The 276582-nt window shown below is 48.3% G+C and overlaps 4 protein-coding genes and 1 long non-coding RNA gene across 6 annotated transcripts; 1 reads left to right on the top strand and 4 right to left on the bottom strand.

Moving 5' to 3' along the window:
* Positions 1-21302: 21302 nt before the first annotated feature.
* On the bottom strand, positions 21303-45250 carry LOC122368826. Its single transcript, XR_006254308.1, has 3 exons — positions 45088-45250; positions 44427-44617; positions 21303-21424 (listed from the first exon to the last, which is right to left on the bottom strand). It is a non-coding gene; the product is annotated as an uncharacterized LOC122368826 (long non-coding RNA).
* Positions 45251-96816: 51566 nt separating this feature from the next.
* Positions 96817-262056, bottom strand: LOC122368827 (serine/threonine-protein kinase/endoribonuclease IRE1-like). The gene is made up of 9 exons (XM_043343088.1): positions 261963-262056; positions 250149-250217; positions 249855-249946; positions 243213-243341; positions 227188-227357; positions 167777-167958; positions 163878-163999; positions 118162-118303; positions 96817-96882 (listed from the first exon to the last, which is right to left on the bottom strand). The coding sequence occupies exons 2-9, from the start codon at positions 250188-250190 to the stop codon at positions 96817-96819; spliced, it is 945 nt and encodes a 314-aa protein (XP_043199023.1). The 5' UTR covers positions 250191-250217; positions 261963-262056.
* Positions 148110-151046, top strand: LOC122368824 (uncharacterized protein K02A2.6-like). 2 transcript variants are annotated; one of them, XM_043343086.1, is made up of 3 exons: positions 148110-148696; positions 149288-149575; positions 150339-151046. In XM_043343086.1, the coding sequence occupies exons 1-3, from the start codon at positions 148388-148390 to the stop codon at positions 150810-150812; spliced, it is 1071 nt and encodes a 356-aa protein (XP_043199021.1). In that variant the 5' UTR covers positions 148110-148387; the 3' UTR covers positions 150813-151046. The 2 variants fall into 2 exon arrangements, with proteins under 2 accessions (XP_043199021.1, XP_043199020.1); XM_043343085.1 differs by having other exon boundaries at positions 149288-151046.
* On the bottom strand, positions 155868-158882 carry LOC122368825 (E3 SUMO-protein ligase ZBED1-like). Its single transcript, XM_043343087.1, has 3 exons — positions 158179-158882; positions 157712-157900; positions 155868-156185 (listed from the first exon to the last, which is right to left on the bottom strand). The coding sequence occupies exons 1-2, from the start codon at positions 158689-158691 to the stop codon at positions 157730-157732; spliced, it is 684 nt and encodes a 227-aa protein (XP_043199022.1). The 5' UTR covers positions 158692-158882; the 3' UTR covers positions 155868-156185; positions 157712-157729.
* A 10520-nt stretch (positions 262057-272576) lies between the features above and the next one.
* On the bottom strand, positions 272577-276203 carry LOC122368823 (the record flags this gene model as incomplete). Its single annotated transcript, XM_043343084.1, has 2 exons — positions 272577-273318; positions 273625-276203. Coding segments are annotated over 2 exons (3321 nt in total), but the record flags the coding sequence as incomplete, so codon positions are not given.
* Positions 276204-276582: the final 379 nt, after the last annotated feature.

The following is a 276582-nucleotide window of genomic DNA, read 5'->3' as shown; positions in this document are numbered from 1 at the left end:
CCATAGTGATGGAGGAAGGAAGTGATTGTCCACGCCATATTATCTCGCAAGGGAAGAAAGGTAGAAGAGAAGCGGAAAAGGCAGTAGGTAGCTCGCTATAAGAACTTTGAGAATCATCTAGACAATTTTTCGATCAGGTCATCGCTAAAGGTCACTGGTGTCTGGTGATCACCAAAAGTTCACGAATTCTGGTTTTCAATTTTAACAACGTTCCACAAATCAGCGCACACACAAGTAGGTAAATGAGGGGCCTTCTGCTCTTGAGCACTTATGTTGAGCCACGCAAGAAATAACTAAGCCAGTCATTAGCAGGTCACACTTGGTAGGCATTTCGACTGTTGCAGTCTTGCTGAGCTTCCATTCAGATTTCTTGACGGCTCCAGTCTCCATCGTGTTTAATTGCAGTAGCAACTTACAACTGAAGTTCGTCAATCTTTTTTACTTTATATCTTGGCCATAAGTCGGGCTATGTCTAGTTCAGTTGGCAGATGAATTTCAGCACACTCCAGAAGCCATCCAGCAACAGGAACATAGGCCTGTGCCTTCTTAGTTAGACCTTGGGTAGACCATAAAGCCTTAGGTAGACCTCTTCCAAGCCGTTTCTTATAATATTTGCGAATATTGCAAGTGTCTCTCAGTTTTTTTCTTCTCTTGACTCTAGCCATTATGATAAAATTATCAGTGTCTGACTGCTCTAGCAGATAAACAGGATAAATTTAAAGAAAATGAAATAAAATGCTTTAATTACATAAATACCAAATATCTCAGATCACACCGCTTGAAATGCTCGACTGTAATAACGTAAGTCAATTTTATCGCCTTGAAATGATTCACCTATCACGTGCAATATGTGCTTGATATTTGTTTGTGCTCTTTATTGGTGACAAACTATCTTTTCTTGTTTAATATGCACAAAACTGTCAACACACCTTACGCAATTTGCAATGCGGCAACAATTTGATGATGCCGAGGACTTTGTTTATTTTGTTACCATGGAGACGATTTCGTGAGGCTTGACTTCAAACCGTAAACGTTTAAATAAATGTTTTGTAGCAAATGTTAGCGTTCTTTTACACATTTTAAAATAAATTAACGTTAAATATTTAATAAACTTCTATTCCTACGTCCGTGCTTAAGGGTTAGGATTGGAATGCCCTTATCCTGCGCTGTAATTTCAGAAAACAATTTCCTTCTTTGGTCGACGAGGAACGCCGCAAAAACGCGAGTAGTTCGTCTATACTTATTATAGGTCAATGGTTCAAACACCCCCCCACACCAGGTCATGGAAAATCCAGACTGACACTGGGGCGCAGGTTAAGGTCCTAGGTCAACCGGTGACCTCTGAGGTCAGGTCAAGTGCCCCAAGGTACGGTTCAGTTTTTGGTGAATAACTTCGCAAAAAACGGCCGCAGAGCCGCGATTTTAGCAGCATCGTGTTCGCCTTGCTCAGGCGCGTCGAATGATATACTTTTTGTTCGGGTCAGGTCAACTTAGGGTGTTGACCTCGGGTCAAGGTCAGGTCAGCACCCCCAGGTCACGAAGTTGGTCAAAAGAGGTCATGTCGCATATCATTCGATTCGGCAGGTCTTCCTGAGTACATTGGTGGCTTTCCCGACTCGCTAGCACAATTTGATCAGGAGTTATTGACGAAAAAACGAATCTGACCTTGATGACGTCATAAATGACGTCACGCAAGGTCAACATTGCAAAAGTGACGCATCTAACCTTGCAAGGAGTTCATCAAATCACGATTCTGTGTGCTTGAGATAGTTGGAGATTGTTTCCGGCGCCAGAATAGCAGTTTTCATTTTTCCCCATTGACTTATCCCTCGCATGTGTGCGGGGTTTGCCAGCTTCTAATGTGTAGGGGGGGGGGGGTCGTTTGGACCCCCCTGCCGTTTGGCCCCTGATCGAGCTAGGGCTTCGCGGAAAAAAACGAGCGTGTTGCCCGTGACGAGAGAAAGCCGATGATACCCAATTTTAAGGTCCTAGGTCATTGGTTGACCTTCCGGGTCAGGTCAATGACCCAAAGTCGGGAAAATCGGGACCTGTTAGAAAGTCGTAAAGTGTGGCTGCTAAGGGGTTTTTTCGGGACGCTGATCACGAATATCGTGTTAATTTTGATCACAGATGATGTCTTTAAGCATTTAAACCAGGTCGGGTCAGGTCAGCTCAGGTCAACCAGTAGGGGTCGTGACGAGTATTCGTAGTACGTGTCAACCGACTTTGACAGCTTCATAACATGTTACGAAGTCACCAAAACTACTTCGTAAATGTTCAAATGGTTGCTAAATTCGAAATCAGCTCCAATAACTAGCCTAGAAACATGTAAAACTCGAAAAAGTGAACCGAGGTCACCAAACGTCAATGACCTGACCTGACCTTCAGGTGACCTTGACACCCACCCTAATGCATGGGAGCAACATCAAATCACATGTTTGAACGTTTGAAACCACGAAAAACTTGCAAACGCGCGGCTAGTGCGAGCCGACATACGCTGAATCGCGATTCCGGCCAAACATGGTCTCGGAAAAGAGGTCACAGGTCAAAGGTCATTTGGGTCAGGGTCATGAAATTTTAAGAGTAAGTGTAAATTTGATCAATGCGAGCGTACTGAAATTTTTCTCGCGATCGGCCGCTTTTTACGCGAGTTATTCGCGAAAAACCATGGGGTCCATCCGACCCCCCCCCCCTACACATGCGAGGGTTATAACCCGCGCACCGACGGGGGTCTGCGCCAACTTCGCACCGACGGGGGGGCGGATGACCGCCCCCCTGAGACCTCGAGAACGAAGCAAGATAGCGACAAGCGGTAAACGGCATCGGATACGCACGGACAAAGTCTACAATTTTTACAAAGGTCATTTTCAGCTCAGGTCAAAGATGACGTCACAGGGGTCAAAAAAGTCAAAATGGCGGCGCTAGGTATGGAGAGAGTTTTTCTCGAATAACTCTCGAATTAGTCAAGATAGGAACAAACTAAGGGCATCATCGTGATCCTCTCGTCAATCCGCATCGAATGATATATATATGTTGACCTCGAAAGGTCAAGGTCAAAAGTTGACCTCAGGTCACGTGACCTCGAGGTCATCATGCATATCATTCGATGCGTCTTGACGAGCTGAACACAATGAGACCATCCGCGCGGCTGTATCTTGTTCCTGTACGGAGTTATTGGCAAACAACCTTTCGTGACCTTTGATGACGTCACATGACCTTACAGCTGCCCAACAGCAAAACAGACCTCAAGGTAGTGAAGGTGGATCGTATATAAAGTCATGTATGGTATATGGGGCCATTCCGACCCGTTTTAGTGGTAAAAACAGGGAGTTGATTTTCCGCCTTTGACTTATAATGGGGAGGTCACGAAATTGACCTGACCTTAGGTCACCGACATCAAAATTCCGAGATATACAAATTGTAGCTACTAATGACCTAATAACATCCTGCGACTTTCAAAGGCCTCCGACATCTACTGTAGCTCTGGCACGGTGACAAATTTGCAAAAAAGTGACTTGAGGTTGGGTCATTCAAAGTGACCTGGTGACCTGACCTTAAAAGTTAGGAGGTTCAATCTTGCACATTATGTGTAAAATTGATGAGAGAATAGTCGTACTAAATTTCGCGGCGCTACGCGCCGCGGTTTTCCCACTATCCGCGAAAAACCTCAGGGGGGCGGATATCCGCCCCCCCGTCGGTGCGCGGGATAATGGTGAGGTCACGAAAATGACCTGACCTTTTATGACATTTAGAAAAAAATCCGAGATATACAAGTTGTGAGGCTCATAATGGATACTGGATCCTGCAAGTTTCATTTCCCTGTGACATCTCTTCTGGCAGTGAGGGCGTTGCGAAGTTGCGACATCTGAAGACCGTGCACAGGTTCACTTATGACGTCATAGGTCAGTGACCTGACCTGACCCAAAAATGCGGTTGGTGTCAAAAGATCCGGCTTGAATCAAAGGTCAGTTATGCCAAGTTTCAGCGCTCTATCGCCGGCGTGTTCGGAGCTATCGCGAAAAAAAAACCTATTTGGGGCGGCATCCACAACCCCCCCCCCCCCCTCGGCCGGCGAGGGTTAAATTCAAATATAAAGCGGACTGTATGTGAAACAAATTATAGCAAAACCATCTAACCGGACATCAATCCGAATCCGATCAAGCGGAACAAACCTCAATTTCGCAAGAGGAGAATTACAGCAAAGTAGGAATAGAAAGTCGGTCCAATCGCCAGGACGGTAGTCGGCAAGGAAAGCCAGCCCAATCGCCAGGACAGAAGTCCCAACGAAAGCCAGTCCAATCGCAAAGACGGAAGTCCCAATGAAAGAAAAGACAATCCGGCCCGGAGGACTTATGTCAGGAACTCAGCCCGACTGTTCAGATTCCCCTCGGCGCCGGATCGTTTCTCGTAAAAACGGCTATTTTTGGAGTTTTTGCCCTCTGGAGGCTAAACCGTTGACCTGAGGTCAAATCTGAGAACATTACTCAGAAAGGGTGGGACTAAATGCTTACTTCGAAATCTAAGCTGCGTTGCGGCATTGGCGGTTATGTGCGGCGTGTATGCCGCATGATTAGTAAGCGGCGACCACTAAATTAAAGACTCAAACGCTCCGACCGGTTCTCAATGAATAACACTGCATACCAAAAATGCCAAACGCTCTCGTCATAAGATATTTAGCTTTAAATAACTAGGTTATCTACATCATCATTTTGAACCAAATTAATACTTTCAACTTAACTCACTCATTCCTTCCTTTGTTGGCTCCAAACAGTCTTTCGATTGTCTGGAAATCGTATGCTAAATCCCGTACCTGTATGCGACTGTTGCATATAAAGGCCGATAAAAGAATTTGAATAGGCTCTGGCATGCGATTTCCTGGCTACCCAAAAAAGTCTGTTTCAGTCTTGCTATCAAAACATGACCTCGCCCGCACAGGGGGGGGGGGGGTTGATGCAAACCCCCTAAGGTTTTTCCCGAATAACTCGCTTAAAAAGCGGCTGATCGCGACGAAACTTTCGATCAATTTAACACCCACCCTGAAAATTTCATGACCCTGACCCAAATGACCTTTGACCTGTGACATACTTTCCGAGACCATGTTTGGCCGGAATCGCGATTCGGCGTATGTCGGCTCGCATTAGCCGCGCGTTTGCAAGCTTTTCGTGGTTTCAAACGTTCAAACATGTGATTTGATGTTGCTCCCATGCATAAGGGTGGATGTCAAGGTCACCTGAAGGTCAGGTCAGGTCATTGACCTTTGGTGACCTCGGTTCACTTTTTCGAGTTTTACATGTTTTTAGGCTAGTTTTTAGAGCTGATTTCGAATTTAGCAACCATTTGAACATTTACGAAGTAGTGTTGTTGCATTCGTAACATGTTACGAAGCTGCAGAAGCGGTTGACACGTATTACGAATACCCATCACGACCCCTACCGGTTGACCTGACCTGACCTGACCCGATGCTGGTCTAAATGCTTAAAGACATCATCTCCGATCAAAACTAACACGATATTCGTGATCAGCACCCCGGAAAACCCCATGGCAGCCACACTACGACGTTCTAACAGGTCCCAATTTCCCCGCCTTTTGGGTCATTGACCTGACCTGGAAGGTCAACCGATGACCTAGGACCTTAAAATTGGGTATCATCGGCTTCCTCTCGTCACGGGCAACACGCTGTTTTTTTCCGAGAAGCTCTAGCTTGATCAGGAGCGAAACGGCAAGGGGTTATACCCCGCGCACCGACGGGGGTCTGCGCCAACTTAGTACCGACGGGGGGGGCGGATGACCGCCCCCCCCCCTGAGATCTCGAGAACGAAGCAAGATAGCGACAAGCGGTAAACGGCATCGGATACGCACGGTCAAGATCTACAATTTTTACTTAGGTCATTTTCAGGTCAGGTCAAAGATGACGTCACAGCGGTCGAAAAAGTCAAAATGGCGGCGCTAAATATGGAGAGTTTTTCTCGAATAACTTTCGAATTAGTCAAGATAGAAACAAACTAAGGGCATCATCGTGATCCTCTCGTCAATCCGCATCGAATGATAAATATGTTGACCTCGAAAGGTCAAGGTCAAAGGTTGACCTCAGGTCACGTGACCTCGAGGTCATCATGTATATCATTCGATGCGTCTTGACGAGCTGAACACAATGAGACCATCCACGCGTCTGTATCTTGTTCCTGTACGGAGTTATTGGCCAAAAACCTTTGGTGACCTTTGATGACGTCACATGACCTCACAGCTGCCCAACAGCAAAACAGACCTCAAGGTAGTGAAGGTTGATCGTATATGAAGTCATGGATGGTATATGGGGCCATTCCGACCCGTTTTAGTGGTAAAAACAGGGAGTTGATTTTTCCCCCCTTGACTTACAATGGGGAGGTCGCGAAATTGACCTGACCTTAGGTCACCGATATCAAAATTCCGAGATATACAAATTGTAGTTACTAATGACCTAATAACATCCTGCGACTTTCAAAGGCCTCCGACATCTACTGTAGCTCTGGCACGGTGACAAAGTTGCAAAAAAGTGACTTGAGGTTGGGTCATTCAAAGTGACCTGGTGACCTGACCTTGAAAGGTAGGAGGTTCAAACTTGCACACCATGTGTAAAATTGATGAGGGAATAGTCATACGAAATTTCGCGGCGCTACGCGCCGCGGTTTTCCCGCTATTCGCGAAAAACCTCAGGGGGGGCGGATATCCGCCCCCCCCGTCGGTGCGCGGGATACCTTATACGTTCGCGGCTGGAAAAACACCAATACGGGCGAGGGTCAAGTTGAAAGTATTAATTTGGTTCAAAACAATGATGTAGATAAGTTAGTTATTTAAATCTAAATATCCTATGACGAGAGCGATGGACATTTTTGGTATGCAGTGTTATCCATTGAAAACAGGTCCAAGCTATTGAGTTTTTAATTAAGTGGTCGCCGCTTACTAATCATGCGGCATACACGCCGCACATAACCGCCAATGCCGCAACGCAGCTTATATTTCGAAGTAAGCATTTAGTCTCACCCCTCAGAAAGGTCTGTAAAAGGGCTATCGAATGCGCTTTTTTGCAGCGCTGTAGCTCTTTCGGTTCCCGAGATAGCCGTTGGCAGTTTCCAAAATGTTGAAATAGTCAACATTTTACCTTTGGTGACCTCTGGTGACCTGACCTTTGACCTGACCCAAAAAATGACCGAAGTGTTTTCGTCCTTATTTTGGACGTTCTTTCGATTGCCGCTTACCGCGTGTCGCTACGTGGCCCAGGAGCCGAGTTAGAAGGGGGGGGGTGTTCAGACACCCCCGGCCGGATGCTACCTTTGGACAAAAGCGAGCGAAAAAGATCGACGATGACCAGTAGCGAACTCCCCGCCTCCGGATTTCCAGCCGGACACCCAATCCACTCGGCCACGCGGCCAGTGGACGAGCGGCGAGTATTACGCGTATTCAAAGCACACGGTGGTATTTTCGTCATCCGGCCGCCGCGTTCAATGCCCGCCGCCGCTACGACGGAAAACATGCGTCAAAAACGGTTAAATCATCGCGCTGTTTCTTAGAGCCCTTGTTGAGTTTTTGAAAATATTTTGGGTGTGTAGTGATCAGAAAAGAATGCTCTTTCAATCAATGGTAGAGTTATAGCCATAGGTCTATGTTATCAGTACATTATGACGGTGTAAAGATGATCATATCGCATAAACGTAACACTTGCAAATTGTAAGCGCTTAATTATAAAGAAAACGCGAGTGAATGGCCGAAAATCTATGATTTCTGAAAAGGTCCGATCCTATTGTAGTCCGTGAACTGCATCCCGTGTCGATCAAATGCCCCGTTTTCAAATGCCAATGCATTTCCTGAAAAGTATAAAAAACGGCCCATTTTTCAAGTTTATAGGCCATTTCTTTGCGTGTGGTGAGTGTTTTACAAAACTATGTATTGCATACGCTAGGTCTGTTTCCGCTCTGTCGATCGGTGGTAACCCCGTGTCGCTGTGACCCTCCGTTGCCGAGATATACGCAAAAGAGTCGAACCATTTTTTCGGCGGTGGCCGTTTTCCGCGCGTAATGTTAAACCAATGGCGATCGTACCTCTTTTTTAAGACGCTGCCGACGACGTCCCCGTCGGCGGATGGCAACCAAATTTTGATACGATGGTTCGATTCACCTAAAAAATACGCCCTCAAAATTTCATGCCGCTGCGCTGCACCGTTCCGGCGCTAGACACGCAAATAGCGATGACAGGTTTCGGCTGTGACCGACAACTTCTCTTTTATAATATAGGGGGATAGGGGGATAGGGGGATAGGGGGATAGGGGGACTAGACGGCATGTTTTGTGCTATAACTGTACGTTTTGATTAAATTGGTTTAACGGATGCATTATGCTGGGTTAAAAACCGTTTATTTGTATTATTTGGGTCCCTACCCATACCCTACCCTGCCCATATCCCACCCTCCCCATACCCTACTCTGCCCATACACTGCTCATACCCTCCACATACTCTATTCTACCCTACTCATACCCTACTCATACTCGATTGAAGCTGTGTACCAAATTTGAGCGCAATAGGCCCAGCCGTTCCTTAGATATAGGACCGACCCCTCACGTGCGCACGTTCAGTCGGTCCACCGCACCTGTATCACATGACCATGCATCGCCTGGTGAGTGCCCTGCCCACCAACAGTTCAACTTTCAGCACAATCGGCCCAGTAGTGGCTGAGTTGTTGCAAGAATAAATTTACTTTATTTACTGGCGAATCCCCTTGGCGAGCGGTGCCCTGCGCCGGTGTTCGTTGTCAAAGTTCAATGACCTGCCGGCTCTGCTGCTTTTCGTTCAGTTTTGGCAGCGAAGAAAATGAGCCAAGAGCACGTGCTCTCCGCTCGGCGCCAGCCGCGGCCCGTCATGCCGGAGATATTCACACGCTGACGGCGCACCCCTGGCACGATCACCCCCAAATTTTAATACAAAGGTCGCATAAACCCACCGATTCGGCATGCCAAATTTCACGTCGCTACGCGGTACCGTTCCGGCGCAATAAGACACATAAGACATGACACACGGATGGATGGATGGAGATCGTACAGACATCTTATAAATCATAATATAGACTTATAAAGCATAATATAGATTTGGTACCTAGCTTATGTCGTCCACTATTTCCGCGTGAATCCCAAAAAGCAATGTGTTCACACGTGGGAGAACCGCGTACCCTTTGCCTCTCACTAGATCCCCAGAGATTGACCGGCTTCTTCACTTCGGGGCCCACTGCCGCAGCCTCCGCTCCCGGGTGCGCCCCCGGACCCAGCAGCTCCGCAAGCTGACGGGGCGAAGCTGGGGACTGGAGGAGCGGCAGCTCCGCGCGGTGGCGTCGGGCTACGTAAGAGGAGCACTGGAGCACGCGGCCGCCGCCTGGCTCCCGGCGACACCACAGTCCCATGTGGAGCTCCTCGAGAGGGAGATGCGGGCGGCGGCCCGCACCATCACCGGCTGCCCGATGTCCACCCCGGCCCACGCTGTGATGGCGGAGGCTGGGCTGATGCCGGTGGCTGCTCGCCGAGACGTCCTGGCGGCGAAGCTACTCGCCAAGGCGCACGCGCTCCCCGAGGGCGACCCCCTCAGGGCTGTCGCGGAGGACGGGCCGCCCAGCCGGCTGAAGACTGTGACGGGCTGGCGCGGGGTGAGACGACACCTGGCGGGCTGCTGGGATCGTGCTGCCGATCGAGCCCCTGCTGCCCGCCTGCGCGCCGCCGTGGGAGGTGGCCGCCTGCCCACACGTCACATTCTCCCTGGACATCGGAGCGCTGCGGCGTGACGCCCCAGCTGACGAACTGCACCAGGCGGCGCAGAGACACCTAGCGTCCCTCCCCCAGCAAGCCATCTGAGTTTGGACGGACGGGTCGGCGGACGCGGGAGTCCGCAGCGGAGGAGCCGGAGCCTTTGTGGAGTGGCCGGACGGTGAGACCGACGAGCTACGCGTCCCGGCCGGCCAGCTCTGCTCGAGCTTCAGGGCGGAGATGGTCGCACTCGGCGCGGCCCTGAATCACCTGCGCGACAACCCCCACCACTCGAGCGCGCCGATTACCATCTGCTCGGATTCGCAGTCGGCCCTCGCGACGCTGAGAGAGGGCCCGGCGTCTCAGAAGACCCTGCTAGGAGCTGCCATCTGGACCGAGCTGGCGGCCCTGGCCGGTCCGTCCCGCCGGATCCACCTGCAGTGGGTGCCGTCCCACTGAGGCGTCGACGGGAACGAACGCGCTGAAGCCATTCTTATAAAGAAAAAGGACGGAGGGACGGAAGGAAAAAAGAACTCAATGAATTAAACGATTCCGTCCTTTTTGGTTATCATAAAGGTTCCGTCCCTCTACCCCTCCCCCTACGTTGTTTTGCTAGGATGCGTTTTTCGTCTAAATGATCAAGAGCTTTAGTAAATGAAACAGGAATTATTTCCTGCAATATTTTTTTATAAATTTCGTCACAATGAATGCAATAAGACTAAGAAAATACTGTGTGATCGCTATATGGGTATAATAAAATGAGAACCTGCAATTATTTGGAATCATATTTGAATTTTTATGGGACCGGGGACTGTTGTCTGCTACGATACATAGCCTTGGCCAGAGGCCTTGGCTACGATCAAGGATAATATAGATAGGCGAAGTATGTAATATGTTGTAGTCCTTCCTGCTAGGCTGAAACCCACCAAAGATTGTTTTTGCGTATAAATGTGGTAATGCCTATGTCTTACTCAGTGATAGGATGTCTAATAAGCGGTAAGGGAACAACGCAGACACCCTGAGTTAGCGTGGCGGCTCGGGACAAGCGGTAGAAATAAAAGAGGAGGGGATACTGATAAGGCATCTTATCGCTCTAGGGGACGACGCGGCGCGCGGCGAACGCGCGCGGCGGCTCGGGATGAAAGGGAGGGAGAGAGTAAAGGAATAGGTAGAGAGAGAGAGAGAGAGAGAGAGAGAGAGAGAGAGAGAGAGAGAGAGAGAGAGAGAGAGAGAGAGAGAGAGAGAGAGATAGAGATAGAGATAGAGAGAGAGAGAGAGAGAGAGAGAGAGAGAGAGAGAGAGAGAGAGAGAGAGAGAGAGAGAGAGAGAGAGAGAGACGGGGGGCGCAGGTGTTGTTTTGACGAACTGACGCTAAAGAGGGGGAGGGGGAGCGGGGGAAGAAATGGCCTGTGGATCTTCTCTGTGTGGGGACAGCGAGGACAGTCCAGCGAGAGCGATTGAGCGTGGCGGAGTGTATACGAATTTCTCTGCGTGCAAACAAGAACTTTAAGTGCTAACGAGAAGTTGTAGTGCCACGTGACTCAGACCTCCAACCATGATACCAGTCGAGGCGCCAGATGACACAGGACACAGGCCAGGTGAGGGTGGAGCTACTGGGAGGCAGTTGCAAACAGTAAACACCTACCACTTACTGGATATTGCATCTCAAGTTGTCCAATCCTGCCTGTTAATGTGTATGCCCGATAAACAACGATAGCTGCAGAACGATAAGGTGGCGGTCTATAGGTACTTGGTCTGCATGTCAAATTGACTAATTTTCGTGTGAAATAACTCCCGACCAATGTCATACAGTTCACATATCGATTAGCATGCAGCCTGAAACACATTTCGCACAAGTTGCTCTCGCAACCAGCTAAATATCGTATCAATGCCGTAAAAAAGCGCTGCTGAAGAGCAGCGCTATTTCTGATGCGTTATTTTTCACGAACAACGCAAAGTCTTACGTCACCAGAGGCGTCTTTGTCTCTTTATGATACGGAAACGCGTCCTTTTGGGTGGGGTAACGTCAATCTGGCTTCGTTCTTTTAACGGGTTCCGTCTTTCGTCTTCGTCCTTTTATGATAACCAAATTCCGTCTAATCTCAGAAATGACGGAGCGTCCCTCCGTTCTTTTCTGTATAAGAATGGCCACAAATCGCCAAGGAGGCGGCCGCGCTCCCCCAGGCGGCGGTCCCGGTGGACGTCGCTACCGCCCACCGTGTGGCCGTCAGACTGGCCCGCGACCGCACCATCGCCGCCTGGCCGGAGGGCTGGTACCGGACCCTGATGGGGAACCGGCTGCCGCCACCGGTCGCGGCGGGGGACAGATCGTCAGCCGTCGACGTCCACCAACTCCGCGCGGGCCACTGGTCGGGCTCCCGCCAATACCTTCACCGGATTGGACGGAACTCTTCCGAAGATTGCCGCCAGTGCCCTGACACCGACTGTGCGGCGGGCCGGTGCACCGTGTGCCGGGAGGAGGCCGACACGCCCCGGCACCTCTTCTTCCGGTGCCCGGCCGCGAGTTACTTTAGTGTGGAACTACCCAGCGCCGAGCCGGCCGGATGACGTCACACCACGGCCAGTGCCGGCGCAGCGGCAGACTGGCCGAGATTGGCATGGTCTTAACTTGGCGAAGAGGCATCGGACGCCAAACTTCTGCTGCAGCTATAAATCACATTTCATGTGTTTCTTCCATGTGTATGAGCTATTAAGTCCTTCGAATACCTAATGTGTAGGTGAGCGTACCTGCATTTAGCAGTGTGTACTATGCTATGTGGATTGAAAACTGGGGGCACATCCGACACACTGCGCAATGGATTCCGATATTGCTTGGCTGATTCTGGCTTTGTGTCTTCGCACGAACCATTGAAAGGGAGGACGTCATTTTTAAAGGTTGTCAGGTGCACTCAAACGTTTTAATAAGCAACTGCTGATTGAATTTCTGGCGAGGGGTGGTGGAACGTTCTGTTCACAAATGAGTATCTACCTACCTAGCGCCTACCTGCATTGGCAAATAACTTGGCCGCGGTCAATTAGGCATGATTCACGAAGTCCCTTATCTTTTATTAGACTTATTAAGCCCAATGTGCAACATTTGCGTCTTTTCGCGTTGCATTGGGTAGCAAATGAGAAAATCTGCCTCTTCTCCACAGCCCTCAATTCAAGAAACCGTCCTTTTCCTTATCACACCATTCCATAACATAATTTTCAAACATGGGTATCCTCCCCACAAAAAAACTGAATCAGTTTCCTTCGGCTCCAATGCGCCGCTCGCCCAGGGAGACGGAAGTGTTATATTCTCGGCGGTCCAGTCTGCATTCTGCAGCACAATTAAATTTGGCGGACCCCCAGCGCACGACTGAACGATTCGTATTGTTGTGAGTGACTGTGACGACAGCAAATGAATTCACTGGTGGTTTCGGAATAATTAACAGGCGGCGCAGCCCAGTGCCTCTTACAATGAATTACAGTGGCGAATGCACTATTGCAGAGAAGAAATGGATTGAGCAGATGCCCAACCTCGCTGTATTATCAACTAAACATTAGATACGCTTTACATTTTAATCAGGCAATCATGGAAACAAACGACTTGCGAGTTGCGACCCTTCCGCCTTACATAACTCGGCAGAATGTCCCTGAGTCGGCTAATCTACACTGCATCTCTTCAAACCCTAAGTATTTTACAATTTACCACTCAGCTATGCAACAGGCTTATAATTCACTGCTAAAGTCTCAACTCCTTTTCCCCTATCATCTTTTTGGCACCGTCAATCGCCATCTGCGCTGCCCACTGTCCAGCAAATAATCCGGCCGTCTCCAGTCCTCTGGCAGGGGCTTCCAAACTCAAGCGAACTCGCCGAAGTTTCGCCATTCAATGCGCAGGATCTGTACAATTGAGTTTGAGAGCCTCTGGGTTGGCTCGGCGCGCCTGCGCTGCGCCGTTGGTCCGGCCAAGTACGCGAGTGACGTCATGCTATAAGCGTCATCCCCCGACCAAAGTCACCAATCAGAGCCCTAGAATCGACTTGTAGTTCCACACTTAGGTAACTCGCTGCCCGGCCCTCATGGGCCGGCGTCTCCGAAGGTACGGGACGATTTTCCCGAGCCCGGAAGACGTCCGCGACGACGGAGAGGTGGCGGCCTTGGCGGCCGCCGTGAGGGACCTCCAGAGCCGCACGGCTACACCGCGGTAACGCGGCTGGAGGGTACCAACAACAACAACAACAACCTCGCAGGGACGCGGGCAGGGGTGTGCCCAGGCGGCTGTCAGATCAGGAGTCTGGCAGGGTAGCGGCACAGATCAGGCAGGGTAGCGGCACAGTGGAGGCACTGGCCAAGTCCAGCACGTAAAGTTAGCACATCTAGCCCATCTGGGACCCAGTTGGACGCCCATGACATACCCAGATGTAGCCCAGCCCACATTCGCCCACATGCCCCACTTCCAGCCCATGTGGGCCCCATTTGGGATGGCTGGCTGGGATAAGTCAATGGGAAAAACGAAAATGCCTCTAGATCCGTGTGTACGCATAGAAACAGTCCAAATATTTCAGAATCACAATGACTTGGACCACCCGTGACAACCAAGGTGTCTTTTTGCTGATAGCCTTTAGAGAGGTCATCCGAGGTCATTTGAGGCTATAAACAGCTTTTTGCCAATAACTCTCGATTGGAAAGAGATAGAACGCTGGGGATGGCCTCATTGTGTTTGTCTTGCCGAGACGCATCGACTGATATGCAATGTTATGCCCTGATACAGTGTTATGTCAGACTGCGAGGTCACTGACTTCACTGGAGGTACCTGTGTATTTACCCGACGTTCTGAGAACGAGATAAATTATTTACGTGATATGTTCGGACAACACGGGGTGCGGTGTGTGCTAAAAATGTGAAGCCATTGAATACAGTTTACCTTTTCATAGATATATAAACGAACTCTTAAGTTATAACATAATGGCGACGAGGATGATTGCAAATAAAGTAACGTAAGATGCAATGTTATGTAAACCGCAGCGGCAGAAAAGTGAAGTAACGTAGTTCACTCATATTTTATGGAGCTGTGGACCCGGAACAGGCCACAGTTATCTGCTAGTTTTGTCGTTGGAATCGCGATATTGCGTACTTATTGCACTTTGCATGACTGTGGACCCGGAACAGGCCACGGTTATTTGACTTGATATAAAGGTAACGTAATCGCATCTCTTAGTTGTGGACCCGGTGAAGGCCACATCATGGCGTTGAGTTTGAGCACACCGGAGAAATTCGTAGAAGGTGAGGACTTCGACATATGGCTGGATGGATTCGAAGTCTATCTATGTGCCTTGGGCATTGAGGAAGTGAATCGCAAACGAGCGCTTCTGCTTCACCTTCTCGGGACAGATATACAACAGAAACTGAAGGACGCAACGGAGACTGAAGCTAATCCAACTCAGTCGGACGTGTACGAGCACACCAAGATGAGACTGCGTCACATTCTCAAGCCTCAAGTTCGTACGTTGTATGAAAGAAACATTTTTCACAACATGACAATGACGGACAAAGAAGAAGGCATTCGAGACTTTGTCGGACGTCTGAAAAGACAAGCAGAAAAATGCGACTTCTCCCGTGAACAGAAAAATGAGCTTATTCGGGATATGCTCATCTCAAGATGCCCACACCCACCGCTGCAAGTCAGAATGTTAGAGGCACAACATTTGACGGCAGATGAGGCGATAAAGATGTGGGAGTCGTTCATTCAAGTCAGAGCTCAGGCCAGGAAACTGCAAGAAATGACCTTAACAAAAGAGAGCGAGCCAAACCCAGAACAGGAGCCACAGAAGGAAACTGGATTCGCAAACAGAGTTCACGAAAAGAAGAAGGCGCCGCCCGGCCTCGGTGGAGACAGAAGCAGACAAAGCCATGGCCCCTGCTACAGATGCGGTAGAAGATCACACAAAGCAAACGAGTGCTGGGCGACTAAGGGTAAAACCTGTAACAAATGTGGCGGCAAAAACCACTTTGCAAAAATGTGCAAAAGTCGTCAAATGGACGAACCAAGCCTCACCAAAAGAGTCCATGCAACCAGTGAAGACGTGCCTGGTGACTTCGCGTTTACGTCCAATGAAGACAGAAAGAAGAGCCAACTGACGGACGTGCAGTTGAACGGCCAGACTGTGAAAGTATTGATCGACACTGGAGCATCGGCGGACATCATAGCCAGGAAGGATTTCCAAAATCTGGTTGGTATCCATCCTACGAAGACAAGCCGGAGACTTCTGCCATATGGATCGAAAATTCCACTGAAACTGAACGGCGAATTCCTAGCAACCACCACAGCAAACGGCCGGGAGGTGCAGAGTTGTTGGCTGATAGCAGCTCACGGCCAGGTCTCGCTTCTCAGTGGAATCACGGCAGAACTTCTGGGACTGATCAGCACGGAAAAGAGAGTCAATCAAGTGTCTGAGAAGGGGCCTGCCAAGCGGTCGCTGGAACAAATTCTAGCCGATCACAAAGAAATGTTCGAGGAAAGGCTGGGACAGTTAGCTGAAATCAAAGCTCATTTGAAGCTGAAAGAAATGGCTGAGCCTGTTTTCAAGTGAGGCCGGTGCCATACGCTTTACAGGAGGAGGTTGACAGGGAGCTCAAGAAGTGGGAAGACTCTGGAATCGCCGAAAGGATCGAGTACTCCGACTGGGGAACGCCTCTAGTGGTGGTGCCGAAGACTGGGGGCGGGGTGAGACTGTGCGGGGATTATAAGTTCACAGTAAACCCGCAGCTGGACGTGCCAAAAACGCCCATGCTGCCCACTTTCTATGCCCGATTTGTGGCTGACATGTCCAAGGTGGCCGCCCCGCTACACCAGTTGCTGCAAAAGGGACATAAGTGGCGATGGACTGAAGCTGAGGAATACAGCTTTAACGAGCTAAAGCAGAGACTCGCCCAGGCTCCCGTTTTGGCGCATTATGACGGAAGTATTGTATTGTATTGTATTGTATTCACTCAGCAGCACATTCCAATGTAAGCATGCACATCTGATGGGATGACACACAATTGGCTATTACTGTGCTTTGTCGAACAGTGTATAAACAAATAGGGACCAATATATTTACTGTAACAAACACATCACTCTCGCACGTATATCTACAGTTTAACACCGACAAGGCATCCAGCGTTCACGTACTCACGACAGAGAGACAGTTTCTCTTCACTGCGGCTGCAAAACGTGTTCTGTTCCGCGCTCTAACTTGGGGGGGCAGGGCGTTATAGTCGGCTACCGCACGGTACAAGAACTGTCGTTTGCCGCTGTTGTGCTGTACGGGTGGTAAGCGGATGTCACCCTAGTGACGCGTGTTTCTGCCGGTGATTTCGATGTTCTGACTAAGACTATTCGCAAGGCAGACAGGCTGTCCTGTTGTAATGATACTGTGTAGTGTGGTCACGTTGTGATAATAGGCTAGACGGTTTGCGTTCAGTACAGGGCTTTGTTGTATCACGTCAGATATATGGTCGAACTTACGACGGTTTGTCATGACTCTGGCGCAGAAATTAAGGATTGCTTGGACCTGCTTCATGTTTGTCTGGTTTGCGCTACCGTACACAGAAAGGCAATAACGTACAATCGAAGTCACCAGACTCTCCACCACAGTGCTGACGAGCTCACCAGGAAGACTGTGCCTGACGTGTGACAGGGCTACAAGCAGTCCCGTACAGCGTGTTTTAATGTCAGCGATGTGAGCAGAGAATGTCAGAGACCGATCAAATGTCACTCCAAGATTGCGAACAGTGTCACTCTCCTCTATGCGAGTGGTCCCAACAGTGATGGAGACGGGTGGCAGGCGTTTCAACATCTGTTGCGTTCCGACCACGATCAGTTTAGTTTTGCCGGCATTCAGTTTCATGGCATGCTGTCCAAACCATTGGTACATTGTGGAGACCGCACGCTCCAGCCTATCCGAAACCTCAGCCAGGTCTGCCCGCCTACCGGATACGATGATCTGTGTATCGTCCGCATACTGTGTGATATGCACATCCCTCTCAACATGGAGGCTGACATCATTAGAGAAGATCGTGTACAGCAATGGCCCGAGGGCACTCCCTTGATACACGCCGATGGGATTTTCACGAGGCTGTGACGTCAGATGACCACGATGTCTACAGGTAAATGACACCTTTTGACGATGGTTGCGCAGGTAGTTTTCGAACCAGTGAGTGTCTACACCGTGAAGGTGAAGCTTCTCGAGGAGCTTTCCGTGGTCAACCACATCAAAACATTTGGATAGATCCAACAGCACCACCATTGCAATTTCACCACTGAAAAATAGTAGGCCGGTGAGATTGATCACAGATGCCAGTCCTCATGGATTAGGGGCTGTTCTCATGCAAGTGGACCACCATGGGAACGAGTGACCGGTGAGGTTCGCCTCAAGAAGCTTGACAAAAGCGGAGAAGAACTACGCCCAAATTGAACGGGAGGGACTGGCTGTCATATTTGGTGTCACCCGATTCAAACAGTACCTCTGGGGTAGAAAATTCACACTGGTAACGGATAACAAGCCCCTCACATCTCTGCTGGGACCGAGGACACAGTCTCCCGCACTAGCAGCAGCTCGAATGCAGAGATGGGCGCTGACTCTGGCAGCTTACACGTATGATGTAGAGTATAGAAAGGCGGATGAGATTCCGATGGCAGACTTCCTATCACGCCTTCCCGTTCAGGGGGAGCCAGAGGAGCTGACTAACGTGCAAGATGACGCTTCCGTGTGCTTCCTGGAACAGTTGGACAGGATGGAGCCGCTGACCTGTGAGGACATCAGGCGAGCGACACGCCGGGATAAGCTGCTTTCAAGGGTCGCCCAGTATATCCACAGCGGCTGGTCGGAACGAGGACCAGCGGAGCTACAACCGTTTGAATCCAAGAAGAACGAGTTGTCTCTCAGCTACGGCTGCGTGCTCTGGGGAAACCGGGTAGTCATCCCCGAACGCCTCCGGCGAGAAGTGCTGAAAGAACTTCATGACAGCCACCCAGGGGTCAGTAAGATGAAGATGTTGGCCCGGAGCTACGTATGGTGGCCGGGGATCGACGATGACATAAAAAAATCTAGTGAGCGGCTGCCCAGGATGTCAAGCAGGACAGAACGAGAGACCGGCGGTATTTCTACATCCCTGGGAGCGCACTAAGAACCCATGGGAGCGTCTACATTTGGATTTTGCCGGACCTTTCAGAGGATATTACTACCTGGTAGTGGTCGATAGCCATTCCAAGTGGCCGGAAATCGTCACCATGAGAAGCATTACAGCTGAAGCAACCATATGCGAACTGTCAAAAATATTCGCAAGATGGGGAATACCATTACAGGTTGTTACTGACAACGGAGCTCAGTTGACCTCAAAAGAATTCGAAGAATTCATGATGAAGCTCGGAATCAAGCACATACGAGTCGCACCATACCGACCTCAGTCCAACGGGCTAGCCGAGAGGATGGTGCAGACTGTCAAGAAAAATCTGAAGGCATGTCTCATGAGCGGAGATGGCCGTCCGCTTGAGCTACAGCTGTCATCATTCCTGATGGGATATCGGAACACACCTCACAGTATGACAGGTGTGGCACCCGCCGAATCCATGATGGGAAGAGTCATGAGAACCCGACTGGACCTGCTCAAACCGAGACCAGCTGAAAAGGTCATGAATTATCAAGCAAAGCAGATGGAGAACGCCAGCAAGCGGTTTCCGGAATACACGGCTGGAGAACCGGTGCTGGTGCGTAACTACGCTGGTGGATGTAAATGGAAGAAAGGTCATGTCACCGGCCGAACGGGACCTCTTTCCTACCAAGTGACGGTAGAGGGCGTGACATGGTCGCGTCACGCAGGACAGCTGCTTCCGCTGAGCCGCTCAAGTCCATCTGCAAGAGCAGAAAACGTCGGGTCAAGGACGGAGTCCGGGGAGCGACCTAAGGACCTGGGTGAGAAGAAAAGCAGAGGGGCTGATCAGCACCCACCGTGCAGTAGCACATATGCAGACGAACCAGGATGGCGAGGTTCCGATAGGCAAAACGTTCCGTCAGCTGCCGGGTCCAGGAGAGGATCAGTGGAAGGTCGCCAGCCAACAACTCAAGACATCGATCTGGAAAACTTAGATCACCCTCCAAAGGCACCGGAATGCAGCTACAAGAGTGGCGATGAATCGGCAGGGAATGAGTCGTCTGATAACAAGGAAGATTCTACACCTGAACTTCAGTCGTCACCTGGAGAAGATCGAATAGTCACTAGGAGTGGCCGGGAAGTGCGGAAACCGATACGCTTCCAGGCGGGCTCTGCTGACCTTGGGCTGGGGTCATTTCATTCTTAGGGGGCGTGAATTGTTATGCCCTGATACAGTGTTATGTCAGACTGCGAGGTCACTGACCTCACTGGAGGTACCTGTGTATTTACCCGACGTTCTGAGAACGAGATAAATTATTTACGTGATATGTTCGGACAACACGGGGTGCGGTGTGTGCTAAAAATGTGAAGCCATTGAATACAGTTTACCTTTTCATAGATATATAAACGAACTCTTAAGTTATAACATGCAACATAACCTTTTCTGGTCAGGTCATGACCTTGACCTGAGGTCAAATTTTCAAGTTGACCTTTCAAAGTTAAATTATAGTTCATTCGACCCGTCTCAGCGAGAGGAACACGATTGTGACAATATAAATGTCGTAGCGTTTTGAAGTCAAAAGTTATTGTCGAAAAACACTTTGTGTAAAAACAGCTATTTTTATAGTTTTTGCCCTCTGGGGGCTAAACCACTGACCTGAGGTCATTTTTGATAATAACTTTATCAAAAGAAGAGTTCAAAAGCTATCGATTGCTTTTCCAAGCGTTTTTTCTAGCTATCATAGTTCCTGAGATAATGGCATGTTTTCTGAAAAATATAATGACAACTCGCAAATTTTGACCTTTGATGACCTCTGGTGACCCCAATATTGCTCTAAGATGAAAAATGACTGAAATACTTTCAAACGTACGCATCGAGAGCTATCGCCTGCTTTTTACTGCGTCTTTCTAGCCATCTCAGTTTTTGAGTTAGAGGTGGGTGGTAACATATGCCCCCCCCCCCCACTAGGGCGAAGTTGGCTGAGACCGCCTCTGGGGCGCGGGTAAAGGTCACGTCAAGTGACTTAAGGTCACAAGGTCACAAGGTCAAAAAGGAAGATTTTCTAAAACCAACGGTGTTGAATTACTGCTATATTCGCTATAAACTTATTCATATCTTAACATTTTGCATTTTAAATATATTTATCTTAGATATAAGCCATCAAATATCGTCATGTTTCGTGACCTCAGAAAATGTCGGAGGCTTGCTTGCTCCCATTGAGCTGAAACTTGCAAAGCGCATCAGATAACCCTATGGACGTATTTTGAACAGCATGTGAGATGTACCGTGTTAATTTTCACTTTTGGTGGTCGATCTATCATGGAATGGCCCAACGGTGGAAAGGGGCCAGCGGAAACGAGCTGAACGATGCTAAGTGGTAATAGCATACCAAAATAGTAAACGGTATCGTGCTTCACATACCATGCGTCGTTTTCGATTTCCAAGTCCGTCCCATTCGCTGCAATCTTGAAAGACGGATGACCTCCCTTGGATAGAACGTAGCAGAAGACCAAGCCGAGGGAACACACATCCGCTGCTCCAGCCTGAAAAAAGTATTCTCTCAATAGTAACATTGATGTAGCTAATATGTAAAAATGTCAGTTTATTCCACATACTGTGATATTGCCCAAGAGTGATACCATGCATCGGCTAAAAGAAGGTGCATCCCCCCTGTTTAACCCTCGCCCTGGCATGGCATTTTTCATAACGCGGCCTGGCAGGGGGTTGGAGGGTCGATGCGACCCCCCCCCCAGGCGATTGACTCCTATGGCACTTAGAAACACCAAATTTGGTGGGTAAGTGGCCCCCCGGAGGCCACTTAAGGCCCTGTGCAAATTTGGCTGCTCTAGGTCAATATTTAAGTTTTTTTGGGGTATAAATGTAAAAAGTCCGCTAAAACAGGTAAAAAGTTGTTCGCCTTTAAATTTTGATCTAATTAAGATAGGGCAAAAACAAAAGCACAAGTAAACTCAGCACGTCAAGTCGCGTTGAATGATGTACTTTTTTGCTTGCTTAACACGCGCCGGGCCGGGGGGGGGGTGTGTTTGAACACCCCCCATGCGGTTTTTGGCACACCTGTTTGTGCATCTTTTCCGCACATGTTGTGAAAATTTCAGACCTAGGTCCCCTTAGGTCAGGTTACCAGGTCACGCCAAGTGACCTCACCTCAGAAAAAAATAAGAATGCTCGTCATAGCTACACCTACTGAACGATTGCCTTGAAACTTTCAGCGATTGATTAGAGCAACACTATCTATCAAATGTATCTCTCGGAATTTTGATATCGGTGACCTAAGTTCAGGTCAATTTTGCGGCCTCTCCATTTTAACCCGCGCCCCAGTGTCAGTCTGGATTTTCCACGACCTGGTGTGGTAAGGTGTTTGAACACCCCCTTCTAACTCGGCTCCTGGGCCACGTAGCGACACGCGGTAAGCGGCAATGGAAAGAACGTCAAAAATAAGGACGAAAACACTTGGTCATTTTTTGGGTCAGGTCAAAGGTCAGGTCACCAGAGGTCACCAAAGGTAAAATGTTGACTATTTCAACATTTTGGAAACTGCCGACGACTATCTCGGGAACTGATAGAGCTACAGCGCCGCGGAAAATAGCATTCGATAGCCCTTTTACAGACCTTTCTGAGTAATGCTCTCAGATTTGACTTCAGGTCAACGGTTTGGCCTCCAGAGGGCAAAAACTAAAAAAATAGCCGTTTTTACGAAAATCGGTTTTTCGGCGTTAACTTTTGACTCAAAAGAGCCATGACATTACTTTTGCAAGCATCGTGTTCCTCTTGTCGAGACGCGTCGAATGAACTATAAGTTGACCTTGAAAGGTCAACTTGAAAATTTGACCTCAGGTCAAGGTCATGACCTGACCGGAAAGGTCATGTTGCATATCAGTCGATCCGCAACGTCGAGCCGAACACATCTAAGGCGTTTTCAGCGCTCTAGCACGCCTCTATCAAAAGTTATTAGCGAAAAACTGTTAGATTCTGTTCGTGAGCTGAGATGACCTCGGGGACATAACGAGGGGTCACAGTTGCCATTTTCCGGTTCAGTGTGTCCATTTTACCTACATCTCGATGTTTGAGAGTGTCTAGAATAGAGTTCGTGCAAAACAGACGCTTTTCAATTTTATCCCATTGACTTATAATGGAGAGGCCGCAAAATTGACCTGACCTTAGGTCACGAAAGTCGAAATTCCGAGATATACATTTTATAGATACTGTTACCCTCATCAATCGCTGAAAGTTTCAAAGTGATCGGTCACTCGGTGTAGCTATGGCAGACATTGAAACTTTTTATGAGGTGAGGTCACTTCAACTGACCTGGTGACCTGACCTTGAATGACCTTGGTCTGAAATTTTCACAACACGTGTAGAATTGATGTATGATAATGTATACCAAAAACGGCGCGCTCCGCGCCGCCGTTTTTGAGATATCTGCAAAAACCGCAGGGGGGGGGGTGTTCAAACACCAAAACACACTTGGGCGCGGGTTAAGTCAACGGGAGAAAATTGAAAAGCGACAGCGTCTGTTTTGCATGAACGCTATTCTAGACACCCTCAAACATCGAGATGTAGGTAAAATTGACACACTGAACCAGAAAATGGCAACTGTGACCCCTCTATGTCTCAGAGGTCATCTCAGGTCACGAACAGAATCTAACAGTTTTTCGCTAATAACTTCTGATAGAGACGTGCTAGAGCGCTGAAAACGCTTGAGATGTGTTCGGCTCGACGTTGCAGATCGACTGATATGCAGCATGACCTTTTCCGTTCAGGTCATGACCTTGACCTGGGGTCAAATTTTCAAGTTGACCTTTCAAGGTCAAATTATAGTTAATTCAACGCGTCTCGACGAGAGGAACACGATGCTGGCAAAAGTAATGTCATGGCTTGTTTGAGTCAAAAGTTATTGTCGAAAAAAACGTTTTTCGTAAAAACAGCTATTTTTGGAGTTTTTGCCCTCTGGAGGCTAAACCGTTGACCTGAGGTCAAATCTGACAGCATTATCCAGAAAGTTCTGTAAAAGGGCTATCGAATGCGCTTTTCCGCGGCGCTGTAGCTCTATCGGTTCCCGAGATGGCCGTTGGCAGTTTCCAAAATGTTGAAATAGTCATTATTTTACCTTTGGTAACCTCTGGTGACCTGACCTTTGACCTGACCCAAAAAATGACCGAAGTGTTTTCGTCCTTATTTTGGAAGCTCTTTCGATTGCCGCTTACCGCGTGTCGCTACGTGGCCCAGGAGCCGAGTTAGAAGGGCGGGGTGTTCAGACACCCCCCCCCCCGGCCCGGCACGGAATCTCAAGAGCACCGGCCCGGCGCGGGGCCCTCACTGCCAGAAGAGATGTCACAGGGAAATGAAACTAGCAGGATCTAGTATCCATTATGAGTCTCACAACTTGTATATCTCGGATTTTTCCTAAAGGTCATATGAGGTCAGGTCATTTCCGTCACCTCACAATTATAAGTCAATGGGGAAAAATGAAAACTGCTATTCTGGCACCGGGAACGATCTCCAACTATCTCAAGCACACAGAATCGTGATTTGGTGCACTCCTTGCAAGGTTAGATGCGTCACTTTTGCAATGTTGACCCTAAATGACGTCATTTATGACGTCATCAAACTCATATTAGTTTTTTTGTCAATAACTCTTGATCAGACTGCGATAGCGAGTCGGGAAAGCCACCACTGGACTCATGAAGACCTGACAAATCGAATGCAATGCGACATGACCTCTTTCGACCAACTTCGTGACCTGGGGATGCTGACCTGACCTTGAACTGAGGTCAACACCCAAAGTTGACCTGACCCGAACAAAAAGTAAATCATTCGACGCGCCTGAGCGAAGCGAACACGATGCTGCCAAAATCGCGGCTCTGCGGCCGTTTTTTTCCGAAGTCATTCACCAAAAACTGTACCGTACCTTGGGGCACTTGACCTGACCTCAGAGGTCACCGGTTGACCTAAGACCTTAAAATCAGGTACCAATCTCTGCGTCTCGTAACGGCGCACACGCTCGTTTTTTCCGCGACGCGCTAGCTCCACCAGGGGCGAAACGGCGAGGGGGGGTGGGTCGTACCCGCCCCCCCCCCCTCGGCCGGCGCGTATGTAGAAAACCAATAGGTCCGGCGAGGGTTAACCCTCGCCCGCACATGCCATTTTCCCATCCTAGAACGCACATGGCGGGGGGGGGGGGTGGTTGCCACCCCCCCCGCGCCATTTCGTTCCTGTTGGAGATAGAGCTTAGCGGTAAAGACCAAAAAGATTCTTTGGGAAGAGACGAATCCAATGATACCCAGTTTTACCTTCTCAGGTCAGTCATTAACCTTCCAGGTCAGGTCAAACTAAAAAATGTTGCTGTTTTGGGTCACCGTTTGATATCAAGTGCGCTGCTTATCATATACCGATGACGATGCCGTTTTCTGGTGCCAAGCCAGCTAGAACCTCTTTCTCACACTACCCGACCAGGTTTTTGCTGCTGAGGTCATTTCAGGTCAAGTTAGGTCAAGGTCAATTATATGTGTTTATATGTCTGTGTGTGTCTGTGTGTATACTGATGTGTGCACCGATTGTTTATATGTCCATATTACATGAAATCATGATCTGAGAAGCTTTTACCGAAAATGCAGTCAAAAAACTTCACAAAAAGTAAATTTCGCTTGCCTAAAACGTAATTATCTTAGATGACCTAGGTTGACCTTGACCTTGACCTTGACATCTGTACATCGTCGAACAACATATTCCATGATAGGTGGGAGGTAAGACTGGTAAAAAAGGCCGAAATCAAGGTGTCAAAAGCTCACAAGGCCCATAGCCAACGCAAGATGTCGAGAATTGGCTATTTGGGTCATGACATGACCTAAAAACAAGGTCGTATCTCCGAAACCAAAAGTCACAGAAACCTGAAATATTCAGTGGACATCAAGAAAGGATAGAGGAGCAGCTATACGAAAAATCAGCCTTCTACCTCTAAAAACGTTGAGTGCAGAGCAGAAAGACTACCTGGGGGGGTGGCAACCCCCCCATGTGCGGGCGAGGGTTAAGTGTACCTAAAAAGTTAAGCATTTCTTAACCTTCCGCCCCACTGGAGGAGCTATTCATAGCCCCCCTTCTAGTTTTTCTGCAATAACTTCCAAACCGCTTGACGTATCGACGCCGAACTTTCAGTAACTTTGGCTGCATCAATTTGACACATTGTGTAAAAATATGAACTTCGTAGCTACCAAAGGTCGGCCGGAAATGACGTCAGAATGACTTAATGTTCGGCTGATTTCGACGCAAAACATTGAAGCACGGCAATCGCTCCCAAGAGCTCAGTTTTTTAAGCTAGATCCAATTTGCATGAGAGCACTCAAAACAGACTGCGCTATCAAACTGCTATCTCGGATTTTCAAACGTAATAAAATTTAGAATTCATATTTTTTCAAAAAGTTTTTGACTTTTCGAAAAAAGGCATATTTGTGATAAAACGCATGATTATGACTTAGTCTAGCATGTTTTGGCTAAACATCTTTAGAAATGGCCAAGTTATACGCATGATTGCAAAAAATTCACAATTATTAATTTTTCAAATCATTTTTTTCAGTACGTATTTAACATCGTTCACCAATATAAATAGCACCATCGTGTTCCTGAGCTCAAATTGCATCCAACAGACACCTTTTTTGTTGAAAAATTGTAACTATAAAATTTGACCATTTTTGACCTGAAAGTGACCTGACCTAAGCTACATTCGACTCAAAATAACCTCGAATGACACAAACGACATCAAATTCGAAATCTATGGCCTAAATGGACCATAAAACATGTGTCACGTGACCGACACATGATATAATATTTCCGTGACCTGTGATGACCTGACCGGCCTGACCTGAAAATCAAAGTAAAAGATCGGTACCCTTAGGGTACCTAAAGCATCTGTGCACGATAGTGAAAACCAAAAATGAGCCTGATCTGAGTTGTAAGACGGCGGCCAGAGCCCAAAATGTGAACAAGCCAAAATGCTAATAATTTTTACTTTGACCTGACCTGTGACGTCATCGGTGACCTCGAAGTCAATTAAATTAGGTTTCGTTCGACAGTTGTTCCGGGGCTATCAGACGCCGTTTGAATTTTGACGATCGGCCTAGTAGTTTCGGAGTTAGGAGGGGGGCTATGAAGAGCCCCCCCTAGAGTAGGGCGCGTTATACGCAGACCCCAGTGGGGCGCGGGTTAAGTAGAACGTAAGTCTTAACCCGCGCACCGACGGGGGTCTGCGCCAACTGAAAGTTTGAAGAAAATCAGTCCAAAACTGTGAGTTGGACAGGTGCATGAAGAAAATTGAAACTTGACCATGAATTTGTACCGTTTTTTCTGACCTGGTGATCTTACCCAAGGTCACTTGGGCCTGAAATTTTCAGTTCATTGTAAGAAAGCTGCCCCATAGGCTGTGCGCAATTTGGCGGTGCTGCGTGCCGCTGTTTTTACGCTTTCCTTGAAAAGCCTTAGGAGAGGGGTCGCATCGACCTCCCACCCCCTGCCAGGGCGATGGTTAACCCGGCAGGCGGTGGGCCTCCCAGCCACCTTCCGCGCGGTGTGGGGGAAATGTGTTTGCCCCCCTCGTATCTCCGAAACTACTGGGCAGATCCGTTCAGTTCAAACAGCGTTCGATAGCCCTGATAAATTTCACAGGGAAACTCTAATTTCATTGACCTCGGGGTCACCGATGACGTCACAGGTCAGGTCAAAGATAAAATGTTTCGCAGTTCACGGGTCTTCTAGCCCGCGCCCCAGTGGCGGTCTCAGCCAACTTCGCCCTAGAGGGGAAGGGGGGGGGGGGCATATGTTACCACCCACCTCTAACTCAAAAACTAAGAGGGCTACAAAGACGCGGTAAAAAGCAGTCGATAGCTCTCAATGCGTACGTTTGAAAGTATTTCGGTTATTTTTCACCTTAGAGCAATATTGGGGTCACCAGAGGTCATCAAAGGTCAAAATTTGCCAATTGTCATTATATTTTTTTCAGAAAACATGCCGCTATCTCAGGGACTATGGTAGCTAGAAAAACGCATGGAACAGCAATCGATAGCTTTTTTTGAACTCTTCTTTTGATAAGGCCATTATCAAAATTGACCTCAGGTCAACGGTTTAGCCTTCAGAGGGCAAAAACTCTAAAAATAGCTGTTTTTACGAAAAGTGTTTTTCGACAATAACTTTCGACTCCAAAAACCCACGACGTCTCTATTGCCAGAATCAAGTTCCCCTTGCCGAGAATGAACTATAACTTGACCTTGAAAGGTCAACTTGAAAATTTGACCTCAGGTCAAGGTCATGACCTGACCGGAAAAGGTCATGTTGCATATCAGTCGATGCGTCTCAACAAGACAAACACAATGAGACCATTCCCAGCGTTCTATCTCTTTCCAATCGCGAGTTATTGGCAAAAAACTGTTTGTAGCCTCAAATGACCTCGGATGACCTTTCTAGAGGCTATCAGCAAAAATGACACCTTGGTCATCACGAGTGGTCTAAATCATTGTGATTCTGAAATATTTGGACTGTTCCTATGCGTACACACGGATCTAGAGGCATTTTCATTTTTTCCATTGACTTGTAATGGAAAGGTCACGCCACTGACCTGACCTTAGGTCACGGATATAAAAAATCCGAGATATACAAATTTTAGGCGCCCATAACAGCATGCAATCCATTAAGTTCAAAACCTTTCTGACAAACACTGCAGGCTGGACAGGATTGCAAACTTTTTTAGGCTTGGTCAGTTAACCCTATTAGTGGCAGGGGGTTGTTTTTATCCACCCCTCAGGTTTTTCGGGAATATCTCCGAAACCGCTGAGGCTACGATGCTGAAATTTTCTGACTTTTCCTAAAACTAAATTGGGCACATTCCCTGAAAATTTCAAGTTCATAACTTTACCAGGGGCGGCTCCAGAGCACTGGGAATTGGGGGGTCCTATTCGTGAACGAGTCATTTGGGCGAAGATCACGATGCTGCACCAGTTTTACGAACAGTGAATGAAAGGTATCATGTGATAACATATACAGTTATTGTGCATCCTCTTTTGACACGTTTTTGCTATAATAGGCGGATCCAGGCGTCCAAAAAGGGGGGTTATGTTTTACCTCCCAATATAGGTGCCCTGACACCGCCTATGCATGACCAATACAATTGTAGTCGTTCTCTCATAAGAAAATTGTAACATAACAAGACCATTACCACCCTTTTTAGAAACAATACCAACAAAAACCTTATTTACTATACTTTTTGTGTACCCCCAATCTCAATGATCTGTATCCGCCTATGATTTTTGAAAATGCATATTTTTAGGATCCATGTGAATTCCTGGTTCATTCTCTATCGATCGGCAAAAGTTGCGTTAAGATTGGTTCAGAAACCTGGCCGTGATAAACAGTCTAAAATGTATCTGCAATTTGCCCGTTTTTACCCCCCTCTACCCCCCCCCCCCCCCTATTGACATTTTTTAATTTTTTTTTAGAAATGTAGATCACGTTGAGCGAAATCGAATGCCGTTTGAATTTTGAAAATCGGCCCATTAAATCTCGAGATATCAAGGGGGGGTCGTAAACAGCCCCCCCCCCCTGCCACTAATAGGGGTAGCCAGGAGCCTGCCACTAATAGGGTTAACTTGACCTGGTGACCTGACCTGACATGACCTGGGGTCAAAAAGCTCACACCTTGTCCAAAATTGATGTACCAAAAGCTACCCCAAGCGGCGCGGCGCTACGCGCCGCGGTTTTTTATTCACACGCAAAAAACGCGACAGGGTGGTAACATATGCCCCCCCCCCCCACTGCACTGGGGCGAAGGCTAGGGAATGCGCTGTAACATGGAGTAAAACACATTTTGTCGAAAATCGGCGATAGGGCGTCAGTTGTCTAGTACATATGTTGCTATTAGAGGTCACTGATAGTACCAGGTCAGGTCACAGGTCAGGTCACCAAGGGTCAGCAGTCATGAACCCAACTTTACTAGGGTTGTGCGATGCATGATTTATGGCCAACTTTACATTTCCAGCTCAATGGTGCTGGTTATTCGCCTCGTGACACCTCGCTAGGTGGCAGCACCGTAGAACCGTATAGATAGGATAGCGAATGTGGCGCACGAGTTACGAATACCGGTAAACGTGTATTTCTGTATCAGCTTCAGTGGAAGTTGGGGTTGGGGGAAGCTGATTATTATCGATTTTGATCCCTTTTATGCAACGTTTTGGGTTTTTGACCTTTGGAGTAAATTACCCTGCTATCGCTAGTGAATATCATACAGCATTTGGCTGCAGAAATCGCTATGACCTTTGACTTTTAATCTCAGTCTGAAGCAGCTTACAAAGACGCATGGCAATTCGTTAAATGATCTTGTTCCATTATTAGAATGGATATATTTCAGGCAATAAGGTGCATATGCAATCTTTCATGTTGTAGCAATAGCATGGTATGACAATGACATGACCACACATGTACAAAAGACAGGACTCAGACTACAACTACTAGTGGCATTTGACCGAAATCAGAAGTCAGAAGTGATGGCTGCCAACCCGATTCCACTGCTAACAGCAGCTGTTCCACTATGCTAAGGTTTCTGAGGCAGCTTCCAGCAGCAGGCTGCAGCCCTGGAAGGAAGGAACTGAGGAGTCTTGCTGCCAACCCTCAAAACCCACTTGCTGCTGAGATGGCTGTTTGTTTCAAGGAGGTAGCTGAAGAGATTAGACCTACAATTAACCCGCGAGTTGCTGGGGGGGGGGCGTTAAACGCCCCCACTTTTTTCGCCGGGCCATAGCATAAAAACGGCGCGCCGCAGGCGCGCCAAATTTTGGGTACCTGTAGGGAATTGATTGAAGTGTATTGTGACAAAGTTTAAAAAAAAAAAATCGGTCGGAAATTTTTTAGATATCGAGGTTTTAGTGACGTCATGATTTCTGAGTTTTCGACCAAAAACGGCATATGTTAAAAAAATCATATAAAATCACAGAATAGACATACAGACATGCCGTAAACGCCATTAGACTGCCAATACCATGAACAATCAAATGGCTATCTTCGATTGTTGATTATCGTTCCGCATTTTCCAAAATCTTGAACTGAATCTTGGCAATTTCTCGTGACTACTTCACGACCATGATACATGCATTTCTTAACCCGCGCGGGGCTGGGGGGGTAAATTTTACCCCCCCTCGCGAATTTTTGCGATATCTCAAAAACGGCGGCGCGCAGCACCGCCAAACTTTCAGTACCTTTTCTTACATCAATTTGACACCTTCCCTAAAAATTTGAGCGAAATCCGTCGGAAAATTTTTGAGAAATTGACGTTTTAGTGACGTCATGTTCGCCATTTTCGCCTCAAAAACGGCAAAAGTTCAAACGCCGCTAACATCTTCATTTTTAAAGGAATCAAGACGTAACAAAAAAGGCTATACGTAATTTTACTTTGTCTATCAAATGGCTATCTCGGTTTTTTGAAAATTTTGGATTTTGGCCTAAATTTTTTTCAAAAAACTGATTTTTTTGGGAAAATCATTATAAAATTCAAAATTTTGAGTCTATCGAAAAAACCGGAATATATGTCAGAGAAGTGGTCTATGTGCACCTACATACTAAATTTTAGAAGAATCGGTTCAAAAATGTGGGAGTTATTCAAAATTTTATGACGTCACGACACACAAAATTTTTGAAAAATAACTTTTTTGGAAGTTCTAGACCTCGTACGGGAACAAAAATAGCACCATTCGATTCGCCGTGAAAAACTGCATCAGATAGACACCTTTTTAGGCCTTAACAACCAACTTCAAAATTTGACCTCACTTGACCTGACCTTGACCTGATCTCGACCTGAAATTCATCCAGAGGTGGTCCATATCACTTATTGAGTGTGCCTATTGAATTCTATGAGCAAAATGACCCATAAAACATGTGTCGCACATGCCCTTTTCTATATTTTGTTTTTTGGTGACCTGACCTGACCTGACCTGACCTTGACCTTGACCTCTGAATGATATTGTATGCAACTAATATTGTCTTGGTAGCCTAAGAACACGTTTTGGGCGATCAGTCTCAGTCCATGACTCCATTCTTCGGCAACTACGGTGCAAGGCCGATACTGTAGAAACTTGCAATTTGTACCCTTGACCTGACCTTGACCTTGACCTCAAACTTTAAATTAAGTACATGTTTTTAGTAGTTCGTGATGAGAGCTTTCGATTGGCGTTTGAATTTTCCAAATCGGACCATTAGTTCGGGAGATAATAGGGGGGGGGTAAAATTTACCCCCCCCCCCCAGCCCCGCGCGTTCGGCTGGAGACCCCAGCCCCGCGCGGGTTAAATTGAACTTTTTTAGCCAAACACGTACACATATGGTAAAATGATTGTCACCATCGTGTTCTACGCCCCAAATTACCTATAAAACACATGTCACAGGCTGCGAATATCAGTTTTGATTTTCGGGGATATGTGCCTGCCCGGTTGACCTGACCTTGACCCTGACCTATGCTTGACTGACCCCTATATGGAGCTGACACTCTTGTAGGCCACATATGATGGATTGTGCACCGTTTTGACAGAGTTTATGACGAGAGGCGCCCATTGCGAAGTCCTGAAGTCCATGCTACTGAAAGCCCGATTTCAGGTGTTTGACCTGACCTTGACCTGACCTGTGACCTCAAAATTCAACTTTAAAGTACTTATCTGAAGCGTCTCGTCGCGTTCTTTCGTTTGCCGCCTCGTGCGTTTCGCTGCGCCTATTGGTTCTCGAGTTATCGGCTGGGGGCGTTTAACGCCCCCCCCCCCCCCCCAGCAAACGGTGGGTGGCGAAATACCCCAGCAACTGCCGGGTTAAGTCTGTTGCTGGCATGTGTGGTGCAGCACAATATGCTACATGTGTTCTGCACATGTGTCCAGCAGAGCACAGAACATATTTAGCTCATTGCACCTCACCTCAGTCACCCCCTTACTCAGCATTGAATCGACAAATGGTCTGCTTTATTAGTTACAACCTCTGCTCAGTGCTTTAGAAGTTGGTGCAGTATATTGGTGGCATTAGAGGCATTGTAATCAATGATATATGTTCACAGCTGGCCTGAATTTGCACATATATCTCTTTTGTTTCCTGAACTATATCAACATCATATGATCAATGGTGTGAGAATACTACCTGGGAGAGGGAAGCAATCTGATGTCCTCGGGTGTTCATTCATACCTTCCCTTCAACAAGCCTGAGGTACAAAGTTATTTTCCTTGCCAGGGCCATTTATCTTTCACATATATAACTGATAACGGAATGGAAGAATGTAAAAGTCACAAATTTTTGGTGTCACTGGTCATAAGGCTCCACCCTCTGAAGCCTTATGAATCTGACGTTAGGCGGCACGGGCGGACATCGATAGCAGCGCCTCTATCGGTCACTAGGGAAAGCTGGGCTGTAGGCGACGAAATACCGGCTGAGTTGTCACACGCTGAATAGGTTTATAGCCATCCGTCTTGTGAAAAAGTTGAACTTTTGCCTTTAATATTTCTACAGGCAATTTTAGAAGTGTCTTCACATGGATTACAAAGCCGTTTAGATTATTGTATTCATTTCAAGCCTTCCCTATTGTTCTTGATGATGCGGGATGGGAACTATTTCTAATTAGTGTTTCTAGCTTAGTAAAAGAACATACTGTGCAAACGATGAAAAAGCATAAATGGAAGATTTTAAATGCAATTTTATCTAACAATTAATGGTAAATTCTCTACATATCAAGGAAAAGGTGCATGCTAACTGATAATTTAAAGTTCTTGGGGCCAGTTGTTTTCTTCTTTTCCTACGTCGCCCCAATGGCCGCGAATACACTTGTGATAACGCCTATCGGAAGTGATAACTCAGAACTGAGTTTGAATTACACAGAATGATAACATATCCAACCCCCTATCATTGGGAGCAGAATCAGCCCCTTCTGAACCGAATACATCCCTCATTCCCTGCTCAGTGCTCAGGCTAGTAGCTACTGCCTTTTGGCCCTGACATGCAGATATCATTAGCAAAAAGCAATGTGAAATGAACATGTCCCTTCGCCTTCCGGGGCGCCGTTCGAGCAGCTGGTTTTGTAAGTCTGTTCCATTCCATCCCACTGGTCAACAGGTCATTTGAAAGGTTGAGCGAACCCGCACTGAACTCACCGTTGGCCCGCACCAATCCCTGATCATTCTACATCGGCACCCGAGCGTCCACGCTGGTTTCTGAAGGCTGCAATCTTACAATATACAGGTCTTTGAGGGCTCCACGGTGGCGTTTTGGGGCCCATCGCAGATTTAAGTTCCGACGGTAGTCAATGAGGACCTTATGCAGGTTTCCGAGAACTCCATGCCTATTTCTGAGGGCCCCACGTCGGCCTGTGACGGGCTATAAAAGGTGAATGTCTTATGCCGGCATATGAATGCTCTTAAGATCTCAGGGCGGTTCCAAAGCATCGGGTGGTACCTACCTACGTAGAAAACCGTTACGGCGAGGGTTCAGACAATGTGCCCGGAGCCATTTTTTTTTTGTATGCCGCATCCGCTCTTTCGGCGGATTGCAATATCCTTATCGGCCGCCCTTACCGCCCTAACATTGGTTGTGATCACCAATACTGCTTACGAAGTGCCACGGGACGCTTTGTTCAGGGCCCTTTTGACTGTGGAAGGATGTATGATGGGCTATGAGAATCATTATTCGTGATCTATGAGGAATTTGTCGTCGAATTATGTGCATTGCATTCCAATTTTGAAAGAAAAAGTATTCGAAATCCCAGATCTCGTGAGATTAGACCGGCCGGTCTGCCTGCGGAGCGGCCGCCGGATCCTACCTATAGTAGTTCAGGAAACGGCCACCAGATGTCAGCCACTTCTGAGTCACGAGGCGAATAGGACCATCGGGTACGGTGTAGGTCACTTTCTGGTGGAGGTCAAATCAATGTCAGGTCAAAAAAGGTCAAATTTCAAAGTTAAATTTTTGCATAAAATGGGTACTGATTCGATGCAGCTCGTCACGGCGAGTCTAATGGTGGTCTTTGTTTTGCACTACGTTGTCTAGAATTTGCTAAAAATCAAGTTTGAAAATTTGACGTCATCCATTTTGAAGTTTTTCGCTACAACTTCTTATCACATATATCACACATGTTAAGGTTTTTTCTTAAATCAAAAAAAAATTTTGGATTCTTTGGCTTTTAAATTCAAAAATAACATATTTTATTTTATCTTTTACGGTCAAAATTTGAAAATTTCTTAAAGGAAATAGTTCACTTTCACGAAGTTATTTTTTTTTTTGCAATGGATTTATGATTTTTTATGTTCAAAATGATCAGCAAAGAAAATAAAACCTTTTTATAACAAAAGATAATTTTCAATATTTTGATATAGGAAGAACTTTTTCAGTTTCTGTAAGGCACACGCGATCCAGTATGAAAAGAGCATGGGTCCCGAAAATTCTTCAGAAACTAGAGAAATTATCGCGGCCACCGGGGGTGGGACTAAATGCTTACTTCGAAATCTAAGCTGCGTTGCGGCATTGGCGGTTATGTGCGGCATGTATGCCGCATGATTAGTAAGCGGCGACCACTAAATTAAAGACTCAAACGCTCCGACCGGTTCTCAATGAATAACACTGCATACCAAAAATGCCAACTGCTCTCGTCATAAGATATTTAGCTTTAACCCTCGCCGGCCGAGGGGGGGGGGGCGGGTGCCGCCCCCCATAGGGTTTTTTTCGCGATAGCTCCGAACACGCTGGCGATAGAGAGCTAAAACTTGGCATACCTGACCTTTGATCCAAGCCGCATCTTTTGACACCAACCGCATTTTTGGGTCAGGTCAGGTCACTGACCTATGACGTCATAAGTGAACCTCTGCACGGTCTTCAGATGTCGCAACTTCGCAACGCCCTCACTGCCAGAGGAGATGTCACAGGGAAATGAAACTTGCAGGATCTAGTATCCATTATGAGTCTCACAACTTGTATATCTCGGATTTTTCCTAAAGGTCATATGAGGTCAGGTCATTTTCGTGACCTCACCATTATAAGTCAATGGGGAAAAATTCAAACTGCTATTCTGGCGCCGGGAACGATCTCCAACTATCTCAAGCACACAGAATCGTGATTTGATGCACTCCTTGCAAGGTTAGATGCGTCACTTTTGCAATGTTGACCTTCCGTGACGTCATTTATGACGTCATCAAGGTCATATTAGTTTTTCGTCAATAACTCCCGATCAAATTGAGCTAGCGAGTCGGCAAAGCCACCAATGGACTCAGGAAGACCTGCCGAATCGAATGATATGCGACATGACCTCTTTCGACCAACTTTGTGACCTGGGGGTGCTGACCTGACCTTGAACTGAGGTCAACACCCCAAGTTGATCTGACCCGGACAAAAAGCATATCATTCGACGCGCCTGATCAAGGCGAACACGATGCTGCCAAAATCACGGCTCTGCGGCCGTTTTTTGCGACGTTATTCACCAAAAACTGAACCGTACCCTGGGGCACTTGACCTGACCTCAGAGGTCACCGGTTGACCTAGGACCTTAAAATCGGGTACCAATCTCTGCGTCTCGTAACGGCGCACGCTCGTTTTTTCCGCGACGCGCTAGCTCCACCAGGGGCGAAACGGCGAGGGGGGGTCGTACCCGCCCCCCCCCCTCGGCCGGCGCGTATGTAGAAAACCAATAGGTCCGGCGAGGGTTAACACCCACCCTGAAAATTTCATGACCCTGACCAAAATGACCTTTGACCTGTGACCTACTTTCCAAGACCATGTTTGGCCGGAATCGCGATTCGGCGTATGTCGGCTCGCATTAGCCGCGCGTTTGCAAGCTTTTCGTGGTTTCAAACGTTCAAACATGTGATTTGATGTTGGTCCCATGCACAAGGGTGGATGTCAAGGTCACCTGAAGGTCAGGTCAGGTCATTGACCTATGGTGACCTCGGTTCACTTTTTCGAGTTTTACATGTTTTTAGGCTAGTTTTTAGAGCTGATTTCGAATTTAGCAACCATTTGAACATTTACGAAGTAGTGTTGGTGCATTCGTAACATGTTACGAAGCTGCAGAAGCGGTGACACGTATTACGAATACCCATCACGACCCCTACCGGTTGACCTGACCTGACCTGACCCGATGCTGGTCTAAATGCTTAAAGACATCGTCTCCGATCAAAACTAACACGATATTCGTGATCAGCACCCCGGAAAACCCCATGGCAGCCACACTACGACGTTCTAACAGGTCCCAATTTTCCCGCCTTTTGGGTCATTGACCTGACCTGGAAGGTCAACCGATGACCTAGGACCTTAAAATTGGTTATCATCGGCTTCCTCTCGTCACGGGCAACACGCTGATTTTTTCCGCGAAGCTCTAGCTTGATCAGGAGCGAAACGGCAAGGGGTTATACCTTATACGTTCGCGGCTGAGTATTAATTTGGTTCAAAACAATGATGTAGATAAGTTAGTTATTTAAATCTAAATATCCTATGACGAGAGCGATGGACATTTTTGGTATGCAGTGTTATCCACTGAAAACAGGTCAAAGCTATTGAGTTTTTAATTTAGTGGTCGCCGCTTACTAATCATGCGGCATACACGCCGCACATAACCGCCAATGCCGCAACGCAGCTTAGATTTCGAAGTAAGCATTTAGTCTCACCCGTTTGGAAGCATGCAAAATTACTACAGAACTGGCGCAGATAATACATTATTGACGCTACGCTTACGCGGTCGTTCTTCTGATTGAGTTGTCCTTAGGGAGACGTAGCCTTAGGTATTGCCTATAAAAATATCACGTGACAATTGGAGGGAGTGACAATTGGACGTGACAATTGACAATGGGAGAAAATATCACGTGACAATTACGTGATAAACGTCATATATTGGAGGGAGATTGTGATTCAAGCTGGAGGAATTCCTTTGTTGAGCCGCTAGAATCCGAAGGAAACAGCGGAAATTCCCTTAGACTATTTAATGAATTTAACGGTGATGAATAAGTGCGAAAAACGTTTTTTTGGCTTTATAAAATTTGATGAAATGACCAGGGTAAAAGTTTTATTACTGGCGGTCAATTCAAAACGGCGCAAACATTTAAACAGTGAAGATAGTGAAGCACGATTCAAAGTGTAGTACACCTTTCGTACTTTGAGCGGCGATAGCGGGATAACGGTGTGGAGCTTCGAGGGTCGGTCTTTAGTTCCCGGACCAGAAAGCTGGGGCCTATGCAATGTCAAATTTCATCAAAATGGTGATACTGTCCCTTTAACCCTATTCCTGGCGGGCTCCGCCGGGAAAAGAAACTGGCGGGGGGGCCGATTCGGCCCCCCCCCCTGAGATCTCGAGAACGAAGCAAGATAGCGACAAGCGGTAAACAGCATCGGATACGCACGGCCAAGATCTACAATTTTTACTTAGGTCATTTTCAGGTCAGGTCAAAGATGACGTCACAGGGGTCGAAAAAGTCAAAATGGCGGCGCTAGATATGGAAAGAGTTTTTCTCGAATAACTTTCGAATTAGTCAAGATAGGAACAAACTAAGGGCATCATCGTGATCCTCTCGTCAATCCGCATCGAATGATATATATGTTGACCTCGAAAGGTCAAGGTCAAAGGTTGACCTCAGGTCACGTGACCTCGAGGTCATCATGTATATCATTCGATGCGTCTTGACGAGCTGAACACAATGAGACCATCCACGCGTCTGTATCTTGTTCCTGTACGGAGTTATTGGCCAAAAACCTTTGGTGACCTTTGATGACGTCACATGACCTCACAGCTGCCCAACAGCAAAACAGACCTCAAGGTAGTGAAAGTTGATCGTATATGAAGTCATGTATGGTATATGGGGCCATTCCGACCCGTTTTAGTGGTAAAAACAGGGAGTTGATTTTTCCCCCATTGACTTATAATGGGGAGGTCGCGAAATTGACCTGACCTTAGGTCACCGATATCAAAATTCCGAGATAAACAAATTGCACATACTGGTACCCTAACTAAACCCTGAGGAGAAGAAATTGATCGGTCAAAAACTCTAGCTCTGGCGTGATTGCAAACTTTTCTGAGGTAGGGTCACCAAACCGCCTCTGGTGACCTGACCTGAGGTCAGATCAACTCAAAATTTTCAGACATGTTGCGTAGAAGCCTTTTAGGAAAAGTCAGAAAATTTGAGCTTCCTAGCTCAACGCGTTTGGGAGAAATAACCAAAAAACCTCAGGGGGGGGGGGGGCTCCTGAGGCCCCCCCGCCAGGAATAGGGTTAAGGACAGAAATGACGTCATTGATGAGATGGAGCAGTGATTTACGGGACAGTGCGAAGGTCCCACAATGACCGCCTGAGGCAGCTCAAGAAACGATGCAATAAGTTTGCGGTCGTATGTGGTGACTTGTAAAGGAGTAATGAACATCATGTAACAAAATCAAATTTCTATCACATCTCATTCGTGGTGATGATCAGAACTTTTCGATACCCCCTCGTATATGCTATACAACTCGGTGAACTTAGCACATCCTGAAAGTTTGAAGGAAATCAGTCCAAAACTGTGAGTTGGACAGGTGCAAAAAGAAAATTGAAATTTGACCATGACCTTGTACCGGTTTGTCTGACCTGGTGACCTGACCCAAGGTCACTCGGACCTGAAATTTTCAGGTCATATATAAAAAGGTTGCCCGCCGTTTTTACGCTGTCTTCGAAAAACCTTAGGGGGGGGGGTCGCATCGGCCCCCCCTGCCAGGACGAGGGTTAAGTAATGATGACAACGTTTACATATAAATGGGAAAGGCAATGGGAACGTGTTGTTTTTATATTAAAATTGGTTACACATGTGTTTCGGGAATAATCCCTTGATCACACCATATAAAAGTAACTACCTATATCGAAATACAATCGAGGTCGAACGGGGTCGAATGGGGACGTTCACAGACACTCACAGATTAGCAATTCTAAACATGACTGAAAACGTTACACTGCTTTTCGCCCGGAACCCCTACTTCCTGAAATCATTTTTCAAAATTAATTGAGCAGTGTGCTTGCTGAGTTTTACTTTACCCGAATTCCCATTGAAATTACTAATCGTAGAAATAAACGCTGCTTCCACCGCCTGTCGGTTACGCTTATTTAATCCCACGCATAGGTTTGACATCGCCGACCAGTTTGGCAAATGCCCCGCGTCATCCACATGCTGCACTATGGCGTTAGATTCTTGGTGATTCCGCAAATCTCTTTTGTGTTCCTCTACCCGTTTAGCTGCACCCCTGTATGTTTCCCCTATGTAGCTTTTTTCACAAACGCCACATGGAATTTCATAAACCACACTGTTTTGGTTGCTTGCTTTCTTCTTGGTCCGTAAAATATCCTTAATTGTTGAACCCGATGGAGAGGTAATGTTTAAGGCTCCCCTGGTAAAGCTTGTGATCACTTCAGATTGTTCTGACAGAGGTACTGATATATATTCCTTTCTTTTCGTGGCATTTGAATTGGAGGATCTTGAGCGGATCTTTAACTGAAGGAGAAGACCCAAAGGGTAGCTGAGTTTGGTAAAAGTTGTCCTAATGTACTCTAGCTCGTTCTGTAAATATTCCTTTGAACAGATGCGAAACGCTCTGAGATAAAATCCCAAAACGACTCCAGTCTTCGTTCTTTGACTGTGCGACGAATAAAAGTGGATAAAGTCATTCTTGTTCGTCGGTTTCCGGTATACGGAAAACATCAGTCTTGATTCTCGGTTCCAAATCAGTGTGTCTAGAAAAGGGAGCTTGCCATCTTGTTCCTGTTCGCAGGTGAACTGTATTTTCGGGTGCACGTCGTTGAGCTTTCGAAGAACACTGTCTAAATCTTGTTGCTTGTTCACTATAACCAGAATGTCATCCACGTACCTTAGCCATGTGGTGCTTTGACCGACGATGTTCAGAAAATGATCCGTTTCTAACGTTTCCATGAAGATACACGCGAGCACAGGACTAAGAGGGGAGCCTATCGCCAGACCGTCTATTTGTTTGTATTCATTGCCTTCAAATTCCAGGGCGCCAAACTCAACGCAAAGTCGGACTAGGCGAATGAAGTCCGCTTTCGGCACTGGCAGTGGGGGGGGGGGGGGGCACAGAACAGATTAATAGGGCACAGAACAGATTGATAGGGCACAGAACAGATTAGCTTTTCTATTAGACTGCCTACAAGAACAAGTTCTACCACGATCAGCTCCAAAACAGCTGAAGAGAAATGCGCACCCATTTCCAGAAAGTGCTAGAGCGTACTTGGAAGACGCGGTACGTAGCCTTCGTGACCACCGTAACGTTTTGCAGAGCAGACTGGGTGGTATTAAGCTGCCTCATCATATGGTTGAGATTCTTCAACAACAAGCTGTGGATCATCGTGCGCATCTTCAGGCGTTGGTGACCCAGCTCTGTGAAGAGAGCGCTTGGAAGAATGTGGGAAACCGTGATTTGATAACAAACTTGTCGAGCAGAGCTCTGTCTGAAACTGAAACTGAAGTCTTGTCGCTAGGTCTGAAGTTCGCGATGGGATCTAATAAGCAGCCTCTGGTAGAAACAGTTATGAAAAACTATAGATACAACGATACTGATATCGACAAGGGCTTTATCCAAGGGCTTACGACCAGCTGCGCAGCATTCTCCAAGCACATTAACTCTTCTATGCCTCGACGGTATCTAAGCGCACTCAAAGATCTTGCTAAAGACGAAAGCATAATTGTGACCACGGCAGATAAGGGAGCTGGAGTAGTATTAACCCTCGCCCGCACATGCCATTTTCCCATCCTAGAACGCACATGGGGGGGGGGGGTGGTTGCCACCCCCCCCGCGCCATTTCGTTCCTGTTGGAGATAGAGCTTAGCAGTAAAGACCAAAAAGATTCTTTGGGAAGAGACGAATCCAATGATACCCAGTTTTACCTTTTCAGGTCAGTCATTGACCTTCGAGGTCAGGTCAAACTAAAAAATGTTGCTGTTTTGGGTCACCGTTGGATATCAAGTGCGCTGCTTATCATATACCGATAACGATGTCGTTTTCTGGTGCCAAGCCAGCTAGAACCTCTTTCTCACACTACCCGACCAGGTTTTTGCTGCTGAGGTCATTTCAGGTCAAGTTAGGTCAAGGTCAATTATATGTGTTTGTATGTCTGTGTGTGTCTGTGTGTATACTGATGTGTGCACCGATTGTTTATGTGTCCATATTACATGAAATCATGATCTGAGAAGCTTTTACCAAAAATGCAGTCAAAAAACTTCACAAAAAGTAAATTCCGCTTGCCTAAAACGCAATTATCTTAGATGACCTAGGTTGACCTTGACCTTGACCTTGACATCTGTACATCGTCGAACAACATGTTCCATGATGGGTGGGAGGTAAGACTGGTAAAAAAAGGCCGAAATCAAGGTGTCAAAAGCTCACAAGGCCCATAGCCAACGCAATATGTCGAGAATTGGCCATTTGGGTCATGACATGACCTGAAAAACAAGGTCATACCTCCGAAACCAAAGGTCACAGAAACTTGAAATTTTCAGTGGACATCAAGAAAGGATAGAGGAGCAGCTATACGAAAAATCAGCCTTCTAGCTCTAAAAATGTTGAGTGCAGAGCAGAAAGTCTACCTGGGGGGGGTGGCAACCACCCCCCCCCCCATGTGCGGGCGAGGGTTAATGGACTATGATAACTACAAGACTAAAATGTCCGATTTACTGAGCGACACTTCTACCTACAAGGAAGTACCCAAGGGCAGCGCAGAGAAGGACGCCAAGCGTTTCAATCAAAAAGTGAGGAAGATTATGAACGGCTCCACAGAGGGTAAGAAGCTTCAGTATTTGCTGGAAGAGAAACCGATCACCCCAAGTATGTATGGCCTTCCAAAAACACATAAGTCGGGGAACCCAATGCGCCCTATAACCTCGGGTGTGGGAAGCGCGCCGCATCAGCTGGCCAAAAAGCTTGCTAAGCCGCTATCGGACCTTTTGGGAAAAACAAGCGGAACCCACCTTCGAAACTCTGGTGACTTGCTGAACAGAATAAAGGATGAAAGAATGAATGACAAAAAACTAGCAAGTTTTGATGTGAAATCGCTTTTCACAAATGTCCCCTTACAAGATGCCATGGAAGCAGTAAGACGAGCACTGGACGATAACCAGGACATTGCACTGCCAGTGCCGAAAGCGGACTTCATTCGCCTAGTCCGACTTTGCGTTGAGTTTGGCGCCCTGGAATTTGAAGGCAATGAATACAAACAAATAGACGGTCTGGCGATGGGCTCCCTCTCTTAGTCCTGTGCTCGCGTGTATCTTCATGGAAACGTTAGAAACGGATCATTTTCTGAACATCGTCGGTCAAAGCACCACATGGCTAAGGTACGTGGATGACATTCTGGTTATAGTGAACAAGCAACAAGATTTAGACAGTGTTCTTCGAAAGCTCAACGACGTGCACCTGAAAATACAGTTCACCTGCGAACAGGAACAAGATGGCAAGCTCCCTTTTCTAGACACACTGATTTGGAACCGAGAATCAAGACTGATGTTTTCCGTATACCGGAAACCGACCAACAAGAATGACTTTATCCACTTTTATTCGTCGCACAGTCAAAGAACGAAGACTGGAGTCGTTTTGGGATTTTATCTCAGAGCGTTTCGCATCTGTTCAAAGGAATATTTACAGAACGAGCTAGAGTACATTAGGACAACTTTTACCAAACTCAGCTACCCTTTGGGTCTTCTCCTTCAGTTAAAGATCCGCTCAAGATCCTCCAATTCAAATGCCACGAAAAGAAAGGAATATATATCAGTACCTCTGTCAGAACAATCTGAAGTGATCACAAGCTTTACCAGGGGAGCCTTAAACATTACCTCTCCATCGGGTTCAACAATTAAGGATATTTTACGGACCAAGAAGAAAGCAAGCAACCAAAACAGTGTGGTTTATAAAATTCCATGTGGCGTTTGTGAAAAAAGCTACATAGGGGAAACATACAGGGGTGCAGCTAAACGGGTAGAGGAACACATAAGAGATTTGCGGAATCACCAAGAATCTAACGCCATAGTGCAGCATGTGGATGACGCGGGGCATTTGCCAAACTGGTCGGCGATGTCAAACCTATGCGTGGGATTAAATAAGCGTAACCGACAGGCGGTGGAAGCAGCGTTTATTTCTACGATTAGTAATTTCAATGGGAATTCGGGTAAAGTAAAACTCAGCAAGCACACTGCTCAATTAATTTTGAAAAATGATTTCAGGAAGTAGGGGTTCCGGGCGAAAAGCAGTGTAACGTTTTCAGTCATGTTTAGAATTGCTAATCTGTGAGTGTCTGTGAACGTCCCCATTCGACCCCGTTCGACCTCGATTGTATTTCGATATAGGTAGTTACTTTTATATGGTGTGATCAAGGGATTATTCCCGAAACACATGTGTAACCAATTTTAATATAAAAACAACACGTTCCCATTGCCTTTCCCATTTATATCAATACGTCTATGTAATAATAATAAAGACAACGTTTACATTGCAGTAAGCCCAGATGACCGGGTATTATGGGTACTTACGATTGTTTCATTGCTCGATGCCTGCGTCAATGTCTCCGGAGCCATCCAGCCCGAAGTTCCAACGACGGCACCCGTTGTCCATCCACTCGTTGTCAGGTCCTTGGATATCCCAAAGTCGGCGAGTTTACCCCTGATTCTATCTCTCTCGTGCTCAACCAGCAAAATGTTCGATGGCTTGATGTCCCTATGAACTAAACAAAAAATGTATTATGAGTTTATTTTCACCTGCGACTCGCTGGGCTCTGACGCCCTGCATAGGGGAGGCAATGTTTAAATACCCTTCCCCCTCCGTTTCTCCGTTTCTCCGTTTCTAGACCACGTGTACGAGGTAGAAGGCGCTCGAAAGAACGTTAAAAAAAATGACGAAATTGCATCAGTCACTGTTTTGGTCAGGACAAAGGGCGGCTCACCAGGAAGCCAAATTTCGGCGAGTTTCAAGTCGAATGTCCACAATTCTCAACAAACCGACCTACACTGAAAACCAAAACGATTCTCAGCTCCCTTTGGTCGCGGTGTCTCATGCTCCTATAACTCTGCCATTTATCTGGCTGAATGCCCTCAACGTACTTAACTGGATTTACGCTAGCATATATTCCTCATAAGTTAAACACCCTTATTATGATTGCGAGTCGGACTAGGTATTATTAGTATTATTACTTACTGATACCATGGGCGTGGAGCCAGCGAAGCCCGATGGATGAGTCTCGAAGAATGGCCTTTTCATCAAGCTTTTTAGTGAGCTTTCCGTTCACGTAGTCTTCCACCGTACCGGAAGCTAGCTCCATCGCGATATAGTAAAAACTTTTCGACCTTTCCACGTGGAAGAGCCTAGAAAAGGAAGCAATGACGTTAACCTGCGCCATTCTGGGGAGAAGGAACAACACCCCACCTTGCGGCTGCACTACCGCTTTTAGGTACAGTGACCCGCAGTTACTTATGCACACATACGAGTATATTACCAACTTACGATTGTCCTATTATTTGCTAGCTGGTGGCCATTGGAGAAAGAAAATATAGCGCAAACTATAAAGGAATAACACATGTCTGCTTCTAGGATGAAGATTATGCATATTTCCTCTTACCGTCATAGATATTCTTCCAAAACTAAAATCGCGATATTCTTTCTGTGCTGGCTGCCTCCCTAGATCCCGTCCTTGGTATCGCCACTTGCTTACGCTCCCTCTACGTGAATGAAAGTCACGTGATTACTACGCGTTTGCGCTCAGTGGTAACACACCTAGCCCGGGGGCCGGTCCGTAGCGGGGAGGGGTAGAACACCAGAGCTCCAGCACCAGCGCAGTTGGGGTGGCTGTGGCCCGTATCATAAAAAGGCTGGCATACGCAAAACGACCAAAGCCGCAGTATAAGTTTAACCCGCGACCCGTTGGGGGCGGGGTTAAAGGGCCCCCCTGTGGTTTTTCGTAGATAACTCAGAAACGGCTGCGAATTTCGACTTGAAACTCTCAGTACCTCTGCGGACATGAACTTAACACAACTCCTGAAAAATTAGGTCCCAGTTCATCTCAGGTCACGAGCTATATAGGTCAAACTGAGGTCATTTTCGGCGATTTGTCGTCGAAAAATTTGTTCACGGAGAAAAATCGCAGAAAATCAGGGTTTTAATCTAGTGACCAAAAAATTGGACCGTAGGTATAAAAAAGGCATGGAAAACAAAAATGGTTATCTCAAAATTTCCAAAATATAAAAATATATTGATCTAGGGACTTTCTAACTCAAAATTTAGGTTTCTTGAGATATTTTTGAAACTTCGGGAAATTAAAAAAACAAAACGGAATATATGTTAGAGAACCCCTTACTGGCCTTACACATGCCAAAAATTAACAAAATATATCTAAAACTGCCTGAGATATAGCCAATTGAATGACTGAAAAAGTAGTGTAGGAGGGCTCCTCCTGTGCCGCCGCCTATCGCTCGGGCGGCTACATGTTGGCGCTGGACTGCTGCTCCAAGACTGAGTCGGACTCGGGACTCTGCCGCTGCGAGCGCCCGCGGCCGCAGGTCACGCGCCGTGTGCTATAAGCCGAGCTTGCGGCAACTGCTTGTGTGCAGCGTGATGGCGGCTGCTGATTGGCTGGCGCTGTGACGCCAGGGCAGCCGCTGATTGGTTTCGCCTCTGGAACCTTCGGTGACCAGAGGTCGTCTGAAGGTCGTTCTGGAGCCGGGGGATATTCTGGCCTGAGCTATGGGGGTGGGGGGGGGGACTGGACTTGTGACAATATATCTGTGATTAATGTCTGATATTTAATTAATGGTGTGAAGTGCTTTAGCGAGGAACATAGCGAGAATAGATACGTGAAGAATTTAGGGCGGGTCATCCGAGAACTTTTTTTTCGAGGACACAAAATGAAGACCGAAATTCCTACGGAGCATGTCACAAGAAGACTGTGTGAATTTTTTCAATTTTTTTGGTTGAGGTTGCGCGTCGCCGCAGCCAATTAATCAACCGGGTTTTTCGCTACATTTTCACTGCACGCGAGTTTTGAGCACAAATATCATGTAATTAATTATTTTCAAATATATACCTCGAAACTTCAGCTATTCCTCAACCTATTCTGTAAGTCTGTTGGCTGTATCTCTCTAACTGTGGCCATGGTGCCATGCTCTCTGTATCGGTTTTCCGCAACTCGTTTGCAGCGCCATCTCTTGAGAGGACTGTTAACCCGCGCACCGACGGGGGTCTGCGCCAACTTAGTACCGACGGGGGGGGGGGCGGATGACCGCCCCCCCCCCTGAGATCTCGAGAACGAAGCAAGATAGCGACAAGCGGTAAACGGCATCGGATACGCACGGACAAGGTCTACAATTTTTACAAAGGTCATTTTCAGGTCAGGTCAAAGATGACGTCACAGGGGTCGAAAAAGCCAAAATGGCGGCGCTAGATATGGAGAGGGTTTTTCTCGAATAACTTTCGAAGTAGTCAAGATAGGAACAAACTAAGCGCATCATCGTGATCCTCTCGTCAATCCGCATCGAATGATATATATATGTTGACCTCGAAAGGTCAAGGTCAAAGGTTGACCTCAGGTCACGTGACCTCGAGGTCATCATGCATATCATTCGATGCGTCTTGACGAGCTGAACACAATGAGACCATCCGCGCGGCTGTATCTTGTTCCTGTAAGGAGTTATTGGCAAAAAACCTTTGCTGACCTTTGATGACGTCACATGACCTTACAGCTGCCCAACAGCAAAACAGACCTCAAGGTAGTGAAGGTTGATCGTATGTGAAGTCATGTATGGTAAATGGGGCCATTCCGACCCGTTTTAGTGGTAAAAACAGGGAGTTGATTTTTCCCCCATTGACTTATAATGGGGAGGTCGCGAAATTGACCTGACCTTAGGTCACCGACATCAAAATTCCGAGATATACAAATTGTAGCTACTAATGACCTAATAACATCCTGCGACTTTCAAAGGCCTCCGACATCTACTGTAGCTCTGGCACGGTGACAAAGTTGCAAAAAAGTGACATGAGGTTGGATCATTCAAATTGACCTGGTGACCTGACCTTAAAAGTTAGGAGGTTCAAACTTGCACACCATGTGTAAAATTGATGATGGTATAGTCATACCAAATTTCGCGGCGCTACGCGCCGCGGTTTTCCCGCTATCCGCGAAAAACCTCAGGGGGGGCGGATATCCGCCCCCCCCCCCCGTCGGTGCGCGGGTTAACCTTGCGTCGGTCGAGACAATATGCATTCTAGAGTTCTGCACGGCTGCAATTTTCCACAGCCTAGCCGCCCCGCAGCCGTGGCTCCACAGCCACAGCCGCCCACAGCCGTGGCAAACTGTGGGCAGCCAGCCGTCAGCCGGCCGTGGATAATTTGAGTGAAATGCAACCAAATAGTATATAATCAGTTGTTTTTAGTTGAAACATATAGCCAAAAGCACATTGCAATGGGCTATAGATTCTCAAGCTCATGAAGCATCATAGGTTAAGTGGTTGTGTATCTGACTTTAGGCCGAAGGCCTGAAGCCTGATGCGCATCGCATGCCTACACAAGCCCTTGCAAGGGGTTAAAGGGACCCTCCCACCTTCAAAAAAGTTAATGAATTAGCATGAAAGTGATGTCGCTCGATTCAGAAAGAGCAAAAACGAATACGTACCAAATTTCACCGAAAAATATTCACCGGTTTTCAAGATATTAGACTTTTACTTTTGTTTACTTTTTTTTGGATCTCCGCTGTTCCTAGCGACTTCATTTTGGAAGTGCGGCGTTCGCGGCAGATGTTGCGCGCAAAGTAGCATATACCGCCGCGTGCTACAAAACGTTTTAGTCAAACATTTAAAAATCGTTAGAAATCTGCGCTGACGTCACACATTCAGATGGGTATTCCTATGCATTAGCCCCTCTGAATCAAAATGCTGCAATTTTGAAATTCAATATTTCCGATTTAACCCTCGCCCCGCGGGGGGGGGCCATTTTGGCCCCCCCCTGTGGTTTTTCCTGAATAGCAAGAAAACGGCGGCGCGCAGCGCCGTAAAATTTTCAGTACCTTCCCGGGCATCCATTTGACACCTTCACACCAAATTTCAAGTCTTAGGTCACCTTAGGTCAGGAGTTATTGAGGTCAAACTGAGGTCATGTTGGAGCAAAAATGAGCAAAAAACATGCAATCTTGAAACGCTCACCAAATCTACAATTATCAAGCAATTTCAAAGTTCTTTATATGGTCTAGTAGACAAAAAGCGGCGCTACAAAACTGCTATCTCGGATTTTCAAAATTTTTGGTTTTTGACCCAAAAAATTTCAAAAATTGATTTTTTTGAAAAACTAAAAAAAAAATCCAAAATTTTTCCGAATTTCGAAAAAAAAAAACGGTATATATGTGATAGTCCCTGCGCTCTTCTATATACATACCAAATTTCAGATCGATATCTCGTTTTTTGGCCAAGTTATAGCGAAAAAACTGTTCAAAAATGATGACGTCAAATTTTTGAACTCAATTTTTAGCGATTCTATACCTCGTAGGGCAAAACAAAGACGACCATTGAACTCCCCGTGACGAGCTGCATCGATTCGATACCCATTTTATGCAAAAATATCAACTTTGAAATTTGACCTAATTTGACCTGACCTTGACCTGACCTTGACCTGACCTTGACCAAAACGTGACCTAAGCTGGCCCCAAAGGCTGCCTGACCCACATAATCGCATTTGTCATGTAAAATGGACCATAAAACATGTATCACACGACACTTTCATATTGTGACCCCCCAGTGACCTGACCTCTGTGACCTGACCTGGTATCAGTGACCTCAACTAGCAAAATATGTGTTTGAAGAACATTTCCCCATCGATGATTTTCATTGAAATGCATTTTACTCGATTGTACAACGCAATTCTTGATATGCCTGTAAACGGTGAAAATTGGACCTTTGACCTGACCTGCGACGTCATCGGTTTGACCTAGGTCAATAAAATTGGGTCACAAGGTAGTTCCCTGATAGGGCTATCCAACACCGTTTACCGCTTGTCGCTACGTTGCGTGGTTCTCGAGATCTTAGGGGGGGGCCAAAATGGCCCCCCCAACGGGGCGCGTTGCTCGGCAGAGCCCAACGGGGCGCGTTGCTCGGCAGAGCCCAACGGGGCGCGGGTTAACCCTCGCCCTGGCAGGGGGGGGGGGGGGGGTCGATGCGACCCCCCTAAGGTTTTTCGAAGATAGCGTAAAAACGGGCGCCGCCAAATTTGGCACAGCCTATGGGGCAACCTTTTTACATATGACCTGAAAATTTCAGGTCCGGGTGACCTTGGGTCAGGTCACCAGGTCAGAAAAACCGGTACAAGGTCATGGTCAAATTTCAATTTTCTTTTTGCACCTGTCCAACTCACAGTTTTGGACTGATTTCCTTCAAACTTTCAGGATGTGCTAAGTTCACCGAGTTGTATAACATGTAGTTCGGTTTTTTTGAGGTCACTGACCTGAGGTCAGTTAGAGGTAATTACGTCGTAATGTTAAGCCTATGGGAAAATACTAAGGCTGGGGGGATCCAGAGCGTCGTAAGCCTCGTCGCAGCTGCGACGTGTCGCAAGTTGTGTAGTAAGTCGTTTTTGGAGGGATCAATTGATGAGTAGCGTTACTTAAGAAGTAAAGTCTATCGCAAAGTGCCTGATTTACGACACAACTTACGAATTTGAAATAGCAGTCGTAAGTTGTGTCGCAAGTTGATATGGCCTTGAGGGAGAGGTCACAGGTCACAGGTCATTGGGGTCATGGTCACGAAATTTGCATGGTACGTGGAAAATTGTTGAAACTTGAGATCCTGAAAATTTCGTTGCAATCCGTTGCCGCTAACGCGAGTTATAAAGCAAGAACCAACGGTTCGTCTATGAGGCCTCAATCCGCGCCAGCGGGTGTTGAACATGGTGCATATTAAGTTATATTCACATTTATTGGGGTATTCAGGGATATGAAGTAGCCTAACACCATTCCAGCAACTACTGGCGAATCCAGAAAGGCGGTCTTGGACGTTGCGAGGGGCATCCCCCAAAAGATTCTCCAAATTCTAAAAAACGATGTGTCCCAGATGACCCCCATGACCTCGAATTGATCTCTGTGATGACCCCAAGTTGACCTTTGTGACCTGACGTGTCCCAGATGACCTCCAATTGAGCTTTGTGATGACCCCAAGTTGACCTCTGTAACCTGACGTGTCCCAGATGACCTCCGTGACCTCCAATAGAGCTCTGTGATGACCCCAAGTTGACCTCTGTGACCTGACGTGTCCCTTGATGGCCCCCATGACCTCCAACAGAGCTCTGTGATGACCCCAAGTTGACCTCTGTTACCTGAAGTGTCCCAGATGACCTCCGTGACCTCCAATTGAGCTCTCTGATGACTCCAAGCTGACCTCTGTGACCTGATGTGTCCCAGATGACCTCCAATTGAGCTCTGTGATGACCCCAAGTTGACCTCTGTAGCCTGACGTGTCACAGATGACCTGCGTGATCTCCAATAGAGCTCTGTGGTGACCCCAAGTTGACCTCTGTGACCTGACGTGTCCCAGATGACCTCCAATTGAGCTCTGTGATGACCCCAAGTTGACCTCTGTAACCTGACGTGTCCCAGATGACCTCCGTGACCTCCAATTGAGCTCTGTGATGACCTCAAGTTGACCTCTGTGACCTGACGTGTCCCATATGACCTCTGTAACCTCTAAGTGACCCCTCTGATGACTCCAAGCTGACCTATCTGACCTGATGTGCCCCAGATAACCGCCATGACCTTCAATTGAGCTCTGTGATGACCCCGAGTTGACCTCTGTAACCTGACGTGCCCCCAAGTTGCCTTCTGTGACCTGACGTGTCTCAGATTACTTCCGTGGTCTCCAATTGAGCTCTGTGCTGACCCCAAGTTGACCTCCGTGACCTGAAGTGTCCCAGATGACCTCTGTAACTTCCAATTGTGACCTCAATCTCCAACTCTACTAACTCTCTGTGACCTCATACTCTCTTAACTCATTTCTTCTAAAGCATCGCTTCTAGATGCCCTATAGCGCCACGAATCTCCTGTGATCGATCCCAAAATTCATGGCAACTCACGTGAGCGTTAGCAACCACAAGTCACCCAGTTGAGGCAAAGCTTCAGAATCAGAGAACATGCTTGAACTGGCTGTCTCATAAGCTCGCAAACCAGAAGGGCGAATGTTCCTTTATGCTTGATAGAGTTTTCGACCTTACTGACGCTTACTACGGGATCAGCTGATCGTGTAGCCTTTTAAATTCTCGAGTAAAGCGGGTATTTAAACCTTGTCGCAGCTACGTTCTGTCGTATCCTCCGACAAACCCCTCTTTCCTCAACATCCCTCCTTTTTCGCTACGACACAACTTGCGACGGGACATGTGTCGTAACTTGCGACGTGTCGTAGATGGACTTGCGACGCCCTGGATCCCCCCGGCGTAAATTCCGAAAATTCTGGAGATATCTACTTCTTTCTGTCACTTTTGTGCTTTGAATCCATAGCAAATAGCAGCAGGTCACTTGGTGCTTCGTTGTTTGGTGTAATTATCCATGGGTCAGGTCAAATGAGGTCAACTGAGGTCAAATGACGTTTTTGCCAATAACTTGGCACATAATGACGCTAGAGCTTAAAAAATGGTATCATTGTGTTCCTGGTGATCAGCCGAATCGAATGATATGCGATATGATGCAATTTGGTTAACTTGAACTTAATTTATAATTTTAAGTTTACTTAAAATTTAAGAAAAACTTTAAGTACACTTAAGCAAGCTAAAAAGTATATCATTCGACGCGCCTTGACTTGCTGAGTTCACTGGTGCTTTTCTTTTTGCTCTATCTTAATTAGATTAAAAGTTATAAGCGAAAAACGTTTGACCCGTTTTTAGCGAAATTTTTACATTTATACCCCCAAAAAACCCCCTAAATATTGACCTAGAGCAACCAAATTTGCACAGGGGCGAGAACTCCAGGGGGTCCACCTACCTACCAAATTTGGTGTTTCTAGGTGCCATAGGAGCCAATCGCGAGGGGGGGGGGGGTCGCATCGACCCCCCCCCCTGCCAGGCCGTGTTATGAAAAATGCCCTGCCAGGGCGAGGGTTAAGGCATTTCTCGATGTTGTGAGTGCCGAAACCGGTAATTGTGAACCAGGGACCCCATTTTGGCTATCTCAACTCAAATCTAATGTTAAGGTGGGAGGGTCCCTTTAAGAAAGATGGGTAGGTAGGTACATACCTACATCAACAGAAAACATAAACAACGAACCAGAATAGAAGCACTAGCAGTGTAGACATCTAATGCCAAATCCTGAAGCATGGTTGTGGGACGGAACAACAGACCCTGATGCTTTTCATTATCAATGTTAGGTATGGAAAATGAGGACTGTCAAACAGTGATTGTCTTGTCAAAACTCTTGCTTCTTTCTTACCTTGCATATTTTCTGGGGTGTGATATGCCAGGCTTGAAGCAGCCTTCTGAGCAAGTCTCAAACTAATTTGATATGCAAGGCATCAAAACACTAGTGAGCATCCAAGAAAGAAAAACATTCATCTATTTTGATTTTTCCAAATAATGATCTTCGCTCAAATCCCCAAGGACGTGCGAGCCACAATTGCCTCTTTCAATCAAAAATTTTACTTGAGTTTTTAATGACGTCAATAGCAAAGAAAAGGCAATAAATTGTTTTGTGTCACTATAAACAGCCATAAAAATTACAATTAATTAATAATAATGCTATGCAGTTGAAAACTTGCTCTCAAACAAAGATTAATTATCAAATTTTTACATTTTCAGAAGAAGACGTCATTTTGTTAGTAAAGTCAACAGCTCGCGTAAGAAATATTGTGTTCAGGGTTTTCACCGCCATATGAATTACGTGTTCAGGGTTTTCACCATCATGTGAATTAACCGTAAGTAAGGTTCATGCTCACTTAAAATCTAATTTCATTGGCTTCGTTGATCAGCATTTTCTGTTAGCGGTCACTCACACATCAGTTAGAACATAAAGCGCCAGTTTTATATTATGTAATTGGACTTGCCGAAAATCCAGAAATACATCTAAGAGTTATTTTAGATAATATTTTATGAAGCCTTTACCTACCTTTACCGAGGCGTGATTTCTTTTTCTATTACCTGAAGGAATTATTGAACGCTCGTCTTCAATAGCTGTAAGGTGCTCTCCTAATGACCAGGTGAGATTGATTTGAGAGGGATGTGACAATGCAACATGTTGCATTTTCTGAAACTGTCGCTCTTGATGATGAAGGAACAATTGGTACCTATAATTAGTATTCTGTACCAGAGTGCAAACTCCCCTACAGCAAATGGTAAAACCATTACAGGTTTTCAAAGGCTTCACCACTTTCAATGTTGCTGGGCATCCTTTGCATGATTTTTACAGGCTAGACTGCTTATCAGAATGTAAGATTAAGGATTTAAAATTTTATATTTGAGTACTTAACCCGCGCACCGACGGGGGGGCGGATATCCGCCTCCCCCCTGAGGTTTTTCGCGAATAGCGGGAAAAGTGCGGCGCGTAGCGCCGCGAAATTTGGTATGACTATAACTACATCAATTTTACACATGGTGTGCAAGTTTGAACCTCCTACCTTTTAAGGTCAGGTCACCAGGTCACTTTGAATGACCCAACCTCAAGTCACTTTTTTGCAACTTTGTCACCGTGCCAGAGCTACAGTAGATGTCGAAGGCTTTTGAAAGTCGCAGGATATTATAAAGTCATTAGTAGCTACAATTTGTATATCTCGGAATTTTGATTTCGGTGACCTAAGGTCAGGTCAATTTCGCGACCTCCCCATTATAAGTCAATGGGGGAAAAATCAACTCCCTGTTTTTACCACTAAAACGGGTCGGAATGGCCCCATATACCATACATGACTTCATATACGATCAACCTTCACTACCTTGAGGTCTGTTTTGCTGTTGGGCAGCTGTGAGGTCATGTGACGTCATCAAAGGTCACCAAAGGTTTTTGGCCAATAACTCCGTACAGGAACAAGATACAGACGCGTGGATGGTCTCATTGTGTTCAGCTCGTCAAGACGCATCGAATGATATACATGATGACCTCGAGGTCACGTGACCTGAGGTCAACCTTTGACCTTGACCTTTCGAGGTCAACATATATATCATTCGATGCGGATTGACGAGAGGATCACGATGATGCCCTTAGTTTGTTCCTATCTTGACTAATTCGAAAGTTATTCGAGAAAAACTCTCCATATCTAGCGCCGCCATTTTGGCTTTTTCGACCCCTGTGACGTCATCTTTGACCTGACCTGAAAATGACCTTTGTAAAAATTGTAGATCTTGGCCGTGCGTATCCGATGCCGTTTACCGCTTGTCGCTATCTTGCTTCGTTCTCGAGATCTCAGGGGGGGGGGGGCGGTCATCCGCCCCCCCCCCCGTCGGTGCGAAGTTGGCGCAGACCCCCGTCGGTGCGCGGGTTAACCCGCGCCCTGCTGGGGGGGTGTTTGAACACCCCCCCTTGTGGTTTTTCGCGAATATCTCAAAAACGGCGGCGCGGAGCGCCGCCGTTTTTGGTACACCTTATCATACATCAATTCTACACATGTTGTGAAAATTTCAGACCAAGGTCATTCAAGGTCAGGTCACCAGGTCACTTGAAGTGACCTCACCTCATAAAAATTTTCAATGTCTGCCATAGCTACACCGAGTGACCGATCGCTTTGAAACTTTCAGCGATTGCTAAAAGCAATAGCATGTACAAAATGTATATCTTAGAATTTTGATATCGATGACCTAAGGTCAGGTCAATTTTGCGACCTCCCCATTATAAGTCAATGGGAGAAAATTGAAATGCGCCTCTTTTGGACGAAAGACATTATAAACACTCCTAAACACTGCATTACAAGTGTTTTAGACACACTGAACATGAAAATGGTGTCCGTGACCCCTGTTTATGCCCTGAGGTCATCTTAGGTCACGAATGGTATCTAACAGTTTTTCGCAAATAACTTTTGATAAAGGCATGCTAGAGCGATGAAAACGCCTTAGCTGTGTTCAGCTCGACGATACGGATCGACTGATATGCAACATGACCCTTTCCGGTCAGGTCATGACCTTGACCTGAGGTCAAATTTTCAAGTTGACCTTTCAAGGTCAAGTTATAGTTCATTCGATGCGTCTTGACGAGAGGAACACGATGCCGGTAAAATTAAGCTCGTACAAGGCTTGGATCAAAAGTTATTGCAGAAAAACTGTTTCCGAAAAAATCGGCTATTTTTGCAGTTTTTGCCCCCTGCAGGCAAAACCGTTGACGTTAGGTCAAATCTGAGAAAATTACTCAGAAAGAGCGTTAATAGGGCTATCGAATGCGCTTTTCCGCGGCGCTGTAGCTCTATTGGTTCCCGAGTTATGCGTTGGCTTCTTGGAAATTGTCGACATTCGACCTGGAAATCGGCGAAATTTTGCCTTCAATGACCTCTGGTGACCTGACCTTTGACCTGACCAAAAAATTGACCGAAGTGATTTCATCATTATTTTTGACGCTCTTTCGAACGCCGCCTTCCGCGTATCGCTACGTGGCCCAGGAGCCGAGTTAGAAGGGGGGGTGTTCAAACACCCCCCCCCCCCCAGCAGGGCGTGGAAATCCAGGACCCCCAGCCGGGCGCGGGTTAAGATTGAGCTTGAAATCTCACAGCCGTGGCCACAGCCGTAGCCGTGTTCTTGGAGATATTTGCAGCCGCCCCGGCACACAGCCGTGGGGCTGCAGCCAGCCGCGGCTGCAGCCGGCCGGTGCAGACCTCTAATGCATTCTGCTGATGCGATCTTAGGACGCTGATGAAAAAACGTGAGGCACAGGAGCGTATATAGCGTGAAAGCTGTCAATTGCAATTAACCCGGCAGTTGCTGGGGTATTTCGCCACCCACCGTTTGCTGGGGGGGGGGGGGGGCGTTAAACGCCCCCAGCCGATAACTCGAGAACCAATAGGCGCAGCGAAACGCACGAGGCGGCAAACGAAAGAGCGCGACGAGACGCTTCAGATGAGTACTTAAAAGTTGAATTTTGAGGTCACAGGTCAGGTCAAGGTCAGGTCAAACACCGGAAATCGGGCTTTCAGTAGCATGGACTTCAGGACTTCGCAATGGGCGCCTCTCGTCATAAACTCTGTCAAAACGGTGCGCAATCCATCATATAAAGCTTACAAGAGTGTCAGCTCCATGTAGGGGTCAGTCAAGCATAGGTCAGGGTCAAGGTCAGGTCAACCGGGTAGGCACATATCCCCGAAAATCAAAACTGATATTCGCCGCCTGTGACACATGTTTTATGGGTAATTTGGAGCGTAGAACACGATGGTGACATTATTTTTCTCATATGTGTACGAGTTTGGCTCAAAAAGTTCAATTTAAGAAATTCATGTATCATGGTCGTGAGGTAGTCACGAGAAATTGCCAAGATTCAGTTCAAGATTTTGGAAAATGCGGAACAATAATCAATAATCAAAGATAGCCATTAGATTGCTCATGGTATTGGCAGTCTAATGGCGTTTACGGCATGTCTGTATATCTATTCTGTGATTTTATATGATTTTTTGAGCATATGCCGTTTTTGGTCGAAAACTCAGAAATCATGACGTCACTAAAATCTCGATATCTCAAAAAGTTTCCGACCGATTTTTTTGAAACTTTGTCACAATAAACTTCAATCAATTCCCTACAGGTACCCAAAATTTGGCGCGCCTGCGGCGCGCCGTTTTTATGCCATGACCCGGCGAAAAAAGTGGGGGCGTTTAACGCCCCCCCCCCCAGCAACTCGCGGGTTAAATTAGCCATGAAATTTACATATTAGCCCGCGCCCCGCTGGGGGGGGGCAGAATCTGCCCCCCCTCCCGTTTTTCGCCAATAACTTCTAAACGCGTTACGTCAGCGACGTCAAACTTTCAGTACCTTATCATACATCAATTTGACAGGTTCCCTGAAAATTTGAGCGAAATCCGTCGGAAAATTTTTGAGAAATTGACGTTTTGGTGACGTCATGTTCGCCATTTTCGCCTCAAAAACGGCAAAATTTCAAACACCGCTAACATCTTCATTTGTAAAGGAATCAAGACGTAACAAAAAAGGTTATACGTGATTCTACTTTGTCTATCAAATGGCTATCTCGGTTTTTTGAAAATTTTGGATTTTGGCCAAAATTTTTCCAAAAAACTGACTTTTTTGGGAAAACATTTATAAAATCCAAAATTTTGAGTTTATCGAAAAAACCGGAATATATGTCAAAGGAGTGGTCTATGGGCACCTACATACCAATTTTTAGAAGAATCGGTTCAAAAATGTGGGAGTTATTCAAAATTTTATGACGTCACGACACACAATTTTTTTGAAAAATGATTTTTTTGGAAGTTCTAGACCTCGTACGGAAACAAAAATAGCACCATTCGATTCGCCGTGGAAAACTGCATCGGATAGACACCTTTTTAGGCCTTAACAACCAACTTCAAAATTTGACCTCACTTGACCTGACCTTGACCTGACCTCGACCTGAAATTCATCCAGAGGTGGTCCATATCACTTATTGAGTGTGCCTATTGAATTCCATGAGTAAAATGACCCATAAAACATGTGTCGCACATGCCCTTTTCTATATTTTGTTTTTGGTGACCTGACCTGACCTGACCTGACCTGACCTTGACCTTGACCTTTGAATGACATTGTGTGCAAAGAATATTGTCTTGGTAGTCTAAGAACACGTTTTGGGCAATCAGTCTCAGTCCATTCTTCGGCAACTACGGTGCAAGGCCGATACTGTAGAAACTTGCATTTTGTACCCTTGACCTGACCTTGACCTGACCTCTGACCTACTTAAGCAAAAAAAATTGGGCTCTTAAGATCCGCCTTGTTGAGAGCTTTCGATTGCCGTTTTCCCCGTCTTTCTACGACCATCGGTTCGGAAGTTAGACAGGGGGGGCAGAATCTGCCCCCCCCCAGCAGGGCGCGTATGGCTGAATAGCCCAGCGGGGCGCGGGTTAGGGGTTCACCTGACTTTAGCACAGCCATTATTCGCCAAGTGCGATAGTGTCCGCTGGACCTATTAGTCATTTAATTCTGCGCTGAGATTTTAGCAGCATTATTTTCAGTTTTGATTATTTTCTTGCATGTAAATTTAACATTTTTTTAATGCAAACCTAGTGTTAGAACTGAACAGTAGCAGCTCAATTGCAGAATAAGTAGCCCCGTCAACTTAGCCCGGCTTCATCTGACAGCAGACTGAGGATGAGTTGCGAGGTATCCTGCTGATCGGCGATCCGCGTATCATATCACTGCCCGAGTCGCGCGTTCTCATCGGACCATCAGATCCTATTTTGATCAGGGGCGTCGACGCGTAAGGAAAACTGGTCCGACTTTTTCTCGGGGGGCCCCCAGGGGCCCCGTGGCCGCAGCAGGGCCCCCCGAGAGCCCCAACAGGGGCCCCCCACGGCCGCAGAAGGGGACCCCGCGGGCCGCAGCAGGGGACCCCGCGGGCCGCAGCAGGGCCCCGCGGTGTCTAGCAGGGCCCCAGAGGCGCAGCAGGGCCCCCGCGGTCTCTAGCAGGGCCCCCCGAGCCGCAGTAGGGCCCCCGCGGTCTGCAGCAGGGGCCCCCGCGAGCCACAGCAGGGCACCGCCTAGTCGAAAAAGTGGTCCGACTAGTCGGAAAAGTCGGACCGGTGTCGACGCCCCTGATTTTGATGACCTATTGGGGCTGGGCCACCGCAACAAGCAGTGGAGCATCGAGCTTTGAGGGAAACTGACCTCATAATAATCGCGGTAGTAGCTGCTAAGCGGTCGCCGGCGCAATTTGTGATCCCAATCATGTGACATTGTTGCAGTTAGTGGAAAGGAGCCTCCATGTCGAAACGGAACTAATGCCGCGTGGTGGTCCTCGGTGACACTTCACATTCTGTTCTCGGATAGGCAAGTGATTACAAAGGAAATGCCCTTCTGCATTTTACATGCATAAGGATGCGTCGTTTATCATGATAAATAGGATGGCCGTGCTGGATCATCGGCTATGACGAGCCTGCTGGACGAGCATATTGCTTCAGTAAATGAGCCGGTAGTCAGTGCTTACTCTATTTTACACCAAAATCAGACAAGGGCCAAATTATTTAACAAGTTTACAAGACTTGTGGAAAAGTCACTGGACTAAAGCCGCGCCGATCAGTGGACCATTTACTAAGAGTGCCTGTGCATCGAGCAGGAACCGTTCGTGCCGTTTCGGGCAACGCCATGCAGTCCAGATCAGAGAACACTTCTGAACAGCCCGGAAGCAGGCGTCACCTCTTGACAAATCCTGAGGTAGCTGTCAGTAAGGAAGCTTAAGCCCTTGAATTTGGTAAAATGGCTTACGTTGGCAGCTTGCAAGTTACGTATTCCGTCGCGATCGCCCATCATACAACATATATTGACCAGCTTCGAACTATCACCGAGTTCAATGTTGTTCACTATGTCCCAATGTGGTCCGAAATTACGGAGTAAACATTGCAGAGACGGATTACTCCAAAGCATCCCGCTATTGCGAGACCTCTCAGCTCATCGGTCTGTGTCATTTGCCCAGTGATCGACAGGAATAAGTACCGGGCTCACTATAGGAAACTTTTTTGGACTGCCACTAGCCGATACAGACAGCCAGCAAACAGTGCATACGCTGCGATGCTTGCTGAACTAAGGAATGGTGATAAAAAGACTCGAGACACTTACGGCAAAAAAGTATAGGAAGTGAATGAGGCAGGAGACAAAGATATGCGATTCTATCAGCATTTTGCAATTAACAAGTCATGCACTACATGCAGCTCATAGATCGGTCCAAAAAACGCGTTACATAGTCACCGTCGCGGACTCTGGCGCTACGGCCGCTACCGCCGCGCCGCGCGGTACGTGCTGCCATCTACCGGCCTGTCTTGAACTTACTACGGAGCGGCGGCTCCGTCATACTACGGAGTGGCGGAATGGTAGAGAACCGTTGTCATGGCGACGCGGCCGGTAGAAACCGGTAGAGTTCGTCGTCAGCTGAATGTTTATACTTTTTTGGAGGGAAAACAGTGATGGAGATCAAAGATGTCGGTCGGTCGGTTCGGTCGGTGATTGTGTGTGTGATGTCGGTCGGTCGGTCGGTTGTTTGATACTACATGGCGCCGAAATCCGTGGATTGTGATTGAAAATGGAAGAAAGGAGTCGGACTGCAGCCAAGGGCTGGTTTACCAGAATTTGCAAGAAATTGGAAGAGTTGTCGGCAGATAATGTTTCTCACGATAACCAGTGGAGAATGGACACTCAAGTGGCGCTATCTGATTTTGACAAAAGGCTAGACGCCTTGGATGAAGCTCAAGGTGCTGTGGAGATGATGATAGCAGAGGAGATGCTGCAAGATGACATAGAGAGAGCAGGTACGTTTCGTGACAATGCTGTGAAGGTTCGCTCAAAACTAGCCATGCTGATGGTTCAGACTGAAGAGGCTCAGGGAACTGGGACAACCTGTAGTCGTACACCAGATGTTCATTTGCCCAAGTTGGATCTGCCTAAGTTCACTGGTGGCATTGATGAATGGTTTACGTTTTGGGAATCATTCGATGCTGTGATTCACCAGTCTGACATGACAGAAGTTGCAAAGTTCTCGTACCTAAGAGCCCAGCTGAAGGGTGAAGCGGCTAGGTCTGTGGCAGGCCTCTCTCTCACTGCTGCCAATTACAAGACGGCCATTGAGATTTTGATGAAGCGGTATGGCAGGAAGGAGAGACAGGTGTTTCTCCACATCCAGGCTCTCTTGAACTTGGAGACGCAGAACCTGGTGGGACTGCAGGATGTACTGCTGGCGCACATCCGCAGTCTGGAGGCGCCGGGTGTGGACAGAGAGCGGTATGGCATTTTCTTGACCCCGCTGGTCCTGCAGAAGCTTCCACCAGAGGTCAGAATGGAGTGGGCGCGTTCGGGTGAGGAGAAGGAAGGTGACGTCACTCACCTCCTGAACTTCCTGGAGACTGAGATCAGCAGGCAGGAGAGATCTGGCCAGTACACCGGACTGGGCCAAGGACAGAGCCACCAGCCTGGTGGTCACCAGCCGCCTCATCCTGGCGGACGATCGCCTCGTCCTGGTGGACGATCGCCTCATCCTGGACAATCATCTCAACCTGGTGGACGACAGCCAGCGCAGACTGGCAGACTGCACACCTCTCCGCCTGGTGCACGAGGCGGGCAGAGCAGGACTGGGAGGACTTGGACTGGTGGTCAACCGACTGCTGCGGCTCTGCATGCAGCTGCTGCCTCACCTGGCTGTGGCATATGCAGTGGCCATCATCAACCAGCTAAGTGCTTTAAACTGCTCAAACATAGTGTTGAGGAGCGGTTTTCACTGGTGAAAGCAAAGTGGTTGTGTTTTTGCTGCCTCGAGAGTGACCATGTCGCGAGTAAATGCAGTAAAAGGTGTGACAACTGCAAGGGGAGGCATCACGTTGTGCTGTGTACAAGATGCGTGAATTATGGAGGCTCTGATGTGGGTCCTGCTTTCTCGGGTGATGGGACAGCTATGGGGACCGCACAGGGGGGAGAGAAGAGAGGTGACCCTGCCAGTGCCGGGGTTTCACTGCCTTGTAGTACGGGTGGGGTGACTCTGCTGCCTGTGGCGTCAGTGCTGGTCGAGTCGCCCGGGGGTCCTATCAAGGCTAATCTGATATTTGACTCAGGTGCTGATAAGAGTTTTGTGACTGAGAACCTGGCAAAGCAGGCCAAGGGGAGTTTCAAGGGGTCGGTGGACCTTACCTGTGCGACGTTTGGTGGTGGTAAAACGTCCAATGTGTGTGATGTGTTTGAGCTGAATGTCCATTCGACACATGTATGTGCGTCCGCAGAGCCAGCCAGGATCCAAGTCGTGGCAGTCCCTGAGATCTGTGCTCAGCTCAAACGACCCAAGGTCCCTGCACATCTGCTCCAACCCTTCCAGCACCTCCAACTGGCAGCCGAGTGCACAACAGAGGCCCTTTTGCACATAGACATAGTCATAGGCCAGGATCAGTACTGGTCGTTGGTAAGGTCTGGACTTCTGCGCAGTCCTGATGGAGTCGTGGCCATGGAGACACGGTTTGGATGGGTCCTATCGGGGGCGGTGGAGTGTGAAGGAGGGTCCCAAGGGAGCGAGGGGCCCCCTGCCCCTGTACAGTGTGGTGTGGGGTGTCAGTTGCTGCTACTGACTCAGCCGACTCCCCGTGTGGACAAGATGTGGTCCTGGGATGAGTGCAGGGCAGACGATGATGTGACTGAGTGTGCTGTCTTGGATAAGTTCAACAGCACGATTCAGCATGATGGAGAGAGGTATGTGGTTCAGATGCCATGGAAAGAGGATAGGGGTCAGTTGAAGGACAACTTGGAAGCGGCGACTAAGAGACTGGTGAGTTTGGAGCGCAAGCTGCAGCAGAAACCTCAGCTGCAAAAGGAGTATGACGCTGCTCTGCAGCAGATGGAGGCAGATGGTGTGGTGTGTGAGGTGCCACCCGCTGAGGAGCGGGAAGCTGATAGGGTAGTGTACTACATGCCTCACAGACCGGTTGTGAAAATGAGCAGTACCACCACAAAGGTAAGGCCCGTGTTTGACGCTAGTGCCCGAGGTGTCAATGGCGTGTCGCTGAATGATGTGGTGGAAACAGGTCCAGCGCTGATGCCGAACCTGCTGGATGTGTTGCTGCGCTTCAGACGGTGGCGGTTCGGTTTGACGGCAGAAATCAAAAGGGCGTTTTACCAGATCGCTCTCCGTTCACAGGACCAGGACGCCGTTCGTTTCCTATGGCGCGTGGGGGATCGGGTGCGTCACATGCGGTTCCAGCGAGTCGTGATGGGCGTCACATGCAGCCCGTTTCTTCTCAACGCTACCATCCGCCATTATCTGGCGCGGTGCGAGGACAGCCTGGTGGTCACGGAGCTGAGAGACTCGCTGTATGCAGATGACTGGCTCAGCGGCGCCGATACCGAGGCAGGTGTGGTAGCTATGCTTGATGAAGCGCAGGATGTCATGGGAGCAGCGGGGATGGAGCTCGCAAAGTGTTCGAGCAACTCGACTGTTCTGTGTGACAAGCAGAGTCAGGTGACAGCCGACAGGGTCAAGGTGTTGGGTGTGACGTGGTGTAGGGAAGATGACTCCTTCTCGTTCACCGGCGAGGGGCTTCCTGCGGACATCGTACCGACTAAGCGGATCCTCTTGAGTATCATCGCTCAGGTGTTTGACCCTCTCGGACTCCTGACCCCTTTCGTAGTTGTGCTGAAATGCTTGTTTCAGGAACTATGGAACCAGAGACTGGACTGGGATGACGTTCTGTCTGACGAGCATGCTGAGCTCGTCCACAGGTGGCTCGAGGGCTGTCAGGAGCTGAAGAGGATCCGTGTGCCGCGCTGCTACGCGGCTCTGTCTGAGGTCGATTGGTCTTCCTCACCTGATCTCGACTTGCAGGTCTTCGCAGATGCCTCGCCGAAGGCCTACGGGTGCAGTGCCTATCTGCGCATCAGACAGCATGATGGATCCTTCAGCGTGTCGTTTGTGGCCTCCAAGGGTCGGGTCGCGCCACTTCGACAACAGCTGACGCTGCCTCGTTTGGAGTTGTTGGCCTGTGTGATGGCCGCTGAGATGGTGCAGTATGTGCTGAGCGCTCTGCGTTTGCCTGAATCCACTCGCTTCTCATGCTGGAGTGACTCGATGATCGCGTTGGGTTGGCTGCGTGGTCGACCCGAGAGGTGGAAGACGTACGTGGCTAACCGGGTGAAGGTGATTCAGCGACTGACCGCAGTGGAGAACTGGCATCATTGCAGATCTGGCGAGAATCCTGCCGATCTCCTGACCCGTGGGGTGTCCGCCGAGACGCTGATCACATCTTCTCTCTGTGGTTCAGAGGTCCGGCCTGGCTGGCTGATTTTGATAGCTCGTCCTGCTCGGAAGAGGACGAGATGTCGGCCGCTGACTCGCTTCCAGAGGAGGCCGGCGCAGGTGATGTCGGAGTCTTGACCACGGTCGTGACGGGAACCAGTGACCATGACCGCAGACTCCTGCAGGTGGACCGGTATGGGACGCTGACCAGGGCTACTCGTGTGATGGCATGGATTCTACGCTTTGTGACTAACACGAAGTCTGCTTCACAGCGTCAGGTTGGTGAGCTGACGGCTGAGGAGCTTTCAGCGGCGCGTCTACAGCTGTATCGGGAGGCGCAGGCGGGCGACTTTCAGGAAGAAGTGACGCTCCTGAGAGAGGGTAAGCAGCTGCCCAAGTCCTCTAAGATCCTGAACTTGACGCCCTTTCTGGGCGAGGACGGGCTTCTGCGTGTCCGCGGTCGGTTGCAGTTTTCAGACTTGTCGTACGAGGAGAAACATCCCGTCATTCTCCCCAAGGGTTATGAGCTGATCGTACGTGAGCAGCACCGTACCATGAAACACGCTGGTGTTTCTACTCTGATATCGGCTTTGAGAGCCGAGTTGTGGGTCGTGGGCCTCCGGACGATAGCGCGGCGTGTCGTGAGGGCGTGTGTGGCGTGTCGACGGCTGGCGTCACAGGCGTGCTGTGAGCCTGCCGCTCCCTTGCCGGCTGACCCTAGGGCTGTTCACGACGTCGGTTTATCCCGTTTAGAGAGAGAGAGAGAGAGAGAGAGATCCCTTTATTGGCAGACTCTAGGTCCATAAACGAGGCATCACTCAGCTAGGGCACCAAGGCCCAATATAACACAATCTCAACTTCCATACAAGCTCTTGGACCATGCTTTCCTTATCAAGGAAGTGTAGGCCAAGTCACTAAAGAATAGTGACAACACAATCCTGTTGGAAGATCGTGCAAGACGTGACACAAAGTTCCACACTGATCTACGATACAGCGCGTCAAAGCCAGGTAAACACTCCTGAACAAACATATTAGACGCACTGCAAAACCTATCGTAGCCAAGAAACATCCTGGCAGCATTATTAAAACACACCTTGAATTTCGTTAGAACAGATGCATGAAAGGAGTGCCAAAGGTGCATACAACTGACATTTGAACAGTAGGTAGTATACAGGTACTTCTTAACGGAGTATGAACACATTGCAAATTTTCGACTCAAAGAATTCGCACGACAGCACAAATTACGGTATTGTTGATGAATTTCCATGTCATCAGCCCTGGTGCTTTTGTTAGTAAGCTGAAATCCAAGATACTTGTACGAGTCAACAAACTTCAATTCACTACCACCAAGAGTGACAGACGGTACGTACAGTTCTCGGAAATTCCTAGGAAGAATTGTCATACACACGGTCTTTTTCGTATTGAACTTAATATCATGACCATCTGCATACGTAACACAAAGATCCAGCATTTTCTGTAGTCCATACGTCGAAGGAGAAAGAAGGACCATATCGTCTGCATAATACAGGTGATTTATGCTACCGTGAAAGTGGCACCCAAAACCACATTGTGCGAGAAGCATTGATAAATCATCAGTATACACATTGAACAAAAAAGGAGATAAAATGCCCCCCTGTCTTACGCCATTCGACACTGTAAATCCCTCTGATAGCTCATCCCCCCATAACACATGAAATTGTTGTGATTTGTACCACGAACAGAGCAATTTTACCAGATGAATATCCATTTTCCTTTCTAACAGCTTCGCAAAAAGTGTCCAGTGATTTACACGATCAAATGCCTTGCGGGCGTCAAGAAAACAAAGAAATACAGGACTTCTGTTTCGCAGAAAGTAATCAGTGACCTCCTTTAGAGCATATATGGCCAAGTCAGTCGAATGGTTCTCCTTAAAGCCAAACTGGTGATGGCCTGTAGAAAGCTGGTCAGAACATCGGTTTAAAATAGCCCTCTCTAATATCTTAGAGCCCACACTGGCAATAGCAATTGGACGATAATTATCCTTTTCAGACAGTTTTCCGGCTTTGTCTTTAACAATAGGTGTTAGCACAACTTTTGCAAAAGAATGCGGTATGCAGCCATGTCTCACCATCATAGACAAACACAAAGACAAGTGTGTGGCACATGGGACCCCAGCATGTTTAAAATGTTCAGCACTGAGGCCATCATTTCCATTAGAGCGACCAGATGCAAGCTCGTGAATGGATTTCAGAACCTCAGGGACTGAGAAACACTTGAAAGTACTTGTTTCCTCCTGAAACTGCCCTAAGACATACTCTTTACGATCCGTCTTATCCACGCTATTCAAAATGTCTGAAAAATGATCCTTCCACATGTCAGCAATATTCTTACATCCCGAAACACCATCAATCGAATGAGACAGTGGAGGGCTCTTATTCAATTTCTTTACCTCCTTCCAGAAAGCAGACAAGCTGTAAGGATTTTGAACGAGTTTATCTGCTAGTGACTTAGCCCTCATTTCTTTCTCATGCCGAAGACAGAACCGTAAAGCATACTTAAATCGTGACCGCGCCAGACGTAATTGCAGGTAAATGTACCCATCCCTGGGCTTGCCAATTAAAGCCCACAACGAATAAATATCACAGAGTAAGTCATGGCTGTCTTTAACATATTCGTTCCATCCAGGAATATTACGTTTCTTCTTATATCCTAGGCACTTCGATATTGTGAGCTCAGATGCTTTTTGTAAGCAGCTAATTATTTCATCATAGTAGGCATTAATTAAATCAAAGTGTTCCTTTGTATCTGAACACTCATCACAGTGCAAGAGATCGGTAGGAACGGTAAGCTGGGCCAGACCGTCATTCACAGCAGAACTGTAAGTTACGATATCCTCGGGACTAAGCGAATCCCAGTCTACGATCCACCTCATCCTCTGTTCAGTGTCAGAAACATGACACACATTCTCATGCAACTGAGTATCGATATTGGCCACTATGGGGAAGTGATCAGAACTGAGAATAGATTGATCAATCGTAACGCTATCAACAAGAGCATAAAACCCCCTCGTGCAAACGATATGGTCCAACCAAGTCTCCACCTCATGGCCATCATTAATGTGTGTCACAGTGTTTGAGGGAAGGTACTGAATATCCGCTATCACCAAGCGAGAATCATTACAAAACGACTCAAGCTCTTTACCGAACTCAGTTCCTTTGACCACATCTGCATTAAAGTCACCAAGCACACATACGTATTGGGAATCAAATTCATCGATGATCGTTTTGAGCTTACCTAGGTAGAAAACATAACTGTCGAAATTGAGGTTTGTGTTGTAAGGCAAGTATACACCAACAAAAAGAATTTTTACACCACTAAACGAATATTCCAAACCGACTATCCGGTCATCCTCATAACATACTGGCTTCACGTGAGAGGCCAAAGAGTTACGCCATAATACAGCTACACCACCGTACGGTCTACCTCTGATTAAGCCCGCAGATGGGTCAATCGACGAAATACCAAAAGAAGTGAAATCACAGTGAATATTGCAGAGAGTAGCCAGATCCGACGGAAAGAGCCAATGCTCTTGAAGAAAAACAATATCCGAACTTTCACATAAACTATGAATCCCACCAAAATTACGTTTAGCCGATTTACAGTTATATGAACTTATCTTCAACATGACAAAAATAAAAATGAAAAGCGTAAGCGTACGTACAGACCCCAGGATAGAGACCATTTCTATGAACGAAGCACTGGTGCCCTCTCCGCAGAAGGATTCAGAGTTTTTCGTTTCTGGAAGAACCGCCGAATCACAAGACCATGAGCCCACAGTTCAGGGTCAAGTAAGTTCACATCTACAGGTGGGTTGATCAGGTCAAGGCGATACGATTCGTAGCTGTCGAAGCGTGTCGGCAGCTTTTCTGCCGTCACCGATTCCGCACCTGACTGCTGTTGGACGTAAGAGGTGACGGAATCCACGCCTGTGCCTGGTGGCAGCCGAGACATAAACATGGAGAAGCGCCTAACCGCTGCCACGGCCTTTATCGGTCCTGCCTTCTTTGCCCCGATCACAGCAGGAGACTTACCAGGAAGGGAGGTCTTCACACTAGCCGTCACCTCAGGACCAGCGACGGCACCACCTGTAGCGCCACCTGCTGGAGCAGAAGGCTGCGGTTTCCGAGCTGGGGGAGTACCTCTTTTCGAACGGTTCGCAACTGTCCATTCACCCCCCTGAGGGCGAGAGGCTGCACCTTGAGCGACTTCGGCATACGTCTTGTCACTCAACACGTGCGAAGAGTGCTCAGCCAGATCGCGAGCCTGTCCAGGAGAAGCAGATGCATGCATTGCAACCTCTTCAACGCGCTTAGACGTATCCGCTGTAGCTTTCAGTACATCTTGGATCATCTCTTTCATTGAAGACAGTTCGACCTCCATCAGCTGCTGTTTCCGCATCAGCGAGCTTACGTCGATGCAGTCCACAGCAATCGGAGGAAGCTTTGACAGATCCATGGCGACGAACTTGGGAAGACTAGCTCTGTCACATTCGAGCAGCATTTTAGCAATCCCATCAATGTACATCTTCTTCTTATTTTGTCCACGACGAATACCAATTCTCAGTCCTTCATCGACATGATCGCATAGTAGGCATTTAGCGGCCTCGACTTCGTCATCAGTAAAGCTGTCACTCACCAGCTTAGAGATCACATCCAGAGGTACACTGTCAATCTTGCAAAGCATGTAGCAGAGCAACTCATTGATGATAATACTCATCGTTTGACTCTCGGTTTGACTTGGCTATATCCAGCGACAGTGCAATTAATTGAAAGCACGTGCCATTGGTCGAAAAAATCAAGTTCGGTTTACCGGGAAATTGACGCAAAAATTAGCCACTTTTTACTTCAAAATGACTTAATATAAATCCAAATTACACGATAATTCAAATAGAGGCTATTTTAGGCTTGCGGCCTCTGACAGAGAACGAAACGCACTACAAGAAGATCTACATCACAATCTTCAGCGTAAGTTAAAACCCCAGAAATCACCTTTCCAAGATGGAGCAACGAAAAGCCATCCATCCAATCCAACCGCCACCGACGACTCGTTTAATAAACCGTAAACAAGTTTATTTTTTGAAGGACCAATCAGCGTCGACCCGATCCTGACGTCACAGCTCGTCAATGACGTCAGACCTCCGCCGTAAACCGTTTATGCGGTTGATGCCTCAGAGCATCAACATGGCGCGTAAACGCGTTTATGTGACAATGATGGCGATGTGCGGCAAACTCGTGAGGCGAGTTGTGAGTAAGGAAAATTAAATTCGGACAGTTCAGGGGCTGGTAGGTGGGTAAATGAGTTTCAAAATAACTCTGTACGGGTTGCAGAGGACTGGAATGGTAGGTTTTATTATTTCATTGTAATTAAGACCTATTTTGAGCATCGTTCTCTGCTAACCAGCGTCTAGCGTCATGGGTATTTTGTGATGAAAACTGTCCTTATTCTTGCAATATGTCATGATAATGGACATATTTCCATCAGATTATCTTTTCTTTGCACCTTTTACAGTATCGTCTCAACTGCTTATTAGTTGTCACTGTTTAAGTAAACACTTGTGTTTCGTAAACGTAAACGCCGTGTGACGTCACAGCCGGGATCGTGCCCCGAGGGCAGTTTATGTAAACCACATAAACCGACGTCGTGAACAGCCCTAGGGTCACGCGCAGTCGACCGTTCCAGGTCTGCGGATGTGACTTCGCGGGTCCAGTCTACAGTGTCGACTTCCCGAACAAGAAGTTCTGGATTTGTTTGTTTTGTTGTTCACAGGTGCGGGCAGTTCATTTGGAGTTGGTTGACTCGTTGTCGTTGGATGATTACATGCTTGCATTCCGCAGGTTCGCTGCCAGGAGAGGAGTGCCGTCGGTAGTGTACTGTGACAATGCGAAGACATTTCACGCGGCTGAGACGCTCCTACAGAAGTATCTAGGCCGTCTCTCTCCTAGGTTTAAGTTCTCAGTTCCTCTCGCTCCGTGGTGGGGCGGGCAGTTTGAGCGTTTGATGGGCTGTGTGAAATCCGGTCTGAAGAGGTCCGTGGGGCAGCGGCACTTGACGAAGGCGGAGTTGGTGACTGTGCTCACAGAGGTTGAGGCGTGCGTGAATTCGCGCCCTCTGACGTCCGTGGGTGACTCAGTGGACACGCCCACCCCTCTGACCCCGAATCACTTCCTCACCGGTCACAGTGTCGGCTTTCAAGCCAGACAGGCAGATGACCCGGCCGAGGTGTCAGTGGGAGAACTTCGGGCGAGATCGCAGGTGAGGGAGAAGCGCTTGCAGAAGTTCTGGAACGTCTGGAGCCAGGAGTATGTCCGATCTTTGCCGCTATCGGTGCGCAAGTTTCGGTCACAAGGTAAGCTGGCAGAAGGGGCAGTGGTCCTTCTGCAGGACGAGAAGCAACCTCGTCTGAAGTGGGACCTGGGGGTAGTGACAAGGCTCTTCCCGGGTAGGGACGGTGTCTCCAGGTCCGCTGAAGTCAGGACAGCTAAGGGAAAAAGACTAGGGCCGTGCAACGTCTGCATGATTTGGAGGTGCTCCCTGCTTCCGAGGATGCTTGAGCCTGATGTGCCCTCTCTGGCTCTCAGATGCCCGACTTGGTGATGTGACTTGGCGTCTGTTATTATAAGGGTACGTGAGATGTCTCATATGTCCTGCGCACATATGACAGGGGGGAGGATGTCGCGGACTCTGCCGCTACCGCCGCGCCGCGCGGTACGTGCTGCCATCTACCGGCCTGTCTTGAACTTACTACGGAGCGGCGGCTCCGTCATACTACCGAGCGGCGGAACGGTAGAGAACCGTTGTCATGGCGACGCGGCCAGTAGAAACCGGTAGAGTTCGTCGTCAGCTGAATGTTTATACTTTTTGGAGGGAAAACAGTGAGATGGGGATGAAAAGATGGAAAGATGTCGGACGGTCGGTTCGGTCGGTGAATTGTGTGTGTGATGTCGGTCGGTCGGTCGGTCGGTTATGTGGAATTGAGAGAAAGTGTTGGTCGGTCGGTCGGTCGGTCAGTTATGTCGGTTTGGATCGGTTGAAGATGTCGTTGTAAATAATAACGGAAGGTTTGTTTGAGAAGGTTGTTTGATACCACATGACCTATTGGTTTTCTACATACGCGCCGGCCAAGGGGGTGGGGTACGACCCCCCCCTCGCCGTTTCGCCCCTGGTGGAGGTAGCGCGTCGCGGAAAAAACGGGCGTGTGCGCCGTTACGAGACGCAGAGATTGGTACCCGATTTTAAGGTCCTAGGTCAACCGGTGACCATTGAGGTCAGGTCAAGTGCCCCAGGTACGGTTCAGTTTTTGGTGAATAACTTCGCAAAAAACGGCCGCAGAGCCGCGATTTTGGCAGCATCGTGTTCGTCTCGCTCAGGCGCGTCGAATGATATACTTTTTGTTCGGGTCAGGTCAATTTGGGGTGTTGACCTCAGGTCAAGGTCAGGTCAGCACCCCCAGGTCACGAAGTTGGTCGAAAGAAGTCATGTCGCATATCATTCGATTCGGCAGATCTTCCTGAGTCCATTGGTGGCTTCCCCGACTCGCTAGCTCAATTTGATCAAGAGTTATTGACGAAAAACTAATATGACCTTGATGACGTCACAAATGACGTCACGCAAGGTCAACATTGCAAAAGTGACGCATCTAACCTTGCAAGGAGTGCATCAAATCACGATTCTGTGTGCTTGAGATAGTTGGAGATCGTTCCCGGCGCCAGAATAGCAGTTTTCATTTTTCCCCATTGATTTATAATGGTGAGGTCACGAAAATGACCTGACCTCATATGACCTTTAGGAAAAATCCGAGATATACAAGTTGTGAGACTCATAATGGATACTAGATCCTGCAAGTTTCATTTCCCTGTGATATCTCCTCTGGCAGTGAGGCTCTAAAGCCGAATGTACAGTGGATCTAGTAAGGATCTCCAGACGTAACTAGATGGCGTTGAGCCTTAGTCGAGTCCATGTCAAATTCAAGGAGAGGTCACTACCGAGCTGGCCCGTTGGGGAGGTGGGCTAGGGGGGGGGGGGTGGCGAGGTCACGGTGCGGGTGACCTGTCAAACAGCCCCGGCGCGGTTGGGCACTGCCGCAGGCAAATGACGCACTACAGCCGGCCTGTTCCATATCGCGGTGGTGGGCCCGGCGCGGCGGCCGGTAGCGTGGCCGCTTGGAAGGGAACTGGGAAGGATGATGAGGCGTGGGTTTACTAAGGCCGGTTTATCTATTGTCAACTACAACTATGATTCACTCAAATAAATGCATATGTGATGTTGGCAATGCAGCTGGCAATGGAATGCTAGCGAATGCTGCGAGCGTCCAGTAGCTCTAATGATTAAGGTTATTCGTATCTCCTGAAATTTTCAATTGATATAATTAAAGCACTAGAAAGATCGTATCGTTGGCCGGTTTTTGACTGGCTGGCGTTTCTTGTGTAGAGCGCTCTTGGGTAAATAATTATAACGGCAGGCTCTTTTTTATGACGGGCCAAATTTAGTCGTTAAATTTAGTTCAAATTTAGTCGTTAAAAAGAAGATGGGGAAGCGTGGGCGAATATCCTATTTTTCTGCATTAAGTCTTGAATTAATAAGCTAAAAACAATAAGATCATTTAATAAAAATATTTGACCCGAAATTATGCTTTGTCTGACCATGATTGCGTGTAGGACCCCGGTGCAACCTGGTTTAACCCGGTCCAATCTGGTTCGGCTCCCTCATTTACCTTCGGGCTTAGCCTCGTAACATTGACAGACGTCAGACATCCAACCAACAACTTTGGCTAAAACACTGTGGAGCAAGCTGCGCAGGGCGATAGATGCCCGTAGCGTAGAGGGTGGGTGACCTGTGAGCGGAAATCGATGTAGTGAGTTCGAGTCTCACTCCCGGCTCTGGCTTTATCTAGACACGAACCAAAACGTTTCCTTCTACTGTAATACTGACAAGCACGGTGATTTAGCTTTTCCCAGTATCCTCTCAACAACGTTAAAATTGTCGCACCTAAAGGTTTTGCCAAGTTAATCTTTAACCCTCGCCCGCACATGCCATTTTCCCATCCTAGAACGCACATGGGGGGGGGGTGGTTGCCACCCCCCCCCCCGCGCCATTTCGTTCCTGTTGGAGATAGAGCTTAGCAGTAAAGACCAAAAAGATTCTTTGGGAAGAGACGAATCCAATGATACCCAGTTTTACCTTCTCAGGTCAGTCATTGACCTTCCAGGTCAGGTCAAACTAAGAAATGTTGCTGTTTTGGGTCACCGTTGGATATCAAGTGCGCTGCTTATCAAATACCGATGACGATACTGTTTTCTGGTGCCAAGCCAGCTAGAACCTCTTTGTCACACTATCCGACCAGAATTTTGCTGCTGAGGTCATTTCAGGTCAAGTTAGGTCAAGGTCAACTATATGTGTTTGTATGTCTGTGTGTGTCTGTGTGTATACTGATGTGTGCATCGATTGTTTTTGGGTCCATATCACATGAAATCATGATCTGAGAAGCTTTTACCAAAAATGCAGCCAAAAAACTTCACAAAAAGTAAATTCAGCTTGCCTAAAACGCAATTATCTTAGATGACCTAGGTTGACCTTGACCCTGACCTTGACCCCTGTACATCGTCGAACAACATGTTCCATGATAGGTGGGAGGTAAGACTGGCAAAAAAGGCCGAAATCAGGGTGTCAAAAGCTCACAAGGCCCATGGCAAACGCAAGATGTTGAGAATTGGCCATTTGGGTCATGACATGACCTGAAAAACAAGGTCATATCTCCGAAACCAAAAATCACAGAAACTTGAAATTTTCAGTGGACATCAAGAAAGGATAGACGAGCAGCTATACGAAAAATCAGCCTTCTAGCTCTAAAAATGTTGATAGCAGAGCAGAAAGACTGCCTGGGGGGGGGGTGGCAACCACCCCCCCATGTGCGGGCGAGGGTTAAGAAAATATTTTTGGTCATTTTCTGGCCCCATATCAACCCTTTTTCTTTTCTTCTCCCTTATTTTTTATTCTTTTGGACCCGATAAAGCCCACCAATGCTGAGCGTGCCAAACAATGAATAAACATGGAACTCAAAGAACAATTTAGAAAGGCCTAAGACAGCATGCAAATGTCGACTAAAAGTTTAGGTCCATAGATTTCAATTATCATTTGTTTAAGATTTTGCTTAAGTGAATGGCGTTTTTCGCTTGCCCGTTTGTTTGAGACGATTATTCCCTTCAGGCGCATTTTTTTTCTGGCTGCACATGAAAAGGATACCACCATACCGGAGTGAAGGCACCCGCAACCATCATCCCTTCCCCTCAGCCGCGGCGCAGGTGGCGGGCGGCCCACTCCCGGCGCACGCACGCTCCGCGCCGCGATAGCGCGTCACTCCCCTCCCTCCTTCCCCCACAATGACCGGTGACCTCACTCCCCTCGCGATTTGGACTCGCTCCACCCCGACCGTAGCGCCACGTGGTGGCTCTGGAGATCTTAAATAGACCCACTGTACCAGGCGTTTGGCGAGGGTGTTGCCATTTTTCCACGATGCTCTTAAGCTGGGATTAACAGATTTCAGGGCCGCATCTACTTTCCGGGTCAGGCTGTCACTGATGAAAGGCAGTGAGCCCCCACCCTGTCGCGCAGGGAAGCAGTTCTGCTGTACGTGTAACAATGGACTACATGGGCGATGCACAACGAAAAATGTCGTCTATCAGATCACATGTATGATGTGCGCAGCTGCCGACGGGCCTCCTCAGACATACATTGGAGGAACAAAGCGCTGTGTCAGATACAGGTTCGATGAACATTTTAGAGACGGCACCAATCGTACGAGGCAGACTCCCTTTGGAGAACACATGAGGGAGAGCCATCCGAATGAGTCAGAGCCTCGGCTATCTGTCATCATTCTTCGCAGATGCAAAGACGCAGCTGACCGGAAGATAGCCGAGGCTCAGGCTATCCGGGATAGGCAGCCCTCTCTGAACGGTCAGATCGACACGTGGCCACTGCTCCACTGAACGATTACGTTTTGTCAGCCATCGATCGATGTGTATTATGTATGTACATGTTACACGTATGTAATGTATTCGGTGTGATGTGTTGATACATTTGAGTACGAGGGTAGGACCCAATTACTTGTAATTACTAAATTTCGGTACCGGTGTCAAATGTGTAATTGTGTACCTAGGGATCGTGTGTGGTAAAGTGTTAAAATTGGATTATTGTTATTTATGGTAGCAACAACTTGTGATCGGTGGTGCAAAGAATGTTATCCGCACGTTTGCCATCTCTGCTTCAAATATGAATGCTTTAACCCGCGCACCGACGGGGGTCTGCGCTAGAGGTGGCAAAACTGGAAAATTTTGGGACCCGGACCCGGACCCGGTCTGACTGGCACATTTCTGGAACCGGTCAGACCCGGTCTAAGTCAGCGTTGGAACCAGATGGACCCGTTCCCGAAATTCATTATGAAAATTGTGTACAGTTGTAGGTATAGCAAGAAGAAAATAGTTTCTTTCCAATTGGGCATGCCTACTTGTGTTGCAAAGTAAAAAACTCATGCCATGGTCATTTCACTTCGCTTCACAGTTTGTATTTTAGAACCATATTCAGGTCCTATTTAAGAATTTAAGAAGTAAGTAGACCAATGAATTTCATGCTAACCTAAGCCACTTTTACTACAGCTGCTAAAAATGATGTGAACTGGGGATCCATGGAGCAGTGCCTTCACCAGAGTCAGAACCTAACATCAACATGGAACAAGATAACGTACTGATACATACCTTTTCTAATATTCTTGGTAAAAGATATTCGTTTTTAGAATTAATTCATTAGTCCTTACAAATATTATCAACTATCCAAGGCCCCAAACGAGAAAACATTCAAAATCAAAATAGAAACATCAAAACTTTTTGAGGTCCGCCAGAAATGTCGACACGATAGCAATGCAAGGACAAAACAGGCGTTAAATCACTGCAAAATTTTGTTGGGGTTAAAGCACTGCAAAATCGTAATGGCAAATGGCAATGAACTTTTAAGTACTGCAAGGTTGCGACCATGACTTAAGTGCCAGTTTATTAACGTAGAAAACAAACCACATTTTTTGTTAGTAGGTACTTAGATATAGAATAAATACCAAGGGTTCTGAGACTTACTTGATTTCTTCCCAAACGCGTTCCAAAATTGTAACCTTTATGCAGTAGATTAGCGTGCGTAAGGTATAGCATATATGACGCTCAAATGCACCATTTTCACATAAACACGGAATCATTGGCCTTGGAGAAGGGTATTGGTATTGACTAAGTTTTTTTTTGCCAGCTGCTGCCGTATGATAGCGCTAGTAGAGCGCTGTATGTATAATGCGCTCTGCTAGCGCCACCATGCGGCGCCAGTTGGCTAAAAATCTGATGAATAGTTACTACGGTTTCTGGAGAATGCCTTGGATTCATCTTTAGCTTTATGGATTTATGAAAGGGCATGTTGGTTTTATGAGTTGTCTTTTGGCCGTGATAAAAATAATTTCAAAGCTGTTTGAGTTATGAAATGCATTTGAATCAAACATGAACTCTGATTTCCGGTGGGCATAGTGACTTTGGTATGTCAATGTCTTTGAAGAGGCAGGTGCCAGGTGAGAATGCCACTGGTCAGCCTTGCTTCAATTGGATTTGTGTCCATTTATAAATGGATTTCAGTCATACCTACTTACCTACATATGTTATTGGTATTTGATTTCTACAGCTCAAAACATTGCTAGGTTTTGTACAGCAAACTGAATGGAAGTGATCCGTACAAACATTTGGTGAAATGTTTTCTGGATTGCTAGCACTTAGAACTTGTTTATTCTGTTGTAGGTGACAAGATAAGAAATTGAAGCAAGACTGACCAGTATGCTATAGAATAGGTAGCCCAATCTGCAGGAATATTAAAATTCAAAAGTGGAATTGGGACTTATGAACTGGAAACTGCATCAACTATGACTATGTTTGCCAAAGCATAAAAGATATTAATTTAATATTTACCATAAAGCACAGGGAAATGATAGGACCCGGTTGGACCCGGCCAAATATTTTGGGGGACCCGGTCTGGACCCATCCGGGTCCAGACCGGTTCCATAGACCGGGTCCCCGGGTCCACATTTTGCCACCTCTAGTCTGCGCCAACTTCGCACCGACGGGGGGGGGGGGGCGGATGACCGCCTTCCCTGAGATCTCGAGATCGAAGCAAGATAGCGACAAGCGGTAAACGGCATCGGATACGCACGGTCAAGATCTACAATTTTTACAAAGGTCATTTTCAGGTCAGGTCAAAGATGACGTCACAGGAGTCGAAAAAGTCAAAATGGCGGCGCTAGATAGTGAGATAGTTTTTCTCGAATAACTTTCGAATTAGTCAAGACAAGAACAAACTAAGGGCATCATCGTGATCCTCTTGTCAATCCGCATCGAATGATATATATTTTGACCTCGAAAGGACAAGGTCAAAGGTTGACCTCAGGTCACGTGACCTCGAGGTCATCATGTATATCATTCGATGCGTCTTGACGAGCTGAACACAATGAGACCATCCACGCGGCTGTATCTTGTTCCTGTACGGAGTTATTGGCCAAAAACCTTTGGTGACCTTTGATGACGTCACATGACCTCACAGCTGCCCAACAGCAAAACAGACCTCAAGGTAGTGAAGGTTGATCGTATATGAAGTCATGTATGGTATATGGGGCCATTCCGACCCGTTTTAGTGGTAAAAACAGGGAGTTGATTCCCCCCCCCCCATTGACTTATAATGGGGAGGTCGCGAAATTGACCTGACCTTAGGTCACCGATATCAAAATTCCGAGATAAACAAATTGTAGCTACTAATGACCTCATAACATCCTGTGACTTTCTAAGGCCTCCGACATCTACTGTAGCTCTGGCACGGTGACAAAGTTGCAAAAAAGTGACTTGAGGTTGGGTCATTCAAAGTGACCTGGTGACCTGACCTTTAAAGGTAGGAGGTTCAAACTTGCACACCATGTGTAAAATTGATGAGGGAATAGTCGTACTAAATTTCGCGTAGCGCCGCGGTTTTCCCGCTATCCGCGAAAAACCTCAGGGGGGCGGATATCCGCCCCCCCGTCGGTGCGCGGGTTATATGTTCACTCTGAAGAAGCCACAAGGGCGAAATATCAGTGTCTTTATATATATTTTGTTTTTTCGTCATTTTTCGATTAAGTATGAGCAAAGGCTATTTCATCATCACTAAAACTATAACACTAACAATGCTCATCACAGCCATCAACCATATATGTTCTCGAAAAGTGCAAAGTTTGAGGTCAATTTTGATCGTGACCTTGACCTTGACCTTTAATTTTGAGCACAGTTTCAGAATCCTCAGATTCTCTGCTTTCGTTTGACACTCAATTTTGCCGGTTTGATGAATCTTGCCGTCCTCTAGAACGCTTACCTTGAGATGACTATACATGTGCCGGTTTTTGCCTTTGACCTTGACCTCTGACCTTGAAAATTAACCTGAGGTCAAAAATTTTAGGTGCTTTAGAATCGTCTTGTAAGGACCTTTCGTTTGGTATCGCTTTTGTTTCCGTAACCCCCTTATTTACGGAGTTAGACAGGGGGGCGAAAAACACCCCTCCCGGGCTGCGGTGGTTGGGATTACCCCCGGGCCCAGCCGGGTTAACGCCCCCCCCCCCCCCCAGCAAACGGTGGGTGGCGAAATACCCCAGCAACTGCCGGGTTAAGTGCCTCTGAGGGCCCTGCACTGGATTCTGAAGACCCGATGTCGGCCTCTAAGAGCCCGCATCGGCCTCTGGGGGCCCATTTTGGCCTTTGAGGGCCCTCCGCTGGTCTCTGGGGTCCAACGCCGGCCCATGTCGGCCTTTAAGGGCCCCACACTGAACTCTAAGGGCCCCATGCTGGCCTGTAAGGACCCACATTAGCCACTGAGGGCCCCTGCACTGGATTCTGAAGACCCAATGTCGGCCGCTCAGGGCCCGCATCGGCGTCTGAGGGCCCATCATGGCCTTTGAGGGCCCTCCGCTGGCCTCTGGGGTCCAACGCCGGCCCATGCCGGTCTTTTAGGGCCCCAAACTGACCTCTGAGGGCCCCATGCTGGCCTGAAAGGACACACATTAGCCTCTATGGGCCCCGCACTGGATTCTGAAGAACCCATGCCGGCCTCTAAGGGTCTGCATCGGCCTCTGAGGGCCCATCTTGGCCTTTGAGGGCCCTCTGCTGGCCTCTGGGTTCCAACGCCGGCCAATGCCAGTCTTTTAGGGTCCCATTCTGACCTTTGAGGGCCCATGCCGGTCTGTATGGGCCCACATTAGCCTCTGAGGGCCCCCGCACTGGATTCTAAAGACCCGATGTTGACCTCTAAGGGTCAGCATCGGCTTCTGAGGGCCCATCTTGGCCTTTGAGGGCCTTCTGTTGGCCTCTGGGGTCCAACGCCGGCCCATGCCGGTCTTTTAGGGCCCCACACTGACCTCTGATGGCCCGTGCTGGCCTGTAAGGACCCACCTTAGCCTCTGAGGGCCCCGCACGGGCTTCTGAAGACCTGATGCCGGCCTCTAAGGGCCCGCATCGGCCTCTGAGGGCCCATCTTGGCCTTTGAGGGCCCTCTAATGGCCTCTGGGGCCCAACACCGGCCCATGTTGGTCTTTTAGGGCCCCACGCTAACCTCTGAGGGCCCCATGCTGGCCTGTAAGGACCCACATTAGCCTCTGAGTGCCCAATTCGGTTTCTGATGGTCTCAAACTGCCCTTTGCAGGTCCTGTAATGGTCTCTGAGGGCCCTAATTTGGCCCCTAAACCAGCCTCTAAAGGTCCCACACCGGCCTCTGATGGTCCCAACTCCCATTTCTGTATTTGGGACCCAAACTGACCCTTATGTGCCTCTGAGGGCCCCGGAGTGGCTTCTGAAGGATCGATGCCGGCTTCTGAGGACCCATAACGGTCTTAAACCCGGCAGGCGGTGGGCCTACCAGCCACCTTCCGCGCGGTGGGGGGGGGGGGCACTTTTTTGCCCCCCCCGTATCTCCGAAACTACTGGACGGATCTGGAAAATTCAAACGGCATTTGATAGCCCTGTCAAATTTGTTGAGGGAACCCAAATTTCATTGACCTCGGGGCCACCGATGACGTCACAGGTCAGGTCAAAGATAAAATGTTTCACCGTTCACGGGGCTCCTAGGGAAAGCGCTATAACACCGAGTAAAACGCATTTTGTCGAAAATCAGCGATAAGGCGTCAGTTGTCTAATACATATGTTGCTATTAGAGGTCACTGGTCATACCAGGTCAGGTCACAGGTCAGGTCACCAAAGGTCACCAAGGGTCACTACATGAGCCCAACTTTACTAAGGTTATGCGATGCATGTTTTATGGCTAGTTTTTCATTTCCAACTCAATGGTGTTGGTTATAAGACCATCAGGTACGGTTTAGGTCACTTTCTGGTGGGGGTCAGGTCAAGATCAGGTTAAAAAAGGTCAAATTTCAAAGTTGAAATTTTTGCATAAAATGGGTATCGATTCGATGCAGCTCGTCACGGGGAGTCTAATGGTGGTCTTTGTTTTGCGCTACGAGGTCTAGAATTGCTAAACATTGAGTTTGAAAATTTGAGGTCATCAATTTTGAACAGTTTTTTCACTATAACTTGGCCAAAAAAGAGGTATCGATCTCAAATTTGGTATGTAGGTAGAAGGCGGTAGGAGCTATCACGTATATTCCGGTGTTTTCGAAATTCTAAAAACGTTTTGGATTTTTTAGGTATTATATTCAAAAAATCTATTTTTTGATTTTTGGGGGTCAAAATCCAAAAAAAATCGAAAAAAACTGAAATTGCAGTTTTGTAGCCCTTTAAATTCTACACCTTTTATGTTTGAAACATTTTTCTATATCTCTAAAGCTGTAGGCCTGACAGCTCTTCCCGCGAAACCTTTTTTGGGGTCGAAAATGGCAAAAATGACGTCACTCTGACGTCATTAGCGGCCAACCTATCATAGCCTTTGGAAAAAAATTGGTCACCATGTGCGCTAGCTGCTCCCGGGAGGGTACTGAAAGTTTGGTGACGATCGGCGCAGCGGTTCTCGAGATATATCGAAAAAAACTAAAAGGGGGGCAAAAAAATGCCCCCCCCCCACCGCCTGGAAGGTTAAGTGCCTCATATCGACACCTGAGGCCCCACACTAGCCTCTGAGGGGCCCCAAACTGGCCTATGAGGTCTCTACACCGGCCACTGATGGCCCTATTATGTTCTCTGGGGGGCTCAAGCCTTACCTTTGGGCGTCACGCACTTGCCTCTGAAGGCCCACATCAGCCTCTGGGGCCCTACCTTGGGCCTTTGCCCTTTGAGGCCCTTCGCTGACCCTTAGGTCTAACACCGGCCTCTGGGGGGTCTGACACCGTACTCTAAGGGCCCCATTGCAGCCTCTAGGCGATAGGTATCGCCGAAGCGCTATCGATGGGCCCATAAGGGCGCTGTACGGTGAGGAGGGCGCTATAACCCTCGCCCGTAAACGGTGTTTTGCCACCTTCGCCCATGCAGGGGGGGGGGGTTGGTGCGACCCCCCCTGGCGTTTGAAAACGGAGCGTCGTAGAGCTTAGCGGAAAAAAAACCAACGGATTGCTCTCAACGAGATCTCGCGATTGGTGGTATATTTTTTGGTCCTAGGTCAACATTTCACCTACTTATGACCGGTCAAAGGTCAAATTTTCGGAAAAATCTAATTTTTCAGATTTCCGCGCCGATTGCGGCAAAACGGTAAGAGATATCGACTTGTAACCTTCACTATCGTGATCCTTGATCAATTCTCTATCGTTTGGTGTGTATTTCGATGTCATAACTCTAAAAATGATGCGTTGGGAGCATCGGAAGTCTGCAAGGTCATTTGTGCATTGGGTCACGTCAGGCGTGTGATGTCACTGACCTGACCCTGACCCAGAATGAACTACAAGAAACAACCGACGATGCCTGAAATGGATAGCAAAGTCGAATTCAGGGCATCAAAATACCCCGAAAAGGCATACAAGTGCAAGAAGTCATTACAGGTCAACCGAGGTCACTGACCTTACCTTGACCTTTAGTAACCTTCAAAATGTCAACGGACATTGTGCCAATGTCAAATCAGCCAGTTGTGATTCTAAAACAATCCATCAGTGTGTCAGGTCAGTCGGCATTTATACCAATGTGAAGCAGTCTCCAATTTAGCGTAAATCTGGCCGGAGAATGTTCCCTTTATGACGTCATAACTCCGTGACCTGACATGACCTTGACAAAAAAAATTACCAAAAGTTGCGCAAAGGATGCCCCAAAGGGTACTGAAAATTTGAGCAGGCTATCTGAAACGGTTTGACGTGTAGTTAAGAAAAGCCTCAGGGGGGTTGCACCAACCCCCCCCCCCCCTACATGGGCGAGGGATAATACGATAAGGAGGGCGCTGACAGGTCAGGAGGGCGCCGACAAGTGTGGAGGGCGCAGAAAGATCAGGAGGATGCTGTTTGGTAAGGACCATGAAAGCGCCGACTGGTCAGCCCAGAGGGCGCCGAATGTGAAAAGGGCGCCGGCAGGCCATAAGAGCGCTGAATGGCGAGAAGGGCGCCGACAGATCAGAAGGGCGCCGAACAGACAGAAGGGCGCTGAAGATGATGCCAGGGTGCTAGATGGTCAGGAGATTGGGGGTGGATGTCTGGCAGTTCAGGATTGTGGGTGCATCTTCACCCACAAAGAGATATAAAATTGTAAACCTGGGCGCCAGTGCCGCATGGTGTACCGCAATGGCTAACCGTCGAGGGCGCCTAGAGTGCTGGACATTAGAAAGGCGCCTTCGGCGCGCCTTCGGCGCCCCGAAATGATCGTGGAAGGCGCCATCCAGAGCGCCTACTAGATTTGGGGGGGGGGGGCTAAAGCCCAGTGTGCCCCCCCCTTGGCTGCGCCCCTGTTTAGAGCGTTTTACTGTTGTGTTTTCAATCAAGATAAGGTCGATGAGATTGTTGCCTGTGCCCACGTTATGTACCTACCTACTGTGTGCGGCCGTCTGATCCTTGCGGGGCGGACGACCATTGACGTCATTTCGCCAGCTGAGCAAATGTAAACAAACCTACTGACGAGTTAACCCCCTAATATACGGCCTTGGACGATAAACCGATTAATGAATATTGTCCTGGGCCCTGACCCCTGTCTCACCGCCCGACGCTGCGCGCGCTGGGGGCTAAGGGGTCACTGCGCGCGCGAGTGACCCCTGACGTCACTCGAATGACGTTGCGAGCGATCTGTTAGCTTATGATGAATCGCGTTTGGAACAGAGGTCCTAAGGAACCAAGTACAAAGAGAACAGAGGTTTGAGTGCGAATGCTGCTAGCGTGCTGGCGGAGCGGCGCGCTAGCGTTTTGCGATGACGTCATAGCTTAGCGTCAGAGTGAAGTTTGTTGATATTGCCATGGAAACTCAACACGCCGACGCGCGCAGCGCACTCAGCGATCTGCTGTGAAACACCACCCTGGAGTCAAGGTCACTGGAGTAATTGGGAGACATTTTCACTGAAGTTCCTCTACGTCATTAACGCCATTAGTTTCACACTCGAACGCCGTCAACAGCCACAGTATCTATAATAGGGCAAAGTTTCCCGAGTATTTCATGATAGTAACTACAGAAATGTAAAACTTTTATTGTAAAATAGGCCAAATATGAGAATGAGCTTTCGCTTTACAGCATCATCAGATTCATTGTTTTATGACATTTAAAAATTCTAGCTACACACAAAGTCTATCACGCGCTCAATGTTAGGTGGGAATATCGCAATGCAGATACATACATTCTTGACACGGACAATTTCGAACATAAATCTTATAGCACATATGTAGAAGTGTACAAAGGCAAACAAATAGGTTAACCCGCGCCCTGGTGTGGGTCTGAGCCACCTTCGCCCTGGTGGGGGGGGGCCAAAATGACCCCCCCCCGTCTAACTCGAAAACGAAGAGGGCTAGGAAGACGCGGAAAAAAGCAAACGAAAGCCCATAACAAGTACGTTCGAAAGTATTTCGGTCATTTTTTCGCTAAGGTCAATATTGAGGTCGCTAGAGGTCATCATAGGTCAAATTTCAGTGTTTTCGGTGTTGCCGGACATATTCCGCTGTAGCTCGGAAACTAGAAGAGCTAGAGAGCCGCGGAAAAAAGCAATCGATAGCTCTTTTCAAGCTCTTTCGCCAAGGTTCGTCAGATTTGACCTCAGCTCAACGGTTTGGCCTACAGAGGTCATGCAAGGTCAACTTGGCAAATTTCGTTGAAAATGTTTTTAACTATAGCATGCATTCACGAGAAAATAGAGAAACGATTCATGCACCATCGTGCTTGGCTCGTCGAGACGCGTCGAATGATATATAGTTTGACCTCGAAAGGTCATTTTGAAAATTTGACCTCAGGTCAAGGTCATGACCTTACCGAAATAGGTCATGCTGCATATCATTCGATCCGCATTGACGAGACAAACACGATAAACGTCGAACGGAGTCTCTATCTCTATTCAATAACAAGTAAGTGCAGAAAAACCGCTGGTGACCTCTGGTGACCAGGGAGATGACCTAGCGTGACCTCAGCGAGGTCACAAGCAAATGGTTTCACATGGGCTGTGATTTGCTGACCCAAGACACTTCAATAACGAAATATAGGAACAATCACGCCCGATTTAGCTGAAAAACAACTACTTTTCGATTCTCCCATTGACTTATAATGGGGAGCAGCGATGACCTGACCTGACCTTAGGTCACATTTATAAAAAATCCGAGATAGCCATTTTGTAGAGCTGGGTGACATCTTCAAGTACTGTAAATTTTACATCGATCGGATAAAAGCTGTGCCTTTGAGAGAGCTTTGAACTTTTTTAGAGGTGGTGTCAGTTTTGGTGACCTTGTGACCTGACCTGACCTGACCCGAACCCCCCAAAAAAGGACATGATGTAAAAATGTTGAATAAACAGCTATACAAAGTTTCAGGGCGCTAACTCAAGTGGTTTCTGAGTTATCGCTGAAAAACCACAGGGGGGGGGGGCCAAAATGGCCCCCCCCCCCACCAGGGCGAAGGTTAAAGAATCGAGAGGCACGAAAGATATCGTTCACATCTAGATATCTGATAGGTAGAAGAGTACTGGGCCGACAAGGCTATCACAAGGCTAGCCAGCAACAAATACGAGACTCCAGCCTAGGTACCCTCATGCGTCCGAAGGAATGTGCTTAGCATTACAATTGAGTACCTTTGAGTGTGTTAAGTGTGTGTGTGTGTGTGAGGGGGTGTGTGTAAAGGAGAGGTTTGTAACTTGTAAGGGTAGAGGGTGATGAGGAGTGTGGTCCTGATGTTTGTGTGTTGTGCGGGGCGTGGCGAAAGAAATGAACTATCTAGTCAGTGGCCAAGAGCTTTGCATGGTGTTCAAAGTAGGTTTAAGATTGCGTATGTGAAGTGATTCTTTAATTTTGATGTCAGCACAGTCCTTACCTCTATCCAGTATCTCAATTCTAAACGCATTGTTGAGATCCTCGTTGGGAAGCTGAGAGTGAGCATGTAGCGTGTGTTCCCCTAATGGTGTGTCTAGTTTTCGCAAACGTGCATCGCTCAGGTGCTCGTTAAATCGGTACCGGACTGGTCTGGTGCATTCTCCTATATAGGTTTCGTCGTGTTGGGTAGTTTCGCACAGCTTACAGACTATCCTGTACACTACGTTTTTTGTGGTGCACTTCCCCGGTAGTCCATTTTCACAAGTATGGCACTTTTTGTTGCCGGATGGGCAGGGTGGTCTGGTAAGGGCCGAGGAGATCAGTTTTGTTTGAATCGAGTTGTCATTAATCCAAATGGGCTTGACAGGAATTTTGGAGCCGCGGATAATGCCGTTTACTCGGCGTACGATCGTCTCATTGATGTAAGGTAAACGCATGTAGATCTGGTTTTCGTTGGCCAAAGTACGTGCTTTCTTGGTTCCTTTGCTGTACTTTTGTTTCCTAATTGAATGTTTGATAAGGCTCATAGGATATCCATTTTTGCTGAACAATTGTGAAATGATCTCGATACTCCGTTCTGTAGCGGGTTTGTCTGAAGAGACTCGAATAGCCCTTTGAATTTCTGCGTTGAGTACCGCTTTCTTTGTCGACATGGGATGAGCAGAGGTGTAGTGTAAGATGATCGGTGCAGCCATCGGTTTGAAATACAGTTCGGTGGTGTAGGTACCTGAAGGGTGTACGGTGATCATAGTGTCTAGGAACGATAGTGTACCTGTCAGTCCTGTGTGATCCATTGTGAGACGAATAGCCGGGTTGTGGGTGTTCATCAGGTTGAAGAAATGGTTGAGGCGGTCGATACCATAAGACCAGAGGTCGATAAAATGCTTGGAGTTGCTCCAACAAACATCTTAGTCCCATCACTGTCTCCAACTTAGCCCTCGCCTGGCGGGAGGGGGATGCAGCCTCCCTAAGTTTTTTTTTCGCGAATAGCGTAAAAGGTGGTGTCGTGTAGCGCCGCAAAATTTGGCACAACGTCTGGGAATGAGCCTCTTGCGACATATCCTGAAAATCTCAGGTGCCAGTCATTTCAGGACCTGGACTATGACTATGAAAAGTACGACCAGTATTGGTACTCACCTTTCCTTTGAATTAGACGGATAAACAGGCGCCATGCCTATGAATTCGCCCAAGCAAATGATATGCTAGATGAACAATGCATGCACAACTGTCACTACTGCATACGGTGACCGGTCACACGGCGGATCTGAATGCCTACGTTTTCATGCCAAAGTCTGAAACAACTAACGATTATCATCAGCGTAGAAATGTTGAACTTAAGCATTTTAAAGCTTTTAATTTAAAACTTTATAAGTGTGTTTTAACGCACTTGTCCTTATTGATTGAGAAAAGAGCGCACTTTTGATCGTATTACCTAATACGAAGTAACGCAATCGAAGTGTGATTCCGGTCCACTGTGCGTTTTCAGGCGCGCTCGATAAAACACCCAGGCCTGGAGAAAGTTGGAAGGGTGCTTTTCTGATCCTCCTTACCACAAAATGACCCTAAGCGAAAAAATGCCCGCGGGCCGCTGCCAACGCGTGCCAGCGGCCCTGCTAGTAAGGGCGAAAATCAATGCATGTGTATGCGGAGCACACCCTTAGCGCTACGATGGCTCCTTGGAGACACCTGGAGAAACCTCTGCCGGCAGAAGGGTCAGGTCCCTCGCAGACGGCGCGGCACGGCGGGAGCTCAGCGGGTGGCCTAGCCGGAAAGAGGGTAAAAATAGCCGACTGGCCCGACCCAGCGAGGGGTGACCGAAGGGTGACCAGGAGTGAATGAGGGAACAATGAACATTCACGCGGTACCGAGCAGCCGATAACAGCACCGGACGATTAGAAAGTCATAAGACAATGCTGTATTTTAGGCGTAAGGAAACATCCATGTAGACGGGCGGACTGTCTCCAGCTCTTCCAAGTATTGCTAATACCTTGCTCCAACGAGCGTTGGCACGTTGGAAGTTTTATCGACCACTGCATAAGACTCAGACTCAGACGTGTATTAAGGAAATCCACTAAAAGCGGCTATTACATCCTCTCGTCAAAAATTAAAACGGTGGTTTCAAAGTCAAGATAAAGAGAGACAAGCATCACAATCACACTCGCATACATCATGGTCAAGATAATACAAGAAACATAGATACAGACAATACCAGCACACATACACACCAGATGGTTAGCTCAACTCAGTCAGGTTGGATCCGTCAGCAGCCGCCTGAGGCGGTGCTTAAAAACAGGCACCGGGAGCCCGAGCAAATCGGGTGACAGGCGGTTGTAAAGAACCGGACCACGGCTGATGAAGCGCCTCTTGCCTGCTTCGGTTCTAGATCGGGGCACATATAGTGAGTGGTCCTGTCGGGTCACCCTAGCTTGCGCTCCTAGTGAGCTCCTAGCGGCAGCCACGGTTGACAAACCGGCGGCTAACACCTCGGGCTCACCGAAGCAAGATACCTATAAGAAACAGGTAGATCCGATGTTTGAAAGTAAAGCCCCAGTCACAAATTTGACGCACCTGTGACATTTCCTGACACCCACGTGACTATTGTATTAACTTTTGTGTTTTGCGATGTTTTGACCTTATTTAAAGTACTAAAAGCTCAAAATGTATAAATAATGTTGTTTAAAGCAGCATATTTATAATTATGTTTGTAAATTATTGATAAGCTGCTTATAGCAGGTCACGTGATTGCTACCAGATTATGTGCTCAGAAAGCATCTTTTCAACTTCGATTTTGAACAATTTTTACCTCCTTTGAGGCCAAATGATGGACGGTTTGAGGCACACGATGAAATGCTGAATCTATTGATGCCAAAATTTGTTCGTTTTTTGCATTTTTAGACTAGTATATCCTGGCTCAAACTTTGACCAGTTTGTGTGTAAACCCTATGGTGAAGGGAAAACTTCACGCCCAGCAGGGGTCATTACAGTGCTGCCAAATCGTGTTTGGTGGGGGTCGCACCGAAGCGCAGCAGTTTGTGCACCATGCACAGTGTGCCATGCACCACAAGGTTCTCCGCGCTGAGCCAACGCAGCTTCTCCAGCAGGTCCGACACGTGATCATACTTTTTGCGTCCGAAAATGATTTTTGCCCCATAATTTAGAGTCTTCTGAATGAGTGCAAGGTTCTTCTTCGAACCGTTGCCATAGACAGTGATACAGTATCGAAGCTGCGAGAGAACCAAGGCGTTGACCAGCACGGAGATGACGGACGGAGGCAGGCGCCCCCTGAGATGTGATAGGTCACTGAGAATGCCGAAACAGCGCCGGGTGACGGCAGAGACGTGAGTGTTCCAGGTGAGGTTGCGATCGAACGTCAGGCCAAGATTTTGTGCTTCCGAAACGGGAATGATAACGTGATCGCGAAATTTTACCGTAACATTTGGGGCATTGCGCAAATTTTGAGCGCTACCCAGCAGCATCAGCTGAGGTTTTCCCGGCATTGACTTTTAAGCCGTTGGCACGGAACCAGAGGTCAAGAGAAGCTAGCGTCTGTTCCATCCGGTATACTACGTTATGAATTTCTGACTTTTTTCCACTGACCAAAATTTGGGTGTCGTCTGCATATTGAACTACGACTGCATCCTCGGCGAACAAGCTAAGGTCGTTGGCAAAAATGCAATAGAGAAGAGGGCCGAGGGCGGAGCCTTGGAAAACACCGATGCTGTTGGGGAGCGGAGATGAAGTAGTTCTTCCACCCAGAGCGTCAGTGAGGCTGACACTTTGGGTGTGGCCGTGAAGATATGCCGAAAACCAAGCTGTATCAATACCATGAAGCTGCAATTTAGTCAATAATTTATCGTGGTCTATCACATCAAAACATTTGCTCAAATCCAGCAGGCAGAGAAGGGATAGCTCTCCACGGTCGGTAGCGGATAGGATGTGATCGGATATGGATATCAGCGCGGTTTCAGTCGAGTGACGAGGCCGAAAACCGTGCTGAGTGGGGGAGAGGAGATGGTTGTTGGATAGGTAACTGTAGAGCTGTTGATGTACGGCTTTCTCTACAATTTTGGATATAATAGGAACGATAGAGATTGGCCGGAAATTTGATGGATCTGAAGGATCACCGGTTTTGTGGATGGGGTGTACGAGGGAATGTTTCCAGGATTGAGGGACATCCGATAGAGAGATGCTGGAGTTGACCAAATGCAGGAGCACCGGGCCAATCGCGTCAAAGGACATGCGGACCATGCGCGCGCAAATACCATCCTCTCCGCGGGCGGCGGAGCCGCTCAGACCTTTGCCTTTTCAACTAAAAAAGAAACGATAATATTTGCAAAAAAGTCAGGCATTCCGTCTCAGCTGAGTGAAGAAACTACCGTTTTGGCAACCTGGAATAAAGGTTTTAATCTGCCAAATGAGTTGCCGAGCCAGTACAAGAGGTGGATGTTTCACTTACATGCTTTCTTCCTTTGTGACCAACAACCCCTAATTTGGGGAGGACAAGCTGCCCCAAGTCCCAACGATTCCTGACATCATGAAAAGCTGTGGGGCACCGCCTCCACGGTCCCAGAGCTGTAGGGCAAGCTTCCCCCACTGCCCCCTCCCCCGGTTCCCGCGCCTATGTATGAATCTATGAAATTATGTTGGTAGATTTCCGATTTCGATTCCTTCAGCTGGAGGGGCTCAAATACAGGGTGGGGCAGCATAATCGGGAATAAATATCAAACGGGATTATTTGGTCATGAATCTAAAAATATAGCTCCAAGCACTATTTTAGCAACATCCTATCAATCGGTCACCTTTTACCTATCCCTCATCCTATTTGACCGCCCTCGGCGTCGATGACCTTCTCAAGGCGGGTCCAAAAGCACGCGCATGCACGTGCAACCTCCTGCTTGTCCATGATCGCCCATCAGCTTCGTACCTTGCACTGAAGACTGTTTTTACTAATGATAAGTTGTTCATTAAACTTCTACCAAAAAACGCTCCATGTAAAGAATTTGGTCGGATTTAAATCGGCGGAGTTGAAGGACCAGAAGTTTTTGGTTCATCTCAGGTGGAGGTGCCCTACACAATAACATGTCGTCCTCACTGCAGTACCAGCACGGACAGAGTCCTCGTAAGACGTGATTTGGACCGTCAGTGATCCTCTCTTCCGACGGCTCCACGTGAGTCTGCCAGAGTGCGGTTGTATTTACCAGAGGTGCTCATTTTATCCGGGCTCGATGAAGTAGGGTGCACCACGTGCACCTCCCTTGAAGACCACCCATAGGTCCATCACCCCAACAGGATGTTTACTTTGCATGACCGCTGGAATATTCTCGATACAATCCCCTATATGGCATGCCATTCTTTTTTATCGTATTCCAGTCGGTGATAAGATTTTTTGTCGCTGAAGTTTTGAACATTGTTTCTTTTTAATATGCTCAAGTGCTTCTTCCTTATATTCAAGTGAGTCATCTTGTATGTCCTCTGCTAAGAGTTATTTTACGACGATTACGTTAACCTGTTGTCCTAAGTATCCCCACACAATCCTTATCGTCCGTGATAACACGTTGACCTGCCCAGCAACCTTTACGTGGAATTGCAGGGTTTTAAACAAAATGTTCTTGTTTTACTTGTTTAACATTAGTGTCTATGGGCGCGCGCAAAGCACTTGGAGCACCGTCGAACTATTTTGCTGCTCTTTTCCAGGAAGTTGCATGCTCATGGATGTAGTCATGTCAGATGATGCACAACTTTTGGGCGTTTCATTGCCATAATATAATTTATAAAAATAATGCCATGCCTACTCATGATCAGAGCCCAAAAAGCATTCCCGATTATGCTGCCCCACCCTGTACATTACAATCCCCCCCCCCAGCCGAAAAGTTGGAGGGGCTCAGCCCCCGCTAGCCCCCCCCCCCCCGGTTCCCGCACCACTGCGGGTAACACGCTCGTTTTATACCGCAAAGTTCCAGTTCAGAGGCCGAGAGGCTGGGGGATCCGATCCCCTATACGTTAGCTGTTGTGAAAACGCCAATAGACGAGCGACGGTTAGCGTTCAGCCTGGATTCGTCTTTTCTTTGAATCCCGGGGACAATCAGTCGTGATGTCTGTCCCATCAAGGCGGCCATGAATTCTAAGATGACTTTCTCAGATGCCCTCATTACCCCTCGCCGAGGGGCTCCATTACCCCCAAAGGGGGCATGCCCCACCATTTGCCGACCCCTGCCTTAGATTAACGGAAATTTCTGAGTATGAGCGGCCGGCCGGCCGGCCGGCCGTGCGGACGCTTTTGGGAGGCTTATATCTCAGCAACCACTTGACCGATTTACATGCGGTAATTTTTGTAGGGTAGCTTCATTCCTTCTACCAAGTATTGGACTATTCCCGATGCATGTGGGTCACCCCTTATGCACGTGCCACGTGCAAAACGAAGAGGTGTCACTTTTGTAATTGTTGCAATATCTCGGTAACTACTTGGCCGATTGCGCTGAAAGTTGGCATGTAGGTAGGCACCCACTAGGCACTGCATATCCATGTGCCAGAGTTGGGGTGCTGCTGCACGTGCGCACGTGCAGGGGTTGTTTCCAGATCTCGAGAACGGCTGGACCGATGGCGCTCAAATTTGGTACACGGTTAGGGACCAGTTCGTAGGGTGCCGTGCACAAGTCAGTTGTGACCCATTTTGCACGTGCGCACGTGCAGGGTGCCGCTCCCAGATCACGAGAACGGCTGGGCCGATTGTGCTCAAATTTGGCACATCGCTAGAAACCGGTCAGTAGGGTGTCGTACACAAGTCAGTTGGAGGTACCCCCTCGAAATTTCGCACGTGCAAGACTCACCCCCTCGCTCGCTCCGTTAGTCGCCCCAAAAGGCGCTATACTGGTTAAAATATGTGCAATTCTAACGCCGAATAAATACGAAAAAGTGTCGAATGCCAAATCGTCTCCTGACTACAATGTTTGATGGATTGGCAATATCGTTGGTACCGAAGCATTATGAAACATTTATCTCGCTTTATTGAAGAGAGCAGGTTAAACTGAGCACGTTTATTGTCTTTAATTGCGTAAAACTCTCGGTTCGATATAAGCGCTATTGAATCTATTGAAAGCGCACCTCTAGGTCACGTGACTGGGGTGTGTCACGTGATTGCGCTTAACCCTCGCGGGCCCGGGGGGGGCGTTTTTCGCCCCCCCCTGGCGAATATTTGCGATAGCTCCCGAACGCTTAGGGATAGGAAGGCGAAACTTTCAGTACCTTTTCTCCCATCAATTTGACATCTTCTGAAGTAAAAAATTTGCACCTAGCCCCCTTGATGACGTCACAAGGTCCATTTTTCTAGACCCCTGCACGGCAAACTTCGGCGTCACAGACGCAAACTTCAAATAGCTGCTAAAAATAGAGTTTTAGAGATAAAGACAAATTACGAGCACGGTTGTGTAGCGTTTGACCTAGAGAAAAATAGAAAAATAGTTTTGGTGACCTGAGGTCAGAGGTCAGGTCAACGACCCCGAAATGTGGTTTTAGTTTTTCGCAAATAACTTCGACAAAAATGGTCCTAGAGCTACGGCAGTGGTACCATCGCATTCGCCTTGTCAAGCCGCGTCGAATGATATATATTTTGTTCGGAAAAGGTCAAATTTTATGTTGACCTCATGTGACCTCGAATGACCTCTGGTTGACCTTGACACATGAAAGGTCGTTTATGATGGATTTGTACCCGCTGATCACGAATCTGGCATCTTTTTTCCTCTAAGCCTTCATTTAGAGCTTCCGGATTGCAAAATTGTCTTATTTATTATTACTAACTTGAATCAGTAAAATAGCCTCTAGCAGGGATACTCTTCTGTGACCTTGACCTTTGAGCAGCCTTGTATCGTAAGATGAACCACAAATAGGGAACTGATAAGCCTCAAAACATTTCAAAACATCTTGGAAGTTAGCACGCAAGATATGCGAAAAAGTGCCAAGTTTGAGGTCAATTTTGAGCGTGACCTTGACCTTGACCTTTCACTTTGAGCACATTTTCAGAATCCTCAGATTCTCTTCTTTCGTTTGACAGCCAATTTTGCCGGTTTGATGCAGCCTGCCGTCCTCTAGAAGGCTTACTTTGAGATCACTACACATGTGGCGGTTTTTGCCTTTGACCCTGACCTCTGACCTTGAAAATTGACCTGAGGTCAAAAATTTTAAGTGCATTAGAATCGTCTCGTAAGGACCTTTCGTTTGGTATCGCTTTTGTTTCCGTAGCTCCCTTATTTACGGAGTTAGACAGGGGGGGGGGCGAAAAACGCCCCCCCCCCCGGGCTGCGGTGGTTGGGAATACCCCCCGGGCCCGGCCGGGTTAAAACCGAAATCGGCGTCACAGGAGTGACCACTTTTATGTTGCTGAGGTCATCTCAGGTCATGAAAGGTCTCCAGTAGATTTTGGACAGTAACTTTTGATAGAAATATGATAGACCAATGAAACACCCCATATAATTATTTTCCTTCTCGAAAATATGGATCGACTAATATGCAGTATGACCTTTCCCGGTTAGGTGATGACCTTTACCTTAGGTTACATTCTCAAATGCCCTTTTGATGTCAAATTCTAGTTCATTTGACTCGTCTGTCTCGAAAAAATACACGATGCTGGATAAACTAATCTCGTGCAGGTCTGAGCCAAGAGGTATTACAGATAAAAGTCCTCCGCGAAAAATATATTTTGAAGCTAAAACGTTTACCTCAGGTCATCTCAAACGTTTACCTCAATGGCATTGACCGGTTTGCGGTGCCGCACGGCCGGGTCGCGCAGCTACTGAGAGAGCTGAGTCCGCACAAGGCCTGCGGCCCGGACGGTCTCAGTGCGCGCATTCTGCGAGAATGTGCTGATGAGCTGGCTGTTCCCATTGAAATATTGTGCGAAATGTCTGTGTCGCGAGGGTCGTTTCCGTTGTACTGGAGGAGGGCTAACGTTGTGAGTGTTCACAAGAAGGGCTCTAAGAAAAATCCAGAAAATTATCGGCCGGTGTCATTGCTGCCTATCTGCTCAAAAATTCTGGAAAGAGTTGTATTTGAGAACCTTCTGCCAGCGTGTTTGCCAGCCATTCCTCCCAATCAGCACGGTTTCCTGCCTGGCCGCTCATGCGTCACCAACCTCTCCTGCTTCCTTAACCACTGCTGGTCCTCCATTTCCAAAGGCAAACAAACTGACGCCATATACACAGACTTTTCGTCTGCATTCACGTCTGTCAACCACACCTTGCTCCTTCACAAACTCAGCTATTCTTTTCAAATCACTGGCCTCGCTCACACCTGGCTGACGTCCTACCTCAGTGATCGCATGCAACGTGTCGTCCTGAATGGCAAGCACTCCATGTGGACCGCAGTGCGGTCAGGCGTGCCGGAGGGCAGCATTTTGGGCCCCCTAATGTTTTTGTGTTATGTTGCTGACATCCCAAAGTGCATCGAAACTGATTGTCTGTTATATGCCGATGATGTAAAGCTCTTCCACCGCGTAGAATCTACTGAAGATGTTGCCGTCCTAGAGAGGGATATAGACCGACTATGTGGCTACCTAAAACCTGGAAGCTAAAACTCAACCCGAGCAAATGTCAGTGTATAACATTTACACTCAAGTCATCTCCTGTTCGCGCCGTGTACAGACTGGATAGTCATGAGCTTACTCGCTGTCATGAGGTGCGTGATCTGGGTGTTATATTGGACGCGAAGCTTACGTTTGCTCAGCATGTCGATGTGACCGTGCGGAAATGCAAGAAAATGTTGGGGATGATTATGCGAGGTGTCCAACTGCCTCGGTGTCCCCGGCGGGTCAAGTTTGACCATAGTGCGCTGATCGCCGCGTACAATGCCCATGTTCGCTCCATTGCTGAGTATGGCAGCGTTGTGTGGAGTGGCGCAGCAGTAACACATCTGGCGCGGCTCGAGCGCATGCAGCATCGCTTCTTGTCTTGGCTGGCATCCAACACCCACGGTCGCGACCTGCCCATGAGTTATGAGACGCTTCTTGTTCGATTTGGCATGTGTTCTTTGAAATCGCGCTTTATTCAAGCCGATCTCCGTCTGGTTTTGGGATTGCACCATGGACGGATCGACTGTCCTCACCTTCTGGGTCTGTTTGGTCTGGCGGTTCCTAACAGACGTTCTCGGCAGCCAGCACTGTTTCATGTCGCATTCGGCAGAGTGAACACTGTAAAGTCGGGACTTTTCATTCGCATTCCTGTGCTATGCAACAATTTTCTACAGAAAATTCCGAATGCAGATATGTTGGCTCCGTCGAACTGCATCCATTCTGATGTGTGTGATTTCGCTCGTTCTCAGGGTGCTTACATCTGAGACAATGTATCGTGCTTTGTAGTAGTATGTAGTGTTTTTTTTTTTTTTGTATTTTATGGGCATGACTGCCACTGTAAATGGGCCGCTGGGTCTGTGGTTGGCTTGGCACAATACACAATACACAATACACAGTCAAATCTGAGATAATCATTAAGAGAGCGCATAAAAAGAGCAATTGTAGTGTACGGAGCGGCCACTGGTGGCGCTGGTGTCGTGACCTGTGAGAGCAATAAACAGTTGACCGCTACATCTGGTGGCAGGCGGAGGGCGCTCCGTAGACTGAGACCCGCGCGATGCCGACGACCGGTGACTGTGAGGGAGTGGTGACGGGTGCAGTGGCGGTGATAGTGCCACCCCAGCCCAAGAGTGAGCACTGCTCAATTTCGGAGTACCTGGAGTATTTCGATGCAGTGGCGACTGCGAATTCGTGAAACGACGCAAGCGACTCCGTTTGAGCTGGTGTTCTGCAGGCGCGCGCAGCTCCCGATAGACACCATGCACTCGAGCATGCGGTCCGCGGCGGATTCTGGTCTGATGAGCAGGCTGACTGATGTGCGTACAGGAGCCCGTGATGTGTCGCGGCGGGCGGCGGCGAAGCGAGCACGTGACTATGATGCTGCAAAACACGTAAAAATTCGCGGGCTCAAGGTAGGCGAAGACGTGTTTTGGAAACGCCCCATCAGGCAAGCAGGTGTATCGCCTAAACTTCAAGCCATATGGTCGGGGCCTTTTGTTGTCGTTCAGAAAATGTCTGATGTCAACTATCGTATCGAAGACAATGAAGGGAAAACTGTCGTCGTCCATGTAAATAATTTAAAGGCGTCTCATGTTCCGCGTGACACTGCCCGCGCGGGTGCAGTTATTCGTATGCGTGGTAGACCGAGGCAGAGACGCTGAGTGTGTGACAGCGGTGTGTCACGTTTTGGTTATGTTTCTTTTCTTGAAGGGGAGGAGATGTCGCAACTTGGTGGGAGGTGTAGTGTACGGAGCGGCCACTGGTGGCGCTGGTGTCGTGACCTGTGAGAGCAATAAACAGTTGACCGCTACACTATCGAATATGCCCTTTGCTGAGGCGCTGTAGCTCAATCTCTTTCTGAATCCTGACATGCGCCGCTTTGTCGAAAAATGTCAACATCGGCGAAATTTGATTTTCGGTTGTCGCTGGTGACCTGACCTTCGACCAGTGCGACCTAACCTTAAAAATGATCTAAGTAGCTTTGTAATAGTTTTTGACGCTCTTTCGAACGCCGCCTACTGCGTGTCTCGACGTGGCCCACAAGCTGAGTTAGAAATGGGTGTTCAAACACCCCCAGCAGGTTCAATTAAAAAACGCTTACGCTGGGGGCGGCACCGCGCTGCTAGGCGCTGTCGGCATCGCAATAATGGGCGGCACAGCGCTGAGGGGCGCCACTTGCATTGAGGGGTGGCATTGTACGGTGAAAGGGCGGCGTCGCATTGAGGGGCGCTATCGCAACGAGGGGTGGCACTTACGAGACTGCCTTATAAGGAACGCTTGGCACATCCTAGCCCATCTCGGCGCCGCCTGGCTGCTGCATCTTGAAAAGGGCCCTTGGTCTCGATGAGAAAGCCCCATTGTCCAATAATTGCCTAGCGTCAGTGGTTTCGGGGGGAGGGGGGGGGGGCTATCAATCTTGAATGGGGCGGAGCGACCGAAGTCTCCATTCAGTTTCACGTCAGTGACTACTGGAGGGCGTCAATGACCTCGGATAGGGCGAATGTGATCTTCAGAAGGGCGCCGGGTGCTCTAGAGGGGTACAATACTTAGATGGTGTCACTGCTGCCTTCAGTAGGGCGTCGGACGCCCTGGAGGGGCGCCATTGATCTCGGATGGTCTGACTGGGATTTTCAGAGGAGCATCAGTGGTTTCAGAGGGGCGCCATTGATCAAGGATGGGCCGACTGAAGTCCCCGGTTCAGGTAGGCGCCAGTGGCTCTTGAGGGGCGCCAGCGACCTCGGATTGATGGGGCGACTGTGATCTTTAGAACGGCGTTGAGGAGCGCCATTGGGCATGGATGGGGCCGCTGTTGCCTTCATCAGGGCGCCGGAGGGAGGCTCTGGAGGGGCTTGAGCTTGGATGGGTCGACTGTAGTCTCCAGGGGCGTTGTCTCGGATGGGGCGAATGTGATATTCAGAGGGGTGCCGGTTGCCGGGTAGTCTAGAAGGGCGCCATTGGTTTCAAAGGGTTGCCATCGATCTTAAGATGGGGCAGCTGTAACCTTCGTTTAGGTGGGCGTGATCTTCAGAAGCGCGCCGGACGCTCTGGAGGGGCGTCATTGGGCTTGAATGGGGCGACTTAAGTCTCAAGCGGGACGACTTCAGTCTCAAGGGGGGTGGGGCGCTAGTGGCTCTTGAGGGTGCTATTGATCTCGGATAGGGCGACTGTGATCTTGAGAAGAATGCGAGTGCTTTAGAGGGGTGCCAGTGGTTTCAGGGCGCGCCATCGATCTTGGATGGGTCGATTGGGGCAGCTGTGAACTTCAGAGGGGCGCCGGGTGCTCTGGAGGGGCGCCATCAAGCTTTACTGGGGCGACTCTTCCGTTCAGGTGGGTGCCAGCGGCTCTTCAGGGGCGCCATCGACCCCGGGGTTCGCAATATTCTGGTATCCGGAGGGGCGCCCCTCAACATTTGGGGGCTCAGGTCGTATTTGGGGGTGCCCTGGAGAACATTTAGATGTCCAGGCACCCCCAAAGAGATATTGAGTTCGATCCCTGCCTGCACATCACTTTTTAATTCATGTTTTCTCTGTAAAACGGCATCAGCCTAGTCGGCGATAATTGGAGCGCCATTTGGGCGTCTTGGCGGAAAGGGGGGCATGGCCCCCATGGCCCCCCTGTATACGCCACTGCTAAGAACCATTGATTCATTCAAAGGTTGACCGAGATATCGCTCGCCGAAAACAGGCCATTTGACATGTAAACCCTATGGACTAGTAGGAAATGTACGCCGTGGAGCAGCAGTGCTACCAACTAACTTCGGCGGGGGTCGGGTTAACCCGCGAGTTGCTGGGGGGGCGTAAAACGCCCCCAATTTTTTTTCGCCGGGCCATAGCATAAAAACGGCGCGCCGTAGGCGCGCCAAATTTTGGGTACCTGTAGGGATTTGATTGAAGTTTATTGTGACATAGTTTCAAAAAAATCGGTCGGAATTTTTTTTTGAAAAAATGGCCAAAATCCAGAATTTTCAAAAAACGAGATAGCCATTTGAGAGACAACGTAGAATTACGTAAAACCTTTTTTGTTACGTCTTGATTCCTTTAAAAATGAAGATGTTAGCGGCGTTTGAAATTTTCCCGTTTTTCAGGCGAAAATGGCGAACATGACGTCACTAAAACGTCGATTTCTCAAAAAATTTCCGACGGATTTCGCTCAAAATTTCAGGGAACATGTCAAATTGATGTAAGGAAAGGTACTGAAAGTTTGGCGGCGCTGCGCGCCGCCGTTTTCAGTTATTGCAAAAATTCGCGAGGGTGGGTAAAATTTACCCCCCCTCCCCCACCAGCCCCGCGCGGGTTAAAGTTGAATTTTGAGGTCACAGGTCGGGTCAAGGTCAGGTAAAACACCTCAAATCGGGCTTTCAGTAGCATGGACTTCAGGACTTCGCAATGGGCGCCTCTCGTCATAAACTTTGTCAAAACGGTGCGCAATCCATCATATAAGGTCTACAAGAGTGTCAGCTCAATGCAGGGTTCAGCCAAGTATAGGTCAGGGTCAAGGTCAGGTCATATCCCCGAAAATCAAAACTGATATTCGCAGCCTGTGACGCATGTTTTATGGGTACTTTGGAGCGTAGAACACGATGGTGACATTCATTTTGTCATATGTGTACGTGTTCGGCTTAAAAAGTTCAATTTAAGAAATGCATGTATCATGGTCCTGAGGTAGTCACGGGAAAATGCCAAGGTTCAGTTCAAGATTTGGAAAATGCGGAACGATAATCAATAATCGAAGATAGCCATTTGATTATTCAAGGTATTGGCAGTCTAATGGCGTTTACGGCATGCCTGTATGTCTATTTTGTGATTTTATATTATTTTTTGAACATATGCCGTTTTTGGTCGAAAACTCAGAAATCATGACGTCACTAAAACCTCGATATCTCAAAAATATTCAGACCGATTTTTTTGAAACTTTGTCAAAATAAATTTCAATCAAATCCCTACAGGTACCCAAAATTTGGCGCGCCTACGGCGCGCCGTTTTTATGCTATGGCCCGGCGAAAAAAGTGGGGGCGTTTAACGCCCCCCCCCCCAGCAACTCGCGGGTTAACCCTCGCCGGACCTATTGGTTTTCTACATACGCGCCGGCCGAGGGGGGGGGGGGCGGGTACGACCCCCCCTCGCCATTTCGCCCCTGGTGGAGCTAGCGCGTCGCGGAAAAAACGAGCGTGTGCGCCGTTACGAGACGCAGAGATTGGTACCCGATTTTAAGGTCCTAGGTCAACCGGTGACCTCTGAGGTCAGGTCAAGTGCCCCAGGGTACGGTTCAGTTTTTGGTGAATAACTTCGCAAAAAATGGCCGCAGAGCCGCGATTTTGGCAGCATCGTGTTCGCCTCGCTCAGGCACGTCGAATGATATACTTTTTGTCCGGGTCAGGTCAACTTGGGGTGCTGACCTCAGGTCAAGGTCAGGTCAGCACCCCCAGGTCACGCAGTTGGTCGAAAGAGGTCATGTCGCATATCATTCGATTCGGCAGGTCTTCCTGAGTCCATTGGTGGCTTTCTCGACTCGCTAGCTCAATTTGATCAAGAGTTATTGACGAAAAACTAATATGACCTTGATGACGTCATAAATGACGTCACGCAAGGTCAACATTGCAAAAGTGACGCATCTAATCTTGCAAGGAGTGCATCAAATCACGTTTCTGTGTGCTTGAGATAGTTGGAGATCGTTCCCGGCGCCAGAATAGCAGTTTGAATTTTTCCCCATTGACTTATAATGGTGAGGTCACGAAAATGACCTGACCTCATATGACCTTTAGGAAAAATCCGAGATATACAAGTTGTGAGACTCATAATTGATACTAGATCCTGCAAGTTTCATTTCCCTGTGACATCTCCTCTGGCAGTGAGGGCGTTGCGAAGTTGCGACATCTGAAGACCGTGCAGAGGTTCACTTATGACGTCATAGGTCAGTGACCTGACCTGACCCAAAAATGCGGTTGGTGTCAAAAGATGCGGCTTGGATCAAAGGTCAGGTATGCCAAGTTTCAGCTCTCTATCGCCAGCGTGTTCGGAGCTATCGCGAAAAAACCCTTTGGGTGGGGGCGGCACCCGCCCCCCCCCTCGGCCGGCGAGGGTTTTAACCCGACCCCCGCCGAAGTTAGTTGGTAGCACTGCTGCTCCACGGCGTACATTTCCTACCAGCCCATAGGGTTTACATGTCAAATGGCCTGTTTTCGGCGAGCGATATCTCGGTCAACCTTTGAATGAATCAATGGTTCTTAGCAGTGGCGTATGCAGGGGGGCCATGGGGGCCATGGCCCCCTCCCTTTCCGCCAAGACGCCCAAATGGCGCCCCAATTACCGCCGACTAGGCTGATGCCGTTTTACAGAGAGAACATGAATTAAAAAGTGATGTGCAGGCAGGGATCGAACTCAATATCTCTTTGGGGGTGCCTGAACATCTAAATGTTCTCCAGGACACCCCCAAATACGACCTGAGCCCCCAAATGTTGAGGGGCGCCCCTCCGGAAACCAGAATATTGCGAACCCCGGGGTCGATGGCGCCCCTGAAGAGCCGCTGGCACCCACCTGAACGGAAGAGTCGCCCCAGTAAAGCTTGATGGCGCCCCTCCAGAGCATCCGGCGCTCCTCTGAAGTTCACAGCTGCCCCAATCGACCCATCCAAGATCGATGGCGCGCCCTGAAACCACTGGCGCCCCTCTAAAGCACCCGCATTCTTCTCAAGATCACAGTCGCCCTATCCCAGATCAATAGCGCCCTCAAGAGCCACTAGCGCCCCACCCCCCTTGAGACTGAAGTCGTCCCGCTTGAGACTTAAGTCGCCCCATTCAAGCCCAATGACGCCCCTCCAGAGCGTCCGGCGCGCTTCTGAAGATCACGCCCACCTAAACGAAGGTTACAGCTGCCTCATCTTAAGTTCGATGGCAACCCTTTGAAACCAATGGCGCCCTTCTAGACTACCCGGCAACCGGCACCCCTCTGAATATCACATTCGCCCCATCCGAGACAACGCCCCTGGAGACTACAGTCGACCCATCCAAGCTCAAGCCCCTCCAGAGCCTCCCTCCGGCGCCCTGCTGAAGGCAACAGCGGCCCCATCCATGCCCAATGGCGCTCCTCAACGCCGTTCTAAAGATCACAGTCGCCCCATCAATCCGAGGTCGCTGGCGCCCCTCAAGAGCCACTGGCGCCTGCCTGAACCGGGGACTTCAGTCTGCCCATCCTTGATCAATGGCGCCCCTCTGAAACCACTGATGCTCCTCTGAAAATCCCAGTCAGACCATCCGAGATCAATGGCGCCCCTCCAGGGCGTCCGACGCCCTACTGAAGGCAGCAGTGACACCATCTAAGTATTGTACCCCTCTAGAGCACCCGGCGCCCTTCTGAAGATCACATTCGCCCTATCCGAGGTCATTGACGCCCTCCAGTAGTCACTGACGCGAAACTGAATGGAGACTTCGGTCGCCCCGCCCCATTCAAGATTGATAGCCCCCCCCGAAACCACTGACGCTAGGCAATTATTGGACAATGGGGCTTTCTCATCGAGACCAAGGGCCCTTTTCAAGATGCAGCAGCCAGGCGGCGCCGAGATGGGCTAGGATGTGCCAAGCGTTCCTTATAAGGCAGTCTCGTAAGTGCCACCCCTCGTTGCGATAGCGCCCCTCAATGCGACGCTGCCCTTTCACCGTACAATGCCACCCCTCAATGCAAGTGGCGCCCCTCAGCGCTGTGCCGCCCATTATTGCGATGCCGACAGCGCCTAGCAGCGCGGTGCCGCCCCCAGCGTAAGCGTTTTTTTATTGAACCTGCTGGGGGTGTTTGAACACCCATTTCTAACTCAGCTTGTGGGCCACGTCGAGACACGCAGTAGGCGGCGTTCGAAAGAGCGTCAAAAACTATTACAAAACTACTTAGATCATTTTTAAGGTTAGGTCGCACTGGTCGAAGGTCAAGTCACCAGCGACAACCGAAAATCAAATTTCGCCGATGTTGACATTTTTCGACAGAGCGGCGCATGTCAGGATTCAGAAAGAGATTGAGCTACAGCGCCTCAGCAAAGCGCATATTCGATAGCTCTTTTTATGCGCTCTCTTATTGATTATCTCAGATTTGACCTGAGGTAAACGTTTTAGCTTCAAAATATATTTTTCGCGGAGGACTTTTATCTGTAATACCTCTTGGCTCAGACCTGCACGAGATTAGTTTATCCAGCATCGTGTTCTATTTTTTCGAGACAGACGAGTCAAATGAACTAGAATTTGACATCAAAAGGGCATTTGATAATTTGACCTAAGGTAAAGGTCATCACCTAACCGGGAAAGGTCATACTGCATATTAGTCGATCCATATTTTCGAGAAGGAAAATAATTATATGGGGTGTTTCATTGGTCTATCATATTTCTATCAAAAGTTATTGTCCAAAAATCTACTGGAGACCTTTCATGACCTGAGATGACCTCAGCAACATAAAAGTGGTCACATCACGAGTGACATTTACCGATTAAATGTGTCATATTTACCTGAATCCCGATGTTTGAGGTTGTTTTGTTTTCGTTCAGAAGAAGAGCATTTCAATTGTCTCCCATTAATCTGCGCCGTGCTGGAAGGGGGGTACGCCCCCTTAGGTTTTTTCGCGAATATCTCAAAAACGGCGCCGCACAGCGCCGCTGTTTTTGGTACACCTGTTCATACATCTTTTCTACACAACTTGTGAAAATTTCAGATCAGGGTCGTTCAAGGTCAGGTCACCAGGGCACGTCAAGTGACCTTACCTCAAACAAAGTTTAACCCGCGACCGCCTGGGGGGTCGGATCCGACCCCCATCCGTTTTTCTTGAATTACTCATGAATTGCTTGCGCTATCAACTTGAAACTTGGCATACCTTCTCCCCCATCAATTTCACGTCTTCTGTGCAATTTTTAAGAAAAAAAAATCAGTGGTAAATGTTTAAAAAATCGCCAAAAATCGAGGTTTTAAGAAAATTGCAAATTAAGGACACGAAAAGACGCAGCTCAAGGAGTTCTTTAAAATGGCTATCTGGGATTTTCCATAAAATGCGTTTTTGACCCCTAAAATACAAAAAAACTATATTTTTTGGAAAACAGCTAAAAAAATCCAAAATTTTGAGAATTTCCAAAAAAAACGGAATATATGTTATAGAGCTCTATTAGAACATTAGATGTCCCAAATTTCAACTTTCTATCTTGATTTTTGACCCCCAAATTGTAAAAAATAGCTCCAACATGCATAGAGCATGGTGACGTCATAAGCATTTTCGCGAATTAGAGGCACTTCTGAACATCGCATGTGAAAACAAATGGCACCACTAGATTCCTGGGACAAAGCTCGTCTAGAAAAGTGCATGTTCATGTCAAAAATAAAGAAATGAAAAATTGACTTTTTTTCTTAGCCCTCGTTTAGTTATGTATGGTATAAACGATTTTTTATGCTTTCAATGCACACTTATCACCAGCACAGTGACTTAGGGTCACATATAACCATTACCATCGGATTTGGCGTAAAAAATAAGCCATAAAACATGTGTCGCACGCCCATGTAGCAGAAAGTGAAAACCGAGACCTTTCGTGACCTGACCTGACCTTGACCCGTACTTAGTATGACCCCTATACGCACATGGTACCTTCACTAGGTCTTTGAGGTCATTTGTGGTGAGTTTCGAGCAGCAGCTATCGATTCCGCTATCCGTAAGCCTAATCATGCAAAACCCCTGAATTTGACCTTTGACCTGACCTTGACCCGAAAGTTGACCTCAATCTTAAAATCTTATGAGTGCTTTGGGAAGGTCTCGTAGAGACCTTTCGAACGCCGCCTCGCGGGGCTCGATACGACCATTGGTTCTCGAGATAACAGGGGGGGGGGTCGGATCCGACCCCCCCCCCAGGCTGTCGTGGGTACGGAAATAGCCCAGGCGGTGCCGGGTTACAAGCCCGCTATAGCTACACCGACTGAACAATCACTTTTTAAACTTTCAGAGATTGATAAGACTAACAATGGCCGTTTTCACGACGGGACTTTCGCAGAGGAACTTATTTGATACCTAAAAAGTACCTACCCTTAGAGGCCTTAACATCCCTCAAACTGAAATATTTTATGTTCAAAATAATTTTAGAAGTTTAAATCCGGGCATTTTTTGCCCTCAAATCACTTATTTATTTACAAACACAGCAATTTTTAGTTCTAGTAGCCCACCTTTCGACTATGAGGTATTAAATCAGCGTGGCAACTTGCTCCCTCTTTGCTCCCTCGGGTATCTAATTCCGGAATTCTTAAAAACAAGGAAAGTATATATCGAGTTCTCTTTTATACCTATTCAGTTATGTTTTAATGGTGATTAAAATATGACAATTTTTTTAATTACATTTCATATAAGAAAACACGCAAAACAATGAAACAAAAATAACGACGGCAGATAATTGCCTTCAGGTATCTAATTCCGACCAATCAGCACCTCAGTAGGATATGACGTCATACAAGAATGGTGGTGATGGCCGTTTGCAGTCCCGGCCGGTAGGTCACGTGACCGCCGGGCGCCTCGGGTCACGCGGCGGTCGGGAGTCGGACGCGGGGCGTGGTCGCGGGCGGGCGCGCGGGGCATCATGCTTTGCTTTGCTTGCTTTGTCAACTTCATATAACTTACTATCGCATTCGTGTGAAAGCCAAACACTGCTCAGTGCCCTTAGAAATTGAGATTTGGAAAGCTCAAGTCCCTATAGCTCCTCAGGTCGGCAACAGTTGAAGCCTCATCTGAACCCATGTGAAAAAAACGAGGGTAAGGAACCTTGTGTTGCTTTTTCTTTTACCGTCATAATTATCTCAAACCATCACAATTTTGAGTTGCCACATTGTCTGCTTCACTACATTCGTGTAAAACTTGGGTGAAGGCTGGTGGCTCAAAGAAAGGTGAAGATATTTCTTTAAGTGCCTAATCCGTGAAATTGGAATATCCCGGCTTTACAAATCTACACTTTTTATTTTCTCCACGATACATTTTTTAAAATTGTTTAAATTTTATCTACATTTGTTAAAATCGGGGCTTTGGTTTTGTGTAAACTAGATCATAAAGTTTACTATAGTTTTGTGTAACCTGATGGCTGAAGAAAAAAGTAATTTTGCTAAAATGATGTGCGGAAATTTGTTGCTTTCCAAATCAAATTACTCATACCTATATTTCATTCAAAATTAGGAGGCATTATTACTGTTTTTTCTTGTAACATGAACTGAGTTTGGGTACGGTGCTCCGGAAACGTTGTGGAACTTTAACCCTCGCCGGACCTATTGGTTTTCTACATACGCGCCGGCCGAGGGGGGCGGGTACGACCCCCCCCCCTCGCCGTTTCGCCCCTGGTGGAGCTAGCGCGTCGCGGAAAAAACGAACGTGTGCGCCGTTACGAGACGCAGAGATTGGTACCCGATTTTAAGGTCCTAGGTCAACCGGTGACCTCTGAGGTCAGGTCAAGTGCCCCAGGGTACGGTACAGTTTTTGGTAAATAACTTCGCAAAAAACGGCCGCAGAGCCGCGATTTTGGCAGCATCGTGTTCGCCTCGCTCAGGCGCGTCGAATTATATACTTTTTGTCTGGGTCAGGTCAACTTGGGGTGTTGACCTCAGGTCAAGGTCAGGTCAGCACCCCCAGGTCACGAAGCTGGTCGAAAGAGGTCATGTTGCATATCATTCGATTCGGCAGGTCTTCCTGAGTCCATTGGTGGCTTTCTCGACTCGCTAGCTCAATTTGATCAGGAGTTATTGACGAAAAACTAATATGACCTTGATGACGTCATAAATGACGTCACGCAAGGTCAACATTGCAAAAGTGACGCATCTTACCTTGCAAGGAGTGCATCAAATCACGATTCTGTGTGCTGGAGATAGTTGGAGATCGTTCCCGGCGCCAGAATAGCAGTTTTCATTTTTCCCCATTGACTTATAATGGTGAGGTCACGAAAATGACCTGACCTCATATGACCTTTAGGAAAAATCCGAGATAAACAAGTTGTGAGATTCATAATGGATACTAGATCCTGCAAGTTTCATTTCCCGGTGACATCTCCTCTGGCAGTGAGGTCGTTGCGAAGTTGCGACATCTGAAGACCGTGCAGAGGTTCACTTATGACGTCATAGGTCAGTGACCTGACCTGACCCAAAAATGCGGTTGGTGTCAAAAGATGCGGCTTGGATCAAAGGTCAGGTATGCCAAGTTTCAGCTCTCTATCGCCAGCGTGTTCGGAGCTATCGCGAAAAAAACCCTATGGGGGGGCGGCACCCGCCCCCCCCCCCTCGGCCGGCGAGGGTTAAGCTAGCTAGAGCAGTTTCCATAAAAATTGTTTAGATAGTTGACATGGCTTGTTGACAACTCTTGCTGTTTCTAAAAAAGTGAAAAAATATTTTCCTGCATTAAGCACACAAGGCATGTTATTCTCATAAGCTATCGAATGTGTGTGTGTTTTTTTAAGCTGTTTTTTAAGCTTTTAAGCTGTAACTTCAGTTACTTCACTTTAGAACATATTGCCCAGAATGCGTCACTGATTATGAGCTGGTATATCATATCATATGTAGCAAATACATAAATGAGAATAGTGTGTCATGAATTTGTGTGCATGCTTCTGGATCATCTGTAATTACATCAAAGGCTCGGCTCAAGAGTGTCCTGCCGACCAGCTTATGCCCAACCCTTTCTGTCCGCAGAACGTCGCCTGCGACTCCCGCACGCCGTTTGCCCCGGCCGTCCGTACTGGTCTTCGCGCTGCGAGCCGCGCTGGAGTTCGCGGCGGCGTCGTGGAGCTCCCATCGGGACGGCGTGTGATGCCCGCGTCGAGCTTATAAGCCGTGAGCTTCGATTGGCGGCTCACGCGGTCACCAGCTGTATGTACAGCCTCGGCCCCGACGACCCCGCTAATGGCCGAGACCGGCATACCCCCGGCATGGGTCCGCTGTCCGGCGCAGCGCTGGCCGCCCGCATGCTATGCTACTTTTGGCTGTATCGTTGCCCAGCGGGAGCGCGCTCCACGCTGCGGAAGAGGTACACGTTGCGACCCGACTGAGGACTGCAACCGGATGGTGACACGTCGGCCTCTGCGCCCTGGCCGGGGCAGGCGTGACCGACGTCACAGTGGAGGAACGCCCAAACAAGACCAGCCCACCGTCGGAGCAGCATGGAAATATCATGTTCTGCCTGGACGTCGGACCCGGCGGCCGCAGTGCACCTGCACACGTGCGGAGAGGGGCGCTGGAGGCTACTCTGGAGCTTCTGCCATTCCGCGGCGCGACTGCTGGCAAAACGGCGGCGATTGAGGCGGTTGGGAACAGCTGCAGCAATGGTGATGGCGGTGATGGCGACATGGCGGTTTGGGACTTCATCTCAGCGCGGCCGCCGCCCAGGCGCCGCTGCGCCCGGCTGCTCAGCCACCTACCGGATGGCGGGGTGGCCCTTACGGCCCTCACGCCCGTTCGGTCTGCGGCCACGTTGTGGGGTGGCGGTCGCGGGGTTAGCGGCGTTGGACTTCGTCCTTTATCCAGACTGCACCGTACCATCTGAACGGATGGATCTGCCAAGAAAGATGACATCCAAGGCGGCTATGAGGCGATCACAAAGCTTCACCAAGAGCTTCTCCTTCATGGGGCCGGCCGGCCGTTAAGTCGCAACACCGGCTGCCGAGTGCCAACAGCTGCGTGCGCTGGCGCCGACGCGTTGTGGGCCGCGCTGCTGACGCCCAAGCTGCGATATCAACCATCTATTAATAAGTGGCAGCGGTGGCGGCTTGTCAGTTGTTAACGTGCCTTAACAGACGTTGCGAGTAGCCCGCGTTGGAATCGCATGGTTGGGAACACAACGCAAGTAAAAATGGGCTTCCTTGATGAACCTACTTTTTAAGCATTGTAGCCTTTGTAATTTTGGATGCTTTGCTGTAGATATTGTTTTCTACATATATACTATATAGGCACTCACGTGCTTTAAATCGCGCAATGCAATTGAACCATGGTAAAGACAATGATAAATGAACTGAGAGCTGACATGCCCCATGCTTTGTGTGTGTATGTGTGTGTGTGTGTTTTTTTTTTTGGCCAGTCGATAAAAGTGGTTTTGGACACTGGATGAGTTTTTAGGGGTGTGGTGAGGGGGGATGTAATTCCACAGACCTTCTGTCAGATTCACTAATGCAGTAGGTCTGTGCGGTGTTTAGTTATCGGAGCATTCTTTGAAAGTCGTGAATAGGGCCACCGAGTACCTAAAGCCGTGGTATTTCCCCACAAAAACTTCTTTTAAATAACCGGGGATAGGTACATGAGCAGAGTAAATGCTATTACGAACGCCTATCACAATGCTGAGCGAATAGGAAAATCCATAGATGGAGAATTGTGCCGCGTTACGGGTGCTCGGGCGCAGCCAATCCACCGTTACCCCAGCGGTGACCTTGACCCGCATCGTCTGTCTCGGCTCCAAAGCCAAACCGGCGTGGAATTGGGAGCGTTCGAGCACTCATGGTCCAGCGCAATTCTCCACCTAAATCCATTCCTGATACACATTTGCTTGCTCATAGTCATGTAACCCCGGTAAATTCACCCAACTTTCATATTGGTCGCTCCATAGACAGATGGCCACAGAGATCAACTTAAAAGGCCATTGTTGCATTCATTTAGTGGAGATCATTAAAGAGCCGTGACAGGCCACAAGTCGCGTGACATCATACGTGTAACGACCAATGACGTCGGCCTGCAAAACCCAATGGAAGCGGCTAGCAGCGTGCAATAAAACAGGGCGCTGCTTTCTAAATGTCTGTCGTGCGCCATAAATGAATATATTCTTTGTAGCCTGGCAACTCAGTATCTTTTTTTAATTATTGTACTAGTATTTAATAATTTTATAATTTTATAATTGTGCTTACGCTTTATGTTGATATTAGTGATAAATCCTTAGATAAAGTAAATCGATGTGATATTTAATAAAAAAATAGCAAACTAACGCACCATTCATTCGAAAGCTGGGGAACCTACTAAAAAGAACTACTAAAATTCCTGAGGAACCAAAGGATCAAATGGGGATTAAATAGATGCCTGCTATTCCGTCGTGAAAACGGCCAATATGTATAAAATGCTAATCTCGGACTTTTTATTTCTGTGACCTAAGGACAGGTCAATTTTGGAACCTCAAGTCAGTGGGAGAAAAGTGAAATGCGCCTCTTTTTGAACGAATGTCGTTTAACCCTCGCCCGTAAACGGCGATCTGCCACCTTCGCCCATGCAGGGGGGGGTTGGTGCGACCCCCCCTTGGCGTTTGAAAACGGAGCGTCATAGAGCTTAGCGGAAAAGACCAACGGATTGCTCTCGCCGAGATCTCGCGATTGGTGGTATATTTTTTGGTCCTAGGTCAACATTTGACCTACTTTTGACCGGTCAAAGGTCAAATTTTCGGAAAAATAGACTTTTTTCAACTTTCCGCGGCGATTGCGGCAAAACGGTGGGAGATATCGACTTGAAACCTTCACTATCGTGTTCCTTGATCAATTCTCTATCGTTTGGTATGTATTTCGTTTCCCTAGCTCTAAAAATGGCGCGTTGGGAGCGCCGGAAGTCGGCAAGGTCACAGTCGGCGGCAGAAATTCGAAAAATCAAAATTTAAATTTTTGAAATCTGATTGTATTTTTGGATTTGGAAGGTCCATTTGCTCCCTATAGAAGCTAATATTGCTGCATATTCCCATCGAGGTGACAAGAATGAGCAAAATAGTGGTTCGGGCGCTTTTCAAAAATAGTACCGGACGCTGTTCCTCTTGTGACGTCATAGCTCCGTGACCTGACCTGACCCGGTCAAGTTTCTTATACCATATGATAGCCAATACTTGCCCCAACATGCATGGGAAGTTTCATCACGATCCATCAACCGATGTCCGTACCACCGGCAGGAAACCTCGGGCGTTGGCACTCAGTTTGTGAAAATCCGGCCGGAGGCTGTTCCCTTTGTGACGTCATAACTCCGTGACCTGACATGACCCGGTCAAATTTTTTTTATCAAAAGATGCGCAAGGTTTGCCCCATAAGGTACCCAAAATTTGGCGGCGCTGCGCGCCGCCGTTTTTGCACTATTTCCGAAAAACCTCAGGGGGGGGTTGCACCAACCCCCCCTACATGGGCGAGGGTTAAAACCCTCTCAAACATCGGTTCATAGGTAAGCATAACACACTAAAACGTAAAAATGCACCTGTGAACCTTTTGTGTGCCCTTGAGGTCATCTCAGGTCATAAACGGTCACCAGCAGTTTTTCGGCTATAACTTTTTATAGAGACGTGCTAAAGGCGGCGAAAACACGTCAGATGTGGTCAGCTCGACGATACGGATCGACTGATATGCAGCATGGCCATTTCCGGTCAGGTCATGACCTTGACGTGCGGTCAAATTTTTAAAATGATCTTTCAAGGTCAACGTATAGTCCATTCGACGCGTCTCGACGAGAGGAACACGTTCCGCGGCGCTGTAGCTCTATTAGAACCCGCGCCCTGATAGAGGGGCCATTTTGGCCCCCTGTGGTTTTTCTTAACCCTCGCCGGACCTATTGGTTTTCTACATACGCGCCGGCCGAGGGGGGGGGCGGGTACGACCCCCCCCTCGCCGTTTCGCCCCTGGTGGAGCTAGCGCGTCGCGGAAAAAACGAGCGTGTGCGCCGTTACGAGACGCAGATATTGGTACCCGATTTTAAGGTCCTAGGTCAACCGGTGACCTCTGAGGTCAGGTCAAGTGCCCCAAGGTACGGTTCAGTTTTTGGTGAATAACTTCGCAAAAAACGGCCGCAGAGCGCCGATTTTGGCAGCATCGTGTTCGTCTCGCTCAGGCGCGTCGAATGATATACTTTTTGTCCGGGTCAGGTCAACTTGGGGTGTTGACCTCAGGTCAAGGTCAGGTCAGCACCCCCAGGTCACGAAGTTGGTCGAAAGAGGTCATGTCGCATATCATTCGATTCGGCAGGTCTTCCTGAGTCCATTGGTGGCTTTCCCGACTCGCTAGCTCAATTTGATCAAGAGTTATTGACGAAAAACTAATATGACCTTGATGACGTCATAAATGACGTCACGCAAGGTCAACATTGCAAAAGTGACGCATCTAACCTTGCAAGGGGTGCATCAAATCACGATTCTGTGTGCTTGAGATAGTTGGAGATCGTTCCCGGCGCCAGAATAGCAGTTTGAATTTTTCCCCATTGACTTATAATGGTGAGGTCACGAAAATGACCTGACCTCATATGACCTTTAGGAAAAATCCGAGATGTACAAGTTGTGGGACTCATAATGGATACTAGATCCTGCAAGTTTCATTTCCCTGTGACATCTCCTCTGGCAGTGAGGGCGTTGCGAAGTTGCGACATCTGAAGACCGTGCAGAGGTTCACTTATGACGTCATAGGTCAGTGACCTGACCTGACCCAAAAATGCGGTTGGTGTCAAAAGATGCGGCTTGGATCAAAGGTCAGGTATGCCAAGTTTCAGCTCTCTATCGCCAGCGTGTTCGGAGCTATCGCGAAAAAACCCTATGGGGGGGGCGGCACCCGCCCCCCCCCTCGGCCGGCGAGGGTTAAATAGCGCAAAAACGGCGGCGCTGCGCGCCGCCAAATTTTGGGTACCTTACTGGGCATCAATTTGACACCGTCACACAAAATTTCAAGTCACAGGTCACCTCAGGTCAGGAGTTATTGAGGTCAAACTGAGGTAATGTTCGAGTAAAAATGAGCAAAAAACATGACATCTTGAAACGCTCACCAATTCTACAGTTAACAAGCAATTTTAAAGTTCTTTATGTGGTTGTGTAGAGAAAAGACGGCGCTACAAAACTGCAATCTCGGATTTTCGAAATTTTGGGATTTTGACCCCCAAAAATAAAAAAAAATGATTTTTTAGAAAAACTCGAAAATTTTCAAAAATTTTCGAATTTCCAAAAAACGGAATATATGTGATAGTCCCTGCGCTCTTCGATATACATACCAAATTTTAGATCGATACCTCTTTTTTTGGCCAAGTTATAGCGAAAAAACTTAAAAATTGATGACGTCAAATTTTTGAACTCAATTTTTAGCAATTCTAGACCTCGTGGAGACCACCATTGAACTCCCCGTAACGAGCTGCATCGAATCGATACCCATTTTATGCAAAAATATCAACTTTGAAATTTGACCTAATTTGACCTGACCTTGACCTGACCCTGACCTGACCTTGACCAAAACGTGACCTAAGCTGGCCCTGAAGTCTGTCTGACCCACATAATCGCATTTGTCATGTAAAATGGACCATAAAACATGTATCACACGACACTTTCATATTGTGACCCCACCAGTGACCTGACCTCTGTGACCTGACCTGGTATCAGTGACCTCAAATAGCAAAATATGTGTTTGTAGATCATTTCCCCATCGATGATTTTCAATGAAATGCATTTTACTCGATTTTACAACGCATTTCTTGAAATGCCTGTAAACGGTGAAAATTAGACCTTTGACCTGACCTGTGACGTCATCGGTTTGACCTAGGTCAATGAAATTGTGTCACAAGGTAGTTCCCCGTTGGTGCTATCCAACACCGTTTACCGCTTGTCGCTATGTTGCGTGGTTCTCGAGATCTGAGGGGGTGGGCAAAATGCCCCCCCCCCATCAGACCGCGTTGCTCGGCAGACCCCATCTGGGCGCGGCTTAGTGGTTCCCGAGTTAGCCGTTGGCAGTTTCCAAATTGTTGAAATGGACTAAATTTTACCTTTGATGACCTCTGGTGACATAACCTTTGAACTGACCTAAAAATTGAAACGAAGTCATTCCGTCATTATTTTTGACGCTCTTTCGATTTCCCCTTACTGCGTGTCGCTACGTGGCCCAGGAGCCGAGTTAGAGGGGGGACGTGAAAACGCCCCCCCCCCCAGCACGACACGGAAAGCGCAGGCCACCAGCACGCCGCGGGTTAACTAATAGATAATGGAGAGGTCGCAAAATTGACCTGGCCATGTCAATGTAGATATTTTGTCTGAGGATTACGCAAGGCGAATGTTCGGTGAGATCAGCAAGTTTCTATGGCGCTTATTCAAAGTCGACCATGCACACTCACATCATCAAAAGTCGTCTTCTATACTACGCCGGCCGAAGACATTCTTAACCCTCGCATGTGTAGGGGGGGGGGTCGGATGGACCCCTTCCCATGGTTTTTCGCAAATAACTCGCGTAAAAAGCGGCCGATCGCGACGAAACTTTCAGTACCCTCGCATTGATCAATTTTACACCTACCCTGTAAATCTCATGACCCTGACCCAAATGACCTTTGACCTGTAACCTCTTTTCCGAGACCATGTTTGGCCGGAATCGCGATTTCGCGTATGTCGGCTCGCACTAGCCGCGTGTTTGCAAGCTTTTCGTGGTTTCAAACGTTCAAACATGTGATTTGATGTTACTCCCGTGTGTGTCAAGGTCACCTGAAGGTCAGGTCAGGTCATTGACCTTTGGTGACCTCGGGTGACCTCGGTTCACTTTTTCGAGTTTTACATGTTTCTAGGCTAGTTTTTGGAGCTGAATTCGAATTTAGCAACCATTTGAACATTTACGAAGTAGTTTTGGTGACTTCGTAACATGTTACGAAGCTGTCAGAGGCGATTGACACGTACTACGAATACCCGTCACGACGCCTACTGGTTGACCTGACCTGACCTGACCCAACCTGGTCTAAATGCTTCAAGACATCATCTGTGATCAAAACTAACACGATATTCGTGATCAGCACCCCGAAAAACCCCTTAGCAGCCACACTTTACGACTTTCTAACAGGTCCTGATTTTCCCGACTTTGGGTCATTGACCTGACCTGGAAGGTCAACCAATGACCTAGGACCTTAAAATTGGGTATCATCGGCTTCCTCTCGTCACGGGCAACACGCTCGTTTTTTCCGCGAAGCTCTAGCTCGATCAGGGGCCAAACGGCAAGGGGGGGTCCAACCGACCCCCCCCCCCTACACATTAGAAGCTGGCAAACGCCGCACACATGCGAGGGTTAACCTTCGTGCCACTATATGGGACAGTCTCACGCCTCACCCATCTGGCACTCATGCAGTCATGAGTGTCTGATATTTTAAGCACGGCCACCCCGGTCGACCAGAGGCTGCAAGTGCAGTCCACAGGTGGCTTTGGATCAGTGAGTGAATCTGTATATTTTTTTTTGCAAAGAATACAGATTGTGCCTATCGATGAACGTATATTTTACCGTTTCGAATTCGCATGGGTGTGTGTTTTGAGAATAACATGTCCGTAGCCTGAGCTCGTTTCCTATATCGCGCTAAATATGCATAAAGATCAAGGCTTTTGATAAAAGAAACACCGGGCTGCAAATTGCATTAATTGGATTTTATGAAAAATCAGCGAAACCTGGTACTTAGGTACTCGTATACTCGTATTTTGCAACACCTAGTAAATCATGCATGAATATGACGTCACATTTTAGATTGACCCCCTGTCACTAGCTCACAATGGCGCCCCTCTCAAGGGAAAAGTCGCCCCCTCGAGCACCATGGCCCCCCTTTCGCTGATTTCTGGCTACGCCACTGGACCTGACCTTGACCTTGACCTCAAGGCTCAAACTTTAAATTAAGTACATGTTTTTAGTTGTTCGTGATGAGATCTTTCGATTGGCGTTTGAATTTTCCAAATCGGACCATTAGTTCGGGAGATAACAGGGGGGGGGGGTAAAATTTACCCACCCCCAGCCCTGCGCGGGGCTGGGGTCTCCAGCCGAACGCGGAGACCCCAGCCCCGTTAAAGTACTCATCTGAAGCGTCTCGTCGCGTTCTTTCGTTTGCCGCCTCGTGCGTTTCGCTGCGTCTATTGGTTCTCGAGTTATCGTCTGGGGGCGTTTAACGCCCCCCCCCCAGCAAACGGTGGGTGGCGATATACCCCAGCAACTGCCGGGTTAAGTCTCATGTGAGTAGCTGATGCCTGGCTACAATTAGCCCGTAACCGTTTTACTAAATCTATTACCGGGTCTCCTTTTAACCCTATTGGTGGCTGGCTCCTGGCTACCCCCATTAGTGGCAGGGGGGCTGTTTACGACCCCCCCCCTCTGATATCTCGAGATCTAACGGGCCGATTTTCAAAATTCAAACGGCATTCGATTTCGCTCAACGTGATCTACATTTCTAAAAAATTAAAATTAAAAAATGTCAATAGGGGGGGGGGGGGTAGAGGGGGTAAAAACGGGCAAATTGCAGATACATTTAGACTGTTTATCACAGCCAGGTTTCTGAACCAATCTTAACGCAACTCTTGCCGATCGATAGAAAATGAACCAGGAATTCACATGGATCCTAAAAATATGCATTTTCAAAAATCATATGGCGGATACAGATCATTGAGATTGGGGGTACACAAAAAGTATAGTAAATAAGGTTTTTGTTGGTACTGTTTCTAAAAAGGGTGGTAATGTTCTTGTTATATTACAATTTTCTTATGAGAGAACGACTACAATTGTATTGGTCATGCAAAGGCGGTGTCAGGGCACCTATGTTGGGAGGTAAAACATAACCCCCCTTTTTGGACTCCTGGATCCGCCTATTATAGCAAAAACGTGTCAAAAGAGGATGCACAATAACTTTGTATATGTTATCACATGATACCTTTCATTCACTGTTCGTAAAACTGGTGCATACAGTTATAATACATCAGCATCGTGATCTTCGCCCAAATGACTCGCTTCACGAATAGGACCCCCCAATTCCCAGTGCTCTGGAGCCGCCCCTGGTACAGTTATGAACTTGAAATTTTCAGGGAGTGTGTCCAATTTAGTTTTAGGAAAAGTCAGAAAATTTCAGCATCGTAGCTTCAGCGGTTTCGGAGATATTCCCGAAAAACCTGAGGGGTGGATGAAAACAACCCCCCCTGCCACTAATAGGGTTAAGGATTCTTGCATTAGTCGACAAACACGGTTGTTGACATTAATCACAACCTTTATTTTTTGCAAGATCCTCCAGAAATTATGTCAAATTAATAGATATTTAATACTTTATTGTAATGAAATATACGACAATCGCATTAAATAGCAAATAATTTATTTGCTTAAATGTATTTAGGTAGTTTGCATTTGTTTATACTTATCATAAAATATTCCACATAAAGTTCCTGAAAATACCATGTAGAAAATCGCACCGTTGAATGGCCCTGTAAACTGGTAAACAAGCGAAAGCCGCTGTAGGAATGTCGTCCGCGGAATTCCGTGTTTGCGGAATCCCGCCCACCGAATGGCCTAGTGTGCGGCCGACTTGAGGTCGGAAATTCAATAAATTTCACCTCGCTTTTTTAGCGAAAGCACCTCGGGCCTGAAGGCCCTCGGAGCTTTTGCTAACAAAAGAAGCTCAATAAAATCTAACCTGGTAAAACAGTGACGTCTTCTCCGGCTCCCAGAAGGTCGGATGCCCGGCCACGTACTTGCTTGATGGTCTGTCACCTGGTGCTTCCTCAATCATTTCTTTGATCAGGCTCCTCACGGAGCCCTTCGGTACGCCATCCAGGCTGAAAAGGATTTTTTAGAACATCACCCGTCCCGTAGTGGGGAACAACCTCGATGTCTCGCCGATTGTGACACCTTCCAACTAACACGTAATAATACAAGCATTTTCTTACTTTCCAACATGGGACCGATGACGAGAATTGTTATCTCTAAGACATTAACCCTCGCCCATGTAGGGGGGGGGGGGGGTTGGTGCAACCCCCCCCCCTGAGGTTTTTCTTAGCTACACGACGAACCGTTTCAGATAGCCTGCTCAAATTTTTAGTACCCTATGGGGCATCCTTTGCGCAACTTTTGGTATTTTATTTTGTCAAGGTCATGTCAGGTCACGGAGTTATGACTAGAGATTGCAATCCCGGAACGTTTTGCCTATCCCGGGATCCCGAAAGTTTTTATTTCGGGATCCCGGGATCCCGGGATCCCGGTCTTGTCACTGTAGGTCGTAAGAATAATTTCCTACTGACATATTTTGCGTCTTTTAGCTTACCACAAACAAAGAGGCAACCAAAAGTCATCCCTAGACCATTTCATTTGCAATAAACACGATTATATTTGCGAAAGAAACGTTTCGATTTGATTAGCATTACCCCAATTGGCCTTAACCCGCGCACCGACGGGGGTCTGCGCCAACTTCGCACCGACGGGGGGGCGGATGACCGCCCCCCCCTGAGATCTCGAGAACGAAACAAGATAGCGACAAGCGGTAAACGGCATCGGATACGCACGGTCAAGATCTACAATTTTTACAAAGGTCATTTTCAGGTCAGGTCAAAGATGACGTCACAGGGGTCGAAAAAGTCAAAATGGCGGCGCTAGATATGGAGAGAGTTTTTCTCGAATAACTTTCGAATTAGTCAAGATAGGAACAAACTAAGGGCATCATCGTGATCCTCTCGTCAATCCGCATAGAATGATATATATGTTGACCTCGAAAGGTCAAGGTCAAAGGTTGACCTCAGGTCACGTGACCTCGAGGTCATCATGTATATCATTCGATGCGTCTTGACGAGCTGAACACAATGAGACCATCCAAGCGTCTGTATCTTGTTCCTGTACGGAGTTATTGGCCAAAAACCTTTGGTGACCTTTGATGACGTCACATGACCTCACAGCTGCCCAACAGCAAAACAGACCTAAAGGTAGTGAAGGTTGATCGTATATGAAGTTGTGTATGGTATATGGGGCCATTCCGACCCGTTTTAGTGGTAAAAACAGGGAGTTGATTTTTCCCCCATTGACTTATAATGGGGAGGTCGCGAAATTGACCTGACCTTAGGTCACCGATATCAAAATTCCGAGATATACAAATTGTAGCTACTAATGACCTCATAACATCCTGCGACTTTCAAAGGCCTCCGACATCTACTGTAGCTCTGGCACGGTAAAAAAGTTGCAAAAAAGTGACTTGAGGTTGGGTCATTCAAAGTGACCTGGTGACCTGACCTTAAAAGGTAGGAGGTTCAAACTTGCACACCACGTGTAAAATTGATAAAGGTATAGTCATACCAAATTTCGCGGCGCTACGCGCCGCGGTTTTCCCGCTATTCGTGAAAAACCTCAGGGGGGCGGATATCCGCCCCCCCCGTCGGTGCGCGGGTTAATAAAACTGTGCGCCGACCAGTGCGTCTTCTATCTCGTCATTCAGACGGGTTCCAGCACATCCACGCCTCACTCACTTTTCGTCTACGTTACTCGTAGTTAGCGCGACAGTTTTAAGCCATTGCAGGTAGGTCTGACTATTTTAAAACTCGCGACCAGTGTACGCCAAATTTGGCAGCTCCCTATTTCACAATGTTTTCAGGACGTCGCTTGGTCACTTCACCTCCCGGTTCCGCTCATTCATCACTAATGTCTCTCAGACTGCTCCAAAGTCGCTTTGAGGGCAGAGTCACTGACTGGGAGAGCTCCACTCTATGACTCTACCGTCTTCAACGTTTGAATCAGTGAGCTCTGCCGTCACTTGCGTGACATCTGTGACATCTTTCTGCGACACGAGCTCAAACACTGTCTTGATGACCTCTTTTGTTCCGGCCACGGACGGATAAGTCAGAATCGCTGAACGGTCCGTGATCCTGATAGAGATGTTGCTGCACTGATGCTGCAATTTTTTTGGCGTTCGGGACCCTTTTTCGTACACATTTAAAACCCGCGCCCCGTAGGGGGGGCCGAAACGGCCCCCCTGTCTTTTTCGGTCAATATCTCCCAAACGGCTGGAGATATCGCCACCAAACTTTCAGGACCTCTCCGGGCATCAATTTTACACATTGTGACCAAAACTTTTCCCAGAGGCTATGATAGGTTTGCCACAAATGACGTCAGAGTGACGTCATGTTCTGTCATTTTCGACCGAAAAAAGAACTTCGCGAGAAGACCTGTCAGGCCTACAGCTTTGAAGATACAGAAAAATGATCAAGACATAAAAGGTGTAGAATTGACAGGGCTACAAAACTGCCATCTCGGATTTTTGAAATTTTTGAGTTTTGACCCCCAAAATTCAAAAAAGTATTTTTTTTTGGATATATTAGCCAAAAAATCCAAAAAGTTTTTTGAGTTTCGAAAAAACCGGAATATATGTGATAGTACCTACCGTCTTCTATCTACATACCAAATTTAAGATCGATAACTCGTTTTTTGGCCAAGTTATAGCGAAAAAACTGTTCAAAAATGATGACGTCAAATTTTCAAACTCAATTTTTTGGCAATTCTAGACCTCGTAGAGCAAAACAAAGACCACCATTAGACTCCCCGTGACGAGCTGCATCGAATCGATACCCATTTTATGCAAAAATATCAACTTTGAAATTTGACCTAATTTGACCTGACCTTGACCTGACCTTCACCAAAACGTGACCTAGGCTGGCCCCAAAGGCTGCCTAACCCACATAATCGCATTTGTCATGTAAAATGGACCATAAAACATGTATCACACGACACTTTCATATTGTGACCCCCGGTGACCTGACCTCGCTGTGACGTGACCTGGTATCAGTGACCTCAGATAGCAAAGTATGTGTTTGACGAACAATGTACCATCGATGGTTTTCAATAAATTACCAATTTACTCGCTTTCATAGCACATTTCTTGAATTGCCTGTGAACGGTGAAAATCTGACCTTTGACCTGACCTGTGACGTCATCGGTTTGACCTAGGTCAATGAAATTTGGTCACAAGGTAGTTCCCGGGTGGGGCCATCGAACACCGTTTGAATTTTGAAAATCGGCCGGTAACTTTCCGAGATCTTAGGGGGGGGGGGCGAAAAGGCCCCCCCCCCCTACGGGTGGTAGGGTCCGCCGGTAGCCCTACGGGGCGCGGGTTAAGCGGCTTGTCCGCTGTGGGTGATACCCAGGAGCTACCATCACGGTCAACTGTGGACGGCCGATACGGGATGCCAGCTAAATAGTTTCTCTGCATTATCATCATCATCATCAATTTATTACAACATCCTTGACGGACAAACACATATACATGTACACATACACATACACACCTATACCTACATACACTACGAGTACGATCAGTTTTTCAGCCGACGGGGCCTATGAATGGCCTTGATTGAGAGCATCGCATGTCAACAGTCTGACGAGGCTCCAGGCACAGGTATCGTTCTGGGCCATCAGCCATCGTAGTGAGTCGGTTAAGCCACAGGGGACAGTAGGACATGTTACCCACTCGGGCGATACGTGGCCGCCAGCGATCCTGACAATGCTACCAAGGCTTCCATCACACAAGGCGAGCACATGGTTTACAATCGAGCCAGTATGTCTCGTAGAACTTGTGTTCAGAAAAATTCGCGCTAATGCACTGAACAAAACGTCACGGAGACGATGGTCCCCATCAAAAGCATCCCTGAGGGCAGCAAATTGCGAGCGGCGCAACAGTGCCTGAACATTGGGGATGTTAAGTGCTTTCATCAGCGCTGAGTGATGAGCACTTCGCGGTAGCCTTAACGCTGCCTTAAGCGCAGTTGCCTGCCACCGTTCTAAGCGTTCGATGTCCGCGGAACTCAAAAGGGAAATAGAGCAGCCATAGAGCATGGTTGGGGACACAATCGCACGCCAGAGAAAGGCTTTGTCTGCCCCCGGTAGAAACGGACTGAACATGCCAGCTGGGGACAGACCGAAAAATGCACCCCTGCCCCTACGGATTCGTTCGGCTACCTGGTTGGCGCCCTGTAACTGCGAGCTCAGTTGGACTCCCAGGTGCTCTGTCTTTGGTTGGTATCGGAGAGTTTGCCCACACAGATGCCAGCGGGGTATTTGCGTAATGAGCTCTGCGCCGAAAATGAAGCTGTGACTTTTTGTCATGTTAGGCGAATTGTGCACAAAATCTATCCTCCACTTGCTCGCGAAGCTAGTAACAACATTCAGCATGCCTTGCAAATCACTCGTGTTACCGGACATCAGAAGAATATCGTCAGCGTATGCCACTACTGGGATATGGTGACCGAACAGGATGGGGCCGAGGCGAGAGTCATCAAGCTCCTGAATCAGTGGCATGAAGAACATGTTTGTTAAGCATGGTGACAAGAGAGCTCCCTGTCTTACCCCACGACGAATTGCGAAAGCATCTGACCACGCTCCAGCAAAGCGCACTCGGGAAGTTAAATGAGCGTACCATTTAGTCAAGAGGGCCCAGCTTCTCTTAGGTAAGTGTTCGTGTGCACGGAGCAGAACAGCTGAGTGCCAGAGCCGGTCGAAGCACTTCCGAGCGTCTAAATTGGCCACAAACAATGGAACCCTATGCGACAGAAAATGCTGCGCTGTCTCATGAATAAGGATAGACGCCTCCCGTGTGCCCCTGTGACCAAGAAAGCCAAATTGCAGCCCTGAAGGTCTAAATGATTTGCTGATATCATCCAGCAAAATAAGCTCTAACAGCTTCGATAATGTACCTACTAATGCGATTGGTCGGTAGTTATCGGCGCAATTGGAATCCAGTCCCCTTTTCTTCATGATTGGCACCACCGCACTGTACGTGAAGCTATCAGGGACTCGCATCTCGGTTAAGCAGGCCGTCAGTAAGCCGGCAATGACCTCATGCAGTATCCGAGAGGAGCCGTGAAGCAGGTGCTCGACAGTGATTCCGTCAAGACCAGGGGCAGCGTTGCGGTTCAACTTGGAAACGAGGCCATCAACTTCATTAGCTGAGACGACTCTGGCGGGCCCCGGGTTCGCCTGGGCCTGGGCCAGCAAGCCTGCTACTCGCTCACGCACTTCCTCTTGCTCTGTGGATAGTTTATCGCCATCCATGTAGATACGGCGGAAATGTAGTTCAAAATCACTCGCGGTGAGCAACGAACAAGAAGCGCGTGAGCCTCGCCGAGCTAGATCAACGCGTCGCCAAAATGACTGAACGTTTTATTTCGGCGCAGAATTGGCAAAAAGTGGGCGTAGGAATCTACTTGGGATTTGGCTGCGTCGGAGCGAGCTCGTCTGTAAGCCCTTCGAGAGGCCCGGAAACAGTTGTGTAAAGCTGTATTCCGGGGCTGACCGGCATCGTTCCACATACGGTGCCACAGGCGGGCGCGATCTCGAGCAGCCGACACAGATGGAGTCCACCAGGGCTTCGGTGGTCTCCGGGGCCGAGAGCAGCCTGCTTCAGCTGCTGCCTCGTGGATGCATGATGTGAGATGCCTGTCCAGCTGATCAGCATCAAGATCAAGCAACTGAACCAGCTGGAGGCGCTCAGCAAGGATCCTGCGATATTTTTCAACCCGACTGCTGTCTTTCCAGACTAGGACCGTGCGCTTGCTTTCAACGAGGTTATTCACCAGTGGTTGTTTACACTTTCTGCCCTGATACTTAACTGTCAGTTCCAGTGTGCATTGGATGGGCAGGTGTGGGCTAAGGTTATCTGGGGATGGTGGGACTATGGCACATGCCTGAAGCTGATGACCGACAAACAAACGAGGTACAGCAATAATAATAATAATAATAATAATAATGCCCTTTATTTCGTTCCATCCTTGAAACATATGTGAGCACACATGAAACACACACCACACCACAACAGTCCCATACTTGGGACGTCAGCGCTCAACAATGCGCTTTAACTGTGACGCAAACACATTTACAAGATCAGAGCGACTCACAGAACTGATCTCGAGGCCCATGAGACCATACTGCCGGAGTAGACACTGGTAGTCTTTGATCAGGATGCCTCCACGGCCAATCTCACTTGACAGGACCGCTTTAATTATAGCATTGTTGCTGCACAGCAGTCTTTTATAGAACATAATCTTCCTATAAGCTATAAGCATTGGACATGTAAGAATATTCAATGAGTAACAGAGAGGATGATTTCTATGGGATTTAGGAACACCGACCAGTTTTTTCACACACGAGTGGTAAGCCACACACAATGCACGATAAGCCACTTTAGCACCAGACGAATCCCAAAGTTCACAGCCATAAAGGTTTGTACAATAGGCCTTGAACAGTTTAATCTGAATCTCACTGCTTGCCTGCCCCACCAAAGCACGAAGCATATTGACATTATAGTACAGCGACCTCTTGGTTCTCCTCATATCACCACTGTCATTTAGGTCAGGTTCCAGCACATGGCCAAGGTATTTAACCTGGGTTACGAGAGATAGTCTGGTACCATTTAAGGTAATGCTAGGAGCCTGAGAATTGGATAAATGTGCAGAAGCAGCACATTCCTTAGGATTAAAAACCATGCACACAGTTTTTTATGGTATTAAAACTAATATTTCTGTCAATTGCGAACCTTTCACACTCATTAATTAGCTTTTGTAGTCCAGCCCGGGAAGGCGACAAAAGCACAAGAATGTGATCGATGTGTGTCCTATGGCCACCACGCTCATAGGTAAAATCTACCGACTGAGGAAAACAAAACTCAGCAATGGCTATGTCATTGTCGTCTAGTAATTGCTGAAACTCCCCGCTAAACGCATTAAAACCACGCAGCCGGGGCCAAAAGTGGGGTCTCCTAGCTGGGGACAGCTTTGGAAGGGGACAGTTAAAATCACCGACTACCACTAGTGGAGCAGTGACCCTGTGTGCACAGAACAGTGATTCTAAACTCGCGCAGGCGTCTCTGTAGCTTTCTAACTGATCTACATTCCCAGAAAAGTAAGGCATATAGCAGCCAACTATGATGAGACATGGGGTTTTGTGACTGTTTATCTGTATGGCTAGCAGCCGGTTGCATTCCGACTGCAGGTGAGAGAAGGAGAAGCAGCCACCTCCTCTGCATATCATGGCTGTACCCCCGTGACGGCGCCCTTCCCCCGCACCAGGCGGCATTTCCATCGCGTGCGTCTGGAATATCTGTACATCGTCTACCTCACAGCTTAACCCGCGCCCTGCTGGGGGGGTGTTTGAACACCCCCCCTGTGGTTTTTCGCGAATATCTCAAAAACGGCGGCGCGGAGCGCCGCCGTTTTTGGTACACCTTATCATACATCAATTCTACACATGTTGTGAAAATTTCAGACCAAGGTCATTCAAGGTCAGGTCACCAGGTCACTCGAAGTGACCTCACCTCATAAAAAGTTTCAATGTCTGTCATAGCTACACCGAGTGACCGATCGCTTTGAAACTTTCAGCGATTGCTAAGAGCATTAGCATGTACAAAATGTATATCTCAGAATTTTGATATCGATGACCTAAGGTCAGGTCAATTTTGCGACCTCACCATTATAAGTCAATGGGAGAAAATTGAAATGCGCCTGTTTTGGACGAAAGACATTATAAACACTCCCAAACACTGAATTACAAGTGGTTTAGACACACTGAACATGAAAATGGTGTCTGTGACCCCTGTTTATGCCCTGAGGTCATCTTAGGTCACGAATGGTATCTAACAGTTTTTCGCAAAGAACTTTTGATAGAGGCATGCTAGAGCGATGAAAACGCCTTAGATGTGTTCAGCTCGACGATACGGATCGACTGATATGCAACATGACCCTTTCCGGTCAGGTCATGACCTTGACCTGAGGTCAAATTTTCAAGTTGACCTTTCAAGGTCAAATTATAGTTCGTTCGATGCGTCTTGACGAGAGGAACACGATGCCGGTAAAGGTAAGCTCGTACAATGCTTGGGTCAAAAGTTATTGCAGAAAAACTGTTTCCGAAAAAATCGGCTATTTTTGCAGTTTTTGCCCCCTGCAGGCAAAACCGTTGACGTTAGGTCAAATCTGAGAAAATTACTCAGAAAGGGCGTTAATAGGGCTATCGAATGCGCTTTTCCGCGGCGCTGTAGCTCTATTGGTTCCCGAGTTATGCGTTGGCTTCTTGGAAATTTTCGACATTCGACCTGGAAATCGGCGAAAATTTGCCTTCAATGACCTCTGGTGACCTGACGTTTGACCTGACCCAAAAATTGACCGATGTGATTTCCTCATTATTTTTGACGCTCTTTCGAACGCCGCCTTCCGCGTATCGCTACGTGGCCCAGGAGCCGAGTTAGAAGGGGGGGGTGTTCAAACACCCCCCCCCAGCAGGGCGTGGAAATCCAGGACCCCCAGCCGGGCGCGGGTTAACAGAACATCAGTTAACATGGAGCTTTCGGCGCTGGAAACCCAAGTCTCTGAGAGAAATAAAACATCCAATTCTCCTACGAGCTCAGCTACGTAGGCAGCAGCACTGAGAAATCCCTCACAGTTATAGCATCCAATGCGAAGTGGCTTGGAGCTACTGGAATCCCAACACCCTGCTGTGTCTGTGTCGGGCGAGTTAACAGCCCGACCAGTACCTTTGATGCTGCAGGCCAGTGGTTGATGCGGGCGCTGCTGTGCCGGGTGCAGAAGTTGAGACTGCCCTTGGGCAACACTCCGTTCGGGTTGGCAGGCTCGGCCAGCTCTCGGTGCGAAACATACCCGCCTGGGCTGCGTTTCGCTCTTGCCATGACGACTCACCTCCTGTAGCCTGCTGGTGCAGCGACGGAGGTGAGCTCAGCGTTGATTGCTGTTGCAGAGGCGGGACCGGCTGCTGTAGCTGCGGGGCCGCAAACGGTGCCGGCACCATTTGGGGCCAGGACGGATGGAGACAGGGTGGCGGCTGATGAGCGCTCCAGTCCCGGGAGTGCTCGGTGCGCCATGGCTGTGGCTGCTCCTGGATATGCTGCTGAGGCGCGGTATGGAGCTTCTGTGGAGGCAGTACTTGGGATAGTGTCTCCTGAGGCTGAGGTACTGTCCGATGGAGATCCGGATAGCTCGGACATTGGATCCGAGACGGCTGTGCCCATTGCCTTTGGAATTGCTGCATCTGCTGGCAGCCACACGGTTGAGGCAGTAGCTGTGTGTGTTGCTGCCATGGGCAAGGCTGCTGCGGCGCAAGCTGTTGCCTCTGTGATCCCTGAGGCTGTTCAACCGTTTGGGTCTGAAGAGACTGGGAAGGGTAAGCCAGATGCTGTTGTGGCTGCCATTGCGGTGTCTGCAGCTGGCCCGGCAGAGGCACAATGGACGGCACTGCTGCTGGGGCATACAGTGAGTTCCGAAACTCGTTATGCTGAGTACGATTTCCTTGGAACTGTCGATTGCGGCGCTGCATTGCTCCCTGCCGAGACCTTTGAGGCTGCTGATTCTGGCTCCAGTGCTCGGATTCGTTCCACTTATTGCGCTGTGGTCGGCGGCCAGCATCATGAGAGCCCTGTCCGGGTGGGGCGCGCGTAGACTGCCGTTGGTTCTTCTGTCGGCCCCGGATCGGCTGGAGTGGCTGGGCGTTTCCCCGATTTACTTCCAGCCGTTCGCCGCTGTCGCTGTCGCTATCGCTGCCGTCTGTGCCATGTTTGAGGCCAGCACAGCGTTGCATTTTAGACACTATTGCTTCTGCAAGTCGGCCAATGTCCATAGAACGAGTCACATCATCGACCGCGTCCGGTGCTGAGCGGACAGCGCTCTCTTGGCCTGGACGCTGCACAGTAACGTGTGGGCCGCTAGTGGCGACACCAGTGGTATTGGTGGGTGAGCGTGGAAGCGGGGCCGAGACCTCCGGTGTAAGCTGAACAGGCGATCTTTGCGCCATAGCTTGTACTCGAGTAGGGTTCCCCGCTGCTGTCGGCTCTGTGCCACCGTTGTCGACCCGGTCAGGGATCAGGGTTCGCTCGGACGGCCGATCGACAGTCTGCTGAGCGCTCTCGCCGGCAGTTGGGACAGCGGGCTCAGGGAGCTGGCTTCTGACGACACCACTGAGTGCTGCAGGAGCGGCAGCGGCTTCCACAGTCGGTTGCTCCGGTGTCACACACCCTGCTCTTGCGGTGTGAGTCTGAGCAAGCTGGCATGGACTGTCTCTGGCGTCATCATCTCTAGCCGCACACCTCGCTGCGCGCTCCTCCAAGTTACTTATACGAACTTGTTTTGCTGCCAGTGTGGCCTTAAGTCCCGCTTCACTATTTCGTAGTTGTTGGATTTCTTTGTCCATCCTTGTCATATTTTCCAGAATGGTTTCCATGTTTGTTATCAACGCTGACGGCGGAGGCTGTTCATCTGCTGGGGTTTCAGGAGGACTGGAGGGAAGGCGGCGATCCGGTGGCTTCAGCACGCTGTCAGCCTCCTTCAGCAGTGCTTCTTGGGCTATCGAAGCACCGAATGCCCAGCAATCATCAGCCAGCCTAGCGACGTTCCCAGGCATCCGCTTCATCAAAGGTCGGCCGGCGGTGGATGGTATCACTTTCACCAGCTGCATATGAAGGCTATCGCGCAAGCCGCGGAGAGGCGGTTCGTCAAGACTGGCGATACGTTCTCTGGTGCTGGCCGGGTCATTAAGAAAAAAGTTCTTGACGTCAGCTAAAATCAAGTCCGTGGTCACTTCCGTCATAGCTTCAGCTATGTCTTCAGTTTCCGGCGAAAACCAGTAGGCTTGCCTGATTATAATATTAGGTTAATCCAGTTGGAGGCGCAGAGCACAATCAGGCACTTATGCTGTCCAAAAAATCAACTGAATATTTGAGGCCTGCCAGCATCCAAAGATCAGCAACTACATGACATTTTGCAAATTTTTAACTATGTATTTTGGAAAAAACAGTTAGTGTATCTTGTTGACCTTCCGGCCTTTGACGGAAAATTCGCTGTAGATTCCAAAGATACTAAATTCGCGTAGGAGTGAACCGTGCGTACATAATTAGAATCGGAGCAAATAAGAGCAGCCGACTAATCTGAACGTCAAGGGTTTTTTATGTCACGCAGCACCATGAACAGTGTAAACAGGACTCGTGCAGCGGCTGCATTCTTTTTATGGTGAAAAACTGATTTTTCGGGATCCCGGGATTGGCGGAATTTCGGGATCGGGATCGGGATTAAAATCCCGCCGGGATCCCGGGATCCCGATCCCGGGATTGCAATCTCTAGTTATGACGTCATAAAGGGAACAACCTCCGGCCAGATTTACGCTAAGTTGGAGATTGCTTCACATTGGTATAAATGCCGACTGACCTGACACACTGATGGATTGTTTTAGAATCATAACTGGCTGATTTGACATTGGCGCAATGTCCGTTGACCTTTTAAAGGTTACCAATGGCGCAGCCAGGATTTCGTTTCGGGGGGGGGGGGGGGGGGGGTCATCGCCTCCAAAGCGGGCCCCCTAGTGTGCGGGCCCCCACTCATTTTTCAGAATCTCTCCATATTTCATACACATTCTGCTGAGCGGGCCCTCTTTACCTGCACGATAACCCTGAGCGAGTATGAATCAGAAAATTTGGATAGAACAATAGCTCGGCAATCACCCGGTGCTCAATTTTTACGCAAATTGACCACAACAGAAATATGTTACTATAACGTATGAATTCGTATCTTTCGAGGCCAAAAAGTGCCACTTCCGCAATATGCTTATTGCATAGCATATATGCAATCGGAACTGTTGCCTGCTTCTGTCGGACAAGATTTAAGTAGGCTCATGTGCCTGTCCTAAGCCATCTATTGTCTGCTGAGTGCTGTAGTATCTAGATTATGCCATTATTCTTCTTCATTACGTGAATTCGCTCACAAAAAGTTTTAACCCTCGCCGGCACAGGGGGGAGGGGTTGATGATGCACCCCCTAAGGTTTTTTTCGCGAATAACTCGCGTAAAAAGCGGCTGATCGCGACGTAACTTTCAGCACCCTCGCGTTGATCAATTTTACACCTATACCTACCCTAGATGTTTCATGACCCTGACCCAAATGACCTTTGACCTCCTTTCCGAGACCATGTTTGGCCAGAATCGCGGTTCGGCGTATGCCGGCTCGTATTAGCCGCGCGTTTGTAGTCCTTTCGTGGTTTCAAGCGTTCAAACATGTGATTTGATGTTGCTCCCATGCATAAGGGTGATGTCAATGTCACCTGAAGGCCAGGTCAGGTCAGATCATTGACTTATGATGACCTCGGTACACTCTTTCAAGTAATGCATGTTTCTAGGCTATTTTTTTAAGCTGAATTCGATTTTAGCAACCATTTGAACATTTAAGAAGTAGCTTTGGTGCCTTCGTAACATGTTACGAAGCTGTCAGAGGCGGTTGAGGCGTACCTACTACGAATACCCGGCAGGACCCCTACTGGTTGACATGACCTGACCTGACCCGACCTGGCCTAAATGCATAAAGACATCATCTGTGATCAAAACTAACATAATATTCGTGATCAGCACCCCGACAAAAACCCTATAGCAGCCACATTTCAGGACGTTCTAACAGGTCCCGATTTTCCCGACATTTGGGTCATTGACCTGACCTGGAAGGTCAACCAATGGCCTAGGACCTTGGAAATGGGTATTATCGGCTTCCTCTCGTCACGGGCAACACGCTCGTTTTTTTCCGCGAAGCTCTAGCTCGATCATGGGCCAAACGCGAGGAAGGGGGTCGTAACCTCTCTCCCTTGTGCCGTCGAAGGACGCAAAATGGCCTGAGCCGGCGAGGGTGAACGCGCTCACATGGGTCATGTACATATTGCCTTGGGCCAGGTTTGTTGTGGTGTGTTGATGTGGGGACGTAGATTCTGTCTGTTACCGTGGTCCCGGCATGGTGTTACTTATTCCGGGATAGGTACAGGCCAGACCGTTGCACCTACGTAGTGCGCTGAACTTAACGCAACTTATAGAACAAGGATGGGGAACGTGCCTGTGAGGGGTCTCAGCTCGATCGGGCCGGTGGTGAGCACATGGCGCGTGCTCAAAAAGTGCAAATTCGCGTCATAGACTTAACCCTCGCATGTGTGCGGCGTTTGCCAGCTTCTAATGTGTAGGGGGGGGGGTCGGTTGGACCCCCCTTGCCGTTTGGCCCCTGATCGAGCTAGAGCTTCGCGGAAAAAACGAGCGTGTTGCCCGTGACGAGAGGAAGCCGATGATACCCAATTTTAAGGTCCTAGGTCATTGGTTGACCTTCCAGGTCAGGTCAATGACCCAAAGTCGGGAAAATCGGGACCTGTTAGAAAGTCGTAAAGTGTGGCTGCTAAGGGGTTTTTCGGGGTGCTGATCACGAATATCGTGTTAGTTTTGATCACAGATGATGTATTGAAGCATTTAGACTGTTGTGATCTGTGCAGTGGTCCTCACGGTTCAGGGATCCGAAGAGTCGTCCGTCTTGCGCACACAGGTGTATTCCTCTCGCGACCAACACAGATCAAGTGAGTGCCAGCTCAGCTGGCCACAGACGCGTATGGCAGCACACATACACCAACGCGAAGGAATCTCCCTCCGCCAATGCTTATGCGCATAACATCTCCCCCCCCCCCACAAGACCGATGCAACTGAATAATGCAGCGGTCTTGGCGCACTGGGAGAGCTAACAAGTAGTGAGACAAACAAAAACAAATCGTTCTGCCCAGACAAAGCACAGTGATCCAACATAAACGGAAACACGTAAACGAATACGGGACACTACGCATCACAGCGAACAGATCACAGAGTCCTCTTGAACGTACGGCATAACATCTCCCCGGCATAACATGGCATTGACCGTACGGCATAACACAGATCACGGAGCAGGCCGATACCTGTTCGGTGGGTGGCGCGCACGCGCACTGCGACGTGGTGGAGGCATTGCCTCGTCCGCAACACAGACGGAGGACGAGTTAGATGGACCGCCGGGAAGAGATGGATGGAGAGGCCTGATGAAGCGTCGGTTTCTCCAGCAGACTCGCCCACTCGGCAGCTTGATGTGGTAATCTCTGTGACGACCGATTCCCACGACCACGCCTGTGCGGTCCCACATCCTGGAGAGAGGGTTCTGCAGGCGGACTTCATCGGCGATCTTCAACGGAAGAAGAGGAGACGCAGAACGGTTGTAGGTTTCTTCTGTCCTACGGCGCCTCTCTGCATTCGCCTGATCACACTTCGCTGCTGAAGCCTGCCATTCTGGAGCAAAACTTCGGTGATGAGCTGGAACACAGCTTCGGAGTGGATGACCCAGTACCACTTGGGCTGGAGACTGGCCGCCCTCACGTGGGCTGTTGCGCAACTCCAAAAGACCCCGGTCAAACCTCTCATCGTCTAAGTTGCCGTCGACGGTGGTTTTTGCAACGAGCTGTTTCAGGGATTTGACGGCTGACTCTGCCAAACCGTTGGACTGTGGGAAGTGGGGAGATGACATCACATGCTTAACTCCCCACCTCCGCACGAAGTCTCCGAAGACTCGGCTGCTGAATTGAGGGCCGCCATCTGAGCGCAGCGTTACAGGAACACCGAGCATCACGAAGTTCTGACGCAACGCTCGAATGACCTGCTTTGAGGTTGTGTCACCCGCTGGGAACACATGCACAACAGGCCACCCGGAAAGTCTGTCGACATATACCAAAAAAGATCGCCCAGCGTGACTGAAGATGTCTGCAGCAACTTCTTCAAACACTCGAGTAGGTGGGGGGTCCGTCATCAGCGGCTCACGCTTCTGACTTGGTAGTCGTTCTTGACATAGCTGGCATCCTTGGACGGTGTTTTTGATGTCCGTTGATATTCCTGGCCACCAGACCACTTGCCTCGCCCTTCTCTTCGTTCGTTCGATGCCTTGATGTGCATCATGAAGACGAGCCAACACGTTGCACCGCTCCTGCTGTGGAATGACGAGCTGCGCTCCTTTCAAAACAATGCCATCATCCACGCAGAGATCGTGTCTCACTTTCCAAAACGGCAGTAGATGACTAGGAATGTCGGACTTGTTGCTTGGAAATCCTTCCAAGACCATGTCAACCAGGGCTGCATACTGATGATCTGCCTTTGCGGTGTCTCGCAGCTGAGAGAGCTGCATGTCTGAAGCCCGCTGTATGGCGCCGACGTGAAGATCAATGCTTTGCACGATCGCAGCATCCTCTGAGGTCGGCGAAGAGACTGGAGATCGTGACAATGCATCCGGGATAGCGTGCTGTTTCCCTCGACGCCACGTGGCCTTGAACGAGTACATGCTCGTTTTTTCCTTGAGTCGCTGCAATCGGAGATTTTCCACAGAATCCAGCGTGTAGTCATTCAAAATGGGGATAAGGGGCTTATGGTCCGTCACTACCTCGAAGTGTTGGAGTCCCATCAAGAAGGTTCGACACTTTTGAAGAGCCCAGACGATGGCCAAGAGCTCCAGCTCGACTACTGCGTACCTGGACTCGGCGTCACTTAAGAATCGGGAACCACACTGCACCACTTTCCAGCTTCCCTCATGTTGCTGCATCAGTGCGTAAGCCACTCCCTTCAATCGAGCCGCGTCCGTCAGAAGTGCGGTAGGAAGAGCCGGGTCGAAGTGGGCCAGTGAGTTGGCGTCGAGTAGCACCTCTTTTACCGCATTAAATGCCTCTTCGTGCGCCTCTGTCCAATTGAAGACGTTCTTCGGTTGCAGTAAGCCCCGGAGAGTTTCAGCTGCCCTTGCGATACTCGGCGTGAAGTCATTCAGCTGTTGCACGAGGCCCATAAACGATCGTAAATCTGTGATATTGGACGGTGTGGGGAAGTTTGCAATGGCTGCCAGCTTGCCTGGATCCACAGTTTTACCGTCAGGAGAGACGACGTAGCCACAATACTTCACTTCAGACTGCGCGAAGTGAAATTTCTCCGGCCGAAGAGTGATGCCGTGTTGGCGACATCTTTCGAGGACTGACCGGACTCTGGCGACGTGGGCATCCAGGCTGGCATCGGCGACGATGATGTCATCAACAACTTTGGAGATGTTGCCGATGCCATCCAGGGCAACGTCACCTCTTCTGCAGTAGGAGTCCCCTGTGGAGTTGAGTCCCATCGGTGTTCTCAGGAACTTGAATCTTCCCCATGGGGTAATGAAAGTCGTCAGACTTTGGCTGTCCTCGTCTAGCGGTAGCTGCCAATATCCATTAGCGGCATCGAGGGTGGAGAAGAACTGGGCTCCAGAAGGGAGTGAAGACACTGCATCCTTTGGAGTCCTCATTGGGTGCAGGGGGCGCTGGACTTGCTTGTTAAGCATGGTGTAGTCCACACACAGTCGTGGTTGACCATTGTGCTTCGGGACGATCACCAGAGGGCTGCACCAGCTGGAAGGGACGTCGCCGACCGGTGCGATGATTCCCCTGCGAACCATGTCCTCCAGCTCCTTCTTGACTGCTTCTCTCCATGCTATCGGAATGTCTCTCGCCGTGTGTACAGCATATGGCTTCGCGTCTTTCTGGAGATGGATATGGACGGGAAGACCATCCATTGGTTTCAACTCGTCATGAGTGGCGAAAACGTCGGAATACTCCTCCAAAAGTTGTTTTTTCATACTTTGTATGCGATCTTTGACTCGCTTGTCGTCTGCCTGATACTGAGGGCGAGCTGTTGCTTCGGTACCATTGCTCCGTTCACTTGGAACTTGCCTCTTCTCGCTTTCACCTGAAGCAGAGGATTCTCGCAGCGGGATGGAGACCTGATCAAGATCGATTGTCTTCACAAACTTCGCCTGAGGAGCTTGAGGCGTGGGATAATTTTCGGGAAGGATCCCCAGATCCAGAGACACATACCACGACATCAGTGGGGTCTGTATGTCATCGAATACGTATACATCATCGTGTGCCTCCCGACTGCCGATCTTGAATGTTGCTGGAAAAGTCCCCAGACATGACATTGTCTGTCCGTTGGCGGTGCGGATCGTCTCTTGGTTGCAGGGACGCAGATCGGCGCGCTGCAGACCGAGGTCGGCCAGCTGTGATGACCCGATTACGGATGCTTCTGCGCCAGAGTCTGGCACTGCCTCAATCACACCTCGCGAGGATCGATCGAATGGTCTGAGGATCTGCACACCTACAGTGGGGGCCTTGCGACAGCTCTTCTCTCTGACGACATCAGCGAGCATGATTTGACGCAAAGCAGGCTGCGCTGGTCGTTTCTCCCGTCTTGATGTGTTGACCGGTCGTGTGCGGGGATCAATCTTCTTCTGCCGACAGGCCACTCCCAAGTGGTTTTTCTTCCCACATTGTTCGCAGTATTTACCCCAAGCTGGGCACTGTTCTTGCGATTCATGACCGTCATCGCCACAGAAACCACATTTCTCAAACCGTCTGAGGGGAGCAAACGACGACTTCGATGCACCTGTCCGCTGTTGTAACAGCCGTCCAACTGTTTGGCTCGCCTTGCCATCCAGATCGACTTCATTGGACTTGCTGATTTCGATGGAACGACACTTATCCACCGCAGCTTGGAGTGTCGGGAACGGTCTCATGGCGAGCAGCTGTCGACGTGCCTCCGAATCACGGATCCCCGAGACGATGCGCGTAGTGAGTCTGTCCTCTATGCACTGGTTGCATAGTTCGGCTTCTCCCGCCAGTTCCTTCAGTGCTATGAAGAAGCAGTCAAATGATTCGCCTTCTTGTTGGCGACGTTCTTCAAAGAGCACCCGATCTAGGGCAACGTTTCGCTGACTCCTGAGGTATTTTTCGACCTTGTCGAGAACATCCTCTGGGCTGCTGTCGACGTCACCGATGACGTGCTCCAGTGTGGCGCGCATTTCATCAGTGAAACACGAGCGAAGACAGGCGATCTGCTCAGGTGGCGCCAGCTTGTTGAGTCTCGCGAGCGTGGCGTAGTCTCTCCAGGCCTGACGCCAGCTCTTGAACGTCCGCAGTGAGATGTCGCGGCTGAGTTTTTCTGGCGGCTGGGCTGCTCTCACGGCAGGACCTTCCGCTCCACCGGTGCCAGCACGGGCGGCTGACGCCGCAGCATCGTCAGGTGGAGCACTGTCGGCTCCAGCTGTGCTGGGGTTGGCGGATTGGGAGATAATCTGAGATAGACGCTGAATCTGCTCCTGATGTTGACGCTCCAGCCGCTCAACTTGTTCCTCATACCGCTGTTCTTGTCGTTCCGCATGGTGGCGCTGCGACTCCAGGAGAGCGGCCACCCACTCTGGAAAAACTCCTCGCCAGATGCCGACGATGGTTTCTCCTTCTTCTGAGGGGACTTCTTTGGAGGCATGACAAACTGGAAACAGACAAGAGTCGTGTCTTGATTACAGTCACTTGAGTCGTGGGAACACTCGCTCTTATGGTTGTGACTTGCGAGAGGTAGAGTGCGATATTGTCGGTGGGCGAAAAAGCTGCTCCCGCGTACAGGGCCAGCCGACCCGCTGGGATTCGAACCAGCGACCTACCCGCTACCAGGCAGGCATCATACCACTCCACCAAGCAGCCACTGGCATTACGACCGCTGGCACACCGACTTGTTATACGCTTGACATTTCAACGGTTGGCGCCTTCAGTGCCCCAGGCGATTGAGGCACCGAGCGAACGTTCCAGACGGCGGACACTCAACCATAGACCACACTCCAAAATATGTAAAATCTACGAAGTATGTTATTTCGGTTTTACTGTCGGCTGCGCCATGTTGTGATCTGTGCAGTGGTCCTCACGGTTCAGGGATCCGAAGAGTCGTCCGTCTTGCGCACACAGGTGTATTCCTCTCGCGACCAACACAGATCAAGTGAGTGCCAGCTCAGCTGGCCACAGACGCGTATGGCAGCACACATACACCAACGCGAAGGAATCTCCCTCCGCCAATGCTTATGCGCATAACATAGACCAGGTCGGGTCAGGTCAGGTCAGGTCAACCAGTAGGCGTCGTGACGGGTATTCGTAGTACGTGTCAACCGCCTCTGACAGCTTCGTAACATGTTACGAAGTCACCAAAACTACTTCGTAAATGTTCAAATGGTTGCTAAATTCGAATTCAGCTCCAAAAACTAGCCTAGAAACATGTAAAATTCGAAAAAGTGACCCGAGGTCAGCCGAGGTCACCAAAGGTCAATGACCTGACCTGACCTTCAGGTGACCTTGACACACATGGGAGTAACATCAAATCACATGTTTGAACGTTTGAAACCACGAAAAGCTTGCAAATACGCGGCTAATGCGAGCCGACATACGCGAAATCGCGATTCCGGCCAAACATGGTCTCGGAAAAGAGGTCACAGGTCAAAGGTCATTTGGGTCAGGGTCATGAAATTTTCAGGGTAGGTGTAAAATTGATCAATGCGAGGGTACTGAAAGTTTCGTCGCGATCGGCCGCTTTTTACGCGAGTTATTCGCGAAAAACCATGGGGGGGTCCATCCGACCCCCCCCCTACACATGCGAGGGTTAACATGTATAAATCGGCTTGCAAAATTTGGCGAAAATGGCTAAACTTGCCCGACACGGGTCCGGTCCCCGTGCAGTATCTCGGTAACCGTGGGTCCGATCGGCCACGTGCACCCGTGAGGGCACTTATGCTTGAAAAAATTGGCGTTTCGGACGGATTTTGGACTTAATGCTATTTTAGGGTGACTGTCAGACGTTGCGGGTTCAAACAACGCCTGTTGGCAAGAGAAATGTACCGCCTATCAAGGAAAATTTGTGAAAAGATAATTGATCAAAATTCAAAAACAATGTGGAACAAATCGCTGGAGAAAATGGTATTTGTTTATGACTTACTTAACTACACGGGTTTTGCTGCATAGCCTGATACGCTTGACAATTAAAAATGGCATCGTTGGAAAGAGCATTCAATTTTGTCCAAGATCCAATCATCGCTTTTGCAAGACGAGCAACAGTATTCTTAAAAATATAAATTTTTTAAACCTCTACATGGCAATTCATCTATGGCTCTCATTTTTCAATGACCTCCTACGTCAACCTATGCTATAAAGTACACTTGGCAAGTTCTATAGTAGGCGTATGGTTATCAGACACGAGCACCTCGATGCGATGGATGTTTTTTTTCCAAACCGAAATGCTTATCCGTCAAAAGACATCCGACCGAAATGGATACATGACCCACGGACACAAGACCAACCAAACGCCCACCGATCGAAAATACCCCTTATTCGCGTTGCGGAGCAAGCGGGTCACTCTAGCGGGCCCCATCCAGCCGGGGGCCCGGGCCCCATCCACAGGGGGCTGGTCCCCGTCCACCCGGGGCTCCGGGGCCCGTCCATCAGAGGGCCCGGGCCCCGTCCACCCGAGGACCCGGGCTCCGTCAACCCGGGGCTCCGTGGCCCGTCCACCAGGGGCCCGGGTCCCGTTCTCCCAGGGACCCGGGCCCCGTTCTCCCGGGGGCCCGGGTCCAATCCACCCGGGTTACGGGCCCCGTCCACCCGGGCCCCGACCCCATCCACCCGGGGCCCGGGCCCCATCCACCCGAGGGTCCGGGCCCGTTCTCCCGGGGGCCCGGGCTCCGTCCACCCGGGGCTCCGGTCCGGGGCCCGTCCACCAGGGGCCCGGGCTCCGTTCTCCCGGGGGCCCGGGTCCAATCCACCCGGGGCCCGGGCCCCGTCCACCCGGGGCCCGACCCCATCCACCCGGGGCCCGGGCCCTGTTCTCTCGGGGACCCGGCCCCATCCACCCGGGGGCCCGGGCCCCATTCACCCGAGGGCCCGGGCCCTATCCCCACGGGGCCCGGGCCACGTCCACCTGGGCTCCGAGTCCGGGCCCCGTTCTCCCGGGGGCCCGGGCCCCATCCACCCGGGGGTCCGGGCCCCGTCCACTCGGGGCCCGGGGTCCGTACTCCCGGGGGCTTGGGCCCCACCAGGGGGCCCGGACCCGTTCTCCCGGGGGCCTGGGCCCCATCCATCCGGGGCCCGGGCCCCGTCCACCTGGGGCCCCAGGCCGACCCCTCACCCGTGGTGTCCCAGTAGGCATTTCTCGAAGCGGGCTCGTCCGATTAGATTAGGACCTCTCTCCTCCCTCCCTCTCTCTCTCTCTCTCTCTCTCTCTCTCTCTCTCTCTCTCTCTCTCTCTCTCTCTCTCTCTCTCTCTCTCTCTCTCTCTCTCTCTCTCTCTTTCTCGAGCGGGCCCCTGACAGAAATTTCGGGGGAGGGGGTCAGCTGACCCTCTGACCCCCCTGGCTGCGCCACTGAAGGTTACTAAAGGTCAAGGTCAGGTCAGTGACCTCGGTTGACCTGTAATGACTTCTTGCACTTGTATGCCTTTTCGGGGTATTTTGATGCCCTAAATTCGAATTTGCTATCCATTTTAGGCATCGTCGGTTGTTTCTTGTAGTTCATTTTGGGTCAGCATCAGGTCAGTGACGTCACACGCCTGACGTGACCCAATGCACAAATGACCTTGCAGACTTCCGATGCTCCCAACGCATCATTTTTAGAGTTATGACATCAAAATACACACCAAACGATAGAGAATTGATCAAGGATCACGATAGTGAAGGTTTCAAGTCGATATCTCTTACCGTTTTGCCGCAATCGGCGCGGAAATCTGAAAAAGTAGATTTTTCCGAAAATTTGACCTTTGACCGGTCATAAGTAGGTTAAATGTTGACCTAGGACCAAAAAATATACCACCAATCGCGAGATCTCGTTGAGAGCAATCCGTTGCTGTTTTCCGCTAAGCTCTACGACGCTCCGTTTTCAAACGCCAGGGGGGGTCGCACCAACACCCCCCCCCTGCATGGGCAAAGGTGGCAAAATACCGTTTACGGGCGAGGGTTAACCCTCGCCGGCACAGGGGGACGTCACCTTGTATCAACCCAGGGGGTTGATACAACTCCCCCCTAAGGTTTTTTTGCGAATAACTCGTGTAAAAAGCGGCCGATCGCGACGAAACTTTCAGTACCGTCGCATTGATCAATTTTACACCTACCTACCCTGATAATTTCATGATCCTGACCACAATGACCTTTGACCTGTGACCTCTTTTCCGTGACCATGTTTGGCCGAAATCGCGATTCGGCGTACGCCGGCTCGCGTTAGCCGCGCGTTTGCAAGCTTTTCGTGGTTTCAAACGTTCAAACATGTGATTTGATGCTACTCCCATGCATTAGGGTGGGTGTCAAGGTCACCTGAAGGTCAGGTCAGGTCATTGACCTTTGGTGACCTCGGTTCTTATTTTCGACAGTCCAAGTCGCTGAAACTTGGACTGTCGGTGGGATGGGCACTTACCTGGCGATACATGGTCGCGCGTCATAGGTGGGAAAGACAGACTGTGACGGCGGGCTGCCGTTTTTTCGAGGCGTTTGACGGCGGGTGAGCGTGCGATGTGGGCGGTTTTCATTTGTTGTGGCCTTTGCGGCGTTGTTTGCAATTTGCGGCGGTCGGGCGCTTGGGTTGTTTTTTTTGTTGTTTTTTTTTGCGGTATTTGCGTTCGTGTTTCGGGTGTGCGTTTTGCGCTTTTTTGCGGTGTTTGCGTTTGTAGGCGGGCGGACGTGTTTTTTTAACCTTCGCCCCAGTGGGGGGGGGCATATGTTACCACCCTGTCGCGTTTTTTGCGTGTGAATAAAAAACCGCGGCGCGTAGCGCCGCGCCGCTTGGGGTAGCTTTTGGTACATCAATTTTGGACAATGTGTGAAATTTTTGACCCCAGGTCATGTCAGGTCAGGTCACCAGGTCAAGTTAACTGACCAAGCCTAAAAAAGTTTGCAATCATGTCCAGCCTGCAGTGTTTGTCGGAAAGGTTTGAAACTTGGTGGATTGCATGCTGTTATGGTCGCCTACAATTTGTATATCTCGGATTTTTTATATCCGTGACCTAAGGTCAGGTCAGTGGCGTGACCTTTCCATTACAAGTCAAGTCAATGGAGAAAAATTAAAATGCCTCTAGATCCTTGTGTACGCATCGGAACAGTCCAAATATTTTAGAATCACAATGATTTAGTCCACTCGTGATGACCTAGGTGTCATTTTTGCTGATAGCCTCTAGAGAGGTCATCCGAGTTCACTTGAGGCTACAAACAGTTTTTTGCCAATAACTCGCGATTGGAAAGAGATAGAACGCTGGGGATGGTCTCATTGTGTTTGTCTTGTTGAGACGCATCGACTGATATGCAACATGACCTTTTCCGGTAAGGTCATGACCTTGACCTGAGGTCAAATTTTCAAGTTGACCTTTCAAGGTCAAATTATAGTTCATTCGACGCGTCTCGGCGAGGGGAACACGATTCTGGCAATAGAAATGTCGTGGCTTTTTGTAGTCGAAAGTTATTGTCGAAAAACACTTTTCGTAAAAACAGCTATTTTTAGAGTTTTTGCCCTCTGGAGGCTAAACCGTTGACCTGAGGTCAATATTGATAATGACCTTTTCAAAAGAAGAGTTAAAAAGCTATCGCTTGCACTTCCATGCGTTTTTCTAGCTACCATAGTTCCTGAGATAGCGGCTTGTTTTCTGAAAAATATCATGACAATTGGCAAATCTTGACCTTTGATGACCTGTGGTGACCCCAATATTGCTCTAAGGTGAAAATGACCGACATACTTTCAAACATACGCATTGAGAGCTATCGACTGCTTTTTACCGCGTCTTTCTAGCCCTCTTAGTTTTTGAGTTAGAGGTGGGTGGTAACATATGCCCCCCCCCCCCTCACTAGGGCGAAGTTGGCTGAGACCGCCACTGGGGCGCGGGTTAATGATTAAATGTTCAAACTCTTGGATCTGTAGTGCTACTCGAAAAGCCATACCTACCTTCTATATGTATAGTGAATGAACTAACTGCCAAACTCAACCCTGCTTATATAAACATAGGTACAAGTTTTGACAATTAAACTTATGGCCCTCTTCACATAAACCTTAGATCTATACTGTTATCGCGGAAACATGGCCATCAAATCGATTTTAGTAATTTTTCAAGAAATCCCATTGACTTAACCCTCGCCGGACCTATTGGTTTTCTATATACGCGCCGGCCGAGGGGGGGGGGGTACGACCCCCCCCCCTCGCCGTTTCGCCCCTGGTGGAGCTAGCGCGTCGCGGAAAAAACGAGCGTGTGCGCCGTTACGAGACGCAGAGATTGGTACCCGATTTTAAGGTCCTAGGTCAACCGGTGACCTCTGAGGTCAGGTCAAGTGCCCCAAGGTACGGTTCAGTTTTTGGTGAATAACTTCGCAAAAAACGGCCGCAGAGCGCCGATTTTGGCAGCATCGTGTTCGTCTCGCTCAGGCGCGTCGAATGATATGTTTTTTGTCCGGGTCAGGTCAACTTGGGGTGTTGACCTCAGGTCAAGGTCAGGTCAGCACCCCCAGGTCACGAAGTTGGTCGAAAGGGGTCATGTCGCATATCATTCGATTCGGCAGGTCTTCCTGAGTCCATTGGTGGCTTTCCCGACTCGCTAGCTCAATTTGATGAAGAGTTATTGACGAAAAACTAATATGACCTTGATGACGTCATAAATGACGTCACGCAAGGTCAACATTGCAAAAGCGACGCATCTAACCTTGCAAGGAGTGCATAAAATCACGATTCTGTGTGCTTGAGATAGTTGGAGATCGTTCCCGGCGCCAGAATAGCAGTTTTCATTTTTCCCCATTGACTTATAATGGTGAGGTCACGAAAATGACCTGACCTCATATGACCTTTAGGAAAAATCCGAGATATACAAGTTGTGGGACTCATAATGGATACTAGATCCTGCAAGTTTCATTTCCCTGTGACATCTCCTCTGGCAGTGAGGGCGTTGCGAAGTTGCGACATCTGAAGACCGTGCAGAGGTTCACTTATGACGTCATAGGTCAGTGACCTGACCTGACCCAAAAATCCGGTTGGTGTCAAAAGATGCGGCTTGGATCAAAGGTCAGGTATGCTAAGTTTCAGCTCTCTATCGCCAGCGTGTTCGGAGCTATCGCGAAAAAACCCTATGGGGGGGGGGGCGGCCCCCCCTCGGCCGGCGAGGGTTAACACGTGAAAATTTGGGCGCGTGCCACGTGCAAAAAAAGATAACCCGCGCCCCACTGGGGTCTGCGTATAACACGCCCTACTGGGGGGGGCTATTCATAGCCCCCCCCCCTCCTAACTCCGAAACTTCTGGGCCGGTCGTCAAAATTCAAACGGCGTCTGATAGCCCCGGAAAACTGTCGATTGAAACCTAATTTCATTGACCTTGAGGTCACTGATGACGTCACAGGTCAGGTCAAAGTAAAAATTATTAGCATTTTGGCTTGTTCACTTTTTGGGCTCTGGCCGCCGTCTTACAAGTCATGAAGTCAGATCAGGCTCATTTTTGGTTCACACACTCGTGAACAGATGCTCAAGATACCCTGAGGGTACCAAACTTGTACTTTGATTTTCAGGTCAAGGTCAGGTCATCACAGGTCACGAAAATATTATATCATGCGTCGGTCACGTGACACATGTTTTATGGTCCATTTAGGCCAAAGATTTCGAATTTGATGTCGTCTGTGTCATTCGAGGTCATTTTGAGTCGAATTTAGCTTAGGTCAGTTCACTTTCAGGTCAAAAAAGGTCAAATTTTGAAGTTATAATTTTTCAACAGAAAAGGTGTCTATTGGATGCAGTTTGAGCGCTCAGGAACACGATGGTGCTATTTACATTGGCGTACGATGTCAAATACGTGGTGAAAAATTGATTTGAAAAATTAATAATTGTGAATTTTTTGCAATAATGCGTATAACTTGGCCATTTTTGAAGAAATTTAGCTAAAACTTGCTAGAGTTAGTCATAATAACGCATTCTATCATATATATTCCAGTTTTTTCGAAAAGTTATAAACCTTTTGAAAAAAAATGTAAAAATGTAAATTTTGAATTTTATTATATACAATTTTCGAAATTTTCAAAATTTCGAAAATCCGAGATTGCAGTTTAATAGCGCAGTCTATTATGAGTCCTCTCATGCAAAGAACTTGGATTTAGCTTAAAAACTGAGCCCTTGGGAGCGATTGCCGTGGTTCAATGTTTTGCGTCGAAATCGGCCGAACATGACGTCACTCTGACGCCATTTCCGGCCGACCTATGGTAGCTACGAAGTTCAAATTTTGACACAAGGTGTCAAATTGATGCAGCCGAAGGTACTAAATGTTTAGCGTCGATACGTCAAGCGGTTGGGAAGTTATTGCAGAAAAACGGGAGGGGTTAATTATATTTCAAGCGATCAACATTGGCGAACGCACCCCATGACTGACTACCGGCACTCAAAAAAACAAAGAAAATCTATCGAGGCGATTTTGAGCAAATCGAGAAAAACCGTTTTGGCCCATTTCGTAACGTTAAACCAATGGCGGCTGCACGTGCAATTTACACCCCCTTCCCGAGGCTGCCCGAAACGGCGCCGCCGGCTCATGGTAGATGCCGGAGCGGCCACCCAGCACATAGAAGCCCATCGCATTACAAGCACCTGTCTGCGAGAAATGCGATGCCAAAAATCCACCTAATGTTGAAGCCTATGGGCCTAAAACACGTGCACGTGCCACGTGCAAGAAAAATAATTATATTCTTAGCTGAGGGTGTTTCGTGGTTGATAATCTGCGGGGGCAGCTGCCCTGAAAATTTCATCAAAATCTATCGGTTCGTTTGGAAGACTATCAAGGTGCCCGGATCTGCCGCACCAAACACGAATCCTATCCCAAAAAGGAACCGCCCTCAGTTTGTTTTTCAATAGAAAAACACAATTCTAAAGAATAGTGTTTGTCTAATGAAGAAACAAGTACAACCTTCGGGTATAACTTGATAACAGGTCATGAGTGATTAAATGACTCATGACCTGATATGAACTACTGACCTATTTTTTTCGGGTATTGGCGAAAAACGGGAGGGGGCAGATTCCCAGCGTGGCGTGGGTTAAAGGTAGTGTGCCAGCTTTCCTGGACCGTATGGCCCAGATAAGGAGAACCGGATTTTTAGAACTTATCCATACCTTCAAAACTCATGGAAACGTCTTAAATTCTTCAAATTTTTAGTACCCCAGTGCGAAATTTGCCCCGACGGGTTGTCGATCGTACCCCAACCACATTTCACACCACTATGAACAATAAATACACACACTGAAATCGCTATTACTAAATCGCGATATGCTCATCCAATCAAGTTTCGATAAACCCGTTCATCATCATCTCCTGCGGTTTCGAACACGCCTGTTAGGTGGTGCGGTAGACCGCGCCCAAAGCCAGGGCCCCGGTAACGTGAGGTAGCCGAGTCGGGGCAGCGTGCGCTGACCCAAGCCGGGGCCGCGCGTCCTCCCGGTGTCATGTGATAGCCCGGGGCTGCCCGCGGGGATGCGGTAGACCGCGCCCAAAGCTGCGGCCCCGGCTTGTAGAGCACTTCACGGATAGGCTTTTTAGGATCCGGCCCGGCCCATATCCGGCAAGTCATATCCAGATCCGCCCATTATCCGCCTTTCTTTGAATATCAGAATCCGTCCCACCCATGGCCCGTATTGCAGCCAAACTTCCAAAAAATATCCGTAATAATCCGTTTCACCAATAACTGGTTTCACCCAAAACTGGACTAACAAATTCAATCTAAGGGACCCGACAGCCATACATCTCACAACCATCATGGTTCCAAAAACCATACTTATAAACCTAAAACCACATGAAAATCACCACATTGGTAAACTAGGTATCATCCTTCAATAGTAATACACAATTTCTCTAAGAAGTAAGAAGATAGGGAAGTTCAGGTCATCAAATGCATGTATGGTGGTAGTTAGTGAGTTACAAGTGCCCAACAGATATTACATAATTGTAATACCGCCCCATGCCCACTATCCACATCCCAGTCTTTAATCACCCACACGCAAAGTGCAAACTTCAGTGACTCCAGAAACTTTAGTGACTTGTTTCATAATAATTCTTATTCCATTCGGAGCTGACAGTCCCACAATATGCGTGGTTTTTTCATCTAAGAATGTTGGCGAAGCTGCTCTTATATCAATTACGAGCACCTATTTCCAAAGTGGTGGGACCTCTTCGCGCGAAATCACTGTCGCAAGGCCCCACTACTGATTTTGTAGCTGATATGTACTGGTATTTGCATCTCGAGGTGGTGGTGAGTTTGCATCTCTGACACAGGCTCGTCGGCTGACGCCGGTCATGTGGTCAGCTGGCCCCGGGCTACGCCGGGCTGGCCGGCGGCTCAGGGGCTGTCTTGGTTGGGCTGTGACCGAGAGTGGTGTTCGTCTATGGTGAAGGTGCTGGGAATACATCATACATGGCGACGAGGATGAGATAGAAGACCAGGACGGCACCAGCTACCACGGTCCAAGGCAGGGAAGTAGCAAGTAACTGTTTAAGCAAGTAGCAAGTAAGTAAGCGAAATGGCACATGGCAAGCTGACAGCTTTCGAGCCAGCTGAGGAAACGTTTGAAAATTACTTACAGCGTTTCCAGTTTTATTGCTCAGCCAATGATGTACGAGCCGAGTCCAAGCAAAAGGCTTTGTTTTTAACGGTTGTGGGACAGGCAGTGTTTGGGAAGATCAAAGATTTGATTAGTCCGGTCACATTGGAGGAAGCTACCTTTGAGCTTATCAAAGAGAAGGTCAAAAATCATTATCAGCCACAGCTGGTAGAGATCGCAGAACGCTACAAGTTTTTCCAACGCAGACAGCGTGAAGAGGAAACAGTTGCAGAATACCTGGCTGATTTGAAAAAGATTGCCAGTAACGCTCAGTTTGGGGACTATTTAGACACGGCTCTAAGAGATCAGTTAGTGTGTGGCTTGTATGATAGTCGTTGTCAGAAGGAGCTGCTCTGCATGACGTCCTTGACTCTCGAAAAGGCTGTTCAACATGCCCGGGCATTTGAAGCTGTGTCAAAGGAGGCCGGGGTATTTTCAGCGTCCGGGGTACATGAGATCCAGAAAGACAGACTGAAGGGGCCGGGGTTGAGCTGTTTCCGATGTGGTAGAGTGGGACATGATGCCGATGCCTGTTGGCATGTGAAAACTGTCTGCAACAAATGTCACAGAAGAGGTCATTTGGCCGTTGTATGTCCGAAACAGTCGAAAAACAGAGAAAATGGAAACTGGCAGTTTGCCAAGCGTGCTGATCGTAGAACAGGATTTCACAGGACGGCAGGAGAGAGAAAGTCCAGCAGTCACGCAGTAGAGGAGGTGCAGGAGACTGAGGGGCGACGACATCCGGAGCAGCAACCGCAGTCACCATCGGACTCGTCAGGTACCGAGGAGTTCGAAGTGCTGCACACGCACAAGGTTCGACGAGGTAAGCTGCTCACTTCTGTTCTTGTAAATGGGAAACCGGTGACTATGGAGCTAGATACCGGAGCAGAGATCACCACTCTGCCGCTACATGTGTTTGAAAAGGTGTTTCCCGACACTCACTTAGAGCCCACTCACAAGAGGCTCAGTCAGTATGACGGATCACCGCTTAAAATGATTGGTGAAATGCCAGTTACCGTGGAGTACAAGGGCCAAACGATGACAGACAGCATGTTGGTTGTAGATGTCAAAAGTCGCTATCCTCTACTGGGTAGAGATTGGATGTTCAAGGTACGGTTTGACTGGAACGAGATATTTTATGGAAGGGTAGAGGAAGAGAAACCCATGCATGCGTTACATGAAGTGTCTGTATCTGCGTTCCAGAGGAAGTACCCAGAGCTCTTTTCGGAGGGGCTTGGGGAGGTCGGAGGAGCACAGGCGCAGGTGGAACTGGAAACCGGGGCGCAGCCACGGTTTTTCAAGAGCCGACCTGTTCCGTTCGCTCTGCGGGACAAGGTTAACAAGGAACTGGAACGCCAGATCAAAGAAGGTGAGCTGTTGCCTGTGGAACGGAGCGACTGGGCAGCACCTTTGGTGTTGGTCAGAAAACCTGGGGGTAACGTACGAATCTGTGCAGATTACAAGGTGACTGTAAATCAGTGTGTAAAAGAGCAAGCTTATCGGCTCCCCACGGCAGAAGAGATATTCAGTACATTAGCTCATGGAGAGTCTTTCTCAAAATTAGATTTAGCCAACGCTTATAAACAGTTGCCACTAGCCCCAGAAAGCCAGGCTGTGTTGACCATGAATACGCCATTGGGGCTGATGAGGCCCACCAGACTTCCGTTTGGGCTCAAGATATCTCCCAACCTGTGGCAGAGGACGATGGATGAGGTGCTGAAAGGGCTGAATGGTGTGGCATGCTACTTGGATGACATTTTAGTCACAGGAAGGACCAGAGAGGAACACCAGGCGAACCTGGACGCGGTCATGCAGAGGCTTCAGGAGCGCGGGCTGCGTCTGCGGAAGGAGAAGTGTGAACTCTTCAGAAAGACGATCATCTACTTGGGACATGAAATATCTCAGGACGGCCTTCGCCCAACAGATGAAAGGGTGAGAAGCATTGCGTCTATGCCCGTGCCACAGAATGTCAAGGAACTGCTGACGTTCTTAGTACTCATGACGTACAATGCCAAATTCATGCCAAATTTGTCATCAGTACTGAGACCCTTGTACGATCTGACAAAGAAGGGAGCCAAGTGGGTTTGGACACAAGAATGCCAAAACAGTTTTTCTCAAGCTAAGGCTGGTTTGTCCGGGGCCGGGGCGCTGGCCCACTATGATGTTGACAGGCCGCTGAAAATGTACTGTGATGCGTCCTCATCTGGGGTGGGAGCGTGTCTCGTGCATCAGTTTCCAGACGGCGTCGAACGGCCAGTAGCATATGCATCACGCACGCTCTCTGAAGCGGAACAGAAGTATGCGCAAATTGAGAGAGAGGGATTGGGCATCATCTTTGGTGTGAAGCGTTTTCATCAGTACATTTGTGGCCGTCACTTCACACTGGTGACGGATCACCGTCCGTTGTGTCGCATTTTCAATCCGTCAGCTGAGACGTCAAGCGTGGCAGCAGCGAGACTCCAGAGATGGGCTTTGATTCTTAGTATGTACGATTACGAAATTGAGTTTGTGTCTGGTTTACAGAATGTGCCGGCAGATGTCCTCAGCCGTCTTCCGAGCCGAACAGAATCGGATGATGGAACCTGGCAGGTGTGCAGCGCAGAAGAGGAAGAGCTGATCTGCGCGACCATCGAGGACGACATCTTGCCGGTGACTGCTGATCAGGTCGCCAGGCAGACGGCCAGGGACCCCGTCCTCGGTCCAGTGCTGAGCTGGGTCCGGTCCGGGGCATGGCCGAAGAAGACGGAGGCCAAGTTTCAGCCATACATCAGATGCAGAGACGGTTTGACAGTCGTTGACGGATGTCTTCAGGTGGGTGAAAAAGTAGTCATACCCAGCCGATTCAGACGTCAGCTGCTAGAGGAGTTACATGAGGGACACCTGGGGGTGTGTAAAATGAAGTCATTAGCTCGAGGTTTTGTGTGGTGGCCGCATCTGGATGACGAGATAGAGCAGTTGTGCCAACAGTGTGGTCCGTGCCGAACTAACGCTCAGAGACCGGCCACCTCCGCTGTGCACCCATGGGTGTATCCCTCGGCACCGTGGGAAAGAGTGCATATTGATTTCGCGTCCCATCAAGGTCGGGATTATCTTGTTCTCGTAGATGCGTTTTCAAAATGGCCGGAAATAGAGGAAATGCATGGCACAACAGCTACAAAAACGATAGAAGCGCTGACAAAAATATTTGCCACTCATGGTTTCCCAGTGACCCTGGTTTCGGACAATGGCCCGCCGTTCAAATCTGCAGAATTCGAGAACTTCTTGAGATCGAGAGGCATTTTCCATCGTGCCACTCCGCCTTATCACCCAGCATCAAATGGCCAGGCCGAGTCCATGGTGAGGACGTTCAAGTCGTTTTTAAAGAAACAGCAGTCGAACGGCAGGAGCCGTGCAGTAGCAGTCTGTCAGTTTTTGGCACGATACAGAGTGACGCCGTGTTCGTCCACTGGGAGGGCGCCGGCCGAGCTGTTACTGGGAAGAATGCCTCGCACAAAGTTATCTCTTCTGAAGCCCTCCGTGACCCAAAGATTGAAGGGTCCGGGAGAGTATGTGTATTCACGAGAGTTTCTTGCAGGTGATTCCGTGCTGCTGCGAGACCTGCGACCCGGCTCGGCGACTAAGTGGCGCAGAGCTACTGTTACTGGACGGGTCGGACCTCTGGTGTACGAGGTCTGCATCGACGGCCGGACCCGGACCGCTCACCTGGACCACCTGCTGGCGGACCGGACCGTGGGTCGGACCGTTGCGGATACGGTTCCGCGGACCGTGCCGGACCGCCCGGTGCCGGCCGCTGTTCCGGGACCCGAGCCGGCCCGAACCGACTATAGATCGGGGGAGTATCTGGCGTACGACCGGTGCGCGTCTGCCGGTGGTGCATCGGTGCCGCTGCCGAGTGAGATCGAGACGCCCGGGGAGGCTCATCGGCGTCGGGAGAGTGGGGACTCCCACAGGGAGCGGTCCCAGCGCTCTTCAGAGGACTCTGGATTGTGGGGTGCGGGTGAGGCTCGTGTGCGACCGGGGAATGAGTGTCAGAGTGAACCAGTGTTAAGACGTTCCGAGCGCTTGAGGAACAAGTTTTCGTGAAGGGGGGAAAAGTGATATGTACTGGTATTTGCATCTCGAGGTGGTGGTGAGTTTGCATCTCTGACACAGGCTCGTCGGCTGACGCCGGTCATGTGGTCAGCTGGCCCCGGGCTACGCCGGGCTGGCCGGCGGCTCAGGGGCTGTCTTGGTTGGGCTGTGACCGAGAGTGGTGTTCGTCTATGGTGAAGGTGCTGGGAATACATCAGTAGCAAGACAACGGTGGCTCTGCCAGCTCAAAATAAAAGCAACCATGATGTCGCACCGACGCCATAAATGTATTTACTTGCGTTGGTCGCAGCTGTTAAATTATCTTTCCTGTGCCTCCTATCGTACAGTCGTGTACAGGTTGATGGTCCCCTACTCTTTATCCACCGGGTTCCTATGGCTCAGCATTGGCAGCAGCCGCCTGGTACCGGTAGGCTGTGCCGCATGACCCGAGAGTGAAGCGGCACAGCCTACCCACACTGTATGACACCGGCTCGGGTCGCCTGGTAGAGCGATTTGACCGGACGCTGCGTTACACCGGCTGGGGGGAGGGGGGGGGGGGGTAAGGGTCAGGCCTGTCTAACCTGTCTAACCGGCCCGCGTCCCCGCCGGTTCGCTGACAGGTCGCGCCCCGGGGCGCTGAGGCTCGTCATGGCTCGGCTCGGTGGATGAGGCGGGCTGGAGTGTGGTGTGGGGCGGGGGTGATGTGGGGAGGGAGTGAGCGGACCTGGGGCTGGGTGTGTGTGGTCACTTGTCGCATAGAACCGATCGTAATCCACCCTCCAAAAATTCGCTTTAGAGATATTCACAAAACCCAGGGGGGTTCAAACACCCATCTCCCAAGTGGGGTGCGGAAGGACAGGTAAGGGTCCATACGGTCTTCTCATGAATTGCAGCAAAGAAAGAAAACAGACCTGTCACCAAATAATCTTTCTGAAAAGTGGACTAATCGCATAGCCTCGGACACAGAAATAAACATCCAGCACGCGAAGCGTCTTGAACCGGGCCTCTCACAACCGGTCGGTTTGACAGTCTAGCACTCCTACGCTGAGCTACACCGGATGGTGGCCACGGCCGGGGCAAAGCCTGGCCGGACGGGCGGCGGGACCGGGAGGTCGGCAGCAAAGTCAATGAATGTTTTGTGGTTTCGGGTGCCGGTCGCTCTAGCTTGGTGGAATGATGATGGATCATTGGTAAAACTTTCAACGTGGAGTCCCGGTTCCAGCCTCATCGGGGCTCCGGCTACTTTTCCGAGTTAGGATCTGGTTTGATTTTAGTGGTTGCGAGCCATTTATACGGTTTTATATTTACATGTCGATTGTCGATTGATTGATTGGTTCATTCATTCGTTCATTTAATACATGTCGACATTTAGCATACGAATTGACATCCAGGATCAATCCGATCAATCTACCATTTTCATAAGCGTATTGCCTAAAATGCATATATGTGGCACAAGACCTATGGTTGCCTCGATACCGTGCCAAATCACGTTTTGCACAATGCCCTATTCGCTGGGTCTTCCGTGCATTGTGCTTAGCAAAAACAGGAATGCAATTGTTAAGCGACGCAAAATGTGCAATGCAGCAAGTGACCACACACACCCGCCCAGCCCCCATGGTCCACCAACACGCCCCACACCACTCGCCAGCCCACGCCAACCACCGAGACGAGCCCCTCCCCCGCGCTGGTCTGACGCGACAGCTGGTCTACAAAGCGCTCCACCCGGCGACCCGAGCCGATGTCAAACGGCGTGGATAGACTGTGCCGCTTCACTCTCGGGTCATGCGGCACAGCCTACCGGTACCAGGCGGCTGCTGCCAATGCTGAGCCATAGGAACCCGGTGGATAAAGAGTAGGGGACCATCAACCTGTACACGACTGTACCATTATGAAGCTTCGCTTAAACTGGGAGTTGTATTATCAAAATAAATAATTAATATTATGAACAAATTTAGAGGAAAATGCACAATGCTACTTTTTAGTCATTTGCTTTTGCTGGCATCGAAGATAATATCAAATGATATCATAACAATCAATTACAGAAGAGACAGGTCAACACTCAACACACGGCCGAGCTCACCGTTTTCACTGTCCTGGCTGGTCTTGGCAGTCCTGGCGAGTGGGTGGGTGAAATGTGACGACATGGAAGCGGAAGCATACCTTTCTGGCACCGAATAGGAGAGGAGACCAGCCTACCTCCGGATCCTCCCCCATCTTAGAGTGACTGCTGATTAATGAGCAGGCTTTGTGCAGTAGTCTATCAGGCATGTAACCCAGCATCAGCAGTACAGGCGGGAACCAACTCAAAGTTGTATTAACCCTCGCCCTGGCAGGGGGGGTCGATGCGACCCCCCCTAAGGTTTTTCGAAGATAGCGTAAAAACGGCGGCGCGCAGCGCCGCCAAATTTGGCACAGCCTATGGGGCAACCTTTTTACATATGACCTGAAAATTTCAGGTCCGGGTGACCTTGGGTCAGGTCACCAGGTCAGAAAAACCGGACAAGGTCATGGTCAAATTTCAACTTTCTTTTTGCACCTGTACAACTCACAGTTTTCGACTGATTTCCTTCAAACTTTCAGGATGTGTTAAGTTCACCGAGTTGTATAACATATAGTTCGGGTTTTTTGAGGTCACTGACCTGAGGTCAGTTAGAGGTCATTGCGTCGTAATGGGAGCCTATGGGAAAATACTAAATTCGGAAAATACTGGAGATATCCGCTTCGTTCTATCACTTTTGTGCTTTGAAACAACAGTACTTAACAGCAGGTCACTTGGTGCTTCTTTGTTTGGTGTGCTTATCCATGGGTCAGGTCAAATGAGGTCAACTGAGGTCAAATCACATTTTTTCCAATAACTTGGCACATAATGACGCTAGAGCTTAAAAAATGGTGTCATTGTGTTCCTGGTGATCAGCCAAATCGAATGATATGCGATATGATGCAATTTGGTTAATTTGAACTTAATTAATTAATTAAAGTTTACTTAAAAATTAAGAAAAACTTTAAGTACACTTAAGCAAGCTAAAAAGTATATCATTCGACGCGCCTTGACGTGCTGAGTTCACTGGTGCTTTTCTTTTTGCTCTATCTTAGTTAGATCAAAAGTTATAAGCGAAAAACTTTTGACCTGTTTTTAGCGAAATTTTTACATTTATACCCCCCAAAACCCCCCTAAATATTGACCTAGAACAACCAAATTTGCACAAGGGCGAGAACTACATGGGGCCCACCTACCTACCAAATTTGGTGTTTCTAGGTGCCATAGGAGCCAATCGCGAGGGGGGGTCGCATCGACCCCCCCCCCTGCCAGGCCGTGTTATGAAAAAGGCCCTGCCAGGGCGAGGGTTAAGACGACGCCAGACCATCGTGATTCGTGAGGGTAACCACACTCCACAGATGTGTCTTTCCACCTAGGCTTTGAACGGTTTCAATCTATTCCACAGAGTCCAGACACCGTATCTACGGACGCCGCCGGCACGACAGGGGTCTGACATTCCACCACTACAGATATACGAACGCCGATGAACAGCAGAAACGTCGACACCTTATAACCCAAACATGTCCTCAGCAGTCAGTAGACTCGTTCGGGGTATCAACGCTCAACTGTCATCGCCAGGCAGCTCGTCGCGCTCTGGCATTGGCAGGACTAGGAATAAGCACGAGGACGAGAGATGTGATCAATATTCCAGTGAAGCGCTTTGAATATAACGAAAAAAAAAACAATTTACAACTTTTTTCAAGTGATACCAGTTGTGAAACATCTCGTATGTATCCGAACGATTATTACATTTCCACTTTCCAATCAATAATAATTGAATGATTTTATGCAAGTTACACATTTAACCCGCGCCCCGTAGGGGGGGGGCCGAAACGGCCCCCCCTGTCCTTTTCGGTCGATATCTCTTAAACGGCTGGAGATATCGCCACCAAACTTTCAGGACCCCTCCGGGCATCAATTTTACACATTGTGACAAAAAATTTTTCCAGAGGCTATGATAGGTTGGCCACAAATGACGTCAGAGTGACGTCATGTTCTGTCATTTTCGACCGAAAAAAGACCTTCGCGAGAAGACCTGTCAGGACTACAGCTTTGAAGATACAGAAAAATGATCAAGACATAAAAGGTGTAGAATTGACAGGGCTACAAAACTGCTATCTCGAATTTTTGAAATTTTTGAGTTTTGACCCCCAAAAATCAAAAAAGCATTTTTTTTGGGTATATTCGCCAAAAAATCCAAAAAGTTTTTTGAGTTTCGAAAAAAAACCGGAATATATGTGATAGTGCCTACCGTCTTCTATCCACATACCAAATTTCAGATCGATACCTCGTTTTTTGGCCAAGTTATAGCGAAAAAAAACTGTTCAAAAATGATGACGTCAAATTTTCAAACTCAATTTTTGGCAATTCTAGAACTCGTAGAGCAAAACGAAGACCACCATTAGACTCCCCGTGACGAGCTGCATCGAATCGATACCCATTTTATGCAAAAATATCAACTTTGAAATTTGACCTAATTTGACCTGACCTTGACCTGACCTTCACCAAAACGTGACCTAGGCTGGCCCCAAAGGCTGCCTAACCCACATAATCGCATTTGTCATGTAAAATGGACCATAAAACATGTATCACACGACACATTCATATTGTGACCCCCGGTGACCTGACCTCGCTGTGACCTGACCTGGTATCAGTGACCTCAGATAGCAAAGTATGTGTTTGACGAACAATGTACCATCGATGGTTTTCAATAAATTACCAATTTACTCGCTTTCACAGCACAATTCTTGAATTGCCTGTGAACGGTGAAAATCTGACCTTTGACCTGACCTGTGACGTCATCGGTTTGACCTAGGTCAATGAAATTTGGTCACAAGGTAGTTCCCGGGTGGGGCTATCGAACGCCGTTTGAATTTTGAAAATCGGCCGGTAACTTTCCGAGATCTTAGGGGGGGCCGAAACGGCCCCCCCCCCCCCGACGGGTGGTAGGGTCCGCCGGTAGCCCTACGGGGCGCGGGTTAAATGATTGGCGAACGTTCAACATTCCTGAGCTGAGATCAATATCAAACTACTGATAGCACTCCTAGCTAACAGCGGAAATGCGTACAATATAAGACACTGTGACTGCATGCATGACAGATTTCCTTTGCTTTGACTTTTCCAGCTTAGTTCTGAGTACACAGTCAGACTAGTCACTATCCTAACTCCTTTCTCCTGTCGGTTACTGGCGCAGTGCCCCGTGGAGGAAGAGGATGTCGTCCACCGTTTCTGGGAGGAGGCACGTCCGACCCGGCTCGATCGTCCGACCAGCGGCCGAAAACAGTCTCTCCGATGGTGCGCTGGATGCAGGCACTGAAATATATGTAAAACATGAATTATTGCATATACTTGAATTTACAACATGATTTCAGAAGTGCAAATGGTCCCAATGTAATTGGCTGTTATAAAAAGCTGAACGTTTCGGAGTTGTAAAAAAACTCCTGGTAACTGACAGCAGACGGCGGGAGCATGGTGCGGACTGCCGTGCATCTTACTTTCATAACTGCAGACGCCAGATAGGCAATGCTCATTTGGAGATGAAATAAGGTATGTTAGCTTATCTTCCTGCAACATTATTCGGATACACAGACAGGGGGATGTCACTTAACCCGCGCGGGGCTGGGGGGGGGGGTAAATTTTACCCCCCCTCGCGAATTTTTGCGATATCTCAAAAACGGCGGCGCGCAGCGCCGCCAAACTTTCAGTACCTTTTCTTACATCAATTTGACACGTTCCCTGAAAATTTGAGCGAAATCCGTCGGAAAATTTTTGAGAAATTGACGTTTTAGTGACGTCATGTTCGTCATTTTCGCCTAAAAAACGGCAAAAGTTCAAACGCCGCTAACATCTTCATTTTTAAAGGAATCAAGACGTAACAAAAAAGGTTATACGTAATTTTACTTTGTCTATCAAATGGCTATCTCGGTTTTTTGAAAATTTTGGATTTTGGCCTAAATTTTTTTCAAAAAACTGACTTTTTTGGGAAAATCATTATAAAATCCAAAATTTTGAGTCTATCGAAAAAACCGGAATATATGTCAGAGAAGTGGTCTATGTGCACCTACATACCAAATTTTAGGAGAATCGGTTCAAAAATGTGGGAGTTATTCAAAATTTTATGACGTCACGACACACAAAATTTTTGAAAAATGACTTTTTTGGAAGTTCTAGACCTCGTACGGAAACAAAAATAGCACCATTCGATTCGCCGTGAAAAACTGCATCAGATAGACACCTTTTTATAGACGCCCTAACGCCCTAACAACCAACTTCAAAATTTGACCTCACTTGACCTGACCTTGACCTGACCTCGACCTGAAATTCATCCAGAGGTGGTCCATATCACTTATTGAGTGTGCCTATTGAATTCTATGAGTAAAATGACCCATAAAACATGTGTCGCACATGCCCTTTTCTATATTTTGTTTTTTGGTGACCTGACCTGACCTGACCTGACCTTGACCTTGCCCTCTGAATGATATTGTATGCAACGAATATTGTCTTGGTAGCCTAAGAACACGTTTTGGGCGATCAGTCTCAGTCCATGACTCCATTCTTCGGCAACTACGATGCAAGGCCGATACTGTAGAAACTTGCAATTTGTACCCTTGACCTGACCTTGACCTTGACCTCAAACTTAAAATTAAGTACATGTTTTTAGTAGTTCGTGATGAGAGCTTTCGATTGGCGTTTGAATTTTCCAAATCGGACCGTTAGTTCGGGAGATAACAGGGGGGGTAAAATTTACCCCCCCCCCAGCCCCGCGCGTTCGGCTGGAGACCCCAGCCCCGCGCGGGTTAACACTTTCGACTCACTGGTAATAATGCAAATATATTTACCCGCTAACAGCTTGCGGGCTACCCGCTGGAGTACCGGGAACCTGGCTCCCGTTGTTTTCCAGTACTCCAACACTTTGTTATGTCTTTCCCGCAGGTCATGGGTCCAGGATCTGCCAGGTACTCCCCCACGTCGTCTTGGCGGGGTTTGGGCGCTGCCGTGTCGTCTTGCTCGCCAAAGGTGAAGAATGACTGAAACCAGTGTTTTTGTTACAGCCACTTGGTCGTTACCGCGTGCTTGAGTTGCTCTAGGAACTATAAAACGTTAGAACTTTAAAACATTGAAGTGAACCAAAATAAAAGGTATGAGACACAAGCTCAAAATGGTATTCTGTATTGATTGCTATCCCTCCGTCTCATTACTTGGTAACATTCACGTGAAATGACACTTTCTAACAGATTGCAAACATGAACATGCATAAGCCCGAAACCGTTAGTGCAATTTTACCTCCATGCAAAATCTGACTCACCTCTGAGGAGCTTGGTCCCGGCGTTGGCTCGGCAGGTGGCATTTGGGTCGTTTGGCTGACCTGCACTTGTGGCGGACAGTTGGGCTGGTACCTCGCCTCCTCCTCCAGTGATTGATGCACCTGCCGCACCTTCGCCTGAGACACTGTCTGCATGCTTCGGAAGTGGCGGTGTGGAGGCCAGAGCGCTGCTGCCATGAAGTGTTCATTCTCTAGGATGAACTTCTCGTCGAGGAGTCGCCGTAGTGATTCCTTGAGCCTCTTGATGGCGAAGGTATCATCCGTCTTCACGCTCAAAGACCTCATCAGCCGCTCCTTGGCGGGCACAACCAGATGCAGAGTGCTGTAGCGGGCCGCGCTAAGTTGCTCGGACGCCATCTCGAACGGCTGCAGCAGGTCGATGAGGGCGTGCAGCTGGCTCCTGCTCAGCTGGTCCACGAGATCAGACACGTCTGGCTGCGCGAATCTCTCCTGGCTTCGCAGCTCCGACAAGGCCTCCAGTACCGACCGGATCATGGTCAGTAGGCTATTCCAGCGCGTATCCACCTGCTGCTTTAGAGATTTTTCCAGTAGATGGTTCAGACCTTTACGCTTCACCAGTGACACCAGGGACTTGCAAACCGCGATCTGCCTCGCTAGGGCAGCGTATGCTGGATCACGGAGGGCAGTTGCCCCAAGGGCATGACCGACCACCAGGTTCAGGTTGTAGCATGCGCACGACACTCGCGTGTGGTCTTCGAATGCTTTCTTCATGTTAGCAGCGTTGTCTGTGACGAACGCCGAGACCACACCGCGCTCCTTCCAGCCGGGCAGGTACTCCTGTGAAATTATTGGGCTTTAGATGGCGCTTATTCGCAGATTAGCGATAAGCGGACCATACTATCGGAACATTCACCTCTGTTATTATCACGTCCCGTCAGAATCATTCGTTGATCGATATTAGCCGTTTTCACGACAGCCATCTGGTACGCGTAATTCTTTTTTCCACCCAAAGGAAGGCGCTATACGGAGAATATCCCATTGCGTCATTGAAAAGTGACTTACACCTCTCACCGGCCAGCTGGCTGCGTGGTGTAGTGGTGAGCACACTCGCCTCGTGATCTATTAGCTAGGGTTCGATCCCCGCCGCCGGCCGAACTTTTTGGCGCGTTGTAGGTTAGGTTGTAGGTTTGTAGGTTGTAGGTCTGTAGGTTAGGTTGTAGGTTAGGTTGTAGGTTGTAGGTTTGTAGGTTGTAGGTTAGGTCAGGTGAGGTTAGGTTATGTTTGTTTTTGTTTGGTTTGTTTACCAAGAAGCATCTTCGGGTATAGCGCCTTCCTTTGGTTGGAAAAAGAAACACGCATCTGGTACACATTTGGTGCACATCTGGTGCAGATTAGGTGCAGATTTGGTCAAATTAGGTTCAGGGTGTCTCTTAGTAGCTATCAGCTAGGGTTGCACTAATTGCTTATATGCCTGCTTTGTCATATTATCAGAGAGTATCATCGATTAAAACACTGAAATAAATTCATAAAATAAAGATATTTGCTGTAAAAGAGATTAGGTGCAGATTTGGTCAAATTAGGTGCACTCGCCGGATAGCCCGTCGTGAAAACGGCTATTTGCGCTTCCATTTCCGCTAGATTGCAGTTAGTGAAAGAAACGTCAGAACAGTTGAGAAAACAATGAAATACCTCAAGAACGCATGAAGTCTCTTCCAGGATGTTCTCCGCAGTGTGACTAACAGTCATATGCCGAGTGCCAAGCACAGCAGACCGCAGTTCGAAGCCGGCGTCGATGTAGTGGATCGTCGTCCCGTTGTACGACGTGGATGTGTACTGCTCCATCCACCCATCAGTCGTCACGGCGCACGTTTCCATAGCCTGTCGTGCGAAGGCGAAAACATGATAAGGAAATATGAATACATATACGCATATGCGCGGCATCTCCATTTTTTTTTCTCAGTTCGGGATCGGTAGGTACCGACTCATATGTAGATACTATCATAGATCAGCTGACGCATGGATACTATCGGATGTACGTACGCATAACGAGGTAATAATCCATTTGGGCACTTAATTGGCAACCTTATCAGTGGTCTTACCTCGGCCAGGTGCTCTTTCAGCTCGCTGCGTTTCCTGGTCGCCATCTGATGCGCAGCACGCGCAACCGTCACTGCACTGGGCAGAACTGCCGCCACCCCCACGCCGCCGATGTCCCTTCGGACGTCCATGAGTGCCTGCGCCATTACATGGAAACCTTTTCCCTCGACTATCGCGTAGGGACGCTGGTCAAGGGCACAAAACTGCACCGCAGCGTCTGTGAGACGTCGTTTGCACGCAGTCACGTCTGCAGCTTTCGGCTGCGTCCTAGCAAAAGGCCTTATAGATTGCTGGCCTTTGAGCGGTCCACATTTGTGTGTGGCGATACTGCTGACACCATCCTTTTTGTTGTATGTGTACACTGTTCTACACGACTTACAAGATACAAACGGTACAGAATCCCCATCCACTGTGAGTGTTTGGAATTTTTGCCAAACCGCAGATCTGCCTTCCTGTTTTTCACCATATTGCACCCGCTCGCTGTTCTCTCGTATCAGTTGATGTACTTCGTGTTTTGTCAGCATGGCGGAAAAACGAATATGTCTACAAGATACCTACATCTACATCAAGATACTTAGGGGCTAGGACAACCGGGACAACACAATCCACAGTGACAAGCACGTGCAAAAGCACGTGGACAGTGACGACAGTACACACAGTCTATTGTTTATTTGTTTGGTTATGCTAATTTACCATGCTTGAATTGCTTGCCGAAACGCTGATGACGTAGTCATTAGGTAATATACAATGAATGAGTTCAAGAAATAGGTTTTTTTTGCTTTTTCGCTTTTAAAACAAACAAGTTATATTTAAAACAGCAGTTCAGGTAAAAAAAGTTTTTTTTTAACACTAATACTCGAGTTAACATCTTACGTAAGAATCTAAGTGACCGACGGACCTGCGCGCAATAGATGCGTAGTCGCATTCACGCCATCTTGTATTTATTTATCGCCTTGGCAGTGCGGCGGTGCGCACACAGCTGGAGTTTTGGCGCAGCCCCCGTCCAAGGCAGTATTTTATAGACCAACTTCTGTGAAGCTAATATGAGAAAGCGATTGTTAGAAGCTCAGATACACCAAACCACACGTTGAGTCAGGTAAGATGATGTGGTGATGTCAGATAAGAACAAGTATATTTAGGTTGTAGGTTGGTAGATCAGGCTAGATTATGTTCATTATCCCCTTCAGACTTTATCTACACATTTACTGGTAATGTTATGTTAGGTCAGGTTAGACTTGCTTGTAGGGTTCCTGATTTTTAAGCATAATATGATTGGATCTTGCTTGGTTAGCTTACCAGGTTGGGTTCCTCAACGCCTTGCATCGTACAAAGGATGGTTTGTATCATCGGTATTGTATGAACAATTTTCTAGGTTGATATATAGTTTGTGGCAAAATGGTGTGGTTTTCATTCAACTTTGAGCCTAGGGACATGAAAGGCAAATAACAGGTATTGGCTTGCAGGTGCACAATATTGTCTTTGAAACTTTGAGTTGAGCTGTCATTTGTTAGGAGCCGACTGACGTGTGGACATATATTTTTTTTTCATTTCGGGATTTCTTGATCCATTTATTACATTTTATTGCATACATTATCCACTTGAAGACAAGTCTTGTGACCATGGTGTGTCAAAAGTGGAAATAGCCGCCCGGCTTTAGTTCGCCAGCCTTGTCAATAGATGGCAGTACCACAATATGGGCAGCGGATCGTGCAATTGACGTCAAATTTTCGTTATCTGCTAAGAATTGAATGGCGAATCTTTTCATGCAAGAATCAAGTAAATCGGTCCACAACTTTTCTAGCAACAGAGATATGAAGTCAAACACCCTGCCAGAGCGGCGGCGCGGCGGCCGGTGGCAGCCGTTACGCGCCGCCTGGGAGACAGGCGGCGCTGAACGGTTCCGAATTGGCACTGCACTAAAACCTGTAAACTGCTTGGAATAGTTATTATAGCAAAATTTTTATTCAAGTGAAGAATAACCAAGGGCAGGAAGTATGTATGCTTGTGTGCGTACTATGTAAGCCAAGAAACTGCATTAGCAGATACTCGCTAATATTAGATCCAGCCAAGTCCCAACGCATTCCAGCTGGTGTGTTTCTGATGGGTCAACAATATTTATCGTTCGAGGGCGGATACAGTTTTAACAATACAAAAAATATTTTTGCACAGCTCTATTCCTTGAATAATTCTCTTCAACGCCTCATTCCTAGTTAAGCGAATTAGCCCACCCTGGTTGAATAAATAAGGCGATTTCACCACAAGGTCGGGGAAAATCAACCGAAAACGGCCGCGCTCAACGTTAATTTGGGCATGCAGACTCTTAAAAACTCGCATTGGGCGGACAGTGTTTCCCAGGTATTGGCTCCAAAACACCGTATTCGGCTCCCGAATACGTCCAAGTGACCCGCCTCGTTCCTAGTTAAGCTCTAATTAGATCAAGTGACTCATAGGGAGCGAAAAAGCGACAAAAAGCATGAATTTCCCAATGGCGGCGGGCTGCCGGGTTGCCAGACAGCGCACCGGCTATTTCCACTTTTGACACACCATGCAAGTGAGTGTCATAAAATGATGCCTATTACTTTAATCAAACCTCCGCTGCCGCTTAACACATTAGGTTAATTTTCAACTTCAATGTTGAATGTTAAAATTTTGATCCGTTTTGATCCGGGCTCAACCTTCAATTCCCAAATCCGGCCCGCCCATATCCGTTCTTGTTTAACATATTTAGAATCCAATCCTATCCGGTCCGCGGATTTATCCGTGGATAACGGATTTATCCGGCCCATGAAGTGCTCTACCGGCTTGGGTCAGCGCACGCTGCCCCGACTCGGCTACCTCACGTTACCGGGGCCCTGGCTTTGGGCGCGGCTTCTGCTCATACTTGTGCGTCGGGCCGCGCGCTCTGACTTCGGCCAAGAAAAATGCGTCAGCTGATCATTGTCATTTCTGCCACTTTCGTGTGGTGAAATGGGGTCATAACTAAGAGACGGCTGTTTCATATCAATTATTTTACATAAAATAATATTTGAAACCATAAATTAATGTTCGACAGCCAAATTAACGAAACAATACCAATACAGGCTTACAGTTTATCGACATTGTGTTGTCTACGATTAGACAGCTGATAACTCATTCCCGTACGTCGTAACTCTATAATGACCTTTGCTTATTGTCACATGTGCGCCGCATTCGCGATTGTTGCCGACGCCTGTTTGCAGGTCAGCCCACTACAGTTGTTATACATATCGAAAAACCGATAAACGTTTAGGCAAAAAGGCACCATTCCAGGCCCATTTTTGATTTTTTTGCGATATTAGGTGAAAACAGAAGCTTCTTATCATAGGAAAAATAAAATGGGAAATCTTTCAAAGGTGGCACACTACCTTTAAGTAACTTGATTACATCGATATAACTTGATAACAGGTCATGAGTGATAAAGTGACTCATGACCTGATATGAACTACTGACCTATTTTTTCCGGGAGTTATGTGAAATTGATGTCCGGAGAGGTACTGAACGCGGCGAGTCGAAATTTGTAGCCACTTCTGAGTTAACTGTTAAAAAGCTCACCCTTTGCCCCGCTTCCCCCGAAGTAGTTGCGGGTTAGCATTGCTGTAACTTACCATGCCTTTGCATCTCGAATGTTCATCTTTACGTGCCGTGCAGTTTTGCAAAATGGATGTATTCCTTTGGAGAGGACGTAGAAGAAGACCAAGCCGAGGGAAAACACGTCTGCCGCACCAGGCTGAAAAGCAAACATTCTAATAAATGGCTGGATGAATGAAACCGAGAAAAATGTTTTTTAAGGAATTGAATGATGTAACTGAGCATGATTAAGATTATGGTGAAGTTAGATAAATATAGTAGTCTGATGCTCATGAGTAAGCTATATGAAATATATATTTTAGAGAAGAGTTGTATAATATTTCGAGCACGGCTCGTTTTCAGATACATAGGCCGAATGAAACATAAAAACACGACAAGAAACGACGTCGACATAGGATAGAAAACAACAATCAAACGCGGGGGAACGTGATAAAATACTATAACAGGCGTGACAAAATATCTCGGAGCTTTACATCAGGAAAGCTGGTGATAAATGTGCAGTAATTAAAAAAAAAAAAAAAAATCAGCACAATCATACATATTGTGTTGAATTATACAATCATACAAATATACAATTATTTAATAATGTGGTGTAGACTAGACAGTTAGTGTGTACGTGTATAGGATGAGTATGGTACAGGGTTTAGCAGACGCCAAGACAAAGTATTTTTGTTAAGAGCTGGATTTCGGTTCCTGATTTCGATAGACTCTGTGATCCTTAGATTTGCCTCATCTTTGCAGGTGTGGAGGATGCCTATACTAAAGTCACCATTGCCTATGTGTATGGTCGAGTGTTCAAAAAGTACATGATCCCCCAAGTCTGTGCTCGCCTATTGTTTCGAGCGTCCCCAAGATGTTCCATGAATCTGGTGCGAATCATTCTTCGTGTTTTACCGATATACGTTTTACTACAAATTTTGCACGTTATTTGATAAACTACGTTTTTGGTGTGACATTTACCAGGAATACCAGCATCGCAGGTGTGACAAGATTTCCTATTACCCCTGGGGCAGAGTGGGGGCTCTAGAGCTGATCGTATCAGTTTGTTGGCAAGCGTTGGGCCGCTTCACCATGCTACCCGTACAGCCAGATCAGATGAGCCGCTGCGTTACTGCGTTACAGCCAGATCAGCGAGCCGCTGCGTTAACCCTACGTGTAAGAACTTCATCTATGTATGGAAGGGAAAGGAAAGTAACCTCCGCGTGTTTCTTAAAGCTATACTTTTCTCGGGCCGTACCTTATAGAGTTCTGTATGTTTTTAATGAGCTTAGAGGGATATCCGTTCTGCAGAAATAGGTTCTCAATTTTCTTCAAACCTCGCCCTTGAGCTGCAGTGTCTGACCCGAGACGTACGGCTCTAAGAGATTGTGAATGGATCAGGGAACGTTTCGTTTGCATTGGGTGATTTGACTCAAAGTGTAGGATGATGGGAGCTGCCATGGGTTTTATATATAGCTCAGTTATGTAACTACCTGATTCCTTAACCCGCGCCCCACTGGGGTCTGCGTATAACACGCCCTACTGGGGGGGGGGGGGGCTATTCATAGCCCCCCCTCCTAACTCCGAAACTACTGGGCCGATCGTCAAAATTCAAACGGCGTCTGATAGCCCCGGAAAAACTGTCGAGCGAAACCTAAGTTCATTGACCTCGAGGTCACCGATGACGTCACAGGTCAGGTCAAAGTAAAAATTATTAGCATTTTTGCTTCTTCACGTTTTGGGCTCTGGCCGCCGTCTTACAAGTCAGATCAGGCTCATTTTTGGTTCACACACTCGTGAACAGATGCTCTAGACACTCATAGGGTACCAAACTTGTACTTTGATTTTCAGGTCAAGGTCAGGTCATCACAGGTCACGAAAATATTATATCATCCGTCGGTCACGTGACACATGTTTTATGGTCCATTTAGGCCACAAATTTCGAATTTGATGTCGTCTGTGTCATTCGAGGTCATTTTGAGTCATATTTAGCTTAGGTCAGGTCACTTTCAGGTCAAAAAAGTCAAATTTTGAAGTTAAAATTTTTCAACAAAAAAGGTGTCTATTGGATGCAGTTTGAGCTCAGGAACACGATGGTGCTATTTATATTGGCGTACGATGTCAAATTCGTACTTAAAAATTGATTTGAAAAATTAATAATTGTTAATTTTTTGCAATAATGCGTATAAATTGGCCATTTTTGAAGATATTTAGCTAAAACTTGCTACAGTTAGTCATAATAATGCGTTCTATCACATATATTCCGGTTTTTTTTCGAAAAGTCAAAACGTTTTTGAAAAAATGTAAAAATATAAATTTTGAATTTTATTATATAAAATTTTCGAAATTTTGAAAATTTTGAAAATCCGAGATAGCAGTTTGATAGCGCAGTCTATTCTGAGTCCTCTCATGCAAAGAAATTGGATCTAGCTTAAAAACTGAGCTCTTGGGAGCGATTCCCGTGGTTCAATGTTTTGCGTCGAAATCGGCCGAACATGACGTCACTTTGACGTCATTTCCGGCCGACCTATGGTAGGTACGAAGTTCAAATTTTGACACAAGGTGTCAAATGGATGCAGCCAAAGGTACTGAAAGTTTGGCGTCGATACGTCAAGCGGTTTGGAAGTTATTGCAGAAAAACGGGAGGGGGGGCTATAAATAGCCCCCCCCCCCAGTGGGGCGCGGGTTAATGGTGATAAGGGTGTCTAAAAAGGCAATCTCACTGGATGGGGTGTTGTCTGTCCTGTCAATGCTAAAACGTAGGGCTGGGTGAAAGCTATTTATAAAATCGAAATATTGGCTGAGTAATAGTGATCCATGGGTCCATATGCCGAAGATATCATCGATGTATCTTAGGTATATGGCAGGCTGATGTGTTTCCGTGCTTAGCATCAATGACTCCACAGCATTCATAAAAAGAATTGCAAGTGGTGGTGCAATACGACTACCCATCGCGATTCCTTTGGATTGCTTGTAAATGTCTTTGCCGAAGCGAACATAATTGTTGTTTAGGCAGTGTTCAAGGAGATGCTGAATGTCTGGTATTGTAAGTCCATAGAGGTCTATCTTGGATTGATGAGTTTGGATCATGCGTATGATGGACGCAATCGCTTCTGCAGTGGGGATGTTTGATTCTGCAGGGCTTCTGATCTTTGTCCCTGCCCACCTCAGCAACACGTACGAGTTTCTAGATGGTTTGAAAAGGCAGTTCCCCACTGGATTTCCACCAGGCTCCATTGCATTCACGGTAGATGTGAATAATTTGTATGGAAACATCCCCTTTTCATACCTTTTTTCATACCCTTTCATGACCTTTTCATAAGAAAGGTTTAAAAGCTATCGATTGCTTTGCCATTCGTTTTTCTAGCTATCATAGTTCCTGAGATAAATGCATGTTTTCTGAGAAATATAATGACATTTGGCAAATTTTGACCTTTGATGACCTCCAGTGACCCCAATATTGTTCTAAGATGAAAATGACCTAAGTACTTTCAAACGTACGCATTGAGAGCTATCGACTGCTTTTTACCGCGTCTTCCTAGCCCTCTTAGTTTTTGAGTTAGAGGTGGGTGGTAACATATGCCCCCCCCCCCCCCCACTAGGGCGAAGTTGGCTGAGACCGCCACTTGGGCGCGGGATATAGCTTACTCATGAGCATCAGACTACTATATTTATCTAACTTCACCATAATCGAGAAAAATGTTACCCGTATTTCATGCACCACATGATATTGGCCAAGGAATCCTGATATCATGCATTGACTAAGAATTGCATCTCTAACCATGGTCTGGATCATATTCATTTCTGGACAGGTAGTCAACATTAGACGCGAAAATAGCTACCGCTGAAATCACAAGCTACCGGCATTGAATTCATTATCAAGCAACGACGAGAGTATAGCAGTGAGCCATGATTAACGGGTATTATGGGTACTTACAATTTCCTGCTCGTCCGCAATCACCTCCGGAGCCATCCATGCCAGAGTGCCGACGGTATCTCTCTTTGTCCATCTGCTTGTTGTCAGGTCCATGGATACGCCAAAGTCGGCGAGTTTAGCCACGGTTTCACCTCGCCTGTTCTTAACCAGCAAAATGTTCGATGGCTTGATGTCCCTATGAACTGAAGAAGAAACGTGCTGAGTTTGTTTGTTTTGGGCAATAATGTGTGACACAAAAGGCCCAGTTATTAACCCTCGCACGACCAGGCCATTTCTCATAACACGAACGACCAGGGGGGAGGTTGTTACGACCCCCCCCCCCCTGGCGTTTCGTAACGGATGGTCGTAGAGCTTAGCGGAAAAAACCAACGGATTGCTCACAACGAGATCTCGCGATTGGTGGTATATTTTTTGGTCCTAGGTCAACATTTGACCTACTTATGACCGGTCAAAGGTCAAATTTTCCGAAAAAATCAAACTTTTTCAACTTTCCGCGGCGATTGCGGCAAAACGGTGGGAGATATCGACTTGAAACCTTCACTATCGTGTTCCTTGATCAATTCTCTATCGTTTGGTATGTATTTCGTTTCCCTAGCTCTAAAAATGGCGCGTTGGGAGCGCCGGAAGTCGGCAAGGTCACAGTCGGCGGCAGAAATTCGAAAAATCAAAATTTAAATTTTTGAAATCTAATTGTATTTTTGGATTTGGGAGGTCCATTTGCTCCCTATAGAAGCTAATATTTCTGCATATTCCCATTGAGGTGACAAGAATTAGCAAAATAGTGGTTCGGGCGCTTTTCAAGAATAGTACCGGACGCTGTTCCTCTTGTGACGTCATAGCTCCGTGACCTGACCTGACCCGGTCAATTTTCTTGCACCACACGATAGCCAATGCTTGCCCCAACATGCATGGGAAGTTTCATCATGATCCATCAAACAATGTGGGTATCACCGGCAGAAAACCTAGGGATTCGGCGCACACGTTTGGTAACTGTCGGCCGGAGGCTGTACCTCTTATGACGTCATAACTCCGTGACCTGACATGACCCGATCAATTTTTTTTTTCGGCAAAAGATGCGCAAAGGTTGCCCCAGAGGGTATTGAAAATTTCAGCCCGCTACGACAAGCCGTTTAGCGTGCACTTCGAAAAAACCTCAGGGGGGTTGATACAACCCCCTCTAGGCGTTCTAGGGACTATCCCACCTTTAACATGGGGTTTGAGTTGAGATAGCCAAGTTTGCGGCGAGGTTCAGAAACCATTATCTATCTAGGTTGCAACCCCCGCGGCCTCTTGGTGTTGAAGAAATTCGTTCCCTTCATTTGAAAATGGGCCTTGCGCAAGGCCCTATCTTCAACATGGAGCGACCGTTAGTGTGACGTCACCTCGTTTAGTCATTCTGATTTAAATGGGTTTGTTCGTTGAAAAATCGCTTAAAACTTGGTCTGAACTTTTTTGTGGTGCCTACAGAGTAAAAAGAATCAGCTTTATGACAGTAATGTCGCCTGGGGAAGGATGTAATTTTTGGGCTGTGACGTCACATATTTGAAAGTTTGTGTTTGGAATATGGGGAGCCTAAGATGTTTAATAAAAAATAAATGCCAGAACCGTGCTCCTGGTCATCCAATCTATAAAGTCGGGCACAATTTAACTGGTTTTAACAACATTTTAGAAGGTGGGATAGTCCCTTTAACTTAGCTATTGTTGGGATTGTGTAAAGGCTGCCGGGTGGTACATACGGGTGGCCGCCGCCGCTGCAGCGAGCGGCGGGCGGCACAGCCTACCCGGCGGGCGCCCGCGCGGTGGGCTCATTCACTGTAAAAAATGTCACGAGCCAATTCTATGACAAGGAGTGGAATACACGGTCGTCCATTGTACCTTGCTGTTATATATAGGGACATTATCAGCCTGAGCGTTGGTACTTAACCCTCGCATGTGTGCGGCGTTTTCCAGCTTCTAATGTGTAGGGGGGGGGGTCGGTTGGACCCCCCCCTTGCCGTTTGGCCCCTGATCGAGCTAGAGCTTCGCGGAAAAAACGAGCGTGTTGCCCGTGACGAGAGGAAGCCGATGATACCCAATTTTAAGGTCCTAGGTCATTGGTTGACCTTCCAGGTCAGGTCAATGACCCAAAGTCGGGAAAATCGGGACCTGTTAGAAAGTCGTAAAGTGTGGCTGCTAAGGGGTTTTTCGGGGTGCTGATCACGAATATCGTGTTAGTTTTGATCACAGATGATGTCTTGAAGCATTTAGACCAGGTCGGGTCAGGTCAGGTCAGGTCAACCAGTAGGCGTCGTGACGGGTATTCGTAGTACGTGTCAACCGCCTCTGACAGCTTCGTAACATGTTACGAAGTCACCAAAACTACTTCGTAAATGTTCAAATGGTTGCTAAATTCGAATTCAGCTCCAAAAACTAGCCTAGAAACATGTAAAACTCGAAAAAGTGACCCGAGGTCACCCGAGGTCACCAAAGGTCAATGACCTGACCTGACCTTCAGGTGACCTTGACACACACGGGAGTAACATCAAATCACATGTTTGAACGTTTGAAACCACGAAAAGCTTGCAAACACGCGGCTAGTGCGAGCCGACATACGCGAAATCGCGATTACGGCCAAACATGGTCTCGGAAAAGAGGTCACAGGTCAAAGGTCATTTGGGTCAGGGTCATGAAATTTTTAGGGTAGGTGTAAAATTGATCAATGCGAGGGTACTGAAAGTTTCGTCGCGATCGGCCGCTTTTTACGCGAGTTATTCGCGAAAAACCATGGGGGGGGGGTCCATCCGACCCCCCCCCTACACATGCGAGGGTTAAAGAGTGCCCTCGTAAAACAATTGGTTGCAAACGGTAACCTAATAACTTAAATGCTTCCCTAACACCCATTCCTGCTTATCAACAGATTTCGCGCTGTGTCGGAAAACTACGCATAGTCTCATAATTAAATCCGCCAGAAGCTTGTTGCATGCTAGTTACATGCGTGTTTCATTATCGTGTCATATTTTTATTATGTCGGTTAATGAGGCACCGCCCTGCACGTGCTTTAAATATAATCCTGCGCACACGCCACCTACACTGTAAAAAAAAACTTACAAGCCCCTCGTAGAGGAATTCTCAGCGCAAAAATAACATTGCAGGAGCGTGTAAATTTGGCTAATTTTAGGCTAGTTGCCGAGTAACAAGCTTGTTCGACAAGGCTGTGCCTCGTATGCATACGACCACCGTGCTCCACCTAGTTTGACAACACGCACGTAAATAGCGTGGGTAGTGCGTCTACTAGGTGTCATAACAGCCCCTGCCTGGTAAGGTAACTAGCCACTGCCTACTAATCCATACCCAGTAATGGTACTAGCCCCCAAGGCTAGTAATGGTACTAGCTCAAGGCCAGTAGTGGCACTAGTTAACTAGTACCACTACTGGCCTTCGGGGTCGAGGCACGGTCGACGGAATTCCGTCGACCAGACTCTCGACCGCCACCCGCAAGTAAACAGACTGAGTAGCGCTGCAGCACATTTATTCGGGCACGAGAACGAGAACGAGAACAATAACAACGCCAGGACAATAACTATAACTTAAACAACAACAACAACAACAACAACAACAACAACAACTAACTGAATAATTTTCAATAAGGTTTCTTAAATAACCACCATCAAACATTTGTGATTTTTTCATTAGCTCTGCACCGGCGGCAGTCGCGGGGTGCAGGTAGGCCAGGACATACATGGCCCCATTCTTCACCAGATAAGTCTGTAATGGGTGAAAAAAAACGAATATTAACATTATTATTATCATAAGGCATACCAATCTGGAAAATGATTAAATTAAAGTTGAATAAAGTGATAGATTCCTGCCACAAGCTAGCTTAAGTCCAAAACATATAGCTATTCTGACTTGGATAGACGATACCGGCGCACTTCTGCCAACGACGGGCAACATTATGCGATACTAATACATCTTCTAAGAAGCTCAACAACATAATAACTTTTGTTTACAAATGGACAACCTTTTTGTTGAGCACACAGCAAATGATACAAGATGCCTCACCTTCAATCAAGCCGAAGAGCAGTTGGGCAGACACACACAGTAATGGCGACGCAACACAAAATGGACGCCGGCTCCCGGAAGCGGGGGGGGGGACTCTTTCTGAAAGCAGCCACAGACTCCTAGGTTGTAACATGCGACGAGGATAGCTATGAGGCACATCCTCATAGCCATCCGAAGCCGCTTACCACGCAAGCTTGCCAGCACGTTTACCAGCTGCAGGCGTTCGTGACAACAAGCGGGGTTGCACGCAAGGTTATCCGTTTAGTAGGTGCCAGCCGGGGCCTCGTCAGCTGAGCTAATAGCGAAATGACCTAATTGAGGGACACGCTAAAAACTGGCCGAGAACAAGCCAACGGCGGGTAACACTGTGAGGCTGTGCGTAGTTCATTAACACTGCGCAAAATTAGGTTCCTGAACATGTTCTCGCTCGTAGGCATTTGTTCCACAAGCGGCATTGTTAACGTGCATGGCTCTGACTACTAATGTCCATATATGTTGTAACGAGGAGCAAGGGAGGCACTCGTAAAAAATGCCTAATTTCAAAATTAGCTAGTGAATTTTTTTACAGTGTATAGTCGGAAACTCATCATCGGACTAGTCATGGTAGGGTTTTCGTGTTGCCGAATGAGGCGAAACGACTTTGATTCGGTAGTGCCTCATAAATCCCTGCTACGGTGAGCAGCGACGAGTCTGAGACTGCTTCTAAAACGCGTCCTTCACTTCCGGCGGGGCCGTCATTTCCGGCCGCCATTGTTCAGTTCTGCGGCTGCCGGCGGTTGGTGCGGTTGTGTTGTGGCACGGTGCGTTGTGAAGTCCTCGGACTGGGATATTTCGAAGGTACGTTATATTGTATGATATTCACGTAGCAATAGGCGACATTTTATTTATTTTGTAATATTCTGAACACATGTTGCGTCATAGAATTCACCCCTTGACCGTTGTGGGCCACTGTTTCGTTTGAATTTCGACCATTGGAAGACGGACTTTCTTTCAGTTGCTGTCTAGCCTTTTTTCCAAATGTGTAAGCTACACATATTGCCTCACATTGATTTATCTTATACAATAGTCAGTTGATGTAGATAATAAAGCCATCCTCACTGATATTTTAAAATTAGCAGTTAATTTTCTTTTCTGTTTGCAGAGTTGCTTAAAGTTGTGGGAGACTGAGGCATGGAAGTAACTATACCAGGAGCCAGCGATATTTCTGTTGGTAAGCCTCGCCCAGAAAAAATACTTGCTTGAATCTGCAAAGTATGGCAAATATTTGATGGACTGCACAGTGCACAATGTACCAGACATGGCAGGATCAACTTGATCACTCGCCTGTTGTAAGTGCCGTTGCGTCAGAGCCCGTGGATGTGCCGGATCGTGTCTCATGCAACCGTATTATTTTGTGAATGTTATTGGTGGTGACTCGAATCAGCTTTTGCACCACTCCACTATGATATTGTAATATGTATATATTTAGATATTTTGTATCGTATGCTAATAAGTAATAAACGTTATTTTTGTGTATGTTTTTTTTTTTTGTAACGTGGCTGGCACGCTGTCATGGCTGTCGTTGGCCGGGTCGTCAACTGCAGTCGGAGGGGGTGGGGAGAAGGGGGGCCGCGAGCCAGAAGTCCCGCACCAGCAGCCCAACCCAGCGGTCCACCCGGCCCCGACCGACTCTCGACCAAGAGTGACATGCCGCTGTGGCCCCGACCCCACATCGCGTACGGTCAGGTCACGTGCTCTCCGACCAACACTGTAAAAAAATCTTACAAGCCCCTTGTAGGAAAACCCCTGACGCAAAAATGAGCATGCAGCGACGTGTAAAAATCGCCTCATATTTAGCTAGTAAAAGGGTACAAGCTTGTTTCGTTAGTAAATGTCAAGCCCACGGCTCATAAACCGAGCACCCCCGTGTTAGCCCCTCGTTTCGTTATTCGGTACCTCGTTTGAAAACGAGGACAAAACCAGCAGATCGGTACGCCGATTAGGCTCCTTAGCAGGACTCGCCTGGTAACCCAACCAGCTAGCGCCTGCTATTGCTGCCCAGCAGTAATACTAGCTCAATTGCGTCACCCCCCCCCCTTCTCCCCAGCCGCCCCTCCGAAAATAGCTGAATATATACATATTACAATATCATAGTGGAGTGGTGCAAAAGCTGATTCAGACCACCAATAACATTCACAAAATATCACTGTAAAAAAATCTTACAAGCCCCTTGTAGGAAAACCGCTGGCGCAAAAATGAGCATGCAGCGACGTGTAAAAATCGCCTCATATTTAGCTAGTAAGAGGGTACAAGCTTGGTTCGTTAGTAAATGACAAGCCCACGCCTCATAAACCGAGCACCCCCGTGTCAGCCCCTCGTTTCGTTATTCGGTACCTCGTTTGAAAACGAGGGCAAAACCAGCAGATCGGTACGCCGATTAGGCTCCTTAGCAGGACTCGCCTGGTAACCCAACCAGCTAGCGCCTGCTATTGCTGCCCAGTAGTAATACTAGCTCAATTGCGTCACCCCCTCCCCCCCCTCCTTCTCCCCAGCCGCCCCTCCGACTGGTGGACGACCCGGCCAACGACAGCCACGACAGCGTGCCAGCCACGTTACAAAAAAAAACATACACAAAAATAACGTTTATTACTTATTAGCATACGATACAAAATATCTAAAGATATACATATTACAATATCATAGCGGAGTGGTGCAAAAGCTGATTCGAGTCACCACCAATAACATTCACAAAATAATACGGTTGCATGAGACACGATCGGGCACTTCCACGGGCTTTGACGCAACGGCACTTACAACAGGCGAGTGAGCAAGTTGATCCTGCCATGTCAGGTACATTGTGCACTGTGCAGTCCATCAAATATTTGCCATACTTTGTAGATTCAAGCAAGTTTTTTTTTTCTGAGCGAGGCTTACCAACATAAATATCGCTGGCTTCAGGTATACCTTCATGCCTCAGTCTCCCACAACTTTAAGCAACTCTGCAAACAGAAAAGAAAATTAACTGCTGATTTTAAAATATCAGTGAGGATGGCTTTATTATCTACATCAACTGACTTTTGTATAAGATAAATCAATGTGAGGCAATATGTGTAGCTTACACATTTGGAAAAAAGGCTAGACAGCAACTGAAAGAAAGTCCGTCTTCCAACAGTCGGAATTCAAACGAAACAGTGGCCCACAACGGTCAAGGGGTGAATTCTATGACGCAACATGTGCTCAGAATATTACAAAATAAATAAAATGTCCCCCATTGCTACGTAAATATCATACAATATAACGCACCTTCGAAATATCCCAGCCCGAGAACTTCACAACGCACCGTGCCACAACACAACCGCACCAACCGCCGGCAGCCGCAGAACTGAACAATGGCGGCCGGAAATGACGGCGCCGCGCCGGAAGTGAGGGACGCGTTTTAGAAGCAGTCTCAGACTCGTCGCTGCTCACGGTAGCAGGGATTTATGAGGCACTACCGAATCAAAGTCGTTTCGCCTCATTCGGCAACACGAAAACCCTACCAGGACTAGTCCGATGATGAGTTTCCGACTAGGTGGCGTGTGCGCAGGATTATATTTAAAGCACGTGCAGGGCGGTGCCTCATTAGCCGACATAATAATAATATGACACGATAATGAAACACGCATGTAACTAGCATGCAACAAGCTTCTGGCGGATTTAATTATGAGACTATGCGTAGTTTTCCGACACAGCGCGAAATATGTTGATAAGCAGGAAGGGGTGTTAGGGAAGCATTTAAGTTATTAGGTTACCGTTTGTAACCAATTGTTTCACGAGGCCACTCTAACTAACAACCCTCAGGCTGATAATGTCCCTAAATATAACAGCAAGGTACAATGGACGACCGTGTAACCCACCCCTTGTCATAGAATTGGCTCGTGACATTTTTTGTGTAATACGGTTGCATGAGACACGATCCGGCACGTCCACGGGCTCTGACGCAACGGCACTTTCAACAGGCGAGTGAGCAAGTTGATCCTGCCATGTCAGGTACATTGTGCACTGTGCAGTCCATCAAATATTTGATGGACTGCACTACCGAATCAAAGTCGTTTCGCCTCATTCGGCAACACGAAAACCCTACCAGGACTAGTCCGATGATGAGTTTCCGACTAGGTGGCGTGTGCGCAGGATTATATTTAACCCGCGCCCAGATGGGGTCTGCCGAGCAACGTGGTCTGATGGGGGGGGGGGCCATTTTGGCCCCCCCCTCAGATCTCGAGAACCACGCAACATAGCGACAAGCGGTAAACGGTGTTGGATAGCCCCAACGGGGAACTACCTTGTGACCCAATTTCATTGACCTCGGTCAAACCGATGACGTCACAGGTCAGGTCAAAGGTCGAATTTTCACCGTTTACAGGCATTTCAAGAAATGCGTTGTAAAATCGTGTAAAATGCATTTCATTGAAAATAATTGATGGGGAAATGTTCTTCAAACACATATTTTGCTATTTGAGGTCACTGATACCAGGTCAGGTCACAGAGGTCAGGTCACTGGGGGGGTCACAATATGAAAGTGTCGTGTGATACATGTTTTATGGTCCATTTTACATGACAAATGCGATTATGTGGGTCAGACAGACTTTAGGGCCAGCTTAGGTCACGTTTTGGTCAAGGTCAGGTCAAGGTCAGGTCAAGGTCAGGTCAAATTAGGTCAAATTTCAAAGTTGATATTTTTGCATAAAATGGGTATCGATTCGATGCAGCTCGTCACGGGGAGTTCAATGGTGGCCTCCGTTTTGCGTTACGAGCTCTAGAATTGCTAAAAATTGAGTTCAAAAATTTGACGTCATCAATTTTTAACAGTTTTTTTCGCTATAACTTGGCCAAAAAAAAGAGGTATCGATCTAAAATTTGGTATGTATATCGAAGAGCGCAGGGACTATCACATATATTCCGGTTTTTTCGAAATTCGAAAATTTTTTGGAATTTTTTTGAGTTTTTCTAAAAAAATCAATTTTTTTGATTTTTTGGGGCCAAAATCCCAAAATTTCGAAAATCCGAGATAGCAGTTTTGTAGCGCCGTCTTTTCTCTACACAACCACATAAAGAACTTTAAAATTGCTTGTTAACTGTAGAATTGGTGAGCGTTTCAAGATGTCATGTTTTTTGCTAATTTTTACTCGAACATGACCTCAGTTTGACCTCAATAACTCCTGACCTGAGGTGACCTGTGACTTGAAATTTTGTGTGAAGGTGTCAAATTGATGCCCGGTAAGGTACCCAAAATTTGGCGGCGCTGCGCGCCGCCGTTTTCTCGCTATTTATGAAAAACCACAGGGGGGGGCCAAAATGGCCCCCCCCATCAGGGCGCGGGTTAACCCTCGCACGACCAGGCCATTTCTCATAACACGAACGACCAGGGGGGGTTGTTACGACCCCCCCCCTGGCGTTTCGAAACGGAAGGTCGTAGAGCTTAGCGGAAAAAACAACGGATTGCTCTCAACGAGATCTCGCGATTGGTGGTATATTTTTTGGTCCTAGTTCAACATTTGACCTAATTATGACCGGTCAAAGGTCAAATTTTCCGAAAAAATCAAACTTTTTCAACTTTCCGCGGCGATTGCGGCAAAACGGTGGGAGATATCGACTTGAAACCTTCACTATCGTGTTCCTTGATCAATTCTCTATCGTTTGGTATGTATTTCGTTTCCCTAGCTCTAAAAATGGCGCGTTGGGAGCGCCGGAAGTCGGCAAGGTCATAGTTGGCGGCAGAAATTCGAAAAATCAAAATTTAAATTTTTGAAATCTGATTGTATTTTTGGATTTGGGAGGTCCATTTGCTCCCTATAGAAGCTAATATTGCTGCATATTCCCATTTGAGGTGACAAGAATTAGCAAAATAGTGGTTCGGGCGCTTTTCAAAAATAGTACCGGACGCTGTTCCTCTTGTGACGTCATAGCTCCGTGACCTGACCTGACCCGGTCAATTTTCTTGCACCACACGATAGCCAATGCTTGTCCCAACATGCATGGGAAGTTTCATCATGATCCATCAAACAATGTGGGTATCACCGGCAGAAAACCTAGGGATTCGGCGCACACGTTTGGTAACTGTCGGCCGGAGGCTGTACCTCTTATGACGTCATAACTCCGTGACCTGACATGACCCGATCAATTTTTTTTTGGCAAAAGATGCGCAAAGGTTGCCCCAGAGGGTATTGAAAATTTCAGCCCGCTACGACAAGCCGTTTAGCGTGCACTTCGAAAAAATCTCAGGGGGGGATGATACAACCCCCCCCCCTAGGCGTTCTAGGGTTAAAGCAAGTGCAGGGCGGTGCCTCATTAGCCGACATAATAATAATATGACACGATAATGAAACACGCATGTAACTAGCATGCAACAAGCTTCTGGCGGATTTAATTATGAGACTATGCGTAGTTTTCCGACACAGCGCGAAATCTGTTGATAAGCAGGAAGGGGTGTTAGGGAAGCATTCAAGTTATTAGGTTACCGTTTGTAACCAATTGTTTTACGAGGGCACTCTTTAACTAACAACACTCAGGCTGATAATGTCCCTATATATAACAGCAAGGTACAATGGACGACCGTGTAACCCACTCCTTGTCATAGAATTGGCTCGTGACATTTTTTACAGTGTAGCGCCCTTCACGGCCACGGTATACATAGAATACTACCATGTGGACGTCAAACCGCGTGGGACGCGACTTTTTGGCAATAACTTTTGAATACGTTGCCTCTCAAGAACGAAACTTCGGCAATGGACATTTCAGACCCCGGCCTAATTTTTATTATTAAGGTTTTTTAATGTCAAATAAATATTTAGGGTACTTCCCGTTCACTCGTAATGCTAAGTGAAATATCAGCCCGGATGGCGGCTATCGTCAGGCTGCTCGCGAAGCCCCGCCTACTAACTACGAATTCCCTACCATCTACCGTTCAGACACGACTGCCATCTGTCGGTCGATCCTCACTCAGAACCGGTTCTGCATGCTGTGTGCGTCGGATCTCAGATGGGCGGACATCTCGAAACCTTTTCACTATGGCCTTTTAACAGGTTTTTTAATCCGAGAAAAAAAAACGAGATTGTTCAGTATGGCCCTTTACCAAATTAACTATACGAATTATTGACAGCAGCAGGGATGCAGAGCCTTGAACATTTGAGTCAGCTCCAGCTCCGGCTCCGGCTCCGAGTAAAATGGCAATACGGCTCCGGCTCCGGCTCCCACTCAGGGCAAAATAGGACGGCTCCGGCGGATCCGGCTCCCCTCCGGCTATGCGTACCGGTGCATTACACTGTAAAAAATGTCACGAGCCAATTCTATGACAAGGAGTGGGTTACACGGTCGTCCATTGTACCTTGCTGTTATATATAGGGACATTATCAGCCTGAGGGTTGTTAGTTAAAGAGTGGCCTCGTGAAACAATTGGTTACAAACGGTAACCTAATAACTTAAATGCTTCCCTAACACCCCTTCCTGCTTATCAACAGATTTCGCGCTGTGTCGGAAAACTACGCATAGTCTCATAATTAAATCCGCCAGAAGCTTGTTGCATGCTAGTTACATGCGTGTTTCATTATCGTGTCATATTATTATTATGTCGGCTAATGAGGCACCGCCCTGCACGTGCTTTAAATATAATCCTGCGCACACGCCACCTAGTCGGAAACTCATCATCGGACTAGTCCTGGTAGGGTTTTCGTGTTGCCGAATGAGGCGAAACGACTTTGATTCGGTAGTGCCTCATAAATCCCTGCTACGGTAAGCAGCGACGAGTCTGAGACTGCTTCTAAAACGCGTCCTTCACTTCCGGCGCGGGGCCGTCATTTCCGGCCGCCATTGTTCAGTTCTGCGGCTGCCGGCGGTTGGTGCGGTTGTGTTGTGGCACGGTGCGTTGTGAAGTTCTCGGGCTGGGATATTTCGAAGGTACGTTATATTGTATGATATTTACGTAGCAATGGGGGACATTTTATTTATTTTTGTAATATTCTGAACACATGTTGCGTCATAGAATTCACCCCTTGACCGTTGTGGGCCTCTGTTTCGTTTGAATTCCGACTGTTGGAAGACGGACTTTCTTTCAGTTGCTGTCTAGCCTTTTTTCCAAATGTGTAAGCTACACATATTGCCTCACATTGATTTATCTTATACAAAAGTCAGTTGATGTAGATAATAAAGCCATCCTCACTGATATTTTAAAATCAGCAGTTAATTTTCTTTTCTGTTTGCAGAGTTGCTTAAAGTTGTGCGAGACTGAGGCATGAAGGTATACCGGAAGCCAGCGATATTTCTGTTGGTAAGCCTCGCCCAGAAAAAAAAAAAACTTGCTTGAATCTGCAAAGTATGGCAAATATTTGATGGACTGCACAGTGCACAATGTACCTGACATGGCAGGATCAACTTGCTCACTCGCATGTTGTAAGTGCCGTTGCGTCAAAGCCCGTGGAAGTGCCCGATCGTGTCTCATGCAACCGTATTATTTTGTGAATGTTATTGGTGGTGACTCGAATCAGCTTTTGCACCACTCCGCTATGATATTGTAATATGTATATGTTACGGGCCAAGTGCGAAGGCTAGTCCGTTTGCGAACGGACTAGTCCATTCGCGAATGGACTAGGCCGTTTGCGAATGGCGGTCCATTTGCAAACGGACTAGTCCGTTTGCGAATGGCCGGCCATTCGCGAATGGTCTAGGCCGTTTGCGAACGGACGGGTTTGTGGCGTTGCACTTAGCCGCCGGAAGCATGGATCCTCGGATTGGGGTACGATTCCGAATGAATGGGGGACCGCTGGTCGATGCAAGGGCGTCGCCGACGGGGGGGGGGGTCGGAGGGGTCCGGACCCCCCCCCCCCCCACATACATTCTTGAAAATGTGCCGGTCCAACGCCCCCCCTCCCCCCCCCCACACACACACTTTTGGCCACGAAAATCGATCAAGAATAAAATAAAATATTTTAAAAACGATTTTGGTGCATTTTCAAAATAAAATTGTCTAAATCCGAGGAGTTTTCAGTATTTGGTGGGGATTACTTTGACTGACCGTCCGACCAGATCCCCTAGTCGAAAATCCGTGGCGACGCCACTGCGTCTATATGTTTAGTTTGTTCTCCGGAGCAGATCTGCGAGCTGGCGCAACTCTGGGTGAAGGTCTCCACACACCTGGTCCATTCGGGATGCGACTTTCCGCTGAACCCTGCACAACGCGGAAATTATAGCAACGTGTTGCCGCTGGCCAGGCTTCGGCCACCGATCTGGATCTGGGGAGGTCAAATATCCCCGTGACCTTCGAACAGCGGAGAGTCGCGTGGTGTGCGGAGACCACTAGTACCGTGCTCCGGGCTCCCCGCTGATGACCCGACCTGACCTTGGTCGAGTTTGTGGCGCTCGATTCATTCTGCTCTGGTGTGGTGTACCGGGACGGTGCGGCTTGTGTGTGGTGAGTGCGGTGCGGTGAGTGTTCGAAAAACGGTTGTGTTGCATGGCATTTAACAATACGCGCACTGCAGGTTGCTTTCAACCCCCCTGTGGTTTTTCACAGATCACGAGAAAACGGCGGCGGCGGCATTCGAAAGAGCGGTACAAACTAGTAAGAAAGTACTTGTGTCATTTTCGGTCAGGTCAAAAACTAGGTCACCAGAGGTCACCGAAGAAAAAATGTTCGTTTTTACTTCTGATAGTTTTTCTTGAATAACTTTTGATCCAGAGAAGATAGAGGATCGATTCAAACGCTATCGTTCTTAGCTCGTCAAGGCGCATCGAATGATGTATAATATGACCTGGAAAGGTCAAGTTAAAAATTTTACTTTGGGTCAAGGTCATGACCTGACCGAAATAGGTCATGTTGCAGATCGTTCGTGTTTGTCTCGTCAATACAGATCGAATGATAGGCAACATGACCCATTTTGGTCAGGTCATGAACTTGACCTTTCGAGGTCATATTATATATCATTAAATGCGCATTGACGAGCTAAGAACGATGGCATTAGAATTGTTCCTCTATCTTTTCTGGATCAAAAGTTATTGCAGAAGAACTACTGCGAAATTTCCGTTGTGAAAACCGTAACATTTTACTTTCGGTGACCTCTGGTGACCTCGTTTTTTACCTGAGACAATTGCCATGCTCATGCAAGGCTTGACATGACATTGGCATTGCAAGGCTCATGAAATTCATCGTCAGACAATGTTTCCAAGGGGTGAACGCAAGGGTGGGGTGAGGTAAAGAAGAGGCGACCTCAGCATGACTGTGTAAGCATTTTCCGGTTGAGTTACCAAAACTTTGCACGCATCATTTCACACGGGACTTTGCACATGCTAAGTTGACTTGCCAAGTTGACGTCACTTTGCTGGATATTTCGCACTTGGCCTGACTTCGCACTTGGACTGGGAGCATAAGCGCCCGTCCATTCGCAAACGGCCTAGGCCAACTGCAATAACGCACATGGACTAGTCCATTCGCAAACGGCCTAGTCCAAGTGCGTTATCGCACTTGGACTAGGCCATTCGCGAATGGACTAGCCTTTGCACTTGGCCCGCAACATATATATTTAGATATTTTGTATCGTATGCTAATAAGTAATAAACGTTATTTTTGTGTATGTTTTTTGTAACGTGGCTGGCACGCTGTCGTGGCTGTCGTTGGCCGGGTCGTCCACCAGTCGGAGGGGCGGCTGGGGAGAAGGAGGGGGGGGGGGGAGTGACGCAATTGAGCTAGTATTACTACTGGGCAGCAATAGCAGGCGCTAGCTGGTTGGGTTACCAGGCGAGTCCTGCTAAGGAGCCTAATCGGCGTACCGATCTGCTGGTTTTGCCCTCGTTTTCAAACGAGGTACCGAATAACGAAACGAGGGGCTGACACGGGGGTGCTCGGTTTATGAGGCGTGGGCTTGTCATTTACTAACGAAACAAGCTTGTACCGTCTTACTAGCTAAATATGAGGCGATTTTTACACGTCGCTGCATGCTCATTTTTGCGCCAGCGGTTTTCCTACAAGGGGCTTGTAATATTTTTTTTTACAGTGTACGGAAAGATTTAAGTTGGGGCATATTGGGGCTTGGCAGGATAACACGAAGTGTAGGGTGAACTCGTATAAGAGTACGCACTTAGTGGATTTCTTGCTCTCATTTGTTTAACCCTCGCCGGCCGAGGGGGGGGGGGGGGCGGGTGCCGCCCCCCCATAGGGTTTTTTTCGCGATAGCTCCGAACACGCTGGCGATAGAGAGCTGAAACTTGGCATACCTGACCTTTGATCCAAGCCGCATCTTTTGACACCAACCGCATTTTTGGATCAGGTCAGGTCACTGACCTATGACGTCATAAGTGAACCTCTGCACGGTCTTCAGATGTCGCAACTTCGCAACACCCTCACTGCCAGAGGAGATGTCATAGGGAAATGAAACTTGCAGGATCTAGTATCCATTATGAGTCCCACAACTTGTATATCTCGGATTTTTCCTAAAGGTCATATGAGGTCAGGTCATTTTCGTGACCTCACCATTATAAGTCAATGGGGAAAAATGAAAACTGCTATTCTGGCGCCGGGAACGATCTCCAACTATCTCAAGCACACAGAATCGTGATTTGATGCACTCCTTGCAAGGTTATATGCGTCACTTTTGCAATGTTGACCTTGCGTGACGTCATTTATGACGTCATCAAGGTCAAATTAGTTTTTCGTCAATAACTCTTGATCAAATTGAGCTAGCGAGTCGGGGAAGGCACCAATGGACTCAGGAAGGCCTGCCGAATCGAATGATATGCGACATGACCTCTTTCGACCAACTTCGTGACCTGGGGGTGCTGACCTGACCTTGACCTGAGGTCAACACCCCAAGTTGACCTGACCCGGACAAAAAGTATATCATTCGACGCGCCTGAGCGAGGCGAACACGATGCTGCCAAAATCGGCGCTCTGCGGCCGTTTTTTGCGAAGTTATTCACCAAAAACTGAACCGTACCTTGGGGCACTTGACCTGACCTCAGAGGTCACCGGTTGACCTAAGACCTTAAAATCGGGTACCAATCTCTGCGTCTCGTAACGGCGCACACGCTCGTTTTTTTCCGCGACGCGCTAGCTCCACCAGGGGCGAAACGGCGAGGGGGGGTCGTACCCGCCCCCCCCCCCCCTCGGCCGGCGCGTATGTAGAAAACCAATAGGTCCGGCGAGGGTTAATATTTGAAGGAAAGAAATCGCAAATAGGGAATATTAAAGTTCATTGAATTAGCCATCAACCCATGGGGCAACGATCCTCCAGCGTAAATGGAAGTGGTCTAAAACTGACATTTTCTGAACCGTTGCACTTGCGTACTCTTACCATATGGGGTGTGTAAGAGTACGCACGCCAGGCGGGTGGAGTACGCAAGCATATGAACACACACCTATGCAGCTTGCACTGTCCAAATGCTTTACTTCAAATTCAGAAGGCATTTAAGTTAATTCTAGTATCCAAAAAGAAAAACTTAAAATAAATCTTTCAAGTCTATAAATCAGGAAATAATCATGTCGTGTGTTTCTTTAAAAAATGCACAATCAAAAAGGAGAATAACTCGTATTTGGAAGAATTTCGGGTACGCATCTGCATCACAGTGCTCCATTGATGATATACCTACAAAACAAACGTCATTGAGCGATAGCTTAACCCGCGCCCCGTTGGGCTCTGCCGAGCAACGCGCCCGGTTGGGGGGGGGGGGCATTTTGGCCCCCCCCTAAGATCTCGAGAACCACGCAACATAGCGACAAGCGGTAAACGGCGTTGGATAGCCCCAGCGGGGAACTACCTTGTGACCCAATTTTATTGACCTAGGTCAAACCGATGACGTCACAGGTCAGGTCAAAGGTCCAATTTTCACCGTTTACAGGCACTTCAAGAAATGCGTTGTAAAATCGAGTAAAATGCATTTCATTGAAAATCATCGATGGGGAAATGTTCTTCAAACACATATTTTGCTATTTGAGGTCACTGATACCAGGTCAGGTCACAGAGGTCAGGTCACGGGGGGGTCACAATATGAAAGTGTCGTGTGATACATGTTTTATGGTCCATTTTACATGACAAATGCGATCATATGGATCAGGCAGCCTTTGGGGCCAGCTTAGATCACGTTTTGGTCAAGGTCAGGTCAAGGTCAGGTCAAGGTCAGGTCAAATTAGGTCAAATTTCAAAGTTAATATTTTTGCATAAAATGGGTATCGAATCGATGCAGCTCGTCACGGGGAGTTCAATGGTGGTCTTTGTTTTGCCGTACGTGGTCTAGAATTGCTAAAAATTGAGTTCAAAAATTTGACGTCATCATTTTTGAACAGTTTTTTCGCTATAACTTGGCCAAAAAACGAGATATCGATCTGAAATTTGGTATGTATATAGAAGAGCGCTTGGACTATCACATATATTCCGGTTTTTTTCGAAATTCGGAAAATTTTTGGATTTTTTCAAAGTTTTTCTAAAAAAATCAATTTTTTGATTTTTTTTTGGTCAAAAACCAAAAATTTTGAAAATCCGAGATAGCAGTTTTGTAGCGCCGCTTTTTGTCTACTAGACCATATAAAGAACTTTGAAATTGCTTGATAACTGTAGATTTGGTGAGCGTTTCAAGATTGCATGTTTTTTGCTCATTTTTGCTCGAACATGACCTCAGTTTGACCTCAATAACTCCTGACCTAAGGTGACCTAAGACTTGAAATTTGGTGTGAAGGTGTCAAATTGATGCCCGGGAAGGTACTGAAAATTTGGCGGCGCTGCGCGCCGCCGTTTTCTTGCTATTCAGGAAAAACCACAGGGGGGGGCCAAAATGGCCCCCCCCCCAACGGGGCGAGGGTTAACCCGCGCCCTGCTGGGGGGGTGTTTGAACACCCCCCCCTTGTGGTTTTTCGCGAATATCTCAAAAACGGCGGCGCGGAGCGCCGCCGTTTTTGGTACACCTTATCATACATCAATTCTACACATGTTGTGAAAATTTCAGACCAAGGTCATTCAAGGTCAGGTCACCAGGTCACTTGAAGTGACCTCACCTCATAAAAAGTTTCAATGTCTGTCATAGCTACACCGAGTGACCGATTGCTTTGAAACTTTCAGCGATTGCTAAGAGCAATAGCATGTAAAAAATGTATATCTCAGAATTTTGATATCGATGACCTAAGGTCAGGTCAATTTTGCGACCTCCCCATTATAAGTCAATGGGAGAAAATTGAAATGCGCTTCTTTTGGACGAAAGACATTATAAACACTCCCAAACACTGAATTACAAGTAATTTAGACACACTGAACATGAAAATGGTGTCCGTGACCCCTGTTTATGCCCTGAGGTCATCTTAGGTCACGAATGGTATCTAACAGTTTTTCGCAAATAACTTTTGATAGAGGCATGCTAGAGCAATGAAAACGCCTTAGATGTGTTCAGCTCGACGATACGGATCGACTGATATGCAACATGACCCGTTCCGGTCAGGTCATGACCTTGACCTGAGGTCAAATTTTCAAGTTGACCTTTCAAGGTCAAGTTATAGTTCGTTCGATGCGTCTTGACGAGAGGAACACGATGCCGGTAAAAGTAAGCTCGTACAAGGCTTGGGTCAAAAGTTATTGCAGAAAAACTGTTTCCGAAAAAAATCGGCTATTTTTGCAGTTTTTGCCCCCTGCGGGCAAAACCGTTGACGTTAGGTCAAATCTGAGAGAATTATTCAGAAAGGGCGTTAATAGGGCTATCGAATGCGCTTTTCCGCGGCGCTGTAGCTCTTTTGGTTCCCGAGTTATGCGTTGGCTTCTTGGAAATTGTCGACATTCGACCTGGAAATCGGCGAAATTTTGCCTTCAATGACCTCTGGTGACCTGACCTTTGACCTGAGCAAAAAATTGACCGATGTGATTTCCTCATTATTTTTGACGCTCTTTCGAACGCCGCCTTCCGCGTATCGCTACGTGGCCCAGGAGCCGAGTTAGAAGGGGGGTGTTCAAACACCCCCCCCCAGCAGGGCGTGGAAATCCAGGACCCCCAGCCGGGCGCGGGTTAATAATTCTATATTTCTGTATATTCGATTTAATGTATAACCCTCGCCCGTATTGGTGTTTTTTTTTCCAGCCGCGAACGTATGAGGGGGGTCCGTTGGACCCCCCTTGCCGTTTCGCCCCTGATCGAGCTAGAGCTTCGCGGAAAAAACGAGCGTGTTGCCCGTGACGAGAGGAAGCCGAAGATACCCAATTTTAAGGTCCTAGGTCATTGGTTGACCTTGCAGGTCAGGTCAATGACCCCAAAGGCGGAAAAATCGGGCCCTGTTAGAACGTCGTAAAGTGTGGCTGCTATGGGGTTTTTTCGGGGTGCTGATCACGAACATCATGTTAGTTTTGATCACAGATGATGTCTTCATGTATTTAGGCCAGGTCGGGTCAGGTCAGGTCAGGTCAACCAGTAAGGGTATTCGTAGTAGGTGGCAACCGCCTCTGACAGCTTCGTAACATGTTACGAAGGCACCAAAACTACTTCGTAAATGTTCATATGGTTGCTAAATTCGAATTCAGCTAAAAAAACTGGCCTAGAAACATGTAAAACTCGAAAAAGTGAACCGAGGTCATCAAAGGTCAATGACCTGACCTGACCTTCAGGTGACCTTGACACCCACCCTAATGCATGGGAGCAACAGCATATCACATGTTTGAACGCTTGAAACCACGAAAAGGCTGCAAACGCGCGGCTAATGCGAGCCGACATACGCCGAATATGCCATGCGATTAGAAATTAAATTTTGATCATTCTGGCAAAAATTGTTTTTGCAAAGACAGTTATATTTCCTTTATATTCAATCTTTTCCTTTTTCGTAGGATGCTTCATTTCGGTAGGTTATAAAATTGCATCACTATATGCTAAGGCTATCATAATATGATGTGACCCTAAACTTTCAAATTTGCAGAATGATCATCAAGGACTATTTTAAAGTCAACAACAGTAAAATTTTGAAAGAAAGTTTTTGTATCTAGCCCTGGTGGCGTGAAAACAGACATACTGAAAGTCGGTGGGGCTATTTGAGACAGGCTCGCTACCTAATAAAGCACACCGTAATGAATCAAACGAGCTAAAAGGTTTCCCAAAACATTTAAGTGAATGGTCTGCATGATTACTTGTTCCATTGCACATCTTCATGCGAAGAAATAACAGAAAAATGTTAAGCGGTTTTGATTTTAAGACGATTTTCCTCGATCGCTGCATGCTGTATCAATTGGCCGGTTACCCTACCACATCCAGCCTACTTAGGCTCACCTAACAGTACGTTCATGTGTTATGTAATCTTCAATGGTGTTTTTTGGTCAACCAAGGTAGACATGTGTTGGTTGTCGACTAAGTCAGTGACTGATGAAGCACATTTTAAGCACATATTCATCAGAATAACTAGTTTGGTCACCAGCTAAAGGGTCATTATGTTACACTACGAACATGTAAATATTGCTTGCTGCTAAAACTAGGTACCTACCATGAACCCACTGCACGTTTATGACCACGACCGATTCATCGGTGTTGCTCATGTCGAACGTTCGATGCACTTCAAGTAGATGGTGGTAAGTCTTCTCGGGTGCAATCGCATCACCATTATCAGTAGCTATTTGGCATATCGGTTGAGGTTTGACCAGGTGGGCATCATCGGGATTCTGGGACAATGGGTTACGCAATCGGCAGTAACGTTAACAATGTATAATATTTTCATGAAAAATATGCTTAGCCTATAAGTAAAATGGTAGTAACGATAGATTCAGTGCTGAAGCTGTTAAAATTTCAACTATGTTAAGCGGCAGGTAGGGGTCCTTTTCGAGCAACTTAAATTGTGCGTTCTTCTGTATTTCCTATTTTACACCAAATTTCTATCAAAACTTTTCGAAATTTTTCAAAAAGGTTATTCAGGTCATTCACTGTTCAATTCCACATCAGTCTAAGCAAAAACGACGAAAAAATATCAAACGGTTTTCATTTTACAGCGATTTTACTAAACAATTACCTTACCGTCTCAAATAGCCCCACTGTCTCAAATAGCCCCACTTTACGGTACGCATTGAGAGCTATCGACTGCTTTTTACCGCGTCTTTCTAGCCCTCTTAGTTTTTGAGTTAGAGGTGGGTGGTAACATATGCCCCCCCCCCCCCCCACTAGGGCGAAGTTGGCTGAGACCGCCACTGGGGCGCGGGTTAAAGGTCAATGTGTTTCATAAGATTTGTGGCGGCGGCACTATCGTCATTAACTAATTACTTGATATCATATTTTAACCCGCGACCTGGTGGGGGGAGGGCTATTTTTTGCCCCCCCCCCCCCCCTCTAGACTTTTCTATATATCTCCAGAACCGCTGCGCCGATCGTCACCAAACTTTCAGTACCCTCCCGGACATCAATTTTACACATTGTGACCAAATTTTTTTTTTTTCAAAGGCTATGATAGGTTGGCCGGAAATGACGTCAGAGTGACGTCATGTTCTGCCGTTTTCGACCCAAAAAAGGGTTTCGCGGGAAGAGCTGTCAGGCCTATAGCTTTGCAAATACAGAAAACTGATAAAGATAAAGCTGTAGAATTGACAGGGCTACAAAACTGCTATCTCGGATTTTCGAAATTTTTGGATTTCGACCCCAAAAAATCAAAAAATAGATTTTTTGAATATAATAGCCAAAAAATCCAAAAAGTTTTTGGAATTTCGCAAAAACCGGAATATATGTGATAGTCCTTACCGCCTTCCATCCACATACCAAATTTTAGATTGATACCTCTTTTTTTGGCGAAGTTACAGCGAAAAAACTGTTCAAAATTGATGACGTCAAATTTTCAAACTCGATTTTTAGCAATTCTAGACCCCGTAGCGCCAAACAAAGTCCACCATTAGACTCTCCGTGACGAGCTGCATCGAATCATTACCCATTTTATGCAAAACTATCAACTTTAAAATTCGACCTTTTTTGGCCTGACCTTGACCTGACCTTGACCTGAACTTCATCAGAAAGTGACCTAAGCCATACCTGATAGTCTTACAACCAACACAATTGAGTTGGAAATGAAAAATTGGTCATAAAACATGCATCACACAACCTTAGTAAAGTTGGGCTCATGTGACCTGACCTGTGACCCTTGGTGACCTGACCTGTGACCTGACCTGGTACTGTCAGTGACCTCTAATAGCAACATATCTTCTAGGCAACTGACGCCCTATCGCTGATTCTCGACAAAATGCGTTTTCTTCGGTGTTATAGCGCATTCCCTAGATGACCCGTGAACGGTGAAACATGTCATCTTTGACCTGACCTGTGACGTCATCGGTGACCCCGAGGTCAATGAAATTTGGTTTCCCTCAACAAATTTGACAGGCCTTTCGAACGCCGTTTGAATTTTGCAGATCCGTCCAGTAGTTTCGGAGATACGAGCGGGGGCAAAAAATAGCCCCCCCCCCACTAGGTCGCGTTATAAACAGACCCCACCAGGGCACTGTGGGGTTTTTATAGATCCTAGCACGAATTTATTTATATCGCATCCTCCGCTACCTTAACTAATTTTATTTCACCTTCAAATGGTTAGGCTTAGGGTGTATGATCCCTGACAACATGGTTGGCTCTCTTGCTTGACCCCATCCCTCCCCCGCCCCCTCCCACGGACTTAGCACTGATGCGTTTTCGGCTAGCAATGCATCGTGGGCGTGGAAGCGTTAAAAAAGTAGAACGAAACTACAATCGTTTTAGAAGTAGATATTTGTTCATGTCTAGCCCAATCACCAAAAGGCATTTCGGGCTTAACCTTTGCACTTTGTTAGTCCTTGCACTTAAAGGGGGAGGGGGTCGCACAGACTTCTGTCCTCGACTTTTCGCATACTAACTCAAGCAAAACGTGGCGGATCACGACGAAACTTTCTATACATTCGATTCGATCAATGTTACTCACACACTTAAAATTTCATGACCTTGACCTTAAAAAAAATTGACCTGTGACCTGTTTCACCAAACCATGTCAGGCTGGTATCGATTTGGCGCTTATCAGCGCACATTATCGGCGCGTTTTCAGTCTTGCTGTGGTTGTTAACTCTCCAAGGCATGAAATGCTGTTTGTTCTTTGCATTTTAATGTCACGTTAAGGTCAAATCAAGGTCATTTACCTTAGATGACCTTAGTTGACTTTTTCAAGTTATACGATTTTTCTAGATAAGTGCTTGGAGCTTATTTCGAACTTAACACAAATTTGAAGATTTAAGTAGTTTTGGTGCCTAACGGAACATGCTATACGAAGCCGTCAAAGGTAATCGACGCCTACCTTCTATGGATAGCCGGCAAGACACCTACTGGTCGGGCCTGACCTGACCCGGCCTAGCATGAAAACATCATCCTTGATCAAAACTAGCTTGAAATTCGTGATTAGCACCCCAAAAACCTCCAACCTCACTTTACAAAGTTACAGCATTTTTCGATTTACCTATATCAAAGCTCTGTTCTGAAGTTCAATAAGGTGAACATTGGCGGCGATAGCCAATAAAATGGACGCAGCGTTGCAAGGGTGTTGTTGTTTTGTTCAAAAAGAACATTTGGCGAAAGAAAAATAATGTCAACATGGTATCACCCCTTTCCTCCCTCCTCCCAACTCCTATACAGACCGGAAACCCCCAGGCGGTGTGCTGCGGTCGGGTAACCCGCCGCGGCGCGGCCCGGCGCGGCGTAAGAAACCACGCGGCACCGTCTGCTTTGACGTCTCATAGTGACTGGTTTAGGCAAATTTCGGCAAAAAATGAGAGCTGCCCCCGATGCAGAAATTATTGGAGAACATTTTGATATACATTTCCACGCGTAACACCGCGTATCAAACTTTGTAAGGCAATAGTTCGCTTGTCAACTCTCTGAACCAAGAAGCATTTTAACATCTTAAGCTTTTCGGTCAAAAATTATACATTTGGATGAATTTTGGAAATTTTCGTGCATACCATCATCTTTCTTATAAGTCAAAGATAATGAAAACATGTCGCAACTTTAACCTGCTGTTCAGGGAAACGAGTGAGAGGGCGTTTTATTGTAGTGTGCTTTTTCGCTGTATGCAGGTAGCACGACGCAGGTCAGGACGAAGCTACACTTTGAGAGGTTTTTTGAGGCATAAACAATCATTTTACAGACGATTTAAGGTGTGATTCGGATGCGCTGGACAATTCTACGTGGAATGAATAACAAAAAAGTGGAAATCGAAATACTTTAACTTGCCACTTAATGCGTGCTAGGATGGCCTAAGTCCCCACGGTGCAGGGCGCGGGTTAATGGGGAGTGGTGTAATGCCCGGACGACTGTTGACTTTCATTGTAATTGCCTGAGCTGGTTTCTGGGCCTGAGATAGCAGGATGGTGTGTCAAGTATCATGGCCTGACAGGAAGGTGGGTACCCAGACCCCTAGCTCAATATTAATCTCAGATGAAGCCCGTATATATGTCTTAGAGCTTGTTTAACCCTCGCCGGCCGAGGGGGGGGCGGGTGCCGCCCCCCCCCCATAGGGTTTTTTCGCGATAGCTCCGAACACACTGGCGATAGAGAGCTGAAACTTGGCATACCTGACCTTTGATCCAAGCCGCATCTTTTGACACCAACCGCATTTTTGGGTCAGGTCAGGTCACTGACCTATGACGTCATAAGTGAACCTCTGCACGGTCTTCAGATGTCGCAACTTCGCAACGCCCTCACTGCCAGAGGAGATGTCACAGGGAAATGAAACTTGCAGGATCTAGTATCCATTATGAGTCTCACAACTTGTATATCTCGGATTTTTCCTAAAGGTCATATGAGGTCAGGTCACTTTCGTGACCTCACCATTATAAGTCAGTGGGGAAAAATGAAAACTGCTATTCTGGCGCCGGGAACGATCTCCAACTATCTCAAGCACACAGAATCGTGATTTGATGCACTCCTTGCAAGGTTAGATGCGTCACTTTTGCAATGTTGACCTTCCGTGACGTCATTTATGACGTCATCAAGGTCATATTAGTTTTTCGTCAATAACTTCCGATCAAAATGAGCTAGCGAGTCGAGAAAGCCACCAATGGACTCAGGAAGACCTTCCGAATCGAATGATATGCAACATGACCTATTTCGACCAGCTTCGTGACCTGGGGGTGCTGACCTGACCTTGACCTGAGGTCAACACCCCATGTTGACCTGACCCGAACAAAAAGTATATCATTCGACGCGCCTGAGCGAGGCGAACACGATGCTGCCAAAATAGCGGCTCTGCGGCCGTTTTTTGCGAAGTTATTCACCAAAAACTGAACCGTACCCTGGGGCACTTGACCTGACCTCAGAGGTCACCGGTTGACCTAAGACCTTAAAATCGGGTACCAATCTCTGCGTCTCGTAACGGCGCACACGCTCGTTTTTTCCGCGACGCGCTAGCTCCATCAGGGGCGAAACGGCGAGGGGGGGTCGTACCCGCCCCCCCCCCTCGGCCGGCGCGTATGTAGAAAACCAATAGGTCCGGCGAGGGTTAATTTTAACCTCACCAACATATAACCAATTACCTAACATAACCTGAAATAACCAGACACGCTAGAACCCTTATTTTGGTCAAATGCTGATGAGCAGAAAAATATTAACTTTTTGACAATTTGCAATGCCTACCTATGTCTTGACGAGGGCTTGTTGGTTACTGTCTAGTGTAGATAAACTATGGTGAAGATAAAAAACATAATGTACCCTAGCCTAACTTTGCGTACTAACCTACAACTTTTGGTAAATGTTCAGACAGAGTCTGATTCACTTTTCAGGCATACATTTTGTACATTCTTACACTATTTTACATCTTGAATCCAGATATGATATTTACATGTGATACAAATACAAAACAAAAATCAAACCTTACCTAACCCCATGTTGCATATTCATATGAACTGTAGAAGATATTTTTTGAACAAATACCCATCTTTCATCCTTTCAGCATACCTACAACCTACTAAACAGCCTTGGTATCAACCTACCATTCATACTTAATCTACACATACATATTGATATATGGGGTATGTTTTGTTCAGTAGGTTATAGTAGGTCAGGTGCTTACATGCTATCATTTGTCATGCTTTGATTTCAGGTGGTGTCTTGTGGGCTTTAAAGTGGGCTTTGTGGCCCTCTCTAAGTGCAAGGGTTAAGTGTTGATGCACATAATGCAATGTGTTTTTTTCCATGGGCGCAGGAACCTCACGTAAAGTGTGTGTGCGGGGGGGGGGGGGGCAGAGAACTTCAATGTCACTTTGTGTCACTTCAATGTCGACCCCAATACCCCTATGAACAAATTTTTTGCAGTTTGGTGCTCATCTCACCTTGCCGAACCATTTCTTGCTCTTAGTTTTGAATTTAAATGAAAAATAAATATTTCGCTTTAAAAATAAGCATAGCTGAAAAGTGGGGGCATGCCCCCCCCCCGCTCCTACGCCTATGGTTTTTTCTTAACCCTCGCCCATGTAGGGGGGGGGGGTTGGTGCACCCCCCCCTGAGGTTTTTCTTAGCTACACGCCGAACCGTTTCAGACAGCCTGCTCAAATTTTCAGTACCCTTTGGGGCATCCTTTGCGCAACTTTTGGTAAAAAAAATTGTCAAGGTCATGTCAGGTCACGGAGTTATGACGTCATAAAGGGAACAATCTCCGGCCATATTTACGCTAAATTTGAGATTGCTTCACATTGGTATAAATGCCGACTGACCTGACACGCTGATGGATTGTTTTAGAATCATAACTGGCTGATTTGACATTGGCACAATGTCCGTTGACCTTTTCAAGGTTACTAAAGGTCAAGGTCAGGTCAGTGACCTCGGTTGACCTGTAATGACTTCTTGCACTTGTATGCCTTTTCGGGGTATTTTGATGCCCTGAATTCGAATCTGCTATCCATTTCAGGCATCGTCGGTTGTTTCTTGTAGTTCATTTTGGGTCAGGGTCAGGTCAGTGACGTCACACGCCTGACGTGACCCAATGCACAAATGACCTTGCAGACTTCCGATGCTCCCAACGCATCATTTTTAGAGTTATGACATCGAAATATACACCAAACGATAGAGAATTGATCAAGGATCACGACAATGAAGGTTTCAAGTCGATATCTCTTACCGTTTTGCCGCAATCGGCGCGGAAATCTGAAAAAGTTAGATTTTTCCGAAAATTTGACCTTTGACCGGTCATAAGTAGGTCAAATGTTGACCTAGGACCAAAAAATATACCACCAATCGCGAGATCTCGTTGAAAGCAATCCGTTGGTGTTTTCCGCTAAGCTCTACGATGCTCCGTTTTCAAACGCCAGGGGGGGTCGCACCAACCCCCCCTACATGGGCGAAGGTGGCGAAACACCGTTTACGGGCGAGGGTTAATGGTACAAATCATTCAGATTCATATGAGAAGGGTAGGTAGCTACCTACAAAACCAAATCAATGCCTCAATTGTTAATTGTTTTCTTACAATAAGTCCCTCCTCTGCCAATCACACTAAACTATCTACTGTCACAATGCAGTGTGCGTCATGATTTCTCAACTCTATGCATACAATATATTTCCATTTGTCAATCACATATTGTTTTTTTTTTTACAGGCTTTCCGGTTATGACTGAGGCCAGCATCTCACGTGTCCTGGCTACGCCAAATCACTGCGGATGCCGGATGCCGAGGACCGGAGAGCCAACCGCTTTGAGGCGTGAGCTCTGTGGCGTGGCTCGAGTGATCACCAGCTTCTGACGACTACGGCGCCGTCGACCTGGTTGAATAGCTGGGGCCTGGACGAGGGTGCCCTTAGTATGGTGACCAATCGGTTACGTCCGAGGGGCGCTCGAACACGCTGCCGTCGCGTGGCTGCCGGCGGCCGCCCCCTCGCACGTGAATCCCCTGGAGCGAGGACTGCGAGCTCCAGGAGATTCACGTGCGAGGGGGCGGCCGCCGGCAGCCATATTTTTTGGTCCTAGGTCAACATTTGACCTACTTATGACCGGTCAAAGGTCAAAGCTCTCCTCCAAGAACGTTGTCCGCATCCCGGGCTACCAACCCCCGGTAGTCACGAAAAGAGAGCGCGGCAGACAACTAGGTGCGGCGACCGTGAAGGGCGGAGACGTAGCAATTTACGTCCGTGGTGGAATCCCATTCACCCCCCTGACCGGGCGCCCACTCGCCCCCTCAGACGACAGTACTGAGGTGTGCGGCGTGCGCATACTCGGCAAATCACCGATCTCCATCTTCAACATCTACAGGCCGCCCATCCGTCGGTCTCCAACGGATGATCGCGAAGACAACTTCGACCCTGCAGCCCTCCCCTCCGACGAAGACGCCATCATCCTCGGTGACTTGAACGCTCACCACCCCCTCTGGGACTCCGAGTGCGACACTGCAGACGACGTCGGGGAACGGGTGGCGGATTGGCTCGACTCCGTGGGCTGGACCCCACTCAACTCAGGGGAGCCGACTCACTCCTCCTACCGGTCCGGGGGGAGCTCGGCACCCGACGTAGCGGTATGCAGCCGCGCCCTGGCCCGGAGGTCTACGTGGAGAGTGGGCCCGGACCTGGGGAGCGATCACCTTCCAATGCTGGTTTCCATCAGGACCACCCCTCGGCCGGAGCCGAGTACGCGGAAGCCCCAATGGTCCTTCGGCAAGACCGACTGGGTGGCGTTCAAGGCGGACTGCGAGGCGACCCTTCTCAGGGCGGAGCCTCTGCATGCCACCGCTCAAGAGCTCACCACCCGGTTCACCGAGGCCGTCATGTCAGCGAGCCGCAAGTACATCCCCCGCGGCGCAAGGAAGGTTGTGAAGCCCTGGGCTCTGGACCTTGAGTTGCAGCAGGCGGTGGCGGAGCGTCGCGAGGCGCGCCGGGCACTCCGTCCCGGTGACCCGGCCACCAGGGACCGCTGGGTGGCGGCGAAGCGGCGCGCGGCGGAGACGGAGAAACGAGTCTCCCAGGCACACTTCCGGAACTTCGTTGAGACCACCCTCAATAAACCCGCAAGCCTGGGCAGAGTCACGAAGATCCTCAAGAAGTGGGAGGGCGCCAGCGACGAACACCGACCCGGACGCGAGTTTCCTAAGTGTGGAACTGCCCATACCTAAGGTCTCTGATTGGCGTAAGCTTCGCCAAGATGACGTTACAGGCTGTGACGTCATGGCTCACAGTCGGCCGACCAATCGCTGCACGATTATATAGGCTAGCGGCGCGCGGCACTAGCGCCCCTGGTGTTATTATGGGAAGTTGAGCAATACATTGAAATCTAATACGTAGCTTGTGTTGGGAACAATTACGTATTACTAAGGCGTCAATGTCTCACAAATTAATTCGTCCATGCTCCTCAAATTTTGCAAAGTGACCTTATATTGTGTGTCATAAGGTACCTACTACGCTTCAAACAATCAGCACACAGCACCAGCCAGGCACTGTTACAAGTAGCGAGCAGTTAAGTGGCGACAGGTGGCGCTACCATCTCCAGCATCGGTCCAGATGGCGTCACTCACTATCCGCACTATAGATCCGCACTACCTGCGAATAAAATAAATAATAAATCCGCTAATAATCTCGCTAATAAATCTGCTAATAATAAATCCGCACTATCTGCTAATCTGTGTCCTATTGGTGTTAAACATCATTCAACGCCGACAGGCAGTATCACCAGCCGTAATACTGAAGACATTTACTCAATGCTGAAGCGAAACACAGTGCACAAACCCCACCGTCAAAACTCAAGCACCTCGTAGGAGATATGCTTCCAAGGTGGGCGAATGCACGAACGATAACTGAAATAACACCGATTATATATTCACGTAGAACAAGTTGCTTTTTCCCTAACTAGAGAACTCGTTAAAATTAAGACTGGCTAAATATTTACGCAGGATAACTGGCTCCGCCTCTTCGCCAACTTAAGGACCCGCCAATCCATGCACCTAGCCGCCAGCGCCAACTGATGACGTCACTCGAACGGGCGACGGTATGAATAGTTCCACACTTAGGAAACTCGCGACCCGGACAGGCGATGACTGATTTAGGAGACCGCCTCCTGGTCACAGACAGCGAGAAAGCGGAAGCGTTCAACGCCACCTACGCCCACGTCTCGCGCCAAGTGAGGTCGGCCAAGGTGGGCAGAGCGACCAAGAGGAGACTGCGCGAACTCCAGTCCCCGCAATGCAAGGAGTGCGGTAACCACCGCACGGGCTGCTGCGCGCCATTCTCCGAATCGGAACTCTCCCACCAACTTCAACGCCTTCATCGAAGAAAAGCTCCGGGTCCAGACGGCGTCTGCAACGAGCACCTCACTCACCTGGGTCCGGTCGCTCGCCGAGCGCTGCTCAGAGCCATCAACGCGTCCTGGCTGGAGAGCTCGGTGCCGAGGGAGTGGAGGCAGGCCCGGATCATCCCCATCCCGAAGCCGGGGAAGGACAAGCAACGAATCGCCAGCTACCGCCCCATCGCGCTGACGAGCCACCTCAGCAAGCTCGTCGAGAGACTGATTCTAGCCAGACTTCGGTACCTCGTCGACCGTGATAGCCTGGTCCCCCCCAGAACAGGTGGGATTTCCAGAGAGGCGGTCGGTGGAAGACAGCATCGGCCGCCTCGTACAACAGGTTCAAGACGGATGGAACACACCGAAGTCTCGCGGCAAGAACCCCCCTGACGGTACCTGCGCTCAGAAGTATGTCCTCCTGGCCTTCGACTTTGCCCGAGCCTACGACACGGTCGACCACCGACTCCTCAGGGTCCGCCTGATGGAACTGGGGATCCCGCGCTGCTTCTACGCCTGGACCTGGCAGTATCTAAGAGACCGGCGAGCGCGAGTGGAGTTCCAGAGCGCAACTAGCGGCGAGCGGGTGTACAGGGCGGGCCTGCCTCAGGGCAGTGTCCTGTCCCCGGCCCTGTTCTTGTTATGGGCCGCCCCACTCGCCGCGGAACTCCAGAAGACCCCTGGCACCACGGCGTTCCTCTATGCCGACGACACTGCGGCCCTGTGCTCGGGCAACAACATCGAGGTCGCCAAACTACGCGCACAACAGGCAGCGGACGCGCTCGTCAAGTGGGCCCGCGCTTCCAAGATGGTGGTTGCCGGCCAGAAGACACAGGCGCTGGTCCTGTCGCAGTGGGCCCGGGACGCCGTCAACTGCTCCGTCCAAGTGACAGGGGAGACGGTCGTCGCGGGCGACCAGCTGAAGCTGCTTGGAGTCACACTGGACCGACTGCTCCACTTCGGAGCCCACTGTCGCAGCCTCCGCCAGCGCGTGCGACCTCGAACCAACCAACTCAGACTGCTGACCGGGCGTGAGTGGGGGCTGGAGGAGCGCCAGCTGCGCATCGTCGCCTCCGGCTACATCCGCGGCGCATTGGAACACGCCGCCGCCGCCTGGCTCCCAGCTGCGTCACCGTCCCATATTATGCTGCTGGAGAGGGAGATGCGCGAGGCCGCCAGAGTGGTAACCGGCTGCCCCCGGTCCACTCCAGCACACGCCGTAATGGCGGAGGCGGGCCTCGCCCCGGTGGCCGAGCGACGCACGGCCCTGGCGGCGCGCCTACTGGCCAAGGCGCGCGCCCTCCCGGCTGGAGACCCGCCGCGGAAGGTGGCGGAGAGCCAGATCCCCACCCGCCTCAGCACCGTGACAGGGTGGAGAGGAGTGGGCGAGGAGACATGGAGAGCGGCGGGCATCTGCCCTCCGATCGAGCCCATCCTCCCCCTGCCGGACCCACCGTGGGAACCGTCACCAACGGTTTCCTTCGGCCTCGACATAGGAGCCGCCATCCCATCCGCGGCCAGCGACACCTGGAAGAGGAATGCGGCATCCCAGCATCTGGCGGCGCTCCCGCAGTGCGCCACCTGGGTGTGGAACGACGGCTCGGCCACCGACGGCGTCCTGAACGGTGGCGCCGGAGCCCTGATCGTGTGGCCGGACGGAGAGGAACGCTCGGTCCGCGCCCCGGCGGGCCGCCTGTGTTCAAGCTTCCGGGCTGAAATGGTCGCCCTCCAGACCGCCCTCTCGTTTCTTCTGGAGAATCCGCTTCCCGCAGACGACCCCGTAGTAATCTGCACAGACTCACAGTCCGCCCTCGCCGCACTCCGAGAGGGCCCGGCCGCCCAGCACTCCCCGCTGGGAGGGGCCATCTGGAGAACCCTCCGGGGCCTGACGGCAGGAGGCCGGCAGGTCCACCTGCAACGGGTGCCCTCGCACTGCGGACTGGAGGGGAATGAGAGAGCGGACTCGATCGCCAAGGAGGCCAGCAATCTCGCCCAGGACCAAGCCCCCATCGACGTCCAGACGGCCCACCGGGCCGCCGCCAGAGTGGCGAGGGCCCGGACCATCCGAGCCTGGCCGGCCGGCTGGTTCCGCCGACTGACCGGGGACCGCCTCCCGCCGGCCGTGGCCGGCGGAGACCGGTCGGCGGCGGTGGACGTACAGTGGATCTTATTAGGATCTCCAGACGTAACTAGATGGCGTTGAGCCTTAGTCGAGTCCATGTCAAATTCAAGGAGAGGTCACTACCGAGCTGGGCCCGATGGGGAGGTGGGCGGGGAGGGGGGCGGGTGGCGAGGTCATGGTGCGGGTGACCTGTCAAACAGCCCCGGCGCGGTGGGGCACTGCCGTAGGCAAATGGCGCACTCCTGTGTTGTTCCATATCGCGGTGGTGGGCCGGGCGGCCGGTTAGCTTGGCAGCTTGGAAGGAAAGGATAATGAGGCATGGTTTTGCTGTGGCCGGTTAACCTACTGTTACTTATGATGCACCCAGAGTAATGCAAATGTGGCGTTGATAATGCAGCTGGCAATGGAATGCTAGCGAATGCTCCGAGCGCCTAGCTATAAGGATTAATATTATCATATATGTCTCCTGAAATTTTCATTGAATATAATTCAAGCACTAGAAAGATCGTATTCGTTCGCCAGTTTTTTGACCGGCTGGCGTTTCTTGCGTAGAGCGCCCTTGGGCAAATATTTAGGTGTAATGCAGGTGTTTTTTTTTTTTGCTGGTAAGACGCCTTTAGGGTCAAATCAAGCAGTGGCGGAGGAACACCTTTAATGGAGTGGGGGCACTGCCGACTTTTGGTCCCATTCTTTCCATGCAACGCCCATAGGGCTAATGTTAAAATGCCCAAAATCAAACGGGGGCACGGTGCCCCGATGCCCCCCCCCCGTTCCGCCACCACATGAAATCAAGTCGCTAAGAGACGATGAGGAAAAGTGGACGAACGCCACATTTCTGTGCATGAAGCCTCGAGTTATAAAAAGCTAAAAGTTATTATACGTGAAAACTAAAAAACAATAAGATCAGTTAATAAAAATATTTGACCCGAATTAACTTCTGTTTTAACCTGGTTCGGCTCCCCCCTTTTTAATATAAATTTGGCCCGAACCTTTTGAATGGAAGGAATCACAAGGACAGAGTCCCCGCTAAGCTGGGCTTGTTATAAAGCGTTGGCCCTGCCATCTACCCTCCGATCAAGCAATTCCTGGTCTATTGCAGACTATGGTTTTGAGGTTTAGTCTATGGCAAAATGGTCTATGGTTTAGAGTCCAAATTTTAACGTGCGCACATAGCCGCGCGCGGCCGGTCCCCTCACTGACTTCGCCTGGCAGCGGCCTGCCACCAATCACAACCATACCCGTCAGGAGGCTAAAAAAAAAACGTCAAGCACACGTCGTGTTTCGAACCCGCACTTTTGCAACCGGGACGTGCGCCTTCACCACATGGCACATGGAGTCCAACGCTCTACCGACCGAGCTACCGGGACGGACATTTACCTCGGGGTTTCGCCTCGTGACATTGACAGACGTCAGACACTTTGGCCGAACTTTAGCCGAAATACTGAGCAAGCTGCGCAGGGCGATAGGTGCTCGGCTCGTAGTGTTGAGGTTGGGTAACCTGTGAGCTGAACGCGATGTCGTGAGCTCGAGCCCCACTCCCGGGTCTGGACTCTGGTTTTATCTAGACACAACCAAACCCTTTCCTTCTACTGCAACACAGCTAAGCACGATGACATCTTTCCCCAATATCCTCCCCAAAAGTCAAAATTATCGCTTATAACGTTTAGCTAAGTTTCATTTTTAGGAAAATATTTTTGGTCATTGTCTGGAGCCATTACTACTCTTTTTTCTTTTCTGATTCTTTTCGACCCGATAAAACCCACCAAAACTGAACGTGCCAAATGAAAAATATCGAACTCAAATAACAGTTTCGAAAAGCCATGATGTCATGAGACATCATGCAACTATCGACTGAATAGTTGCATGCTATTAATATTCCTAGATTTCAATTATATTGTTCAAGATTTTGGCTGGAACTGGCGCTGCCTCTCGCTTGCCCGTTCGTTTGAGATAATGATTCCCTTCAGTCGCATTCTTGCTGGTTACACATGAACAGGATACCACCATACCGGAGTGAACGCACCCGCAACCATCATCCCGTCATAGTGCGGCTGGGGTGGTTACATATTGAAAGCCTGTACAGCTACCACTGCCTGGCACTAGTTAACAAGATGCTTACCACTGCTGAGCCGCAGCAACTTGCTGATAGTCTTGTGACACGAGCGAGTCTTCACGGCAGAGACACTCGTGGTGGAGAACAGCTAGCTACCCCTGCCATATGTACGGAATCGGGACGCCGCCGCTTTTTGTACTCCGCAGTGACGGAGTACAACGGGCTTCCTCCAGCACTGCGCAACGTAGGTCAGGCTGCTTTCAAGGCCAGACTGAGAAAGCACCTTCATGAGCGCGAGCAAGTGACGTAAACGGCGGTAAATGTATGCTGAATGTGTTGTCAATTTGTCTGATCCGACTGTGTGAACTGTGATTCCGCGTGTTTGTTTCATCATCATTGCCCCCCCCCCCATTCTGTATCTGACTCGAGCATGTAATAGCCGTATTTTTCCACGGATTTGCCTCACGATGTGAAATAAATAAATAAATAAATAAATCCCCTCCCCTCAGCCTCGGCGCAGTGGCGGGCGGCCCTGGGCGGCCCACTCCCGGCGCTACGAGTACGCACGCCCCATGCGCCGTGATACCGCGTCACTCCCCCTCCCTCCTTCCCCCACAATGACCGGTGACCTCACTTCCCTCGGGATTTGGACTCACCCTACCCCGACCGTAGCGCCACGTGGTGGCTCTGGAGATCTTAACCCTCGCCGGCCGAGGGGGGGGGGCGGGTGCCGCCGGTAACCGGACAAAAAGTCAAAAGGAATAAAGTCAAAAGACAAATAGTCAAAAGACAAAAAGTCAAATGCAAAAAGTCAAACGGGATAAAAGTCAAAAAGATAAAAGTCAAAACGGATAAAAGTCAAAAGACAAAAAGTCAAAAGCAAAAAGTCAAAATGTGCAAAAGTCGAAAACGCAAAAAGTCAAATGGCAAAAAGTCAAAAATGCAAAAAGTCAAAAATGAAAAAGTCAAAAGGATAAAAGTCAAAACGGAAAAAAGTCAAAAGACAAAAAGTCAAAAGCAAAAAGTCAAAACGTGTAAAAGTCAAAAGACAAAAAATCAAAAATGCAAAAAGTCAAAAGGATAAAAGTCAAAACGGAAAAAAGTCAAAAGACAAAAAGTCAAAACGAGTAAAAGTCAAAAGACAAAAAAGTCAAAACGGAATAAAGTCAAAAGACAAAAAGTCAAAAGCAAAAAGTCAAAACGGGTAAAAGTCAAAAGACAAAAAGTCAAAAAATGAAAAAAGTATAAAATAGAAAAGTCGAAGTCAAGGTCTGAAATAAAAAGTCAAAAGGATAAAAGTCGAAGCATCGATCTTTTCATCTTTTGAAAAATATTATACAGCGCAACGTTCCCTACCCACTGAAGTTGTAAGGAACATGTGAGTACGCGAGGGATTCTGACAGGTACCGGGGTCCGCAGCAGCGGGGCAGGGACGCTGGCTGCGGTGGTGGGGCCCACGCTCACATAATACGCGTTGAGCGCTTCCGGCGTGCACACTGGCGCAGCAGCAGTGGCACTCTTCCCCGCCCCGATCACCGGCCGCAGCACTGCCCACATCCTCACCGGTCCTGCCTCACGCAGCTGGTCAGCACAGTATGCCGCGTGGTCACGTCTGATGGCCGCTCGACACTGCCGGTTCCGGGTTCACCACCGTATACTCGGCGCGCGGGCCGAGCAGTGCGCGCCGCCGCGCCAGCAGCGCTCGCGTGGCGTCCGTGGTGCGCGGAGCATCGGGCGGCGGCAGCCCCTCCCCCATGGGAGAGGGTGAAAAGCAGTGCCTCCTCTAAGCAGTTTTGACTGGGGGGCCCGATCACGGGCAATGACTAAGGTAACCTCTACCAAAAACGTCTAAGACTAAAAAAATGACTAAGGTACCCCTCAGTGACCAGTTTGGAGGAATGTCCGTGAAGTTAGCGTCAGCAACAGCAACGAATACAGCGTCGGATTCAGAATCGCTTAAAAAAACTCATATAAGGTCAATTGGGGGAGGGGGAGCAAGAATATGACCTTTATTTGGCCCTAGCTCTTACCCCTTACCCCTTAATCGGCCCTTAAAGGACGGGACGCGTCAAAAGTGCCTCAAGGGTTCGTATGATCGCCAAAATAAGGGTCGCAATCGATTCCTCGGGTCAATATCTAGCCGCAGCCTCGGGTTCCAGATGTGTGCAACTTACCCCTTACCCCTTAATCGGCCCTTAACCCTCGCCGATGTAGGGGGGGGGGGTTGGTGCAACCCCCCCTGAGGTTTTTCGGGAATAGTGCAAAAACGGCGGCGCGCAGCGCCGCCAAATTTTGGGTACCTTATGGGGCAAGCCTTGCGCATCTTTTGATAAAAAAAAATTGACCGGGTCATGTCAGGTCACGGAGTTATGACGTCACAAAGGGAACAGCCTCCGGCCGGATTTTCACAAACTGAGTGCCAACGCCCGAGGTTTCCTGCCGGTGGTACGGACATCGGTTGATGGATCGTGATGAAACTTCCCATGCATGTTGGGGCAAGTATCGGCTATCATATGGTATAAGAAACTTGACCGGGTCAGGTCAGGTCACGGAGCTATGACGTCACAAGAGGAACAGCGTCCGGTACTATTTTTGAAAAGCGCCCGAACCACTATTTTGCTAATTCTTGTCACCTCAATGGGAATATGCAGCAATATTAGCTTCTATAGGGAGCAAATGGACCTCCCAAATCCAAAAATACAATCAGATTTCAAAAATTTAAATTTTGGTTTTTCGAATTTCTGCCGCCGACTGTGACCTTGCCGACTTCCGGCGCTCCCAACGCGCCATTTTTAGAGCTAGGGAAACGAAATACATACCAAACGATAGAGAATTGATCAAGGAACACGATAGTGAAGGTTTCAAGTCGATATCTCCCACCGTTTTGCCGCAATCGCCGCGGAAATTTGAAAAAAGTCTATTTTTCCGAAAATTTGACCTTTGACCGGTCAAAAGTAGGTCAAATGTTGACCTAGGACCAAAAAATATACCACCAATCGCGAGATCTCGGCGAGAGCAATCCGTTGGTCTTTTCCGCTAAGCTCTACGACGCTCCGTTTTCAAACGCCAAGGGGGGGTCGCACCAACCCCCCCCCCCCTGCATGGGCCAAGGTGGCAGATCGCCGTTTACGGGCGAGGGTTAACCCGCGCCCTGCTGGGGGGTGTTTGAACACCCCCCCCTTGTGGTTTTTCGCGAATATCTCAAAAACGGCGGCGCGGAGCGCCGCCGTTTTTGGTACACCTTATCATACATCAATTCTACACATGTTGTAAAAATTTCAGACCAAGGTCATTCAAGGTCAGGTCACCAGGTCACTTGAAGTGACCTCACCTCATAAAAAGTTTCAATGTCTGTCATAGCTACACCGAGTGACCGATCGCTTTGAAACTTTCAGCGATTGCTAAGAGCAATAGCATGTACAAAATGTATATCTCAGAATTTTGATATCGATGACCTAAGGTCAGGTCAATTTTGCGACCTCCCCATTATAAGTCAATGGGAGAAAATTGAAATGCGCCTCTTTTGGACAAAAGACATTATAAACACTCCCAAACACCGAATTACAAGTGGTTTAGACACACTGAACATGAAAATGTTGTCCGTGACCCTTGTTTATGCCCTGAGGTCATCTTAGGTCACGAATAGTATCTAACAGTTTTACGCAAATAACTTTTGATAGAGGCATGCTAGAGCGATGAAAACGCCTTAGATGTGTTCAGCTCGACGATACGGATCGACTGATATGCAACATGACCCTTTCCGGTCAGGTCATGACCTTGACCTGAGGTCAAATTTTCAAGTTGACCTTTCAAGGTCAATTTATAGTTCATTCGATGCGTCTTGACGAGAGGAACACGATGCCGGTAAAAGTAAGCTCGTACAAGGCTTGAGTGAAAAGTTATTGCAGAAAAACTGTTTCCGAAAAAATCGGCTATTTTTGCAGTTTTTGCCCCCTGCAGGCAAAACCGTTGACGTTAAGTCAAATCTGAGGGAATTACTCAGAAAGGGCTTTAATAGGGCTATCGAATGCGCTTCTCCGCGGCGCTGTAGCTCTATTGGTTCTCGAGTTATGCGTTGGCTTCTTGGAAATTTTCGACATTCGACCTGGAAATCGGCGAAATTTTGCCTTCAATGACCTCTGGTGACCTGATCTTTGACCTGACCAAAAAAATGACCGAAGTGATTTCGTCATTATTTTTGACGCTCTTTCGAACGCCGCCTTCCCCGTATCGCTACGTGGCCCAGGAGCCGAGTTACAAGGGGGGGTGTTCAAACACCCCCCCCCCCCAGCAGGGCGTGGAAATCCAGGACCCCCAGCCGGGCGCGGGTGAAAGGACGGGGCGCGTCAAATGGGAGAAAATTGAAAAGCGTCTGTTTTGCACGAACGTTATTCTAGACACTCTCAAACATCGAGATGCAGGTAAAATGGACACACTGAACCGGAAAATGGCAACTGTGACCCCTCGTTATGTCCCCGAGGTCATCTCAGGTCACGAACAGAATCTAACAGTTTTTCGCTAATAACTTCTGATAGAGACGTGCTAGAGCGCTGAAAACGCCTTAGATGTGTTCGGCTCGACGTTGCGGATCGACTGATATGCAACATGACCTTTTCCGGTCAGGTCATGACCTTGACCTGAGGTCAAATTTTCAAGTTGACCTTTCAAGGTCAAATTATAGTTCATTCGACGCGTCTCGACGAGAGGAACACGATGGTGGCAAAAAGAAATGTCATGACTCTTTTGAGTCAAAAGTTATTGCCGAAATAACGTTTTTCGTAAAAACGGCTATTTTTGGAGTTTTTGCCCTCTGGAGGCTAAACCGTTGACCTGAGGTCAAATCTGAGAGCATTACTCAGAAAGGTCTGTAAAAGGGCTATCGAATGCGCTTTTCCGCGGCGCTGTAGCTCTATCGGTTCCCGAGATAGCCGTTGGCAGTTTCCAAAATGTTGAAATAGTGTACATTTGACCTTTGGTGACCTCTGGTGACCTGACCTTTGACCTGACCCAAAAAATGACCGAAGTGTTTTCGTCCTTATTTTGGACGTTCTTTCCATTGCCGCTTACCGCGTGTCGCTACGTGGCCCAGGAGCCGAGTTAGAAGGGGGGTGTTCAGACACCCCCCCCGGCCCGGCGCGGAATCTCAGAGCACCGGCCCGGCGCGGGTTAAATGACGTCAATGGACTTTACGTAAAAAATACAAAAGACGAGATAATTTCAAAATTTTGAGTTGCAATTTTTGTCCCCTCAACTTTCAACCTACCCCATCAACTTTTCAAACGTTCCCGGGTCACCACTGCCCCATCGTGCAATTCCAGTGCTATGGCAAAGTTTTATCTGAAGGTTTAAACGTGCCCGATAGACTGGACGCGGTCCCATCCGTCCACTCACGCTCTCTGGTCTCTGTACGGTCATCGCTGACTGGTCCAGCATCCAACGCGCTGGGTTCTTTTACTTTTGACTTTTTCTCATTTGACTTTTTCCATTTGATTTTATCATTTTGACTTTTTTGCCGTTTTTTCACTTTTTGTCTTTTGACTTTTCGCGTTTTTTGACTTTTTGCCATTTGACTTTTTGCTTTTGACTTTTTGCGTTTTTGACTTTTCGCCATTTTGACTTTTTGCCATTTGACTTTTTTGCTTTTGACTTTTTTCGTTTTTGACTTTTCGCCATTTTGACTTTTTGCCATTTGACTTTTTGCTTTTGACTTTTTGCGTTTTTGACTTTTTGCCATTTTGACTTTTCGCCATTTGACTTTTTGCTTTTGACTTTTTGCGTTTTTGACTTTTCGCCATTTTGACTTTTTGCCATTTGACTTTTTGCATTTTTGACTTTTGGACGTTTTGACTTTTTGCCATTTGACTTTTTGTCTTTTGACTTTTATCCGTTTTGACTTTTATCCATTTGACTTTTTTCCATTTGACTTTTATCCATTTTGACTTTTTGCATTTGACTTTTTGTCTTTTGACATTTTGTCATTTGACTTTTTGTCCTGGAATCAGGTCAGGTCAGCACCCCCAGGTCACGAAGTTGGTCGAAAGGGGTCATGTCGCATATCATTCGATTCGGCAGGTCTTCCTGAGTCCATTGGTGGCTTTCCCGACTCGCTAGCTCAATTTGATCAAGAGTTATTGACGAAAAACTAATATGACCTTGATGACGCCATAAATGACGTCACGCAAGGTCAACATTGCAAAAGTGACGCATCTAAACTTGCAAGGAGTGCATAAAATCACGATTCTGTGTGCTTGAGATAGTTGGAGATCGTTCCCGGCGCCAGAATAGCAGTTTTAATTTTTCCCCATTGACTTATAATGGTGAGGTCACGAAAATGACCTGACCTCATATGACCTTTAGGAAAAATCCGAGATATACAAGTTGTGGGACTCATAATGGATACTAGATCCTGCAAGTTTCATTTCCCTGTGACATCTCCTCTGGCAGTGAGGGCGTTGCGAAGTTGCGACATCTGAAGACCGTGCAGAGGTTCACTTATGACGTCATAGGTCAGTGACCTGACCTGACCCAAAAATGCGGTTGGTGTCAAAAGATGCGGCTTTGATCAAAGGTCAGGTATGCCAAGTTTCAGCTCTCTATCGCCAGCGTGTTCGGAGCTATCGCGAAAAAACCCTATGGGGGGCGGCACCGATTCCAGGACAAAAAGTCAAATGACAAAATGTCAAAAGACAAAAAGTCAAATGCAAAAAGTCAAAATGGATAAAAGTCAAATGGAAAAAAGTCAAATGGATAAAAGTCAAAACGGATAAAAGTCAAAAGACAAAAAGTCAAATGGCAAAAAGTCAAAACGTCCAAAAGTCAAAAATGCAAAAAGTCAAATGGCAAAAAGTCAAAATGGCGAAAAGTCAAAAACGCAAAAAGTCAAAAGCAAAAAGTCAAATGGCGAAAAGTCAAAATGGCAAAAAGTCAAAAACGCAAAAAGTCAAAAGCAAAAAGTCAAATGGCAAAAAGTCAAAATGGCGAAAAGTCAAAAACGAAAAAGGTCAAAAGCAAAAAAGTCAAATGGCAAAAAGTCAAAATGGCGAAAAGTCAAAAACGCAAAAAGTCAAAAGCAAAAAGTCAAATGGCAAAAAGTCAAAAAACGCGAAAAGTCAAAAGACAAAAAGTGAAAAAACGGCAAAAAAGTCAAAATGATAAAATCAAATGGAAAAAGTCAAATGAGAAAAAGTCAAAAGTAAAAGAACCCAGCGCGTTGGATGCTGGACCAGTCAGCGATGACCGTACAGAGACCAGAGAGCGTGAGTGGACGGATGGGACCGCGTCCAGTCTATCGGGCACGTTTAAACCTTCAGATAAAACTTTGCCATAGCACTGGAATTGCACGATGGGGCAGTGGTGACCCGGGAACGTTTGAAAAGTTGATGGGGTAGGTTGAAAGTTGAGGGGACAAAAATTGCAACTCAAAATTTTGAAATTATCTCGTCTTTTGTATTTTTTACGTAAAGTCCATTGACGTCATTTAACCCGCGCCGGGCCGGTGCTCTGAGATTCCGCGCCGGGCCGGGGGGGGGTGTCTGAACACCCCCCTTCTAACTCGGCTCCTGGGCCACGTAGCGACACGCGGTAAGCGGCAATGGAAAGAACGTCCAAAATAAGGACGAAAACACTTCGGTCATTTTTTGGGTCAGGTCAAAGGTCAGGTCACCAGAGGTCACCAAAGGTCAAATGTACACTATTTCAACATTTTGGAAACTGCCAACGGCTATCTCGGGAACCGATAGAGCTACAGCGCCGCGGAAAAGCGCATTCGATAGCCCTTTTACAGACCTTTCTGAGTAATGCTCTCAGATTTGACCTCAGGTCAACGGTTTAGCCTCCAGAGGGCAAAAACTCCAAAAATAGCCGTTTTTACGAAAAACGTTATTTCGGCAATAACTTTTGACCAGGGATGCGGAGCCGTGGAAATTTCAGACGGCTCCGACTCCGGCTCCGGCTCCGGAGAAAAAATCGGCTCCAGCTCCGGCTCCAGCTCCGGGTGAAATGTCATGGCGGCTCCGGCTCCGGCTCCGGCTCCGAGTAAAATGATCCGGCTCCGGCGGCTCCGACTCCGGCTTCTACTCAGTACATCCCCTAATACGGGTGGAAGAAAAAAGACGATGGCCGATTGGTACACGTTGCTTCTGTATTTGTATAACAAGGCTGTTTTGAATACCACATTGTTTTACGCCTTGTACTGTCAAACCGAACTAGGTAAATAATTATTTCCTCTTAACCCGCGCCCTGCTGGGGGGGGGGGGTTTGAACACCCCCCTTGTGGTTTTTTGCGAATATCTCAAAAACGGCGGCGCTCCTCAAAAACGGCGGCGCGGAGCGCCGCCGTTTTTGTGTTACACCTTATAATACATCAATTCTACACAAGTTGTGAAAATTTCAGACCAAGGTCATTCAAGGGCAGGTCACCAGGTCACTTGAAGTGACCTCACCTCATAAAGAGTTTCAATGTCTGTCATAGCTACACCGAGTGACCGATCGCTTTGAAACTTTCAGCGATTGATAAGGGCAACAGTATCTATCAAATGTATATCTCAGAATTTTTATATCGGTGACCTAAGGTCAGGTCAATTTTGCGACCTCCCCATTATAAGTCAATGGGAGAAAATTGAAATGCGCCTCTTTTGGACGAAAGACATTATAAACACTCCCAAACACTGAATTACAAGCGGTTTAGACACACTGAACATGAAAATGGTGTCCGTGACCCCTATTTATGCCCCTGAGGTCATCTCAGGTCACGAATGGTGCCTAACAGTTTTTCGCAAATAACTTTTGATAGAGGCATGCTAGAGCGGTGAAAACGCCTTAGATGTGCTCAGCTCGACGATACGGATCGACTGATATGCAACATGACCCTTTCCGGTCAAGTCATGACCTTGACCTGAGGTCAAATTTTCAAGTTGACCTTTCAAGGTCAAGTTATAGTGCATTCGATGCGTCTTGACGAGAGGAACACGATGCCGGTAAAAGTAAGCTCGTACAAGGCTTGGGTCAAAAGTTATTGCAGAAAAACTGTTTCCGAAAAAATCGGCTATTTTTGCAGTTTTTGCCCCCTGCAGGCAAAACCGTTGACGTTAGGTCAAATCTGAGAGAATTACTCAGAAAGGGCGTTAATAGGGCTATCGAAGCGCTTTTCCGCGGCGCTGTAGCTTTATTGGTTCCCGAGTTATGCGTTGGCTTCCTGGAAATTGTCGACATTCGACCTGAAAATCGGCGAAATTTTGCCTTCAATGACCTCTGGTGACCTGACCTTTGACCTGACCAAAAAAGTGACCGAAGTGATTTCGTCATTATTTTTGGCGCTCTTTCGAACGCCGCCTTCCGCGTATCGCTACGTGGCCCAGGAGCCGAGTTAGAAGGGGGGGGGTGTTCAAACACCCCCCAGCAGGGCGTGGAAATCCAGGACCCCCAGCCGGGCGCAGGTTAAGAAAAGGAGCCGGAGTCGCCCCCTTTTTTGACGGCTCCGGCTCCGGCTCCGGCTCCGGGCTATATTGTTTCACGGCTCCGGCTCCGGCTCCGGCTCCGGGCAAAATATGCCGGCTCCGGCGGCTCCGGCTCCGGCTCCGGCTCCGGCTCCGCATCCCTGCTTTTGACTCAAAAGAGTCATGACATTTCTTTTTGCCACCATCGTGTTCCTCTCGTCGAGACGCGTCGAATGAACTATAATTTGACCTTGAAAGGTCAACTTGAAAATTTGACCTCAGGTCAAGGTCATGACCTGACCGGAAAAGGTCATGTTGCATATCAGTCGATCCGCAACGTCGAGCCGAACACATCTAAGGCGTTTTCAGCGCTCTAGCACGTCTCTATCAGAAGTTATTAGCGAAAAACTGTTAGATTCTGTTCGTGACCTGAGATGACCTCGGGGACATAACGAGGGGTCACAGTTGCCATTTTCCGGTTCAGTGTGTCCATTTTACCTGCATCTCGATGTTTGAGAGTGTCTAGAATAACGTTCGTGCAAAACAGACGCTTTTCAATTTTCTCCCATTTGACGCGCCCCGTCCTTTCACCCGCGCCCGGCTGGGGGTCCTGGATTTCCACGCCCTGCTGGGGGGGGGGGGGGTGTTTGAACACCCCCCCTTGTAACTCGGCTCCTGGGCCACGTAGCGATACGGGGAAGGCGGCGTTCGAAAGAGCGTCAAAAATAATGACGAAATCACTTCGGTCATTTTTTTGGTCAGGTCAAAGATCAGGTCACCAGAGGTCATTGAAGGCAAAATTTCGCCGATTTCCAGGTCGAATGTCGAAAATTTCCAAGAAGCCAACGCATAACTCGAGAACCAATAGAGCTACAGCGCCGCGGAGAAGCGCATTCGATAGCCCTATTAAAGCCCTTTCTGAGTAATTCCCTCAGATTTGACTTAACGTCAACGGTTTTGCCTGCAGGGGGCAAAAACTGCAAAAATAGCCGATTTTTTCGGAAACAGTTTTTCTGCAATAACTTTTCACTCAAGCCTTGTACGAGCTTACTTTTACCGGCATCGTGTTCCTCTCGTCAAGACGCATCGAATGAACTATAACTTGACCTTGAAAGGTCAACTTGAAAATTTGACCTCAGGTCAAGGTCATGACCTGACCGGAAAGGGTCATGTTGCATATCAGTCGATCCGTATCGTCGAGCTGAACACATCTAAGGCGTTTTCATCGCTCTAGCATGCCTCTATCAAAAGTTATTTGCGTAAAACTGTTAGATACTATTCGTGACCTAAGATGACCTCAGGGCATAAACAAGGGTCACGGACAACATTTTCATGTTCAGTGTGTCTAAACCACTTGTAATTCGGTGTTTGGGAGTGTTTATAATGTCTTTTGTCCAAAAGAGGCGCATTTCAATTTTCTCCCATTGACTTATAATGGGGAGGTCGCAAAATTGACCTGACCTTAGGTCATCGATATCAAAATTCTGAGATATACATTTTGTACATGCTATTGCTCTTAGCAATCGCTGAAAGTTTCAAAGCGATCGGTCACTCGGTGTAGCTATGACAGACATTGAAACTTTTTATGAGGTGAGGTCACTTCAAGTGACCTGGTGACCTGACCTTGAATGACCTTGGTCTGAAATTTTTACAACATGTGTAGAATTGATGTATGATAAGGTGTACCAAAAACGGCGGCGCTCCGCGCCGCCGTTTTTGAGATATTCGCGAAAAACCACAAGGGGGGGGGGTGTTCAAACACCCCCCAGCAGGGCGCGGGTTAACCCTCGCCCGTAAACGGCGATCTGCCACCTTCGCCCATGCAGGGGGGGGGGGGGTTGGTGCGACCCCCCTTGGCGTTTGAAAACGGAGCGTCGTAGAGCTTAGCGGAAAAGACCAACGGATTGCTCTCGCCGAGATCTCGCGATTGGTGGTATATTTTTTGGTCCTAGGTCAACATTTGACCTACTTTTGACCGGTCAAAGGTCAAATTTTCGGAAAAATAGACTTTTTTCAAATTTCCGCGGCGATTGCGGCAAAACGGTGGGAGATATCGACTTGAAACCTTCACTATCGTGTTCCTTGATCAATTCTCTATCGTTTGGTATGTATTTCGTTTCCCTAGCTCTAAAAATGGCGCGTTGGGAGCGCCGGAAGTCGGCAAGGTCACAGTCGGCGGCAGAAATTCGAAAAACCAAAATTTAAATTTTTGAAATCTGATTGTATTTTTGGATTTGGGAGGTCCATTTGCTCCCTATAGAAGCTAATATTGCTGCATATTCCCATTGAGGTGACAAGAATTAGCAAAATAGTGGTTCGGGCGCTTTTCAAAAATAGTACCGGACGCTGTTCCTCTTGTGACGTCATAGCTCCGTGACCTGACCTGACCCGGTCAAGTTTCTTATACCATATGATAGCCGATACTTGCCCCAACATGCATGGGAAGTTTCATCACGATCCATCAACCGATGTCCGTACCACCGGCAGGAAACCTCGGGCGTTGGCACTCAGTTTGTGAAAATCCGGCCGGAGGCTGTTCCCTTTGTGACGTCATAACTCCGTGACCTGACATGACCCGGTCAATTTTTTTTTTTATCAAAAGATGCGCAAGGCTTGCCCCATAAGGTACCCAAAATTTGGCGGCGCTGCGCGCCGCCGTTTTTGCACTATTCCCGAAAAACCTCAGGGGGGGTTGCACCAACCCCCCCCCCCTACATGGGCGAGGGTTAAGGGCCGATTAAGGGGTAAGGGGTAAGTTGCACACATCTGGAACCCGAGGCTGCGGCTAGATATTGACCCGAGGAATCGATTGCGACCCTTATTTTGGCGATCATACGAACCCTTGAGGCACTTTTGACGCGCCCCGTCCTTTAACCCGCGCCCTGCTGGGGGGGGGGGTGTTTGAACACCCCCCCTTGTGGTTTTTCGCGAATATATCAAAAACGGCGGCGCGGAGCGCCGCCGTTTTTGGTACACCTTACCATACATCAATTCTACACATGTTGTGAAAATTTCAGACCAAGGTCATTCAAGGTCAGGTCACCAGGTCACTTGAAGTGACCTCACCTCATAAAAACTTTCAATGTCTGTCATAGCTACACCGAGTGACCGATCGCTTTGAAACTTTCAGCGATTGCTAAGAGCAATAGCATGTACAAAATGTATATCTCAGAATTTTGATATCGATGACCTAAGGTCAGGTCAATTTTGCGACCTCCCCATTATAAGTCAATGGGAGAAAATTGAAATGCGCCTCTTTTGGATGAAAGACATTATAAACACTCCCAAACACCGAATTACAAGTGGTTTAGACACACTGAACTTGAAAATGGTGTCCGTGACCCTTGTTTATGCCCTGAGGTCATCTTAGGTCACGAATGGTATCTAACAGTTTTTCGCAAATAACTTTTGATAGAGGCATGCTAGAGCGATGAAAACGCCTTAGATGTGTTCTGCTCGACGATACGGATCGACTGATATGCAACATGACCCTTTCCGATCAGGTCATGACCTTGACCTGAGGTCAAATTTTCAAGTTGACCTTTCAAGGTCAAGTCATAGTTCATTCGATGCGTCTTGACGAGAGGAACACGATGCCGGTAAAAGTAAGCTCGTACAAGGCTTGGGTCAAAAGTTATTGCAGAAAAACTGTTTTCGAAAAAATCGGCTATTTTTGCAGTTTTTGCCCCCTGCACAGGGCATATTTTAACATACTGACTGCGTCCCATTTTGGGACGCAGCCCCCTGCCTTTGGGACGTAGCCCTCGCGAAATTTGGACCACTGCGTCCCACACTGAAATGTCACGGTTTCAGCGGAAAAGTGCAAGCAAAAATGATTAGCATGCCTCGGTCTTTTACTATGCAACAGATGTTGCCTTTCTGATTGCTTTGTGCCCTGATTTACTATGCACCTAAGCACATATGTACATTTGCTCTCCAGTCTTTGTGCCCTGCCCTATCCTAGGGTCGTACGCCTTGTTATGTCCTGCCCTACTATACCCCTAGGATATGTGACCTGCCCAGTGCCCTGTCCTAAGGTCTTGTACCTTGCCTTGCCCTTCCTTCAGGCCCTGCGCCCTGCTCTGCATTCAGGCCCTGTGACCCTCTCTGCCCTGCCCAGTGCCCTCAATCCCGATACCTTGTTGTCTTCCCGTCTTGAGGACCCGTTCGGTGCTGCTGCCGGTTCGGTGCTGGGCCCGGATTTCGGGAAAATTGTGCATATCTATTCCTGTTCCTTGCCCTGCCCTCAGATCCAATAATACTTATGTTGTAAAAAAAAAATCCAATATAAGACTTTAGCTTAAGCTGTAGAAGATTATCCCTGGACCCGGGCGGAACCCAGGGAGGCGAGGCGAGTTATCACAAGCAACGTAAGTGTCACCTTTAATCCCCTCCGCTCCCCCTCCCCTGTGGCACCATCCACCGCCCACCACCCATTCATGAATCACATTCGCGTAGTCGCCGTGCTGGACCTGTCGGAGCCGAGGCGGACGTGCGAGCCTGGATGTTAGGCTGACCCGGGCGGAATCGGCGCCCGCCCTTCCGGGGATTCCCGGCCATTGAAACCAAGGCCGTATAAGAGAGGTAGAATCATCCCGCGATTTCCAATGGACCGGTCGCTAAGCATTAGCGTGACGTCACTGGTGGAGACCGGGCGGCGCCCGGCTCCAAGCTGTACGTCGGGTACATTTGGCACCGTATAGTTGTTATTACTGAACGACGAACGTAACGACAACTAATGACTCTTAATAACAATAACTTTTTTACTCACCTAAAGCTGATTTCCTTGCCGGTACATTGCCGACCCGAGCCCCAGGGTTGACAATCATGGGATATGGGTCGTATGGGCGACCTCGCGACGGGAGGAGGAACGATTGCAATTGTTGTGTTCCGCACCGCCGATTGCATTCTCTATCTGCACCCGGGGGAGGGGAAGCAGGGGGCACGTGCCCCCATCGGATCAGGGGGCCTCTCGGGCCAGAGGGGCCTTGCGACGCCAATTGGCGGCTGAGGGTCCACGCTGGCATCTTCGACTCAGAAGGGCCCCACAGGGCTCGCAAGAACACCTTATGTGCTCCGAAGAGCCACACTTCTCTCCATAAGAGCCCCACACCGGCTTTTTAGTGTCCCTTGCCGGCTTCTCAGGGCCTATTGGCGACCTCTGAGGGCTACTTGTCGGCCTCTGAGGGCCCTTACCGGCCTATCAGGGACCAGCAGCTCTAAGGGTTCCACACACGCCTGCACGATGACCCCCTAAACCAATGGTTGTAGGCCCCCACAACGGCGCCTGCGAGGGCCCTCACCGGCAGCTGTGAATGCCCCACACCGGTGCCTAACTGAGGGCCCAACACTGTCACCTCTGAGTGCAACCGGCACCCCTGAATGAGGTCCCGAAACCAGTGCTTCTTAAGGCCATATATCGGCGGCTCTGGGGGCTCAACGCCGGAGCCGCATCGGACAGCCACTCACCGGTGACTTTTGAGGGCCCCACACCGACGACTCTGAGGGCCCCACTGGCGTCTGTCTGAGTGTACCTTGCTGGTCTCTAAGGACTCCTCCACAGGGCTCCCAAAGGCACCGCAGACCTCTTGAGAGCCCCTTGTCGGTCTCTGAGAGCCCCTGTCGGCCTGTAAAGGGTTCAAGCCAGCAGCTCTAAGGGTCCCACACCCGACTGTGACAACCCCAAACTGCAGTGTCTCTGAGGGCCCACAACGGCAACTGTGAGGACCCTCACCGGCGCCTCTGAGGGCCCACAGCGGCACCTCTGGGGGCCCCGCACCAATGCCTCTGAGAGCATCACACCGGTACCTGTGAGGGCCCACACCAGTGCCTCCAAAGGCTTCATAACCGGCGGCCCTGAGGGCTCTACTACACGGGTGATTTTGAGGGGCGTACCGAAGGCACCACACAATCCCTTAGTCTCGCTGAGCTTCTATCCCAATCCCATACCGGCTTCTATCCCAATTCCGGCTCAACTAATTATCAGCCCCCCCCCCCTCCATGGGTCAGCAGCGCCGCGCCGGTGCCGGGGGCCAGCGCCATCGGGGCGGCAGTCGGCCACGCGCACTCAGTGGTTAGCGCTTAGCACCGGCGGCTAGCGCACGCCCGGCGTGTTATCGGCCGTGAGCCGCTCCAAAACGGCTGCAGTAACTAGTCGATATAGGTAGTAAGCGGATGCAGAGATGCAGGTGGATTGATGATCGGCAAGCTTTTGTGTCAAGCTCTACTAACCACTGTATCTGTTGAAATGTTATGCTTTTTTTTAGTTATTTTTCTTTGAGTATGAATTTCAATGTGAACTAGAGGGACAGCATTACGCGCAGCGTAAAGAGGGACAGCATTACCTGCAGCGTAATAAATCAAGTTTCAATAAAATCGGCCCAGTAGCGGCCGAGTTATGGCCAGAATAAATTTGGCGTCTCCTCCTGGCCGGCGGTGCTCTGTTCCGGTATTCGTTGCCAAAGGTCAGTGACCTTCCGGCTCTGATTTCGCTCAGTTTCGCAAGCGAAGAAACTGAGGCTAAGGCGCGTGCTCTCTGATCGGCGACGGCCGCGGCCCAAAATCCCGCAAAGATGCGCCCGCCACGTGCAAACCGGCGAGCGCACCCCCACCAAAATTTAATACGACAAACAGATGCACGCGTCCGACTCGGCACCAAAGTTTCACCCCCGTAGCCCGCACCGTTCCGGAGCAATAGCCCGCCAAGCGTGACTGACGCGTTACATACATACATACATACGGACATTTTGATTTTTATATATGTGAATTACGCGCAGCGTAATGAATCAATTTTCATTAAAATCGGCCCAGTAGCGGCCGAGTTATGGCCAGAATAAATTTGTCGTCTCCTCCTGGCCGGCGGTGCCCTGTTCCGGTATTCATTGCCAAAGGTCAGTGACCTCCCGGCTCTGATTTCGCTCAGTTTTGCAAGCGAAGAAACTGAGGCTAATGCGCGTGCTCTCTGATCGGCGCCGGCCGCGGCCCAAAATCCCGCAAAGATGCGCCCGCCACGTGCAAACCGCCGAGCGCACCCCTACCAAAATTTAATACGACAAACAGATGCACGCGTCCAACTCGGCACCAAAGTTCCACCCCCGTAGCTCGCACCGTCGCCTCGCAACAGCCCGCCAAGTGTGACTGACGCGTTACATACATACATACATACATACGTACAGACGTTTTGATTTTTATATATGTAACTAGAGGGACAGCATTACGCGCAGCGTAATAAATCAATTTTCATTAAAATCGGCCCAGTAACGGCCGAGTTATTGCCAGAATAAATTTGGCGTCTCCTCCTGGCCGGCGGTGCTCTGTTCCGGTATTCATTGCCAAAGGTCAGTGACCTTCCGGCTCTGATTTCACCCAGTTTTGCAGCGAAGAAACTGAGCCTAAGGCGCGTGCCGTCTGCTCGGCGCCGGCCGCGGCCCAAAATCCCGCAAAGATGCGCCCGCCACGTGCAAACCACCGAGCGCACCCCTTCCAAAATTTAATACAACAAACAGATGCACGCGTCCGACCTGCGCCTAAAATTCCACCCCCGTAGCCCGCACCGTTCCGGAGCAATAGCCCGCCAAGCGTGACTGACGCGTTACATACATACATACATACATACGTACAGACGTTTTGATTTTTATATATGTGAATTTATTTAAACTGTTCATCCAAAACATGCATCTATCATCTTATGATTTACTTTTAAAATAGCTTTAAAATCCGATGATTTCTTGTCACAGGTTAAGTAGGTACCTACCTACTGTTTGACCTTAAGTCATCTGATAATTTCCAACACATAGGTAATATATTAAATGCGAATTGGCAATATTTCACACGTCAAGCTCTCTTTTGACTCGATTGATAAGGGTGAAAAACGCGTGAAAAGACGTGTGTATCATATTTTAATGATCATGTACATATTCATTTTTATTCTCTAAACATAGGTACATTTAGGTGCATCAAGGGAGGTCAAACACGCCCAGCGACGTTCAGGAAAACGAATGACTAACAGCGATATAAATATCATTTACTCGCCGGTCCGTCCTTTGAATGCGGAAAAAGAACGCGCTATGACTGGGCGAATTTCGAGACTGGCCAAAAGCAATCACAGCCCGCTCCCAATATCCCGCTTGCTGTCTCTCCACCGGCACATTACACAATGACACGTGTATCTCACCTGCATTATATACTATTTCGCTTGCAATGTGATATGTGCCCTTTGCGATCGAAGCATGTGCCCTATGCCACCTTTGGGACGCAGTAAAAAATCCTTAAAATATGCCCTGCCCCTGCAGGCAAAACCGTTGAGGTTAGGTCAAATCTGAGAGAATTACTCAGAAAGGGCGTTAATAGGGCTATCGAATGCGCTTTTCCGCGGCGCTGTAGCTCTATTGGTTCTCGAGTTATGCGTTGGCTTCTTGGAAATTTTCGACATTCGACCTGGAAATCGGCGAAATTTTGCCTTCAATGACCTCTGGTGACCTGACCTTTGACCGGACCAAAAAATTGACCGAAGTGATTTCCTCATTATTTTTGACTCTCTTTCGAACGCCGCCTTCCGCGTATCGCTACGTGGCCCAGGAGCCGAGTTACAAGGGGGGGTGTTCAAACACCCCCCCCCCCCAGCAGGGCGTGGAAATCCAGGACCCCCAGCAGGGCGCGGGTTAAGGGCCGATTAAGGGGTAAGGGGTAAGAGCTAGGGCCAAATAAAGGTCATATTCTTGCTCCCCCTCCCCCAATTGACCTTATATGAGTTTTTTTAAGCGATTCTGAATCCGACGCTGTATTCGTTGCTGTTGCTGACGCTAACTTCACGGACATTCCTCCAAACTGGTCACTGAGGGGTACCTTAGTCATTTTTTTAGTCTTAGACGTTTTTGGTAGAGGTTACCTTAGTCATTGCCCGTGATCGGGCCCCCCAGTCAAAACTGCTTAGCCCTCGCCCGCACATGGGGGGGGTGGTTGCCACCCCCCCCAGGTAGTCTTTCTGCTCTGCACTCAACATTTTTAGAGCTAGAAAGCTGATTTTTCGTATAGCTGCTCCTCTATCCTTTCTTGATGTCCACTGAAAATTTCAAGTTTCTGTGATTTTTGGTTTCGGAGATATGACCTTGTTTTTCAGGTCATGTCATGACCCAAATGGCCAATTCTCAACATCTTGCGTTTGCCATGGGCCTTATGAGCTTTTGACACCCTGATTTCGGCCTTTTTTGCCAGTCTTACCTCCCACCTATCATGGAACATGTTGTTCGACGATGTACAGGGGTCAAGGTCAGGGTCAAGGTCAACCTAGGTCATCTAAGATAAATGCGTTTTAGGCAAGCTGAATTTACTTTTTTTGAAGTTTTTTGACTGCATTTTTGGTAAAAGCTTCTCAGATCATGATTTCATGTAATATGGACCCAAAAACAATCGGTGCACACATCAGTATACACACAGACACACACAGACATACAAACACATATAATTGACCTTGACCTAACTTGACCTGAAATGACCTCAGCAGCAAAATTCTGGTCGGGTAGTGTGACAAAGAGGTTCTAGCTGGCTTGGCACCAGAAAACAGCATCGTCATCGGTATTTGATAAGCAGCACACTTGATATCCAACGGTGACCCAAAACAGCAACATTTTTTAGTTTGACCTGACCTGGAAGGTCAATGACTGACCTGAGAAGGTAAAACTGGGTATCATTGGATTCGTCTCTTCCCAAAGAATCTTTTTGGTCTTTACTGCTAAGCTCTATCTCCAACAGGAACGAAATGGCGCGGGGGGGGTGGCAACCACCCCCCCCCCCCCATGTGCGTTCTAGGATGGGAAAATGGCATGTGCGGGCGAGGGTTAGAGGAGGCACTGCTTTTCACCCTCTCCCATGGGGGAGGGGCTGCCGCCGCCCGATGCTCCGCGCACCACGGACGCCACGCGAGCGCTGCTGGCGCGGCGGCGCGCACTGCTCGGCCCGCGCGCCGAGTATACGGTGGTGAACCCGGAACCGGCAGTGTCGAGCGGCCATCAGACGTGACCACGCGGCATACTGTGCTGACCAGCTAGCTGCGTGAGGCAGGACCGGTGAGGATGTGGGCAGTGCTGCGGCCGGTGATCGGGGCGGGGAAGAGTGCCACTGCTGCTGCGCCAGTGTGCACGCCGGAAGCGCTCAACGCGTATTATGTGAGCGTGGGCCCCACCACCGCAGCCAGCGTCCCTGCCCCGCTGCTGCGGACCCCGGTACCTGTCAGAATCCCTCGCGTACTCACATGTTCCTTACAACTTCAGTGGGTAGGGAACGTTGCGCTGTATAATATTTTTCAAAAGATGAAAAGATCGATGCTTCGACTTTTATCCTTTTGACTTTTTATTTCAGACCTTGACTTCGACTTTTCTATTTTATACTTTTTTCATTTTTTGACTTTTTGTCTTTTGACTTTTACCCGTTTTGACTTTTTGCTTTTGACTTTTTGTCTTTTGACTTTATTCCGTTTTGACTTTTTTGTCTTTTGACTTTTACTCGTTTTGACTTTTTGTCTTTTGACTTTTTTCCGTTTTGACTTTTATCCTTTTGACTTTTTGCATTTTTGATTTTTTGTCTTTTGACTTTTACACGTTTTGACTTTTTGCTTTTGACTTTTTGTCTTTTGACTTTTTTCCGTTTTGACTTTTATCCTTTTGACTTTTTCATTTTTGACTTTTTGCATTTTTGACTTTTTGCCATTTGACTTTTTGCGTTTTCGACTTTTGCACATTTTGACTTTTTGCTTTTGACTTTTTGTCTTTTGACTTTTATCCGTTTTGACTTTTATCTTTTTGACTTTTATCCCGTTTGACTTTTTGCATTTGACTTTTTGTCTTTTGACTATTTGTCTTTTGACTTTATTCCTTTTGACTTTTTGTCCGGTTACCGGCGGCACCCGCCCCCCCCCCCTCGGCCGGCGAGGGTTAAGATCTCCAGAGCCACCACGTGGCGCTACGGTCGGGGTAGGGTGAGTCCAAATCCCGAGGGAAGTGAGGTCACCGGTCATTGTGGGGGAAGGAGGGAGGGGGAGTGACGCGGTATCACGGCGCATGGGGCGTGCGTACTCGTAGCGCCGGGAGTGGGCCGCCCAGGGCCGCCCGCCACTGCGCCGAGGCTGAGGGGAGGGGATTTATTTATTTATTTATTTATTTCACATCGTGAGGCAAATCCGTGGAAAAATACGGCTATTACATGCTCGAGTCAGATACAGAATGGGGGGGGGGGGGCAATGATGATGAAACAAACACGCGGAATCACAGTTCACACAGTCGGATCAGACAAATTGACAACACATTCAGCATACATTTACCGCCGTTTACGTCACTTGCTCGCGCTCATGAAGGTGCTTTCTCAGTCTGGCCTTGAAAGCAGCCTGACCTACGTTGCGCAGTGCTGGAGGAAGCCCGTTGTACTCCGTCCGCTTTTGACTCCGCTTTTGACTTTTTTCGTTTTTGACTTTTCGCCATTTTGACTTTTTGCCATTTGACTTTTTGCTTTTGACTTTTTGCGTTTTTGACTTTTTGCCATTTTGACTTTTCGCCATTTGACTTTTTGCTTTTGACTTTTTGCGTTTTTGACTTTTCGCCATTTTGACTTTTTGCCATTTGACTTTTTGCATTTTTGACTTTTGGACGTTTTGACTTTTTGCCATTTGACTTTTTGTCTTTTGACTTTTATCCGTTTTGACTTTTATCCATTTGACTTTTTTCCATTTGACTTTTATCCATTTTGACTTTTTGCATTTGACTTTTTGTCTTTTGACATTTTGTCATTTGACTTTTTGTCCTGGAATCGGTGCCGCCCCCCATAGGGTTTTTTCGCGATAGCTCCGAACACGCTGGCGATAGAGAGCTGAAACTTGGCATACCTGACCTTTGATCAAAGCCGCATCTTTTGACACCAACCGCATTTTTGGGTCAGGTCAGGTCACTGACCTATGACGTCATAAGTGAACCTCTGCACGGTCTTCAGATGTCGCAACTTCGCAACGCCCTCACTGCCAGAGGAGATGTCACAGGGAAATGAAACTTGCAGGATCTAGTATCCATTATGAGTCCCACAACTTGTATATCTCGGATTTTTCCTAAAGGTCATATGAGGTCAGGTCATTTTCGTGACCTCACCATTATAAGTCAATGGGGAAAAATTAAAACTGCTATTCTGGCGCCGGGAACGATCTCCAACTATCTCAAGCACACAGAATCGTGATTTTATGCACTCCTTGCAAGTTTAGATGCGTCACTTTTGCAATGTTGACCTTGCGTGACGTCATTTATGGCGTCATCAAGGTCATATTAGTTTTTCGTCAATAACTCTTGATAAAATTGAGCTAGCGAGTCGGGAAAGCCACCAATGGACTCAGGAAGACCTGCCGAATCGAATGATATGCGACATGACCCCTTTCGACCAACTTCGTGACCTGGGGGTGCTGACCTGACCTTGACCTGAGGTCAACACCCCAAGTTGACCTGACCCGGACAAAAAGTATATCATTCGACGCGCCTGAGCGAGACGAACACGATGCTGCCAAAATCGGCGCTCTGCGGCCGTTTTTTGCGAAGTTATTAACCAAAAACTGAACCGTACCTTTGGGCACTTGACCTGATCTCAGAGGTCACCGGTTGACCTAGGACCTTAAAATCGGGTACCAATCTCTGCGTCTCGTAACGGCGCACACGCTCGTTTTTCCCGCGACGCGCTAGCTCCACCAGGGGCGAAATGGCGAGGGGGGGTCGTACCCGCCCCCCCCCCCCCCTCGGCCGGCGCGTATGTAGAAAACCAATAGGTCCGGCGAGGGTTAAATAGACCCACTGTACACCAGCTCCGCGCCGGCCACTGGACCAGCTCTACACAGTGGCGCCACAGAGTCGGGCTGGCGCCCTCCCGGCTGGCGGGGTGCGAGCAGTGTGACGATCAACACTGCAGGGCTGCGCTCTGCCCCGTCTGCCGGGAGGAGGCGGACACCCCCCAGCATGTCCTCCTGCGCTGCCCGGCCCTGATGGCCACCCGACACCGACTGCTGGGATCCATCAACCCCGACCTGGAAGAAGTGCGGAGCGGCGCCATCGTGGCGGCCCTGGGGGCCGCCCACAGGTCCCTACAGAGCCGGACGGCTACGTCTCAGCTGTGAGACGGAGGGACCAACAACAACAACAACAGGACTGCGAGAGGCGGCCGCATCATCACCTGTGTCCGCGCTCAACACCGTGCCACGCACTAATGGCGGAAGTCCGACTTTCTCCGATGGAGGAGAGAAGCTGGACGCTGGCTGCCAGGCTGCTGGGGAGGGCGCTGGGTCTGCCATCAGAGGACACCCTGCGCGCGACCGCCGAGGCCTCGGCACCGGCGCGCCTGTCTTCGGTCCGAGGCTGGAGATTGCGAGGCCGCCAGGCCTGGGCGAGAGTGAGAATCCTACCGTGGCAACAGACGGCTGGCGTCATTTTCCGGTTGGACGTGTGCCCGATCCGGGCTGGGGCCACGACGGCGGAAAGGGAAAGCGTGGCTACGCTGCACCTCGCGTTCCTGCCCGTGAAACATGTTTGATACATGTTGATAGTGTCGTGTGATACATGTTTTATGGTCCATTTTACATGACAAATGCGATTATGTGGGTCAGGCAGACTTTTGGGCTACCTTAGGTCACGTTTTGGTCAAGGTCAGGTCAAGGTCAGGTCAAATTAGGTCAAATTTCAAAGTTGATATTTTTGCATAAAACGGGTAAGTCGATTCGATGCAGCTTGTCACGGGGAGTTCATTGGTGTTCTTTGTTTTTCCCTACGTGGTCTAGAATCGCTAAAATTTGAGTTAAAAAATTTGATGTCATCATTTTTGAACAGTTTTTTTTTTGCTATAACTTGGCCAAAAAACGAGATATCGATCTGAAATTTGCTATGTATATAGAAGAGCACAAGGACTATCATATATTTTTCGTTTTTTTTTCGAAATTCGGAAACATTGTTTAATTTTTTTTAGTTTTTCTAAAAAAAATATTTTTTTGAATTTTTAGGTGTCAAAACCCCAAAATTTTGAAAATCCGAGATAGCAGTTTTGTAGCGCCGCTTTTTGGCTACTAGACCATATAAAGAACTTTGAAATAGCTTGGTAACTGTAAATTTGGTGAGCGTTTCAAGATTGCATGTTTTTTGCTCATTTTTGCTCGAACATGACCTCAGTTTGACCTCAATAACTCCCGACCTAAGGTGACCTAAGACTTCAAATTCGGTGTGAAGGTGTCAAATTGATGCCTGGGAAGGTACTGAAGATTTGGCGGCGCTGCGCGCCGCCGTTTTTATGCTATTCAGGAAAAACCACAGGGGGGCCAAAATGGCCCCCAACGGGGCGAGGGTTAACCCTATTCCTGGCGGGCTCCGCCGGGACAAGAAACTGGCGGGGGGCGATTCGGCCCCCCCTTCAGATCTCAAAAACTACACATCGCAGCGACAAACGGTAAACGGCATCGGATACGCACGGTCAAGATCTACAATTTTTACTAAGGTCATTTTCAGGTCAGGTCAAAGATGACGTCACAGGGGTCGAAAAAGTCAAAATGGCGGCGCTAGATATGGAGAGAGTTTTTCTCGAATAACTTTCGAATTAGTCAAGATAGGAACAAACTAAGGGCATCATCGTGATCCTCTCGTCAATCCGCATCGAATGATATATATGTTGACCTCGAAAGGTCAAGGTCAAAGGTTGACCTCAGGTCACGTGACCTCGAGGTCATCACGTATATCATTCGATGCGTCTTGACGAGCTGAACACAATGAGACCATCCACGCGTCTGTAGCTTGTTCCTGTACGGAGTTATTGGCCAAAAACCTTTGGTGACCTTTGATGACGTCACATGACCTCACAGCTGCCCAACAGCAAAACAGACCTCAAGGTAGTGAAGGTTGATCGTATATGAAGTCATGTATGGTATATGGGGCCATTCAGACCCGTTTTAGTGGTAAAAACAGGGAGTTGATTTTTCCCCCATTGACTTATAATGGGGAGGTCGCGAAACTGACCTGACCTTAGGTCACCGATATAAAAATTCCGAGATATACAAATTGCACATACTGGTACCCTAACTAAAGCCTGAAGAGAAGAAATTGATCGGTCAAAAAATCTAGCTCTGGCATGATTGCAAACTTTTCTGAGGTAGGGTCACCAAACCGCCTCTGGTGACCTGACCTGAGGTCAGATCAACTCAAAATTTTCAGACATGTTGCGTAGAAGTTTTTAGGAAAAGTCAGAAAATTTGAGCTTCCTAGCTCAACGCGTTTGGGAGAAATAACCAAAAAACCTCAGGGGGGCTGCTGAGGCCCCCCCCCCCCCCGCCAGGAATAGGGTTAAGGTACTAAGAGTTTCGGGTCGACACGTCGAGCAGTTTAGAAATTATTGGAGAAAAACGAGAGGGGGCTATAAATAGCCCTCCCCCTCCCCCAGTGGGGCGCGGGTTAACTCAAGGGTACTGAAAGCTTCGTCGTGATGGGCCGCTTTTTGCTCGGGTTGTTCGCGAAAAACGAGGGGGAGGGGTACATCCGACCCCCTACAAGTGCGAGGGTTATGATGCCACTTACTGATAGTCTGGCTGTGTAGCCATTCAAGTGCAATGGACGAGTCTCGGAGGATGGCCATTTCATCAATCTTTGAAGTGTGCTGCTTTCTTTCCACGTAGTCTTCCACTGTGCCGACTGCTAGCTCCAAAGCGATGAAGTAAAATCTTTCTGACTTTTCCACGTGGTAGTACCTTGTAAATAAATAAGAAAATAACGTTAACAACAGCTACTGTAGATTTCACACTTCAGCGTTTCCTATGTGCAGGCGGGTCCGGGTCAAAACAGCTATAGTCTGGCAAACCTAAGAAAGAACGGACTTAGAGTGCAGCGACCATTGATGCATGCGCATTTATATCGTGAGAACATATTTTCTCTCACAGCTTTTCACATGAATTTCTTCGAACTATATATTTCAAGTGATCAGAACACGTGCTAAGTGATTCAGGCGCTTCACTCCGTTCTTTCTTAGGTTTGCCAGACTATAATGACAATTGAGCTAGTGTTAGACAATTGAGTTAGACAAATTTTGTCTAATTGGCTAGACAATTGAGTTAGACAAATTTTGTCTAATTGGCTAGAAACTCTGCCATTAGACATTTCAGCTGAAGCGCCGATTTTCACCAACATGGTCTCTTAACAAAATGGCAATATTTAGAGCACTTGTCATAGGCTCGTCATGCTAATTAGATTTTGCACTTGGATAGAGGCTCGTTCGCTGCCGCAGCGGATTGGATGGGAGCGCTGGCCAATCGCGTTGTGCCGGGCCCAACTTAACCCTCGCACGACCAGGCCATTTCTCATAACACGAACGACCAGGGGGGGGGTTGTTACGACCCCCCCCTGGCGTTTCGAAACGGAAGGTCGTAGAGCTTAGCGGAGAAAACCAACGGATTGCTCTCAACGAGATCTCGCGATTGGTGGTATATTTTTTGGTCCTAGGTCAACATTTGACCTACTTTTGACCGGTCAAAGGTCAAATTTTCGGAAAAATAGACTTTTTTCAACTTTCGGCGGCGATTGCGGCAAAACGGTGGGAGATATCGACTTGAAACCTTCACTATTGTGTTTCTTGATTAATTGTCTATCGTTTGGTATGTATTTCGTTTCCCTAGCTCTAAAAATGGCGCGTTGGGAGCGCCGGAAGTCGGCAAGGTCACAGTCGGCGGCAGAAATTCGAAAAATCAAAATTTAAATTTTTGAAATCTGATTGTATTTTTGGATTTGGGAGGTCCATTTGCTCCCTATAGAAGCTAATATTGCTGCATATTCCCATTGAGGTGACAAGAATTAGCAAAATAGTGGTTCGGGCGCTTTTCAAAAATAGTACCGGACGCTGTTCCTCTTGTGACGTCATAGCTCCGTGACCTGACCTGACCCGGTCAAATTTCTTATACCATATGATAGCCAATACTTGCCCCATCATGCATGGGAAGTTTCATCACGATCCATCAACCGATGTCCGTACCACCGGCAGGAAACCTCGGGCGTTGGCACTCAGTTTGTGAAAATCCGGCCGGAGGCTGTACCACTTATGACGTCATAACTCCGTGACCTGACATGACCCGATCAATTTTTTTTCAGCAAAAGATGCGCAAAGGTTGCCCCAGAGGGTATTGAAAATTTCAGCCCGCTACGACAAGCCGTTTAGCGTGCACTTCGAAAAAACCTCAGGGGGGGGGGTTGATACAACCCCTCCCCCCTAGGCGTTCTAGGGTTAATCCGCGAGTTGCTGGGGGGGGCGTTAAACGCCCCCACTTTTTTCGCCGGACCATATCATTAAAACAGCGCGCCGCAGGCGCGCTAAATTTGAAGTATCTGTAGGGAATTGATTAACGTTTATTGTGACACAGTTTCGAAAAAATCGGTTGGAAATTTTTTTGAGATATCGAGGTTTTAGTGACGTCATGATTTCGAGTTTTCGACAAAAAACAGCATATGTTCAAAAAATCATATAAAATCACAGAATAGACATACAGACATATGTTGAACGTTCATTGTGACATATATGACTAGATAAGTGAACCTTTTTTAAATATAAAGGTACTGTATTATAGAAAGCCTTCGCAAACGCGTTTCGAATAGATCATCTTCAGTGCTAGCTTCCCATAATACAAAAAGAAAATGGTACAAAAGCTCACAACACATCGCAAATACACACTCTGCAATTTTTCTCACAATATCACGGGTAGAATGTTTTTATATACTTCTGGAATGCAAGACCGCAAATCGCCCCTCCTAAGGTGTAAAAGCCCCCCTTATGGTTCGTACATGACACACTCTGAATTAATGCCGACTCAAGGATTTTTCTGTGCGATCTCTTCAGACCTGATTTCACCGCACTGGCTTTATCCCACTTAGGTAGGTGACCCTCTGTTTCGGCATGTAACGTAATTGAGTTAGACAAATTATGATTTATCAAATCACGCTTGTGTTCAGTTACTCTGGTTTTGAGCCCTCTGTAAGTTTCACCGATATATACTTTTGGGCAGCCCCCACAAGGAATTTGGTAGACTACGCTGTTCGCCCTTCGCTGTCCTTCAGTTCCTCCCTTAATCATGTCACCTATTTTTGTTCCAGATTTTTCTATCAGCCTAACACCTGCCTGTTTTAACCCTTTTGCTAAGCATTGCACTTGTTCAGAGTGTGGCACAACAATGATTCGTTTGCTTTTCTGCTGTCTTTCTTCATTTTGGTTTCTTGTATTTGCTTGTTCTTTCTTCTTTCTTATGCGTTTGGCACTGCTCTTGCATCTAATGAGAAAAGCTCTTGGGTATTTGAGCCGTTCAAATGCCTCGAAAATGTGTTTGATCTCATCTGCGATGTACTCTTCGCTGCAAATACGGTATGCGCGCAGGAAAAAGCCAATGACGACCCCTGACTTTGTTCTCATGCTATGTGCAGAATAAAAATGAATATAATCCTCCTTACTTGTTGGCTTTCTATAGACCGCAAACTTTACACTAACATCTTCCCTGATAATCTTAACGTCTAAGAAGTTAAGTGTTTGGTCTCTTTCTTCTTCTAGTGTAAATTGAATGCTCCCATGTACTTGATTCAGCTCTTGTAGCTTCACGTTTAGATCCATTTCCTCTGGCGCAATGACTAAAATGTCATCCACATAACGATACCATTTTGTATCATTTCCCATCACCTCACTTAAGCTCACTTAAGGAATTCAGGGGACCTCATTGAGCGGTTAAAACAAACGCAATTTAACGGGAAAAAACTAGCGAGCTTTGACGTCAAGGCGCTATTTACAAACGTCCCTATCGACGGCGCTATAAAGGCGATTGAAAAAGCGCTGAACGGCCTAACTGAAGATTCATTACCATTACCAAAAGAGGATTATCTGTCTTTAGTAAAGCTCTGCCTCAGCTTTCATCCGTTCATCTTCAACAAAGAAGAATATGCACAAAACGAGGGGCTTGCCATGGGCTCACCTCTCAGCGCAGTGGCTGCGTGCCTATTTATGGAAATGTTAGAGGAGGAGGAATTCAGCATGGTGATGGGAAATGATACAAAATGGTATCGTTATGTGGATGACATTTTAGTCATTGCGCCAGAGGAAATGGATCTAAACGTGAAGCTACAAGAGCTGAATCAAGTACATGGGAGCATTCAATTTACACTAGAAGAAGAAAGAGACCAAACACTTAACTTCTTAGACGTTAAGATTATCAGGGAAGATGTTAGTGTAAAGTTTGCGGTCTATAGAAAGCCAACAAGTAAGGAGGATTATATTCATTTTTATTCTGCACATAGCATGAGAACAAAGTCAGGGGTCGTCATTGGCTTTTTCCTGCGCGCATACCGTATTTGCAGCGAAGAGTACATCGCAGATGAGATCAAACACATTTTCGAGGCATTTGACCGATCAAATACCCAAGAGCTTTTCTCATTAGATGCAAGAACAGTGCCAAACGCATAAGAAAGAAGAAAGAACAAGCAAATACAAGAAACCAAAATGAAGAAAGACAGCAGAAAAGCAAACGAATCATTGTTGTGCCACACTCTGAACAAGTGCAATGCTTAGCAAAAGGGTTAAAACAGGCAGGTGTTAGGCTGATAGAAAAATCTGGAACAAAAATAGGTGACATGATTAAGGGAGGAACTGAAGGACAGCGAAGGGCGAACAGCGTAGTCTACCAAATTCCTTGTGGGGGCTGCCCAAAAGTATATATCGGTGAAACTTACAGAGGGCTCAAAACCAGAGTAACTGAACACAAGCGTGATTTGATAAATCATAATTTGTCTAACTCAATTACGTTACATGCCGAAACAGAGGGTCACCTACCTAAGTGGGATAAAGCCAGTGCGGTGAAATCAGGTCTGAAGAGATCGCACAGAAAAATCCTTGAGTCGGCATTAATTCAAAGTGTGTCATGTACGAACCATAACCCTATTCCTGGCGGGGGGGCCTCAGGAGCCCCCCCTGAGGTTTTTTGGTTATTTCTCCCAAACGCGTTGAGCTAGGAAGCTCAAATTTTCTGACTTTTCCTAAAAGGCTTCTACGCAACATGTCTAAAAATTTTGAGTTGATCTGACCTCAGGTCAGGTCACCAGAGGCGGTTTGGTGACCCTACCTCAGAAAAGTTTGCAATAACGCCAGAGCTAGAGTTTTTGACCGATCAATTTCTTCTCTTCAGGGTTTAGTTAGGGTACCAGTATGTGCAATTTGTATATCTCGGAATTTTGATATCGGTGACCTAAGGTCAGGTCAATTTCGCGACCTCCCCATTATAAGTCAATGGGGGAAAAATCAACTCCCTGTTTTTACCACTAAAACGGGTCGGAATGGCCCCATATACCATACATGACTTCATATACAATCAACCTTCACTACCTTGAGGTCTGTTTTGCTGTTGGGCAGCTGTGAGGTCATGTGACGTCATCAAAGGTCACCAAAGGTTGTTGGCCAATAACTCCGTACAGGAACAAGATACAGACGCGTGGATGGTCTCATTGTGTTCAGCTCGTCAAGACGCATCGAATGATATACATGATGACCTCGAAGTCACGTGACCTGAGGTCAACCTTTGACCTTGACCTTTCGAGGTCAACATATATATCATTCGATGCGGATTGACGAGAGGATCACGATGATGCCCTTAGTTTGTTCCTATATTGACTAATTCGAAAGTTATTCGAGAAAAACTCTCTCCATATCTAGCGCCGCCATTTTGACTTTTTCGACCCCTGTGACGTCATCTTTGACCTGACCTGAAAATGACCTTTGTAAAAATTGTAGATCTTGGCTGTGCGTATCCGATGCCGTTTACCGCTTGTCGCTATCTTGCTTCGTTCTCGAGATCTCAGGGGGGGCCGAATCGGCCCCCCCCCCCCGCCAGTTTCTTGTCCCGGCGGAGCCCGCCAGGAATAGGGATAAGGGGGGCTTTTACACCTTAGGAGGGGCGATTTGCGGTCTTGCATTCCAGAAGTATATAAAAACATTCTACCCGTGATATTGTGAGAAAAATTGCAGAGTGTGTATTTGCGATGTGTTGTGAGCTTTTGTACCATTTTCTTTTTGTATTATGGGAAGCTAGCACTGAAGATGATCTATTCGAAACGCGTTTGCGAAGACTTTCTATAATACAGTACCTTTATATAAAAAGTTTCACTTATCTAGTCAGACATACAGACATACCGTAAACGCCATTAGACTGCCAATACCATGAACAATCAAATGGCTATCTTCGATTATTGATTATCGTTCCGCATTTTCCAAAATCTTGAACTGAATCTTGTCAATTTCTCGTGACTACTTCACGACCATGATACATGTATTTCTTAAATTGAACTTTTTGAGCCAAACACGTACACATATGATAAAATGAATGTCACCATCGTGTTCTACGCCCCAAATTACCCATAAAACATGTGTCACAGGCTGCGAATATCAGGTTTGCTTTTCGGGGATATGTGCCTGCCCGGTTGACCTGACCTTGACCCTGACCTATGCTTGGCTGATCCCTACATGGAAATGACACTCTTGTAGGCCTTATATGATGGATTGTGCACCGTTTTGACAGAGTTTATGACGAGAGGCGCCAATCGCGAAGTCCTGAAGTCCATGCTACTGAAAGCCCGATTTCAGGTGTTTGACCTGACCTTGACCCGACCTGTGACCTCAAAATTCAACTTTAACCTTCCAGGCGGTGGGGGCATTTTTTGCCCCCCCCCCTTTAGTTTTTTCGATGTATCTCGAGAACCGCTGCGCCGATCGTCACCAAACTTTCAGTACCCTCCCGGGAACAGCTAGCGCACATGGTGACCAAAATTTTTTCCAAAGGCTATGATAGGTTGGCCGCTAATGACGTCAGGGTGACGTCATTTTTGCCATTTTCGACCCAAAAAAAGGTTTCGCGGGAAGAGCTGTCAGGCCTACAGCTTTAGAGATACAGAAAAAAGTTTCAGTCATAAAAGGTGTGGAATTGAAAGGGCTACAAAACTGCTATTTCGGTTTTTTCGATTCTTTTGGATTTTGACCCCTAAAAATAAAAAATAGATTTTTTGAATATAATAGCCAAAAAATCCAAAAAGTTTTTTGAATTTCGAAGAAACCGGAATATATGTCATAGCCCCTACCGCTTTCTATCTACATACTAAATTTGAGATCGATACCTCTTTTTTTGGCCAAGTTATAGCGAAAAAACTGTTCAAAATTGATGACGTCAAATTTCTTAACTCAATATTTAGCAATTCTGGACCTTGTAGCACAAAACAAAGACCACCATTAGACTCCCCGTGACGAGCTGCATCGAATCGATACCCATGTTATGCAAAAATATTAACTTTGAAATTTGACCTTTTTTGACCTGACCTTGACCTGACCTCCACCAGAAAGTGACCTAAACCATACCTGATGGTCTTATAACCAACACCATTGAGTTGGAAATGAAAAACTGGCCATAAAACATGCATCGCATAACCTTAGTAAGTTGGGCTTATGTGGTGACCCTTGGTGACCTTTGGTGACCTGACCTGTGACCTGACCTGGTATGACCAGTGACCTCTAATAGCAACATATGTACTAGACAACTGACGCCTTATCGCTGATTTTCGACAAAATGCGTTTTACTCGGTGTTATAGCGCTTTCCCTAGATGCCCGTGAACGGTGAAACATTTTATCTTTGACCTGACCTGTGACGTCATCGGTGACCCCGAGGTCAATGAAATTTGGTTTCACTCGACAAATTTGACAGGGCTATCGAACGCTGTTTGAATTTTTCGGATCCGTCCAGTAGTTTCGGAGATACGGGGGGGGCAAAAAAGTCCCCCCCCCCCCCCACCGCGCGGAAGGTGGCTGGTAGGCCCACCGCCTGCCGGGTTAAAGTACTCATCTGAAGCGTCTCGTCGCTTTCTTTCGTTTGCCGCCTCGTGCGTTTCGCTGCGCCTATTGGTTCTCGAGTTATCGGCTGGGGGCGTTTAACGCCCCCCCCCCCCCCCCAGCAAACGGTGGGTGGCGGAATACCCCAGCAACTGCCGGGTAAACTCCGCCCACTGGCCGTGACCGCGCTGGGTCTAAGCCGGCTCAGTCGGCTGCAGCACCGTGGAGAGGTCGCACGGGGGCCGCGCACCGGAAATATCCTTCCAGGCGGTGGGGAGGGGCATTTTTTTGCCCCCCCCCCTTAGTTTTTTCGATATATCTCGAGAACCGCTGCGCCGATCGTCACCAAACTTTCAGTACCCTCCTGGGAGTAGCTGGCGCACATGGTGACCAAAAGTCTTTCCAAAAGCTATGATAGGTTGGCCGCTAATGACGTCAGAGTGACGTCATTTCTGCCATTTTCGACCCAAAAAAAGGTTTCGCGGAAAGAGCTGTCAGGCCTACAGCTTTAGAGATGCAGAAAAATGTTTCGGCATAAAAGATGTGGAATCAAGAGGGCTACAAAACTGCTATTTCGGTTTTTCGAAGTTTGCGGATTTTGACCCCCAAAAATCAAAAAATAGATTTTCTGAATATAATAGCCAAAAAATCAAAAAGTTTTTGGAATTTCGAAAAACGGAATATATGTGATAGTCCCTACCGCCTCCTATCTACCAACTAAATTTGAGATTGATACTTTTTTTTTGGCCAAGTTATAGCGAAAAAAAACTGTTCAAAATTGATGACGTCAAATTTTCAAACTCAATTTTTAGCAATTCTAGACCTCGTAGCGCAAAACAAAGACCGCCATTAGACTCCCCGTGACGAGCTGCATCGAATCAACACCTATATTATGCAAAAATATCAACTTTGAAATTTGACCTTTTTGACCTGACCTTGACCTGACCTCCACCAGAAATTGACCTAAAACGTACCTGATGGTCTTATAACCAACACCATTGAGTTGGAAATGAAAAACTGGCCATAAAACATGCATCGCACAACCTTAGTAAAGTTGGGTTCATGTGGTGAGTGGTGACCCTTGGTGACCTTTGGTGACCTGACCTGTGACCTGACCTGGTATGACCAGTGACCTCTAATAGCAACATATGTACTAGACAACCAGGGCTGGGAAATCTCTCATACTTTCATACCCCAGTAGGTAGCAGATATCGCTTTATTGTTCAATCAATTGTAGCAAAATCAACATTTCTCTCTTCCGTACATCATAAAGATAAATACAATAAAAACATCAAAATTCGCACATTTTTAAAATAGAGGTACCACCAGACAGTGATCTCGTCGGCGAATAAGAACAAAACATCTGTAAGCAGGGTTGTATACCAATCAAGTCGATTGAATTGATTGATTTGATTCAACGCGTATTTTGAGTTGATTGGATTGAGTCGATTGACTTTTCGAGATGACTGGTTGACTGACTCGTTTGACTTTAGCGACTGGTTGACTGATTTGATTCCCAAAAATTAGAGTGACTCGTATGATTGAGTCGATTGAATGGAAAGTTCAAATAAGTTTTAGTTGATGAAAAATAATGACACCAATTGATGACATCAAAGGTCACAAAACTACACTGAAAACTGCTTGTCATCACAACTGCAATATGGGGTAGATGGCCAAATAAAGAACAGGGCCTAAACATGAACAGACAACTTTGACTTTCAACTGCAATAACTGCTCCAATCCTGGTGATAGAACCTGGCGATGCACCTACCTACCTTTCTGCACTCAGCAGGAAACGTTTTTTTTTTTAATCCAGATGATAATGATAAAGTGCAAGGCCCTATATACTAATAAAGTGTGATTAATTAATAATTCACATCTCCACGTCTCCTCAGAACCCACTGAACTCTATAAATATCTGAAACCCCTACAAAAATAACTGAAACAAAAGCGCCGTTTTCGTCTCGCTAAATTTGCTGCATTGTTTAATTTGCAGCAGAACGTTTGGTGATCCTTTTCTCCTGAGAGCCTAAGCATAACATATTTAATATATTTCATTTTCCTTAAAATATTTTACCGAATATCATCAAGTGGTTTTTGTTTCAAATGAAATAATAATTAAAACGAAATTGGTGTTGTACAACCGATTTATTTTATGATAATCTACCATACTACATGATTATCAATGACGTCATCTTACCAAAAAATCAAAGACGTAGAATAAGCTTTTAAAAAGCTTAGCATACTTGTTGGCAAAACGTTTTCTTTGTTTGTTTTTTTTTTTTCGCAGTCGCACCGTGCCGTTTTCGCGTTTTAATTTTCCTTGTTTCTTGCTTGTTTCTACTTCCTTTGTCCTTAACTTATCCTGTGGTTCCAGAGTCCCTGTCTTCTCCATTTGCTTTTAAATATATTTTTAATCCTCATCCCTATCCCCCAGTCCTAACAGTTTCAAAGTGTATTGCAATAAAATCAAAATGTTTTGAATTCTTCACATATAACCTATCTACCTTCGTTGGTACTGTTGGTAGCCAGTGACACATCTAGGCAGGTAAGTAGGTACCTACCTGCTTTCCTGCTGTCTTCATAAAGCATACCTAATGAAGTTGTCAAATTTGTAGCACATTTTCAACACTTTCATATGGTGTCAGTGTGGCATGAAACCTAGCTAGGTTCATTATGTTTAGGGTTCATTTCAGAAGAGCTCCGTCCAACTCACATAAGAGACAGACAGGGGCTTTACATGGGGTAGATGGCCTGATGACTTAGCTGGAATATGGCCAAAATTAAATTGACAACTTTTAGGTGAAAGGTGGTGATTTGGGTTAAGGGGCGAGTCAACTACTGGGCTATTTTACACCCATTAAATGAAACTTCTGCTCTAATTCTACCCATTGAACCTCAATATCATGATCCACCTGTCCATCACTAGGTATCCTTCCTTATTACGTATGTATGCATGTATGTATTACATCAACAGACACTCCACACATGGTTGTGGCTATTCTGTGCCTTAAGTAAGATAGATAAAACAAAGTGTCAATGAGGTGGGAGGGATGTCACGCAACATGTACACAGCATACATACACGCACACACCGCTCATGCACACACGGTCGTAAAAGCTACTGCAGTACCAGCGACTTGGCAGCGCGTTTAAAAGCAGACGGGCCCAGAGCTCGGGTCTCGATTGGTAGGCGGTTGAGAAGCGTCACAGCTCGGTAACTAAAAGATCGCTGTCCGGTCACGGTTCGGAAAGCCGGCGGCCGAAGACGCCCGTCCTGTCTAGTTGGCCGGTCACAATTGCGCGCGTCGGAAAAGCACTGGAAGAGTGAGGCCAGTTCGGACGGCTCTCCACTGACAAGTATCTTGTGAGCTGCAGTCAAGGTATTCAAATCATGCATTTGCCGCGGCACCATAAAACACAACTGATTTCGCGCTCGAGAGATGTGATCAGATTTCCTAAGACCGGTCACTACACGCGCTGCAAAATTGACAACCTTGAGCATCCGAGCATCGTTCGCCGCGGATTACATAGAATCTTTGAATGGCATGGCAATTTATAATTTTAAATGACAATATTTTTATGTTTCTTCTGTAGGTAGGTAGGTAGGTAGGTACACCAGACTGCTATGGACACTTTTCCAAGTTGGTGGGGCAAAAAAACCTTATGTATGTCTTGGTTTGAGTCGTTTGATTGACTTGATTGATTCCTTTCATTGTCGCGTTTGAGTCGATTGAATCAATTCCCGAAAACTGCTCTGACTTGATTGATTTGATTGGTTTCCCAAATTTGTCGTGATTGAATTGATTGCTATTGATTGAGTCGTATACAACCCTGTGACTGTAAGACTAACACAAGTTCAAAACGTCAGCTTTGTGCTCCATTTTATGACGAATCTGGCGGCTCTTTGTAGCAGTTTCCATTGTAGCATCACTAATTCTTCATACTCTGAGTCGTGTAACAAAAGGTATCTGCTACGCCTTTTTCTGCGCTATCTTCCTTATGAATATTGCAAAAAGGAGTTTCATTATTTGTGAAATATTCAAATGACATATTTACGAAACAAAACTGATTGTTTTTAAAATGGCATTGTTCAATGATCAATAAAAATACGAAAAGAATCAACTCATTCTGCCCATGGCATCTCTAAAAAGCCATCTTTTATGATACAGTGTCCTGCAACGTCTTTAATCCTTTTTGATGACGTCATACACAATTTTATTCAGTTTTTATGTATTTTATTGTTAAAATCATACTTATTTAAACTAAATTAGAGTTTTAAAGAACTAATGAACATTTTTTGTAAGTTTTATTAAGAAATCTTGTCAAAAATATGCAAATTACGTCATTGCTGTTTGTGTGTTTTGTTGATGCATTGTTTCTGGCGCATTAGAGACAATTCTAGTTGTCGTTTCGCGTGGATAGTTCAGTTGAGTTTGATGAGTGTTTCTGGGTGTTTTTGAATTATTTCAGCTTTTTTAGCTTTTATTTTGCCTCTATTTTAGGAAAGTGGGATATTCCAGGCCAAATTTCAAGTGTTGCAATGACAACTGTCCCTAAAGCGGCGTGCAGTACACAGTTAAAGAGCAAGGTAGCCGCCCAGCACGCAAAGCAAGATGTGTGAAGATATAGGAAGATACCTATGATCGAATTTGCGCAGAAGGTGAGATCTGATTGAAATATTGATCAAGTAACGCCCAGAAAAGAATTTTTTATTTACTTCTTTACATGTTCAATTATTGTATTAACTCTAAACCTTGATTGGTGGCAACTGGCAACTTTTGTACAGCGGGTTCGGCATGCACAATGATTGTAAATTGTTGACCAGACTGAGCAGCCAAATCAACCTGATTTCTTTCAAATACTTTCTGCCTGAGTAGGCTGATACCATCTGAATCCTGAAGTTGCTGGAATGCTGAAAGGAAAATTCTAGGGCTCACTGGAGCTCTCCATGGTGCTCTCAGGTGGTGCTGGAACTTGCCATGAGAAAGCCCTACAGCACCTTATTTTGATATTTGTATGCTTTTTCTAAACCTGAGTAGTGAGTACCTACAAAGAGTAAAAAATAAGAAAAAGAACATTCACAGGGGGCATAAGCAAGACACTGTATCTGTTTTTGTTTGTGCAACCAACTAACTAAAAACATTCAAAGCTCAATTTGAGAATAGATAGAAAATGAAAGTGGAAAGCTCTGTCCAGAATTTTGATTACTTGTAAAATCATTTTCTCTAGCAGAAATGATGTGAGGAACATTTGTGGCAATGTAGCTAATAAAGAGTTTCTCGTAATATCTGGTATGTAGCAGATTCAGCATTTTTCCCAGCCCTGTAGACAACTGACACCTTATCGCTTATTTTCGACAAAATGCGTTTTAGTCGGTGTTATAGCGCTTTCCCTAGAAGCACCGTGAACGGTGAAACATTTTATCTTTGACCTGACCTGTGACGTCATCGGTGACCCCGAAGTCAATGAAATTTGGTTTCCCCTAACAAATTTGACAGAGCTATCGAACGCCGTTCGAATTTTCCGGATCCGTCCAGTAGTTTCGGAGATACGGGGGGGGGGGCAAAAAATCCCCCCCACAGCGCGGAAGGTGGCCGGGAGGCCTACCGCCTGCCGGGCTATACATGGAATCGACAGGAAGTGTCTGAGCGATAGCTTGCTTTTCATTTGGTGGAGTTGGTAACCGCTTCTCTCTTTTTGGTATATCAACACCGATTCAGCTCAGAATATGAAGAATAATCATGAGGATATTAATTTGCGATAAATGCAATACCAAAGGCTAGTGCGCTAATTACGAGCGCTAGTTTCTGCTGTATCGTTATTACGGCGGCGCGGCCGCCCGGGCCGCCCGCTGCGCCGCGGCACCCGACCGTGCCGGACGAAAACTTCTGTAGCGCCGGTCAGCCCTGTGCTAGCGCCTTAACCCTCGCACCGACGGGGGGGCGGATATCCGCCCCCCCCCTGAGGTTTTTCGCGAATAGCGGGAAAACCGCGGCGCGTAGCGCCGCGGAATTTAGTATGACTATAACGTCATCAATTTTACACATGGTGTGCGAGTTTGAACCTCCTACCTTTTAAGGTCAGGTCACCAGGTCACTTTGAATGACCCAACCTCAAGTCACTTTTTTGCAACTTTGTCACCGTGCCAGAGCTACAGTAGATGTCGGAGGCCTTTGAAAGTCGCAGGATATTATTAGGTCATTAGTAGCTACAATTTGTATATCTCGGAATTTTGATATCGGTGACCTAAGGTCAGGTCAATTTCGCGACCTCCCAATTATAAGTCAATTGGGGAAAAATCAACTCCCTGTTTTTACCACTAAAACGGGTCGGAATGGCCCCATATACCATACATGACTTCATATACGATCAACCTTCACTACCTTGAGGTCTGTTTTGCTGTTGGGCAGCTGTGAGGTCATGTGACGTCATCAAAGGTCACCAAAGGTTTTTGGCCAATAACTCCGTACAGGAACAAGATACAGACGCGTGGATGGTCTCATTGTGTTCAGCTCGTCAAGACGCATCGAATGATATACATGATGACCTCGAGGTCACGTGACCTGAGGTCAACATTTGACCTTGACCTTTCGAGGTCAACATATATATCATTCGATGCGGATTGACGAGAGGATCACGATGATGCCCTTAGTTTGTTCCTACCTTGACTAATTCGAAAGTTATTCGAGAAAAACTCTCTCCATATCTAGCGCCGCCATTTTGACTTTTTCGACCCCTGTGACGTCATCTTTGACCTGACCTGAAAATGACCTGTGTAAAAATTGTAGATCTTGGCCGTGCGTATCCGATGCCGTTTACCGCTTGTCGCTATCTTGCTTCGTTCTCGAGATCTCAGGGGGGGGGCGGTCATCCGCCCCCCCCCGTCGGTGCGAAGTTGGCGCAGACCCCCGTCGGTGCGCGGGTTAATTCTTTCACGATGCGACTCAGAAATGATTAGGGAATGCTATGATATAGTGCACTAACGGGCACACACTGTGTGAAGTGCTGTAGATAAATTGAAAGCAAATATTTTTGGTAAAAAACTGCGGTTGCAACTTGCAACATGATTACAAATAGTTAGCTCACCGCCAAACCAAAATAGATACGGCTTTTTATGACGTGGCATTAGAAGCAGCAGGTTTCGGGGATCATTTTCATGTATAATTTTTGCAGTTTGTATGACATGAACGCACGCTAGCGGCACTTGAATTTCAAGTACCTGACAGTCATTTTACGACATCGAAAATGTATCGACTTCTGACAATCCTACACGAGGCCGGTTTTGACAAAAACATTAAAATCATACTTTTTCAGACACCCCAAACATTTGCCTGACTGACCATAGTACGTTTTATTCGATTAAGTGAACCTGAATTTTGGGCCTTTTTTCGTATTTATCCCTATTCCTGGCGGGCTCCGCCGGGACAAGAAACTGGCGGGGGGGGGGCCGATTCGGCCCCCCCCTTCAGATCTAAAAAACTACACATCGCAGCGACAAACGGCGAACGGCGTTTGATAGGTCGTTTAAAGATCTACAACTTTTACATAAAACATTTTCAGGTCAGGTCAATATTGAGGTCACCAGAGGTCATCAACGATAAAATGTTTTGGAATTAGTTACCTATATAACTTTTAAACTAAGAAACATAGAGACATAAAACCAATACATTTTTGTTGCTCTCGCCGAGGCGATGCGAAATAAGTATGTGATGACCTTCACAGGTCAATTTAAAATTTGACCTGAGGTCAAGGTCAGGTCATTCACCAATGAGGTTGTGGGGTATGGTCATGCTGCATACCAAACGACGCGCCTTGACCAGGTGAGCAGTTTGGTACCACTTACAAGTCTTTAGCACCATCATGTCGTGATTTATTGACAGAAAAACGATTTATGACGTCACATGACCTCAGATGACCTTTGCCGGTGCCCCTGTCAATTAGCGGCACCAGGATCATCACCGATGAGATAATCTTCCATAATACTGAAAGAAATGGGTGGTTTTGACTCGTTTACACGAAGCAGGAGGCGTTTCAATATTTTCCCATAGGCTTGCAATGTAAGGGTCACGAGTCTGGCCTGACCTCAGGTCACAGATATGAAAATTCTGAGATATACAAATTGCACATACTGGTACCCTAACTAAAGCCTGAAGAGAAGAAATTGATCGGTCAAAAGCTCTAGCTCTGGCGTGATTGCAAACTTTTCTGAGGTAGGGTCACCAAACCACCTCTGGTGACCTGACCTGAGGTCAGATCAACGGAAAATTTTTAGAAATGTTGCGTAAAAGCCTTTTAGAAAAAGTCAGAAAATTTGAGTTTCCTAGCTCAAAGCGTTTGGGAGATATAACCAAAAAACCTCAGGGGGGGCTCCTGAGGTCCCCCCCCCGCCAGGAATAGGGTTATAGCCACTCGTGAACCCCATTTGCATCACTGTGCGGTGCCGGGTTATGAGCATGAGTGTCGATTCTGCTGAGATGGAGGTGTCCGAGCACTGCAAATCCGCCGCGACCCAAGCGGGGCCTTGACCCGCGCTGTCTGTTGCGGCTCCAAAGTCGAGCCGGCGTGGAGTGTGGAGGGCTCGGGCACCCGCAACTGGACAAACATCGGCCTCCATGGACGAAGGTATAGTTGTATAATTTTTAATTCGCATTTGCTATGTGTCACTAATCGCCAGGCAATTCGTGATGAACATTTTTGGAACTCGCAATCTTACCTGATGACATTGATGCCATCTTCTTCTAGTTTTTGAAGGTGCTTGATTTCTTTTTCAATGAAGTCTTCTTCTTTATCGAAGTAGGGTATACGTTTCACTGCCACATTTTCCCGCTTTCCGCACTGTCCCCTGTGTGCAAAAACATCCATAGTGTCACTTCCATTGACCTATAATACCTAATTATTTACCTATAATAACATTTAACGTACAAAAACATTTATATTTAACATTGACCTATAATAACATTTAACCAGATCATTACCGGCTAGATGAGGAAGCGATATTGCATGCAAGTGCCAAAAAAGGTTGCACAAGGTGCGTGGAGTTCGTTTTTTTTTAACCCGCGCCCTGCTGGAAAGGGGATGAACAGTGAACACCCCTCCCCCTGTGGTTTTTGGCACATGTCATCTCTCTCTCTCTCTCTCTCTCTCTCTCTCTCTCTCTCTCTCTCTCTCTCTCTCTCTCTCTCTCTCTCTCTCTCTCTCTCTCTCTCTCTCTCTCTCTCTCTCTCTCTCTCTCTCTCTCTCTCTCTCCCTCTCCCTCTCCCTCTCTCTCTCCCTCTCCCTCTCTCCCTCTCTCTCTCTCTCTCTCTCTCTCTCTCTCTCTCTCTCTCTCTCTCTCTCTCTCTATCGTATCATTCGACGCGGCTTGACAAGGCGAATGTTATGATAAGTACCACTGTCGTGGCTCTATGACCATTTTTGATGAAGTTATTTGCGAAAAAAAAACTCAGACCCCAGGCTCGGGGTCGTTGCCCTGACCTCTGACCTAAGGTCACGAAAATGATTTTCTTTTTTCTGGGCCAAACGCAGAACGCTACACAACCGTGTTCGTAATTTTTCTTCATAGTTACTTGCAGGATAAAGGAGTCTAGAAAAATCAAGCATGTGACGTCATCAAGGGGCTATGTCCAACTTTTTACTACAGAAGATGTCAAATTGATGGGAGAAAAGGTACTGAAAGTTTCGTTTTGCTATTCCTTTGTGTTCGGGAGCCACCGTCAATGTTCGCCAGGGGGCGGACAACGTCCCCCCTGGCCCGCGCAATTTAACACGCGCAGTGGAAGGGGGGGGCGGATTTCGCCCACCCCTCCTGTTTTTCGCCAATAACTCGCGCCGCAAGCATAATATCAATGTGAAATTTCGGCTACCTGTCCAGAATTGAATTGCGGAGCTTCTCATGCAAGAAGTAAGAAAATCGGTTCACAACTTTTCTAGTAATAGCGGTGTACTGTAAAGTCAAACATCCTGCCGCCGCGGCGGCGCGGCGGCGCGGCGGCCGGCGCTAGCCGTTACGCGCCGCCTGAATTGTAGACTGTGCCGGGGCGGGACGGTTCCGTCTTTACATCGCGCTCCTTACCGCTGATTATATTAGATTCGCGTCAAATTCGGTGAGAAGACTGAGAAATGTACAGGCCATCATATGGTCAAAGAATTTTGAAAATCGGCCGGTAACAACTTGAGTTATGAGTGTGTAAACACAAAATTGTGATTGCCGCGTTTCCCGCGTCGGCCGATGCCGCTTCAGCCGGCGACATCTTACCCTTAGCAGGCTTCTAACTGCCATATTTATTGTTGGATTATCTAGAAATTCACCATACATACTCACAAATCTTTGCTCTTTTGTATAGTGAAAGATTTAGAAAAATCGGCCGGTAACTTTTTGAGTTATCGGCGTGTAAACGCAAAAAAGTCGCTAATATGGCAGATTTGACCATATTTGACCTCATTTGACCTTGAAGATATTGACCTAGGGTCATGAAATTCACACACAACAGAGTTCCCCATGGCCCCCACCTACCCTCCAAATTTCGTCTTTCTAGCTCCAGTGGGAGCTGAGATCTTAGGGGGGGGGCGACATCCGCCCCCCCCTTCCACTGGGCGTAGTACTCGCAACCCTTCCACTGCGCGTGTTAACCCTATTAGTGGCAGGCTCCTGGCTACCCCATATTAGTGGCAGGGGGGGGGCTGTTTACGACCCCCCCTTGATATCTCGAGATCTAACCGGCCGATTTTCAAAATTCAAACGGCATTCGATTTGGCTCAACGAGATCTACATTTCTAAAAAAAAAAAAATGTCAATAGGGGGGTAGAGGGGGGTAAAAACGGGCAAATTGCAGATACAGTTTAGACTGTTTATCACGGCCAGGTTTCTGAACCAATCTTAACGCAACTTTTGCCGATCGATAGAGAATGAACCAGGAATTCACATGGATCCTAAAAATATGCATTTTCAAAAATCATAGGCGGATACATATCATTGAGATTGGGGGTACACAAAAAGTATAGTAAATAAGGTTTTTGTTGGTACTGTTTCTAAAAAGGGTGGCAATGGTCTTGTTATGTTACAATTTTCATATGAGAGAACGACTAAAATTGTATTGGTCATGCATAGGCGGTGTCAGGGCACCTATGTTGGGAGGTAAAAAATAACCCCCTTTTTGGACGCCTGGATCCGCCTATTATAGCAAAAACGTGTCAAAAGAGGATGCACAATAACTTTATATGTGTTATCACATGATACCTTTCATTCACTGTTCGTAAAACTGGTGCAGCATCGTGATCTTCGCCCAAATGACTCGCTTCACGAATAGGACCCCCAATTCCCAGTGCTCTGGAGCCGCCCCTGGTAGAGTTATGAACTTGAAATTTTCAGGGAATGTGCCCAATTTAGTTTTAAGAAAAGTCAGAAAATTTCAGCATCGTAGCTTCAGCGGTTTCGGAGATATTCCCGAAAAACCTGAGGGGTGGATAAAAACAACCCCCCTGCCACTAATAGGGTTAATCGTATATCGGTACGATTTGGTCTTTCCTGAACTTTCTATGAAGTCATAGGGCGAACGAAAATGGACAAGGATGATTATGTGACTTCAAATGTATGACATACCTTCATTAAGACCCTAATGCTCCCCCAGTGTTATTCAACTTCGTGAGATAACACTGGGGGAGCTCGAGCGGATTATTTTCAGCATGCGTAACTTGAGTGCCTGCGGCTCCGATAACGTCTGTGTCCGCATGCTGAAATTCGGATTCCCCGCTATTGGTGGTGTCATCCTGCATATTATCAATACCTGCTTAATCCAATCTGACATCCCCGATTCATGGAAACATTCCATAGTTCACCCTCTGTTCAAGTCTGGTAACCCTTCAGACCCCGCAAACTTCCGACCCATTTCCCTAGTTCCTGTAATCATGAAAGTAGTTGAACGCATTGTCCATCAGCAGCTCTACGCCTACCTCTCCCATAATCACCTTCTGGCATCCTCCCAGCACGGCTTCCGCCCCCGGCACTCCACGGAAACCGCGTTGCTGTCTGTCACTGAACACATCCTGGCCGCCACTGATAGGGGGGATTTGTCAATGCTATGCCTTCTCGATTTCAGTAAATGTTTCGACGTGATTGACCACGATCTTCTGATGCAAAAACTGATGTTACACGGCATTGAAATTTCCTGGTTCGCCGCCTATCTACATGGACACACTCAGAGCGTGTCTTTGAAAGATGTATCCGGACGTAGAGTGCTATCTAGGCCTCTTTCTAATGCCATGGGTGTCTTCCAGGGCTCTGCGTTAGGGCCGCTTCTTTTCACCATTTTCTCTAACAACTTATCGCTATACGCGGGCGACGCAAAAGTGTTTCAGTATGCCGATGACACTCAAGTATTGGTTAGCGGTCCAGCTCGGGACCTCGAAGTTCTCATCTCGCGCATGGAGGACTCGCTCGCGTCTCTCAATGACTGGTTTTGCGCTAACGCCCTCAAAGTGAACGCAAGTAAAACACAGCTTATTGTATTTGGCACTCGTCAAAATCTTCGTAAATTACCAGACTTTAGAGTACCATTCCGCAACGCAGCGTTGCAACCGTGCGCACAAGTCGGGAACCTTGGCGTCACTTTTGACAGCACTCTGTCATGGGACGCACACGTCTCTGAACTCTGCCGCCGGTGTACGGGACTGTTGATTGGTCTTTCACACGCGCGCCACTGTCTCCCAGATGGCATCATTCGAACGCTCGTGACGGCACTCGTTGTATCGCGTATCCAGTACTGCCTTTCAGTTTATGGTAATGGGTCCCAAAAAAAATTCGATCGACTCCAAAAAAAAATCTTAACTTCGCCGCTAGAGTTATTTTCGGCCGCCGTAAATTTGACCATGTCTCCGACCTGCGAACAAAACTCGGGTGGTTGTCCCCGCGCGGTATGTCCGATTTCCACACCCTTGTCATCGCACACAAGGTCATACAGCGCCGAGAACCTGAGCAACTAGCAGCCCTGTTCGTCGCTAATAGCGCTATCCGCGAGAGACCATCCAGGCAAGATCACTTCTTCCATCTTCCCCGTCCGCGGCTGGAAACGGGCAAGCGGCGGTTTGGCTATCGAGCTGCAGCTCTGCTGAACAGCCTGCCACCTCAACTGTCGCAGCTGCCTCCCGCCCGCTTCGCCCGCGCTGTTAAAGCCGCAATCGTGGACGATGAATCAGCACATCGTCGGTGACCAATAGGATAGGGGTCAAGGCTATAGAACTCCAGGTAAGGACACCAGCCGTTTGACCTTGAACGCCGCCGGCCGGCCGATGACGTCATTGGAGGCAAGCCGGCTCGGCGGACACACAAGGCGAATGCATAACGGAGGGGCGTTGGAACGTTGCGGGAGCCGGGGAGATATTTTAATGTGGTTGCATACCACCATTGTTATGTTGATTGATCTACAGACTGCATTCTTTTAAACCTCGATGCATTCTAGGCCTGGATGGTGCGTACATTCGTGGAACGATCACCCCGTCCGACGTCCGTGGTCGAAGCTGTCATAGTATTAAAGACACTAAGACGGGTGCAATAACGGTGATCCGATCCCGTCTCTGGCGAATCTAGAGGGGTCGTAAGGACCCAGGCCCAATCTGACCGTCTATTTTTAGGGAAACGGGGTGGGTGAATTGACAACCGATGGCTTAAGAGATGATGAGAAGGGATCCCGTCGTCGATTGTTGTTTGACAGACAACACATGTTGTACTGGGTGCATGACGGTATGACCATCAGAGGTAATGCCTGAACGTAGGCAAGCATAATTGGTCTGTCATACTGTTTAGGAATATAAAATGGTAATGGAGATCATTGACGATATGATCTCTACAATACGGGAATGCACTAATTACTACGGCCCATAGGGGCACCGCCGGAGCTGTTGTTTTGCCATCGGTCCCAGGCAACTCCAGGGAGCTGCAGTACCCGGCGGCCAAAGCGGCCACCTCGTCGACTCGCAGGTCCTGTGTGATTCCGTGATGCTTTAATGCTTCACCCACAGAAGCACGGGCATAGCAGTAGGATGTGGGGCTAGGTGTCTGTTCATTGAAAGAACAACGAATACAGCGCCTGGTCCCGCCGAAGCTCTGTATCGACCGTGACTTATTCACAACTGGCGGATCCAGGAAGCGGTCTTGGACACTGCAGGGGCTTACCCCAAAAAGGTTTATCGGAATTAATTTAAAAACTCGGATTTCGATTCCATGCGCACTGCTGTGCAGTGTGATTAACCAACATTTCCTCAGAAAAGTTAAGTTTTCTTTTATTCTCGAAAAGCGATTTCGGGCGCTGCCCTGGTTGTGGGGGAAGACATTTGCCCCAAATGCCTTCCCCTGGATCCGCCAGTGGGTTGCCCCACTCCGAGCTTGACTAAAAACGTCTTCAAACCCCACCAGAAACCGATGGTAAGGTGAATTTAAATCCAATAACTCATCTCTGTCTGCCCGCCTAAATATACTAGTTACTACACATGGTACGGCACCCGGCCCGGTCGGAGCTATGAGCCGATCGTGATATTTTCGGCTTTCCCCATCCCAAGCTCGATTAGAAACGTTCTCCTTCCCCACCCGATTGCTTATGTCAATTCAAATTCAATACCTGATCTCTGTCTGCCCGACCATAACCCATTCATTGCACACCGTTCAGCGCCCGGCCCCGCCAGAATATCCTAGCGCGCTGACCAGTTGCCTCCAGCCGCGTCATCGCGAGGCCCCGCGCGGCCCATAAATGAATACATTGCGCGAATAGCCGTGTCGCCCCCCTGATAGGGGTGGGTAAAAGCGATGAGGCTGTCCTGAGACACCTTGTTTTGACGTGAGTGAATGTGCAACTGTTTTGAATGATTAGATTAGCAACCGCGGATACGGATTCTGAGCAGTAATCGCCACGCACTTTGTATGTGGATCGCTCTTAAATGTAAATACAATACAATACAATACAATACACTTGGCAGCATGTCGTTCGACTCGTAACGCCATATGTCTTTTGGTTGGTCGAGGGCGCGGGTGTTACGAATGGGATCGACAGAAACTTTTGACACTAACTACAATTTCTTATTCAGAAATATGAGTGGTAATTTTGGGCTTTTCTATGAATCCGTATTGGGAGCGTATCGTCGAAGAAGTAACTAGGAACAACAAGGTATCTCATCCCCTCCCCCTCTTCCCTCAGCGGCTGGTGTTTCGCGCGGAGGCCCAGCCACTGCTTGATTATAATAGTACGGAATGGTGCATCGGACCGACTGTGCATCGCTGCGAAGCTGGCCCATATGTGGCCCGTGCTTTGAGCTGCTTCGCGGATTGTCTTGTCTTGTAGGTAAATCCATCGAATTAGGGATGACTTACTGATAAACAGCCGTCCCAAAGCCTCCTTTTCCCAGAAGGTTCTTCTGATTATACTTGATGGAGCCGACAGAAATCACGTCTCCTTTATGAACCTGTTGACAAATATGTAAAAATATTATTTCCGCTCTGTGGTACACAAGCAAAAAAAGAAAAGAAAGAAAATAGTTCCGTGGTTTTCTTCAAAGAGAGATTTGATTATTTGAACAAGGCAAACTACCTAAGTACCTATTGCATTGTTATCGCGTCGCAAAACTCCAGACGTTCATACATTTTAATGCAGCCATTTTTACTTACCTCTTTCTCAACTCGCAGCTCTGAAGAAATCTGGCCATCCATCGACAGCTATCCAGAGAAACCGTCTGTCTGGAAAAGGTTCAGAGTTTTTTATGTATCTCGGTTTATTTACTTCAAACGGCAACGATGGCTCACGCCAATCAATCCGAATGGTTGACACTTGACACAACCTCAGCAGCGCCAAACACCATCCATACACTGTGTAAGTACGTACAGTCCGCGTTTCTGCCCAGAGGTATACACACACCACATACATGTATGTATGTGGTGTGTGTGTACTAACGTAACGTAACTGTGTACTGTATGTACACAGTTACGTCGGAGACCGGGCCGGCGCGGCGGATCCAAGCAACGCGGAGCTGGCAGCCCCCCACTCTGCACACGTGCTCACAATGTATGAACCGGAATCGGATGCAACCAAACCAATGTATGCAACTAAACTAAAGCAGCCCCGCCGGCAGCCGAGCCAGCAGAGCACGATCCCGACGGCGGCAGCCTCGCGAAGGCGGCGACAGCGGTGGACGGACCAGCAACGGGCGCAGATGACCGCGCCGCCGCCGGCCGGCAGGTCAAGGTCAAGGTCATTGACCGCCGGCCGGCGGTCAATGACCTTGACCTGACCTTCAAGTGACCTTGACACCCAACATAATGCATGGCACCAGCATTGTTTCACATGTTGAATATTTAACCCGCGCACCGACGGGGGGGCGGATATCCGCCCCCCCTGAGGTTTTTCGCGGATAGCGGGAAAACCGCAGCGCGTAGCGCCGCGAAATTTGATACGACTATTCTCTCATCAATTTTGCACACGGTGTGCAAGTTTGAACCTTCTAACTTTCAAGGTCAGGTCACCAGGTCACTTTGAATGACCCAACCTCAAGTCACTTTTTTGCAACTTTGTCACCGTGCCAGAGCTACAGTAGATGTCTGAGGCCTTTGAAAGTCGCAGGATGTTATTAGGTCATTAGTAGCTACAATTTGTATATCTCGGAATTTTGATGTCGGTGACCTAAGGTTAGGTCAATTTCGCGACCTCCCCATTATAAGTCAATGGGGGAAAAATCAACTCCCTGTTTTTACCACTAAAACGGGTCGGAATGGCCCAATATACCATACATGACTTCATATACGATCAACCTTCACTATCTTGAGGTCTGTTTTGCTGTTGGGCAGCTTTAAGGTCATGTGACGTCATCAAAGGTCACCAAAGGTTTTTGGCCAATAACTCCGTACAGGAACAAGATACAGCCGCGCGGATGGTCTCATTGTGTTCAGCTCGTCAAGACGCACCGAATGATATACATGATGACCTCGAGGTCACGTGACCTGAGGTCAACCTTTGACCTTGACCTTTCGAGGTCAACTCATATATCATTCGATGCGGATTGACGAGAGGATCACGATGATGCCCTTAGTTTGTTCCTATCTTGACTAATTCGAAAGTTATTCGAGAAAAACTCTCCCCATATCTAGCGCCGCCATTTTGACTTTTTCGACCCCTGTAACGTCATCTTTGACCTGACCTGAAAATGGTCTTAGTAAAAATTGTAGACCATGTCCATGCGTATCCGATGCCGTTTACCGCTTGTCGCTATCTTGCTTCGTTCTCGAGATCTCAGGGGGGGTGGGCCGTTATCCGCCCCCCGTCGGTGCGAATTTGGCGCAGACCCCCGTCGGTGCGCGGGTTAAAACCACGAGACTGCAAACGCGCGGCTAATGCGAGCCGACATACGCCGAATCGCGATTCCGTATCGTGATGTGTGTCCTAGCGCTCCTGGAATTGGGTATTAACCCGCGACCGCCTGGGGGGGTCGGATCCGACCCCCCCTCTGTTTTTCTTGAATAACTCATGAACCGCTTGCGCTATCAACTTGAAACTTGGCATACCTTCTCCCCCATCAATTTGACGTCTCCTGTGCAATTTTTAAGAAAAAAAATTGAAAAGTTTTTGAGATATATCGATTTTAGTGATGTAACTTCATGGCGTTTTCAGTCAAAAAATGGTAAATGTTTAAAAAATCGCCAAAAATCGAGGTTTTAAGCAAATTGCAAATTAAGGACATGAAAAGACGCAGCTCAACGAGTTCTTAAAAATGGCTATCTCGGATTTTCCATAAAATGCGTTTTTCACCCCTAAAAATTCAAAAAACTATATTTTTTGGAAAACATCTAATAAAATCCAAAATTTTGAGAATTTCCAAAAAACCGGAATATATGTTATAGAGCTCTATTAGAACATTAGATGTCCCAAATTTCAACTTTCTATCTTGATTTCTGACCCCCAAATTGTAAAAAATAGCTCCAACATGCATAGGGCATGGTGACGTCATAAGCATTTTCGCGAATTAGAGGCACTTCTGAACAACGCATGTGAAAACAAATGGCACCACTAGATTCCTGGGACAAAGTTCGTCTAGAAAAGTGCATTTTTATGTCAAAAATAAAAAGTTGAAAAATTGACTTTTTTTCTTAGCCCTCGTTTAGTTATGTATGGTATAAACGATTTTTTATGCTTTCAATGCACACTTATCACCAGCACAGTGACTTGGGGTCACATATAACCATTACCATCGGATTTGGCGTGAAAAATAAGCCATAAAACATGTGTCGCACGCCCATGTAGCAGAAAGTGAAAACCGTGACCTTTCGTGACCTGACCTGACCTTGACCCGTACCTAGTATGACCCCTATACGCACATAGTACCTTCACTAGGTCTTTGAGGTCATTTGTGGTGAGTTTCGAGCAGCAGCTATCGATTTCGCTGTCCGTAAGCCTAATCATGCAAAACCCCTGAATTTGACCTTTGACCTGACCTTGACCCGAAAGTTGACCTCAATCTTAAAATCTTAAGAGTGCTTTGGGAACGTCTCGTAGAGACCTTTCGAACGCCGCCTCGCGGGGCTCGATACGACCATTGGTTCTCGAGATAACAGGGGGGGGGGGTCGGATCCGACCCCCCCCCCCCAGGCTGTCGTGGGTACGGAAATAGCCCAGGCGGTGCCGGGTTAAGATAGTATAATGTGAATATTCCGTGTTCCGGCAAGTTTCGGCAGCCAAACAAGTAAGGTTGTGGCATAATTTATGTTTGCCATGATCCCTTCCTAATAAAAGTGCCTTTCAGGAATGCAATTTTGAGAGCTCACAGGAACAAAACCAACAGGACTAGATAATGCATTTAAGCTATACTTTCAGGACTTACAGAGCCCATTGAGCAACCACTCATGAATAGTGTGAACTTTGGGTACATTGTTTCTACTTTCTAGTTTGCTGGGAATATACATACAGATAAAACAATGCTATATATGGAATGTTCAAACATTTTTTAGCCCAGCTGATGAAAAAAAGGTAATCAAAAACCCAAAAGAGGTTTTTGGAATTAAGACGCGCTAGATCGAAAAAATACCTATTGTGCAAAATTGATGCCCGGAGGTGTCGTAAAAGTTTGATCACGACATCTGCAGTTTTGCGGTAGTTTCAGGAGATATAGTAAATACATATTTACGGAAAAGGACAAGGAGGGCCATTTCGCCCCCCCCCCCTCCCCTACGGGTTGAGGGTTAAGATAATAATTGTCGAGATACATATATGAATAACTGTTACAACAGGAACTTAACCCTCGCCCGTATAGGGGGATCGAATGGACCCCCTCGTTTTTTCGCGAATAAATCGCGTAAAAAGCGGCCGATCGCGACGAAACTGTCAGAACCTTAGCGTTCTTCATTTGTACATCTACCCTCTAAATTTTATGATCCTTATCCAAATGACCTTTAACCTGTGACCTAAGGCCGCCGTCCACTGTGCGGACTGTTCTCGGTCCGTACGGAATTTACCACAGAACCCTATGCGGCGCATCCGGTCCGTACGGAAACCGTGTGCGGACCGCATCCACTGTGTCGTAAAAATATATCGTTGATAGCTGATGAAATTATAGTAAGTCCCAACTCGTAGGTCGCATTCAGCTGCCGGACATTGGTGTCGTGCCCACATTTTCCGTTTGACCTTGAGTTGGCACCAGATTTTGTCGACAGACGTGGCGCAGCTTATTTTACTGCATTATTTTAGATGCTAAATATTTAGACTGTGGTGGTAAATGATGCCGTGCAAATAATATTGAATCATCGGTGACATAGTTACCATTGATACTTGAATAGCATCAATAAAATGCATTTAGTCTATTATTACTCTTCCATTGATTTTATTGTGTTTGCAGGCATAGGTAGAAACTGAACAGCTGAGCCTGCAGCTTACAGTTGTTCTAAACAGTAGCGGCGGAACACCTTCAATTAAGGGGGGGGGGGGGCACTGCCGACTTTCGGTCCGATTCTTTCCATGCAACGCCCATAGGGCTAATGTTAAAATGCCAAAATTAAAGGGACCCTCCCACCTTAACCCGCGCCCTGGTGGGGTCTGTTTATAACGCGACCTGGTGGGGGGGGGGGCTATTTTTTGCCCCCCCCCTCGTATCTCCGAAACTACTGGACGGATCCGCAAAATTCAAACGGCGTTCGAAAGGCCTGTCAAATTTGTCGAAGGAAACCAAATTTCATTGACCTCGGGGTCACCGATGACGTCACAGGTCAGGTCAAAGATGAAATGTTTCACCGTTCACGGGTCTTCTAGGGAATGCGCTATAACACCGAGGAAAACGCATTTTGTCGAGAATCAGCGGTAGGGCGTCAGTTGCCTAGTAGATATGTTGCTATTAGAGGTCACTAGCAATACCAGGTCAGGTCACAGGTCAGGTCACCAAGGGTCACAGGTCAGGTCACATGAGCCCAACTTTACTAAGGTTGTGTGATACATGTTTTATGGCCAATTTTTCATTTCCAACTCAATGGTGTTGGTTATAAGACTATCAGGTACGGCTTAGGTCACTTTCTGGTGAAGTTCAGGTCAAGGTCAGGTCAAGGTCAGGCCAAAAAAGGTCAAATTTTAAAGTTGATATTTTTGCATAATTTGGGTATTGATTCGATGCAGCTCGTCACGGGGAGTCTAATGGTGGTCTTTGTTTTGCGCTACGGGGTCTAGAATTGCTAAAAATTGAGTTTGAAAATTTGACGTCATCAATTTTGAACAGTTTTTTCGCTATTACTTCGCCAAAAAAGGAGGTATCAATCTCAAATTTGGTATGTGCATGGAAGGCGGTAAGGACTATCACATATATTCCGGTTTTTGCGAAATTCAAAAAACTTTTTGGATTTTTCGATAAGTATTTCCAAAAAATCTATTTTTTGATTTTTGGGGGTCAAAATCCAAAAAATTTCAAAAATCCGAGATAGCAATTTTGTAGCCCTGTCCAATTTGCAGCTTTTATGTCTTTATCATTTTTCTGTATTTGCAAAGCTATAGGCCTGACAGCTCTTCCCGCGAAACCCTTTTTTGGGTCGAAAACGGCAGAACATGACGTCACTCTGACGTCATTTCCGGCCAACCTATCATAGCCTTTGGAAAAAATTTTGGTCACAATGTGTAAAATTGATGTCCGGGAGGTTACTGAAAGTTTGGTGACGATCGGCGCAGCGGTTCTGGAGATATATCGAAAAGTCTGGAGGGGGGGGGGCAAAAAATAGCCCCCCCCCCACCAGGGCGCGGGTTAACATTAGTTTTGAGTTGAGATAGCCAAGTTTGCGGCCAGGCTCAGAAACCACCATTTATCCTGGTCGCAACCCCCGCAGCTTTATGGTGTTCAAGAAATTTCTTCCCTTTACTTGCAGGGTGGGACCAGCGTGGTCCCTATCTCTTAACCATTACGGGAATCTGATGACGTCATCAGGCTTTCGAACGTCCGTTAAATGTTTGACTAAAACGTTTTGTAGCACGCGGTGGTATATGCTGCTTTGCGCGCAACAAATGCCGCACTTTCAAATAAAGTCGCTAGGAACAGCGGAGATCCCAAAAAGTAAACAAAAGTAAAAGTCTAATATCTTGAAAACCGGTGAATATTTTTCGATGAAATTTGGTAGATATTCGTTTTTGCTCTTTCTGAACCGAGCGACATCACTTTCATGCCATTTCATTAACTTTTTTGAAGGTGGGAGGGTCCCTTTAAAGGGGGCACGGTGCCCCGGTGCCCTCCCCGTTCCGCCGCCCATGGTTCTATAACATAAATCAATGCTGCTGAGGGCTGCAAATTTGTTTCACTTATCTTTAATAACTGATGCCCTACCTTCATCTACCATTATCTGTAAGAATCTTGCATCAATCATCACCAGACTTTTTAGTTTTTTTTACATACCTACGCCCCAGCCACGAGAGTGGGCGGGTACGACTCCCTCGCCCTAATTGAGCTAGCCTCGCGGGGAAAACAAGCATGTATGCCGTTACGGGACCGGGGACGCAGCGATTGATGCACGGTTAAAAAGTCTCAGGTCAACTGGTGGCCTCTGAGGGTCAGGTCAAGTGCCCCAAGGGCCAAAATACGATTTCGGGTTTTGAGAAATAACATTGCCAAAAAACGGCGCAGAGTCGCGAATTTAGTACCATCATGTTTGTCATGCTCCGGTGCGTCAAAATTGCTCACTTTTGTTTGGGTGGGTTCAACATAAGGTGTTCACATCGGGTCAAAGCCAGGTCAGAGGCACTCAGGTCACAAACTTGGTCGGAGGAGGTTATATCGTATATCATTCGATTCGGTAGGTCTTCCCGAGTCTATTGGCGACTTTTCCGACTTGCCAGTTCAATTTTATCAGGAGTTATTGACGAAAAAAACTTGTGACCTTTGTGACGTCATAAATGACGTCACGCTAGGTTACATATGCAAAATTGATGCATTTGACATTGCAAGAATTGCATGAAATTGCGATTCCATGTGCTTGAGCTAGGTTTAGATCATTCTCGGCGTCAAAATTACAGTTTCCATATTTTCCCCATTGACTTGTAATGGTGACGTCACGCGATCGGCCTGACCTCATGTGACCTCTAGGAGAAATCCGAGATATACAATTTTTGAGACTCCTAGTAGAGGATACTAGGTCCTGTAAGTATCATCTCGCTGTGACAGCTCCTCTGGCACCGAGGGCATTGCGAAGTTTCGGTATTTTGGGACTGTTGCAGAGGTTCACGTGTGACGTCATAAGTCAGTGATCCGACCTGAGACGGAAATGCAATTGGTTTCCAAAGATGCGTATGGAAGCAAAGATAAGGTGTGCCAAATAGCAGCCCTCTAGCTGTAAGGTGTTTTGAGCTATCGCCAAAAGTCGTGAGTGGAGCGCTACGGACTCCTCCGGTCGGCCGCCGGGGGTTAGGAGGCGTGCCAGGTATCGGAAAACCACCTGGTACTTTGCGAATTTTGCCGATAAAAATACGTTTCTTATGCCGACTTATAGCCAAAAGACTACTGAATCTCAAACCAGTCGTATCCTTGCACTAAATGGCTTGGTTTAGACACGATAGGTCTGAAAAGAAAAGGTCCCATGTATTCTCTATGGGCGCCGCGAGGCCGTTGGACCCAGAGTTTCGGGAACGGCCCTCGCCACAACCGCACGTGCAGATTTGGTCACGTGACCAAGCGCATTTGCCGCCACTGTATTTGTATACACTGTGGTCGCATTATTCTAGTCGCACGTGACCTTCCTCGAACTAAATTTATTCAATTCGGAATCGAGTCAGATATGACATACATCGGAAGTGGTTGCCACAGAGACGAAATGCTAAAGTACGACATGTTGAAATTTGTGCAGAGAACGCAGACGGAATGGATGCGGACACGGATGGTCTTCCGTCCTCGAGTTTTCATTGCAAATTTAAGATTAAATTTCAACTATTTCATGATGAAGTAAATAAACATCATTTCTTTGGTATGACACCATCATTGTGACGCTAGTCAAATGCCATATTTTCTTTTTGTAACAACTGAAAACTTGTGTCCACCAGTGTCCGTGAGCTCTCAGTTTGCTGTCCGGATGCGGGCACATTCCCATGACCCACTCCGGACGGAGAACGCATGCACCCATAGGCTTCTGTGTTAAAGGTAGTGTGCCACCTTCCAATGATTTCCCATTTTATTTTTCCTAGGATAAGAAGCTTTTGTTTTTACCTAATATCGCCAAAAAATAAAATGGGCCTGGAATAGTGTTTTTTTCGCCTAAGAGTTTATCGGTTTTTCGATACGTATAATAACTGTAGTGGGCTGACTTGCAAACAGGCGTCAGCAACAATCGTGAATGCGGCGCACATGTGACAATAAGCAAAGGTCATTATAGAGTTACGACGTACGGGAATGAGTTATCAGCTGTCTAATCGTAGACAACACAATGTCGAACTTAAACTGTAATCCTGTATTGGTATTGTTTCTTTAATTTGGCTGTCGAACATTAATTTATGGTTTGAAATATGATTTTATGTAAAATAATTGATATGAAACAGCCCTCTCTTAACCCGCGCACCGACGGGGGGGGCGGATATCCGCCCCCCCTGAGGTTTTTCGCGAATAGCGGGAAAACCGCGGCGTGTAGCGCCGCGAAATTTGGTATGACTATTCCCTTATCAATTTTACACATGGTGTGCAAGTTTGAACCTCCTACCTTTCAAGGTCAGGTCACCAGGTCACTTTGAATGACCCAACCTCAAGTCACTTTTTTGCAACTTTGTCACCGTGCCAGAGCTACAGTAGATGTCGGAGGCCTTTGAAAGTCGCAGGATGTTATTAGGTCATTAGTAGCTACAATTTGTATATCTCGGAATTTTGATATCGGTGACCTAAGGTCAGGTCAATTTCGCGACCTCCCCATTATAAGTCAATGGGGGAAAAATCAACTCCCTGTTTTTACCACTAAAACGGGTCGGAATGGCCCCATATACCATACATGACTTCATATACGATCAACCTTCACTACCTTGAGGTCTGTTTTGCTGTTGGGCAGCTGTGAGGTCATGTGACGTCATCAAAGGTCACCAAAGGTTTTTGGCCAATAACTCCGTACAGGAACAAGATACAGACGCATGGATGGTCTCATTGTGTTCAGCTCGTCAAGACGCATCGAATGATATACATGATGACCTCGAGGTCACGTGACCTGAGGTCAACCTTTGACCTTGACCTTTCGAGGTCAACATATACATCATTCGATGCGTATTGACGAGAGGATCACGATGATGCCCTTAGTTTGTTCCTATCTTGACTAATTCGAAAGTTATTCGAGAAAAACTCTCTCCATATTTAGCGCCGCCATTTTGACTTTTTCGACCCCTGTGACGTCATCTTTGACCTGACCTGAAAATGACCTTAGTAAAAATTGTAGATCTTGACCGTGCGTATCCGATGCCGTTTACCGCTTGTCGCTATCTTGCTTCGTTCTCGAGATCTCAGGGGGGGGGGGGCGGTCATCCGCCCCCCCCCCCCCGTCGGTACTAAGTTGGCGCAGACCCCCGTCGGTGCGCGGAATAAGTTATGACCCCATCTCACCACACGAAAGTGGCAAAAATGACAATGATCAGCTGACGCATTTTTCTTGGCCGAAGTCAGAGCGCGCGGCCTGATGCACCACCACCGCACCACAGAGTATGAGCAGAAGCCACCTAACAGGCGTGTTCGAAACCGCAGGAGATGTTGATGAACGGGTTTATCGAAACTTGATTGGATGAGCCTATCGGTAATAGCGATTTTAGTGTGTGCATTTATTGTTCATAGTGTGGTGAAAGTGGTTGGGGTACGACCGACAACCCGTCGGGGCGAATTTCGCACTGGGGTACTCAAAATTTGAAGAATTTAAGACGTTTCCATGAGTTTTGAAGGTATGGATAAGTTCTAAAAATCCGGTTCTCCTTATCCGGGTCATTAACTCCATTTGGTTCAGGAAAGCTGGCACACTACCTTTAAATTCCGCACGTACCGCAAGCCGTCCGCACAGTGGAGGCGGCCTCTACTTTTGGAGACCATGTTTGGCCGGAATCGCGATTCGGCGTATGTCGGCCCGCATAAGCCGCGTATTTGCAGGCTTTTCGTGGTTTCAAGCGTTCAAATATGTGATGTGATGTTGGTCACATGCATTAGGGTGGTCAAAGTCACCTGAAGGTCAGGTCAGGTCATTGACCTTTGATAGCCTCGGTTCACCTTTTCGAGTTTTCCATGTTTCTAGACTTTTTTAGCTGAATTCGAATTTAGCAAGCATTTGAACATTTACGGAGTAGTTTTGGTGCCTTCGTAACATGTTACGAAGCTGTCAAAGGCGCTTGAAACCTACAACAAACGCCTCGCAGGACCCTTACTGGTTGACCTGACCTGACCTAACCCGACCTGGTCTATCTAAATGCATGAAGACATCATCTGTGATCAAAACTAACATGATATTCGTGATCAGCACCCCGAGAAACCCAATGATAGTAGCGATACTTTACGACCTTCTAACAGGTCCGGATTTTCCCGACCTTTGGGTCATTACCTGACCTGGAAGGTCAACCAATAATCTGGGACCTTAAAATTGAGTATCATTGGCTTCCTCTCGTCGCGGGCAACACGCTCGTTTTTCCGCGAAGCTCTAGCTCGATCAGGGGCGAAACGGCAAGTGGGGCTCCAACGGACCCCCCTCCCTTATACGTTCGCATCTGGCAAAACACCAATACGGGCGAGGGTTAAAACTTTATACACATATTCACAGTCATATACCACAGGTACTTACGTGCCGCCGCGGCCAGTGCAGTCTTGGAGACTGGTAAGGAAGGAATAGCGAGATGAGGTGAAGAAATCTGCTGACGGACAGGATCTAAGGAAGGAGTTGGTGTGCGTTGGATACGGCAGAGGAGACTACGGAGGACGGTGTTAACTCTGGCAAAAGGAACAGACCAGTGAGATGAGCCGCGAGTTCGCTTCTCATTACTGTCATCACCTCGGAACAATCCCCAATCATCTTCGATCTAGTCGGTCTCGGTGCACTTACTATGTACGAGCAGTATTCGAAATTGCGACGCTTAGGTACAGGTCTCGCGGGTTTTAGCGGTAGGTTTTGCACCTAGAAAATTTAGCGTTCTTCAGGGTATAGCTTCGTCGTCTTAAAGGGACTATCCCACATTTAACATGGGGTTTGAGTTGAGATAGCCAAGTTTGCGGCGAGGTTCAGAAACCACTATCTATCTAGGTTGCAACCCCCACGGCCTCTTGGTGTTGAAGAAATTCGTTCCCTTCATTTGAAAATGGGCCTTTCGCAAGGCCCTATCTTCAACATGGAGCGACCATTAGTGTGACGTCAGCTCATTTAGTCATTCTGATTTAAATGGGTTTGTTCGTTAAAAAATCGCTTAAAACTTGGTCTGAACTTTGTTGTGGTGCCTACAGAGTAAAAAGAATCAGCTTTATGACAGTAATGTGGCCTGGGGAAGGAGGTAATTTTGGGCTGTTACGTCACATATTTGAAAGTTTATGTTTGGAATGTGGGAAGCCTAAGATGTTTAATGAAAAATAAATGCCAGAACCGTGCTCCTGTTCATCCAATCTATAAAGTCGGGCACAATTTAACTGGTTTTAACAACATTTTAGAAGGTGGGATAGTCCCTTTAAGCTTTTAAGTGTTGAAGATGCGATCGACTTGTTAGGTAACAAGCGGGCCATGATCGTGTAAAATGGCTTCGTCGTAGATCGATTAGTTTCTGAGATATAACCGGAAATGTAAAAGTGCAAAACCTACCGCTTAATCTCGCGAGAGCCGTACTTGTTGCTAGGACGACAGCACACACGCTACCCATTCGTCAAAAACCTTTTCTTGCGTAGCTGTTGCCGTTGCATGCATAAGTTTCCACTATGGCTCAATAGACTCGCTTCGTGCTCACTTGCATCTATCCCAAAGAAAGTTGACTGGATATGCTCTGCTCCCATGACTTACCTAGGACGGGTCGACAGCAGCGGGCGTCTGACGGATGGCCGCGGCGTCTGTCTGAGCTTCCACCCAGATAGTCCTGAGCAGACGCCGTTCCCAGATAGCCACTATCGGCCTGCAGTGGCTCGACTATCAGACCAGTCCCGTGCAACAGCGTCTCAGATAGACAGAGGCCCGGTATGTATGTTCTATTGGTCTAAAGATAACTGATAAGCGTTACACCAACCATCAGGTTGGATCCGTGTCGCAGGCAAAGGGGGTCAGAAGGGGCAGCTGACCCTCACCCAGGCCGGAATTTCTGTCCGGGTCGGCCGTAGACTGAGGTATTTAACCCTCGCCCGGCGAGGGTGATGCAACCCTCCCGAAGGTTTTTCGCAAATAACGTAAAAACGGCAGTTAAACGGCAATTAAAAACTTAACATTTGAGACTATTGAGTTATGGAAGACCATCGTTATTCGTTCGTGACTGCTGATTACATAGTTCAGAGCGTATGTTCTGTATGTTTCTCGATAAACAGGGCTGTGTGTTGTATGTGAGTGAGTGGTCAGTACGGGGAAGCCGGCTGGCCGGCGGCCGATGGCACGCCGCCGCCGGCCCGACCTGACCAGTGTAGCGTACTGGGAGCAGCGAGGTCTGAGGCTGTCACCTCGGCGCCGCGGGCAGCGTCGGCCGGCCGCCGCCTGCCCTGTCCTCTCCGGTGTGGACGGAGAAGAACATCGGACATAGGAGCGTCCCCGGCGGCCGTTTGTCCCAGTTGTGGGGCCATGCCGGCGCGTCGGACGGCACGGAGGGGAGTCGGGTCGTAGCCATGTGACTGCACGGTGGTGTGTAAGGTCGATCGACGAATAAAAGGTGCATTGGAGAAGACACCCAGTTGACCACGTGACCTCGAGCGACCCTGCACAGCGGACTGGGGAGAGGAGAAGGACAGGGTTGGGGGCTCAGCGGCCGCCGCAGAAACGGACACTCACATATAGGGTAGGGACAGTCGGCAGAGACAGTCCCACCGGTCCCACTCATGGGGTAGGGACAGTCGGCACAGACAGTCCCACCGGTCCCACTCATGGGGTAGGGACAGTCGGCACAGACAGTCCCACCGGTCCCACTCATGGGGTAGGGACAGTCGGCAGAGACAGTCCCACCGGTCCCACTCATGGGGTAAGGACAGTCGGCAGAGACAGTCCCACCGGTCCCACTCATGGGGTAGGGACAGTCGGCAGAGACAGTCCCACCGGTCCCACCCATGGGGTGGGGACAGTCGGCAGAGACAGTCCCACCGGTCCCACTCCATGGGGTAGGGACAGTCGGCAGAGACAGTCCCACCGGTCCCACTCATGGGATGGGGACAGTCGGCAGAGACAGTCCCACCGGTCCCACTCATGGGGTAGGGACAGTCGGCAGAGACAGTCCCACCGGTCCCACTCAAGGTATAGGGACAGTCGGCACAGACAGTCCCACCGGTCCCACTCATGAGGTAGGGACAGTCGACAGAGACAGTCCCACCGGTCCCACTCATGGGGTAGGGACAGTCGGCACAGACAGTCCCACCGGTCCCACTCATGGGGTAGGGACAGTCGGCAGAGACAGTCCCACCGGTCCCACTCAAGGTATAGGGACAGTCGGCACAGACAGTCCCACCGGTCCCACTCATGAGGTAGGGACAGTCGACAGAGACAGTCCCACCGGTCCCACTCATGGGGTAGGGACAGTCGGCACAGACAGTCCCACCGGTCCCACTCATGGGGTAGGGACAGTCGGCACAGACAGTCCCACCGGTCCCACTCATGGGGTAGGGACAGTCGGCACAGACAGTCCCACCGATCCCACTCATGGGGTAGGGACAGTCGGCAGAGACAGTCCCACCGGTCCCACTCCTGGGGTAGGAACAGTCGGCAGAGACAGTCCCACCGGTCCCATTCATGGGATGACAGTCGGCAGAGACCGTCCCACCGGTCCCACTCATGGGGTAGGGACATTCGGCAGAGACAGTCCCACCGGTCCCACTCCTGGGGTAGGGACAGTCGGCAGATACAGTCCCACCGGTCCCACTCATGGGATAGGGACAGTCGGCAGAGACGGTCCCACCGGTCCCACTCATGGGGTAGGGACAGTCGGCAGAGACAGTGCCACCGGTCCCACTCATGGGGTAGGGACAGTCGGCAGAGACAGTCCCACCGGTCCCACTCCTGGGGTAGGGACAGTCGGCAGATACAGTCCCACCGGTCCCACTCATGGGATAGGGACAGTCGGCAGAGACGGTCCCACCGGCCCCACTCATGGGGTAGGGACAGTCGGCAGAGACAGTCCCACCGGTCCCACTCATGGGGTAAGGACAGTCGGCAGTGACAGTCCCACCGGTCCCACTCATGGGGTAGGGACAGTCGGCAGAGACAGCCCCACCGGTCCCACTCATGGGGTAGGGACAGTCGGCAGGGACAGTCCCACCGGTCCCACTCATGGGGTAGGGACAGTCGGCAGAGACAGGCCCACCGGTCCCACTCATGGGGTAGGGACAGTCGGCACAGACAGTCCCACCGGTCCCACTCATGGGGTAGGGACAGTCGGCAGAGACAGTCCCACCGGTCCCACTCATGGGGTAGGTAGGGACAGTCGGCAGAGACAGTCCCACCGGTCCCACTCATGGGGTAAGGACAGTCGGCAGAGACAGTCCCACCGGTCCCACTCCTGGGGTATGGACAGTCGGCAGAAACAGTCCCACCGGTCCCACTCATGGGGTGGGGACAGTCGGCAGAGACAGTCCCACCGGTCCCACTCATGGGGTAGGGACAGTCGGCAGAGACAGTCCCACCGGTCCCACTCATGGTGTAGGGACAGTCGGCAGAGACCGTCCCACCGGTCCCACTCATGGGGTGGGTACAGTCGGCAGGACAGTCCCACCGGTCCCACTCATGGGGTAGGGACAGTCGGCAGAGACAGTCCCACCGGTCCCACTCATGGGGTAGGGACAGTCGGCACAGACAGTCCCACCGGTCCCACTCATGGGGTAGGGACAGTCGGCAGGACAGTCCCACCGGTCCCACTCATGGGGTAGGGACAGTCGGCAGAGACAGTCCCACCGGTCCCACTCATGGGGTAGGGACAGTCGGCAGAGACAGTCCCACCGGTCCCACTCATGGGGTAGGGACAGTCGGCACAGACAGTCCCACCGGTCCCACTCATGGGGTAGGAACAGTCGGCAGAGACAGTCCCACCGGTCCCACTCATGGGGTAGGAACAGTCGGCAGAGACAGTCCCACCGGTCCCACTCATGGGGTAGGGACAGTCGGCACAGACAGTCCCACCGGTCCCACTCATGGGGTAGGAACAGTCGGCAGAGACAGTCCCACCGGTCCCACTCATGGGGTAGGGACAGTCGGCAGAGACAGTCCCACCGGTCCCACTCATGGTGTAGGGACAGTCGGCAGAGACAGTCCCACCGGTCCCACTCATGGGATGGGGACAGTCGGCAGGGACAGTCCCACCGGTCCCACTCATGGGGTAGGGGCAGTCGGCAGAGACAGTCCCACCGGTCCCACCCATGGGGTAGGGGCAGTCGTCAGAGACAGTCCCACCGGTCCCACTCATGGGATATGGACAGTCGGCAGAGACAGTCCCACCGGTCCCACTCATGGGGTAGGGACAGTCGGCAGAGACAGTCCCACCGGTCCCACTCATGGGGTAGGGACAGTCGGCAGAGACAGTCCCACCGGTCCCACTCATGGGGTAGGGACAGTCGGCACAGACAGTCCCACCGGTCCCACTCATGGGGTAGGGACAGTCGGCAGGACAGTCCCACCGGTCCCACTCATGGGATGGGGACAGTCGGCAGAGACAGTCCCACCGGCCCCACTCATGGGGTAGGGGCAGTCGGCAGAGACAGTCCCACCGGTCCCACCCATGGGGTAGGGGCAGTCGTCAGAGACAGTCCCACCGGTCCCACTCATGGGATATGGACAGTCGGCAGAGACAGTCCCACCGGTCCCACTCATGGGGTAGGGACAGTCGGCAGGGACAGTCCCACCGGTCCCACTCATGGGGTAGGGACAGTCGGCAGAGACAGTCCCACCGGTCCCACTCATGGGGTAGGGACAGTCGGCAGAGACAGTCCCACCGGTCCCACTCATGGGGTAGGGACAGTCGGCACAGACAGTCCCACCGGTCCCACTCATGGGGTAGGAACAGTCGGCAGAGACAGTCCCACCGGTCCCACTCATGGGGTAGGGACAGTCGGCAGAGACAGTCCCACCGGTCCCACTCCTGGGGTAGGGACAGTCGGCAGATACAGTCCCACCGGTCCCACTCATGGGGTAGGGACAGTCGGCAGAGACAGTCCCACCGGTCCCACTCATGGGGTAGGGACAGTCGGCAGAGACAGTCCCACCGGTCCCACTCATGGGGTAGGGACAGTCGGCAGAGACAGTCCCACCGGTCCCACTCATGGGGTAGGGACAGTCGGCAGAGACAGTCCCACCGGTCCCACTCATGGTGTAGGGACAGTCGGCAGAGACAGTCCCACCGGTCCCACTCATGGTGTAGGGACAGTCGGCAGAGACAGTCCCACCGGTCCCACTCATGGGGTAGGGACAGTCGGCAGAGACAGTCCCACCGGTCCCACTTATGGGGGAGGGACAGTCGGCAGAGACAGTCCCACCGGTCCCACTGATGGGGTAGGGACAGTCGGCAGCAGGGATGCGGAGCCGTGGAAATTTCAGACGGCTCCGACTCCGGCTCCGGCTCCGGAGAAAAAATCGGCTCCAGCTCCGGCTCCAGCTCCGGGTGAAATGTCATGGCGGCTCCGGCTCCGGCTCCGGCTCCGAGTAAAATGATCCGGCTCCGGCGGCTCCGACTCCGGCTTCTACTCAGTACATCCCCTAATACGGGTGGAAGAAAAAAGACGATGGCCGATTGGTACACGTTGCTTCTGTATTTGTATAACAAGGCTGTTTTGAATACCACATTGTTTTACGCCTTGTACTGTCAAACCGAACTAGGTAAATAATTATTTCCTCTTAACCCGCGCCCTGCTGGGGGGGGGGGGGTTTGAACACCCCCCTTGTGGTTTTTTGCGAATATCTCAAAAACGGCGGCGCTCCTCAAAAACGGCGGCGCGGAGCGCCGCCGTTTTTGTGTTACACCTTATAATACATCAATTCTACACAAGTTGTGAAAATTTCAGACCAAGGTCATTCAAGGGCAGGTCACCAGGTCACTTGAAGTGACCTCACCTCATAAAGAGTTTCAATGTCTGTCATAGCTACACCGAGTGACCGATCGCTTTGAAACTTTCAGCGATTGATAAGGGCAACAGTATCTATCAAATGTATATCTCAGAATTTTTATATCGGTGACCTAAGGTCAGGTCAATTTTGCGACCTCCCCATTATAAGTCAATGGGAGAAAATTGAAATGCGCCTCTTTTGGACGAAAGACATTATAAACACTCCCAAACACTGAATTACAAGCGGTTTAGACACACTGAACATGAAAATGGTGTCCGTGACCCCTATTTATGCCCCTGAGGTCATCTCAGGTCACGAATGGTGCCTAACAGTTTTTCGCAAATAACTTTTGATAGAGGCATGCTAGAGCGGTGAAAACGCCTTAGATGTGCTCAGCTCGACGATACGGATCGACTGATATGCAACATGACCCTTTCCGGTCAAGTCATGACCTTGACCTGAGGTCAAATTTTCAAGTTGACCTTTCAAGGTCAAGTTATAGTGCATTCGATGCGTCTTGACGAGAGGAACACGATGCCGGTAAAAGTAAGCTCGTACAAGGCTTGGGTCAAAAGTTATTGCAGAAAAACTGTTTCCGAAAAAATCGGCTATTTTTGCAGTTTTTGCCCCCTGCAGGCAAAACCGTTGACGTTAGGTCAAATCTGAGAGAATTACTCAGAAAGGGCGTTAATAGGGCTATCGAAGCGCTTTTCCGCGGCGCTGTAGCTTTATTGGTTCCCGAGTTATGCGTTGGCTTCCTGGAAATTGTCGACATTCGACCTGAAAATCGGCGAAATTTTGCCTTCAATGACCTCTGGTGACCTGACCTTTGACCTGACCAAAAAAGTGACCGAAGTGATTTCGTCATTATTTTTGGCGCTCTTTCGAACGCCGCCTTCCGCGTATCGCTACGTGGCCCAGGAGCCGAGTTAGAAGGGGGGGGGGTGTTCAAACACCCCCCAGCAGGGCGTGGAAATCCAGGACCCCCAGCCGGGCGCAGGTTAAGAAAAGGAGCCGGAGTCGCCCCCTTTTTTGACGGCTCCGGCTCCGGCTCCGGCTCCGGGCTATATTGTTTCACGGCTCCGGCTCCGGCTCCGGCTCCGGGCAAAATATGCCGGCTCCGGCGGCTCCGGCTCCGGCTCCGGCTCCGGCTCCGCATCCCTGGTCGGCAGTGACAGTCCCACCGGTCCCACTCATGGGGTAGGGGCAGTCGGCAGAGACAGTCCCACCGGTCCCACCCATGGGGTAGGGACAGTCGGCAGAGACAGTCCCACCGGTCCCACTCATGAGGTAGGGACAGTCGGCAGAGACCGTCCCACCGGTCCCACTCATGGGGTAGGGACAGTCGGCAGAGACAGGCCCACCGGTCCCACTCATGGGGTGGGGACAGTCGGCAGGGACAGTCCCACCGGTCCCACTCATGGGGTAGGGACAGTCGGCAGAGACAGTCACACCGGTCCCACTCATGGGGTGGGGACAGTCGGCAGAGACAGTCCCACTGGTCCCACTCATGGGGTAGGGACAGTGGCAGAGACAGTCCCACCGGTCCCACTCATGGGGTAGGGACAGTCGGCAGAGACAATCCCACCGGTCCCCCTCATGGGGTAGGGACAGTCGGCAGGGACAGTCCCACCGGTCCCACTCATAGGGTAGGGACAGTCGGCAGAGACAGTCCCACCGGTCCCACTCATGGGGTAGGGACAGTCGGCAGGGACAGTCCCACCGGTCCCACTCCTGGGGTAGGGACAGTCGGCAGAGACAGTCCCACCGGTCCCACTCATGGGGTGGGGACAGTCGGCAGAGACAGTCCCACCGATCCCACTCCTGGCGTAGGGACAGTCGGCAGAGACAGTCCCACCGGTCCCACTCATAGGGTAGGGACAGTGGCAGAGACAGTCCCACCGGTCCCACTCATGGGGTAGGGACAGTCGGCAGGGACAGTCCCACCGGTGCGCGCCGCTCAGTGTCCCTGTGTTAATTTAGCTCAGTGTTAATTTAGGTATTACTTTTTATTTATATTCTCATTGCTGAGGACGCTAAGAAGAATACATAACTAATAAATTGGCGTTCATGAAATGATTCGGCTGTTCAGTATTGACATAGCACCAACAAAAATATATGCATCATCTAGGTGGATAATTGTCATAATACCAGGGGGTGTTTTTCCAGCACCTGGCGAGAAGCAGAGTCAAATTATTGCACAGTTAAGCGAATATAAGCACGCTTTCCAACAACATAAAATCCTCACGACTTACGCAAAGCAGCTTGTGTCTCAGATGAAATGCAAGCAACCATTGGAGCATTATTACGTGGTAACCTTTGAATTTCAGGGGCGTGCTCGAGCACCCCCAAAAACCCCTAATTCTCCACCCCTGATATGCACAGATATGCCATTTATTCATATGACTCTTCTAACCCGCGCGGGGCTGGGGTCTCCAGCCGAACGCGTGGGGCTGGGGGGGGGGGTATATTTTACCCCCCCCCCCCCCTGTTATCTCCCGAACTAATGGTGCGATTTGGAAAATTCAAACGCCAATCGAAAGCTCTCATCACGAACTACTAAAAACATGTACTTAATTTAAAGTTTGAGGTCAAGGTCAAGGTCAGGTCAAGGGTACAAATTGCAAGTTTCTACAGTATCGGCCTTGCACCGTAGTTGCCGAAGAATGGAGTCATGGACTGAGACTGATCGCCCAAAACGTGTTCTTAGGCTACCAAGACAATATTCGTTGCATACAATATCATTCAGAGGTCAAGGTCAAGGTCAGGTCAGGTCAGGTCAGGTCACCAAAAAACAAAATATAGAAAAGGGCATGTGCGACACATGTTTTATGGGTCATTTTACTCATAGAATTCAATAGGCACACTCAATAAGTGATATGGACCACCTCTGGATGAATTTCAGGTCGAGGTCAGGTCAAGGTCAGGTCAAATGAGGTCAAATTTTGAAGTTGGTTGTTAAGGCCTAAAAAGGTGTATATCTGATGCAGTTTTTCACGGCGAATCGAATGGTGCTATTTTTGTTTCCGTACGAGGTCTAGAACTTCCAAAAAAGTCATTTTTCAAAAATTTTGTGTGTCGTGACGTCATAAAATTTTGAATAACTCCCACATTTTTGAACCGATTCTTCTAAAATTTGGTATGTAGGTGCACATAGACCACTTCTCTGACATATATTCCGGTTTTTTCGATAGACTCAAAATTTTTGATTTTATAATGATTTTCCCAAAAAAGTCAGTTTTTTGAGAAAAAAATTTAGGCCAAAATCCAAAATTTTCAAAAACCGAGATGGCCATTTGATAGACAAAGTAAAATTACGTATAACCTTTTTTGTTACGTCTTGATTCCTTTAAAAATGAAGATGTTAGCGGCGTTTGAACTTTTGCCGTTTTTGAGGCGAAAATGGCGAACATGACGTCACTAAAACGTCAATTTCTCAAAAATTTTCCGACGGATTTCGCTCAAATTTTCAGGGAACGTGTCAAATTGATGTAAGAAAAGGTACTGAAAGTTTGGCGGCGCTGCGCGCCGCCGTTTTTGAGATATCGCAAAAATTCGCGAGGGGGGTAAAATTTACCCCCCCAGCCCCGCGCGGGCTAAGGAAAGGCGTATCTTCAGAGGTTGCATTTCATTGTTGTTTCCACAATCGCCCTTCGCCCATATCTTCAGACGCGTCCTGAGTCCCTACTGCCTTGACGTCAAATAAACCAAAATAAAATAAAAAAGGAAAGTCATGAAACAAATGGTATTCAAGGAGCAGCAAGCAGGCAGTGATGTACCAACAGACAGTCGGTCGGAGAGACAAACAGACGGACGGTTTTCTGCAAACAATCACAGATGGGAATTACACTCAGTATGGGCACATCACGTACTGCATCCATAGTTATGTCAAGCATTGCTGTTAACTCCGTATAAACACAGCAATAAACCTTCAATCAACATTAAGTCAAGGTTGACGTCTGACAATCATTACTTTAACAGTTCAAGTTCATTGATGTTAGCACGCAATCAACAGTTTGCTAATTTGCATCTTTAAATTAACAGTTGTACTGACCAGATATGTTTGGGCACGACGGTGGAACAAAAACAGTGGCAGCGGCTGGCTCAATCTCAGTCCGCACTCGTAGGTCCGCGGCTCAGCTGGCTCACACTCAGCTGGACGGCCCTAGAACCACCCCAAACATATGTATAAACGTTGTCTACTTTGACAATGATAAACTAATGACGGTAAACAGCAAAACTAAAGAACCTGCACCCAGTAGTACAGTAAATCAAAGTACAAAAATGAAAGCGCGACGAAAGTGGCGCTACGTTGGTTTGTTGCCATTTCCGCTGAATTCAACATCGCTCACAGCTAACAGAAAATATATCAGACAATACTAATTGTGCTAGCTATCACTTGGATGCATTCATTAAACATTTCAGACAATCATCAATAAGAAAATGAAAGCATACGTACGACGGCCCTCGACACCAGTGGTTCATTCAAGAATGAGCCTGCGTGGTCGACAATTTGGATGCGTCTCGTGCGCCAAACTCGTCAAAGACACGCGAGCAAACGCGGCCACTAAATGACGGGCCGGCTCCCGAACGTAAAGAGCCGCCAGATTTCTCACAAACGGCGACCGGTCGCAACATCCTCCCCCCTAGTTTTCGGACGAACCGAAAACTCACACATTGAGCGACCGAATATGCAGTACCAAATGCTCTCACAGCAAGGTAACGAAAGACAAATTCTTCTCACAGCACTGCAAACAGCAATTGTCCGCTCTTGCACACGCGACTGCATGGCCGCCAGGTAAGCACAAAACGCACTGTGCGCGCAGTCCGAAGTCACGCACTAACGCCGTTCACCGATGCCGGTCACGGTAACGCATCACCACCGCACGAGGCAGTCTGAGGCCGAACTCGAAGGCGCCGCCCCCGGGCGGCATGGTCATTTCTCCGCGCACCACGCACAGTCACATCGCACGGTAGTAGCCGAGCCGAAGATGCTGCGCGCCGCCAGCCGACACGACCGCTCGGGCAGCAGCGCGCACGAAGTACACCATCCTCGTAGGTCCGTGTGTGCCGTCGTGCACACCAGGACGGCACGCTTTAGTCCAGCGATGAGTCGCCGGCTCCAGCTCGGCGAAGAAGACGATCCATGTCCAAGACGCCGCCTCGCCAGTCGGAGACAGCAGCCCAGTAGTCCGACGTCCAGTCCAGGCCCGCGATCACTGCTGCTTTCCAGGATCACAGGCACGAGGAGGGTCGGAAATGGTTATAAATACGGCTACGGATTCAATGACAATTGGAAGGGGTAACAAAACAAAACAAAACAAATAAAATAAATACGTGTGGGTATCATGACACAAAATGCAGTGCTCATCAGTGCAAAACGATGACTCATCGGCAGCTTTACTGGGAACTAGACCTCTCTAGCACACAAAGCTTGAGGCTGGGTCTCTTGTACACCCCAGTCGGTGTACGGACGAGGACCGAACGCACGGTCCCATCAGCGCTTGGGTAGGTCTCCTGTACCACACCAAGAGGCCAGAAGCCTCTAGGCGTGTCCTCCGTCATCACCAGGACGACATCATCCACGGCGAGATTTGGTCTCTCCTTGTTCCATTTCTTGCGCGAGATGAGAGTCGGCAGATACTCCCGCAACCACCTTCTCCACACTTGATTCGTGAGCATCTGCACATGCCGCCAACGTTTGCGGGTCGTGTCGCCGTCCTCGAAGACGCCCGGAGGAAGTCCTGACGCGCTCGCCGTCTCTCCAGCAAGAAGGAAGTGGTTTGGAGTGATCGACTCCGGATCGCTGTTGGCTCCTGAGACGTAGGTGAGCGGGCGTGAATTTATGACATACTCCACCTCGACGACAGTCGTGTGCAGGACATCGTCGGACACCGTCTGATTTCCCAACACGGCACGGAGGGCCCTCTTCACCGAGGCGACGAGCCTTTCCCAGGCACCACCCATATGACTCGCCGTCGGTGGATTAAACTTCCACACGATGTCCATCTGGCTGAGAGACTCGTCGATCTTCCGCTGATTCCATTCAGCCAACGCCTCTCGCAGCTCTCGCTCTCCGCCCACCAGGTTGGTGCCATTGTCAGAGCAGATACACCTCGGCCTCCCTCGCCGTCCGATGAACCTGCGCAGAGCAAGTAGAAAGGAATCGGTGTCCAATCCATGGGCGACTTCAAGATGTATCGCCCGCGTAGCGAGGCATGTGACGAGCAGGACATACCGTTTTTCCGTTTTCCGGAACTTTCGGACTGTCAAAGGTCCAAGGAAGTCCAGACCGCAGTTTGCGAAGGGTCTATCCATTTCAACTCTGACCCTTGGGAGAGCCGCCATCTCAGGACACACTGGCTGAGCTCGCCTGTTGCGGCACACAGCACAGCTCCGTAGAATCCTCTTCACTGTTGATCTCGCCTTCGGAGTCCAGAACCTGTACCGAAACTGGTTCAGAGTGTGGCTCATTCCCGCGTGCATGGATCTCACGTGAAGATCTGAGACGATCAGTCGCGTAACATCACTGGAGGGATGCAACACGATCGGCTCTCGGGAGATCTCAGCCAGTGGTGCACTACCAAGGCGACCCTTCGCCCTGATGAGGCCCTGGTCGTCACGAAAGAGAGACAGGTCAGTTGGCGAGTCGAGCGCCATCTTTGCCTGGTCTTCCCGAAAGATCAGGAGTTCTGCTCTCTTCAGCTCGTCGACGTTCAGCACTCCGCTCTGCTTGGGCTTCTTTGTTATCGCTGATCTGAGATTGCTGACGAACCGCAGAGACAAGGCCACTACTCGCCGGTACTTGCTCCACGACGAGTAGGCCGAAGGATCCACGAGCCTGGACTGCGAATCACCGACGAAGGCGACTATCGTCTTCACAGAGGTCCTCCTGAGTTCAGGTTGCTCTGGATGGAGACCCGGGATCCGCGTCTTCGGCCACTCTTGTTCGTCTTGGGTCAGGAATTCGGGTCCCGACCACCAGAGGTCACACTCCTTCAGCATCGAGGCTGACATCCCTCGAGAGGCTATGTCCGCTGGGTTCTGCTTTCCTGGTACATGTTTCCAATCAGATGGTTCACACGATTCTCTAATCTCCGCTACCCTGTTGGCGACAAAGGTACGGAACGTGCGACTTTCGTTAGAGATGAACTGGAGCACCACCTGACTGTCCGTCCAGAACACAGTTCGGCTGAAGGCATACGACATCTCCTTCCTGATGATGCCCGCCAAACGCACCGCCAAGACCGCCGCCTGCAGCTCAAGACGCACAATGGACAACTGCTTGAGCGGAGCCAATCGCGAGCGCGACATGATGAGGGCACTGTGGTGGTGACCCGCGGCGTCTGTGAACCTAACGTACCCTGCGGCGGCAAAGGCACGCTCTGAAGCGTCAGCGAACAGATGTAGTTCGACCGTGTGAACCTCTTCAGTGACAGCAGACTTCAAGCATCGAGGTACAGCCAGATCTTCCAGATAGGACAGTTCTCCCAGCCAGTTCTTCCATATCACCAGCTCTTCTTCGGGCATGTCTTCGTCCCATGCCAGCTTCTTCTGCCACAGCGTCTGTATGAGGCACTTGGCGATCAGCACAAACGGAGTGATGATCCCAAGCGGATCAAAGAGCATGGCTGTTCTCTGCAACACCCCTCGCTTCGTAGAGGCCACATCAACCTCTTTCACACGGACACTGAGAGTGTCCGCGCTGGGGGACCACACACAACCCAGCGCCTTTTGCGGTGTACCTTTTACCAACGTGAGAGTCTTCTGACTGACGTCACGGTCGTCTTCTTCAATGTCTTCCAGCAGCCCTGGCAGATTGCTGCGCCACTTGGTTAGGCGGAACCCTCCTTGGCGCAAGAGGGTCGTGACTTCCCGGCGCGCAGCCCTTGCTGCTTCCACACTTGGTTCCGACCGAAGGTAGTCATCCATGTAGAAGCTTGCTACCAGTGACTCACGATCAACTTCGGTCCCCCCGGTCCCAGGGTTCTCCGTCAGAGCGCGGCGCAGGATGTGATTGGCCACGGTAGGGCTACACTTGGCCCCGAATATCACAACACACATTTGGTACATGTCGGGAGGTTTCTTGAGGTCGATACTCCTCCACAGAAAGGAGAGTGCTGGCTGGTCCTGTGGACGCACTCTAATCTGGTGAAACATCTGATAGATGTCAGCGACAAGGGCGCACTGCTCCTCCCTGAAACGTAGCAGAACTGCACACAGGTTCTGGAGCAAGTCAGGTCCTTTGAGGAGTTCCGTGTTGAGAGAAATCCCGTCCTGTTCGGCAGCCGCATCAAACACCACACGAGGCTTCGGCTTGTCCGGCCGTGTGACGGCGTGATGAGGAAGCAGCCATCTTTTCTTCTCCTTGAGCTGCTTCTCTTCTGAGGAGACCTTTCGGGCGTATCCCTGATCCACGTATCCTTCAATGACCTCAGAATACAGCTTGGCTTTCTCTGACTTCCGCATCAGGCTGTGTTCCAACGACGTGAGACGTTTTAGAGCCATCTTGTGGTTGTCTGGCATCTCCGCTTGCTCGTCACGCCAGGGCAGACCGACTTCGTAGCTGTCACCCACTCGCCTTGTCGTTTCCTCCAGGATCTTCATTGTCTTCACATTTTCTGGGGAGAGCCCATCTCCGGCGAGCTTGGTCCCGAAGGCCTCTGTACTCCACCAGTCCTGGAGAGTGTCGGTGAGTTCTTGGTCTGCTTTCTGGAGAAACATCACTTCTTTGGGTCCGTCTGGCTTACAACCGAAGACACTCCCGGTCAGCGACCATCCGAAGGCGGTCCTGATGGCTGTTGGCTGCCCACGTTGACCTACCCTGGCCTCCGTCTGAAGTACTGCTTCCAAGCAGTTGGCGCCCAACAGGAGCTCCACTTCTCCAGCTGTGCATTCTGGAATGCTGAGATCCTGCAGGTGCTTCCACTCGTGTCTGTTCCTGGCGCTGACTGTAGGCGTCCTCACATTAACTCTCGTAACAGAGTAGGCTTCTGGGACGCAGATCATCCGGGAGCGGTTCCGTCTCTGCCAGGGGACTCACTGTCAGCTGGACACGTTGTGACGCTTTCTCTTCGCCATCAGACTCCACGTTGCGCAGACGGAGTGACTGCGGTTGCACTTGGACTAGGCCGTTTGCGAATAGACTAGTCCATGTGCGTTATTGCAGTTGGACTAGGCCGTTTGCGAATGGACGGGCGTTTATGCTCCCAGTCCAAGTGCGAAGTCAGGCCAAGTGCGAAATATCCAGCAAAGTGATGTCAACTTGGCAAGTCAACTTGGCATGTGCAAAGTCCCGTGTGAAATGATGCGTGCAAACTGCAGGGCTGCGGAGTCGATGGATTTTCGCGCGACTCCGACTCCGACTCGACTCCGGCTTTCAAAAACCAGCTCCAACTCGACTCCG

Source organism: Amphibalanus amphitrite, unplaced genomic scaffold (genome assembly GCF_019059575.1).
Source record: "Amphibalanus amphitrite isolate SeventyFive unplaced genomic scaffold, NRLGWU_Aamphi_draft 000979F_arrow, whole genome shotgun sequence".
NCBI classification, from domain to species: Eukaryota; Metazoa; Arthropoda; class Thecostraca; order Balanomorpha; family Balanidae; genus Amphibalanus; species Amphibalanus amphitrite.
Note: the sequence above shows the minus strand (reverse complement) of the source record. Positions and strands in the feature narration are given on the sequence as shown.

Coding starts and splice junctions, on each gene's coding strand:
- LOC122368825 (XM_043343087.1), bottom strand. CDS start 158,691: ATGATCCGGTCGGTACTGGAGGCCTTGTCGGAGCTGCGAAGCCAGGAG. Junction 157,901..158,178: donor CGGGACCAAGCTCCTCAGAG/GTGAGTCAGATT, acceptor CACTGGTTTCAG/TCATTCTTCACCTTTGGCGA.
- LOC122368824 (XM_043343085.1), top strand. CDS start 148,388: ATGAATACGCCATTGGGGCTGATGAGGCCCACCAGACTTCCGTTTGGG. Junction 148,697..149,287: donor TTCGCCCAACAGATGAAAGG/GTGAGAAGCATT, acceptor TCTGGTTTACAG/AATGTGCCGGCAGATGTCCT.
- LOC122368827 (XM_043343088.1), bottom strand. CDS start 250,190: ATGGATGGCCAGATTTCTTCAGAGCTGCGAGTTGAGAAAGAG. Junction 167,959..227,187: donor GCTACACAGCCAGACTATCA/GTAAGTGGCATC, acceptor TTTCTTCTTCAG/TTCATAGGGACATCAAGCCA. Junction 96,883..118,161: donor AGACGTCACTGTTTTACCAG/GTTAGATTTTAT, acceptor ACTCCCTCACAG/TCACCGGTCGTCGGCATCGC.